General features: G+C 41.7%; 23 protein-coding genes and 2 pseudogenes across 37 annotated transcripts; 16 read left to right on the forward strand and 9 right to left on the reverse strand.

Moving 5' to 3' along the window:
• The first annotated feature begins 6756 nt into the window (after positions 1–6756).
• Positions 6757–7424, forward strand: LOC115690019 (actin-1-like). Its single transcript, XM_030616239.1, has 2 exons — positions 6757–6873; positions 6984–7424. Exons 1-2 carry the CDS (start codon positions 6757–6759, stop codon positions 7422–7424), a joined length of 558 nt encoding a protein of 185 aa, XP_030472099.1.
• Positions 7425–12427: 5003 nt separating this feature from the next.
• LOC115690018 (actin-7-like) lies at positions 12428–14409 on the forward strand. The gene is made up of 4 exons (XM_030616238.2): positions 12428–12487; positions 12605–12998; positions 13276–13889; positions 14347–14409. The coding sequence occupies exons 1-4, from the start codon at positions 12428–12430 to the stop codon at positions 14407–14409; spliced, it is 1131 nt and encodes a 376-aa protein (XP_030472098.2).
• A 4446-nt stretch (positions 14410–18855) lies between these two features.
• LOC115690017 (actin-like) lies at positions 18856–24729 on the forward strand (annotated as a pseudogene).
• A 2112-nt stretch (positions 24730–26841) lies between these two features.
• Positions 26842–28322, reverse strand: LOC115690016 (RING-H2 finger protein ATL79-like). Its single transcript, XM_030616237.2, has one exon. It carries the CDS (start codon positions 27584–27586, stop codon positions 26957–26959), a length of 630 nt encoding a protein of 209 aa, XP_030472097.1. The 5' UTR covers positions 27587–28322; the 3' UTR covers positions 26842–26956.
• A 14278-nt stretch (positions 28323–42600) lies between these two features.
• On the forward strand, positions 42601–46786 carry LOC115690004 (probable methyltransferase PMT18). Its single transcript, XM_030616221.2, has 6 exons — positions 42601–43223; positions 44091–44807; positions 44985–45195; positions 45382–45679; positions 45792–46259; positions 46352–46786. Exons 2-6 carry the CDS (start codon positions 44112–44114, stop codon positions 46578–46580), a joined length of 1902 nt encoding a protein of 633 aa, XP_030472081.2. The 5' UTR covers positions 42601–43223; positions 44091–44111; the 3' UTR covers positions 46581–46786.
• Positions 46787–47216: 430 nt separating this feature from the next.
• On the forward strand, positions 47217–52040 carry LOC115689984 (uncharacterized). 4 transcript variants are annotated; one of them, XM_056317699.1, is made up of 10 exons: positions 47231–47399; positions 47674–48045; positions 48146–48240; positions 48965–49069; positions 49160–49239; positions 50612–50702; positions 50773–50880; positions 51113–51199; positions 51599–51667; positions 51757–52040. In XM_056317699.1, the coding sequence occupies exons 1-10, from the start codon at positions 47381–47383 to the stop codon at positions 51886–51888; spliced, it is 1158 nt and encodes a 385-aa protein (XP_056173674.1). In that variant the 5' UTR covers positions 47231–47380; the 3' UTR covers positions 51889–52040. The 4 variants fall into 4 exon arrangements, with proteins under 4 accessions (XP_056173675.1, XP_056173676.1, XP_056173677.1 ...); XM_056317700.1 differs by lacking the exons at positions 51599–51667; positions 51757–52040 and adding an exon at positions 51273–51584 and having other exon boundaries at positions 47217–47399; XM_056317701.1 differs by lacking the exon at positions 51599–51667 and having other exon boundaries at positions 47220–47399.
• A 3523-nt stretch (positions 52041–55563) lies between these two features.
• On the reverse strand, positions 55564–57775 carry LOC115690015 (uncharacterized). Its single transcript, XM_030616236.2, has 3 exons — positions 56760–57775; positions 56094–56645; positions 55564–55993 (listed from the first exon to the last, which is right to left on the reverse strand). The coding sequence occupies exons 1-3, from the start codon at positions 57729–57731 to the stop codon at positions 55892–55894; spliced, it is 1626 nt and encodes a 541-aa protein (XP_030472096.2). The 5' UTR covers positions 57732–57775; the 3' UTR covers positions 55564–55891.
• A 2840-nt stretch (positions 57776–60615) lies between these two features.
• LOC115665228 (probable receptor-like protein kinase At4g10390) lies at positions 60616–62305 on the reverse strand. The gene is made up of 2 exons (XM_030587107.2): positions 61659–62305; positions 60616–61354 (listed from the first exon to the last, which is right to left on the reverse strand). Exons 1-2 carry the CDS (start codon positions 62056–62058, stop codon positions 60684–60686), a joined length of 1071 nt encoding a protein of 356 aa, XP_030442967.2. The 5' UTR covers positions 62059–62305; the 3' UTR covers positions 60616–60683.
• A 7369-nt stretch (positions 62306–69674) lies between these two features.
• Positions 69675–70706, reverse strand: LOC115664543 (protein HIGH ARSENIC CONTENT 1, mitochondrial). The gene is made up of 5 exons (XM_030586467.2): positions 70690–70706; positions 70514–70591; positions 70243–70387; positions 70081–70134; positions 69675–69851 (listed from the first exon to the last, which is right to left on the reverse strand). Exons 1-5 carry the CDS (start codon positions 70704–70706, stop codon positions 69738–69740), a joined length of 408 nt encoding a protein of 135 aa, XP_030442327.1. The 3' UTR covers positions 69675–69737.
• A 5296-nt stretch (positions 70707–76002) lies between these two features.
• LOC115664542 (probable aquaporin NIP5-1) lies at positions 76003–77422 on the forward strand. Its single transcript, XM_056317636.1, has 4 exons — positions 76003–76164; positions 76543–76962; positions 77075–77136; positions 77224–77422. The coding sequence occupies exons 1-4, from the start codon at positions 76003–76005 to the stop codon at positions 77420–77422; spliced, it is 843 nt and encodes a 280-aa protein (XP_056173611.1).
• Positions 77423–81921: 4499 nt separating this feature from the next.
• LOC115690014 (probable aquaporin NIP5-1) lies at positions 81922–83006 on the forward strand (annotated as a pseudogene).
• Positions 83007–84750: 1744 nt separating this feature from the next.
• Positions 84751–90862, forward strand: LOC115690049 (short-chain dehydrogenase TIC 32, chloroplastic-like). Of its 3 annotated transcripts, none has more exons than XM_030616282.2 (10): positions 84751–84894; positions 85994–86220; positions 86308–86374; positions 87625–87653; positions 87731–87939; positions 88382–88500; positions 88953–89048; positions 89180–89252; positions 89544–89697; positions 90100–90862. In XM_030616282.2, exons 2-10 carry the CDS (start codon positions 86005–86007, stop codon positions 90262–90264), a joined length of 1128 nt encoding a protein of 375 aa, XP_030472142.1. In that variant the 5' UTR covers positions 84751–84894; positions 85994–86004; the 3' UTR covers positions 90265–90862. The 3 variants fall into 3 exon arrangements, with proteins under 3 accessions (XP_030472142.1, XP_056173531.1, XP_056173532.1); XM_056317556.1 differs by lacking the exon at positions 84751–84894 and adding an exon at positions 84901–85141 and having other exon boundaries at positions 89180–89303; XM_056317557.1 differs by lacking the exon at positions 84751–84894 and adding an exon at positions 84901–85115 and having other exon boundaries at positions 89180–89303.
• A 2591-nt stretch (positions 90863–93453) lies between these two features.
• Positions 93454–96732, forward strand: LOC115690040 (probable cinnamyl alcohol dehydrogenase 1). Of its 2 annotated transcripts, none has more exons than XM_030616267.2 (7): positions 93454–93589; positions 93813–93910; positions 94414–94527; positions 94625–94852; positions 95688–95973; positions 96042–96192; positions 96266–96732. In XM_030616267.2, the coding sequence occupies exons 2-7, from the start codon at positions 93822–93824 to the stop codon at positions 96460–96462; spliced, it is 1065 nt and encodes a 354-aa protein (XP_030472127.1). In that variant the 5' UTR covers positions 93454–93589; positions 93813–93821; the 3' UTR covers positions 96463–96732. The 2 variants fall into 2 exon arrangements, with proteins under 2 accessions (XP_030472127.1, XP_056174052.1); XM_056318077.1 differs by lacking the exon at positions 93454–93589 and adding an exon at positions 93656–93713.
• A 1563-nt stretch (positions 96733–98295) lies between these two features.
• Positions 98296–110534, forward strand: LOC115690036 (valine--tRNA ligase, mitochondrial 1-like). 5 transcript variants are annotated; one of them, XM_030616260.2, is made up of 21 exons: positions 98296–98512; positions 98638–98703; positions 99058–99120; positions 99324–99493; positions 99583–99655; positions 100477–100542; positions 100628–100711; positions 101903–101980; positions 102083–102166; positions 102361–102440; positions 102766–102823; positions 102897–103199; positions 103284–103454; positions 104873–105072; positions 105410–105812; positions 106480–106731; positions 106852–107352; positions 107545–107651; positions 108452–108551; positions 109047–109195; positions 110000–110534. In XM_030616260.2, the coding sequence occupies exons 1-21, from the start codon at positions 98510–98512 to the stop codon at positions 110163–110165; spliced, it is 3177 nt and encodes a 1058-aa protein (XP_030472120.2). In that variant the 5' UTR covers positions 98296–98509; the 3' UTR covers positions 110166–110534. The 5 variants fall into 5 exon arrangements, with proteins under 5 accessions (XP_030472120.2, XP_056173822.1, XP_030472119.2 ...); XM_056317847.1 differs by having other exon boundaries at positions 98296–98478; XM_030616259.2 differs by lacking the exon at positions 98296–98512 and having other exon boundaries at positions 98521–98703.
• Positions 110535–115271: 4737 nt separating this feature from the next.
• On the forward strand, positions 115272–127923 carry LOC115690039 (probable cinnamyl alcohol dehydrogenase 1). Its single transcript, XM_056317637.1, has 7 exons — positions 115272–115292; positions 119668–119822; positions 120349–120462; positions 121621–121906; positions 121992–122142; positions 122235–122252; positions 127484–127923. Exons 2-7 carry the CDS (start codon positions 119734–119736, stop codon positions 127921–127923), a joined length of 1098 nt encoding a protein of 365 aa, XP_056173612.1. The 5' UTR covers positions 115272–115292; positions 119668–119733.
• Positions 124110–127556, forward strand: LOC115690037 (probable cinnamyl alcohol dehydrogenase 1). Its single transcript, XM_056318053.1, has 5 exons — positions 124110–125070; positions 125607–125720; positions 125819–126049; positions 126880–127165; positions 127250–127556. The coding sequence occupies exons 1-5, from the start codon at positions 124982–124984 to the stop codon at positions 127355–127357; spliced, it is 828 nt and encodes a 275-aa protein (XP_056174028.1). The 5' UTR covers positions 124110–124981; the 3' UTR covers positions 127358–127556.
• A 503-nt stretch (positions 127924–128426) lies between the features above and the next one.
• LOC115668064 (nuclear pore complex protein NUP98A-like) lies at positions 128427–134932 on the reverse strand. The gene is made up of 9 exons (XM_056317638.1): positions 134914–134932; positions 134536–134766; positions 131723–133585; positions 131417–131569; positions 130647–131287; positions 130285–130436; positions 129787–130042; positions 129510–129672; positions 128427–129073 (listed from the first exon to the last, which is right to left on the reverse strand). The coding sequence occupies exons 1-9, from the start codon at positions 134930–134932 to the stop codon at positions 128448–128450; spliced, it is 4104 nt and encodes a 1367-aa protein (XP_056173613.1). The 3' UTR covers positions 128427–128447.
• Positions 134933–137557: 2625 nt separating this feature from the next.
• On the reverse strand, positions 137558–142355 carry LOC115690038 (nuclear pore complex protein NUP98A-like). The gene is made up of 10 exons (XM_056317639.1): positions 142212–142355; positions 141739–142137; positions 141538–141627; positions 141333–141463; positions 141060–141241; positions 140835–140969; positions 139438–139710; positions 139043–139270; positions 138876–138920; positions 137558–138468 (listed from the first exon to the last, which is right to left on the reverse strand). Exons 1-10 carry the CDS (start codon positions 142353–142355, stop codon positions 137816–137818), a joined length of 2280 nt encoding a protein of 759 aa, XP_056173614.1. The 3' UTR covers positions 137558–137815.
• Positions 142356–144921: 2566 nt separating this feature from the next.
• LOC115690031 (pumilio homolog 24) lies at positions 144922–151748 on the reverse strand. Its single transcript, XM_030616253.2, has 18 exons — positions 151638–151748; positions 151080–151335; positions 150891–150944; positions 150326–150387; positions 150165–150246; positions 149957–150080; positions 149743–149826; positions 149204–149318; positions 148329–148479; positions 148111–148224; positions 147901–147972; positions 147709–147759; positions 147565–147615; positions 147143–147250; positions 146857–147045; positions 146093–146167; positions 145616–145863; positions 144922–145510 (listed from the first exon to the last, which is right to left on the reverse strand). Exons 2-18 carry the CDS (start codon positions 151314–151316, stop codon positions 145381–145383), a joined length of 1947 nt encoding a protein of 648 aa, XP_030472113.1. The 5' UTR covers positions 151317–151335; positions 151638–151748; the 3' UTR covers positions 144922–145380.
• A 5715-nt stretch (positions 151749–157463) lies between these two features.
• On the forward strand, positions 157464–159906 carry LOC115690032 (WAT1-related protein At3g30340). 2 transcript variants are annotated; one of them, XM_030616254.2, is made up of 6 exons: positions 157464–157706; positions 158011–158073; positions 158185–158301; positions 158389–158803; positions 159324–159475; positions 159563–159906. In XM_030616254.2, the coding sequence occupies exons 1-6, from the start codon at positions 157516–157518 to the stop codon at positions 159729–159731; spliced, it is 1107 nt and encodes a 368-aa protein (XP_030472114.2). In that variant the 5' UTR covers positions 157464–157515; the 3' UTR covers positions 159732–159906. The 2 variants fall into 2 exon arrangements, with proteins under 2 accessions (XP_030472114.2, XP_030472115.2); XM_030616255.2 differs by having other exon boundaries at positions 158020–158073.
• An 846-nt stretch (positions 159907–160752) lies between these two features.
• LOC115690035 (uncharacterized) lies at positions 160753–161549 on the reverse strand. The gene has a single exon (XM_030616258.2). The coding sequence runs from the start codon at positions 161464–161466 to the stop codon at positions 161008–161010; it is 459 nt and encodes a 152-aa protein (XP_030472118.2). The 5' UTR covers positions 161467–161549; the 3' UTR covers positions 160753–161007.
• Positions 161550–164838: 3289 nt separating this feature from the next.
• On the forward strand, positions 164839–168696 carry LOC115690033 (uncharacterized). 3 transcript variants are annotated; one of them, XM_056318076.1, is made up of 6 exons: positions 164839–165797; positions 167162–167296; positions 167374–167416; positions 168006–168077; positions 168171–168285; positions 168347–168696. In XM_056318076.1, exons 1-6 carry the CDS (start codon positions 165478–165480, stop codon positions 168427–168429), a joined length of 768 nt encoding a protein of 255 aa, XP_056174051.1. In that variant the 5' UTR covers positions 164839–165477; the 3' UTR covers positions 168430–168696. The 3 variants fall into 3 exon arrangements, with proteins under 3 accessions (XP_056174051.1, XP_030472116.2, XP_030472117.2); XM_030616256.2 differs by having other exon boundaries at positions 164842–165797; positions 168358–168696; XM_030616257.2 differs by having other exon boundaries at positions 164842–165797; positions 168009–168077; positions 168358–168696.
• A 1814-nt stretch (positions 168697–170510) lies between these two features.
• LOC115690030 (protein NTM1-like 9) lies at positions 170511–174442 on the forward strand. Of its 2 annotated transcripts, XM_056317710.1 has the most exons (7): positions 170511–171011; positions 171408–171703; positions 172084–172389; positions 172557–172877; positions 173239–173805; positions 173886–174183; positions 174224–174442. In XM_056317710.1, exons 1-6 carry the CDS (start codon positions 170846–170848, stop codon positions 174180–174182), a joined length of 1953 nt encoding a protein of 650 aa, XP_056173685.1. In that variant the 5' UTR covers positions 170511–170845; the 3' UTR covers position 174183; positions 174224–174442. The 2 variants fall into 2 exon arrangements, with proteins under 2 accessions (XP_056173685.1, XP_030472110.1); XM_030616250.2 differs by lacking the exon at positions 174224–174442 and having other exon boundaries at positions 173886–174223.
• Positions 174443–182163: 7721 nt separating this feature from the next.
• Positions 182164–184320, forward strand: LOC115690047 (heavy metal-associated isoprenylated plant protein 30-like). The gene is made up of 3 exons (XM_030616276.2): positions 182164–182500; positions 183517–183592; positions 183765–184320. The coding sequence occupies exons 1-3, from the start codon at positions 182321–182323 to the stop codon at positions 184085–184087; spliced, it is 579 nt and encodes a 192-aa protein (XP_030472136.1). The 5' UTR covers positions 182164–182320; the 3' UTR covers positions 184088–184320.
• A 20282-nt stretch (positions 184321–204602) lies between these two features.
• LOC115689983 (B3 domain-containing protein Os03g0120900-like) lies at positions 204603–206693 on the reverse strand. The gene is made up of 3 exons (XM_030616195.2): positions 206341–206693; positions 206103–206206; positions 204603–206022 (listed from the first exon to the last, which is right to left on the reverse strand). Exons 2-3 carry the CDS (start codon positions 206110–206112, stop codon positions 205013–205015), a joined length of 1020 nt encoding a protein of 339 aa, XP_030472055.1. The 5' UTR covers positions 206113–206206; positions 206341–206693; the 3' UTR covers positions 204603–205012.
• Between the last annotated feature and the right edge of the window lie 15811 nt (positions 206694–222504).

Genomic DNA, 222504 nt, shown 5'->3' on the forward strand with positions numbered 1-222504 from the left:
GTATCTTAATGAGGACAATTGCAAGTGAATTTAATGATTAGGTTGCTCAGTTACCCCACGATCAAGCATTTCATCCATAAAAGAGCCAAACTTGTTTGGAATGGGAAGTTCTCTCCTTTGAAAGATCATATGGTTCTCAACGCTGATTCAACCATTCTCAAGCACTAACAGCTTCGAAATGAAGACAATTATAAGTGAATTAAATTATTAGGAAGCTCGGAAACCACAAGATCAAGCCTAAGACCCAAGGGAGCTAAACTTCCTTGGAATGGGAAGTTGTCTTCTATCATTAGAATGATCATATGGCTCTCAACTTTGTTTTTAATATTTCCCAACCACTAATAACGTCTAAATGAAGGTAATTATATGTGAATTAGATGATTAGTAAACTCGGAAATCACAAATCAAGTATTAGACCCAAAAGGAGCCGAACTTCCTCGGAATGTGAAGTTCTCCCATTCGATATCACTTTTTCGTATGATAACGAGTCAACGGAATTCATAAAATAATTTTTCTTTAAAAAATTATAAATCATTTTTCAAAATATGATTAGATATCACTCTTAAAATAGAAACTCTGTGTGTGGGAATGAGAACACCAAAACTTGTTCCCGTGCCCTTGACAACAGACTCGGTTCTCGAGGCCCGGGCGGGTCCATCGAGATCAATTGAGGCCAAGCTCTTGACAACAATTAATTATATTTAAAATATTTCGGAGGTTGTAGACCAATACTGTCTTGACAATTAATTATGTGAGTTCCATATTCGATGAACTAATTATTAGATCATACGACATTTTTCATTACTCACATGAAAATTGTATTTGGACTTCCTAGATAATCGAGTATACGCTAATTAGATTATTGCACATACTCGAAATTTGTCTCGAAACAATTCTTTTTCATGACATACTCAAGCATTTTTTGTGCTTTTCTTTGGGGATGATTGAAGGATATGTAATCTCTACTGGGTGTGAAACAAGAAATAAGATCTCTTCAATAGTCTAAAAAACGAAAGCCAGCTTTAAAGCCTACTGCATTGTAATCCAAGAAACACCAATCATCTCAATACATGTATTCAAGAAATCCTTCTATACTTCTCAATTTTCTGATCATTGAACGACCGTGAAACAAGAAAAGTTGGTTCTCGATCTTGAAGTTCAATATCATCCTCAATACCATGTCCAAGACTCCCTTCTCCCAACTAACTTCCGGATGTCATCCTCAAAGCCGTATCCAATATGCACTCAAAGTGTAAGATCATCATCGTATTAGGATAATCAGTTCGACTATCAGTGCATTCCGCTCCTCCTTAGCCCGGGCAATCTCTTCTCGGATTACCCGCTCTGTCTTGCGCTGCTACGATACGGCTTCCAGATGTTCGATATCCCAGCTCCGCGTATGACACAAAAAGGCATTCATGATCTGTTGGATTGCAATTTTCTCAACCTCTCTCAGTTTAAGAAATGAAAAGGGTAAACGGTGCATAGCAAGAATCAGTTTGAGACAAAGGAACTTTCCCTTAAAATTTTGAGAATGGGCCTTATTTATACTTTCGATCTCTTAAACAACTACAGGAAACTTTAAGAGAGAGAGATATTATTCCCTTCAATTACGTAATATTTGTTTTATTTTTTTTGTCACAAATGTTTGTTGTATAGTTCACCGACTACAGATTTTAGTCAACTAGAAAAAGGAGTATCTGTGCGACTCACTCCGCTCACAAAGATCTTTAGAGAGAAACTCTAGAAAGAAGCTGTGGATTTCTAATTGCTCTTGTGAGAATTAGATGTATAAATGAGGGGAGAGACCCATTTATATACAAGTACAGGCTCAATCGCATCCGTAAATTTCTCATCGATCTAACGGTGGAAATCGCACCTCCCCATCTACTAACTACCTCCATTTATTATAAAATGGTACAATTACAATTTTGCCTGCCCCAGGAGTATTTTAGAACATACAAGAAAACCTTAGGACTTAGTACCCTCGTTCATGGATCAATCACAGTCCATTGTTCAGAAACCCTTGAGAGCGATCCATTTCTTTGGGCCATGACAAAAACATTATCTGGATTTACCGGCATTCGATTCACAGAAAATAAATTAGTAAAGGAAAATATTTTCCATCAATAAAAAATTCTACGTGTGATGGGCTCGTGTAACAATGTGCGCACATGTTCATATCTCCAAACGGCCTAGGGCAACTAAACCTGATTAGGGGCCTGGCAACTCACGGGCCCACCAAGGCTCAACAAAGCCATGGTCATATGAGCTTAGACAAGGGCATATAGTGAGAAAGCTCGACCAGTGACCGATGGCAGCTTTGGAAATGAGGCACGGCTTGTTGAGAGAGATGAAGTTGCAGAGGAACTCGAGGGACACCAGAGGCAAATCGAGGCAGTGGAGGAAGGAGGGTTGCCGAGGCTTAGGTCTCGAACCTCTTGCCACAGCGACTTGATCTACTTCATTGATAATAGCTAGCTTTTTGTGCTTCCAGTGGCGGTGAACTTGGGCCTCTTTTGCTGATGAGCACCCTGTGTGTCATGCTCCAATTTGTACTGTTCCATCTTGATCGCTCGTTCTAAGACATCCTTATATATGGTCAGTTAAACAGGTGCGAGCTTAGAACATATATTAGGTCGAAACCCTCTTTGGAAATGTTAAGCTTTAAGTTCCTCATTAGCCACAAAATGTTTCGCAAACCTACTTAACTGGTTGAAGTGGCCTACATAATCCATCACTATAGAGTCACCCTGAGATATGTGTACGAAGTCGCCTCTCATCTTCGCTTGGAATGACTTCGGGAAGAATTAAGTATTGAAGGCCTTTGCAAAGTCTTTCCAAGAAATTAATACATCTCTGCCTCCTAGGACGGGTCTAATCCCTTCCTACCAATACTTAGCTTCACCCTCCAAATATTGAATGGCAAAGGCAACCTTTCGATCATTGGGAACTCTTTCAGCTCTAAATATCCCCTCCATTATTCTAATCCAATGTTTGGTTAAGAGAGGATCCAATTTCTCATTGTAAGTAGGTGGCTTCGTCTTTTTGAATTGGGCGAAAGTGAACTCTCTATCATCTTCAGTCACTGCAGTTCCACTTCCACCTAAATCTTTCAGCTGACGATGAAATTCAAGTACTACTTGACAATCCACAGATAAATCAGCTTGGGTGGTAGGTGAGGTGGCTAGCAAGAATCACTTAGAGGAGGGTGAATAGGTGATTTTAACAATTCTTGACAATTTTAAAGTGGAATTCAAAAGATCAAGAACAGAGTCTGAACTTAGAGTGCAACGTTTAGGTTTTAAACAATTTTTAGAAGCAATTTATCAAGTGTGCAATAGAATGTAATAAATAGAAGGAGTTTTAAGGGATGAGAAAATCTGCACACAAGACGTATAGTAGTTCGGCTTAGATTAAGCCTACGTCCACTTTTCCACACTAACAGCTTATTGGCTAGATTCCAATAGATAATCAATGAGAGATTACAGTCAAGTTGTGCCACTTATACCCAAGCACTTCTTCCCAAAGATAGTGCTACTTATACCCAAATCGATAGATCACACTATCTCACACCTAAACACACACTTATGACACTGTTCACACCTCTCAAATTATTACACTTTACAGCTTATGAAAGACATGTATATGGATTAAAGATCGCTTAGAGTTTAGAATTCTATATTTTGGACTTTGTCTCTTGCTTCTGCTCCTCGGCACCTTAGTCTCCTTTTATACTCATCCACTTCCAATCTAGTCGTTGGACAGTCTCCGTAGGATCGTCTTCCAATCCATTTGTTGGATAGATCTGTATTAAGAAGATAGAGTAGCAGTTGAGTGACAATTTTGAATCTCCATTGATTATCGTCGCCCATACAACCAAAGTCTTGGTTTACATAAGTAGAGCTTCTCCATTTAGAAAGTAACTTGTCTCGAGATTGATTTGCCAATCATTTAAAATGTTTTGCATATTAAACCATTGCAAGACAATCTTTAAGATTGAGTCAATCAATTCATTCTATATGTGAAATCCAAGTCAAATCACTAACCGTTATTTACGTTCAGAACTTGTGTCACGTTCTGAACTTGTGTTAGGATGGGAACATAAGTAGTTCTCTGAGTCTAAAGTTCTTCATCTCTAGTATAAAGTCTAAACATCTTTTATTTGAAGTAAATTCCACAATCTGAACTTGAATAAAATTAAGATTGTCATATGCTTCTCTTCCAAAATTAACTTCCTGAATCAAAATACTTCAAGATATTTATTAGACTTTAAGACACACACGGATAGTTTTGTCAATTTCAAAATCTATTAGGAAGATTTCTCAACAATAGGCTCACGAAGTTTGTCCCTTGTATCTTGCGAGTCGGGACTCCTTTCGAATCGATGATCCAATCTCCTTTTTTAAGCCATGCCTCGAGAAACTTGAGGCATATCTCTGATGTCGAGGGTAGCGACTCGCTTGCCTTTACTATTTTTATGAAGCGAGGCAAACATCTTCGAGTCAGAACGCATAATAACCTGAATCCAAAGCAAAATGAAACCTCAGCACCTAGAAGATTAACGGGCTAAAACTATCACGCAATCTCACAACGTCCCATAAAAAACTATACCCAAACATATCACATCTTAAACTCTGATACCAAAAGATATCACACCCCAAATCCTATAGGGATATCGGTATGACATGGTTGTGCTTCCACACAAAGGACACAACCCTACACACAACCAATAGCTTGTTAACAACATATATATATACATATATATATATATATATATCTTCTTATATATATAAACCAACATGTTGGTTACAACATCAGAGTTTCTATTTAAGATGACTAGCAATGATTACCTAAAAGGGGGTGAATAGGTGATTTTAAATCATTCTTGACCAATTTAAAGTGAAATTAAAAGATCAACAATAAAGTCTAAATAACATTTAGATTTAAAACAGTTTTTGATAGAAATTATGTAAATGTGCAATGTAATAAATAAAAGGAGCTTTAAAGGATAAGAAAATCTGCACACTAGATGTATAGTGGTTCGGCTTAGATCAAGTCTATGTCTATTCTCCCACGCTGACAGCTTACTGGTTGGATTCCACTAGATGATCAATGAAGATATTACAAATGTGAGTGATAGCACTCAGTGAATAATAGATCACACTATCTCACTTAATCACTCTTACAGTATTTCTCTCAAGGATCATAAGTTTTAGCTCATGAAGGACAAGTAACAAAGATTGGAGTATGCTCAGACTTTGGAATTGTAGATTATGGATTTCATCTCTTGCTTATGCTCCTCGGGACTTGGTCTCCTTTTATACACCTCCACTTTCAATTTAACTGTTAGACAGTCTTCAGAAGATTATCTTCTAATCTTTATCTTAGACAAATTTGTATTAAGGGGATAGAGTAGCCGTTGAGTGACAAAATCTAAATCCCGCCGAATCTGGTCGTCCATACAACTAAAGTCTTGGTTTCCATAAGTAAAGCTTCTCCATTTAATAGGAAATTTGCCTCGAGATTGATTGTCAATCAATTTATGATATTTTGCATTATAAATTTACTTTGCAAAATAACCTTCAAGATTGAATCAATCAAATCTTTCTATATGTAAAATTCGAGCCATATCACTAGTCGTTATATACGTTCTGAATTTGTGCCAAAATCTAGATTTATGCATTCAAGATTTATGTCAAGATGGGTTGTTCTTTAGAGTCTGAACCCTTCATTTCTAGTGTAAAGTCCGAACCTCTTTTACTTGAAGTAAATTCTGTAATCTTATTTTGAATAAGATTGTCACATCTTCTTTTCCAAGAATAATCTCCTGAATCAAAATACTTCAAGACATTTATCAGACTTACAAAACACACATTGATAGTTTTCTCAACTTCAAAATCTATCAGGAGGTTTTCTCAACATCTATAATCCATCAAAAAGAATATGTACAACTAAAACTCAGCCAACCCAACAAGCTAGGAGCTTTGGCACTCCTTGTTTGGGTAACTGCATTTCCCCAGCCTTTCTTTCCTCTCTTCAGCTCCTCATATTCTTTGCATATGCGGTCTTAGCCTTATGGAATATCAACAGTAGTATAGAGGCCTTCAACGAGAAAGCGATCTGCTCGGCCCGCGTACGCTTGGGCGATGTTCTTACCTAAGAAGCCCGGTGCAGCCCATAGATTTCTATGTACATTTTATGTTGCGACAAGCTTGGGCAACACGTTAGACCTAACATTCGGGCCCACTCACATCAAAGCAATAAAATGTTTCAAGTTTCAAGCTCCGGGCATAAAACATAGTATGTGAGCATTACGGGGAAAGGGTGAGCCATCTTTTGAGTGTGAGGAGATAATCTCTACAGTCCCACATACACTGCTTATAGTCCGTTTGTAGTGAAGAGAGCTCGTGAAATGATATTTAGAATTTGAATTTCTTGAAATAAAATTCATTTTGTGGACTTGACTCTCTGATTAAACCCGAACGATGGAACGTGGTTATCTTCCATTGTTTCATCGTTGACCAAAACAAAAACAAAACCAGTGTTTAACTTACTACAAACATAAGTTGCTTCATATATTTTCTTTTGCCCGACTCTTTTCACGCCATCCATTTAGGACATGTGTAGCCGTCGAGGATGGCCAAAAAGGACGGAACAAAGGCCGTTGAGGGAAAAACACAACAAAGATCATCAAGATCAAATGTACGATAAAAAGGGTGGGTTCATGTGTCTAGTCGATCTCAGTTTGCAATTATGACTCACACTTCGGCGAAGTCGTATTGTATCCCTGGATTGTTTGCTCAAAGAAAGGGAGCAAGGGTGGCAGACGTTGAGGCTGTTGTTATTGACAATGGAACTGGAATGGTTAAGGTGAGTTGGAAAGAAATCGAATGGAGCGCATAGCTTTATTGCTCTAGTTATAGATTTTCATGGAGCGTGTAGCGCTGTTGTTTCGTTCGTATATCGATTGCGTCGAACAGGCCGAATTCAACGGACATGACGCTCCAATAGCTGTCTTCCCCAGCATCATTGGTCAGCCGAGGCACGCCGGCATCAACTTTCAAATTCAGAGAAACCCTGAAATTAAGAAGTATCCAATAGAGCAGGGGATCATTCAAAACTGGGACGACGCGAGGAAGGTATGGAGCCACACTTTCTATAAAGAGCTGCGAGTCGCCGCCAAAGGAACGTCCAATGTTCTCCTCACCGAAGCACCCCTCGACCCTAAAGCAAAGAGGGAGAAGATGACACAGTTCATGTTTGAACCCTTTAATATCCCTGATATGCATGTTGCCATAGAAGCTGTACTCACCTTGCATGCCACTGGTCGTGACACAGGATTGTTGCCATACACTCCAAGTTTTAAGAAAATATTCAGTGATATCGTACCACCACGCCACCAGCTTACGTCGTGTGATTGAGCTTGCATGATTCCACCCAAAATTTGACACGTGATATCTGACGTGAAATAAAAAATTAAAATCGGAAGCCTCTTTTCTCTCTCATCTCGCGCTCCTGCAGAAACGACTGAGCCAAGAAACCTCGCATTTATCGCCTCTCTCTCTCTCCTCTTTGTAACAAAATTGATTTCATTTGAGTGGCTTTCCCTTAGGGGTGTGCAAAAGAATCGGGACCCGCTCGAACCGTCCAGGACCGCTCGGAACCGGACCGAAACCGGTGGTTCCCAAGGGAACCGGTCCAGTTCCCGGTTCCAAAAAATTGGAACCGGTGGGTACCGGTCCGGTTCCCGGTGTGGAACCGCCCACCCGGACCGGACGGTAATATCATAATAATATATTTAATTTTTTAATTTTTAATTTAAAAAATCTGACCAAAAAATATTTTAAAAAAAGAAAATAGGAAAGTTGTTCTTTTGTTTGCTTGCTGACCATTGTGAACTTGTGGCAAACTCCCATGTGTGATATATAATATAGGCTACGGATGTATTTGATGTGAAGCAAAGTAGCATGTGGTGAACACAATCCACCAACGGGCAAGAATTAAACCAGTCCATTTTTTTATTTGTCCAGAAAAACTTAGTGGGACTGGTTCCATAGACCTACCCGGGAACCGAACCGGAACGGCGGTCCGGTTCTCGGGTGGGTCAATGGAACCGACGGGCGGTTCTTGGTTCCAATTTTTTGGAACCGGTCCTTAGCAAGCGGTCCACGGTTCCAGGGTGGGAACCGCCCACCCGAACTATGCTCACCCTTACTTTCCCTCTCCTGATTCCAAGCTTCCATCCTCCTCCTTCGCCTTTGTCCTCGTTGCCGTCATTGCCTTTTCGACTCCAGCTCCAGAAACCACTGACTACCTCGTGTATGCCGCCAACGATTTTGAAGCGAAAGCGGAAGAGGCTGGTGACACTGAGTTTTGAGGTCCTGGCAAAAAGGCTTCTGATGGCCCTTTCTCTATGGATTTTGAGGCGGAAGCAGAAGCGGAAGAGGCCTCCGGCCGATCGCAGCAGCTGGGTCCCGAGCCCCCTCTGCCTTCGCCTCCAGCACGTCGCCTCCAGAGCCCCATCGGCTCTAATAATTAATGCTCACATTTATATGCCCGAGTTTTCAAATATTTTCTGGGTTCTCGGTGATTGAGTTGGGAACTAGAGCTAGCGACTTCAGTGAAATTGGCCATCCAAGTGACTGGGATTTAGGAGACTTCTTCATTGTTCTGAAGTAGTTGCGTTGACAACGTGTGCATCTTGTTCCTTCTCTTACCAAAGCTCCCCGTTCCCTTACCCTGTAAAGACAAGCATTTGCAGCATTTTTCTTTCTCAGTGATTCACCATTAGGCGAGATAGATCTCAATTTATGCACAAGCTAGAGAGAGAGAGAGAGAGAGAGAGAGAGAGAGAGAGAGAGAGAGAGAGAGAGAGAGAGAGAGAAATGGAAGCACAAGAAAATTTTTCTGTGCAGCTGAGGAGGAGGCGGAGGCGACGTGCTGGTGATTTATATCTCAAAGAGTTCACCGATGGGGCTCCGGAGGCGGAGGCGAAGGGGGCTCAGAATGCAGCCGCTGCGATCAACCGAAGGCCTCTTTCGCCTCAAAATCCATAGAGAAAGGGCCTCGGAAGCCTTTTCACCGAGACCCCAAAACTCAGCGCCACCAGCCTCTTCCTTTTCCGCTTCCGCTTCCCGCTTCAAAATCGTTGGCGACGTACACAAGGCAGTCGGCGGTTAATGGAGCCGGAGCCAGAAAGGCAACAACGGCGATGAGGATGAAGGTGGAGGAGGATGGAAGCTCGGAATCGGGAGAGGGAAAACCATTCAAATGAAATCAATTTTGTTACAAAGAGGAGAGAGAGAGAGAGAGGCAATGAATGTTAGGCTTCTTGGCTCAGTCGTTTGTGCAAATGCACCAGAGGAGAGAGAAAAAAGGCTTCCAACTTTAATTTTTTATTCCCCGTGCCAAATTTTGGGTGAAACCAGGCAAGCTCAGTCCTGCCACGTAAGCTGGTGACGTAGTGGTATGATGCCACTGAATATTTTCTCCTTGAAGTTCGACTCGACTCGTCTTGAGTAGACCTGTCAAAATGGGTCATAAACCCATTTCTTAACCCATATATTAGTAAATGGGTCATAAATGGGTTAGTTATATCTAGTAAATGGATCATAAATGGGTAGAAGTCTAATATTAGTATTAAATGGATCGTAAATAGGTCATAAATGAGTTTACAACTGATTTAAACTCAACTCATCTCTCTCACCCTTACTCAACCTTGCGCTCACTCACTTCGCACTCTCATCTCAGTATGGGTATGAATTTTCCTAGATTTAATTAAATATGGAAGTAATTTAGCAATATGAATTTGATCGGGTATGGGTTGGGTATGCATGGGTCGGGTCAGGTATGGGTCAAGAAAATTGCATTACGCATAAATGGGTTAATGGGTCAATTTGGGTCGGACCATTTATGACCCGACCCAAACCCGACCTGACCCACCCATTTGACAGGTCTAGTCTTGAGACATCAACTCACATATATAGCTCGAGCCCGAGCTTGAGTTTTATGAGCTTGAATATTTTTGTAATTTTAAGAATAGTGAGTCTGTTTTATATTAAATATTTTTTAAAAGGATAATGAAAACTCCACCAGGCTCGCGAGTCTATTGAGCACAATATTGACAAGCTTGAGGTCGACTCGGGAAAAAAACACTCGAGTAGCTCCGGCTCGAGCTCGACTTGAGACTAAGTGAGCCGATCAAACAGTCATCGAACCGAACCCAAGTTTCTCGCAAGTGGTTTCGATTGCTTTTGCCCCTAGTTGAAGCCGCAAGTTGTGCAAGAAAACCACTTATGATCATGCACAAGGCATGGGATTATTCATGTTGGGTTAGCGTCAAAACTAGGTTTGAATTATTTAGACAAGTCTTTCTCTGAGATTTGCCTTATATGACATAAACAAAGTTAGAACCTTGACTTTTTAGGATGCTGATTGTTCACATGTGCTCGTGCACTCAATTATTTAGGACCAAATTCTGTTTGATATTTATATACGTCCGATTTATGCAATACTTGCTAGAAACAATAATCTCATGGAATAATTAGAAGTGAAAGTTGCCAGGCTCGAGTACACGATCATCTTTCCTGGAGTGCAATTGTGCAACTTGGTGCGGAATCTGGTGTCCAAAATTGGCGGTTAGTTTTTATAAGGACCTCCGGGGTTACCACTGTGTAATATTGTCTGATTTGGGCCCATCGGCCCTCACGGCTTTATAACATGCTACACAGAGTAAAGAATCCCAAGCCTTATCAACTAGCTCAGGACTCCTTCCTTTGGCAATGTGGGACAAGAGACATGTGCTTAGCCTCACCTTGCGCACGTCCAGGGTAGAGGCGCAACCTCCCCTACCATACCTCATCCTGCGCCCGCCTCCTAGGGTCTGGGTTGTCACATTCTCCACCCCTTACGGGCACAGCGCTCTCGTTGTGACCCCACACGCAGTCTGGAGTCGGCTCTGATACCACCTGTAAGGATCCTGGGAGGCTACCATTGTGTAATATTGTCTGCTTTAGTTTCACTGGCTTTCATGGCTTTAAAACGCGTTACACAGAGTAGAGAACCCAAAGACTTATCAACTAGCCTAGGACTCCCCCCTCGGCGATGTGGGACAAGAGACGTGTGATTAGCCTCGCCCCGCGCACGTCCAGGGTAGAGGCGCAGCCTCCCCTGCCATCCCTCATCTTGCGCCCACCGCCTAGGGTCTAGGTCGTCACAGTTTTTGTTAGTATATGTGCCAAGACATGAGCTTCAGGCTCAAAGACTCCGAGTGGTACTTGACCTTTGCACTTGTGACCTACTTCATGTCCCGCATCGAAGGGGAGAGACATTGTGATATAATCTATAAGTAAGATCTATCCCTCAAATGGTCATTATATATCTAGTGTGGTCATTCAAAGTATTCTTTTTAGAAGCTTGATTTAGCGAAACGGGCAATGTTGTTCCATATAGTAATAGAACAGTTTCCCTCTATTAGATGTGTGGTTCGATGACAGATCGGCTAGGTCCAATTTGTGATCCAACGGGGCCAACAGGGATCAAACTATGTTTGGCTCCTAGGTAGCAGGCTTCTCAGATGGTGAATGAGTGAAAATGGATTAGATTACATGTCTTATTGCTTGGTGATGGGACCGTACTATTTCTGTGAAAAAAAAAACTTATATATTTTATTTGTAGTTTAATCTAAATTGATTTTTACAAAGTCAATGTAAAGTCTCTTAGACTACCAAGAAGCAAAAAAGGTTCTCGATGTTTACGCTACAGCTCCCCCTCTAAGTTTGGACCCCTAGCTTTGAATAACAAAAAGTAATTAAAATGATCACGTTGCATGTGAGCCTAATATAATTCAACCTTTGATGTAATTGGATCTCACATGGGATGTATATGATCTACAGGCCAAGATGTTTTGAGTTCACATGATGCATTTGGTGCACTGATGAATGTGTCTTGAATCTAGCATTGACCACTCATCGAGGTAGTCGTCTTTTGAACTTACAGGGACAGCCTCTAGAAGCAAATTTCAACCGTTAATACATTAACAATAGATTTCACAACTATTTTTATTCACGGGAATTAATGGTTTGGATGGACACGACATCGGGCAGATACATCCATAAGAGGATTAGATCGCTGACTATCAAACAAAACTGTGTTAGATGGTACACAGATTTGGCTTAAACTATTGCACATCCTTGTCCATAGTCCTCCTGTTGATCAAAAGACAAAACGATGGCAGGTAGAGATTAGGGAGATAGAAAGGACAAAACGATGGCCGTTGGGAAGGCAAGATTATAAAAACGGCAGGTCGCTCCCAGTTTGTCACGCTTCATCAACAAGTCTTGGGTATTGCTACATTCTCTCCATAACGTGTTAAGCATTCGCGTGAAGTAAAACCAAACCCCCCGCCGCCCCAAACAAGAAAAAAATGGCGGATGGGGAGGACATCCAGCCCCTCGTTCTTGACATCGGAACCGGAATGGTTAAGGTGAGTCACTTAGTAGATAAGAAATCATGCATGACTATGTGTACATTAGCTTTGTGATTATCCGCACAACTTTTCGTGGACGTGATGCTGTGTTCGCGTGCCGATCGGATTCGACAGGCCGGATTTGCCGGGGACGATGTTCCCAGGGCTGTCTTCCGCAACATCGTGGGCCATGCGAGGCATCCCGGCGTCAAGGTTGGGATGGGCCAGAAAAACGCGTATGTCGGGGACGAAGTCATGTCGAAGAGGCGCATCCTCAACTTGAAGTCTCCGATGGAAAATGGGATCGTGCGCGATTGGGAGGACATGGAGAAGGTCTGGCATCACACTTTCCACGACGAGCTGCGCGTCAATCCCGAAGAGCATCCGGTGCTCCTCACCGAAGCGGCCCTCAACCCTAAGGCCAATAGAGAGAAGATGGCGCAGATCATGTTCGAGACCTTCAATGTCCCTGCTTTGCATGTTGATGTCGGAGCAGCTCTCTCCCTCTACGCCAGTGGCCGTACTACAGGTTTTGTCGTGACCGGAATATTTACATTTCCAAAAATTTTAAAAAGAATAACGATGGAGATACGAAAACCGGTTTATGACTATCATTGACGAAGTAACGTGGAAGCCCGTGGGTCAGTGGCTGGATATGATCCTTTTGTTTAAGAGTCCATCGTTTCGATTTGCCACCACCAGATGAATTAATTTTGCATACCGCCGACGGCATCGATATCTCTAGCATTATTCGTCCCGAAGTTTCCTGTTTGCTTCTTAACGAGAGAATGATTGTTCTTGTCCAGGTATGGTGCTAGATTCTGGGGAGGGAGTGACCCACACAGTGCCGATCTATGAAGGTTACAAGGTGGACCCTTCCGTTAGTTGGCTAAACCTCGCGGGGAGAAGCTCGACCGAAGCTTTGATGAACATCTTAAGTGAGAGAGGTTATCCATCTATAATAACAGAAGATCGAGAAATCGTTTGCGACATCAAGGAGAAGCTCGGGTACGTGGCTCTTGATTACGAGAAGGAGCTTGAAGCCACTGAAAGCAGTTCGACAATTAAGAAACAATATGAGTTACCCGATGGACAGGTCGTAACCATCGGAGCTGAGCGGTTCGAGTGTGCTGAAGTCCTATTCCAGCCGCAACTTGTCGATATGGACATGCCCGGGATTCACGAGGCCGTTCACAGTTCGATCAAGAAGTGTGACGATGACCTCTGGAAGGACCTCTATGGGAACATCATGCTAAGCGGAGGATCGACTATGTTTCCAGGATTCGCTGAGCGCCTCAGTAACGAGATCACCGCCCTCAAGACACGCAACTATAAAGTCAAGGTGGTCGCTCCTCCGGAGAGAAAGTACAGCGTTTGGATTGGAGGGTCCATACTTGCTTCTCTTAGCACATTCCAGACGGTATTTAACTGAACAGATATTTCTGGTCTTGCGCTTTAAGACTTCCAAAGTTTTCTTTTCCTGCCGAAAGTCATCATGGACCATCGTCATAAAACTGTCGAGCGTTTTGATCAAACTGGTAGCACTAAAAAGGGTAACTTAAGCACAAAATCCGCATCATGTTTTTTCCCCCTTTGTCTACTTAAACTTCTTAAAAACTTCCTAATAGAGAAAAGAGTGAAAGTAACAAAGAGGGAAGTACATGTATCACAGTAAATTGAGGACGTTTAGAGTGGTGGGTCTCACCAAATTTATTGGTCTAGACTCATTTATATACAGCTAATTGGTCACTGAATAATTGCTGAGTGTTCCATGGACTAGTTGAGGCATTCATATCACCAAATGACTAGCATAGTCAAATTGTTGGTTGTGTGCAATTCTGATGGCCTTTTTGGTTTCGAAACTATTCTTGATGCAGATGTGGATTTCAAAGGCTGAGTACGATGAAGATGGCCCGTCCATTGTTCACGAAAAGCGCTAGATATGATGCTGTTTTACCTTTATGAGGTTGCAATTTGTGATTCCGGTTTGCCAGATTTGGTTATTGGCGTGGTTTCTAAGTTTGTTTTCCTTCTCTCTCACCGATAGAATAAAGATCTGTCTCGTGGTGTTCATGTCGAGCTCGAGCTCGTTGTACAATCATAATGGAAAAATAAGTCGGTGGTCTTTAGCCTTTCCCATCCTCGCTGAAAGATTTGTACGTGCATGTGTTCGCTTCTTGAAAGGCACGATTAAACTGGTAATCATGAAGATTGGCACGCTACCGTCTGAATTATTCATCCAACATCAATATATTGGCTTGAGAAGAGGAGGTTATTGTAACGTTTTCCTAATGTGGGTTACATTAATTGAGATTGTTATTACCCGCTTACGGGTCTGGTCTAATAAGTTTGGATATAAGATTTCTTAATTGGTCATATATGGGCCCGGCTTGTGTGGGCCGAGTTCGGCTCGGCCCGTTATGAGAGGACCTGGCTGGAAACTCTATAAATAGAGCTGCAGGTCCCTCCTCTGTACCCAACTCTCTCCAATCTCTCTCAAACGCTCTCAAACTCACCTAAGGCTTCCGTGAGTTGGCTGAGGCGGTCTCATAGCGCCGGGACTTCGGGGGGTGACAGGGGAGAAGACCTACGGCACCGGTTCATCGTCATTTCCGCATCCAGACCGATGGAATCCAAATCAGGTGCACAAATTCTATCCATCATTTTACCGTACCGTTAATATCTCGCTATGGTGATCCTAGGGCACTCGGTCGAGCCATACGGGCCGGCCAACATGTGGTATCAGAGCCGCCATAGTCGAGAAACGGGCCGGTACTGTTCGTATGTGGTTTTGATTTTTTCATCCGTTGAATGTTAGAATAAATCACATAGATGGATAGATCGTCGCGAGACGAGAAAAATGAGTGGTCGCAGGCCACCAGGGGCCGCCGGGAGTGGCCGCACGCGCCGGGGCATGGGAGAGCCCCGGCGACACACACGCGGCCACGCGCAGGTGTTCCCAGGCTCGTGCAACGCACGCGCTAGGGTTTCCGCGAGCCGGGTCGATCCGGCTGACCCGACCCGACTCCGGATTTGACCCAGACCCGACCCGTTGACCCAACCCAAGGTCCAACCTATTGACCCGACCCGGGGATTGACTTGACCCGAACCCGACTGTTGACCGAACCTGGCCAACTCTGACGGACGGCAGTAAGCCGGGCCGCCGGCAGCGCCGACCTGCTTCGGACCGGGTCGGACCGGCTTTTTTGGTCGACTTAGGTGCCGGCGCGTGAGGCCCACACGCCTCACCTTCATGAGGCGCGTGAGGGCGCGTCCGGCCTCCGTTTGGAGCGTGCAAGGTACCGGCGTGCTCGTATAAGGATTATCTACACTGTGGTATATTTATTTTACATGTTTGATACTTTTAAGGATGTGAAAATACATATGGAACCCTATATACATGTATTTTTATGGTATATTTTCGTATTTTCTTGTATTTCTCTATGGTTTAAGAGATACAGATTAAAGCTTACATGTATATGATGACTTAAGGACATGTAGATCATGTTTCATTGATAGTATGTATAAGGTTTGACATATATCAATGTATAAAGTAATGTAATTAGCATGGTATGTAATTTTAGAGACATTGCCAATATCTTCCAGTCTAGAATTACATCTATATAGTATATGTGAGACATAAAGTTTATATCCTTAGTATGAGAGAGTTTCAATGATTCAATTTGGTAGTGACCGCCAAAGTGGCACACTTAATTGAGTTTGAGAAATATCAGTCTCGTATTGTTAGGATGTCTTCTGTTCTAATGTGTTATCATACTCCCAAAGGAGGTGATTATGTATTGGTTCATGGAGGGATACATGTACAGCATGCGTAAGGAATGACTGATCCTAGTGGTTCATACACCCAAAGGTGGTGAATTCATAAAAGATTGGAATACATTCTCATGGCCGTTGTCATGTAAAGGGTATATAATTGCATGTCATGTATTCTGCCCAAAGGTGATTATATGATGATGTGTGTAACTCTCAGGAAAGTACTCACATGATGCTGATTATAGATATTGCTTGTTTTTAACAGTCACCTTCTCCCTGAACGGCAACTCCATAAATATTGAGGTTCTTACTGGTTCAAACTTTAAGAAATGGAAAGAGGATTTTCTGTTTGGTATGGAGCTGGCAGATATTCATATTGCTCTTACTGAGGATAAGCTAGCAGATGTCACTGCTGAAAGTACGGATATGGAAAAGACACTGAGTGCCGCTTAGGCAAAGAGCAATAGGATTTGCTTGTTACTGATGAAGCGATCCATTAAGGACCATTTGAAAAGTAGTTTTCCAGCTGACTGCACTGCTAAAGAAATGATGGAAACCTTGCAAGCAAGGAACCGTGACTCGTCTAATGCTGAGGCTCGGACATACATGTAGTTACTCAATAATATGAGGTATGATGGTTCAAGTGGGGTTAGGGATTACGTCCTTAGGATGGTAGACCTCCAGACAAAACTAAAGGTCCATGAGATTATTCTTTCTGATGCCTTCATTGTGCATCAAGCCCTGAACACCATTCCTACTGAGTTTGGAATTATAAAGACCAACTATAATTCCCAAGATAAAAAGTGGTCGGTCAATGACCTGATAGTTAGGGTTGTGGCAGAGGAAGAGAAACTGAAGAAAGATAAAGGGAATCTTGCTTTCTATGCCTCTAGTTCCAGTAGCAGGAAGAGTAGTAAGTTCAAGAATCGTACTCAGAAAGGAACTCCTGAAACCACCGGTCATTTAGACAATCTGGGTCCTGAGAAAACACCTTTGAAGAAAAATGGTGTTCACTGCTACTTTTGTAGGAGGAAGGGTCACATGAAGAAAGACTGCAATAGATATAAATCTTGGTTGTCCAAGCGTGAGCAGTCAGGGATTCACAAACAGAAGGAAGCCAAATCAAGATGAATTAAAGCTCACTGTAGGAAACAACAAGAGAGTCGACGTCGAGGTCGTGGGAGATGTCATATTAATTTTGGATTCTGATTTTAATATGATGTTAAGAAACACCTTTTATGTGCCTTCCTTCAGACGGAACTTAGTTTCCGTATCAAGTTTGGATGTTTGTGGCTACTCTTTTGAAATAAAGAACAATGTGGTTTCTATGTTCTTTGATTCAAATAAGGTTGGGTGCTGCAACATATCGAATGGATTGTACATATTGTGTTTATCTCCCAATGATATATACGTCGCTTATACAGCTGAAAGGGTTGTTTCCAAAAGACCTCTACCTAAGGAACAGTCTTATGCATTGTTGCATAAACGACTTGGTCACATTTCTAAGGAAAGAGTGGAAAGGCTGATAAAGATAAACATCCTGCCTACTCTTGAAAGTGACCTAGATACTTGCGTAGATTGTTGTAGGGGTAAGATGACCAAGATAAAGAAGAAAACCGCAGTCCGTAGTTCTGACCTTTTGGAAGTCATTCACACTGACATCAGTGGACCCTATACGGCAACATTGTGTAGAAATTTCTATTTCATCACATTTACAGATGACTATTCCCGATATGGTTATCTGTTCTTGATTAAGGAGAAGTCTGAGTCTCTTGACAAGTTCAAGATTTTTCGGACTGAAGTCGAGAAACAGCTGGGAAAAGTCATAAAGGTTGTCAGGTCTGACCGAGGTGGTGAGTATTATGGCAGTCATGGCGATGCTGGACAGCTGAAAGGGCCATTTGCCAAATACTTAGAAGATTCAGGAATAGTGGCTCAATTTACTATACCCGGGAGTCCTGAACAAAACGATGTGGCCGAAAGACGGAATCGCACCCTTATGGACATGATGAGGAGTATGATTAGCAGGACGAACTTACCTGATTTTCTGTGGGGTGAAGCCTTGAGAACAGCTTTCTACATTCTAAATCGTGTTCCTACCAAGGTTGTTCCAAAGACTCCTTTTGAATTATGGACTGGACGTAAACCTAGCCTAAATCATCTTAAAGTTTGGGGGTATCCTGCAAAAGTAAAGTTATACAATCCAACATTGAGCAAGTTGGAATCCAGAACCACTCGATGTTATTTCGTATCTTACCCAGATCATTCGAAGGGGTATCGGTTTTACAGTCCCCATGGAGGCACAAGAATTGTCGAATCACAGGCGGCGAAGTTTACGGAATTTGATGTGGCGAAGGAGATAGTTGCTCTCGGACCATTGAGGATAATAATATGGTAGGTACTACGGTGTCGATTTCTCTACTGTATAGACGATAATGGAGACCCATACACCCTGGGCGGGCTGTTGTGGTGGAGGCACAAGAATTGTCGAATCACAGACAGCGAAGTTTCTGGAATTTGATGTGGCCGAAGGAGGTAGTTGCTCTCAGACCATTGAGGATAATATTATGGTAGGTACTACAGTGTCAATTTCTCTATCTGTACAGACGATAATGGAGACCCATACACCACAGACTGAGCCTGTTGTGGTCCAGGATCCTGTTATTAAAACAGCTCCTGATGAAGTACTTCAAACCCCTCAGGTGCAGGATGAGGAAGTAGTAGCTCCACTCAGGAGATCTATCAGGCAGAGACGATCGGCTATACCATCAGATTATATGGTCTATCTAGAAGAGCATGACTACGATATAGGCTGCGTGGTTGATCTAGTAACTCATTCAGATACAATTTCTTGTCCTCAATCAGATATGTGGGTGGATGCAATGAAAGACGAGATTCAGTCTATGAAATATAATGGTGTTTGAGAGCTTGTTGAATTGCCTAAAGGTTACAAGCCCATTGGTTGCAAATGGGTATACAAGACTAAAAGAGACTCCAAAGGAAAGATTGAGAAGTTCAAAGCCAGACTGGTAGCTAAGGGTTTCACTCAAAGAGAAGGAGTAGACTATGAAGCGACTTTTTCTCCAGTCTCTTCTAAAGATTCTTTCATAGTGATTATGGCATTAGTAGCTCATTTTGATATGGAATTACACCAGATGGATGTTAAGACTGCCTTTTTAAATGGAGACCTTAATGAGGAAGTCTATATGGTGCAACCCGAAGGTTTTGCAGCTGATGATTCAGGTGAGCTTGTGTGTAGATTGAAGAAATCTATTTATGGCCTTAAGCAAGCTTCTAGACAATGGTATTTGAAGTTTCATAGTGTTGTCACTTCATTAGGTTTTGTTGAGAACAAGTTAGATCAGTGTATATACAGCAAGGTTAGTGGGAGGAAATTTATTTTTCTCATACTCTATGTAGATGACATCTTGCTTACGAGTAGTGATATTGGTTTACTACATGAGACAAAGCGAATGTTGTCGAAGGATTTTGACATAAAGGACCTTGATAAGGCGTCTTTTGTCCTAGGCATTGAGATCCACAGGGATCGTTCTCGCCGAGTATTGGGTTTGTCTCAGAGAACATATGTTAATCGTATTCTGGAAAGATTCAGTATGCAGGACTGCAAGCCAGGAATTGCTCCTGTCATAAAGGGTGATAAACTGAGTCTGTCATAGTGTTCTCATACGGATGTTGAGAAAATCCAAATGAAGGATATACCTTATACTAGTGCACTTGGAAGTATCATGTATGCTCAAGTTTGCACTAGGCCAGACATTGGTTTTGCAACAGGACTTCTAGGCAGATATCAGTCAAATCCAGGACACGATCACTGGGTTGCTGCCAAGAAGGTTTTAAGGTACTTAAAGAGGACAAAAGACTATATGCTGATCTACATACATGTTCAAGACCTTCAGCTGGTAGGGTATTCGGATTCAGACTTTGCTGGCTGTCAGGATGAAAGGAAGTCGACAACGGGTTACATCTTTAAGTTAGCAGGAGGTGCAATATCATGGAAAAGTGAGAAACAGAAATCAATGACATCCTCTACCATGCAAGCGGAGTTTGTAGCATGCTTTTCGGCCTCTATTCAGGCAATTTGGCTCCGGAACCTCATTAGGGAGTTGACCGTATTTGATTTTGTGGATCGGCCCATACAGTTGTATTGTGACAATAACTCTGCAGTGTTGTTTGTTAACAACAACAGAGGTCTCAAGGGGTCTAAGTATATGGAGGTCAAGTACTTGACCATAAAGGAAAAAGTCATGGATGGTGACATTACAGTAGAGCACATTTCCACAGATGATATGGTAGCAGATCCACTAACTAAAGGCCTTCGCCCTTGTATTTTTGAACGACATGTCGTTAGCATGGGCTTAGGAGTATCATGGGATACTGTTGTTTAGTGGGAGCTGCTTTTATTTATGCTCTAATAAAGTTTACATCTGTGTTTTGTTACTCTTTGTAACATTTTGGATGTGTATCAACTCATTTACATTCAATAAGGTATTTCTGAATGCATTGTTGTCATGTTAAATACACATATAAGGTGAAAATCTTAAAGTACTGTGTAAACCTTGAGTAAAGGCTATGGGCATTCAGTTATTAGCCTTAAGGATATGTCTTATTACACATAAAGTAATGTTAACAATAAGGATAAGACATATGTAGGTTCATTGGAACTATAAAGATATTCTCTAGTGAAACATCAGGTTTTTGTAACACTTAAGGAAAGAGAATGAGGACTGACAAAGAGATGACGCATGAGGTATCACTCTTTATGAGGTGTCATCCGTTTGCCACACAATCATATCGAATCCATATCAGTAAAGTCTAAGGCACAAGTGACCATGGAAGGCTCTGCGTGATTACATGCAGTTACCGCCATGATTCGGTGTTTGAAACTTTATGGGATCGGATTAACTATTAAGAATTATCCATAGACCAAATAAAGGTGCACATAAGGTACGATTTCAATTAATATAGCCCAAGTGGGAGAATGTAACGTTTTCTTAATGTGGGTTACATTAATTGAGATTGTTATTACCCGCTTACGGGTCTGGTCTAATAAGTTTGGATATAAGGTTTCTTAATTGGTCAGATATGGGCCCGGCTTGTGTGGGCCGAGTTTGGCCCGGCCCGTTATGAGAGGGCATGGCTGGAAACTCTATAAATAGAGCTGCAGGTCCCTCCTCTGCACCCAACTCTCTCCAATCTCTCTCAAACGCTCTCAAACTCACCTAAGGCTTCCGTGAGTTGGCTGAGGCGGTCTCATAGCGCCGGGACTTTGGGGGGTGACAGGGGAGAAGACCTACGGCACCGGTTCATCGTCATTTCCGCATCCAGGCCGATGGAATCCAAATCAGGTGCACAAATTCTATCCATCATTTTACCGTATCGTTAATATCTCACTATGGTGATCCTAGGGCGCTCGGCCGAGCCATACGGGCCGGCCAACAGTTATGACCAGTTGAGGAAGTTCCGATACAGATTATCCGTTTCAACTTCTAAATGCGTAGATCTAATCCAATAGTGGCCACGTAATTGCGCATTTACCAGGCCAATAACTACATGGGAGTTACCGGAAAAGATAACAAGAATCATCCATTCGAAAGAGATAGCGAGGAGGATTGCGAAAATTCACAATGGTAGATGATTTGAATTATATGTACTATACAAACACTACAATAGAGCACACATTTTCCGGCATTTGATAGAAGGCATTTGTCGAGAAAAGTTTCCCCAGCATTTCTAGGAATTGCAGGTAAAGACATAACTCAATGCTAGCATAGCGTAACATCTTCTTCTGGTAAAATTAGGTACCAACACCACCGAATTGCTTTTAAGTGCGAACTCACCCTCGAACGCCATAGCAACGTCTCTCACCTGCATTGGGTCGGATAGTTATGAAACGAAGCTGTACCAGAGGGTACACCCAACTTTTGCTTCAAGCCACGGCACATGTCATCCATTGGTTCTGGTGTTGACCAGCACAAATCAATTGCTTAAACTTACTGTGCAGAATGAATGCCTGAGGCTATAATTCCTGTTAGTCTCCTCAGCAACATTGTCATTTGATCAGGAACATGTTATTGTCTAACAGGATGGTGGGAGAAAAGAACAGAGTGATGGCCGCTAAGGATGGGGAGTCAGAAAGGACACAATGAAGTCGTAATTCCAAAATCGGATTTCATAGTTCAAATTTCCCTTAATTCCGAGTCATAATTCGGAAAATTCCCTCGATTGTATGAATAAAGAGGTCGAATACTTACCGGGCATTGGAATTCGGAATTGATTTGGCTTGTCGGAACATTCGAAACGGTTATGCGCGAAGATTTTTCTCTCCTCTCTTTTCCCTTATTTTTCCTCTTCAAGGACGAGCCCTTCCATTTCCCTTGCTTTTCTCTGCGGGCTTCAACGTGCATCATATGTTGAAGAAGAAAGGAAATGAGTTGGACATGGGCTTATCTTGAAGATATGGGCTTGGCCTGTTGGGCCCATCTATTACAATATCGGTGGGAAAAATACTAAAAGAAGTCATAAACTTAGGCCGCGTTTAGTTGTCCAGATTTCTAAATAGGATAGGACTGGATAGGATAGGATAAGAAATCCTGGGATTTCTTCATATCCTATCCACTGTTTGGTGGACTACGGATTTAAAGTCGGATAGGATAATTTTTTTTTTTTTTGCTATTCACGGTCCAGAGGAGTCGGTGAAGGAAAAGAAGCCGAGAATTTTTTTTGGTGAAAGCGCACAAGGTGTGGGGATGAAGATGATGGCAAGTGGAGTGTAGGGTTTCTGGAAAAATAGGCATTAGAAATCATATCCAGGTCTATCCCACCCCACTCGGATTTTTTTATCCGGGCTATATCCGGTCTATATCTAACCTTATCCTATCCTGGACCACCACCAAACACAGGATAGGATAAAACATATCCTATCCTAGCTTTTATCCGGTCGACCAAACGCAGCCTTATTGTATTACTACCAATTAAGTCCTAAACTTTTTAATTGGATCAATTTAGTACTAAACATTTTCACATTGGTATCAGTCCATCTGGCCAATTTAAGCCTGAAAATGCTGACGTGGACGTGCACTTGTCTTACGTGACACGGCTGACGGACGATCGACGCTGACATAGACATTTCAATAATTTTTTGAATTAGTTATTAATTTTTTTTATAAAAAAAATCCTTTTTTTCATTTTCCTTTTTTTCCTTTTTTTTTCCTTTGGCCTGTGGGCGAAACTTGGCCATTGCCGGCGACCGGTCACAAGTGAAGACCGGCGAGGGCATCATGATCCTCGCCAGATCTAGCAAGTGCTCGACCCTCGCTGCCTAGGCGAGGGCCCTCGCCAAAGGCTACGAGGACCACGATGCCCTCGCCGGCCATGGTCAAGTGCCAACCACAGGCCAAAGGTAAGAGAACGGAAAAAAAAGGGATTTATTTTAAATTATTAAAAAAATTCACAAAATTATTAAAAATTATCAACGTCAGCACCGGCAATCCGCCGGTAGCGCCATGTGGACGGCCGGCGTTCACGTCAACGATTTTCGGCCTAAATTGATTGGATTGACTGAATTGGTACTAATGTGAAAATATTTAGAACTAAATTGGTTCAATTGAAAAGCTTAGGACTAATTTGATACCAATGCAATAAATTTATGACTTTTTTTTATACTTTTCCCCAATATCGGCTATCCACGTCCTTTATGCCTTTGGTCGCACAACAGGTTCGTTGTAACCGGAATATATGAATTTAAAAAACACACTAGAGCTCAATGGTGTTACGTTTTCTATTCCTGTCTTAAAACTTCGATTCTTTTAGCGGTTTCCTTCTTAACGTTGTTTTTATCTAGTTGTCGTGCTCAATTCCGGTCTATGAAGTTTATGGGAAGCCCCAAGGCATCATGCAATTTGACCTTGCCGGGCAAGACGTGACGGATGCTTTGATGGAGAAATTGACTCGGAGAGGTTATCCGCAGGACTCGATCAAACCGGTAATCGTCCGTGGCATCAAGGAGAAGTTTGCTTACATGGCTCTCGACTACGGGAAGGAGATTGAGAAACTGCTTGACACAGTCCGGCAGTTGAGAAAAGCTACGAGTTACTTGATAGAGAGGTCATAACTATCGGCACCGAGCGTTTCGAATGCGCCGAAGTCCTATTCCAGCCGTGGCTGGTTGGGATGCATGCAGCCGGGATTCACGAGACCCTCTGTAATTCCGTCGAGAAGTGCGATGACGAGATCAGGAAAGACCTGTACAGGAACATCGTGCTCAGTGGTGGATCTATGATGTTTCCGGGAATGGCCAACCGCTCGAGTAAGGAGATCTCTGCTCTTGCTCCGAGCGGCGCAGAGATAAAGGTGGTAGCTCCACCAGAGAGGAAGTATAGTGCTTGGATTGGGGAGGGTCGATACATGTTTCCCTCAGCAAAGTCCAGCAGGAAATCAGCATTTTAGCTTTGACTAGCATCTACTAATCTTTCTGCTTTTGAGAGTATCCACTTCACCCCGATTGTCCAAAGTTTGTCCATCGCTCGAATTTCTATTGATCCTCGGTCAATCGTTATCTCGAGCCCATCTCAATTCCCATATTCGACATTATCACCACCGAATTTGATGCAAAATGTCATGCTCTCGGTGACGAAATACAAAAAATGCGAATACACAATATTACCGGTCTGGTCCGAGTGGACGAGTAGGCAGTTGCATACCTGGAATTAGGAACCGGACCAGTACCCACCGATTCTGGGCTGGTCCGGCTCGGTTTCGGGTGGTTCCCAATTCCTTTGCACACTCCTAACTTCCACATGCTCCGGGAAAACTGTTGGTAAACCGGTGATTTGATGTTTTGGTAACTTGTTAGAAAGTACCACACTTTTATGAAATTACCAACTCTTTTTTAAGGTTTGGAAATTACTAACTTTTCTTTATCTTTCTATCAATATCTTATTTGTCTTTCTCACGAGTGCCTTCAATTTACCAGCTTTTAGGTGATCGACTCTCATTTCATGTACTTTCATTGGATTTTTTTTTAGTTTATCAACTTTTGTTATTGTTTGTCAACTTTTATTGGCTTTTCTTAAAAAAAACACGCTCAATTTTAATTTTTTATGCAAATGTTACTGAATCTGAAGCGATATATATAAGTTATGCAAACAAAAATTGATAAGTTAGTTCAAAAAGTTCTATTTTGCAAACTATCAAAAAAGTTGGAAATTTTATGAAAGTGTTGGTATTTATTAATGTAATAAAAACTTACCCGAAAAAAAAAGGTCGCCGGTCATTTTTTTTTATCAAAATAATAGATACACTTACCAATGCTTATTGAAATTTACCGGCGCAGAAAAAAAAATCTGTATATTTTTACTCGTTAATAGAATTCTGCCTTACAGAAAGTTACAAATACATGTGTTCAAGTACAGATGATGCAGATGCTTCTAGGTACAATGGGGCATCCGGTACCAAAAGCAAAGAGATACTAAGCATATAATTGCCAAAGAATATACATTACCTTTGTCCTCTGTCTTCTTTTTTTCTGTTTTTGATTCTGCACTTCGATCGTCAGAAACGAAGAAGTAACTTTCGGAGGTTGAACTTCTACCGAAAGCCGGGTGCCTTCTAATTCTACCGACCCCGATCAGCACAACTATCCGCTTCTCGACGGAACTCGATGAAAGACAAAGATTGTGGAAATCGGTCTTTCACCTGTAATGGGTCGGATGCAAGTCCGTTCGAAAAATCATGTGCGCATCGGTCCAGACCCTCGGGCCAATTCGGTTGCTTCTCTCATTATAGCTATTCCCTTTTGCACGCACGCACCGGTGATTGTGAAATACTATAGCTGCAGCTCCCCGGTTTCAGCTTAGCATTGGGAGGATCTGTCAACACCGAGCTAGTTGCCATCGATTCCTATTATTGCAGGGACAATGTCACTTGTGTATATATGCTCTGCCTTTCTGGACTACCTGGACTAGTTTGTAAGCTTTCTTCCTCTGCTCGCCAATCGTGGACAAGCTTGAAGGGTCGGCTCAAGATAAGCTCCAACACAAGCACGAGCTCCAATCTCATCAAGCCTGGTGCTGGAGTGTATCTCCTCCGCGAGTGCCGAATATGGATGAGCTTGAAGAGTTGGGTCAAAGCTTTTGCACCTCAAGTTTCGAGTTCTGTTGACAGGACTTGTAATTGATCAAACATTGCCTCACAGAATGTCACATTAGTATCCTTGGTAATGCTCTGCTTTGCATTCTCCAAGCGTTTTTCGTAATATAGTGCCTTCATTTATTCAATCATTTCTAAGGTTTAGGATCATGAATATGTCTGGCTCTTTGATCTGATCACCTGATGTCGGGATAACTTGCAGCCCGAGCTCGCATGCAAGAGAAAATTTATGTACAATTCTTCGATCGACGTGAGCCCAATCGGGCCGGATCGGATTTCGTGATTAAAATAGTCTCGTCCCAGCTCGCCCAAAATCACTCGCGAGGCCGATGATCGTCTAGTTCAGAGAAGCACAAAACTTCAGCTGCTGACTTGAAGTCTGTCGCATGGCGGCGGAGGAGGAAAGTTAAGTACACGAAGAACTATCAAGATGAGACTTAAAAACTCATTTCATTGATGTCTGAGAAAATCAATCACCAACACAAGCAACGAATTCGAATTTCCAAGGCAAAAAGTGAAATGAAAACTGCACGAACTCTTCGACAATCAAACTTGCTCTGTCGCTCTCTGAGAAAGAGATGCGGGCGTTCCGCCGTTTTCAGAGCACTGGGCAGTGCCATTCTCATGCGCCAAGCAATTGACGACGACGCAGCTGCTGCGACAGGTCGGGCAAGACGACTTCGAAGACAACCACTTCTCTATGCATTGATCGTGGAATCCATGCCTGCAGCCCTTCAGGACCCTGATCTCCTCCCCTCCGACGAACTCCGTCAGGCAAATCGCGCACTCTGCCTCCACACCGGCCAGCTCCACCTCCGGCGAGAACACCATCAGCGCCGCCGCCGCCAGGGCAGGCACGGTCCCTTCGCCGGCGGGCTTCTGCTCAGCCTCGCCCCGAGCCCGAGGAGGCAGGCTGCTCTGCGGGGGCGGGGGCGGGGGCTGGCTGCGGAGGAAGCAGCGGACGGCGAAGGTGAGAGCGAAGGCGCAGAGGAGAAAGCAGAGGACGAGGACGATGAGGTAGGTCTGGAGGTCGCCGGAAGAGTCAGAGTTGGCAGCGGCCCGCCGCCAGCAGGCGCGGGGGCCGCACGTCGCCGGCGGCGGAGCGAGGTGGAGGATCTTGTGTATGGCGGTCGCCGCGGCGTCTCTTGTGGTTGTTTCCATCGGCGGCGGTCGCATTTCGCGCCCTTTCGTGTGATCGAGAAGCTTTCGAGTTCGGCTATGCGACGCAAGAAAGATGGGGGAGTTTATCTCCAAGGCCTTTGTATGACGAAGCTCGTTCTTCTTTTCCAGAACACAAAGCAAGCAGAGAGAGAAAGAGTGGTGAGTGGGAATTTATAGGTAGCAAGAAAGGCATACGTGCACTTTAGGCCTCCATCTCTCTCTCTCTCTCTCTCTCTCTCTGACCTCAGGAATTGCGAAGCAGAGAACTCTGAGTCATCTCCCTGCAGTAAACAGAACAGGCAAGTTACAGTCGTGGTGAACAGAACAGATGAGGAATGCCACAAGAGTTCAATCATGCAAGTGCCACATTCACCTGGAACATTCCTAGAAAATGTAATTACACGAGATCATCCGAGAAATTCACGTCCTGCGCGACCCGGGTTTTTCGCGCTCGACCGCACATCGGGTTTGTGATCTCGATCCGTTTTGCTATGATGCAGGCCTTTCTCTTTCTCATATTCCTTAGGACGACCTCTCTGTCGAATAGCGAAACGAGAATTTTAGTTAGTTCGAGGCTTTACGATCGAAAGAATCATGACGCCCGCATCGCCTTTCACATGGAATTGGAGAGTCCACCGAAATTCAAGAGCGCATGTCCATGAAAGTTACCTCCTTTAGCGACTGATGCAAAAAAGGCGAATGTCGTGACCAGAAGAAGAGGCCAAAAGGAACAGTTCCTAAAATTCTACGGGCGATGGCCATTGGTTTCAGTCTGTGTGCCCCGTTTTTCAGCTTTTTCCTACTGTTTTTGGACGAACTCGAATCCATTTAGTTTTGTCAATTTCTTTTTTATAAAGTTTCTCTTGTTTTGTTGTTCTTTTTTAATTTGTAGCTTTCAATTTGTCCAATACAAGAAAGGAAGCAGTATTCTTGGTTGCATCAAAGTGCCGCTACACATCCCAAACTCTTACCAGAATTTTGACACAATTTCGAGAATGGAGACGATGTCAGCTGAACACCACACGATTGTCAAATATCATTTATCTAAGAAAAAAGACAGTCGGAACTACCGGGGCATATGGTTCATACTTCTTAGAAAGCTTCTATAATCTGCACGTATATCTTATTGGTAATTTAGATTTACACCCATTAATAACAATTGAGTATACACCTCTCTTGTAATTAAGGGTTGTAACAAAGAGGTGGGAGGTGATAATTATAGTGGAATCCTCGACTAAATGTAACCCTAGTTTAAGGGTAAACCAGGTTGTGTGTCGATTTCTCTTCCTCGCCTTTACTCTCTATTTCGTTATGTTTGTAGGACTAATCTTAACATCTGGTACTAGAGCCGATGATAGATTGTTGTGCCCCCAATCTATCTCAATGAAGGAACCTTGTGACCAACACGGTTTCCGGGCAGGTGGGCGTTGTGGTGTAGCAACACGGTCTTGATGGCAACTTTCATGGTTTGGTCTGGAGAAAAAAACAAGGGATGAAGGTGAGTATTGGATATTCAAGTTGAGATATGTTAATGCATAAGGAAACCTAAATTGAGAGGGTGCAAACGTATCACTAAGCTCACACATGAAGGGGAGATTGTTGAGATAGTTGTGTTTGAAAAGTCCCACATCGGAGAATTGATATAGTGTAAAATAATTAATATGTTCAACTTGACCCATAACTATTTGACTTAAACTTTTGAGTGAAGTTCGATATAACTGGATATCTTGACGGACTCAAACTTAGGCTCCCTCTTGGCAATCTCCTTTCGTTTATTTTGTGAAAAATAAATGATTTGAAAAATATAATCCTAAAAAATTATTGCTTACATCAATTGAAATAATTAATTGATTAAAAATATATTCATTATTGACAGTACAAATATTTTTCATTATCAACAATAAATGAAAAAAATTTCCGTTCATTCATTTTTGTGAGTGGCAGAGATCATTTCTAGAAAAAATATTTTTCAAATCATTCATTTTCCGCAAATCAAACGCATTCTTTGCTGCGATTAATTTTATTCAATATAAATTTCAAAAAAATAAAGATCTGCCTAGGATAACTTTCGCTTTTCCGATTTTCTTAATCCGAAACATCGTATAAACTTTTACAACATCCATACACTGATTCATAGATTCACGAATGAACTTCACATTAATTTTATGGAATTTGGATAGTATCTTTGTTTTAATCGCAAACATACAAAAGGATTCGTGCATCTTCGAGACGGGCCAAGATTTGATGAAATTGGGTACTACAGCAACATTTATTGTGCCCCTTTTCCAAAGGAACGAACGCGTCCCGCTGGACTGACTGCCACGAGAACATACACATCACTTATTGTTTTGGAGTCTTGCTTCATGTTCACGCATCAGAGATTTTGTCTGCATTCATCTGCTGCAGTTTGGTTGGGGCCCCCGACGTATTTGAATAGGCTCTTTCACGTATAAATATGCAGAAGAGGAACGCTATATGCGTATCAAAGCAACAATGATCTTATGTTAAGACCATTATTTCCGGCCCCGGCTCGTGCCTCGCCGACGATGTGACAAACTGTACGCAAGCATTTAGATAAACGGATCATATATAGCATACGATTGAAGTTCGTCAACTCGTGCAACAGTATTCCATGCGAAGAGGAGTTGACAAAGTTTAGTATTGACTATGCGGCTGGTCAAGTGGTCCGGGGCTTGATTTGCAAGTCGAAGGTCACAAGTTAGATTCCGCAGCTTATCATCGATCTTAAAGAATCTTGGTTAGTATGTGAAGGAAAGAGTATGGGCAGAGGTGAACCGATCTTGAGGCTTTCCCACTCACACCTGGGGCCACGGCGTTGGACTCATCTTCAATGGGCATTTAGTGTTTCGTTGGTGCCCTAACTCGAATATTCTAGCGACAGCGATGTAGGTCCTAAACCCATCCAAATCCTATCTTTATATGGACACAGTTTCGAGCCTTTTCACAACCTCTTCAAGGTTCAAACAAAAGCGAATTTGCGTTTCACATACTGAAGTTAATTCCTTTTGAAAAGACCATGAACTAAGGTATTGATGCACAGACCTCGGTTGATAAAACATTCCATTTTGCAAGTGCATCCGCACTTGGCGAAGTTAACCGAGGTGCAAAGCATCCACAGACACACAGAGATAATCAAAATACGGCACGATTCATTGCGTCGAATTCGCGGATAAATAAAGCTCCTTTGTTAGAGCAAGGGACGTAACAGCAGTAGACGAGACGGCAAACGAAGAAAGAAAGATAGATGCGCCCGCCCCCTCTCTCCACCATAAGTCAGTAATCGACTTGTTTAACGGAGCCGTGGTTGACATTAGTCGACATTAATCATCAAATTACGAGTACGATTACCATAACAATGCTGTGAATTGTCCGGGGATGGATGATGGAAAGAGAGAGAGAGAGAGAGATGCAATGTCTCAATCATCGCAGAGAAGTTAAAGACGCTTCGTCTCCTGCGGTGACAGAGGAGATATCGGCCGAAATGATGGGGCACTACGGGACCAGCGGATCCACCATTTCTGCTCTCATCATCATTGTCACATCTTCATCTGCCCCATGTCTGCTATCGGATGGATGGAGCTTTCTTTTAAGGAAGATAGACGAAGCCGGTTTGGCCCCAAAAGAATTATAATAATATGAAAGAAGATAAGCAAAGCTTGGGTCGATTTTACTTCACATTTATCAGTTTATCCAAAGAAACAGTCCGGCTCTTATCAACAACTTTTCCCAAAAAGGTTTCTTCACTCATCTGCCTCACCATGAATCTTACCCATGATCTCTGGAAAAACTAATAATAATAATAAGATAAGTGTACTGAAAGTCTTAAAATTTATTATGAAATAGCAATCAAGTCTTAAAACTTGTCAAATTGGTACAATCGAGTCTTTCCGTTAACTCCGCCCAACTTGGTTAACAGAAAATGTTAACATGACTTTTTTTTTATTATTTTTTCTATCCTATGTGGCAATGACGTGGCTAAAACGATATCATGTTGGTTCAAAATTGATTTTTAATCAAATTTTATTTAAATTAAATAAAAAAGCTAAAAAAAAAGGGTGGGAATTAGGCGGTGAGGGCTGCCGTGACCCTTGTCGGACCTTCCCGGCGATGGTGGGGTGGCTACATCCCTCATCGGATGGTTCCCACCTATATTTGTTAGCTTATTTTTTTAATTAAATTTAAATAAAAATTATTTTAAAAATCAGATTTGAATCAAAACGACGTCGTTTTAGCCTTATGTTTCATGTTTTAGTCACATCCTCATCACATAGAAAAGAGAGTATTAAAAATAATCACGTCAACATTTCCCATTAATCAAGTTAGACGGAGTTAATAGAAAGACCCGATTGCATCAATTTGACAAGTTTTAGGATTTAACTATACTTTTTGTAAGTTTTATAACTCAATTATACTTTTATGACAAATTTTGAGACTTTCAATATACTTATCCCAAAAGAATATGTCGAGTTGTTATCAAACTATCAAGATGTACATTAGCTCACACCATTCGAGACCAGTTAAGAAAATCATGATCGGCAGACATTACGTATTTAAATGTCGAGAAAAAATGAATTATGTTTTTAAAGAGCGAAAATTATTTTTGCAATTCACTTCCATCGACGCCATAGTCCTCGACCGACCACCATCGGACCTAGTTCGCCGGCATTGAGATCAGACTGCCAGCCCATGTGTTATTTCCAAATGGTAATATGTTCATAGCTTGACTTTCTAATGGGAGTCTAGGTAGATTTTGTTTTCAGGAGTCCCCAGAGAAGCACTTCGGTGATGAAATTAAGGATTTTATTATATTGGCCACGTCAAATTGCCGAAATTGATTGGGCATCAAATCAATTCGAAATGAGAATGGACCGACCCATCCATGCACAGAACTAGGCTAGACAGGCGGACAGTCAATGGGCGTCCCGGCCCATATATATTATGGCCTAAAAGGAAAGTTCCATGTTTGTTGAGAAAATTGTTTTAGGTGGTACCCTTACACTAACCGCGATTATCCTAAAAATTATCACGAGTGATATTAAGATGCTCTCGAAGCACGACGGCTTCCTCTGATCGAGCCAATTAGCACGTAACCAGTGTCGCCATTTCGAAAGATATTAAAGAAAGCCCTGCCACAAAATCGTGTCTCTTATCCCCGTAAGCTCTTTGAGACTACTAGTGCTCTGAAGTTTTTTTCATGCGTTCTTACGTTTTGCCTTAAAGACACAAAAAGGACTCACTATCTCGAAAAAAACATATGCGGCTTCGTGTAGCAACATTAACACTATGCACCAACGATGCAACTCAAAGGCGATTCTACTTCGAAAATTGAAGCAGTGTTTAAGGCTCTGCTTGTTTTGTGAAAAATATTTTCCTCGTTTTCTGGCATTTGATTCGTTTAAGAAAATGAGTCAATGAAAAATATTTTCCAAGATCAATGGAAAACCTATGCTTAAGTTTCAGGAAAATGATTTCCTCTTTTTTTAAAGAAAAAATCATTTTCCAAAATATAATTAGGTATAGGCACTTGGACCTGAAACTTTACATTTGGGCGTGGAAACTCCAACTCTGGTTCCTGGGTCCCCAATGTTCAGGACCAAAGTCTCTGATGCCTAGGCTCGAGTGCATTGAGGCCGGGCCTGTGATCGCGGTGCCCATGCTTGAGACCCCAAACCCCTGTATCCATGCCTAGGCCCTCGACGCTCACACCTGAGTCCATCGAAGTCTAGCCCGGGTCAATTGAAGCCGGGCTCGAATCCCCTATGCCCTTACTTAATGCCCCGACACCTAGGCCTAGGTCCATAAAGGTCGAGTGTGGGATTTTGGTACCCGAGCTTGGATCCCCAACATCTGGGCCCTGAGTCCACAAAGGCTGTGTCCGGGTCCTCAATGTCGAGCTCGACTCCCTGTTGCCCTAGCCGGGGTCTATCGAAACTGAGGCTCGGGATCCCGGTGCCCTTAGCCGTGCTCGGGTCCATCGAGGCCAAGCTTGGGACCCTAGTGCCAGCGCTCGGGTACATTAAGGCCGAGGCCGGGACCGAGGTCCCCATGCCCTAATCCTTGGTGCCCGTGTAGGGGTCCATTGAGGCCAGACTAGTGACTCTAGTGCCCGTACTCGATTCTCCAACTACCCATATTCAAGTTACCATCGCTCAAATTATGTATATCTATTTAGAAAAATCAAATTAGATTTTCCATACCAAACGACGGAAAATATTTTCGAGTTCATTTTTAGGTTTAAAATATAGTTATTTTCCTGAAAAAATGTCTTTGTGAAAAATATTTTCCAAAAATATCACATTTTTCGTGAAACAAACGGATCTTTTAAGTTTGAGTCTCACTGTTTGAATCACAACATCAACAAAAGGAAGAGACTGGGAATGCTGCTTGGAGTTCTTGGCTCTCCAAATCTGATAAATGCAACAACTCTAACACTCTTTAACAGACATTTATGAAATTCTCTTCCCTTAGTGGTCCGCTTCAACCAAGACCGTTCGGCGTTCAGATGGCGATGACCATTGCATCGATGATGAAACGCATCCCCAAAGAGATAGATTCCACAGGCCCTATCAAGCACTTCATGTGGAGCTTCAAGAGATGCCTTGCCGTAAGTATTCTCCGCAAAGCACCGGCGGCGTCGGAGGAACATCTCACGGACGAGATGCTCCCTTTGTTTAACTACAGGGGCAGGCGGTCCTCAGAGAACCAGAACTCAATAAGAGATCCTCCACGAGCACCTCAAGCAAAAGCAAGATTCCATCAGTCCATCTTCCACGGCGTTAGTCCTTCCCATAAGAACGCCCCGTGTTTTTGCTCTACAAGCTTCATAACTTTGTTTAGCGGTAAGAATTACCGGCACCCACGATTGGTAAGAGCGAAAACGACAGATTCAATCAGCTGCAAACGAACAGCAAAGGACAAAGCTTCTTAAACAGTCCAGCTATCTAAACCCTGCAGTGATTCTGACAACGAGTGGCCTGCAGTCCCTATCCGATCGAGAAAATAGAGGGAACGCCGGGCTATAAATCCCAGAAGAGAGGACGCGTGCTCCAGAAATTGAAGAGCTCAAATGGGCTCAGGATGCCTGATTTCAGCATCAAGGAGCCTGGTTAACTAAGGCTAGACAATCAGTGTTGGACCAAGGATAGGAATTCGACCAAGCTTCGTTAACCAGCACTCATCGTCGCGAAATGCCTCGGTTCTTGAAAATGAAGTATCATTTCGTTTTTCGGCCGAAAATAAAACCGCGAGATTAACCATATCTTTGAAAAAACGCGTGAATATCTAGAGAGACATCTTCGTTACATGACGGTGATCTCAAAGTGCATGAATCGAATCAATTCATTTCCCCTAAATCAAGGAACGGGTCCTAATCAGGGAAAGCAAGAACCGTGGCCAACACCAGGAGTCACGTGGTTCTACCAAGTCGCGTTCATCGGATGCTCTGCCTCGTGTTGATGTCTTGACTTATTAAGGATCGTGCACAGGCTGTGGGGGCCTTCCACATCCTTTTTTGGGAGACTGCTTGACCTCTTCAACAGGTTTCTTGGTAAGAACTTTAAATAGATTAGACCCCACTCCAGGCCAGTCCGTACGCATTTCATTTGGGATCGTGCTTGGATCGCTTGGGGGTAAAAATTATTAGCTAGTATGATAAGTCATATGGATAGGCATTTGTCCCCCTTCGTTGATGGGGTGGTCGAGCTCTAGCTCGGAGACGATCTGAAAGGACGAGCTGATGATGTCTGACAAGAACGGACGTGTATTGATCCGGTTCAATTCAAGAATAGGATCGAATCGGCCCAGACCGACTGGTCAAAGGCTCGGCCGATTCGATCCTTGGTTGCACGAACTTAGAACCAATGGTTCACTTGTTCCTTAGTCGTGTAAGTCCTAAACTGAGCTTGAAGTCTCTTTTAGGAAAAGAAGAATACTTTTGCACTCATTGGGAATCGAACTATGAAAAAAAACAACATAATGCCTTTTTTTTTTTGTCAGAAACAACCTAACTACTTTTTTTTTTTGGTTGAAACAACATAACTACTTGACCAACCTATATTTTTCAATTAATCGGTCCAACTTACAGGAATTTGATTTTTTACACACATAAAAAAATAAGCCAGTTCTAGGCCAAGAATCGACTTACGCTGAAACCGATCAATCCTACGGATGAGCATGATGATTTGAATTTAAATGTTAGATTGGTGCGATCACTAGGGCAACATTTTGAATTTCCAATACTCTCGAGATATCTGATCTAGTGGTAAAGAGTCACATGTTATCAATGAGATCACGTGAACGAATCTTTGCACTACTCTTATTGCATAACTTAATTGCGGCATATATCATGTGAAGAGACTTCTCAGCTATTAGAATCTCGATGAGGTTGCGATGATAAAGCTTGCTAAACATCGGACTTTTGAATCTCGCATGGTGTGGAGTAATTATGACTTAATATGGAGTGATTATGACTCAATCTGGCCAATTCATATGTTCACAGGGGATTGCGAGTTGTCTCCAATTTAATTATCTTGTGCAATGAGCTTTCTTTTCTTCCTCCAAATAAGGGGTACTTTCTTTTTTGTTCTTCAATACAAAATAAGCGATACTTCGTGTAGATTGAGTGATTTGACCTTATTTTATGCACCGGTGATGCGATGTTCCGAAATCACCTAAATGTTTGTCACGTTCAACAAAATTATGTTTCACATTATCTAAATTAAGCCGATTCAATGTAATATCGAAAATTTTTCTTGGTAAAGTTTTGAGCCGTGGGATTTTAAAACCACAACCTTTGTGATCCTCACCGAACTAACTGCAACGTTAAAGTGGCCTACTTAATCTTTGAAGCGGACACGACGGCAATAAACCATGTGCAATTACCAACCGAAAATATTATAAATCCGAAGAAGTTGTCTTTCCTCATTATACTTGGGTCCTCCTCAATAATGAAATTCATGAACTACCTATATTAGTTAAATTAAAAGTGAACTCGACTCGCTTAGCCAAACCCGTCAAGTGATAATCGTCGACCGATCGCTATCGTATGTCGACAACCTTTGTCATCGATAAGTATTTTCATTATCATCAATTTATCAATAACCAACTCAAACTTAACACCAAGCTCTATACTCACAAATTGGCATTGTGTCGATTACAAAGACTTGGTCATTTATATAGGGATAAATGTACTAGAAATCCTAAAACTTGTTACAAAAGTACAACTGAGTCATAAAACTTTCAAAAAGTACAATCAAATCCTAAAACTTGTCATAAAAGCGTAATCGAGTCCTCAAACTTGTTACAAAAGTTCAATCGAGTCTTAAAACTTTCAAAAAGTGCAATCAATGGAAGGACTTGATTGAATCAACTTATCAAGTGATAAGTTGATCCAATCAAACTTGATAAGTTAATCTAATGAAATTCTTCCATTGATTGCACTTTTTGAAAGTTTTAGAATTCGATTGCGCTTTCGTGATAAGTTGTAGGACTTAATTGCACTTTTTGAAAGTTTTAGGAGTCAATTGCATTTTAGTGATAAATTTTAGAATTTCCAATGTACTTATCCTTATATATATATATATATGTATATATATATATCTCTATTAGTTAAATAAAAAATGAGTGTGACCCACTTTTGATGAACACATGTACTGTACTTAGGGAGACATGATGCCTCATAAGAAATCGTCCCTCCTTTTTAACTCCCCTTCACCAACCTAGGACGACAACCGTATGAATGCTGGGGACACCCTAACATGATGCGGGCCTGCAAGGTTTCACGTGATCTCCCCGTGTCGTAATCGACGCTCGCATGTGCTCACAACTGAACTCAGGTGGCGCGATTGGAACCCAGATTCCCCCTCAAATCTCCATGATGGCTCGAGCGTTGTCCTCGTGCACATGCGTGCCCGTGATGCATCCATGCATGTAGCCATCGTAACGAACAGATCTGGGACCTAAAATTTCGTCCCAAATCATACCAAACCCAAGAGCTAATAATGCGTACAAAGAGAGCGAATCTCAGAGCTGTTTTGTCTTTTGCCTCACAGACTTTAACATCCGGAGTAACTGTGAACAGCAGCACTTCAGAATGGGTGATGCCAACTGCTTTGTCTATTAAACACAAGTTCATAAAACGGGTATGTCGACCGATACGCGGACTTCCATTATGCGTTTGACATGAATCAGTCCTGTTTTGAATGTCCGGATACAGTCTGCCGCATCATTTGGTACACCCAAAGTGTAATTCCATATACCAATCTTAAAATATTTGGATGTGAATGCTTTATTCCGTGCAATCCTTCCTTTGGAATTTTAGTAAATCTCGATCGCATATTTATGCAATTTAGGTTCTTATTAATGTTTGAGATTTGTCGAGACACCAAAGGAAGTACCGTACGGTATAGAAGATCCTCAACTGTATACTTGACATTACTCTATGGGGAATGAGTGTCTCTTTCTATTTTTCTTTTAAAAAAAATCCGAAATGTACCAAGATTGATCTTTAAATTATGTATACTAAACTTATGTGAAGTTCTTATTAAAAGCTAAATATGGCTCACTTACTTAATTGTCGATTTAAAAATTTATCACGACACTTAAGATATCAATTTTAGGATAAACCATGTGTGCAATTACCAACCGAAAATATTATAAATCCAAAGAAGTTGTCTTTCCTCATTATACTTGGGTCCTCCTCAATAATGAAATTCATGAACTACCTATATTAGTTAAATTAAAAGTGAACAAAATGGAATCGAGTCATAAAACTTTTAAAAAGTATAATGTTAATCCAATCAAATCCTTCCATTGATTGTACTTTTGAAAGTTTTATATCTCTATTAGTTAAATAAAAAATGAGTGTGACCCACTTTTGATGAACACATGTACTGTACTTAGGGAGACATGATGCCTCATAAGAAATCGTCCCTCCTTTTTAACTCCCCTTCACCAACCTAGGACGACAACCGTATGAATGCTGGGGACACCCTAACATGATGCGGGCCTGCAAGGTTTCACGTGATCTCCCCGTGTCGTAATCGACGCTCGCATGTGCTCACAACTGAACTCAGGTGGCGCGATTGGAACCCAGATTCCCCCTCAAATCTCCATGATGGCTCGAGCGTTGTCCTCGTGCACATGCGTGCCCGTGATGCATCCATGCATGTAGCCATCGTAACGAACAGATCATCTGGGACCTAAAATTTCGTCCCAAATCATACCAAACCCAAGAGCTAATAATGCGTACAAAGAGAGCGAATCTCAGAGCTGTTTTGTCTTTTGCCTCACAGACTTTAACATCCGGAGTAACTGTGAACAGCAGCACTTCAGAATGGGTGATGCCAACTGCTTTGTCTATTAAACACAAGTTTATAAAACGGGTATGTCGACCGATACGCGGACTTCCATTATGCGTTTGACATGAATCAGTCCTGTTTTGAATGTCCGGATACAGTCTGCCGCATCATTTGGTACACCCAAAGTGTAATTCCATATACCAATCTTAAAATATTTGGATGTGAATGCTTTATTCCGTGCAATCCTTCCTTTGGAATTTTAGTAAATCTCGATCGCATATTTATGCAATTTAGGTTCTTATTAATGTTTGAGATTTGTCGAGACACCAAAGGAAGTACCGTACGGTATAGAAGATCCTCAACTGTATACTTGACATTACTCTGATGACCTGGGCTGCGACTTACGGACGGGAGGTCGTGCGACCTCAAGCCTCCTCGGCGACGGCCGCGCCGCTAGATCTGCGCCGCTCGGCTCGCCGGTCGAGCCCTTCGCAGCCGGAGCCGGCGAAGGGTACTTTAAAAAAAAAAAAAACCTCCCAAAGCCCATTTGTAAAAAGGAATATAAAAAAAAATATGCATTTCCTAAGTGGACTTTAAAAACATGTATTTATTTAAAATAGTATCAAGCATTACGCTCTCGCTAAGATCTTTTTATTAAAGTGCAGTGTCTAGATTCAGCTCTCTAAGAGCTTGTCCGGATAGACTTTTAAGTTTGATTTTTTTGCTTAATATACATATTGCAACACAGGCACTTGGAATTTTTTTAATCCGAACATTTAAACATTTCACATCATACAAATATAGATATAGAGGTTCACATATGCTGGTTCATATTTCTTTTTAAATGCAAACATCTTCATTCTTCATTGGGATAATAAAACAAAAGTCTTAAACCTATTGTATGAATGTCAATTCAATTCTAAACTTTTGAATTTGGCCAATTTAATCTTGAACCTTTTAATGATTTATCAATATAGTCTTTTCAGCCAATTTTGGCCGGAAATTGCTGACGTGGACGTTGAACGTCACACATGACACAAGCGGTACTAATGTGGACAATTATTTCGATTTTTTTCATTTTTTCTTTTCCTTGCCTTTTCTTTTCTTTCCCTTTTTTCTTTTTTTCTTTATTTCCATCCGCCAGTCTGCAACCATGGCAGCCCTCGCTAGCCCAGAATAAAAAAGAAGAAGAAAAAATAATAAAATTATTCACTTCAATACCGACCGTGCCGCGTAGGACGGCCGGCGTCCACGTCAGCGATATCCAATCAAAATTATCGGTAAGGAATATAATATTATATTGTCGAAATGTTTACGACTAAATGAATAAATTAAAAAGTTTATAATTAAATTAACATCCATATAATAAGTTTGATTTTTTTTTTCTTGGTAATTATCCCTTCTTCACATGAAAGTTCTTTTTTGATTTTGGTTTAAGTCCAAACGACCAAGCCTCACATCAATGCCTAATCACACGACGATATCTGCTACTGGATCTTCAAATCCACGAGTCAAACCCAAAGCCGAGGGCACGTTACCAGCACGCAAGAACAATCCCCGTCCCTGTACTGTACGTTTGGTCAATGAAGACGATTTGAGATCTCACCAACTTGAATTATCTTATTCAGGACGACAGCCAGAAGAGAAGAGGAGGAAAAAAGGACGTAACACGAAATCTTGGAGTCTTCAAATTAATCAATTGCTGTCGAGCGGGGCAATGCACAGTTTGTGCACCGCCCACAGTTTTATTTAAACCATCATGTGGCTAAGATTGATGCCAATACTATCTTAACAAAAAGGAGGGGCGACAAAACATTTGATAATTTGAATATCTCGAGGAAATAAATATGTGTGTCGGAAAGGCCAGATCCTTGGGGATGAAACGAGGCTCTTGCAACTAGTTGCTTTCAATTTTCTTCAACATCTTACACCACACCACACCAGTAACTTGTGGAAATGTCGACAGCTGTAGGCGAATTTGTTCAATTGATGGACCCATCCGTGTGCAATCCTTGACCAAAGTAGCGTGTGTAGTACCACATTGCTATGATGCGCGTTTTTCCTTAGATTGGTCATGTGCTTCCTCAAGCTACATTCTCCTCGTCTTGAATTTGCACTTTTTGGTAATGCACAATTATGAGATTGTTACTTGCTTGAATGGTATGAGCTCGCAATGTTAAATAACAGACATGAGCTGGACTAGAAGGGGGGAAATGGGACACTAGTAGAATACAATTGAAAGAGGGACACTTATATTAACGCATGTATTCAATTCGAGTAGTGGACCGACCGTCTTTGCGAATCCAAACGATCTTGTAGGCCTTTCGCTCTCAACTCCCTACACACAATAGTTTGGAGACCCATTGATGGCCAAGTCAGTACCCAGATAACTCTATAGCAAGCTTTGACAAAGTAATTGGCATCGTTTCTGGACTATTTATACTTACTTAGATGACCTAATGTTTTTTATTTCTCGGGAGTGTGGGATCGTGGGAAAAATCTTTCTAACAGTGGATCACAACTGACTTCGTGTGCTCCCATTCCCTTTCGTTGAGGATTCGACTATCTGACTATGTAGATTCGAAACGTGAGGTCCGGATTGTATTACTACCTTCTATCAGGCTCGTGAGCTGTTCTTCTTCAGAATAAGCTCGCCTTGTGTTTGCCAGCGCGCCTGCTTTCCTTTTAGACTCGGCGTTGGGCTATGCCAAGATGCCCACATTGGACTTATATCAGTCCGCATCAGATCTGTGTTATCAACATCAAAATCGGAAGTACTTAGATTTGACTTTCATACCTTGTTAGAGTCAGTGGAAGAGAAAAATTCTCCATGTTTAGTCTTGCGATGGTACGTGGTATGACATACATACAAGCACGTGACGAATCTATGCTTAAAATAACAAATCAAAATAATCAGAAAAAATTCATGAAATCCTTGCAAATATTTGCTAATTCAGCGGGTTATCAAATGAGACATCCTTAAGTTTATGCCCGAATGTAAAGATAGGGTTGCTGATCATGCCAAGATTCAGTTTTTCCACATCACTTCCTCAAAGATCTTTCAAAAAGTTGATTTTTTCAACAATTAGTTGATATTTATCCAAGGAATGCAGCTGAAAACTCCTGGTTCCTGCAGAAAAGTTCGGACTAACCTAAACAAACTGAATGTCATATCTTTACTATGTTTCATTTTAATTTCTTTTTTGGTTTCTTTGCTTTCTCCTTTTGGATCCCTTCACGTCCTCCTTTACAAAGGAACAAAATGGATAAGGGAAGCCAGTCCTGTCTTAAACCGGAACCCCCCAGATTCTTGAAGCCACGATACATCTCTTGTTTTTCCCCTTTTTTTCTCTGAACACATCTCAAGTTTCTCAGCCCCTCCTCCAACAACAAAGAAAGAAGAAACAAAAAGCTCAGATAAATGTCAATCGGGGGTTCGAAGATGCGTTGAATTATTGTCCCCGGGAAAGGCGGTGATTAGAAAAATTGGGTAAACTTTGACGATTGGTGGCGCCCTTCCGCCTTTGTAGACCCACGTCGATGTGGGTTTAGGAACCTCGAAAGACGAGAATCCCCACCACCCTTTTCTTTTCTCCTATCTTTTAATAGCAACAGGGGCATGAAAAGCAAAAATTTCTCATTTTTTTAATCAGAGAAGTAAGAGAGAGGAGAGAGAGAGAGAGAGAGAGGAGGGGGGAGGGAAGAGAAGGTGGGGTGCAGAGGAAATTGAGGCTGGTCAGTCTCCTGTGAATGCTCACTGCCCTCAGACCTTCATGGTCTCTGTTCATTTAGACCAAATCCTCTGTCTCTGTCGTTCTGTCTCTCTCTCTCCCTCTCCTTATTTAGTGGAGATAACAAGAACTAATGATGATAAGCAAGAAGTAACGGGCCACTCAATCCAATCACAGCCCTTCTTTGTTCTCGTTTTTCCCTGTCACCCCTTTTACTAAAAATACGTTCTGTCCTCCTGTGCTTGCCATTTCTCTCACTTGTTTACTCACCGGTCACCACTCTCCCTCCCTCCTCCTGTAATGACGGAAAGACAAACCAGAAAAGAAAAAAAAAATAAAGAAAAAAGATGATCTTTTTAGGAGGTGATGATACCATTATAGCCTTTCTTTATTCTCGTAACAAAGGAGCATACTTTCCCCTTCGTTTTTCCATTGTTTTCTCGCTTTCCCAAGCTCCCATGGTTTCTGGGTTCCGCTAAAGATCCCTCCGTCCCCATGAAGTAACGCGAGAAATGAGATCCCGAGCTCCAAAGCCTCCAATGCCCGTTTCGATTTGAATGTTAGACGTTTCCGGGAGTGTCTGTAGCTGAGAATCTTTTCCGGGTGCGTGGCCTCTTCTCTCATTTCTCTTGTCTTTCTTTAGGTTATTGTGTTTCGCCATGTTAAGCTCCGATGAGATGTTTTATGCTGTTTTGACATGGATCCGGTGGGGGTGGTATTTGCAGAGGAGAGAGAGAGAGAGAGAGAGAGAGAGAGAGAGAGAGAGAGAGAGAGAGAGAGAGAGCTTTGTTGTTTACTTCATTTTTTTTTTGTTAGAAAGAGGTAAAGCTTAGGCCTTTGAGAGGCAAACATCCTCTTGGAGTTTCAACTGGGTGGTCTATTATTTGCTTGGAAGTGCAACTTTTCCCCTATTTTTCCATTGTATTTTCGATTTCTCTGGTGTCTGGGGCTTTTGCACTTTCCCTTGAGACTGCTTCTAGGTCGAGAAAAATCCTTCTTTTCAAGTCAAAAACTAGCTGTTGGCATTCCATTGATCCGTGAGTTCTCTGTACCTTCTCTTACATGTCTGCGTTCCGTTCCCCCTGTTTGATGGCCATCTTCTGCTAGGTTTGCTAATCCATCGGCACTCGAAGTCAACACCAGAACAATATGCTTTGTTTTGAATTTAATTACCCTCATTTCTGAGCAATTTTTTGCCTTTGTTCTTAATCTGTGCCCCATAATCATGGTTGATGTTAGAAGCAGAAAATATGGCAATGAGTAAAAGCAGCTGGCTCATCTATAAGTGAGAATATTCTTCGAGCTATTCCTATTACGGAGTTTTTAGGCCAGTTTGAGGCCTTAGACAGAATGTTTTAAGTTATCTAAACCAACCTGGTTTCCTAGCTAATGTTTTTTATTTTTATTTTTGGTTGGAACCTAGCTGATGTTGTTGAGTCTAATATTCTTGATTTCTCGAAATTTCTGCAGAGATCATAAACAATCATACCGATGGCCAAGGAATACAGTGGATCGCCGAAGCATCATCACATCGAATCTAAGAAGAGACGTCTCACCTATATAGTATGTGTTAGCGGTCTATGTGTGTTGTTCTACGTTTTGGGAGCATGGCAGAGCACGCCTGTCCCAAATAATCAGTCTGAAGCCTACACCAGAATTAAATGTGATGCCGACAACCCCAATGCAGGCGATGGCCAGTCCACCAAACTCTCTTCATCTTCAGAGTCGGTCTCGTTGGACTTCCAAAGCCACCATCAGGTCACCTTCAATGACTCTGATGCTGTGGAGACGATTCCTGCATGTGATATGGCCTATAGTGAATACACTCCTTGCCAAGATCCGCAGAGGGGGAGGAAGTTCGATAGGAATATGCTGAAGTACCGAGAACGGCATTGCCCCAAGAAAGATGAGTTACTAAGGTGTATGATTCCTGCTCCACCAAAGTATAAGACCCCCTTCAAATGGCCTCAGAGCCGAGACTATGCGTGGTACGACAATATACCTCACAGAGAGCTCAGCATCGAGAAGGCTGTGCAAAATTGGATCCAAGTTGAGGGCGAACGGTTCAGATTCCCTGGAGGAGGAACCATGTTTCCTCGAGGTGCTGATGCGTATATAGATGATATTAATGAGCTGATACCTCTTACGAGTGGAAAAATTAGAACTGCAATTGATACGGGCTGTGGGGTAAGTGATCTGATATCTCTGGAAGTGTAGTTTCATGTTCTGGTTCTGTTCTACCCAAAGTTGAGGACAGTGGTGACTGTGACTTGTGAAATTGTGCCTTTTGGATTCTCTTCAATTTCTTATTTTCCAGAAATGAGGATGTAATTGCTAATGTGATGTAGTCTTGGGGTTGGTCAGGTTGCTAGTTGGGGTGCTTACCTGCTGAAGAGGGACATCCTAACCATGTCTTTTGCCCCGAGGGATACTCACGAGGCGCAGGTCCAGTTTGCTCTAGAGCGAGGAGTGCCGGCCATGATTGGGATCATGGCTTCTCAAAGACTTCCTTACCCAGCCAGAGCATTCGACATGGCGCATTGCTCCCGCTGCTTGATTCCGTGGAAAGAGTTTGGTAAGCATTTCATTTTTCATATCTTGATCCATAAAAATCTGTGATCAAATTACTTTCCATGTGGAACCAATTATCTAGGATGGAATCTATGTTGCATGCTCATGAACCGGCCTTTGATTCTCGTCTATTTTTGGCTTGCCTTATGTGTTTCTGCTCTAATTGTTCTTTGCTCGGAGTCATCTGCAGATGGACTCTACCTAATTGAAGTGGACAGGGTGCTTAGGCCCGGTGGTTATTGGATTCTTTCTGGTCCCCCAATCCGCTGGAAAAAGTACTGGAGAGGCTGGGAAAGAACCCAAGAAGACTTGAAGCAAGAGCAAGACTCAATAGAGGAGGTCGCCAAGCGCCTATGCTGGAATAAGGTGATTGAAAAGAATGATCTTGCGATTTGGCAAAAGCCTATCAACCACATTGAGTGCATCAAGAGCCGGAGCATTTATAAAACGCCTCACATATGCAAGGCGGACAATCCCGACACTGCTTGGTACTCATCGTCATCATCTTTCATCTTTTAATCAGAAAGACCATTTTTTATTTTTCAAATGGCAACATGTTCGTACATAACTTTCTAATTGTGCGGTTTTTTTGCCTTACAGGTACAGAGAAATGGAAACTTGCATAACCCCATTGCCAGAAGTCAGCAGCTCGGACGAAGTAGCTGGCGGTGCAGTGGAGAAATGGCCAGAGCGTGCCTTTGCCGTCCCCCCTAGAATAAGCAGCGGCTCAATCCCAGGAATCACTGCTGAGAAATACAAGGAGGATAATGAATTATGGAAGGACCGGGTGTCACACTACAAGCGGATAATTGGTCCTCTACCGCAGGGACGATACCGCAATGTGATGGACATGAATGCTAACCTCGGTGGATTTGCAGCCGCACTAACTAAATATCCCGTGTGGGTCATGAATGTGGTGCCCGTGGACACTAACCACGACACTCTTGGCGTGATCTACGAGCGTGGTTTCATTGGCACCTACCAGGACTGGTGCGAGGCATTTTCAACATACCCAAGAACGTACGATCTCATCCATGCCGGTGGCTTGTTCAGTATCTATCAGGACAGGTAATGTATTGCGATTGACACTTTTTCATTTCCCATATGCTACATTGTTTCGATACCTGGTCTGAATTTGCCTTCTTGCTTGCTTTCCGAAGGTGTGACATTACATACATCCTGCTGGAGATGGACCGAATCTTGAGGCCTGAAGGAACTGTTATATTCCGGGACACGGTTGAAGTCCTTGTAAAGATCAAGAGTATAACAGATGGAATGAGATGGAAGAGCCAGATCATGGACCATGAAAGCGGACCCTTCAATCCCGAGAAGATTCTTGTTGCTGTGAAAACTTATTGGACCGGCAAACCCTCGCAGAAACAGCTCTAGTAGGCATTGTTGTACTATACATATGATTTTTGGCTTGGAGTTCATGGGGTTCGCCTTTTTCCCTCTCTCTTCTAGAAATCTTCTTGTGATAACTCTAGATTTTGTTGGTTAAACGGCCAATGCCATCTGATGGCACGAAATCAGATAGTTTTGTATGCTATGGAGAAACTTTTAAATGATAAGGGTATATTTCATTCGCGACTTTATATCGCGTGTCACCGTTGACATCATTGTATTATTGTCAGCTGTTGCCAGATGAATGCTTTCTATCCATGTTGTGGATTGCAGTTCACCTGGCATGTTTAGGTTCCCGACATCGGATTCTACTTTTTCTGTACGTATCGATTTTCTTTCTCTCTGATTGCCAAGAATGTATTGTGCAATGACAAGGTCCTCAATGATGATTTTCCGCATTTGCGACTTAGGGTTCCCTAGCACATCCATCTTTCTAAATTCGAGGTATCTTCATTGCCTACCATATGCATGCTGCACAACGGGAAGATGTGTTGAATGAAGAAGATCCTAGGCATATTAATAGAATGTGGCCGAGTCTGGGTATGCAGGTCAACCATCTGAACCAAATGCTCTGTAATCTTGACCAATCATGGTAACCGGGAGTAGTTATCGCTCAAACCGAACATTTCGATCGCGGGTGTGGAATTTCTATGACTACTTTCGGGGCGGATCGCCGGCGGTGCTGATCGGTCCTAAATTCCTGGATCAATGCAGTTTTTTTCTGATTGAAGCTGTTGTCTCCACCATTGAAGCTCTGCTTCTGGTGATTATGCAAATTAGTAGTAATGATTGGAAGGAAGGAAGGTGTGCACCACATCAACTTCTCCAAACCGTTCCCATCCACACATCTTTGTTCTGCTTCTCTGTCCGTTTCTTTTTCCGTTGATTGTGTTTCTCCTTTGACTCTGTCTCTCTCTAGCTCTCCAGAGAGAGACAGAGGTTGCATCCACGTGGCTTCACAGCGATCCGTGTGCCTCCGTCAATGCATCTGGCGCTCACATTCCGCACGCAATACAGAGCACGCACGCACGCACGCCCGGACGAACCGGTGATCTCTGCTAACGAACCTCGCGAGCAGCCGCAGGAGCGGTCGGTGTCGCGGTCGCGGGGTCGGTGATGGACGGCGACGGCGGAGCGAGGTCGGAGGAGGAAGAGGAGGCGGAGAGGCGGATGGAGGAGGAGGTGCGGCGGGCGGTGGAGCTGGCGAAGGAGCTCCAGGACGCCGCCGCCGCGCATGTCGCCCGCGCGTCGAGCGAGGAGCAGTCGGTGCGGCAGCGCACGCTCGCGCTCGACTCGTCCATCCGCCGCCTCCGGGCCGCCGTCGGTGCTCACGCGAGCGGCGGGCTGCTGGATTCGAAGCTCGCGGAGAGGCTCGAGGAGGAGCTGCAGAGGGCCAGGTGCATCGTGGCCGACGGAGACGCGTCGTCGTTTCTTCCGTCGAAAGCTCAAGGTGCGTGATTCGGCTCGTTCTCGTTCCCTTTCCCGTGCCGCCCGGTTTCGTTGTCCTTGTCGTTTACGTGCTTGTCGTGGCGGTGGATGATGGTGTGCAGGCGGCTTCGTGAGGATGTTTCTGGGTCCGATTAACGTGCGTGCCTTGAGGAAAGAGGTGCAGCTGAAAGTCAAGGAAGAGTATAACAGTTACAGAGTAATGTTCCCATTTCAGTTCCAGTACTTTGTTGTCCTTGAACAGAGCATTTGACTTCTTGTTCTTGTTTTTTTTTGGTAAGGGACTTCTTGTTCTTGTTGTTTCCTGGAGATCTGAATAATTCATCACTTTCGCTATCCGTAATCATTTGTTCTTGTCTTGGACTGAGTATTCTCAGTGGACGCACTTGGTAGTGATTGAGTGTTGTATAGGCGAGTCACCACCGCGCTGCCATATCAACAGAAATTAGAGAGTTTTGTATTCTCGCAGAGTTCGCAGCAATTTTGTCATAACAAGCTCATTTGGATATACTAAACTACTTAATGTATGAATCAGAATTTGAAGAGAGGTAAATTCCATTGATTAACTTCAACCTCTTTGCCGCAGCTCGTTTATTCGAAGTAGGGTTAGACTCCACTTGACTTTCAATGAAGGAATTTTTGGCCTGAAAACCTGGATACTGCTACGACCATATTTAGTATGGTTGGCAGGGTGATTGCATATAGAGAGTGTTTGCTAGATACATGTGATTATTAGCTAAATTGATTATCCCATGGGAATGTTACATGAAGCAACCTGAGTCTGTTCTATCTATCAGCATTCTTTGTTGGCACACATAACATTTCTAATTGCACACTGGTTAATCTTGCACCTATTTTATATTCTGAAAGAGTGGGGAGTTGCATAATTTGCATTCACTCATTCCACGATCTGTTTTGAACAGGATAGAACCGCTCTCCTCTTTCTCATTTTCCCATCTGCACTTCTGGTGTTAAGATCTTGGCTGTGGGATGGATGTTTTCCGACATTTCCTGTTCAGCTGTACCAGGTACTGCTCTACATGTTTCTCGAACAGTTTGAAGGTTTGCATATATTTGTATGAATCGGATGTAACTTGTCATGGGTATATGCATGGCAGGCATGGCTATTATTCCTCTACACTGGTTTGGCATTGAGAGAAAACATACTAAGCATCAATGGAAGTGATATTAGGCCATGGTGAGTGAAGAATATTCTTGTTGCCATTGAGCTCCTCTGCAGTTTTACTTATCTTTCGACATGTATTAGGGTCCAAGGAGAATTACTTGAGTACTACATGAATTATGCTTCTTCTAAGTTGAACTTGATGTGTAACGACTAGACTTTGAGTTGTTGTTGGTTGAAAAGGAAGAAATTTGTGGAATGCTATTTCTAGGAGCTGAAGAGTCGTACACTGTGGAGCAATTAGAAGAGTAATAAGGCCATGAGGATGATAGTAGGGAAGGCGATCTCGCTCTTAAACTTTCTTACATAGTGAAGTTTCTACAGTCCAGCTTTTATGGTGCCCAATATTGAATGTCGAACTTCTCAGTACCTGTTCTAGCCAGGAAGTTGAAAGGTGCTATGTTAGATGATATATTTGAGAACCTACCCCACCCAACCCAATAAAATAAAGTAAAAGAGAAGTAGAAGAAATATAATCATTGGTGTCCAAATTCTCTGCTTTTTCATCCTTAGCAGTTTTCTCTGTAGCTAACTAGAGAAACTAGAGATGACCCTTAAGACCACTGCAGAACTACTCCTAAAAAATCTCTAGTAATTTATCCAGTAGAATCCATGTAGCTTACCTCAGTGCGTGTATCTGTGCCATCTTGTGGAGAACAAGTTGGTTGATGGTGTAATTTATTGTTATTCTAGTAAAACCAAACAGCAAAAAGAAAAGGCATTCGCAGTTGGCTCTACCCACAACATAATCCAAGTCACCTTTTATTCTCTAGCTGAAAATGATCAATCATGATTTTCTTCTCCGGACGATTACTATAAGCGATTATGGTTAAAGCTAGCTAAGTAGCTATCATTCTGCTTGGTTGTTAGGATTTACACCATCTTGGCAAATGAGAAAGGACAAGGGACTGAGGACGAATTGTAGATCATGTGCTAGAGAGAAGCCATTGAATGTTGGCTTTGAATTGTACGAAGTATTGGAAGCAAAGAAAGATACGAAATGCTTCTTCGACGTGTATTTAAAATTATCTTGTGATTGCTAACAAAAAACACAGATTGACACTTTCGTTTTATAAACAGGTCTGCATATGATGCTTGATATGGTTATGAAGAGACTGCTAGGAGTGCGATTGAGGCTTTCTTTACTCACGCTAAACCAAGAGTAAAATGATTTTTGAGAGAGACACATTACTGTGCGCGCGCGCGCTTGAGAGAGAGAGAGAGAGAGAGAGAGATTAACTGAGCAAGTGTTGCATCTACATGTTCCATTTTTCTGAATCTTTCTTCTGAATGATAATGTGGAAGCATGTCTGACTATCTTTTGTCTCTATTATACTTAAGAGATACCAAGAGCATTCGAACAAAGTTACTGAGTTATCATCTTCAGGTGGATATACCATCACTACTGTGCAATGATTATGGCCCTCGTCAGCCTAACATGGGAGATCAAAGGACAACCAAACTGTGCTCAAAAGCAGGTCAGTTTTGCTACAGAACCACTAATTGACTGGCTCTGCTTTCGGGACTAATTAGATGAATCCTGTGCAGAGAGGTGTACAACTTTTCCTTCAATGGGCTATAATGCAAGGAGTTGCGATGCTTCTACAGAATAGATATCAACGTCAGAGACTTTACACTCGCATTGCACTGGGCAAGGTGTCATAATTCTTCTTCTAGAAGAGGACTATGAATGCTGTGGTTGAATGATGTTAACATGGAATATTTCTCGTATGGTTCTTTATTTATTTTTTATTTTTTCATGAATTGATTGCGGACATTGCCCTTTTCTTTTCTTGGGACATATTTTGTCATTGCATAGTCATGAATAAAATTTCAAAAACAAAAGTACTTCTGATGGTGACTACTCTTCATTGTGTGCTTATTACAGGCTAAGAGAATGGATGTTGTCTGGGGAGAAACTGCAGGTGTGGATGGCCAATTATGGCTTCTTTGCCCTATACTTTTCATTATGCAGGTAATCCACTTGTAATATAAGTTGGTAGGTATATGGGCAATATTTACTGATGCTCGAAAGTTGTCGAATGCAGAGAGCGGAGAATTTGAACAAAAAAGGCAGTTTCTGTATTGCTAACCATTGCTTGTTGCAAGACTTTGTAATAAGCATTAAGCGAGATGTATTTCTAGGTCTGTCGCCAAAGTGGACTTTTTACTTGGCGGTCTAAATGCAGCAAATAGGCATGACAGTAATCACTTTATTGAAAGGCTGGCCTACTCAAATTATGTTTGGCGAAGTCTTTTGCATGTCTAACTCGAAAACCTTACGCTGAACTGATGCACAAATTACTTCTGTTAGACATGGTGAATTGTATGGAAATTCGCCGAGCTAAGATGTGTCCGCCATTCTTGACTTTAGGGTTTTGAGGCCTATGTGGGGTTCCTGCTGCTCCAAACTGCATTAGTTGGGGTAGTTTCTGAATGGCAGGTAACATGCTTTTTATCACTGTCCCTTGTGTTACCACCGAGCTATCATTGTTTGTGTTGTTAACAGATCATTAAAAATGAGCTTGGCAGGTGATATTCTGTGGGATCCTGTTGGTTCTGATGGCCGTTGGGAACTTTGCAAATACCATACAGACTCTGATGGCTAAGTCGAGGTTTAAGGCAAAGATGAAGAGAACAAAGAGCAAGCAGGAACTAGATTAAGCATCTTGAACTAGTATGTTGATCTTTACGTAGCTCCTGATTGTGTTTTAGTAATCTTTTCCCCCTCATGTATTCTGATATTATCTGAATCGTCCTCCAAATAACACCAGAGGCGTCATTCCGTTGATCATGGAAATTTTCTTTTGACCAAACGATTCACTTCACTAAGGACACACTAGAATATCAACAACAAAAATGGCAAAAGAATGAATCATATCCTTAGTCAGACAGTATATTGACAAGTTGGTCTCTTGAGGACAGACTGAAACAAAGGGAAACAGGTTAGAGCCCCAGGGAAAACCAGTGTGACGGACGCCTATAGTATAGTATAACTTCCCAGAGAAGGTAAACTCGTGGCTTATGCGTTACACCTCGTCGTAACCTCCCTACTACATTCATCATGCAATTCAAATTCCACCTCTTCTTCGGGACAAAATACGAGTGTCATGCCTACAGTTCAGAGACGCACTCCCTTGGACATCTATATATTCCACTAACCCTCAGGTCGGCACCAGTCGACTATGGAAACCTTCATTCTTGAATGGCCTGTGCTGTAATGGCATTTATGAGCTTTTAACTGATAACATCCTCAGATATGCATTATAAAAGAGAGAGGCAAAGCAACCCCCATAAAGGCCCCTATTTTTGCAAAGGCTTCCGACAGTCCAATTGGCATGGCATGGTTAGAATAGGAAAGTTCATAGGCTGGCAGAAATATGATAGCCTAAAAACCAGTATTTAGGGGTGTAAAAAATACCCGAAAATCGAACCGATCCGAATCGAAAAATTCGCGTTTGGTCTCCTTTCGGTTCGGTAATAAATGAAGAACAGGTATGATTAAAATTTCGGTTTGGATCGGAAACCGGAACACATTCCATCGAATGTGAAGCTATCTTAAAATGTCTCCATTGAGATGCACATATGAATTATGTTAGAGAAATCTTACATCGGAGAATTGGTGTGGTGTGTCGGCCCATAACTTATTAATTTAAGCTTTTGAATGAAAGAGGGTCTAACTAGATATGTTAACGGGCTCAAAATTGGAATTCTTTTAGCAATCCTCGTGAAGGTATATGGCTTCTGCTGTGCGCTCCCAACAAATGGTATCAGAGTCGATGGATGATTGGTGGCCACTCCCAACTAAGAAATCTAGTGACCAAAGTGGTTTCTAGGGCGGTGGGTGTTGTAGTATATCAATGCGGTTCCGATGGTAGCCTTCATGGTTCGATTTGGAGAAAGAGACTAGCGATGAAAGATGGGTGTTGACGGAGATTCAAGTTGAGATGTATTGGTGTAGAATGCTACCTGAATTAAGGGGGAGCAGACCTAATATTGAGTTCACATGTGAGGCAAAGATTGTTGAGATGCACGTGTAAGTTGTATTAGAGAAGTCCCATATTGGAGAATCGATGTGGTGTTGAGCAATTAATATATCTAAGTTAATCCATAACACATCGGCTTGAGTTTTTAAATGAAGGTAGCTTCAACTGGATGTGTTGATGAGTCAGACTTGGAGTCTCTCTTGGCGATCCCCTCTGCTGTGCGCTCCTAACAGTCTCCTGTCTTGCACTTATTCTTATGTTGTGATTAGGATAGTTCCTCAGACAAATTTCTTCTCTTTTTTTTTTAAAGAAAAGAGAGCTTGATATGTTCGGTGGCCGTAGGAAGGACAATCGCAGAGGCGGGGAGATAGAGATAAAGACGTGAGCAGGTGGATGTAGGCAGCTCGATTCTTGCTGTCGAGCTCAAAGGTGGGCTGGCAGTCGTCGGCGACATTGGAAGTTAGGGAAAAGGGGATGGTTACAGAGAAAGGGTAAAGGAAGGAGGAGAGAGAAATAAGCATAGTTACAGAGGTTGGGTTACGGTGAAGGAGGAGGGTGAAGAAGAGACAAAAAAACACCCAATCCAATCCAAACCGTGTTTTTGGTTCAGATATTAATCGGTTCGAATTACAAGAAGCATGCCGCCTTCTATGTTTGGTTCGATTTGGGTACTGGTGAGATCCGAGCTGAACCGCTGACACCCCAGTATCTATATCACAGGTATTAATCAACAGACATAGAGACGAAAAACAAGAGAAAGAATGAGCTTCTCTTCTCAGACGACTTCCACAATATGCCGGGGTCAAAGGGAGGGAGGAACCAGATAGACACGAATAATTAGATCACTGTTATTCAGTTTCGATGGGGGAAAAAGTACGAAGGAGATTATCATGTTCTAAGGCCCATCATAGGCTTGGTTTAACTCGATGTCCTGCTGTTAATTCAGTCACCCTAGGGTAAACCAAGGAGATTACCACCGGGTTCGAGACCCACAAAAGCAAACGCAACAGCTACATCTAGTCACGAAATCCCTGTGGAGAATGCCATAACAACTGGTTCCAAGCAACTCCTAATATACACAATTGCCAGAATTAGAGGACCAAGAAGCGCAGCAACATAAATTTAATGAAAGAGTGTCGACAAGCAACATCTCTTCTGCAATGTAAAATACATGCATCCAGGGGAACCCTATGACAAACAAGAAGTTGAAAAAAAATCGCACATTAATTAGCATGATTTGAACTGTTTTGCATGGATTAGCTTACGTCATGCAGCGGTCGTAAGTCCCGAATTTTCCAATACTAGGCTCCGTCCCGGAATCAGGACCGCCCCCTTCCTTTGACCGAGGTGTGATGAATGAGACGGAGCTGCTACAATCAATAGCTTCAGCTGGTCCTGCGAAAGAAAGCTTGAAGGCGCCCGCCCCATACTGCAATAGGCTTACTTTATTCCGCCAGAATCCTCACTACCATTTTCAGAGGTAATGAATCGAGGCAGGGAATGAGGAAAGGACAAAAGTACACGGAACGAGAAGTGAAGGCAGGGGCAGCACTTTATAACATAAAGACTTTCAATTACAAGCGCACAACAAGCCCATGCAAAAGAACCAGTCAGTTTTCTAATCCTGCATCCACACTCAGGGTTCCTGTAACACGTCTACAAACAGGGAAGCTGGAAGTTGTCAAGAGGCAGTAGCATCTGGTTACTTTTTTAACACTGAAGGCACCCACAACCAACACCCTCCACCCCAGAGAAAAAAAAAGAACAGAAATAAGGAAACAAAACTATATAGTATTCGCCTTAATTGGTCAGAGTGCATATATCTTGCATCAGTAACTCCTGCAATCTTAAATTCTGACCGAAAAGTAATTACCAGATAACAAATCTGTTTTTTCTGAGCAGTATCAACCTATGGGAAAAGGAATGTAGGCAGTACTTCAGCCTCTAGCTACTCCAAATTCTCAGCGAAATCTTACTTTTTGATTTCTTCTGTAATATTACCATCTAGCTCATAAGTACCTCATTGGTCAAACTATGGTTAGTACGTGGAAGTGCCTGCATATAGCCAGCAATATTTGGTCCTATTTACTTTGCATTCCTCCTACATTTGTCAAATGGAAAAAATGTGGTCAAATATCCAACAATTCTCATTTCAATTGTCTATGTATATGCTTTCAAGGCCACAAAAATTTCTGTGGAGGCACAAACTCCAGTAAGAAAGAAGATAGACAATATATCCCACCACGCAACCTTATAGTGGAAAATGACTATTAACAACAAAAGAATATCAGAAATATATACCTGGAAGCTAGCATTGCTAATTTTGGCCTTCTATCTATCATACCAACAGTGATTTCAATTTCGAAATGCTAAATCTTCATTTATCATCGTACAACCTTCTTAGCAAAATGAAGGCAAAGAATGTAATCCGGAGATAAGTGCTCGCACAACCATCTTCAACTCAATCAAGTTAACTGCATAGAACAAATCAGCCTCATACATGGACTGCACCTTGCTAAGCAGGTAATTAACAGACCCGAAGTCAGTAATTGTTAATCCATGAAAAGTCAGAGGCGGTTGAATCTCTGGAAGGTCATTATAGGATCCAGCTTCTCTACTCAATTCTTTAACTCGACAAGAGGTCCCTAGACCAAGCGCCGCCACATACCAGTCACACATTATCAAATGATGGAATGTAAAGCTCTACTCTCACATTGGCCCACAGTCAAACTGAGAGTGTCGCCCCTAATTTCATCTGTCTGGCAACATAATCGACGCGGTACCTGTGCAGGAACATTTCAGAATGCAACTTTAGCAGCAAAATACAAACAAGAAACCACCAAATTTCCACCAGTAATTTAAGAAGGAAAAAGGAAAACACACCAGATGCCAATTCTTTTTCAGTGGATAACTTAAGACCTTGATAATCTGCACATTACGCAGGGGAGGTGACCGCAGAAAGCAAAACACTCTCCTTTTCAGATCATCTATTCCTCTTTCTTGCATATATGTGCCCACAATAGCATCCCCTCTTCTTCCTATATCTTTCAAGAAAAACAGGATTGGTTTTTTGCAGAGGGACCTTAATGAATTCCTAGTATCCAAGTCAAACTCACTACTTTGACTGATCCTATTCCAGGCAACATAAGTCTGCTCCGACCGCTCCAAGTCACGGGGATACACAATGTTTGGGAACACTTGAACAGCGTAACCCAGCGACACCGAAAATGTGAGATGATGTGCCTGGTCATAACAGATCGACCGCTGCAAAAAGCTCCTAGGTTCTGACTTCATTGCCTTCGTGAATAGCTTCAAGCTCTCCAAAGGGCTCAACCCAGGATAAAATGGATCCACGGCTTCCACATGGTGAATTGAAACAAAGGGCGCAATCGGATGAGATGACAAAAGGCCATGTGCATTACCGCGGATATCCCACTGCCGGAACATCAAACACAATTCTATTTTAGCTAATTTTCAAGTAAATTCAAACTCCATCACACAAAACAACTACATCATCCTCCTTTAAACGAATCGAGTGAAGTAAAAAACCTGGTGGAAGCCGCTTTCCCTCGTCAAGGGAACGCCAATTTCAGAAATGCAAGCGTGAAGCCTATCATCACTCCCATACAGCTTGGGGTACCTCTCCAGACACTCATCCTGAATTTTGGACAATGCATCGGCCAATGCATAACTAATCGCAATCCCACCACCGCCAAACGCCATATTGTGGCTAAAGTAAGTATTCGCCGAGTGACTCTCCGAAGGAGCGCCAATGTAAACCATCTCAGACCAATCATACTTGCTAAGAACAGCTACAAGGTTATTGACATTAAAGATAGTGTCATCGTCTCCTAGGACAAACCACCGCACATCCGGCAACCCCAGGCGGAAGCTCTCCGCCACGACACGAGCGATCCGGAGGCCGGAAGGGTGGCCGGTAGGGTTTGTGTAGCGAAAGCGAGAGATGTCCTCCGAGACCATGACCGGGGGCAGCGAATCGTCGTCGTGAGTCACTTGCTCGTCCAGCCACACGTGGCCGCGCATTTCCTCAGGTCGCCACCAGAGCCTCACGTACTCCTTCCGACGCTTCCACAACCGCGACGATCCAGCGATTCCGAAAAGTATGTGGTTCAGCATCAACTCCTCCGCGATCGGCTTCGCTCCCGAGAGGCTGCCATTGCGAGACGCCGGACGAGGCGGCGGCGAGGAAGACGAAGCGGGGTAATGGCGATCGGAGGAGGAGTAATGGCCCCGCCACGAGACGGAACGAGGACTGCCTTCAAAATGCGTCAACCGTTGCCAGCAGCGGGCCGTGGTGCCGGAGAAGACGAGCGCGAGCCACGCGGCGGTGGAGATCAGGAGCGCGGCCACCGCGACCGCGGCGGTCCCGGTGCCGCCGCCGCCGCCGCCCCCATGGCGCCACCGGCGGCTCCCGCGGGGCCTGACGGCCCGGCATTCGGGGCGGTGGTCCTGAGCATGCGGCGGCTGCGGCGGGGGAGTCTGCACCTTCTTCGCCACCATCGCCGCCAACGCTCATTTCCGCCGCCCGATCGCGGCGAGAGGAGGGGCAGCGACGGGGGGTGCGGTGCGGGGGGTTCCGCCGAGCCGAGGTAAGCGCCGCCGCCGCCGCCGCCGCCGGACGATGGATTGAGAAGCAAGGAAGGGAAGAGAAGGAGGCTTGAGGAGAGAGAGAGAGATGGAATTCTTCGGTGCTTCTTCTGGTGTGTCAAATCGCATTATTCTCTTCTTGACCAAAAAAAAAAGAAAAAATTCGCATTATTCTCTTCTCTTCTTTTCTTAAAAAAGATGCGTCTTAGCGATCTGGTGTTGAACAGCTTCGCTTCGCGTCGCGTCGCTTCCCGCTACTTTGATCGCGCATTAAAGAGGCTCCGCTTTTGGCGTCGCGTGTCCGCGGGACGCGCGGTCCTACGTGAGCTCGCTGTGGGTTCCGACCGTCAGATTCCCGCGGGGTTCATCCGGGCCCGCGCGTCGCGTTTCAACGGTTGAGATGAGGTGGGCTCACGTAAATCGAGCACGCGCGAAAGTTTGCGGGGGCCCGGGCGCCGATGTCGACTGGTGGGTGCGGTCTCTTTCATGAGGGGTGACCGGGAACCGGAACCGGAACCGGAACCGGACTGACTGGTCCTAAGATTGGGAACCGGTCCGGTCCGATTCCGGTTGGTCCAATGGAACCGATCACTCTTTTTTTTTTCTCGCTACTTAATATCATATATTTTGAAATTAAAGTTGTGTTCCCTATGCCAATTACACATAAAACAATTTGAGTCAATGCGATAACGAATTGTATTCCATATGCCGACTACACATAATCACAAAAATAAGCGTGTAATTCGAGCCAATGTGATAACGAATTGCGTTCCCCATGCCGACTATACATAATCACAAAAACAAGGATCAATGCGACAACGAATTGTGTTCTCTATACCGACTACACATAATCTCTAGCATATTTTTGAATTGTAAAACTTGAATGCATTCAATCTTATAAGCAAACTTACAAAAGTGTGTTCAAATCTTGAACTATCTTTCTTTTCCGCTCAAATGTCTTCAATTTCTTCATATTGTGTCGACAATTTCATTCCGTTTAATTGATAATTCAAATTTTTTTTTAATTATGCAATTTTGCTAGATCTTTCGAGGGCTACTTCTTTTAATGCATGTAAGAGGTGTGCACATTTGCTAGTGATTTTTAAATGAAAGTGAAATTTATTTATATCGAGTGAAACCTTCTAGAACAGTTAGTGCACATTTGCTAGTGATTTTTAAATGAAAGTGAAATTTATTTATATCGAGTGAAACCTTTTAGAACAGTTAGCAGCTGTCTTACAAAATCTCACATGATATTAGAGCGAGAAGAATTGAGTCAAATCTTTGCAAGCCCTGTTTGCTTTCCCCGATTAAATATGTTCAAGATAATCTTCCTCCTTTTAATTCCCAGGCACGTAACAAAATTTCAAGAAATGAAGAACTATTCAACAGACTAATAAAGGGAAAAGCTTCACTCTCTAGACAACAAGTCCAAAAGAACCAAAAGGGAAAAAAGAACTCATTGCCCAAAATCAAAATTTGAAGGTGAAATTCGGTGAAGAAGAACCTCATTGCTCTTCTTTCCCCGCCAACTATCCAGTGAAATCTGCAACGAGCAAGATTGCCGCAGAGGAGCTCGATGCGAAGCTGTTCTCAAAGCCGGCGTAACAGCCGTTGCGCAATACCGAGTTGATGCGGGAGAGAGCCCAGGAAGAAGGCTGAGTCGCTGGTCACGGCCAAGCCGATTGCGATTGAGTCTAGGTTGATCATGACAGATTCAATGTTGTCGGGCTTGAACTTGAGTTTGGAACATCAAATTCTACATTGTTGAGCTCAGACGATCTAATTAACTTTGTCTTCGGACGATCCCAGATCTTTCGGTCGCCCGTGCCCCGCGACACCCTCACCTTGACATGGGGTTGGGGTCGCGGAGGGGTTGTCGGAGGTTGTGGTGCAGCTCAGAGGTTCGGGTGGTGATGGGTAAGCATTGGTGAAGCTGTGGTCGAGTAGTCAGTGCACATGAACAATGAGGAGTAGCAAGGGCGCAGAAGGGAGAAAAGAGAAGAAAAAGAAAAAAAAAATGACGTTGAGTAAGAGAGTCGAGTAAGAGAAGAGAGAAACGTACACATGGAAATGCTAACGATGATTTTTGGACGGAGAGTTAAAGGGGCGGATTTGGGACAAAAATGAAAGTTAGATTATTTTTTTGGGACAAAAAACAGTTTATGGTAAAATTGGAACTTAACCTAAAGGTTTGGATTTTTTTTAGCGACAAGCCAATCCACGAGACGCTTGAAATATTCAACGTGCCTTGACTTATGCCCATGCACCACAGGCTTTCTCATAGTAGATAAAGGCTAAATTCATACACCAAAAAAAAAAAAAAATTCATACGCTCATACGCTCCGTCAATAGTATATAACGTCTTTCATTCTTACATTCGACAAAGATCTCTCGTGAAAGTTAAATGTACTTTACGCGACTGGGTACATAAAGAGTAACTAGATCGCTGTTTTTCAGTAGTAATTGTGCGAGCTCATAAACTTGCTTAGCAAAACCATACTTTCATAGTACATCAGTGTACCGTACAACTTTACGACGTTTTGTCGTATCATAAGGCAAAAATGTTCGAATAATGTGATTTTTGCGTTTTAGTCTACGGTAAGTTGTTATACCATAGAAATACTCGTGATGCTAAGAAGTCTAAGATATGATAATATTCGAAAAATGTCACGACACACACACACGTCACGAACTTTGAAAGTTCTCGAAATGTCAGCCGGACAAATCAACTAAACATTCGAAAAATGAAAATTCGGACATTTACATACAGATCTCCCCACAAACATTGTTCACGTTTTGCTACAGATAGTTACAAAGCTTGTCCTTCGAGTTCGAGTTCGTGAACGAAATTGAAGAGACCTTCTATTTCATCATCTTCACCACGCGGCTCGCCGTCGGCCTAACCAGGGTCGACTCGTCGAGGCACGATCTCGCTACTTTAATCAAGGCCCTCGCCTCTTCCGCGTCGAAATCGCCTCTCAATTTCGGATCCACCATGTTCATCACCTCACCGGCGTCCATACGATCAACGTTCTTAGTCATATGAGCCGCCATTGAGGCCAAGACCTGTCCCTTGTCCGAACGAAACGCCTCCAAGCCCGTCACGAGCTCGAGGACCACGATGCCGAAGCTGTAGATGTCGTTCTTCTTCGAGGCAATCCCGGTCCTCAAGTATAACGGATCGGTGTAGCCCAGAGAACCCATGATGATATTCTTCCTCCTAACATAAGGAGACGAAGGCGACGACGAGGGCGGTGGTACCATAGATGAGAAGCCCATCTTCGCGGATCCAAAGTCGCAGAGCTTGCAATCGGAGTCGCCGTCTAGTAAAACGTTGGAGGATTTGATGTCGCCGTGGATGACGTGGAGGGTGCACCTGTCGTGGAGATATTCGATGGCGTGCGCGAGCTGGAAGGCGATCTTCACGCGGCTCTTCCACGGGAGAGCCGAGCTCTTATTGCTGCTGCCGCGGCCGTGGAGGTGCTCGTGGAGTGTTCCGCCGGAGACGTACTCGAATATAAGTGCACCTTGATCTTCATGAGACAGAGAGATAACATAAATTAGTTACCGATAGAAATGTTCTTGCAGTATATCTGCGTCAGTTTTGCTAGTGTTAGGATTATCTTATGAGTATCTACAGTCAATATTTACTTACGAAATGGTAATAAAATAATTGCTGATATTCAATAGCACTAATGTCATAATCTCGACGCTGTTCATGGAAATGATTTTCTCCCGATTCAAATTTCACTAAATTATATTAATAAAGTATGACAAATAATTTCACATTTTGTTAAGTAAATATAGATTAGGTACATAATTGAGCGACGTGCCTACCTGCATCATCGCAATAGCCCAGGAGCCTGACGATGTTCTCGTGTTTTAGCCGGAGCAGCACGTCCAGCTCCTGCTTGAACGCCAGGCTGAGCCGCTCTCCCCCGCCACAGTGGACTTTGACGGCCGCTGCGGCGGCGGCGGAGCCTCCTCCGCAGCCGGGGAAACGCCCCATGTACACGGTGCTGAACCCGCCTTCTCCAGCCACCTCCGCGAAGCACGCCGTGATCATCTCGATCTCTCCCCAACCCAATCTCTTCACCGCCGCCCCCGCCACCTCTGCCACATCCCCACACCGTCCCGAGCAGCTTTCCCCGCCGTCGACATGGACGGCAGCGGCTCTCTGGGAGCCGCCGCGGCGCCTGTTCAGCAGCTTGGAGCGCAGGAACTTCACAATACCCATAGCTGCAGATCTGCGATTGAGATTGAGTCAAGTCCCCTCCTGGGGTGTGGTGGTGTTGCTTTTTAAATGGGAAGAGTCGGTGAATTATGGGTTGTACTTTATGGTCGCGACCTACCGGTGGGGCTCCACGGCAGTGGTTTGGTGCGGCTCAAACTCAAAGAGAAGAAGCGAAGAAAGCGAGAGCGAGAGAGCTGGGGCCAAGCGACAAGGAGTGCGTACTAGCTAAGAGACAAAGAAGATCGACTGATGTAAGGATGCACTGTTTTGGAAATCCTTTGGCAGCAACAAACACGCGCACGTACGCTTTGTTTTACCAGGGACTTTGGCCTTTTCTTTAGGGTTTTCTTGGGGGAGTTCGGTGGGTGTCAAGAACGGAGGAAGCAATTGGGGGGCAGAATCGAACAGGCGCGGTGTAAGAGTGGGAAGGTGCCCTTGAAGCTTCTTAATTCAGAAGGGGGTCTTCATGGGGTTGTTAGGGCACATTTTGACTCGGCTTTCTTTAAACTAAAGTGCTTTGTGGATGCTTAAATGAATAGGTACACGAATTGGAACTTCGTATCTGCACTACGATTATTAGGACGCGTCTCATGTTACTTTGTCGCAGACTAAATCGAATTTTACTATGAAAAATTCGGAAAGTGTTGGGTTGTTGGCATGAAACATAGACACACTGTGTATGCTCTAGACGAGTAATTGGAGTGTACGATCACGGAAGGTAGCTAAAATGTCTGATGAATAGAAACAATGGGCAGTGGTTAGGACTTTAAAAAAAGGGTTTAGTCGATAATTGATTTCATTAATGAAATTGTCGGTCAAACTGTTCAAGCTATATTCTGATAAAACGTGAGTGGCATTATCAACTTGGAAAACGTGGGGTGTCGTCTCTATGGACCATCCGGTTGGTGGACCCTCCTCAATCAGCCATCGATCGCGTTTATGGTGCTTTCTAATTTTGAACGATCTACTTCCGCTTTTTCTCGCCAAGTGTTTCGAAAACCAGGCCGACCGGTTCAATCGGGTAGTGCCTAGTCGGTACTGACCTATCCTCCGTTCCGGTGTCGAATCCATTGTTAGGAGAAAATTATCCAAAAAGTCCAAAACATATTGTATGGTGGTCAATTCGGTCCTAAACATTTCAATCGTGTTAATTTAGTCATAAACCTTTTAATTATGCCAATTTAATGCTTAACCTTTTGACGATTTGGCAATTGAGTCATTCTGGTCAATTTTGACTGAAATCGCCGACGTGGCGGTCTAGTTAGTATTGACTATCCTACGTGACATGGTCGATGCTGACGTGGACAAATTTTTACAATATTTTAAAAATTTTCGAAATTTTTATTAATATTTTGATTTCTGTTCTTTTTTTTTTTCCCCTTCTTGCTCCAATGGTCGCCAGGCCTCAGCGATGGCTAGTGATCAGCCACAGGCGATGGCTGGTGAGGGTCGACCCTCACTAGTGGCTGGGTGGGGCTCGATTGTCACCAGATCCGGCGATGTTGCGTCTCGCCAGTCTCGACATAGCCAATGGCTAGGGGAGGCTTGATCGTGCTAGATCCGATGAGGGTAAGCCTCGCTCGAGGCATGTGAGTTCACCAGCCTCGCCTGACGTTGATGAAATCGAACCCGTGGTTGGTTGATAGGCCTCAGCGATGGCCGACAACCAACCACAATCTAGGCCTGGCGAGGGTCGAGCATCACCAATGGCTAGGCGAGGCTCGACTATTGTCAGATCCGGCGAGGTTGTGTCTCGCCGGTCTTCTAGGGGAGGCTTGATCGTGCTAGATTTGATGAGGGCGAGCCTCGCCTGAGGCATGTGAGTTCGCCAGCCTCGCCTGACGCTGATGAGATCAAACATGTGGCTGGTCGCTGGCCATTGCTGAGACCTAGTGACGGCGAAAAAGAAGGCAAAATAAAAGAAAGAAAAGAAAAAAAAAGGAAAGAAAAAAAAGAAAAAAATGTGAAAATTGTCCACGTTAGCGCCGGCCTTAGGGCAACTAGTGTACACAACAGCAATTTCATGCTAAAATTAACCATAAGGATTAAATTGGCAAATCGTTAAGAGGTTTAGGACTAAATTGACAAATCATGAAATGTTTAAGACTAAATTGGCACAATTGAAAGGTTTAAGATTAAATTGGTAAGTTGTCAAAAGGTTTAGGACTGAATTGATACAATAAAAATGTTTAGAACTGAATTGACTGCCTTACAATAGAATTAAGACTTTTTTTTGACAATTGTCCCTTTGTCAGTGGCGATCGAAACTGATCAAGAACCTCAAAACCAACCGAAACCGATCATACCGTTTAGGGCCAACTATAATTCAATCCGAACTGCCAAACCGAATTGAAATCTAAAATTTGGTTTGGTTGGAAGATTTAATTTTATAGAAGTGGTTCTTAAATCGAATCAGATTGAAATTCGGCGGTTTGGTTCGGTTTTACTTTTTTCCAAACCAAATTAATTTTTATTTTATAATTATAGTTTCTATTTTTATAGTAGGAGAGAGATAGGAGTAGGCGAGAAAAATAAAACCAAGGAGATTGAAAAAGAAGTCAAAAAGGGTAAAAGAAGGCGAGCACACGAGGAGAAAAAGGAGGAATCACGTCGCTTTCTTCCTGATTTCCATGAATTCTTTAAGCTCACGGTTAATTCGATTCAAATCCCATATGAGCGACGCGCCTGTATCTCATGTGCATCCGGTTTGTGGACCCTCCTCAATCGGCAATCGATCGCGTTTATGGTGCTTTATAATTTTGAACGATCTACTTCAGCTTGTTCTCACCAAGTGTTTTGAAAACCGGGCCGACCGGATCAATCGGGTAGTGCCTAGTGGGTACTAACCTATTCTCCATTCTAGTGTCGCACCTTTTGTCAAGAGAAAATTGTCCAAAAAGTTCTAAACATATTGCATGGTAATAAATTCAATCTACCTTTCAATTGTGTCAATTTCGTTCTAAGCTTTTTAATTGTGCCAATTTAGTCATAAACCTATTGATAATTTGCTAATTTAGTTCTTAACATTTTGACAATTTAGTCATTCCGGTCAATTTTGACTAAAATCGCTGACATGACGGTCTAGTTAGCATCGACTGTCCTACATGACACGACCGGCGTTGATGTGGACAAATTTTTACAATCTTTTAAAAAAATTTGGAATTTTTTCTAATGTTTTGATTTTTTTTGTCTTTTCTTTCTTTTTTTTCCCCTTCTTCCTCCAATGGTCGTCGGGCCTCAGCGATGGCCGACGACTGGCCACAAGGAGGGTTGGCGAGGGTCGAGCCTCACTAGTGGCTGGGCGAGGCTCAACTGTCGCCAGATCCGGCGAGGTTGCGTCTTGCCGGTCTCAACAAAGCTAGTGGGTAGGCGAGGCTTGATCATGCTAGATCCGACGAGGGCGAGCATCGCTCGAGGCATGTGAGTTTGCCAGCCTCGCCTAACACTGATGAGATCGAACCTGTGGCTGGTCACTGGGCCTCAACCATGGCTAGCGATCAGCCACAGGCGAGGGCTGACGAGGGTCGAACCTCACCAGTGGTTGGGCAAGGCTCAACTGTCACCATATTCGGCGAGGTTGCGTCTCGCTGGTCTCAACATAGCCAGTGGCTACGGGAGGCTTGACCGTGCTAGATCCGACGATGGTGAGCCTTGCCTGAGGCATGTGAGTTCGCCAGCCTCGCCTGACACTAATGAGATTGAACTTGTGGCTGAATGCCAGCGAAAGAAGAAGGGAAAAGAAAAGAACTGAAAGAAAAAAAGAAAAAATTATGAAATTTGTCCACGTCAGCGCTGGTCGTGTCATGTAAGATAGTTGGTGGCCACAACAACGATTTCATGCTAAAATTAGCTAGGAAGATTAAACTGGCAAATCGTCAAGAGGTTTAAGACTAAATTGACAAATCATGAAATGTTTAAGACTAAATTGGTAAATTATCAAAAGGTTTAGGATTGAATTGACACAATTGAAAAATTTAGAACTGAATTGATCACCGTACAATAGATTTATGACTTTTTTGACAATTTTCCCTTTGTTAGTGGCGATCGAAACCGATCAAGAACCTCAAAACCAACCGAAATCAATCAGACCGTTTAGGGCCAAATAGACCTGTTAAACGGGTGGGTCAGGTCGGGTTTGGGTCGGGTCATAAATGGTCCGACCCAAATTGACCCATTAACCCGTTTATGACCCATTTATTCATAGTGTAAATATCTCGACCCATACCCGACCCGACCCATACCCAACCCATACCCGACCCGACCCATATTGTTAAAACACTTTTATATTTAACCTAATCTAGGAATACTTTTTTCTTATGATTTTTTTTAAAATTATACTGCTAAAACATTTTATGCAATACAAAGCTAGTGAAAATTTTTTATAATTTTTTTTAAAATTGAGGTTTTGTTTGTTTTGCGAAAAATGCGACATTTCTAGAAAATGTTTTCCATAAAGTTATTATCCAAGAAAATAAAAAAAATTTAATATATTTTTTTATTTTTTAAATCGAATTTTTAATTATTTTTTATTTTATTTTTTTCATTTTCCTTTATTTTTGGTCGATCGCCGCCGTGGCCGCGACCGACCACTGAGCGAGGATGAGCTCGCCGGAGGCGGTGAAGCTCGCTCGCCGGCCTTAGGCGAGACTCGAGCTCGTCGGCCTCCAGCGAGCTCGAGCTCGCCGGATCCGGCGAGGTGGAGCCTCGCCCGAGGCCGGCGAACCTTGAGCTCGCCGCCTCGAGCGAGCTCGACCTCGCCCGAGGTCGGCGAGCTCAAGGTTCGCCGGCCTCGGGCGAGGCTCCACCTCGCCAGATCCGGCGCGAGCTCGAGCTCGCTCGAGGCCGACGAGCTCGAGTCTCGCCAGATCGGCGAGGCTCCGGCCTCGCCGGGATCGGGGCGAGCTCGAGGCTCGCCAGATCGGCGAGGCTCGAGCCTCGCCCCGAGGCCGGCGAGCCTCGAGCTCTTCGTCGGCCTCCCGGCGAGGTCGTCCCACCCCGATGGGCGTCGCCGTGGCCGACCATCGGCCGAGAAAAAAAAAAAAAGAAAGAAGAGAAAAGAAAAGAGAAAAAATAAAAATAATTAAATTTCGATTTTTTAAACATTTTTGTAAAGAGGAGAGAGTATGTGGATGGATCTAGTAGGTGGGTTGGACATGGGTTCCAAACTCAACCCATTTAGACCAATTTATCTTTAAGCTTTAAAATTTAAAACCCATTTAAGGTTGGCTCTTTAAAATTAAAGTGACCCATATATGATCCGTTTATTTTGAAATGGGTCATATATGGGTTTAAGACCCATTTTGACACCTCTAGGGTCAAGCATAATTCAATCCGAACTGTCAAACCGAACTGTAATCTAAAATTTGGTTTGGTTTGAAGTGGTAATTTTAAAAAAGTGGCTTATAAATCGAATTAGATTGAAATTCGGCGGTTTGGTTCGGTTTTACTTTTTTTCCAAACCAAGTTAATTTTTATTTTATTATTATAGTTTCTATTTCTATAGTGGGAGAGTCGGCAAGAAAAATAAAACCAAGGAGATTGAAAAAGAAGTCAAAAAGGGGAAAACAAGGTGAGCCCACGAGGAGAAAAAAGGTCTTGCCGATTTTCATGAATTCTTTAAGCTCACGGCTAATTCGATTCAAATCCCATATGCGCGCCGCGCCTATATCTCATGCGCATCTTGTCATTTATATTGGCCGTAATACAACTCACCTCAATTTAACATGGATAGTTGGACCAGTTCTACTGGTCGAACCGCGTAGTAGTCAATTCTCCAATGGTCGTCAGTACGGTTTAATAAACATCGATTCTCATATGAAAACTGGACCCACATGGACAAGGCTCTCATTATGAAATTGAGGTTCATAAAGAATGGCAATGCAAATTACACTTACGCCGAGAGAAAAAAGGGGGGCAAAATGAACTCTGAAGGCTCTCTGTAGCCAAAAATCAAGGCCCGCGAGCAGCATAGGCCTTACTATTAACGGTTCACGGTTTGGGTTAGCCGCCCGACCGAATTGTTACTGGATCCAAAAGGTGTAGTTGGTACTTGTTGAGATTCAAGGGATGCCGTTCGTTTGTAAGGGGGGCTATTGTGCAATGGCCAATAACGAGGTAATCGAGGGGCTATTTGAATGCCCGACTAATTTTATTGAGTAGTCATCGAAGATGCGTGAGTCTATACTTTTGGAGGTGACTCCAAAGAAGTGTGACGATTTGAATTAGAAAGAGATTGAAGGAGATGAATATGCTTACTATTTAAGTAACTTATTATAATCAAATGATGTTTGCAATATAACTCCATTTAACGGTGTCCAAGACACCCAAACTGGCCCGGCCTGACCGGAACTGAACCAATATGAACCGAAAATTCCGAGTCTTTTTGGGTCGGGTCTCATTCGTTTTGAGTAACAAGTAAAAAAGAATGGGTATCTTGACGGTTAGGTCTGATTTGGATCATATACCCGAACCGAACTAAAAACACATTTAAGCATAAATAGAAAAGGAACCTAAAACGCTAAATGGCCCTCTCCCTCCTTCATCACCTCACCTCCTCCTTCACCCTCTCCACCACCATCCCCTCACCTTCACCAGTAGGTCCGCCTCCATTGCCCTCTCCGCCACCATCCATCGGACGTCCATTGATGGCGCCTCCTCTAGATCAACGCGAACAGCTCACCACCGACTCTGCTAGAGCCGTCGTTCATGGTCGTTTAGCTTTTCATGGCAGTCCAAATCTGGATGCGTCCATGGATGCCGAGATCTCAATGTGCTCGACTCTGTTTCTTTCCTCCATCAGTCTCTATTCATGGATCCGTGGCTCTGTTTCACTGTTTTCAAGTTCTGTAAAGCATTGTGACTAATGAAAGTTTAAGGACTCGACCCTCTTTGGATTGGCCTCTGTTTGTCTCCTCCGATAGAAGTTTCAAGCATGTCTGGTCAATCTCTCTCTCTCTCTCTCTCGCTCATTTGTTGAATGCATCGGATGTTTGACTCACATAAGGAATCCGAGCAGGGCATTTTTCAGTTTTCTGTTTTGCTGTGAGCCCTGTGACAGGGGATTTGCAGGGAAGTAAAAAGAAAGGAGGGGAAAAAAAGGGTGTGAACTGGAAATTCGAACCGACCCTTTTCGGTTCGGGTCATATAGATTATATATCGTTTGTGTTCGGGTCGGTTTGGGTATCAGCAAACTCTGACCGGACCCGTATATATACCTAATTTTACTACCTGGTGACTATTTCAGTTCACCTTAGGAGCTGTTAATTCACGCACGACGATAATGGATATGTTGTTACATGTAAAGCCTTCAAAGTTTTATGCTTTTTAGTGAGATCCAAGCAGTTTGCTCCATCTTTTGCTGTTGGGTAAGCATAGAACGCCTCATCACATAAGAACCTGAGCAGTGTAATATGTTTGCACAATGTATTGACGATAACCTTGTTCACATCACATCGAGGCATAGAGCAGAAAACACAAGTTATCGAGAGAAAACAAAAAAAGACGACTCGATACGACATGACATGCCTGATTTTATGTGTTGACATGAATTTACACACTTTTTTTTTTTATAATCATAACTAATCTATTTAGCAAGTAGAATAAAGATCAATATGCTTTAGGCCGACTCCGACTGACACGAATTGCAAACACGAATTGCCAGCCCTCCTGAGATGATGTTCCTTTCAAGGTCGGAATTTGCAAGCAGTTTTGAGCTCCTCTGCTGGTTTATCCCCTGCAAATCCTTTGTCAACCCAAGCAGAGTATCCTCCATCCATGTTGTTCACATTCTTATACCCCTGAATCCACCAAATTCCACGCGCGTGCGCGCACACAAATAAATACTTTACTTTGCTAATACTTACTAATCTAATTTACTTAATCAGAGCGCGTGGGGCTGTGAAAAATGTCGCATTCCCCGGGTGTCGGACTGAAAAACTCCTTATAATTTGATGTTGCTTATCCTCTCTGTCAAGCCGCCAATGTTGTGATAAAGCAAACGACATTCATTCGGAGAGTCGAACTTACCACATTGAGAAGGTCGACGCAGGCACGGAGCGATCTGCCCCCGCTGTTGCAACCCTACACATACAGCAATATACAGCCGAAATTTGCCTCTCTTTTGTTAAGTTCTGAAGTTACATTACCAAACAATGAGTTCAATAAACCCGGGGGTTGAGAGCTACGTACCACGACCAAGTGATCTTCTTTTTTGCAGGCTGCAGCCACTTGAGTGAGAAAGTCAGGATTTTTAACTCTTCCATCCGATGTGGAGAACATGTAAGGCACATTCACCGCATTCTCAACGTGGCTCTTCTTGAATTCCTCCTCTGTCCTGTGTCAATGAAAAACATCGCCCTCAAACCCTCGATTTGTACTAGGATTCCCGATTTATCTCCCTAACTCAGATCCGAAGAATATGCCGAAACATGAAGGAAAAGACCATCCATTAAGTTCTGACCTCACATCTAAGTACCGGTGGCCGATGGTTAGGAGGCCTTTGGTGGTGTATACATCGACCGTGCCGACATCTTCTGACCTGAAAAAAATGCCAAAAAAAAAAAAAAGTAAGGAGAGGGTCGTGACTTAGGATGAACATTAATTTCCGACGAGAACACGCTCGTGCGAAATTCTTACTTTTTGATGGTTTCCATGAATCAATGATCGCCGAGAGATCAAGATATGAAAGCCCTAGGTCCTGCTTTGTGAGATCTCAAGCTGCTTCAAGCAGAAGAAAATGATTGCTGAAGTTCTGCTCAAGGTCGTAGCAACTATATAACGTGAAAAGAGCAAACTCTTCAGCTAAGAAAACTAAAAAAATGGTGATCGAAGCAAACTGGATTTATTATTCCCTTTTGACTTTGGAATTAATATTTCTCTTTGCATGTTATAACGAAGTTTGGCATCAGCATTACAGCTCGAGTACGCGATGGATTCGGATGTCAAACCAATGTCGATGTCGACGACTTTTCTTTTAGGAATGAGTACTGCGTAACTTGAACTGGAAACTGGTTTTTAATTTCATGATATTGATCAATTTCATTACTCTGTAAAATAATTAAAGTCAAATGAATGGTGGGGAGGGACAAAACCATGGCCTTAAATGTTTTCTCTCCTCTTAAGTATTAAACGAGATGGGGGCGTGAATCGTAATGTAACGTCGATAGCGTGAATCATGAAGTTACGTGGTAAGCCATTCAAATGAGAGTCGATAACCGAAAACTAGTTGGTAATTTAATTTGACAAAAGTTGATAAAATACTCCAGTTTAGATACGTGATTTCATTATGGTCGGTAAATTTAAAGTGGTGATGAGAAAGCTAAATTAATGTTAAAAAATATTAGAGAGTTTTTTTTTCCGACTAAGTAGTTGCTTTTTTTGGTAAAATTCAAAATAAGTGGTCAGCACCTCAGAAAATCAGATAAAAATCGGGATCTAAGTCAATGAGATAAAATTTGGGAACTAACTCAGATAAAAGTTGGTAACTTTTTTTACCACTAAAAATCCTAAACTGATATACCTGTGATAAATTTACCCCAAACTATTTTTTTAACCACAAAAAACTCCAAACTGGTGCACCTCTGATAATTTTACCCGAACTATTTTTTTGACTACCAAAAACCCTATACTGGTACACTTGTAATAATTTTACCCCCGAACTAATTTTTTAACCACAAAAAACCCCAAACCGGTATACCTGTGACAAATTTACCCTCTGTTAGTTTCCGTTGAATTTTAATGTCAAATTGCTAAGTTTAATGACACGTGGTAGTTGATAGGTGTACCGGTTTGGAGTTTTAACCCTCTGTTTGTCACAAGTTTACCAATTTGTGATTTTTAGTGATATTAATCCAATTTAACAGATACTAACAGAGGGTAAATTTGTCATAAATGTACTAGTTTGGGGTTTTTAGTGGTCAAAAAATTAGTTCGGGGTAAAATTGTCACAGGTGTACCAGTTTGGGGTTTTTGGTGCTCAAAAAATAGGTCGGGGTAAATTTATCACAGGTGTACCAGTTTGAGATTTTTTGTGGTAAAAAAAATAGTTCGGGGTAAAATTGTCACAAGTGTACCAGTTTGGGATTTTTCGTGATATTAACCCTTTGAAAAAATATAGAGAGAAATCCGAATATGCAACACCATGATGATAGGATGTTGACCGGTGCTTCCATGAACTCCGTGAGGAGTCTTGGCCCGGCCGTGGCCGCAGGGAATTACAAAGAATTGTGGATGTACATGGTGACTCCTCTTGGAGCCATAGCTGGTGCTGTGACTTACACAGCCGTGAAGCTTAGAGGCTATGAGGCTGAGCCACCGCGTCGGAGGAGGATAAACTTCAGACGTTAAGGGTGGTTGTGTACTCGATGACTCCGGAGCAAGGCCTGACTGCTTCACCGGGATAAATAGCAATTAGCTACAATCCACCTGTGGTAGTTTTGTAGAGGTTCGTGTGATTTTTTAGGGGGATTTTACGTTCCTGGAGAAAGTTTTTTTTTGTCGAACCTGGAGAAGGTTGACCAAGCATGGTATGAAGTAGATGAGATGTGGTCAACTTGAGATTCCAAACAGTAACCCAAAGAATGCCACTGTTAGTGGTCATGTTAGTTCCCTTTGGATGTATAATTTAGTCAATTACAATTATAGTACTCGAAATATTAATGTTCAAGTAATATGGTCCTCTAACTATTTTTTCCTTCAATGTATTTCTTTATTTTTCACAACTTGTCGAGTCCTTCGTCATTAACCATGGTTAGTTGATGTGGCAAATTTTTTAGGTCGATGCATGTTAAAATATGTCTTGAGTTTGAGTCCGAAAAGGAAAGTTTCCTAATTCAAGTAGGTTTTCTATTTTGAATATGTTTACTAATTGAATGGTTTTCTAGTTAAAAAGGATTTCCTAATTTGAGAAGGTTTCCTAAAAAGGGGTTTCCTACTTTGGATTCAATTCTTGCCTATAAATAAGAAAGGGATGTTATTTGTGAAGATCTTCTGCTAGTATATTATACCTTGAAGATATCTGAGTGTGTTGTAGCCGATTAAATTCTTATTATAAGAATTTGAGTCAATTTCTTTGTGAGATTGAGAGATTATTTCGTAAGGAATTGTGTGGCTAAGCACTGTTTCATTTATTGGGTCTAATTGGGGCTTGGGAAATTCTTAGAGTGTTTGAGTGACTCGAGTGTGGCTGTAATTTCCGTTAAATCGCTTGATCTATAGTGGAATTCGTTGTTGCTGTCCCCGTGGACATATGTCACTACGACCGAACCACGTAAATTTGGTGTCCGATTTATTTTTCTTATTCTGTCAATTTTATTGTTCGATCGTTTGGCTTCCACAACAATGCATTATCATTAATTCAAAAAACAAATAAAAAATATTGAAGTTGAAAATAATACTGCGGAAGAGAGAGTTGAAGAATTTTCTATATATTTTAATATATCATAATGAGATTACATCAGCCTATTTATATGATTTATGAAATGACTAAATAAGCTAACAAATCAATCAAGATACACACAATCAAAGAGAGATATTACATAATCTTGAATGATACCGAAAATCCTTAAAATTATTCTAAATATCTAACATCCCCTCAAGGTGCATTGAAAATGTCAACTTGAGTTTGAATACTAATCTAAACAGTGATTAACAGCACACACGTGGCGGATGACGCGGCATCCGCCAATTGTTCATGGCGAAATTTCCAAATCTTGCTGGTTTGAGAGTGGCGAGTCTGGTGGTGGTGTGGCTTCTTGAAATGTGTCAAGGATCGGAGGTGAATAACAGCAAGCGGCCGATGCGGCTGACTTGCGAAACAATAACCGAGCAACGTGGCCTATATAGCTGCCGTGGTAGCATCAAGCAACCTATATGGCTGGCTTGGGAAATTAGTTACTGACCGATGCGGCCTATGCGGCTAGCATTGAAAGAAAAGCCACCTCTGTGAAAGGCTCGACTGGGTGATGCGGTCGTTGGGGTTGGCATCAAAGCATGACCATCAACTCGACTAAGCGCTTCCTCGTATGAGAGGGCTTTGTAGACTATGCGGCAAAAATGCATTGGCTATCGGATGAGATGAATAATGTTGAAATCAATGAAGGATATTAGGACTTATTGAAAGCAAACAAAACGCTAAATTAGTTCAGGATTAACTAGATCTGATACCAAGTTCAAAATATAATACGGAAGAGAGAGTTGAGGAATTTTCTATATATTTTTACATATCTTAATGAGATTACATTAGCCTATCTATATGTTTTATGAAATGACTAAACAAGATAACATATCAATCAAGATACGCACAATCAAAAAGATATATTCGCACAATCTTGAGAGATGCAGAAAATCATCAGAATTATCCTAAATATATCTAACAATTAAAATAACAAGAAGGGAGAAATTCAGAGAGAGAGAGAGAGAGAGAGAGAGAGAGGTGTTGTGCAAGGGTTGGGCGCAACAGCCGAATCACACCCAAAAGCCGATGAGGGTTGGAGCCATACATGTTGGTATTGTTTGACAAAGGGATAAGTGCATTTAAAGTCCTAAAACTTGTCACGAAAGTGCAATTGAATCCTAAAACTTTCAAAAAGTGCAAACAAATCCTAAAACTTGTCATGAAAGTGCACTTGAGTCTTAAAACTTTAAAAAAGCGCAAACAAGTCCTAAAACTTGTCAAATTGGTTTAATTAAGTCCTTCCATTGATTGTACTTTTTGAAAGTTTTAGGACTTTTTTGCACTTTTGTGACAAGTTTTAGGACTTGTTTGTACTTTCGTGACAAGTTTTAGGATTTATTTGCACTTTTTGAAAGTTGTAGGACTCAAGTGTACTTTCATGATAAGTTTTAGGACTTGTTTGCACTTTTTGAAAGTTTTAGGACTCAATTGCACTTTTGTGACAAGTTTTAAGACTTCTAGTGCGTTTATCCCTTTGACAAACAAAGAGGTGTCTTGTCTCATTTGGCAGTTACTTATTAGAGGTTATTTAAGAGGAATACAACTTTTGAAAGGTCGTATATGCTCAAACATAAGTTTTGCTAAAATATATTTAACGTTTTTTTGTTCAATATTTTCTTTTTTTCACTTTTCGTATCTTTCTCAAAATTAAACCATTAATTCTCCATTTGTTTCTCTTTTAGAGTTTTGGAGAAACACCAGGATTGCCATACGATATTCTCATTCGAGACTTTATTGTATCCTAGAGGATTTTTGCCAATAATTATTAGTAATGTTGTGGGATAAATAATGTCTCAAAAACGGTGTATTCATCCCCCAATGTTTGATTCCATTTTCCCTGTGGATTTTTCCCAACAATACATCTTACCATGGACTTGGTGGACTGTGGGTGCACCAAGCCTGGCCTGAGGGACAAGGGACTTGTATACTTTTTGGGCAAGTTTGGGCAAAGGCATTTAGTGAGAAAGTTCTGCTCAACTCTATTGGGTCTGAGCCGAGCCCGACCTACTTTGGAGATTTGTATACAAGAATTTTATTACAGGCAAAATTGAACAAAATTTCGGGAACTAACTCAAATAAAAGTTGGCAACTTTTTTTATCAATAATTTTTCAATACTTACCAGTTCTCTTGGAATATCTACCAACGCGGGAAATAGGTGTTTCAGGAGGAGCATTGACTCCGGAGAAAATGATAGCTTATTTTCTATAAAATATCGAGTATTAAGCATGAGTGCTGTAGCATTATGATCAAATCAATAGCATATTAGTAAAGAAGAAGAAGAAGATGATGGAGATGCGTAACGCCGTTGACTTCTTGTATGAGATGCTTTCCGTCGTGGCTGCAATTCATAGATGCAGGCAACAGATTGAAGGCTCGCCGTATATAAGCACCACCATCGATCTTTCTTCTCACTGATCTCTCGTGCTTCCTAGAAATCAACGTTTGGCCTTCTGTCCGGTTTCGCTAGTCTCCAGCAAGTTGTCGACTGAGGAAAATGTCCGAATCAGTGGCCCTGGAGTTTGCTCCAGGAACGTGGGAAGCGAACTCCTTGCCACCGGAGGATGAGTCCGCGATACGATGCAAGTGCACGCCGATCGACGATGCGACCAAGGGTGTTCGTAATCACAAGCCGGATAAGTACGATCAGTTGCGGAAGGTAAGCCTGATAAAGCTCGAATCCGAGTGAGATTAGGTGGCTAAAAAAGTTAGGGTGAAGCTTTACTCTTGCTTAGATACTAATGAATCAGTCCTTCTCTATATTCTTGGAGATTTTCCCATGATTTTGGTGGTGATAAAACAGTAGGGTTTTTCTGGGATAATTTAATATGGTTATTTCGTTTTACCAGCGGACCAAAATGCTGCATGCATGCAGGTATTGCTGTGGGCAAATATAGGGTGATTATGCATTGGATTGACTAGGTTTACGATAGAAACTAAACCATTCTCATATTCCATTCTCGTATTCCATGAAAAGTGAAACCGAGTTAGAAAAGTATAATAGAAATTCTTACTTAGATTCACGTGAACGTTGCAGATCGGAGCAGAGTTTGTCGGAACCTTCTTCCTGGTACTTTGCGCGGTGGCCGGGCCCATTGTGAACCAAAAGTACGGCGGAGTAGAGACGTTGATCGGGAACGCGGCATGCTCTGGAGTTGCTGTGATGATCATAGTTTTCTCGATCGGCCACATATCGGGAGCTCACCTGAATCCGTCAGTGACGATCGCCTTTGCAGTGACTCGGCACTTTCCATGGATCCAAGTGCCTAGCTACATCGCTGCGCAGGTCGCGGGCTCGATATGCGCTTCCTATGTCCTCAAGGGCGTTTTCCATCCCTTTGCGAACGGTGGCGTCACGGTGCCTTCGGTGAATATTGGACAGGCGTTTGCTCTCGAATTTCTCGCCACTTTCCTTCTCATGTTTGTGATAGTCTCGGTGGCAACCGACACTCGTGCGGTATGACACTGCCACGTTGTATATTCGCCCTTCCTCTATCTGTGCTCGTTTCATTCCATTGATCATCAAAAGCTCTCCAACCATATTCTGGTTGCATTTTACATGATGACAGGTAGGAGAATTGGCAGGTATTGCAATTGGAGCAACAGTGCTGCTTGACATTCTTGTAACAGGGTAAGAATTGTATTTACTATTCTTACCTATTCTTACCTTTGGAAAAAATATAGAGCGAAATCCGAATATATAACACCGTGATGATAGGATGTCGACCGGTGGTTCCATGAACCCCGTGAGGACTCTCGGCCCGGCCGTGGCTGCGGGGAATTACAAAGGTTTGTGGATGTACATGGTGGCTCCTCCGCTTGGAGCCATTGCTGGTGCTGTGACTTACACAGCCGTGAAGCTTAGAGGGTGTGAGGCTGAGCCGCCACGTCGGAGGAGGACAAGCTTCAGCCGTTAAGGGTGGTTGTGTCCTCGACGACTCCGGAGCAGACGTGCCTGGAGAAGGTTGACCAAACATGGTGCAAAGTAGATGAGATGTGGCCAACTTGAGATTCCAGATAGTATCCGAATAATGCTACAGTTATTAATGGTCACGTTAGTTCCCTTTGGATGTAAAATTTAGTTGATTACAATTTCAGTCCTCGAAGTATCAATGTTCGTGTAATATGGTCATCTAACTATTTTTTCATTCAATGCGTTTCTTTATCTTTCACATCTTGTCGAGTCCTTTATCATTAACCATTAGTTAACATTATTAGATTATTACGTGCTTCGTTGACGTGGCAAATTTTTTATTGTGATGCCCTATCATCAGTTTGGTAAACAAATAAAAATGTTAAAATAACAAAAAGGGAGAATTCGGAGAGAGAGAGAAAGAGGTGTTGTGCAAGGGCTGGGAGCAGAAGCCCAATCTCGCTCGAAAGCCGGCGAGGGTCAGAGCGATACACCTTATCATGCGCTTGGTGGACTGCGGGTGCACCAAGCCACAAGGACTTGAACACTTTTGGGCAAGTTAGGGCAAGGGCATTTAGTGAGAAAGTCCTGCTCGACTCTATTCGGTCCGAGCCAAGCCTAGCGCACTCTGAAGATTTGTATGCAAGAAATTTATTAGAGGAGAAAGTGAACAGAAATTTAGGTCCGACTTGAAGGCTCAAGCTGGGACCGAGCCTGCTCAATATTCACCTCTAGCGGCCACAACTAGGGCCCGGTGGCTCCTCCGACCATGTTCATTCGAGGATCACCATGAGGCGCCTAGGCTTAATAGAACTTTTATCTTTGAACAAATTGAAGGCCGCTAACGTCCATAGTTCTGCACTGAATAGAACTTGGTAAAGGATGTAGTTTAACTGCTATTGTCCTTTTCTTTTTCTTTCATTTTTTCAAAGTATTGGATAAAAATGAAAAGGGAGGAGTAACAAGCAACCTAATTAATATATGTATTGTGAAATGTACGACGCTTGATAAGAATAATGATAAAGGGGAGTTTGACGATAGAATTATTCATATCACATCGAGATATTTAGGGGACATATATTCTTTTTTTGGCAAGTAATACAAGTGAGCGCTCTCATAACATATATGTATATATTGGATGACCCATTTTGGACGACACGAGATAAAACACGAATTACAAAAAGAAAATGAAAACATGACACGACCTAGTGATCTTCTTTTTTGCACACTGCAGCTGCTTGAGTGAGAAAGTCAGGATTTTGAACTCTTCCATCTGGTGTGAAGAGCATGTAAGACACATTCACTGCATTCTCAACGTGGCTATTTTTGAAATCCTCATTTGTCCTGTGTCAATGAAAAACATTGCTCTCAAACCCTCGATTTGTACTGAGATTTCAGATTTCTCTCCCCAACTCAATGCGAAAAATATGCTGAAACATGAAGGAAAATACCATCGATTAAGTTCTGACCTCACATCTAAGTACCGGTGGCCAATGGTTAGGAGGCCTTTGGCGGTGTACATGTCGACGGTGGCGACATCTTCGGACCTTAAAGATGTGTTTACGTGAAAATCTTGCTTTTTGATGGTTTCTAAGAATCGACTATCGCCAAGAGTTCAAGATATGAAAGCACGGATCCTGCTTTGTGAGATCTTAAGCTGTTTCATGGAGAAGAAGATGCTTCTGAAATTCTTATTCATGATTGTGGCAACTTTATAACGTAAAAAGAGCAAACTCTTCAGCTCAGAAAAATTAAAGATGGTGATCAAAGCAAAGTATCTTTGCATTTAAAAATGAAGTTTGGCATTCCTGCTCGAGTATGTGATCGATTCAGATGTCAAAACAACGTTGATGACTTATTTTTTATGAATGATTACTTCATCAACTTGAACTAGAGACTGGTTTTAATCTTTTCTGTTCAAACTTACATTCAACTCCGACGAGAGTGTGACCTTACAATGATCACTAAATCTCAGACCTTCACGTACAGTGAAATTAGGGCATCTGTGCCTTTGAACATGCATTGACGAAGTCATGCAAGCGTCGCTGTTGTTTCTTGTCGTGAACGTGCAAGAGTATGCGATCGATTATACTAAGTTTTAGCCGAACCCCACTTCTAAACATTAAGTATATTTTAATCGTGAATAATTCACATGAACGTGCTTTCCTTCTGTCCTTTTTGTGCTGGAGAGATCAGTTTGAATAAGTCACAAAACCTAGCCAACGTGAAGAACATGTTAGGTAGATACAGTTTAGTTTGGATTTGAAATAGGGGTAGTTATCCATACAAGCTAATCATGTGGTTGATGAAAGTTAATTCTCCTATGATATGCATGATAATTTTGATAAGCAAATCATGCAAGTTGAATAAATACTGAAATCCTATTTTGATAATTTAGCTTTAAGAGGTTACCTCACCAAAGAAAGGGAATCAAAACTCTAGAGGGCTTCGCAGCCTATTCCCATCCCGTAGGGTGGGCTTCACGGATGCATTTTTTATTTTATTTTAACGTGTCTGTGCCTATGCCTGTGCCACATGCCTTGCACTCCCAGTTCCCCCTGTATCTTTGTCTTCCCCAGAGAGAGGGAATATCTTCTTGAAGTTTTATATCTCAGTGATCCCGAGGTTCGGACGAGAACCGTGATAAAGCATTGTAAGGACTTGCTTAGGTCCCAAACGTGTTAGAGTATGCAATCGATTATAGCTAGGTTTAGCCGAACCCCACTTCAAAATATTGTATATTACAATGGTCGACAATTCACACCAGCATGCTTTCTTTCTGTCCTCCTTGTGCTTGAGAGATCAGTTTGAATAAGTCCCAAAACCTAGCCAACGTGAACATGTTAGGTAGATAACAGTTTAATTTGGATTTGAAATAGTTGTAATTATCCATATTCTCCTACAATATGCAATTATGCACGATAATTTTGGTAAGCAAATCATGCCATAAGTTGACTATATATTGAACTCTTATTTTGATAATTCAAATTTGATAGGTTTATTACTACTTTGAATGGATGAAACTAAAGGCAGCGTGTTTCTAAATATTCCTAATAATTATTTTTGAAGAACATGCTTAACAAGCTAGCACATATATTCCATGTAAATAAATACAGGGTTTTTTTTATGCTGGTAAATCTCAATAAGTGTTGATACAAGTGCTAAGTGCAGAAAAATCATAGGTAAAAAAATCAACAATGGTTTTTTTTTTCCAGATATCTTGTTGATTACTTACCAATACTTTTATGAAATTATCAAATTTTTTCTAATGGTTTTCAAATTGTCAATGTTTGTATTAACCTATCAACTTTTATTTTTAATACTTTGAATTTACAAACTCTCATATGAAATTAACAATTAAATTAAAGTGATTTACCAACTTTTGTCATCACTAGACTATGTGCTTCCAGCATTTGTTCTTTTTCTTTGCGCGAACCCAAATCTGTTAACGAGCAAAAGAGCAGAGTCGCCAATCAAATTCGTTACGTGCCTGAAATCTCATTTCTTTGACTTTTCGACACTTACCAACTTGTGCAGAAATCTAACGGGGCCCAAAAAAGCCCATTTTTTCTGAATCTTCCCCATATGGAATTGGTCTTATATACTTATTATATGATGTACAATAGAGAGTTGCAAACCTAAAATTCAGAAATAGAAACATCCCCTCCATGTCTCCCTGAGCATGCCAAACCGAGTCAAAATTAGAGTGATGAGCATCCATATCATTTACTTGTGTACAGTAGCCCTAGATTCAGTCAAAACACAGTCTGAACAACTATGGATGACCGGATCCTCATGAGCAAGTCAATATCTTGACGAATGAAGAAGAAGATGATGCAGATGTGTCAAGCCATCGGCTCCTCCTATAAAATGCTTCCCGGGGTCGCTGCTTCTTCTATGCAATTCATAGACGGAGAGGCAACAGATCGAAGGCTCTCTCCCTCATAAACACCACCCTTCGATCTTTCTTTTCATTGATCTTCTCGTGCGTCGTAGAAGACAACGCTGTAACCTTCCTTTTTTTTTTTCGCGATATTCGGGTTTCCCTAATCTCCTCCAGCAAGTTGTTGGGCTGAGGAAGATGTCTGAATCAGCGACCGTGGAGTTTGCTGCGGTGACGTTGCAAGTGGACTCACTGTCGCCGGAGGACAAGTCCGTGGTACGTTGCATGCGCATGCCGATCGACGATGCGACTGAAGGTGTTCGGTATCTCAAGCCGGATAAGTATGATCCGTTGCGGAAGGTAAACCCAATCAACCTTCGAAGAATAGTAAGATTAGACAGGCTTGCTGACTGTTGTAGCATAAAATGATATTCAAATTGAGCTTTAGTAGCTCAAACATATTTAAGCCTAGTCCCATTTATATGGCCATATATATACCTGGAAAGACAATACCATAACAAAAATTGACTCTATAAGGATAGTTCTTATATCTTTTTCATAATGAGTGAAACCAAAAAAGAAAGATAGGATAGAATTTCTTATTTAGATTTACATGAACGATGTAGGTCGGAGCAGAATTTGTCGGAACCTTCTTCTTAATACTTTGCGCGGTGGGCGGGCCCATTGTGAACCAAAAGTATAGCGGAGCGGAGACGTTGCTTGGGAACGCGGCGTGCGCCGGACTGGCTGTGATGATCGTAGTTTTCTCAATCGGTCACATATCGGGAGCCCACCTGAACCCATCAGTGACAATCGCCCTTGCAGTGATCCGGTACTTTTCATGGATCCAAGTACCCGGCTACATCACTGCGCAGGTCATGGGCTCGATGTGCGCTTCATTCGTCCTCAAGGGCGTTTTCCATCCGTTCGCCAACGGTGGCGTCACGGTGCCTTCGATGGATATTGGACAGGCGTTTGCTCTCGAGTTTCTCGCCACTTTCCTTCTCATGTTTGTGATCGTCGCGGTGGCAACCGACACTCGCGCGGTATGTCGTTGCTACGCTGCACATCGACTCTTCCTCTATCTGTTACTCGTTGCATTTATACATATCATGTATCCAGTTCACATAGATTTACTTTATCGACCTATATAATTATGCGTTCGTTCTTTTCATGATGATAGGTAGGAGATTTGGCAGGTATTGCAATTGGAGCATCAGTGCTGCTCGGCATTCTTTTAACAGGGTAAGAATTGTATTACAAGTACTTACCTTCGTGCGAGTGCCGACGCTTTTACAGAACTTGAGCTTTCGTAATGTTCTTTAACAATGTTGCTGGGAAATATAGGATGTCGACCGGTGGTTCCATGAACCCCGTGAGGACTCTCGGCCCGGCTGTGGCAGCAGGAAATTACAAAGGACTGTGGATGTACATGGTGGCTCCTCCGCTCGGAGCCATAGCTGGTGCTGCGACTTACAAAGCCGTGAAGCTTAAAGCCCATGAGGCTGAGCCGCCGCGCCGGAGGAGGACGAGCTTCAGACGTTGAGGGTGGTCGTGCCATTGATGACTCCGAAAGCTAGACCCCGGCGGTTTCGCCAGGATAAATAGCAATTAGCTAGGATTTACGCGTGGTAGTATTGGACAAGAATTCTCCATGGATATAAATGTTAGTGCTATAATGATGGTCATGTTAGTTCTTCTTGTTTCCCCCCTTTTGATGTATGATTAGTTAATTACAAATTTTAGTCCTCGAAGTAGTGCGATGATCCTGTGATTGGGTCCTGTAACTATTTTTTCGTTCAATGTATTCCTTTTATCTTTCGCATCTTGTCGAGTCTTTTGTCGTCAACCGTTAGTTAACACCATCGAATTACCAAACACGGCCTCACCGATGTGGCAAATTCGAGCATGCGACACGAGGTCATCAATTTAACATAGGCCCGACGGACTACAGACGCGCCAAACTTAGCCTGAGCCACAAGGGCTTGAAGGCTCGAGCCAAACTTGATCCACTCTGGAGATTTGTGTATAAGAACTTTAAGATGAGCAAATGTGCACAAAAATTTAAGCCCGATCAGAAGGCTCGAGCGAGGATGCCGCGCGCTTAATAATCATCTCTACTGGGCAATAACAGGGTCCGATGACTCCACCCGTGTTCACTCGAGGATCATCGGAAGGCACTTAGAATTCATGTTACTTTTTTTTTTCTATGAAGTGTGTTTAATTAGCTTATTGTAACTGAATTCGAAATGCTGACACAGTTGTTGCTAATCTCAACATTTGCGAAATAAAATTCTAGTTCACATCACAAAGGTACAGTGATTTTGCATATCTCATGATGTTCCGAACTTCTGTTATTTTAAATTTTTTTTGATAATGACACAAATGGTTCCTAAACTTTGGCTTTATGTGCATTGTGGTTCCCGGACTTTAAATTTGTTCAATATGGTCCATGAACTTTGGTCCAATATACAATATCATCCATGAACTTTTAATTTGTTCAATGTGGTGCTTCGACTTTTACGACATGTTCAATTTAGTCTATAAACTATATCAAAATGATCAGTGTTATCCTTCCATTAATTTAAATTCAAGGACCACATTTATTATATTCATGCAGTTTAGGAACTAAATTGAATATGTACCAAAATTCTTAGGATCATATTGAACAAATTAAAAGTTTAGGGATGACATTGCATAGTAGACTAAAGTTAGGGACTACATTAAAGTTTAGAGACCACATTGCACATTGGATTAAAATTCATGGATCATATGTGTCATTTACCCTAAAATTTTCGTGTATTTTGGGAGTCATTTTTTCTTAAGATTCTAATACTAAAGGTATTAATGGGTAAAATTTAATCGTTTTCACGGGTAAAATCCCAGTTTCATTATTATAGATTTGATTTTTCAAGAGGCGTAATAGTTGAAATTATGTTAGTGAATTTGATAAATGAAAACTTTCCCACTTAATTTTCTTTAGGGTTAATATCACGAAAAACCCCAAACTGTTACACTCATGACAAATTTATCTCAAACAAATTTTTTAACCACTAAAAACTCCAAATTGGTACACCTGTGATAAATTTACCTTTCGTTAGTTTTCGTTAAATTTTATTGTCGGATTGCCGAGTTAAATGACACGTACCAGTTTGGGGTTTTACCATCCGTTTGTTACACGTGTATTAATCCAATTTAACGGAAACTAACGGAGGATAACTTTTTAACATGTGCACAAATTTAGAGTTTTTGTTGGTTAAAAGATTAGTTTGGGATAAATTTATCACAAATGTACCAATTTAAGATTTTTATCGATCAAAAAATTATTTTAGAGTAAATTTATTATATATATATTAAATTGAAGTTTTTCATACTATTAATCCTTCCATTCGTAATTAATGTGAACGCATTTGCTCGACGGATATTCGTCATCCTGCTTTGAACTTTTCAAACAGCTTTGGGATTTTTCTTATCAGTCAATCTATCAGAGCTTTGTCGGGTCGATGCGCCTCGATACGTCAGTGCTCGATCAACGCTCGCAGAAGGACCCATCTCTCGCCTTCCTTCAGTTCCTTCGACCCTTCACGTGCCTTGTGAGTGCCTTTCGTTTCCCGGTGTACCCTTCTCGTTTTCGTTGCAATGGGTTGCTACTGGTCCGCACGCGTGTCTGCGACCGCTTCCGCAAGCTTTCTGCTTTCGTGACGCCCGCGTGCACCGGGGATGGTGCAAGACTCTGCCCGGATATTTCAATAGCTCCCATGTGTTTGACGAAATGCCTCTGAGAGCACGCTTCATGGGGGTGCGTTATTAGGGGGTGAGCAAGCTTGAGTTGGCATAAAGGTTGACTCTTGGCGAAAAACTTGTTTATCGGTGACGTGGGTGTAGGTCCGTTTGAATTGTGTGGAATTTTGACGAATTCTGCTGGTATATGAGAATTATATAGCTGCGTGTGTTGCAAACGTGGTTGAGGATGAGTAAATGTCGAATTTTGATGAAGGTTTGGAGACTGGTGATGAAGAAAATTTCATTTTGAAATAAGCTGTCGTATTTGCTATCTCTGTGAATCTTAATTTTGATGGTGTCCTTTTTACTCTGGATGAGCACAATGCATTAATGCCGTAACTGATGAAGCGAGCTCCCTAGGTTGTGTATCGTGATGTATAAATTTGGTAAGACTGGATTTAACATTTGATATCTTGACTTGTGTCTCTGTTCGCAGTGGTTGGGAGACGCGGGGGCATCAAGACACTTTAAAGCTATATTTTCTAAACAATAGGGAACCCAGCCTTCATACATGACAATGAAAAGGACACGGAATTTACGAACTAGAACATTAAACTCTGTATTGTTGATTTCCCCGAGATGCTTAATCAAGTCACATGGTGAAATTTGTCTAGTTCTTACCTCGCTCAAAGTTACTAAAAGTTTTCATGTAGGCTGAAGGCCAAGGTTTCAACTCTGACTGTCAAATAACTAGGCACTCATTTTGCTGCACTTGTCACGTGAGGGTGCATGTTTTCTTCCTAGATTGGGTCTCTCCTGTACCTAATTGTGACATTCGCTTGCTTTGTATTTGAGTTTCCACTGCTCAGTCCAATAAACTTAAAGAATTTACCATGCATGTATACTTTTCTATTGGATTTATTGGTATGTTGAACTTGGTCTGTCCTTGTTTTGACTTTGCCAATTCAGGTAAGAACTCTATGGTCGCAAAGATGAGAATAATGTCAAAGGAGTTGGTCGAGGCTGTCCGTTTCATTTGTACGGTAGACTTCTGGATAATGGCGGTACTCTGGACGTTTTCTTTGTTGGCCTCATACTTGCCATTCTTCAGCCATGGTCTTTTTGTTCGAATTGTTTCATACCCTCGAAATGCCAATGTAGAAGTTCCTGTGAGACCTCTCTGCATTATCACTGGCGTAAGATAGATTTCTTTTGCTAGTAGCAAGTGTCCTTCATTAGATTATCCTACTGTACCGAGAGATTTCTCTGGCTTTTGCCTGCAGGCTACATCTGGCTTGGGGGCCGCTGCTGCTTATGCTCTTTCAAAAGAAGGTTTCACTGTTGTCCTTGGTAATGTCGCAGTCTGTTGTGCTCCTCATTCCTTTGATATGGATGTAGCAACACTTTGTCCAACCCCATGCTTGGATTTTCTATGATTGCTTGTGCTGGATCATCTTGATTATAATTGACAGTACAGTTTGCTTAGCCATTGTGCCATTTGAGTCCACGCACAGCTCCCCCTGCCCCGCCCCCAACCCCAACCAAAAAAAAAAAGAAGATATTGTTTGAGTGGTCCCATACTTAACTCAAGCCATTCTTCGATGTTGTTTTTAGCAATTACCGATACTTTTCATTAAACTCAAGTTATTAAAAACCGTTTCTAAGTTAATATTTCTTGTATTAGTTTTTTTATAAGACAGATATGGTTTATATTTTTTCAGAATTGGTAGAAACTATTCACCAATAAGTTTGAGTTTCTATGTTAATGCAATACCAACATATATTTATAAATACGAATTTCATTATCTGAAAGATCGTATCGGCTAGACATTAATTTTGAATTACCCTTTTTTTGTTTCTATCTCACTTAGCATTCAAAATTGATTTTATTCCTTCATGAACACAAATAAAGTGAGATGTGAAGTTTAATGTATTTAATATTTAACTTTTTTCTTTTTTTCACATATTCGTGGTCTTAAATATTGCTCTCTCCGCCCCCCCCCCCCAAAAAAAAAAAAAAGAATACAGATTTCTGGCTCCGACACTGTGTGCGGACAATTAAAATATCCAGATTCTGATTCTCTTCCCCCAACCCAAACCCCAAAAGAGGAAAAAAGTACTTCAGTGTCAAATGAATCAGATATGACTTCTGTTAAGTTATCACAAGAAAGGATGATGATGACATTACCTTCAGCGTGAGTTATCTAAAAGAGCTTACATGTTGTCCCACCTCTACCTTTGTCTAGCCTTTTTGAAGCCAAGTGAGTATCTTGTTGAGAAGTGACTTGACATGATTATCAATTGCTACATGGGGGGAACAAAAAAGAACTAGGCTGTCTACGTAAATGCCACAACCAGCCCATGATGAACACTCTCATAGGAAGAGTTATGGATTGATATATGAATGTTCTCTGGTCTTTACATGGTGATTCAAGCAAAGAGAAAAACTTGTCAATGGCTAAACAAGACAACTAACGTACAAATGACTGTTTGTTGTCCTTAGAGATAATGCAAAATGCATCTTTTCTTTGTTACAAGAAGAATGAGTTTTGATCCATACAGGTACAGTTATTTGACTGAAATTCATGCTCTCTCTGCAGTTGGACGGTCTGCTCATAGGTTGTCGAAGGTACTTATTGTGCGGCATCCGTTTTAACTTCTTTCCTCTACACGATGCTCTTGATGATCGTTGTTTTTGGGTCACAGAGAGTGGCAGAGATTTGTAAACACAATAAGGATGCCCATCTTAAAGCTTTTCAAGTTGACATATCATCTATCCAATCAATCTTACACTTCAGATGCTCCCTTGAGCAATGGCTGGTGGAATCAAATATGCATGCTTCGGTCCAACTTCTGATAAATAATGCTGGAATATTGGCAACATCCAGGAGAATTACAGCTGAAGGCTTTGATGAGTAATTATCTTATTGCCATGGAAAGTTTTGTGCAATATTCTTTCCAAATATCTAAATGTTTGGCAATTTGAACACTACACCAGTTGCTGTGGAGATTATATGTTCTGTTGTTTTAGTTTTTACAAATGATGATGCATGTCTTCTAACTTGTAAATAAGTACGCTAATACTGCCGTCACTATCCAAAGTGAAAGTTTAAGTTCTAGTGATTTTGATTTGCCTATATAGCTTGTCAACTCGTAGTTTACTTGCCGAGATTTGTTGCCTCAGTAGCGAGTGGCGTCTGCCACCATTTCCATTGTCTCCTTGCAACTTTTCTTTTGGAATGGAATTTATTAAATGCAATCTTTCATAATGCATTGTTGCCTGGTCTCTACTGACTTTGATAATGCATTGTTGCCTGATCTCTTGTTGATTCTTATCGCCTCATCTTTTTGCACCAGGATGATGGCAACAAACTACATGGGAGCATTCTTTCTGACAAAGCATTTATTACCACTTCTCAGAAACAGCCTTGTTCCATCTCGGATAGTCAATCTCACATCTTTTACGCATCGAAGCGGTTAGATGTTTTCACTTTGTGATCAGAAATGCTTTTATTTATATTGTCTGTTTGGCCAAATTCTGTGGAACATACATTGCAGCTGGTGGCCATGGGTTGATGCATCTTGTGCCTGCAAGTAGGCTCCTCTGTGAAACCTGGGCTTGCTGACCCTTATGGCATGTCATTTTTTTGTTCAATTAGTGAACTAAATAGAGTGTCCATCTAGGACTTCTACAGTGCCTGAAATAGCAAGCTAAAACTAGAAGGTGCAATATAGCTGTACTCCTTGTCTGATATGTGGAACTCTTTTACGATGTCAAATAGTTGGTATTGTTTGTTTGTAGTTTCTTGCTGTCCAGTTTCTTCTTTGCGCAGTTTCTGTCGTAGTGCACTTGTTATACTAGGTTTAGAGTCATGGTTTTTTATTTTTTATTTAAAATTATCTTTTCCTTGGTCTTTCTCATCGTCAGTACGTGGTATGATGTTTGACAAGGAAAGTGTTACTGGGAAGAGTTCCTTCAGGATGAAACAGTATCCATGTGCACGGATATATGGCTATTCAAAATGTAAGTTAAATATGTTTTTCAAGAAGCCTAGCAACTAAAAGAAAAGGATAGAATGAAAGATACAGCACTATTCGAGAAGCAAATATTGCTTCTTATCTCAACTTTAGTAAGAGTTTCCTATTTGTTTACAGTATGCCTTCTACTGTTCTCATACGAACTTCATCGACGGCTTCGCTCAGAAAGTTCCTGTCATGTTTCCATTGTGTATGTATCAACAATTCTGCTACTCTGGATTTCACATTCTTGTAGGACAGTGTAATCTCACCCTTAAGTTTGTACGGTACTTAAATTTGAACTTTCCAATTTCCAGAATTCCATGACCTATCCCTTTTTAGCTAATAACCTGGTATTGGGTTGTCAGAGAGATCATGCTAGATGATTATAAGCAGGAAGATGTTTTTAGACTTTGTAGATTCACTTTCTCTATAATCTTGTGTATGAATACATTCTGGCATCAAAATTAAGACATTCTCTTCTGTTTCTTTTTTATTGTAGTGCTGTGGATCCTGGAGTGGTGAAAACCAGTATCATGCGAGAAGTTCCCCCTTACCTTTCCTACACAGCTTTTGCAGTTTTAACTGCAATGGGCCTTTTGGATTCACCTGAAAGTGCGGTCAACTCAATTCTGGATGCAGCCCTTGCCTCTCCAGTGAGTTTTTCTGACTGCAATCGTTATCTTTATTTTCTGCTATTTGCTAGATGGGACTGCGATAAATCACTTGGGTTTCATCTCAGTAGGCGACAAGAGTCACACATGGTGGGTGTTAATGAATATTTTCCACTAAATGGGGTGGTCTTAAACATTCCTATACTGGTGCTTCACTCATCTAAACCATCTTGGATGAGTCTATCTGGTTTTATCCTCAATTGAGGTCGCACTAACATCTGACGTGAATTCCATTATTGTTGATACGGTATGAGAGTATGTGTTTCTGGAATTGAATTTCCATTCTCTGCTGATAATCTGTGGTATCAATCTTATGCAGCAGCTATTACATGTTGGAACAATGCTTACAAATAGCCACATTAAATAGCTGTCTTGCAAATACAGGAAATTTCTGGTGTGTATTTCTTTGGTGGGAAGGGCCGGACTATCAACTCTTCTTCACTTTCGTACGACGCCAAACTTGCCAGAGAATTGTGGGCCACCTCGTGCGATTTGTTTCTGGAGGCACAGCTATCTGCTAAAAGTACTTCCAGCGCAGAACAAAGATGAGCATTTAAGGGAACAAGTCTTCTTGCAATTAGAGCCTGTCCGTCTAGAGTCCTCAAACTTCTGACAAAGCTAGCTGGAGTATGACCATCGATCTGCGTTAAAGGAGTTACACAAGTGCAACGTGATCCTCATTTACAGTTTCGGATAAATATTTAGGAGCAGATTTTTCCCTTAGTTGTTGATATGCCATCGTTGAGCCGACGCGGATGTTGACTCTGCAGATTTTCCTTCTATTTGACATCTGACATTTTTAGTCATTTGCTTAAACTTTTAAATGATTCGCTAACTTAAGCTTCGAACGATTAACCGAATTTATCAACAGCTTATGGCTGGTTGTTCTTAATCCTCCGCAGCTTTATGGATTGGTCTTGTCCTTCGGTTCACAGGAGGTAAACATGAATAGTTACCAGAGAAATATGGAATGGAAATCTTTGGTTGCATCACATGCATCGTGGGCCTTCTTGACTTGAATATGTCAGAGCTATTGCAGAACACTATCACACTCCAAGACGAGGTCATGCCATGCGTCAGAGACTAGAGAGACTTCTTTCTATTGGATTTTCTTGTAAGAATCTCTACGTCAATCATGTCTGCGTTTTAGTATTGTTAGTGTTTTTCACGTCAATCATGTCTCTTTCAATGATGAGATGAGGTACGGTTTATTAAACACGCCCCCCCCCCCCCCACCTTACAAGAAAATATAATAAAATGAAAATCCTAAACATAAGGCGAAATGTAATTAAGTACTAAATATATTTAATCGGTGAAATCAAGTGTTAAATCGTTATCAAAAGGTGTGATTGAGTCGCACACATTTTAGCCATTAGAGTTCAAGTAACTAAAAGAACACGGAGTTCTGAATTAACGTTGAAAAGTGCAAATTAACCTAACTCTTTGTTTTATTCATTGAAAAATATTTTCCTAAAAAATGTTTCAGGAGTTGATTGGAGCAAATGTAAAATACTGAAAATAAATCTTAGGATTTCAAGTGCGAATTTACCCTAGAAAAGCATCTTTACACGCAGCTACGCACACTATCAAGAACCAGGGATACTCGCAGGCAAAACAGTTACTTGTCACTATGTGTAAGCATGGGCCTACCAGCAGGAGCCGAAGCTCCTCTCCTGTCACCCTAGGCACGGGTGGCTACTATACCAGCCTACCTAGAAATAGTCAACCGGAGCTTACATGGATTATACCCTCTCCATCCAGGAGGCCCCCATGTGTCCCTCCCATTGTTTTTCTTCTTGGGAGAGAAGGAATGTGGAGTTAACTTACAGGGAGATCCCTCCACAATTACCAGGGAATTCCTTCTTCTGTCTCCCCTTAAGCCTTTTAAGGATTTACTCAGGTCCATCACATTTTTGTTCTAAATGGGAATTGAAAAGGGTTTAATTTTAAACAGCTATTCTCCTTATCTTCGCCACCCATCTTTAGTTTTTAATACTTCTGCATAAGGTCTCACCTCTTGGAGTGCTTACATTGGTGATGTCAAAGCCAGTGATCTTCTGCTTCATTATAGAAATGATTAAAATGAAAGGGTGTCACAGGTTCTGAATGGGACTTGGGAAAATGTTTAATTTAACAGCTATTGTCCCTTCCTTCTCAACTCTATCTTTCATTTCTATATACTATATTTGCGTAAGGCCTTGACTCTTGGAGTTGGTTATGTCGAAGCCAGTGATCTTCAAGTTCCAATTTCAAAAGGGTCAAAATGGTAAGGTAGGAGTAACAAGTTCTGAATGAGACTTGAAAAAGATTGTTTAATTTTAATAGCTGTTGTCCTTTTCTATCCAACTCATACTTTCTTTTTTTAATATTATTGCATAAGGCCTCAACTTTTGAAATGTTACATTGGTTACGTCAAAGCCAGTTATTGGAGCGGGGAAATATTAAATTTTGTTTGCCATTAGAATTTAATATAATTTTAGTCCTCTAAGTTGTGGTGTTTGGTACAATTTGGTTGTCTTTACTTTTTTTTTTGTTCAATCGAGTCTTCTAACTTTCTCGATCTGTGCAATCAAATCATTTAGTGAATTGCTCCTACCAAATGCGTCGTAGTAATTAATGACGTAGTATTGTCATTGAGGTAGAAAAATGTCACACAATACTAAGGTGGTGCCAAATGAGCGAAAAATTAACTGCTAATAAAAAACGAAATTCGATAATGTTTGTTATTATGGGTAGATGAAGCATTTGATTGCACGAGTCAACAGCGTTAAATGACTTGACTGAAAAAAAAAAAACTTGGAAGACCAATTTGCACAAGTGGAAAATGATAAGAGATTCGAGCGTATAAAATGAAAGTTAGAAGACTAGATCCTATGCATCATAGAAACTCACGAACTAAAACTGTACTCAACATTTTCCCTTTATGTTTTCTTTTCAATGCCAAAAGCAAACTTAAATGTTTATTTCAGACTCCATTTTATATAATCAATTTTCTGACGATCCAATGAAAATTCTGCGACAATAAAATCTCCTTCAATATTGTTGTCCAAAATCGCCGGGTATCAGAAGTAACTCGAGTTTTTACGCGACTTTAGAAAATGATTATTTCATTAATAGCAAGCTAGTCCCCTGGCCGGCGAACAGATTAAAACCCTTATTTGAGATTAAATTGGCCATCCGACCCTTATTTAAAATAAAATCCGGTCGGAATCCTCTTTTTAGGAATGGTTAATACAACGGAAAACTCCAAACTGATACACTCGTGATAAATTTACTCAAAACTAATTTTTTGACCGCGAAAAATCTCAAATTGGTACACTTGTAACAAATTTACCCCAAACTAATTTTTTGACCGCCAAAAACCCCATACTGATACATTTATGACAAATTTACCCTCCATTAAATTGAATTAATATCCCAAAAAATTACAAACTGGTCCACCCATGACAAACGGAGTGTAAAACCCTAAATTGATATACCTATCAACTATCACGTATCATCGACTCAGAAATTTGACAGTAAAATTTAATGGAAACTATTGGAGAGTAAAATTATTACAGATGTACTAATTTTGAGTTTTTGGTGATCAAAAAATTAATTTGAAGTAAATTTATTACTCATGTACGAATTTGATATTTTTCGTGGTATTAAACCTTTGAGGAAAAGAATCCTATTTCTTGTCCTTATTTCAAATTTTCCAACTATTTCCCACGACTATATAAATGAATCGGATATACTTCGCAGCTATCTTGGAAAAGGCCGACGAAGCCTTCTTCGCAGGGCCTCCATCTTCAGGCTCTGCTGCTCATCACCCTCTTCGCGCTTCCGCATCCGGCGCCGCTTAACCTCTTTCAATCTTCATTTCCGCAACTGGGTCTCTCTCTCTCTCTCTCTCTCTCTCTGTGGGGTTGTGTGTGGGTGTGTGTGGGGTGTGCGAGTGAGTGGGTCAATGAGTGATAACTTGTCGAGTCTCTGATCTTGGGCACACTCGCCTTCAAGTTCTGTTCCCTTTCTCTTCTTGTTGTTTGATGGATCTGTCTTATCTGGTTACGTGATCGCACGCTGAGGGGTCGTGTGATTTGCTTCGCTGGGTGCAGTTACAGAAGATGAGCTCGGAGGGTGCGAAGGAGGACTGCCTTGGTTGGGCTGCCCGAGACCCTTCTGGGTTTCTCTCCCCCTACAAATTCAGCCGCAGGTATTGCCTGTCTTTTATCATTCTGTGTTAAATTCGTTGGCTTTTTATCCTCTTCGATTTCTGTTGAAGTGTTCGTTCATGTGAGAGTCTCGGTACGGTGTTGTCAGGTCTTATCTTCTCCCCTGTAATGCGAAACAGTTGTTGATGCGTGTCATTTATCTTAAATCTCCACATCGACCAAACCATTTCATTTTGCTTTCTTTCTTTTGTTGTGTATGCTCTAAATTCTGGGTTGAGAATAATTGGTAACGGGTTCCTCAGAATTTCATGGCAGACGTGAGGATCCTGTACCAGCCGCCTTTCTGAGCATTTTAGGTTGTATGTACCATATAGTCAAATGCTTATAGTCATGGAATTTTTCTTTTTCTCATTTCTCGTTTCTTGTTTTCTCGATAATCGTAGGTCAAGCCTAGTTTAATGATCTGAAAATTGAGAAAAAAAGGTACCCGAGTCTGATTAGTCACTTGATTAGATGCTCACCTGTTTGGGAATTACCTCTTTAGGGCCGTGAGAAGCGATGACGTCTCGATTAGGATCACGCACTGTGGAGTGTGCTATGCTGATGTTGCTTGGACTAGGAATGTGCAAGGACACTCCAAGTATCCTCTGGTGCCAGGGTAGGATGCAGCGGAACTTGAATGTTACTCTTTTTTCTCAGCACCCTCCTCATAATTCTCTGAACAAAATTTGCAAATGATTTTCTGATTGATTCAGGCATGAGATAGTTGGAATTGTGAAAGAGGTTGGCTCCAGTGTCCGACGCTTCAAAGTCGGTGATCATGTAGGTGTGGGAACTTATGTCAACTCATGCAGAGAGTGCGAGTATTGCAATGACGGGCTAGAAGTCCAATGCGAAAAGGTAGTTTTGACTTTTGACGGAATTGATACGGACGGTACGGTCACAAAGGGAGGATATTCTGGTCACATTGTCGTTCATGAAAGGTAATTGCTTTATGACACAATGTTATTAGACAGCATTTTACACTGTGCAAGAATTCTAAATCATGCTGGCTGAAAAAAGATTTCAAATCATGGGTTCTTCTCTGCTAATTTTCTTCTTATTCTGATTGTGGCCAGTAGTGGTATAGTGCATAGGACAGTGAGGATGGCATTTTAGGCATCAATTGCATCTTGTGGAAAGGTATAAAGATACTTTCTATAACTACTCTGGAGAGTCTCTAAGTCCTGTGTATCCGATTACAATTGAATGGAGAATTGAGTTCAATAAATGCAAAGAGAAATTTTTTCTTTTTAATAAACCATCTCAAGAATGGAAAAAGTGGTACTTAGATTGTTTCATAGAGTTAGATAGTTAGTATTAGATCAAATGGGTAACAAAATGTATGTGCTTTCACCGATTCTTGTATCTGATGGAGTCACAGGAATTTCATGTCCCTTGGAGATATTGATTGAGGGGAATAGAGAAATTACATGTTCTGTCAAGCATATGAATATGCCACCAGTTTCCTTTCTTAGGGCGTCTCTTTTCTCAATTTTGATCGAGTACGGTCTCCTCTGTGTGCTGCAATAGCTTTACTTATGTTGCTACAGCAAGAAGTTTGTCTTGAGCAATTTGTGGTCAGAAAAAGACTCACAGAAACAAAATGATGCTGAATTGTGGTCTAAGCAAGTAAAATTCCCAAGCACGTGGAAAATGGGATTTCTGGCTCTATGATTTGATTCTTGTTAAACAAAAAAGATGGGATGCTGATTCTATTGGGAAAAACACTCTCTTTTGGTGTTATTTGGAAACTTAATTGTGGTGCTTCATTGACAGGTACTGCTTTAGGATACCAGAAAACTACCCGATGGATTTAGCAGCACCATTGCTCTGTGCTGGAATCACAGTATACACTCCAATGATGCGTCACAAGATGAACCAACCCGGTAAGTCTCTAGGCGTAATTGGACTCGGTGGGCTCGGTCACATGGCAGTTAAGTTTGGGAAGGCTTTTGGACTGAAAGTCACAGTGTTCAGCACAAGCATTTCCAAAAAGGAGGAAACACTGAGCCTGCTTGGTGCTGACCACTTCGTTCTCTCATCTGACCAAGAGCAGATGAAGGTAAAAAAGGAAAAAAAAAATGGAATTATCCACATTCTGTCGTGATCTGATGAATCCAATGCATGCAGGCCGTGGCTAAGTCCCTAGACTTTATAATCGACACGGCAGCTGGCGATCACCCATTTGATCCTTACATGTCTCTTTTGAAGACGGGTGGCATTCTAGCATTGGTTGGGTTCCCGAGCGAAGTCAAATTCAGTCCAGCAAGCCTTAACCTCAGTATGTTTTTGTTCTCAAATCTGATTACTAGATATGCGAACGAACTAAGTTGCTCGCGATGAACTTTTGGCAGGTATGAGAACTGTTTCGGGTAGCGTAACGGGAGGAACAAAGGATATCCAAGAAATGATAGACCTCTGTGCGGCGCAGAAGATATACCCGAAAATCGAAGTGATACCGATCGATTATGCCAATGAAGCCCTCGAGAGGCTCATCAAGAGAGATATTAAGTACCGATTCGTGATTGACATCGAGAACTCCTTGAAGTGACACCATCAATGTGGGAAGTTGGAAATTGTTTCTGGCAAAGCTGATCACATGGAGAGGAAAAGTGGGAATTTCAGAGACAGGAGGAGAGCTTCAAGCTCTACCTTGTTACTTGCTCTACTGGTGTACAAACAAACTATGCCTGATGTACTTTCAATAGTCGTGAGTCTATAGCTGAAATAAGTGAAATGGGTAATGGAATCCTAGTACTTTTTCTATGTGATGATGTAGAAACTGTCTGAAAAATTGGCTTCTTGAGAAGTTCTGCTTGAATAGCTTCTTCGCCTCCTACAGGTTTCTCCTCGGGCATCTCCTTCGGGAATTCATAGCCATGCGACTTTTTCCAAGGATAAGAATTGAGGGACTTGATTGACTAAAATTGAAAATGCTGAGGACTCAATTAAGCAAAATAAAATGTTAAGAACTCAATCGGTCAAACCGCAGAACATCAATGACTTTCATTGTCATTCTTTTAATCGTTTTGTAAGATAACGTTGCCTTTATAATGTAGGGTTAATACACGAAAAATCCTAAGCTGGTACATTTGTGACAATTTTACCCCAAACTATTTTTTTGACCATAAAAAACCTCAAATTGGTACACTTGTGACAAATCTACCCCGAACTATTTTTTTGACCAACAAAAACCCCAAACTGGTATACATGTGACAATTTTACCCCGAACTAATTTTTTAATATTATTTTTTATTTTTCTAATTTTTTTATTTTTTCTTTACTTTTTATTTTTCCTTTCTCTTCAACCTCTGGCCAACGACAAGGTCGAACCTCGCCAGATTTGGCGAGGGTCCGGTCCGTCAGCGGGCGAGGCTCGACCTCGCCGGCGTTGGGCAAGGCCGACTCGCCGTGCGTGGCGAGGCCGACTCGCTAACGCCGGCGAGGTCGAGCCTCACCCGGCACGGCTGGCCGACCTGTCGGCCGCCTCGGCCAGTCTGTCCGGCGACCGCCGAGGTTGAAGAGAAAGGAAAAAAGTAAAGAAAAAATAAAAAATAAATAAAAAATTCGAAAAATAAAAATAATATTAAAAAATTAGTTCGGTAAAATTGTTACGTGTATACCAATTGGGTTTTTGTGGTAAAAAATAGTTCGGGTAGATTTGTCACAAGTGTACCATTGCTTGGATTTTTATGATGAAAAAAATAGTTTTGGGTAAAATTGTCACAGTGTATCTAATTTGGGTTTTTCGTGGTATTAACCCTATAATGTATCAATGAAAATTAGGTAAAAACCACCAAAATCTCAAACAATGTCGATCGTGATAAATTTACCATAAATTTTTTCTATGACACCAAAAATCTCAAATTTCAATTTATGTGACACATTTTCCCTTCGTCAAAGTTTTATTAATGAGGACCATTAAAAATCTGATTACGTTGAAACTTGTTTTGACTGAAATATCATTCGACAAAACTTTGATAGATGGTAAACGTGTGTCATAAGAAAAAATTTACGATAAATATATCACGGTGGGTATAGCTTGGGGATTTTTTGTCGCTTTTTCCTTAAAAATTAATATTGGAATATGATTTCTTTTATTATTATTCAAGTACACCTGTTACATTTACATTACATTATTATCTGTATGCTCTCCGATGATAGTTATAATCAAAATCGTTCCTTAAAATCTATAAATTTATAAATTATAATTAGAAAATACACCACTATATATTTGGACTCATGAAATAAAATGAACGATGTTATTATTTTGTAATTTGTAATTACTTACTTTGTGTCAAATTATACAAGATAAAAATAAATTTTTATTTTTGCGAATAAATAGAAAAATGGCTGATTTCGCGCCCCCGCCGGAGGCTGCCCATGTCGTTTTTGCGAATTTCTTTCTTAAATTAATCGAAGTGTCAGAGAGCCGTGTCCGAGACAAACCCTCCTGACAAGCGCCGCCGCCTCCGCCGCCTCCGCCTCCGCCTCCGTCGAGCTCGGCCGCCGTCGAGTCGTGTCCTTTAAGTCACGGTCGCCGCCCTTGCTGGCCGGCGGCTGTTGGGTCTACTTCTAAACGAAGCTCAACCATCGAAATGGTATTTTTTTTTCTTTTTGTGTGGAAGCTCATGTGATCGTATCGTATGAGTTGTTTGGTTAGCTGTGGAAGTGGCAGCTCTGTAACTGTAATGATTAGATTGATGGATTGATGTGGGTCGTGCAGTCTCAACTGGATAACAGGCGGGAAGGCATGGAAGACCTTGAGAGGAAAAAGAAGAAGGAAGAGAAGGTTAAAGTCAATGCATCATTTGATTATCTTTTTAATGCATCAGACTTCATTTGGTTTGGTTTCCAATCTAATTCCTCGTGCCTCCTCAGGTGCAATGCACGTCATTTTGTTTTGCTTGTCTGGCTATATCATAGTGCATGAATCTTACAGTTTTGAATGAATGACTAAGATCAAGCAACAATCAGCTTGTCCCTCTGCATGTATTCCTATCCATTTTGCATAGCATGCCGCAGAGGCGGTCAGAATCACTGGAAAAACTGTCACGGTTTTCGCCAAATTGAGTGGGCTTTTATTAGTTTTGTCATTGGGAATCTGTCTTGATATTCGGTGTTGCGTTTTCGTATTTGTTTGAAGGCAAGGGAGAAGGAATTGAAGAAACTCAAGGCTGCTGAAAAAGCAGAGCTTGCTAAACTTAAGGTAAACTATTATAAACCTGTTTAAAAGAATTTTTACTATATCGTTCTTGTCAATGATTCGTAATTGCTCCTATGTGTACTTGCTTTGAATCTCATAGCTTTCAATATTGGCGATTGATGATTTGCTGTATATAGGGTCTCGAAAATGCCAAACTCTGTATGCGTACTAACATCGATGCCTTTTCATTTTATTTTCTTTTCAAGGCTCAACAAGGTGCTGACGCCACCAAAAAGAGTGCAAAAAAGAGTATAAAGCGAGAGACAGGTGAAGAGAATCCAGGTGATTATGTCGACCCAGAGACTCCATTTGGCGAGAAGAAGAGGCTATCCCGCCAAATGGCAAAGCAGTATAATCCAAGCGCCGTTGAGAAATCGTAAGAATGAACTTCTCTTTTGTTTACCCTGTATTCTCATCATTATTGTTTCTTAGAATTTTTTTTGGATCCACTTCCTGTTGATTTAGATGGTATGCATGGTGGGAGAAGTCAGGCTTCTTTGTGGTAGATGCCAGCAGCCCAAAACCACCATTTGTAATTGTGAGTACAATCTACTTCTGGACACTTTTCTAAGGCTTATTGTTTGCAACTTGGTATCGGTGACTAAGTGAGGATCTTACTGGGGATCTTAAGATTCAATTCAGTAAGTTTTGTTCACTAGTTTAGGTTCTACTGGAAAATTTGTAGTGTAATTTCAAATAAATAGACCTCACATATTCAGTATTTATTCTGTTATTTCACATTTAAAGATGCATGCTTTTTGATGGTTCAATGCTTTTCTTTTTTCTTTTTCCTATTTTGAGAGCACGAATTTATAAAACTATTTGCAAGCGTAATTGTCAGAGGATTAACTTTGGCATGGATTAATTCACTACCAAATGCTACTCAACGTAAGAGTGTGGTAGGAAGTGTACTTTTTAGGAAAAAGCTGTCAAATTTAGAAAGATTCCATGTAGTCTGCTCGTATTTCGATTGGCTATTAATGTCCTAATCTCATGGCTTTTTCTCTTCGAAGTATAATTCTTTATTGTTGTAATTGCTTAAATATGGTACATGGATCTCGAAATGAGTTAAGAATTGGCTACTTGTATGCTTTTCTTGTTGATAATGTGTGTATATCGAATAATTCATGCTTAAAACGGCCATCGTATCAGTATCAATGGGCTTAAGAAGGAGATCATGCTGCATTTTAAATTTTTTCTGTTGAAAAAAATTGTATGTTTGATTGGAAGAGTACCTGCCCACAATCTCATTATAATTTATCAGTTCTAGACTTTAGATTTTAGTCCTCTTTTCTAACTTTTTTGGGCTGACCACTGCTTTTTACCTTTTTTTTTTTCTTAATGTCTCGTATTATGCAGGTTCTTCCCCCTCCAAATGTGACTGGGGCCCTACACATTGGCCATGCCCTCACATCTGCTATACAGGTTGCGTGACTGTTTCTGCATTCTCTTCTTGCTTGATAACGAAGTCTAAATACATCCTTCATGTCAGAATTTTCATCATGTGCAGGACACGATCATTCGCTGGAAGAGAATGTCTGGATATAATGCCTTGTGGGTGCCTGGCATGGATCATGCTGGGATTGCAACGCAGGTGTGAGATCCTTTTATCTCTTTTGCTTTTCCCCAAATGAGCAAATGGGATCTTGAGGATTATCATGGAAAGTCGCTTGTTCAATTCTTTACCTATTTAAAAAAACTCGGTAGACAAATAGTTCAATGTAGAAAAAGCCAAAAACTGTTATCAAGACCTTATCTTTTTATTGCTATTTTTCCCAGCCATGGTCCATAACCTTTATAACTCGTTCTCCCTTTGCCAAAGGATGCAGGACTTTCACCCTGTCCTTTGCCACGATTAGCATCAGGCCTGATTGTCATTTTGTCGCATAGAAATGTCTATTGTATATTTAAAAGCAGTCAATCTGAAATCTTTCCTTTATTAGTTAAGTGAAGAGAATACCATCATGGCCTTAGTCTAATCATGTGTGGTAGTTCGACAGTTGCAGTGCGGTAGCAATAATTGATCCGAAGTGGCATTTTGGTAGTTGAGACGCTGTGTAGAGGTTGCCACTATGTGAGTATTGGTGAAGAAAGTTGTCATGTTGGCTTCAATTAGAATGTCCATAATTGTTTTGAATTCTTTAAGTTTCAATTGGCTTTCTATTGGTCTATGGTTCCTACCAGTTCTAATCACGTCTTATCTTTTTACCTGCCATGCTACGAGTCATTTTCACACTTCATGTGAGTGATATCTAATCAACTCGGGGGAATGTAGGTTAATGAAAAGCTAGGTTTAATGCTCCATTAAAAATTTATGCTTGCCTCCTGCAGTATTCTGGTGAATATCAGAAGATATTGTGGATTCAGAGTCAGATCCAGGTTTTACTGGGATCTGTGGTTAATTTGGCTAGTTACTGAATATGGGGTTCAGATGAAGGTTTCATTGCCCCTCATAAAACAGATTTTGTAGTTCCATACATTTGATACGTCTGAGATATGATAGTTGAAATCCTTTCCATTTGTCAAGTAAATATGATGATATGGTAGCAGTTAACAGCATTACGGTGAGGCAATATTATTGAAATGACCATGCTGCATCCTAACATGTATTACCTGAGGCAATGACATTGGTGAACTTTTGACTTAGGTTCTTTCCCTAACCTCCCCATACTAAATCCCTCATCTAAATAAGAAACCGCGTGGCGTTAGGTCTACATTGTGGTTGGTTGAGCCTGAAGATGTTCATTCGATATTAAGGTGGAAGATTGTGGATGCTATATTGCAGGTTGTTGTGGAGAAGAAGCTAATGCGCGAACGTCGTTTGACTAGGCATGATATTGGTCGTGAGAAATTTGTGTCTGAGGTGAAACTATTATCCTAGCTAATTCACCTTCGGTGGTTGTTTCACTGTCCGTGTGAAAGTCATTTTGCTCAGTGTATCTCGTTTTTCTCTTGTTGTGAATAGGTTTGGAAGTGGAAGGATGAGTATGGTGGCACTATACTAAGGCAACAAAGACGTTTGGGTGCATCACTCGATTGGTCCCGTGAGGTAACTCTTCCAAATTCATTAACTTAGACTTTCCCATGATAAAGTGCTTTGAGTTGGAGAGTATTATGTACGCTTGAGTTTAAAACTTGTTAATAGACATTGCTATTGATATCTGCATTTTATCTTTGTCATGATTTATTAACTAGGAAATGTTTATTTTCGCTGAAATATTTCTCTTTCCTTTTAATTTCTAGTGCTTTACAATGGATGAGAGAAGATCAAGAGCTGTTACTGAAGCATTTGTTCGGCTGTTTAAAGAGAGTCTTATCTATAGGTACTTGACAAGTAGCATTCCTTGTTGCCAGTATCTCTTTTCCTCCTTCTGATCTCTGTTGTATTCTACTTATCGACTCATAGTTCGCAAGTATATTTGAGACTTTTTGGTTAAAAAGCTAATGAGTTTCTTCTTATTGGAAGCAGTCGTCCCAACAAAGATTCTTGATACCGACGGCTGATAATCATCAGTTTGATAAATTACTGCTGAGATAATCAATGTCTAATACGTTAATACTAAATGGTTGAATCATAGGTTGTGTGTTTTCATTTACATATTTAATTTTTAGTTGTTTATCTGCATGTTTTAAATAAAATTCTTGCAGGGATCTCCGCCTTGTGAATTGGGATTGTATCTTAAGGACCGCAATATCTGACATTGAGGTGAGTGTTTTCCTTGTGACCGTGCAGTTATTTTGTCCCTTTCTCTCCCTTATCTGGATGCAGCTGTTTGTAGGTAGATTATGCGGACATCAAGGAAAGGAAGCTTCTAAAAGTTCCTGGCTATGAAGATCCAGTAGAATTTGGAGTTTTAACTTCATTTGCTTATCCACTGGAGGAAGGCCTGGGAGAGATTGTTGTTGCGACGACGAGAGTGGAGACAATGCTTGGTGACACTGCTATTGCAATTCACCCTGATGATAAAAGGTATAGTCATCTGCATGGCAAATTTGCAATTAATCCCTTCAACGGAAGAAGACTTCCCATCATTGGTGATGCAATTCTTGTTGATCCAAGTTTTGGGACCGGTGCTGTCAAGGTATAGATCTTAATCAATTGCAATTCAAAGGCTTAATTTTGGTTATCATGTGCCACCTTTAATATCCTGTTCCACCATTTTCAGATCACTCCAGCACATGATCCAAATGATTTTGAGGTTGGAAGGCGTCATAATCTTGAGTTTATCAACATTTTCACTGATGATGGGAGAATAAACAGCAATGGTGGTTCAGAGTTTGTCGGGATGCCACGCTTTAAGGCCCGTCAAGCTATTACTGTGGCACTGCAGGAGAAGGTAAAATATCCATGGAAGCCATAGATGTATTGCTGCAATATGAAGATTGGTAGACATATCTTAAATGCTTAATGCAATAATAAATTTGCAAGATCAAATTCTATTTTATTTCAGCCTGTTATGTCCTATCCGACAAATTGATTATCAGATTTATGTCTTTCAACTTCTTGATACCATTAGATGATTTGAAAAGCATTGTGACATTCCTATAACGTCTCAATTTAACCCTATAAGTTAAATTATGATTTAAAATATTGTGTGAAGGTTTTAAAATTCATGTCTGCTATGGCCACTAATTGCTGAGACTTCCATCCACTATTGGGTGGCCATACTGACCCCATCCATGACTACCACAACATGACTGCATTTTACTACCTTTTATTAAAATTCAAACCCATGTCATGTTCAGACCACATCTTTTTCTTGCGTCACTTCATTTTCCTCTTGGCTCCATCATCAAACCGTGTCCTTCCAACATCTCCACCCCACCAGCCCCTACTGAAAGATACCATGCACAGCTTAATCCATGAGTTACCAAGATGGGTGTCATGCCAGATTTGCCTACAAGGCTTTCCTTCTAGAAAACATGGATTACTTTCTGATGCTGATAAATTTTTCCTCAGTTGTTCTATTCGGTAACTCTGCTAAAATATTTTTAGTGCTGGCTCGGAAGTTAGTGAGTTTATTTATTTGTTTGTTTTTGGCCAAAGGAAGGCTAGTCAATTGAGCTGAGTTGCATTCTCAATCTAAATAGATTGGCAACATCGTACTTGACTGAAGCTTAAACAACTAATACGTTATTTAACTCTTGGTTTGTTGATCCATGAACTACATCTTTAACCTCCTTTGGTGGATGATATGGTTGACTGCAGATAGCTTTTCAATTTTCTTGGAGGACACCACTGGCTATTTAGATTGAACTCACATGTCTCATCACTCTGAGTGCACGTGCCCCACAGGAGAGGCACGTTTCTGAAGAATCCAAAGAAAGAACTCTTAACTAGAGATGAAATGATTTTGACTGGAAGCTGGTGAAATATTTTGTAGTGAATGAATATGAAGGCAAATGTTCACAAGTTGTTGAACAATAATCATTGTTCAAACTTATCTACTTCCCCATTTGCTTTGTTCTCGGGTCTTTACTTATCATCATGCATGCTTTATGTGGGCATAATTATGACACATCTTAAGGCATGGGCCAATTGTTTGTGATGTTGGTGGAACGTTATTGCATTCTGTCATATGGCATTGCTAGTAAATTCTGTCCTTTTCTCCACTTTTTTGACATGGATGCTTACTATATTCTCCTAGACTATTCTCTTCTTACTCTCTCCACTATGTCCAGTTGATGCTCCATGTCACAGTTTCAGGTAGTTTGTTGTCATAAGTGACTTAAGTATATGATTTCTTGCTTTCAGGGACTATATAGAGGTTCTAAAAACAATGAGATGAGGCTTGGCCTTTGTTCAAGGACCAATGATGTAGTGGAACCGTTAATAAAGCCACAGTGGTATGTGAAATGCAGTGGCATGGCAAAGCAAGCTCTTGATGTGGCCATGGATGCTGAGAATAGAAAGCTCGAAATTATTCCTAAACAGTATACTGCTGATTGGAAAAGGTGCTGTCATTTAATCCACACCGTTCTGGACGATAGTAATAAAATAAGGGAAGCACATGTGCAAGCTTCACTTTTCCCCAACATTTTGCTGCCAGTGCTTGCTGCTACAAACAAGGGCTAAGCATGAAAATGTTCTTCCCTGGTTTTTTCTTCTGTCTCATTTTTGGCCCAGCTGAATGCCAGTGCACAGTTGGTATATGTTATTGGAGAATAACTGGTTGAATATGGTTTTATACTGATGTTTGTGTATAATGCAATTTAATTTTGGACATTTGAGCATTATTTATGCGGTATTGTTACAATAATTTACGACTAAAGATATGTCTTAACACCACAGATGGCTTGAGAATATACGTGATTGGTGCATCTCGAGGCAGCTGTGGTGGGGTCACCGGATCCCAGCGTGGTATGTCACTCTGGAAGACGATGAACTGAAGGAACTTGGCGCGTACAATGATAACTGGATAGTTGCAAAAGATGAGAGCGAAGCTCGAACAGAGGCCAGCAAGAAGTATGCTGGGAGGAAATTTGATTTGTGCCAAGATCCTGATGTACTTGATACTTGGTTTTCAGCTGGACTTTTTCCATTGACTGTCCTCGGATGGGCAGACGATACAGAAGATTTGAAGACATTTTATCCTACTTCTGTCCTTGAGACTGGCCATGATATTCTCTTTTTCTGGGTTGCCCGAATGGTGATGTTGGGAATTAAACTGGGAGGAGATGTACCTTTCAGGAAGGTGAGTTAACTACGGCTGCAGGACATATTACTAACATTGATCTCATAAAGATATGATGCTATATGTCTGATAATTGCATTTTTAGTGGCCAAATAGCTCAGTTTGCTTACTCTGGGCAGAACGTCTGTTTCCTGGAAACCTGATGTTTCGTTGGAATGGGGTCCTCTGTAAAAGCTCTAGAAATGTGTAGTGTCTTTTCTTTTTTTTTTATTGGTTTGAGTTGTGTTGGTTGTTATTTCATAATCCTTTTCTTTTGTGTTTGAGTTGGTTGAAACTTTCATAAATATCTATCTCGTACTACTTCCCTTTATGACCAGGAAAATCAACACAATTGCATAAGGATTGCAAGTGACATCGATATATAATGCAAATGGTTTATCCCAACAAGCTTGGTTTTTTGTTACATGTCATTGTCAGATACTGTAAGTTTTTAATATTTGCATAGATGGATTCTTTCCTCGGTCAAATGTCAGTCTAACCCTTCCTTTTGCCACTTCTGGTATTACCGACTACCCGCTTCTTATTAGTAATATTTGGGAAGTCAACGCTTAGTCTGATTGCTGTACGATTCAAAATTTTTGGAGCTTCTACATCTAGGAAAATGAAGAGTAATTGTATCGGCTTGCTGTTTGCTGTTTGCTGCTTAATGCATATTATATCATTGCAGGTTTATCTGCATCCCATGATACGTGATGCCCATGGCCGAAAGATGTCAAAGTCTTTAGGAAATGTCATCGATCCCCTTGAAGTAATTAATGGCATAAGCCTAGAAGGTCTTCATAAGAGATTGGAGGAGGGCAATTTGGACCCTAATGAACTGACTGTTGCCAAAGCAGGACAGGTCAAAGACTTCCCCAATGGTATTGCTGAATGTGGTGCTGATGCTCTCCGATTCGCACTTGTATCTTATACGGCTCAGGTTTATGCTTTCCCACCCCAATTGACCAATATATAAAACGTACCATGTATGGGCCTTGATATTGTTGCCTTTGTTGTTGTAGAACTATTAATCTGTAACTTCTTTTATATCCTTTTGCAGTCTGACAAAATAAATCTGGATATCCAAAGAGTTGTTGGATATCGTCAATGGTGCAACAAATTGTGGAATGCTGTTCGATTTGCTATGACCAAACTTGGAGACAATTTTGTCCCCCCAGTGGAAGTACATCCAGAAACTATGCCATTTAGCTGCAAATGGATAATATCTGTGCTGAACAAGGCTATATTGAAAACCATGTCATCTCTTGAATCATACGAATTTTCAGATGCAGCCACCGCAGTATATTCATGGTGGCAATATCAGTTCTGTGATGTTTTTATTGAAGCAATCAAGCCTTACTTTGCTGCTGAGGATCCCACATTTTCCTCTGAAAGGAAGTCTTCACAAGAAGTTTTGTGGTTATGCTTGGAAACTGGGTTACGGTTGCTTCATCCTTTCATGCCATTTGTTACTGAAGAATTGTGGCAGCGCCTGCCTTCTGCAAAGGACGGTGATAGAAAAGAATCAATTATGATGTGTGATTACCCATCCCCTGTAGAGGTAAATCCAGGTTAATTGACTTAAAAAAGTTTGTCCTACGGCTTAATTAATTTGTGACATTTGCAGTTCTACTAAGTAATCTACAAAACATTTAAAATGTTGATGGGTAGCTTGTAGTTGATGGATTTAATTAGCAATTCAATGGGTTAATTTCGTCCTTGTCACATTCTTGTGATTTTCGTTTTGCTTTAGTGCTGGACAAATGAAAGGGTGGAGCTTGAGATGGATCTCATTGAGTCTACAGTAAAATCCCTTAGGTCACTAAGGTCAGAGGGTCTTACAAAGCATAAGAATGAAAGGTAAATATGAGTTTTTAACCTTTTGTTTTCAATGTATTTTTGATTGCTGATACAATCATTCATTTGCTAATGTCTGACGCATGCTTGATAGTCATAAATTAATGAGGGTCTGTTTAATTTATTGCATGCAGCTTTTGGTTTAGTCTTTTGGTTCCTGTATCTTCCTTCTCATCTAAAGAAACATACCAGTTAAAGCAAACAAGTTAATGTCTGCCTTCCTTGGCATTTTTACCTGTTAAGGGTGCTCCTGGAAGTCCTGATTGCTTGATACTGTGCATAATGACATGAGGGAAAGCCCATAACCGAACTTTCTTTATTTGACAAAGGTGTGATTAGATGTGGTTGGGTTGATGGGTATTTTCAAGTAGTCAAAATTCAAGGATTTACAAGGTGAAATGGACGCATAAGGCCTTTACTTGGGGTATTTTGCTTGCTAGTATTACATCCTCCTCAGATATATCCTGAGGAAGGACCACCTCAATGTGAGATTCTCTTTCATTGTTATGGAGAGTCTTCTGTCGTGTTCATTGGAAGAAACAGTGCATCTACTCCAATTTGCATGAAAGATTACACCATGTGAGTTTCTGCTAGGTGTCACTGGGTCTTGCCATTGATACCATTTGAGCTATCTTATTTCTCTAGTGGATTTTGTTAGATTTCTATGCTGTAAATTTGTAATAGTCCAGGCCTGTTGGGGAAAGAGTTCTCAAAATCTGCCAAGTTCAGTTTATATGAGATTGTGGTTATATCTGCGATCATATATTCTTTTATTTATTCCTGTTAGTTAACTTTTTCCTCAGGCTACCTGCTCATGCATATTGCCAAAGTGAGGAAATAGCAAACATCATTAAAAGCCATGAATTGGAGATTGCAACTCTTGCTGCTTTATCTTCATTAGAGGTACAGTGTATTAGTTTCTTAAGTAGTTGTGTTTTCTTTTGCAATTTGTGTGTTCTTATTGCCTTTTGAATGCAATTCAGCATTGGATCAATAAGCTTGGCGTAGAATGTGATGTAAATTACCCAAATGGTCATGGAAGCCAATTCTTATCCTTTGAATCTCGTTCCAAAAGCTATTATTAACTCCCACCAAGCTCCTTTCCTTAAGTCGGTCTGTTGTGGAAAACAAAAGTCTTCAAATTATAATTGAAAGGTTACTTGCTGATTATCTTCAAGGTTCTTGAATGATCAGCTGCACATGTAGGGTAAATCTCACTCATCAGTAGGATGAAGTGTATACACCTCGACACTGCTTATAGTCCTACCATGCGAGACCGAACTTGGGTTCCATTTTTCTTCGTTAATTTTGTTATGTATCTCATTTTCTTTAGCTGTTGCTCCTTAGTTTAAGTGATGATTCTGCGGCCAGTCAAAGTTTCATTTGGTGGATTCACAGGTTATGTTGAGTGGAAAAGACGTTGCTCCAGCAAGATGTGCTTTTGAGAATGTGAATGAAAATCTCAAAGTGTATCTTAAGGTTCAAGGAGAACTTAATGCAGAAGCAGAGCGTCAGAAGATCAAGAATAAGATGGAAGAGATTCAAAAGTAAGTCCAGTGAAAATATACTCTCTCTCTCTCTCTCTCTCTCTCTCTCTGTACATGTGCGTTCTTGAATCTAATCAACACTTTGCTGGCAAAGCTGTTATCATGGGAGATTACTAGGCACTCGTGTTGCCTGCTCCTATGTTGTGATGTGGATATCACTTATTCCATTCATGTATGGGCCCACAGTTATGTGAGAGGAGAGTGTATGCACCGGTAAAAGCCTTTGCTAGCAGCTTAGATATAATATTGTACAGTACATCATTATGTCTGCAGCCTGCTTAATTTAGAATGAATGTGCAAGTTTCTTTCTGTCTTTATTCCACATTCTAACAAAAACGCTCGTGAGTAAATCTGGTTTTGTCCCATGATAACTTTCCCGAAAGCAATTTAATTCTTTTAGTCCTATGATGTTTTTCCTTGTTGTGGACCTCATTTATCCACCTGGTGTCATCAAGATGGTCCACGTTAATTTCTTGACCTTGTCTCTTGATAACTTTACTGAAAGCTGTTAAATTCTTTTCCCCTCTTGTTTTTGTATATATCATTTTCTCAGAGGAGTCCCATGATGTTTTCCCTTGTCCTTGATCTTGTCTATCCACTTGATGTCATCGTAGTTAAGGTGGTCCGTGTTATATTCATTTTTCTTGTGAATTGAAGCAATCATCTGCAGATGACTCCATTTTCTAGGATATATGATTAGCTTGATCCTCTATAATCTTATAATGAAAACCTTGAAGACAAGGCCTGGATCACTGAGCTCGCCGGCCTTGGGTCTCATAATTTGTGAACTGTCTACTTATACAGGCAGCAAGAGAAACTCAAGAAGACCATCAATGCATCTGGCTATGAACAAAAGGTCCCAGTTCACATCCAGGAAGAGAATGCCGCGAAGCTGGCTAAACTCATCCAAGAATTTGAATTTTTCCAGAAGGAGAGCTCAAGATTAGAAGCTGTCAATGGATGCACTTAAACCAATTTGGCAGGTTTTCTCATTCTTTGCTACCCCACAAAGCCGAGTGACCGCGACAAGAAGCCCGATGTGACGAAAAAGTGGAAAAGGATTTTGTGAGGCTGATTCAGTATTGAAACCCTGGCTAGGACCGGGAGATTTTCTTGCAGGTTTGTTATCTTTTGTATCCTTAAGTACGGTACACAGTCTTAGGTGGCTTATACACAAAGAATTACTTTTGCACGAATCCATGTCGGGTATTTGTTCCCTGAGGAGGTGTTCCTCGAATGGGGGAAGTGCATTTGGAGGTCTACTCTGTACAGGTGTTCACCCTAATTTCAGGAGAAAGAATGCTGTTAAAAATAGATAATATTATCGAATTGGAAATAATTCTTTGCTTCGACTGCGAAGTCCGCACAGGACTGCAATCTTTCTCAGCGTATTGCAAGAGGCATGCCGAGGCATTTGCGCTCGATGCAAGCTCTGGCATAGATATTTAGATCTTCTGAGCTTGGTTGTCACCCTGATCAATCAAGTATTGCACTACATTAGCTCATTGATAGATATTTATTTTCTCAGTAATATTGGAGTCATCTTCTGCGAATCCCTGCCTGATTTTGCTGAACTTTTTTTCCCTCCAAACAAATGTTTTGTGGAACTTCTTCATTGACCGACTCTATGGCGTTGGCCATTTAACCAAACCGCATAGATATCTTTAGTAGCATGGTTTATCTGTTGACGGGCTTGGGTCTTGGGTCGATATCGGGTAATCAAACCCCCTTGCACAGACCTATCAAATGACTAACAGAACATCAAATTCTTCCATATAAATCAATACCTACATGGGGCCAACTGACCAAGCCTGAAAGATTTCCCTCATCACTATAAATAATCTATATTTGAACTAAATCTCAGTTGTTGAAACAGTATAAATAGATGGGAAATCTCATGGCGTGTTTAAGTGTTCTTTTTCTTTCTTTTATCCTGAAAAAGGAAAGTCAGAACAAGAGCAAGAAGAACTCCTCGTGGCAGATAGAACATGGATTATGAATACACTATATTGCATATTTCGATTTAATGGCCTGTGTAGCAAAACCCACCATGGAGCTCGTAATCAGCTTCCTCAACTCGGTAAAGAAGCGTGACTACTATCTCCTGTCAATGAACTAGTATATTCGAAGTTCCATGGCCCCAGGACTGCAGAGACTGACCAAAAAATCGATTATGCATAGGCCTGGTGACTCGCATCAGCAATTTTCAACCTGAATTGTTCGGATGGACTACGTTAGAAAATCGTCAAAAGGTTTGGACATCGGCCATTTTGAAAAATTTAGGATTGAATTAGTGGCTGTATAATAGGTTTATGATTTTTTGGATAAATTTTTTCTATTTAACGACAATACACTCACTAAAAGAACAAGCTCGAAATCGTTTTGCTGGTTTAAGAAATAGTTTGTCTTTATAAAATCCTCACTAATGTTTCACGGATGAAGATGTCACACCCCTAGCTCCACAAAAACAGTGCCAATGTTACAACCGTCCTCCTACCTAGAGAACGCAACCTCAAACATAATTATAATCAACCTGTTATAGAAATATATACATTCATATATTTGATAAAAGATTCATCTGGTTACATGATCCGAATTCTTATAATCCATCAAAAGAATATGTCAATCTCCAACTGACAACTAAACTTACAAGTTCATCAAACATAAACAATTCATTCCTAAAAATACCACCATTAAAATGTCATGCCGATAACATAACTACTCTCGTCCTACTTGCGACTACAGACTAGTTGAAGAACTGAAAAACAAGTAAGACAAATGGAATGAGTAATCACCACCTAGTGAGTAGTACATCTTTGCTAAGTAGATCGAGCATTCGCTATGCATCTTCAAAAACCGATGTCATAACTTGTCAATTCCAAATCCAATATATGATATATGCAAATATCAAAAGTGGATTATGTTTTTCCAACAAAACTTTTTACATTAACAATAACAATGAACCATGTTATTGATCAATCTCTATCAAATTAAACTTCAATGGACCATTCCATTGAGTAAGCAAATGCTCAATATCTAACAATGATCACGCTCAATGCCCGTAACAAAGGCGACCAAGTTCCCCCTTGATTAGGTCCCCACCTATATCAGCCGGTGACTTAGCCTAAAATGACGTCCTAATAATAGTATGTGTACTTACCCTTTAATATCATGGTGACATGAGCATAATCCTCCAGCCTCATTCTCCAATAACCCACAATCAAAATGAGAATCCATCTCAAAACTCAGTTTCACTAACTAGAACATTTAACTTTTCATGATTCAACTTATCAAACAAAGTCCCTTGCATAAACTATATTCATAAATCAATAACTTTTCATGATTCTTTTATAAAAGGTTTTGCAAACCATTCACAGACAATCGGTTCAAACTGTAATAAAAAGATATTTTACCATTTCAAATATACTAAACGATAGTAAATGCTCGATCTAGCTTTTTTCATTTAATATGCCCTAAACACCACTTTTTCTTCTATCATTTTTAAGAGATGAGTTTTACGAAACCAAAGAGAGATAAATACTACTCACTTGAGAAAGCTGAAAATCAACTTACAAAGGTTACTCAAGTGGACGAACTCGTATTCCTATCAATTAACTGAAAAACGATATCAAAACCAAACAAAATTCTACTTTAACTAATAACTCGACTAGACTACGCTTATTCGTCAATCAATCGACTCCTATGCACAAACGAAGAAACTCGTTCATAGCAAACATTCACCTTTGTCCGTTTATTCATATTAATGCGTATTGTCAATTATGCATAGGTTGCACGTGAAACTTTAAAAATCCGTTTAAATTAAACCATAATTCAGAATCAATTTTTGTCAAATCCTATAACTCCACAATGCACTAAACTATCAATTCCATAAAACTCCGTAGCTTAACAACTCATAAATGGAATTTATGACTTAACTTCAAAAATTATTCCGATTAAACGAAGAGCGAGTTCGATTACTCCCCGAAGGCTGTGAAACGAAGCTAATCCAACTTGGTGAGGTCCCATCGTGTAATTGCAAGCTTTCTCCCTCCTTCCTTTTCCCCTCATCGGTTTTGTCGCTAGTGGTTTTCTTTCTTTTCCTTCTACGCTCGCATGCATTATCTGTTGAAGGGGAAAGGAAAATGAATTGGGGCCTGGTTTTAGAGGACATAGGCTTGAGGTTTGGGCTTTTTAAAATAAGGCTCTTATAAGCCCATTTATCACCAAAAATGTTTGGAAAAATTACCAAAACAATCTTAAACCTATTATAATTGTACCAATTCAGTCATAAACTTTTTTTGTGCTAATTCAGTCCTAAACCTTTTGTATTTGTACCAATTCAGCCCATCCAGTTAATTTTGGCTAACCGATATTGACGTGGACGTCGGCAAGTCGACGAACGCGGATGTGGCAATTTGTTTAATTTTTTTTTCGAAATTTTTTATTAATTTTTTTCTTTTATTTTTTCTTTCATATTCTTCAACCTCTAGCTGGTCACCAGACCGGTGAGGTCGGCCCCGACGGCCGCTGGCGAGGACGAGCCTTGCCAGATTTGGTGAGGCTCGTCCTCGCCGGCTGCTTCGAGCAAGGCTGACCTCGCCAGTTGCTAACCAGGTAGAGCCCTTGCTAGCGACGGCGAGGACGGCCTCGCCCAACCTTGCCAGTTGCGGGCGAGGACGAGCCTTGCCAGATCTGGCGAGCTCTCGTCCCCACCTCCGGCGAGGTCTCGTCCTTGCCGATTGCTTTGAGCGAGGCCGACCTTGCCAATTGCCGACGAGATTGAGGCCTCGCCAACGACGGCGAGGACGGCCTCGCCCGACCTCACCAGTAGCCGGACCGGCGACCGGCCAGAGGTCAGAGGCTGGTGAGGCTCGCCCTTGCCAACGACAGCAAAGGCGAGCCTCGCCATGGCTGGGCAAGGCTGGACCTCGCCGGATCTAGTGAGGTCGTGCCTCTCCCAGCCGCAGGCGAGGTCGACCTCGCCGGCCCCTAGCGAGGCTCACCCTTGCCAGCGACGGTGAAGGCGAGCCTTGCCATGGCTAAGCGAGGCTAGACCTCGCTTGATCGGGCGAGGTCATGCCTTGCCTAGCGGCCAGCGAGGCTCGAGCCCTCGCAAGAGGCCTTCGTCGTGGCCTCCGACGAGGGCTCGAGCCTCGTCGGCCGCTGGGCGAGACACGACCTCGTCTAGCAATGGCAAGGCTCGCCTTCGCTGTCACTGGTGAGGGCGAGCCTCGCCAATGGCTGGCAAGGTCGACCTCGTCGGCTTCTGGATCGACGACCGGCTGAAGGAAGGAGGGAGGAAAAAAAAAGAAAAGAAAAGAAAAGAATAAAAGAATAAATAAAAATTCAAAAATAAAGGTTTTGAACTGAATTGGCATAAAAAAAAGGTTTATGACTAAATTGGCACAAATGCAAAATGTTTAGGACTTTTTTAACACTTTTCCCTGGTCATCTCTCTTCTAGCTTTGTCATAGCACAATACTGTCGATTCATCATAGGACGTCCTTTTGTTTCCATTAGCAACTGAAATCTCGAAACAGAAATATGTCGAGCTCATTGTTGCCAAAAAAATTTAACATCCCAAATATGTAGGAGTCAAAGCTCTTGAAGAGAAAATATATCACGCCATAGTAACATGTGAGGAAGCATGCTTAAAGAAGATGAATGTTCTCAAAATAGATTAATCGAAGACATACCACTGGAGCAACATGATTGATCAGGTACAAATTATCGGTTGTGTAACCAACACAGATGTCCATTCGTGGGTTCTTTAGTGCAACGACACATTGCCTCCTGACTTCTTTTTTTTATGTAAATAACTTTATAATGGAATTAGATTTTGGGAGGATGGATGAAAAATACCAAGAGCCGCCCTCCAGAAGAGGTCACTGCATACGTTCTTTGGTTAGGAATGGGTCATGGCTTACGTTTGGTGAATGACTAATCTTTTACGTAACAGAAAGCTGGAGATTGATCATGAACATGCGACGCTATGGCATCTATAAAGAGGCGACAGTTGTTGGGCGGCTATCCCCGTACTCTGTAATCTCATTTTTTACACAAAAGTCAGACCACAGAATCTTGCCTGCACGTAAACGTAATTGCCGAGTTTTCGTGACATCTGGTCTTTTGTGTTTTGACCATTTGAACTTTGTCTTTTGGCCATCGTTGATAGTTTTCTTACTTCTTCATTTCTTTTTCACAGTAACTCCTCTTCTTCTTCTTCTTTTCTTTTACATAGTTAGATGCATTAGTGGAAAAGCTTTATTCAGAGATTGATACAGAGTCATTTTTCGTGGGTGGGGTTCAGTTGAGGTCGCCAAGAGAACGATGAGTTCGGAGGTGTGTGAAGGAGAGATTGTCTTGCGTTAGAAGGCTGCCGGAGATCCTTCTGGACTTCTCTCCCTACAAATTCAGCCGGGCAGGTACATTACTATTACCATTATTCTTTATTTAATTCATTTGCTCCTTAGCTTTTCAGTTTCTATTGAAGTATTTACCTGAATAAGTCTCGATATGGTATTCTCAGGTCTTATCCTCTCACCTGTAATGCAAAATAGTTTTTGATGCTTGTCATTATCTTAAATTTCCAAATTGACCAAACCATTTCTTTTTCTTTTTTTTGCTTTTTTGTGGTATGCATAATTTCTCTGGGTTGAGAATTGTTTGTACGCATGATAGTGCCATGTCCCAGAGATGAGTTACTTCAGAATTTCAGGGCAGACATGAGCTTTGCGGGCCAAAGAACAGCAAAATGTAGGAGGAAAAGGCAAGAAGTGGAAAGGGAAGAAAGGGAATGGCAGTAGTGGTTCAGAAGCTGCTGCAGGAGAGAATAGTGTGGGCAACTCCAAGAACAATTGGAGAAGGTATTCCTCATGTCAGCACTGTGGAAAACAGAATCATCCACACTTTAGGTGTTGGAAGAGGCCATATGTAAGGTGCAGAAAATGTCATAAGCTTGGACACATTGAGAAGTTCTGCAAAGAGAAGGGAGATCAACAGCAAGGTGAGGCACATGCTGCAGTCCAGCAAGAGGTAGATCAACTGTTTGTTGCCTCTTGTTTCTCCTCTAGTACTCCATGTGACAGTTGGCTTGTTGATAGTGGTTGCACAAACCACATGACAAGTGATGAAAAGCTATTTATAGACCTTGACAAGTCATTGAAGTCAAGAGTGAGGATTGGGAATGGGGAGTACTTAGAAGTGAAAGGTAAAGGGACTGTAGCAATAGAGAGTTGTGCTGGAACCAAGCTGGTTTCTGATGTGATGTATGTGCCTGAAATTGATCAGAATTTGCTGAGTGTGGGACAGTTGGTAGAAAAGGGATTTAAGGTGATATTTGAAGAGGGGAAGTGTTTGATCTTTGACTCCAGTGGTCAGGAGCTGTTCAAGATAAAGATGCGTCAGAAGAGTTTTTCTCTGAATCCTCTCGAGAAGGAGCATGTGGCATTCAAGTGTCAGGCCAGTGATTCAGAGATATGGCACAAGAGGTTGGGCCACTTTCATCACAAAGGCTTGCTGTTCATGCAGAGGAATGAAATGGCAAGCGGGTTACCAAGCCCGGAGGAGCAAATCACAAGGTGCAAGGCTTGTTTCTTTGGGCAAGCGAGACAAGACTTCCCTTCAAGGAATCCACTTGGAGAGCTACGGAGAAGCCGCCCGATTCATACGTATCTCTGTGGTCCACAAGTGACTCCTTCACTAAATGGCGGCGAGTATTTCATTATTTTCATTGATGATTATACTAGAATGTCTTTGGATTTACTTCATGAAGCAAAAAGTCGAAGTTGCTGAGGTATTTTTGAAGTTTAAGAGATGGGTTGAGAATCAAAGTGGTGCAAGATTCAAGTCATCATATATCGATAATGGAACAGAATACACTTCACGGACGTTCAACTCTTTCTCGTGAAGAGGCCGGAATTGAGCATCGACTTATCTTGCTCCTTACTCTCCACAGCAAAATGGAGTTAGTGAGAGGAAGAATAGAACCATTATGGAGATGACTAGGTGTCTGCTACATGACAGGAATCTACCAAAAGAATTTTGGGCAGAAGCAGCAAACACAGCAGTTTTTCTGCTGAATAGACTGCCTACAAGGGTATTGGAGAAGAAGACACCCTTTGAAGCTTGGTTTGGTGTTAAGCCAATTCTAAGAAATTTGAAGGTGTTTGGCTGTCTATGTTTTTCTCATATTCCGCAGGTCAAGAGAGACAAGCTGGGAGAGAAAGCTGAACCTGGGATCTTTGTTGGCTACAGTTTAGTGTCAAAAGCCTATATGATCTATCAACCACAGACATGAAAGGTGATCACTAGCAAGGATGTTCAGTTCCTAGAAGATGAGCAATGGGATTGGACAGATGAGCCACAAGGCAAGCACAAGGAGGTCTCACTGGAACCTGACGAGCTGGTGGATGATGTTCCAATTAGAGGTACCAAATCTCTGACTGATATATATCAGAGGTGTAGTGTGGCTGTTTTGGAACCTGCAGGTTATGAGGAAGCTAAAAGTGATCAGAGGTGGATGAATACAATGAAGGAAGAGTTGGCTATGATAGAAAAGAACCAGACATGGGAGCTAGTGGAGAGGCCTGAAGACAAAAAGGTAATTGAAGTAAAATGGGTTTTCAGGACCAAACTCAATCCTAATGGCTCAGTGAATAAGCATAAGGCCAGGTTGGTGGTGAAGGGATATGCACATGTTTGGGGAGTTGATTTCTCATAAAACTTTGCTCTTGTGGCAAGACTGGATACAATTAGAATGACTCTTGCTTTGGCAGCTCAACAAGGATGGAAGGTGTATCAGTTAGATGTGAAATCTGCATTTTTGAATGGAGTGTTGCAGGAGGAGATTTATGTTGAGCAGCCAGAAGGCTTTGTCACACCAGGCCAGGAGGAGAAAGTTTATTTGCTAAGAAAGGCTCTCTATGGCTTGAGGCAAGCTCCCAGAGCATGGTACAGTAAAATGGATGAGCACTTACTAGGCCTGGGTTTCAAGAAAAGCCTCAGTGAATCCACTCTATATGTCAAGAAGTTAGTATCTGACTTAGTGGTGGTGTCTCTTTATGTGGATGATATGCTTGGTGACGGGGAGTAATAGTGCTCGACATGCGCATTTAAGCAAGAGATGATGAAGATGTTTGAAATGACTCGATCTTGGTGAGATGTCGTATTTTCTGGGGATGGAGGTTATGCAGACTCAGAATGAAGTTTTTATCTGTCAGAAGAAGTACATGAAGGAGATCCTGAAGAGATTCAATATGGAGGAGTGCAAGAGTGTAAGTACTCCAATGGGTCAGAAGGAAAAGCTTCAAAAGAAGGATGGATCGAACTTGCGATTAAAGAGTTTATAGAAGTTTGATTGGTGTCTTATGTATCTCACGCTAACCAGGCCGGACATCATGTTTACTTGTAAGTGTCTTGTCTAGATTCCTTAATTGTGCAAGTGAGTTGCATATGGTAGCCGCAAAGAGGGTGTTGAGGTACTTGAAAGGTACTCTTTCATATGGAATTAAGTTCTGCGTAATTCAGGAGTTTAAGTTGCAAGGGTATTTCGATAGTGATCAGGCGAGGATCTGTGGATGATATGAGAAGTACTTCAGGGTATTGCTTTACATTTGGGTCGGCATGTTTTTCCTGGTGCTCAAAGAAGCAGGAAATAGTGGCTCAATCAACTGCAGAAGCTGAGTTCATTGCAGCTACTGCAGCTATGAATCAAGCATTATGGATAAAGAAGCTGATGGATGATCTGCATTTGGAGCAAGAAGAAGGCATAGCAGTATTTGTGGATAATCAAGCTACTATGGCCATTTCACAGAATCCAGTATTTCATGGAAGAACAAAGCATTTTAAGGTCAAGTATTACTTCTTGAGAGAAGTGCAGAAGGCTGGAGAGGTGAAGCTGGTGTACTGTAGTTCAGAAAACCAAATTGCAGATATATTCACTAAGTCATTTCATGTTGGTCGATTTGAACTTCTCAGGGCAAAGCTAGGAGTGTGCAGCACTTGATCCAGGAGGAGAGTGTTGTTGTATCAAGGCTGCACTATCTATTTTCTATTTAGTCAGTTTGCTGATGTCCTATTATCTAGGAGTTAATTAGTTGTGGTTTTACTTGGTCAGTCCTATTTTGTAGGAGTGTTTAGCTGCATGTTTTCTTTAACTGCTCTGTTAGTTTGTTGCTGGTTTTGTGGACCAAGCAAGTTGTTAGTTAGTGGGCAACGTATAGTTAGTGGAAAAGCTTTGGTCTGTATTTAAGCAATTTCAGTTTTCTGAATAGATATAGAAGTTCCCTTCCAATACATTCTGTCTTGCTGCAAAATACAGATTTTGCTGTCAATTCTCCTTCGGTTCTTTAAAAAAAAACAACACTTTTGACCATTTGAACTTTGTCTTTTGGCCATCGTTGAAGTTTTCTTCTTCATTTCTTTTTCACAGTAACTCCTCTTCTTCTTCTTCTTTTCCTTCTATAGATCAGTTTATTCAGAGATTGATACAGAGTCATTTTTCGTGGGTGGGGTTCAGTTGAGGTCGCCAAGGAACGATGAGTTCGGAGGGTGTGAAGGAAGATTGTCTTGGTTGGGCTGCCAGAGATCCTTCTGGACTTCTCTCCCCCTACAAATTCAGCCGCAGGTATTACTATTACTATTATTCTTTATTTAATTCATTTGCTCCTTAGCTTTTCAGTTTCTATTGAAGTATTTACCTGAATAAGTCTCGATATGGTATTCTCAGGTCTTATCCTCTCACCTGTAATGCAAAATAGTTTTTGATGCTTGTCATTATCTTAAATTTCCAAATTGACCAAACCATTTCTTTTTTCTTTTTTTACTTTTGTGGTGTATGCATAATTTCTGGGTTGAGAATTGTTTGTACGCATGATATGCCATGTCCCAGAATGAGTTACTCAGAATTTCAGGGCAGACATGAGGATCCAGGTGCTGCCTTTGAGAGCATTTTAGGTTGTTTGTACTACACAAATGCTTTTAGTCGTGGATTTGTTTCCTTTTTCATTTCTCTTTTCTTAATTTTTTTTTGGTTGAATGCATGATAATCGCAGGACACACCTAGGTTATTGATCTGAAAAATGAGAAAAAAGGTACCTGAGTCTGATTAGTTGCTTGATTAGATGCTCACCTGTTTGGAATTCTCTCTTTAGGACTGTGGGAAGCGATGACGTCTCGATTAGGATCACGCACTGTGGAGTGTGCTATGCAGATGTTGCTTGGACTAGGAATGAGCATGGAGACTCCAAGTATCCTCTGGTGCCAGGGTAGGATGCAGCGGAATTTGAATGTTACTCTTTTTTCTTAGCACCATCCTCAAAATTCTCTGCACAAAATTTGCAAACAATTCTTCAATTGATTCAGGCACGAGATAGTTGGAATTGTGAAAGAGGTTGGCTCCAGTGTCTGACGCTTCAAAGTTGGGGATCATGTAGGCGTGGGAACTTATGTCAATTCATGCAGAGAGTGCGAGTATTGCAATGACGGGCTAGAAAACAATTGCAAAAAGGGGTCGGTTTTTACTTTTGATGGAATCGATGCGGACGGTACAGTCACGAAGGGAGGGTATTCTAGTTACATTGTCGTCCATGAAAGGTAATTGCTTCATGACAATTTCATTGGACAGCATTTTACACCGTGCAAGGATTCCAAATCATTTTGGCCAAAAAAGATTTCAAATCATGTGTTCTTCTCTGCTAATTTTCTTCTTATTCTGATTCTGGCAAGATGAGGTATAATGCATACGACAGTGGGGAATGGCCTTTTAGCCATTAATTACATCTTGTGGAAATGGCTAAAGATACTTTCTATACCGACTCTTGAGAGTCTTTAAGTCCTCGGGATCAAATAACAACTCGATGGAGAATTGCTTCTATCAAATGCAAAAAGAAACTCTCCTCAATAAACCTGGTCAAGAACGGAATATCGGTCCTCAAATTGTTTTACAAAGACAATCCCTAGACAGTAAGTAGTAGATCAAATGGGAAATAAGACGTTTGTGCTCGCCAATTCTTGGAACTGACAGTCACAGGAATTTCGTGTCCCTTGGAAAAAAATTTAATGAGGGGAATAGAGCAATTACGTTTCTGTCAGGCAATATGCGACTAGTTTCCTTTCTTAGAGCAACTCTCTTTCCTTAATTTCGATCTAGTATGGTCCCCTGTATCCTGCAATAGCTTTTCTTTTGTTGCTATAGCAATAAGTTTCTGTCTTGAGCAATTTGTGGTCAGAAAAGTATCACAGAAACAACATGATGCTGAATCATAATCTAAGCAACTAAAAGTCCCAAGCACACAGAAGATAGGATTTCTGGCTTTTTGATTTGATGCCTGTTAAACAGAGAAGATGGGATGCTGACTCTATCGGGAAAGCACTTCCTCTTTCTGGTTCTATTTGGAAACTTAGTTGTGGTGCTTCATTGACAGATACTGCTTCAGGATACCAGAAAACTACCCGTTGGCTTTAGCAGCACCATTGCTCTGTGCTGGAATCACTGTATACACTCCAATGATGCGTCACAAGATGAACCAACCTGGTAAGTCTCTAGGCGTGATTGGACTCGGTGGGCTCGGTCACATGGCAGTTAAGTTTGGGAAGGCTTTTGGACTGAAAGTCACAGTGTTCAGTACAAGCATTTCTAAAAAGGAGGAAGCACTGAACTTGCTTGGTGCTGACCATTTCGTTGTCTCATCTGACCAAGAACAGATGAAGGTAATAGGGAAAAATGAAAATTACCACTACTTTAGATCCATGGAGGTCAAGTTCTGTTGGGATCTGATGAATCCAATACATGCAGGCCATGGCTAAGTCTTTGAACTTTATAATCGATACGGCATCCGGCGATCACCCGTTCGATCCTTACATGTCTCTTTTGAAGACGGGTGGCATTCTGGCATTGGTTGGGTTCCCAAGTGAAGTTAAATTCAGTCCAGGAAGCCTTAACATCGGTATGTTCTTGTTCTCAAAGCTCATTACTAGATGAATGCTAGATATCTGATAGGTGAACAAGCTAAGTTGCTCGTGATGAACTTTTTGGCAGGTATGAAAACTGTTTCGGGTAGCATAACGGGAGGAACAAAAGAAATCCAAGAAATGTTAGATTTCTGTGCGGCACAGCAGGTATACCCGAAGATCGAATTGGTGCCGATTGATTATGCCAATGAAGCCCTCGAGAGGCTCATCAAGAGAGATGTGAAGTACAGGTTTGTCATTGACATCGAGAACTCCCTGAAATGACGCCATTTATTGGGAAGGTGGGATCTTTTCTAGGCAAAATAAATCACGAGGAGAGGAAAATGGAAGGCAGAAAGCATTAAGCAGAGTTATATGTACTGTTTTGCCCAGCAGGCAATGAATTCTACATCCATCGCATACCTTAGTCGAGAATCTATTGTTGAAATAAGCGAATTAGTTATGCCGTGTTGCTTTCCTATAGTATAATTAGAAATCAAGCTCTTAGAGTAATTGGCTTATTAAGTCCCCTGAATGTTTGTTTGACTTCCTTCAAACGAAGTATTAGATCCATGAAAAAACATCCTTGCATTGAATTTCAGTCATCAGAACCAATTGATGCAGGTTCTCCTATTGTTAAATTTCTCCGATGCATTGCTACTAAATTGCCATCCATCAAATGTTGGACATTGATTTAAAAATTCAGTTTGACATACGTTGGAAATGAAACAAAATCTAATCAAGAGAGCTTAAATCAGAAGAAACCACCTATAACTCGCAGACAGTCTTGTTCCTTCAATCTATTACTGCACATAAAATTATATGTATCTTGAAGCTACAAAAATAGTCTACATGAAGTCTGAATTATACCTACTGTCACGGACATACGTTATATGACAATTGTACGAGAAGTATGAACTACAGATTTGTTGAAGGTTTCTATTTCCATCACGAATAATTACTTATAGCTCGTAAAAAATATTATTTATATAAAGTATATTCACAGCGACTTTTTATGTTGGAACTCATTAGTTGCATGAAGAACATCCTAGCCATAGATAAATTTTTACTTATTCGGTTGAAAAATTACAAGAAATATCAGTTATTGATATGTTCAAATTTTCTTTTTTTATATAGAGAAGTGCTATCAACGTGAAAAAAAAAAAGGTTGAAAGCAACTGTATGGTTTTGTCTTGGGAGCTATCTATCATATTCTGGGTCAAAGTGAGAAGAGTGATTTGGTTTGACCCCCAGAACTATTTGAAGATATTGTTTGTCCTTTGTCTTGGCAATAGCATTGTCAATGGACAGGAGTGCGTTTGGAATATGCATTTCAAAGTAGGGTTAGACCTCTAAAGAACTTTTAGGACACTGATAGGAAAACCTATGTAGCAAACCCAACCATGCAGCTCGTAATCAGCTTCCTCAGCTAAGTAAAGAAGTGTGACTACTATCGACTCCTGTGAAGGAGCAAGCTTGTTGTAAATTCCATGGTCCCAAGACTGCAGGGATTGACCAAAAAATCGATTATGCATCGGCCTGATGATAGATCGATTTCGTCAATCCTCCTCGTCGTGGATGATCGAAGTCAATGCTAAAACGTCCAGGTTTTCCAATCCCAAGTCATGCGTTCTAAAAGAACGCAGGACCCTCTCTCACGAGGTACGGAGGGTATAAGATAAAATGGCTCATCTACTGACTTATCCGAGCCCGTCCATTTGCATTTTGTTTAGTAGGCCTCGACGACGATATTTATTTCCTTATTTAGGTTATCAAAAATCTTAATCCCAAGTCATGCGTTCTAAAAAGAACGCAGCACCCTCTCTCACGAGGTACGGAGGGTATAAGATAAAATGGCTCATCTACTAACTTATCCGAGCCCGTCCATTTGCATTTTGGATTTAGTAGGCCTCGATGACAATTATTTATAAGAGGATATTAAATTAATCAGGCATATTTCATAAGAGGATATTAAATTAATCAGGCATATTTAACGGCGATACACTCGCTAAAAGAACAAGCTCGATATCTTTTTGCCAGTCTAAGAAATAGAATGTCCTTGTCAGCTCCTCACCAATGATTCATGGCCAAAAATGTTGATGCACGTTGGCAGAGTGAATTTCTACCTATTGTTGCATGAAACTTTTTGATAACTATGTAAAACACTCATCTCTCTTCCAGCTGTCACAGCAGAATACTGTTGATTCGTTAGAGGACGTCCTTTTGTTTTCCTTTGCAACTGAAATCCCAAAACGGAGATACGCCGAGCTCATTGTTGCTAAAAGAAAATTCAATGTCCCAAGTATCTAGGAGTCGAAGCTCTTGAAGAGAAAGTATTTTGTACATAAGATAGATCACTTATTAGGGAGGAGGAACAAGAAATAACAAGAACCACTCTCTATAAGGTGTCACTGCATACTTCTCTTGATTCTGTATGGGTCATTGAATGCGTTTGATGAATCACTTAAACTTTCTCATAATAGAAAGCTCGAAGATTGGTCACGAACATGTGATACTATGGCATCTATAAAAAGGTGACAGTAGTTGAGCGCTCGTCCTCGTACTCGGCTAATCACATTTTTTGCTCAGAAGTAAGACCACAGAATCTTGTCTGCACGTAACCATAATTGCCTAGTCTTCTTGACATCTGGTCTTTTGTCACCATTTGAACTTTTGTCTTTTGGCTATGGTTGAAGTTCTCTTCTTGGTTTCTTTTTCACGAAATAAATTTCCTTCTGTGCTTCTTCTTCTTCTTCTTCCATAATTCAGTTCATTCAGAGATTAACACACGGTAATATTTTGTGGGTCGGGTTCTGTTGAGGTCGCCGAGGAACGATGAGTTCGGAGGGTGTGAAGGAAGATTGTCTTGGTTGGGCCGCCAGAGATCCTTCTGGACTTCTCTCCCCCTACAAATTCAGCCGCAGGTATTACCATTACCATTATTCTTTTTTTTATTCATCCGCTCCTTATCTTTTCAGTGACTATTGAAGTGTTCATCTGAATAAGTCTCAATACAGTGTTCTCAGCTCTTATCGTCTCTTCTGTACTGCAGAACAGTTTTTGATGCTTGTAATTATCTTGAATTTCCACATTAATCAAACCATTTTCATTTTTCTTTTTCAACTTTTGTTGTGTATGCACTAATTTCTGGGTTGAGAATTGTTTGTATGCATGATATGCCATGTCCCAGAATGAGTTACTCAGAATTTCATGGCAGACATGAGGATCCAGTACCAGCTGCCTTTGTGAGCATTTTAGGTTGTATGCCCTATTTAAACAAATGCTAAAAGTCATGGATTTTGTTTCCAAGTTCATTTCTCTTTTCTGAAATTTTTTTTGGGTCAAATGTATGATTATTGTAAGTCACGCTTAGGTTATTGATCTGAAAAAGGAGAAAAAAGGTACCTCAGTCTGATTAGTCGCTTAATTATTCTCACCTGTTCGGGAATTCTCTCTTTAGGACCGTGGGAAGCGATGACATCTCGATTAGGATCACGCACTGTGGAGTGTGCTATGCAGATGTTGTTTGGACTAGGAATGAGCATGGAAACTCCAAGTATCCTTTGGTGCCAGGGTAGGATGCAGCGGAATTTGAATATTACTCACTTTTTCTTAGCACCATCCTCATAATTCTCCTAACAAAATTTGCAGACAATCTGTCGATTGATTCAGGCACGAGATAGTTGGGAGTGTGAAAGAGGTTGGCTGCAGTGTCCAATGCTTCAAAGTCGGCGATCGTGTAGGCGTGGGAACTTATGTTAATTCATGCAGAGAGTGCAAGTATTGCAATGACGGGCTAGAAAACTACTGTGAAAAGGGACCGGTTTTTACTTTTGATGGAATTGATGCGGACGGTACGGTCACGAAGGGAGGATATTCTAGTTACATTGTCGTCCATGAAAGGTAATTGCTTTATGACAAAATTTCATTAGACAGCATTTTACACAGTGCAAGGATTTCAAATCATGTTAGCTAGAAAAGATGTCAAATCGTGTGTTCTTCTCTGCTAATTTTCTTCTTATTCTGTTGGTCAGAAGTGGTATAATGCATATAACAGTGAGGAATGGCGTTTTAGCCATTAATTGCATCTTGTGGAAAGGGATAAAGATACTTCCTATACGGACTCTGGAGAGTGTTTAACTCCTCGGTATTAGATAACAATTCAATGGAGAATCGCCTTTATCAAATGCAAAAACAAACTCTCCTCAATAAACCCTGTTGAAGAATGGAATAAGCGGTCCTCAAATTGTTTCACAGAGACAATCCTTAGTAAGTAGTATTAGATCAAGGGGGAAACAAAATGTATGTGCTTTCACCGATTCTTGGGACTGACAGAGTCCCAGGAATTTCATTGTTCCTCAGAAAAATTGACTGAGGGAATAGAGAAATTACGTGTTCTGTCAAGCATATGGAAGATGCCACCAGTTTTCTTTCTTAGACCAACTCTCTTTTCTCAATTTTGATCTAGTATGGTCTCCTGTATCCTTCAATAGCTTTACTTTTCTTGCTACGGCAAGAAGTTTCTACCTTAAGCAAAAGAATCACAGAAACAACGTGATGCTGAATTATGATCTAAGCAAGTAAAATTCCCAAGCACACAGAAGATAGGATTTCTGGCTCTGTCATTTGATTCCTGTCAAAGGAAAAAAAAAGATGGGACTCTGACTCTCTTGAGAATCCACTTCCTCTTTTTGGTTTTATTTAAAAACTTAATTGCGGTGCTTCATTGACAGATTCTGCTTCAGGATACCAGAAAACTACCCGTTGGCTTTAGCACCACCGTTGCTCTGTGCTGGAATCACAGTATGCACTCCAATGATGCGTCACAAGATGAACCAACCTGGTAAGTCTCTAGGCGTAATTGGACTCGGTGGGCTCTGTCACATGGCAGTTAAATTTGGGAAGGCTTTTGGACTGAAAGTCACAGTGTTCAGTACAAGCATTTCTAAAAAGGAGGAAGCACTGAGCTTGCTTGGTGCTGACCATTTCGTTGTCTCATCTGACCCAGAACAGATGAAGGTAAAAAAGGAAAATTGGAATTATCAACAGTGAGATCCGTGGAGGTCAAGTTCTGTTGTGATCTCATGAATCCAATACATGCAGGCCATGAAGTCCCTGGACTTTATAATAGACACAGCATCCGGCGATCACTCATTCGATCATTACATGTCTCTTTTGAAGACAGGCGGCGTTCTAGTGTTGGTTGGGTGAAGTTAAATTCAGTCCAGCGAGCCTTAACCTCGGTATGTCTTTGTTCACAAAGCTCATTACTTCATGAAATCTTGATACCTAATAGGTGAACAAGCTAATTTGCTCGCAATATGAAAACTGTTTCAGGTAGCAAAACGGGAGGAACAAAGGATATCCCAAAAATGATGGACTTCTGTGCGGCGCAGAAAATATACCCAAAGATCGAATTGATACCGATTGATTATGCCAATGAAGCCCTCGAGAGGCTCATCAAGAGAGATGTGAAGTACAGGTTTGTCATCGACATCGAGAACTCCCTAAAATGTCGCCTTATCGGGAAGGAGGGATCTTTTCTAGGCAAAAGAAATCATAAGGAGAGGGAAAATGGAAGACAGAAAGCATTAAGCAGAGTTGTATGTACTTTTCTTGCCCAGTGGGCAATAAATTCTACATCCATCACATGCCTTAGTCGCGAATCTATTGTTGAAATAATCGGAATTGTTATGTCGTGTTACTTACCTGTAATATATTTAGAAATTAAGTTCTTAGAAAAATTGGCTTCTTTAGTCCCCCGAATCTATATTTGACTTCTTTCAAACGAAGTCCTAATCCATGAAAATACATCCTTGCATTCAATTTAAGTTATCAGAACCAATGGATGCAGGTTCTACGATATTGTTCAAATATCTCCGACGCATTGCAACAAAATTGCCATCCATCAAATGTTGGACATTGATTAAAATTTAAGCATGATATGTGTTGGACATGAAACAAAATCCATTCAAGAGAGCCTAAATTAGAAGAAACAAATAAAAACTGGCAGACACTGTCTTGTTCCTTCAATCTATTACTGCACATGGCACTATGTATCTTGAAGCTACAACAATAACCTGAAAAAGAAATGAAAAAGAGATGCCTAAGTGTTCATATAAGAACTATTTATATCAGCTCTATGTACATCGTCATAACTACAAAAGACGAACCCATCAAGTGAAACCAAAAGGTTTTCCTTCTGGACCACTATTCGGTACGTTCCTCCTTCAGTGAACAACTAACGGCATCAAAACAATCCTAGTCTTGTTCTCTCGTCGGATTCTCCCATCGGATCATATCAACTGAAATGACGAACCTTGAACTTCCATTCTCCTTTAAAGGGGTCATAGTACACAAACTCCGCGCCTTGTTTCTCAGCCGCCTTCTTGAGCATCTCCTTGTACTTCTCAACTTTGGGCCCCTCGATGTACTGCTTTCCCGTCTTCTTATCAATGCACTTAATGTTAAGAAGAGTCACCTCAGCTGGCTTATTGAGCCCTTGACCTATAGGCGGTTTCTTGCTCTCATCTGCGTACACAATCACTTCACGATTGTTGAAGCGAATGAGGGACTCAAGATCAAGCCTTCTTACATCGGTCTCCCCTACAAATTTGATGTGACCATAACCAAGTCGTCCAACGACAAAATCTTTGACTCGACAGCAAAATCCTGGTTCAGCGCTTTCCTTGGCTGCTAATTCTGTGATGTGCGGTTCTGTGTAGTAGTCAGGCTGACAGAGCTTCGGCATAAGTGCCTCAATGCCAGCACCACAATCATACCCAATTGCAGACTCGCCAGCTCCTTTAATAATCACATATTCCTCGTCATTCTGAAGAGAAGAATCTCCTAGAACTCCCTTAAGTTTCTGGCTGGCCTTGACAAAGTCGGTTTGCCCCCCCAAAGGACCATCTTTGGGAACACCATCTGCAGCATAGCAAAACCCAATTCAGTCCATAAAAAGAATAACTGCAAATTCTGATTATATCGAGCAGACATTATTAGTTTTGCTTTCTAGCATTCTCACTGGGATAGAGCCGTATAATGTAACTGAAAAATGTCCAAGTTACTTCGGAGCTGAGACAACAAAGGCAATTTTATGAAGACCTAGAATGTGAGAATTGCAATTTGAAAATAGAGATTTATCCATGCATGGAAGCTTCATGTCACAAAGTAAGCTTACAAAAAAATTGACTTGTACCAGAATGGATGCAGACGGATGTATTCATGATTAAAAGCAACAGAACAATTTTCTAAAACAATTCCAACTTGGAACCGTAGCAGCCTAGCTCTTCGTTGCCACAAGGCATCTTCTTAAGTAAGGAAAATGCGTAAAATGACCAACGTTGACATATGAAATTACCATTTGCATATGGAGAAGTTTTCTTCAATGGAGATGGTTTCTGTTCTTTTGCAGGCCAATATTCAGGACCAATAACCAGAGATCTTGGGTTCTCCCTAGGAATGAATAGAGCATCAGCCTCTGGTTTGCTAGGTGTATTGTCTCCATCATAGAAAAATGGAACCTGTAACAGCAATCGAGTAAGAGGGGCTTGAAACAGAATCTGATGTGTAACCTATAAAGCAGATACATATTTTACATAATATTGATATTTGTCAATTCAGATAATTTATCTCACCCTTTGAACACCCCTATCAGGATGGTACTTCCTTACAGGCAGCCTTGTTTGCCTCAGCGAGAGATGCCGAGCAGACAGCAAACGAGACTTTCGAAAGGATTGGACAGGCAGTCGTACAGGCACGCTAGAAATTCCATGTTGGACAGGGGAACCAGTTTCAGTGCAGCCTATCGACAACTGCTGTACAGCAGGGAGGATTCCAAAAGGATTTGTGATCAGTGCTGGTTGAACAACTGAAGAACTCCCGTTGATAGACCTGCAAGAAGGGAGCTAGATGGATAAACAACTTATTCATTTAAATAAATTCCAAAATTTTTTCATGCGGCTTTATAGGCAGTCAAATATATGAATCCCACAATCAGTGAGAGTCAATACAAGTTAGCCCACATAGAAGTTGGGAAGGGACTAATGTAATTGAAATTGACCAGCAGACAATTTACCATAGAAATATTGCATAAAGTGCACACATGCTCTAGGCAAAAGATGAGAAACACATACGATTGTCCACAATGGCTCTGACCAAAAGCATTTTGTGAGCCAAAGCCACCTGTACCAGCTACCAAGCAGATTTGATATAAAATTAGCACCATGCTAAAAATACAAGGTAAGAGATGAAGAAGGGGTTTACTAGTTACCTGCTCGTGTCTGTCCTAAGTTGCCAAGGGAACAAATACCAGAAGTCTCAGCAGCTTCAGATGTTTGACGAGGCAAAGAAAAAGAGGGCTGCGGGATTGGCAAAAGTATAAAGTCAAACTAGCTGAACAATTGGCAAAAGAGTTGCAAACGACAAATGCAACTTGACAGATTAACCACATGCATGGGCCACAGAAAATAGTAAAGAGGATTTTAAGAGGACTTACATTTGTTTGAGTGATTGCGGCTGCATTAGTAGAGAGAACTCGCGATGGACTACTGGGCAATAAGCTCCCACCAGAGCCACTGGAAACTGTACTAAATGTGTGTATTTGACCAAAAGTGGGCTTGGTAGTTTGGCCAAGGGGAGCAGTAGTTTGGCTAAAGGAAGCAGGAGTTTGTCTAAAAGCAGAAGCAGTCTCGGCAATCAAGGGTGTAGTAGACGAAGATAGTGGGGAGGACTGAGTAGTGGGAGCACCAATAACCAATGGTGATGAACCAAGTGTAGCTGAGACTGACGAAGAAAATATGGATGGCGGTGCACTATCTTCAAATGCAGAAGTCAGTAATCTAACAGCAGAAGTTAATGAAGAAGAACCAAAAGGGGAAGTGTTGGGAGATGGCCAAAAACCTGCATTACTAGAGGGATTTGGAACAAAAGGATCAGGAGCTGTCATTGAAAGTTCATTAGATGATGTTGTAAAAGAAAATGGGTTAGGTGTGGTTGTGGAAGCTGGGGCCGAAGAAATTGCATCGGAAGCTGTAGTGGAAGAAAAAGGAGATGGCTGACTAAAAGTAGGCCAAGGAATAACAGGATATGTGCCGGGGCCAACACCAACACCAGACTGACCAGCGTGATTTGGTCCACCTGAGAATGACACAAAGTAACTGGTCAACATAAATTTGGCAGGTTTCTGGAAAAAAAAAAGATTAAAAAAATAAACTTAGCACGTAAGTTCCTCATGGCTTTTATATTTGTAGACAGGAACAGTCATACCGCAAATTGACTGGAGCTTGGCAGGCAGCATCACTCCAGTATCTGCCTCAGTCGTTAGAGTGAATGGAGCTACACAACTTCCCCTAAGCTGACCTTCAAAAGGGGACTTTCCAAACTCGGTATTGCCAAATGTTGGTGTAGCTACCTGAGACCCTGCAAAACCAATCGTAAAATGATGGAACTTACCCTTAAGCTAATAAACTGAAAGTATGGGGAGTGGGACTGTTGATAAGGTTTCTACCAACTTTGTTCCAACTACAAAAATCTAGTTCTCCAAAAAACCAAGAGTAGAATTGAATATCTCACCGATATGAGCTCCATGAGCGTTTGATGGCCCAAAAGCTGGATTACTGGAAGCCCCAAATGCACCTCCACGCCCAAAGACAGGAGCATTCGTTGCACCAAATACAGCATTCATGGCTGAACCAGAGGCAGGGGTGCTTGTAGCTCCAAATGATGGGGCACTGTCAGTAACAAATGCACGTGTGCTTGTAGAAGCTGGATTACTGGATGCCCCAAATGCACCTCCAGACCCAAAGATGGGACCATTCGTTGCACCAAATGCAATTCCTCTAGTACCAAATGTAGCATTCACGGTCGAACCAAAGGCAGGGGTGCTTGTAGCTCCAAATGACGGGGCACTGTCAGTAACAAATGCACGTGTGCTTGTAGAAGCTGGATTACTGGAAGCCCCAAATGCACCTCCAGACCCAAAGACGGGAGCATTCGTTGCACCAGATGCAATTCCTCTAGTACCAAATGCAGAATTCACGGTTGAACCAAAGGCAGGGGTGCTTGTAGCTCCAAATGACGGGGCACTGTCAGTAACAAATGCACGTGTGCTTGTAGAAGCTGGATTACTGGAAGCCCCAAATGCACCTCCAGACCCAAAGATGGGAGCATTCGTTGCACCAAATGCAATTCCTCTACTACCAAATGCAGCATTCCCAGTTGAACTAGAGGCAGGGCTGCTCGTAGCTCCAAATGACGGGGCACTGTCAGTAACAAATGCACGTGTGCTTGTAGAAGCTGGATTACTGGAAGCCCCAAATGCACCTCCAGACCCAAAGATGGGAGCACTCGTTGCACCAAATGCAATTCCTCTACTACCAAATGCAGCATTCACAGTTGAACTAGAGGCAGGGCTGCTCGTAGCACCAAATGCAATTCCTCTAGTACCAAATGCAGCATTCACGGTTGAACCAGAGGCAGGGGTGCTTGTAGCTCCAAATGATGGGGCACTGTCAGTAAAAAATGCGGGTGTGCTTGTAGAAGCTGGATTACTGGAAGCCCCAAATGCACCTCCAGACCCAAAAATGGGAGCATTCGTTGCACCAAATGCAATTCCTCTAGTACCAAATGCAGAATTCACGGTTGAACCAATGGCAGGGGTGCTTGTAGCTCCAAATGACGGGGCACTGTCAGTAACAAATGCACGTGTGCTTGTAGAAGCTGGATTACTGGAAGCCCCAAATGCACCTCCAGACCCAAAGACGGGAGCATTCGTTGCACCAAATGCAATTCCTCTAGTACCAAATGCAGAATTCACGGTTGAACCAAAGGCAGGGGTGCTTGTAGCTCCAAATGACGGGGCACTGTCAGTAACAAATGCACGTGTGCTTGTAGAAGCTGGATTACTGGAAGCCCCAAATGCACCTCCAGACCCAAAGATGGGAGCACTCGTTGCACCAAATGCAATTCCTCTAGTACCAAATGCAGCATTCACGGTTGAACCAAAGGCAGGGGTGCTTGTAGCTCCAAATAATGGGGCACTGTCAGTAACAAATGCAGGCGTGCTTGTAGAAGCTGGATTACTGGAAGCCCCAACTGCACCTCCAGACCCAAAGATGGGAGCACTCGTTGCACCAAATGCAGCATTCACGGTTGAACCAATGGCAGGGGTGCTTGTAGCTCTAAATGATGGGGCACTGTCAGTAACAAATATAGGTGTGCTTGTAGTTCCAAAGCCAGGGGCACTCGAACCAAAGCCTGGAGTAGAACTAGCGCTGAATTCTGATTGACTTTGTGCGCCAAATGGAGTAGAAGAACCAAAATTGCTGCTCCCAAATGCAGGCTGTGATGGATGACCTGTGGTGTCAGAAGTACTTGTTTGAGCGGGAGTGAAACCGAAAAGTTCAAAGGCAGGATTCTGACCCAAAGGAGAAGATCCTTTTAGTATAAAGAAGAGGAGAGAGAGATTCTTAGTACGTAAAACAGCATATATATACTTCTAAAGAGGAGACAATAGTAAATCACTTCTGGCATGGATAAAATAGTTCACAAAAGAATTTCGGACCCTATAAATGGCATCATAGATAGTACGTAGAGATGCACGACAGTGGTAAAGTGTGAGAACAGACATAAGAAGAAAAGCAGAAGAACATGTCACCTATAGTGAGAAATCATTCCAAAAGTATTGATCATATTGCGGCACATAATCTTTGCTCAAGGAATAGCCATACTAAACATTCTTACCTTATTACTTCTTTCTTGAAGTTGAATAATGAAGTTTTTAAACACAACATCCAAATAAAACCGATGCATTCAAATCAAATTAATGTCCTATTGAGGTAAGTACAAAGTTGTAACAAGACTGTAAAAAAACTTTTGTTGTTGTGGTAAAACTGACTTCATAATGCCTGATGCATAATATCGAAAGTTGAAACTATTTTTTATGAAAAGCGCCCCTCGAAGGGTAAGAAAGTAGGTGGATCCAAAGGTGATGTGCACAGAGTAAGAAAACATACCACCTCCATCAATAGTCCGCTTACAAACTATATGGATATAGAGTAGGAAATTTTTCAGAAAATAGGAGGAAAAAAGTGTAAATATCCGTTAGGGCCTCAATTTTTAAGCAAATCACCTAAGCAACCAATAGTGATCGTTACAGACAAGTCATCTATCGTCAAGTGCTAATTAACTCAGCACTGCGACACAAGCTGAAGACAATCATCATGAATGTAAAATATCCTAGAGACATGTAGTTATTAAGAGATAACATATGTTGGGACAGCTTCCAATTCTTGAATCAAACCAAATGACCAGCGAAATTAATGTGATACTATACGACAAAGGATTAACGATTAAAAAATGAACAAAAATGATAGAAGTTGTCTTACCACCAATAGCTGGTGATGAAGAATCACCAAAGGCAGCTCCGGAAGAGAGAAGCGAAGGAGTTTGAGTAAAACCACCCCCGAAAACTCCTGTTGAAGTTCCCCCAAATACAGAGCCACCTGTTGGTGAGACAAAATGTGTTCTACCACCCACAAAAGGATTGATATTTGCATTATTAGCCTGCCCGAATGTTGATTGTGGCCCAAAGGTGCTACTAGTCGGCTCCCCAGAAGCTGCAAAAAGGATTTCGAGTTGCAAATTTTTCTACTTTAAGGATGCGAAAGACGTCGAATGTTACTTGTCCAGCAAGGCACCGCAGGATAATGTGCAGAAACAAAACCTAAAAAGCTTGGAACTTCAAAGAGTGATCGAGCGCTTACAGCTGGTCGGAACAGACATTATCTCTCACGATTATCCAGAAAAATTTTGGCACCAAAACCCTGGTTACGAGCAGAAACAGAAGCGAGATACGATTACCGATCAAGAAGCATTGAATTACACGGCACGACACCACAAAGAGTAGAACCAAGTAACTTCGAATCACTCTAGAGCAACACCTTACAGCTCATTCACGTTCAGGATTCAACTACAACGGCAATGCGCTATAAATAGTAAATACCAGGCAACAACACAAGGTCAAGCTGAGTTACAGTGAGAAGAAAGCAGAGAGACCCTTGAGGGTAAATCACTTTCTACGCCCCGCGTCCATCCTACACTGTCGTGAATGTGCTTGACAACAACGAGTTCATTCAAACCCGATTCACGACACTGCAGAGCGAGCTCGGACAGCAGCGAGGGTGTGGTCGGCGACGAGTTCATTGAAACTAGAGAGAGAGAGAGAGAGAGAGAGCGCACCTGGGTGTGTCGTCGACCTCTGTGAAGGTGTAGAGAGAGAGAGAGAGAGAGAGAGAGAGAGAGAAACAGAGAGGTGGAAGAGGATGTGCATGGAGTGGAGTGTTTATAATGAGGAGAAGTTCACGTCGCGTTTGAACTACGTCGCTATTGAGAACAGGCGCGTCGCGTTTCAGGGGAGCTAACTGGTAGCGTCCCTGAAACGCCCAAACCGCCAATGCAATACGTGATTTCCTTTTTCCTAATTAATTAATTTTAGAGTGAGTTTGGATTAATTTATCACTTTCTAATCAATTTAATTATTTCCGTGTAGGCATTTTCACTTTTTTCCCTATTATTTCGAAAACGTCTAAAACTTTCTATAATATATAGATGTCGACAAATCGATTTTCGCATATTATTTAGGAAAAATTTCAAATAAGGGCTTGAAGTGTCATCATATTCTCAAATAAAAGTCCGAAGTGGACATTGTTTCAAATAAGGGTATGAAGTGCCTCGTTTTCTCAAATAATGGCCTAAAATGAACATTATTTCAGATAAGGGCCTGAAGTAACTTTATCAATATCAAATAAGGACCTAACTTAGCTAGCCGAACGGCATTTTCGTCCTTTATTTTAATTTTTTTTCCCTTTTTTCTTTGTTTTTTTCTTTCCTTTCCTTTTTCGTTTTTCTTTTTTCTTTTTCCCTCTTCCCTTCGCCGGCCATCGCTAACAATAGCCGAATGAGGTTGCCGACATCAGGCGAGGGCAGCTCTCGCCAGCCCAGGTGAGGGCAACCCTCACCCAACGCCAGCGATGGCAACCCTTGTCCTCATGTGGGCTGGCAAGGCCGGGCGAGGGTTGCCCTCGCTGGATGGCGCAGGCGAGGACCCTCGCCTGAGGTTAGCGTCTTCCGCCCGCCATTGCTAATCGGTGGAGGGAAGAGGGAAAAAGAAAAAAGAAATGTAAAGGAAAAGAAAAGAAAAGTAAAAATCAAAAAATTAAAAGAATATACTTATAATTTTTTTTTTGACTAAAGTACCTTACCAGAATAGTCACATGTTGGCCGGCCGGCCAAAAGTATTTATTTGAAACGATTTGACCACTTTATGTCCTTATTTGAGAATATGAGGACACTTCATGCTCTTAATTGAAGATTTCCCTATCATTTATAAGATAATAATTTCTTGGAAAAGCAATATTACTTTTTGCTTATCTAACATGGATTTGGTTTGCGGTGCCACAAAAAGTTTCTCATTTTCCATGCGTTGTTTTTCTCATGTTATGTAACGGCATCGCACTTTGAATTCTGCACCACGAACACTCTTTTCTGAATGATGGGCAACCGGCAACAGTTAGGAGTGTAATTAGCTTTATATCATATAATGGCTTTCATTTGCAAAATCCTTTCACTAGTTTCATCTTTTTACTTGTGAAGCAAAAGAAAAATATGGAGTTATTTCAATATGAAGTAAATTAATTACAGCCACAGTTGCACCATATTAAAATTTGGTTAATTTTGTAAAAATCCGTGACACTTAAAAGTTTTAGTCGCCAAATCTTTTGTACTTATACGAATTTTTTTGTCTACGACACTCGTTTGCATCAAACAAGGAACACTATCTTATACATGATCGAAATAAGTCACTCCTGTCACTTAATCCAAAATTTATTTGACAGCCCCAAAAGTAAAAATGAATCGCACTCATGTCGCGTGTATAAAACTAATTCACCACCGCGTATTTGCAATGTAATTGACGTAAACAATCAGAAAACTTTAATAAAAATAAATAGCTTTCAATACTTGCAAAAGAAAGAAGGATTGTAGTTCTTGCACGTGACTTGAATAAACCACAACATGTTTGTATAACACAGACAACCATCTTTGCAAGGAAAATGACAACAACAATCCCTGAACTTTGGCCCAATGTGCATTGTAGTCTCTGAACTTTTAATTTGTTCAATGTGATTTATAAACTTTAACCCAATGCATAATGTGGTCTTTGAACTTTTAATTTATTTAATGTAATCCTGGATCTTTTGGTATGACGACAATTGTCATCATAACCAATTCAAGCAGGTTTGACGATAACAGTCTCCGATGCATTGCTACAAAATTGCCATAAAAATTTCAGTATGACATACGTTGGAGATGAAATAAAATCCATTCAAGAGAGCTTAAATAAGAAGAAACTACCAAAAACTCGCAGACAGTCTCATTCCTTCAATCTATTACTGCACATGGCGACATGTATCTTGAAGCTACAAAGCTAACTGGGAAAAGAAATTAAAACGAGATGCCTAGGAGTTCATATGAGACCTATCTTCTTTCAGCTCTATGCACATAACTACAAAAGACAAGAACCCAGCAAGTGAAATCACTAGGTTTTCCTTCTGGACCACTACATGTATCTGCCTCCTTCAGTGAACAAATAACGGCATCAAAAGAATCCTAGTCTTGTTCGCCCGTCCGATCATATGAACTGAAATGGCCAACCTTGAACTTCCACTGTCCTTTGATGGGGTCATAGGACACAAACTCCGCGCCTTGTTCCTCAGCCGCCTTCTTGAGCATCTCCTTGTACTTCTCAACTTTCGGCCCCTCGATGTACTGCTTTCCTGTCTTCTTATCAATGCACTTAATGTTAAGAAGAGTCACCTCAGCTGGCTTATTGAGCCCTTGCCCTATAGGCGGTTTCTTGCCCTCATCTATGTACACAATCACTTCCCGATTGTTGAAGCGAATGAGGGACTCAAGATCAAGCCTTCTTACATCGGTCTCCCCTACAAATTTAATGTGACCATAACCAAGTCGTCCAACGACAAAATCGTTGACTCGACAGCAAAATCCTGGTTCAGCTCTTTCCTTGGCTGCTAATTCTTTGACGTGCGGTTCTGTGTAGTAGTCGGGCTGACAGAGCTTCGGCATAAGTGTCTCGATGCCAGCACCACAATCATACCCAATTGCAGACTCACCAGCTCCATTAATAATAACGTATTCCTCATCATTCTGAAGAGAGGAATCATCATGAACTCCCTTAAGTTTCTGGCTGGCCTTGACAAAGTCGGTTTGCTCCTCCAAAGGGCCATCTTTGGGAACACCATCTGCAGCATAGCAAAACCCAATTCAGTCCATAAAAAGTATAACTGCAAATCCTGATTATATCGAGCAGTTTTGCTTTCTAGCACTCTCACTGGAATAGAACCATATAATGTAACTGAAAAATGTCCGAGTTCCAAATGCAGAAGGTGATAATCTAACAACAAAAGTTAATGAAGAAGTACAGCCAAAAGGGCAAGTATTAGGTTATGGCCAAAACCCTGCATTACTAGAGGGATTTGGAACAGAAGGATTGGGAGCTGCCATTATAAGCTCATTAGATGATGTTGTAAAAGGAAATGGGTTAGATGTGGTTGCGGAAGTGTGGCAGAAGAAAATGCATTGGAAGCTGTAGTGGAAGAAAAAGGAGATGACAGACTAAAAGTAGGCCAAGGAATAGCAGGAGATGCACCGGGGCCAACACTAACACCAGACTGACCAGCGTGATTTGGTCCACCTGAGAATGACACAAAGTAATTGGTAAACATCAATTTCGCAGGTTTCTGGAAAAAAAAATAAGACTAATAAAATAACAGTAGCAGGTAACAAGGCATAGTAGCACATAATCAATCCAAGTACCTTTGTCCCCCCACTGGTAGTCCTCCCATCTAAGTTCCTCGTGGCTTTTATATTTGTAGACAGGCACAGTCATACCGCAAATTGACTGGAGCTTGGCAAGCGGTATCACTCCAGTCTCTGCTTCAGTCGTCGGAGTGAAGGGAGCTACACGACTTCCCCTATGCTGACGTCCAAAAGAGGACTCTCCAAACTCGGCATTGCCAAATGTCGGTGTAGCTACCTGAGGCCCTGCATTACCAATCGTGAAAAAGATGGAACTTACCATTAAACATAGCAACTGAAAGTATCGGGAGTGGGACTGTTGATAAGAAGGTTTCGACCAATTTTGTTCCATCAAGGCAAAGTATACAAAAATCTAGTCCTCCAAAAAACAAGAGTAGAATTGAATATCTCACCGATATGAGCTCCATGAGATTCTGATCCATACTGATTGCTCCTAAATGCAGTCGCTGATGGCCCAAAAGCTGGATTACTGGAAGACCCAAATGCACCTCCAGACCAAAAGACGGGAGCTCGCATTCCACCAAATGCAATTCCTCTAGTTCCAAATGCAGCATTCATGGTTGAACCATAGGCAGGGGTGCCTGTAGCTCCAAATGATGGGGCACTGTCAGTAACGCATGCCGGTGTGCTTGTAGTTCCATAGGTGGGGGTGCTCCAACCAAAGCCTGGAGGAGAACTAGCACTTAATAATGACAGACTTTGTGCACCAAATGGTGTAGAAGAACCAAAAATGCGGCTCCTAAATGCAGGCTGTGATGGATGAATTGTGCCAGAAGTACTTGTTTGCGCAGGAGTGAAAACAAAATGTCCAAAGGCAGGATTCTGACCCAAAGGAGAAGATCCTTTCGGTATAAAGAAGAGGAGAAAGAGAGATTCTCAGTACGTGAAACAGCATATATGTTCTTCTAAAGTGGAGACACTAGTAAATCACTTCTGGCATGGCTAAAATAGTTCGCAAAAGAATTCCAGTCCCCATAAATGGCATCATAGATAGTACGTAGAGATGCGTGACATTGGTAAAGAGCCAGAACAGACATAAGAAGAAAAGCAGAAGAACATGTCGCTTATTGCAAGAAATTTTCCTAAAATTAGTGACCATATTGCAGCACATAATCTTTGATCAAGGAATACCCATACTAAACATTCTTACCTTATTATTACTTTCTTGAAGTTGAATAATGAAGTTTTTAAACACACAACATCCAAACAAAACTGATGCATTCAAATCAAGTCAATGTACTATTGAGGTAAGTACAAAGTTGTAACAAGGCAAATCTGACAGCATTATGCCTGATGCATAATATCGAAAATTGAAACTATATTTATGGAAAGCGCTCTGTGAAGGGTAAGAAATTAGGCAGATCCAAAGGTGATGTGCATAGAGTCAGAAAACATACCACTTCCTTCAAAAGTCCACTTACAATCTATATGAATCCAAAGTGTGATGCGTATAGAGTCAGAAAATTTTTAAGAAAATAGGAGGAAAAAAGGTGTAAGTATCCATTAGGGCCTCGATTTTCAAGTAAATCACCCGGGCAACCGATAGCGATCATTACAGAGAAGTCATCTGTCACCAAGTGCTAATTAAATCAGCACTGCGACACAAGCTGAAGACAATCATCATGGATATAAAACATCCTAGAGAAATGTAGTTATGAAGAGATAACATATTTTGGGACAGCTTCCAATTCTTGAATCAAATCCAAATGACCAAGCAAACTTAATGCGATACTATACAACAAATGATTAACAATAAAAAAGGGAACAAAAATGATAGAAGTTGTCTTACCACCAAAAGCTGGTGATGAAGAATTACCAAAGGCAGCTCCAGCAGAGAAGATCGAAGGAGATTGAAGAAAACCACCCCTGAAAACTCCTGTTGAAGTTCCCCCAAATACAGGGCCACCTGGTTGTGAGCGAAAATCTGTTGTACCACCCACAAAAGGATTGTTATTTGCATTATTAGCCTGCCCAAATGCAAAAAAGGGAACAAAAATGATAGAAGTTATCTTACCAACAAGAACTGGTATTGAAGTATTACCAAAGGCAGCTCTGGAAGACATGAGCGAAGGAGTTTGAGGAAAAGCACCCCTGAAAACTCCTGTTGAAGTTCCCCCATATACAGAGCCACCTGTTGGTGAGCCAAAAGTTGATGTACCACCCACAAAAGGATTGTTAGTTGCATTATTAGCCTGCCTGAATGCAAAAAAAGGGAACAAAATTGATAGAAGTTGTCTTACCACCAAAAGCTGGTGATGAAGAATTATTAAAGGCAGCTCTGGAAGACATGAGCGAAGGAGTTTGAGGAAAAGCACCCCTGAAAACTCCTGTTGAAGTTCCCCCATATACAGAACCACCTGTTGGTGAGCCAAAAGGTGTTGTACCACCCACAAAAGGATTGTTATTTCCATTATTAGCCTGCCCAAATGCGAAAAAGGGAACAAAAATGATAGAAGTTGTCTTACCAACAAAAGCTGACGATGAAGAATTACCAAAGGGAGCTCCGGAAGACATGAGTGAATGAGTTTGAGGAAAACCACCCCTGGAAACTCCTGTTGAAGTTCCCCCATATACAGAGCCACCTGTTGGTGAGCCAAAAGGTGTTGTACCACCCACAAAGGGATTGTTAGTTGCATTATTGGCCTGCCCTATGCTAAAAAGGGAACAAAAATGACAGAAGTTGTCTTACCAACAAAAGCTGATGATGAAGAATCACCAAAGGGAGCTCCGGAAGACATGAGTGAAGGAGTTTGAGAAGAACCACCCCCAGAAACTCCTGTTGAAGTTCCCCCATATACAGAGCCACCTGTTGGTGAGCCAAAAGGTGTTGTACCACCCACAAAAGGATTGTTAGTTGCATTATTAGCCTGGCCGAATGCTAAAAAGGGAACAAAAATGATAGAAGTTGTCTTACCAACAAAAGCTGATGATGAAGAATCACCAAAGGGAGCTCCGGAAGACATGAGCGAAGGAGTTTGAGAAGAAGCACCCCTGAAAACTCCTGTTGAAGTTCCCCCATATACAGGGCCACCTGGTTGTGAGCCAAAAGGTGTTGTACCACCCACAAAAGGATTGTTATTTGCATTATTAGCCTGCCCGAATGCAAAAAAGGGAACAAAAATGATAGAAGTTATCTTACCAACAAAAACTGGTGATGAAGAATTACCAAAGGCAGCTCCAGCAGAGAAGATCGAAGGAGCTTGAAGAAAACCACCCCTGAAAACTCCTGTTGAAGTTCCCCCAAATACAGGGCCACCTGGTTGTGAGCCAAAAGGTGTTGTACCACCCACAAAAGGATTGCTAGTTGCATTATTAGCCTGCCCGAATGCAAAAAAGGGAACAAAAATGATAGAAGTTGTCTTACCAACAAAAGCTGATGATGAAGAATCACCAAAGGGAGCTCCGGAAGACATGAGCGAAGGAGTTTGAGAAGAAGCACCCGCAGAAACTCCTGTTGAAGTTCCCCCATATACAGAGCCACCTGTTGGTGAGCCAAAAGGTGTTGTACCACTACCACCCACAGAAGGACTGTTATTTGCATTATTAGCCTGCCCAAATGCGGATTGTGGCCCAAAGGCGCTACTAGTCGGATTCCCAAGAGCTGCAAAAAGGATTTCGAGTAGTAAATTTTTCTACTTTAAGGATGCGAAAAACGCGGAATGTTGCTTGTATGGCAAGGCGCCGCAGGGTAATGTGCAGAAAGAAAAACTAAACAGCTTGGAACTTCAAAGAGTGATCAAGCGCTTACGGCTGGTCGGACTAGACATCATCTCCCGCGATTCTCCAGAAAAATTCTGGCAACAAAACATTGGTTACGATCAGAAACAGAAGCAAGATACAATTACCGATCACGAAGCGTTGAACCACATGGCACAACGACACAAAGAGTCAAACCCGAGTAACTTCGGATCACTCTAGAGCGACATTCACGATCAGGATTCAACTACAACAGCAATGCACACAACAAGAATAAATAAATAAAAAAGAGTACTTTAAAACTCGTACATTGCCGTGAATGTGTTAACGTTCAAGGGTAATCACTTTCTAGGCAATACCAGGCAACACAAGGTCAAGCCGAATTACAGCGCAAAGAAAGCAGAGAGACCCTTCAGGGTAAACCACTTCTTTAACGCCTCGCGTCCGTCCTGCACTGTCGTGAACGTGCTACGTAACACCGAGCTCATCCACACCCGGTTCACGATACGGCAGAGCGAGCTCGGACAGCAGCGAGGGTGTCATCAGCGACGAGTTCATTGCAAACTAGAGAAAGAGAGAGAGAACGCACCTGGTGGGTCGTCAACCTCAGTGAACGTGTAGAGAGAGAGAGAGAGAGAGAAAGAGAGAGAGATGGATATTGAGAGAGAAACAGAGAGGGAGAAGAGGACGTGCGGGGAGTTGGAGAGTACTTATAGGGAGGAGAAGTTGCCGTCGCGTTTCAGGGGAGCTACCTTGGCGTCCCCGAGACGCCCAATGCAATACATGAAGAGCTCGGTTACAACTTTTTTAAAAAAATAGATAATTATCCTCCGACCAAAAGAAAAAGATTATGCGGATATGTTTCCAAATCAAAAGAAGTTAATAACTCGAAAAATTAGGAATGTAATCGAATAAGTCATAATCATGGAGAAAGGCTCGTTAATCTCCGCTTCTTTATTTGCAAGAAAGTAAGAGGTATTATATATTAATGCTTGATTTTTTTTTCTCTAACGATTCAGTATTCTTATTTCAATCTTTTCTTTACTTCATTGGTTTTTTGCATGATCGATATCGTTGATCTTAATTTTAGTTCACTGGAGAGTCCTTGTTGAGCAATTTGATTTGAGCGAAAGGAATGAGGAGCCACTTCATTGCACAATGATTTCGTTATTAGTTGCAAAGTCAATGTTGCAACTATTTTATCATCTTTTAAATTTAGTAAATCTTTATAATGACATTAACATTTTTTTTTAGTAAGTGATAATTCTATTTGTAATTATTTATATTTCGGTATTTAATTTAATTTTTCTTTTTTCATATTCAAGAAAATTGATTTTGTGGGCTCTCTTCTTATTTTGGCTCTAAATTTGAGCTTGCAATATGGAAACATAGAAGTCAAAAAGAAAGAAAGGAAACATAGAGCCAAAAATTGAAGCCGGTTCAATATGGTCTACCAGTTTCCTCAAAAAGGATTTGTGGACAGTTTGCACTGTCAATCTGCAGTGGACGATCACAATAGCTGCTCCCTTGGATTGATTAATTTAATTTTTCCGTGTATGCATTTTGAATTTTTTTTTAATTTCGAAACATTTAAAACTTTATATAATATATCAATATCGATAAATCGATTTTCACATATCATTAATAAGATAATAACTTTTGAAAAAGTAAAAATACCTTTTTCCTTATCTATCATGGATGGATTGGTTTGCGGTGCCATAGAAAGTTATTCATTTTCTTTCATGTGTTATGTAAAGTCAATATTTTCGAAATGAAAACATTTTCTTACTCGGTGAATGCATAGTAGTTGTGAATCGAAAGGTTTAATTAGGAGAAAATGTCGAGAAAAGAGAAAAGGCGACTAACAAAATGAAAGATGGGAAAAAGGGCGGCCGTGGCCGCGGCTGCCGCCACTATCGCCACTTCAGGTGAGATCAAACGGTGGTGACAGCCTTCATTGAGGAATCGAGTGCTGTCATTTTGAGTGAAGAATCAATTACGGTGCTAAAAAACTCGTGGCCAATCAAGAAGAAAAGATAAAAATTAGAAAATTCTCATGCTGATCCATGACAACTACATTATTATTTTTCCCAATTTGTGTCCCCTCAAAATACTTTTCCCTTCAAAAGAATCGCATGAGATTACCCTTTTCATTTCTTTCTCATATGCACTATCATGAGAAAAAAGTCTCACCCCATTAAGTGGTATCCTCAAGGGGAAAAACATTAAAGTCAAAGGTCAAGGAAGAGAAACTCCTCAGAACTTCCAATTCAAGCTGTATAACTCTATCAAGTCCTCATATTACTCTAAGATTTGGCAAAATCTAGATGGTATAACAAGCATCTGATTCTGAGATTAGCAGAACCCTTGATACAAAATTTCCATCTCTGCTTCGGACTACTTGTTCTCCCGAAAACCATCGAGTCGTACTAGGACTCCTTTTTTATTAAGAGTGCACCACCAGAGCAGCAAAATCATCGAGTCATCTTAATATTTCGTCGCCAATGGACTAGCATTTGAAGACGCGGGCTTCAGAGTACGTCTCCCAATTCTCAGGCCTTAATTGTTGATGTGCGTTAGCTTACAGTTACGCGGGCTTCACAACGCCGCTCCTTTCTTGATCTTCGGACTTCAATCTTTCATTGTTTGACGGTTTTCGCTTCGGGCTGCTTGATGATTGCTTCGTCGATCAAGGGCTGCAGCTCTTCTTTCGCCAATTGACAGACCTTTGAGTCCGACGACTCCAAGAATGCTGTAATCACCTTAGAGCTGCAGTCACACAGCAAACAGCATATATGGGAGTAATCAAAAACCCAGTTCAGGTAGAGAAGTTACTACAACTCGCTGCATTTTATAATTGCACAAAACCCTCACCTGTGGCCTTGAGCCCATGTTCTGCATTTCCCCTTCAGCGCCTTTTTCCACAGTGTGACAGCAAAAGAAGGGCAGTCCATGACCAGCTTTCTGATTGTTCGACTGGAATGGAAATTTTCGAGGACGTGCTCTTCTTCAGTGTCTTCAGATTTGGGCTGGGCCACGAGAGCTGCTATTGCTTCATGCAATGAGTTTATTTTGTCATCCAGAGTTGGATGGAGGATCCCATCGGCTCCCCCAGTTGCCACCTGCATGCATAGGAGAAAGGAATGTGATGCAATAAATTGAATTGGTCGAGAATCTATAAGACGTTGGTCACTAAGAAATTATCTTAGCTGATAACTATGGATAATCACCTCACGTAGATGCAGCCATTTTATGATATAAAGAGGAGAGAACAGAAGTGAAGTAGCAGATTATTTTCCAGAATAGTTCACACAAATTAGATAATTCAAACTGTTCAATGGTAATTACTACCTCATAGATGACTTCTTTCCCGAAATTTGAAGCAATTAACTCTCCCACATTTTCAATGCACACATCAACAAGACCCTGCAAGGTTACACAGTAAATAGAAGATTATTGCTCACAAAGAACAGCCAATCATCATATCTAAAGAGTTCAGGTACAAACATCACAGACTAACATGAAAGTAGTCAAAACCTTGAATAAATAACATGGCAAATCCAGTGATCGTTTTTGGGGATTGCACAACATGGTATTTTTGCTATTTGGGCATTATTATCACTGAAAGATTTTGTTACCAAGCACCATAAGCTTGTGCCCTCAAGCAACTTCTCAGAAAAATTACCAAGCACTTCACCACATTACAAGAGATATTTTTACTATCTTTTACAAATACCTTTTGGTCTTTACACAACAGGGAAGTCCTATGTTGAAATAGCATAGTAGTTTGCCACAAGTGTACTATAGCCACACTATAAAACAACACGCCATTTTGGAAAGGCTTGCAAAATTCTGCCAAAACATTTCACTTCAATGATGCATCCCGGTCATACTACATATGGATCAGTGCACTTTTAGTTCCCATTTCCATTTGGTGCAGGGAGACTGGCCGATAGTCAGTCATCTTTGGGCTAAATTCATATTATCGTTTATCGAAAAAATAGACCTCTCAATACATAATGAAGAATGGAAAAGCACTGATGAACTTGCAACAATACAAGAAAATGGAAAGAGACTAGTGAAATATCATTTATTGATGTAGGAAAGGAAAAAACCTCTGCAAGCCCACTATTCACCAACAATTCTCGTCTCCTTATTAATGGATCTTTTTTGCCACCATTAATCGTGTGATCAACCTCATCAGGACTTCCATCTTCATCGTGCTCCTTCGCCACTGCCATTTCCGTGTCAGCTTTCTCATTAACATCTCCTAATTCTGCTATGGAATCGGCTTCCGATGCATCCTAAAAGCAAAAGGAAAACAAAAGAGAGAAGATTTGCTAAAACCTTTAACAACATAGTAGTCTCACTTTGAACTTTCCGTAACAATGGAAAATTTACCTTGCTGCAAAGAGAAGGAATTGATGAATTTAAAGAAGCGAAATCACTGGGACTGAGATAGCGTGCACAATTTGGATGAAGTAGCTGTAAGAATGGACGCCTTCCATTCTGCAAAATGAAGCATGCCAATTCAATATGAGCATCACAAGAAAAATCATTGAACATATCACTGAAAGGGCAACTCATATTTATTCAACCACCAAATCATTGACAGGATACACCAACATTGAATAAAAACCTTATGAAGAACAAGACAAGGATTTGGTTTAATCACAAATTACAGTATACTAGATGATTGAGCTTCTGTCTGTGAGAGGAAAATGTAAATGAAACACTCTTCAGATAAAACTTATTGACATTTGACACCTCAGCATATTTTTCAATTACCAGCATTATACAGTCAAAACAAAAGATGGTCGAACCTTATCTAGAACCAGCTCCTTCAGAATCGTTTGAAGCTCACGCATGATCATCTGTAATCAGGGTACATGAAATCAACTGAAGTCAATGCCATATTGAAGTAAAGACAGAAACTCCCTGCGACCACCATATAGAATCATACCAACCTTTGTTACAAGCTTAGTATCATCCACAACTGAAACAATGCAAACAAGTACCTAAGAAGAAAACATGCAATGAATTACAAAGCATTTTATCAGTGTATCTACAATCACAGAGGCAAGTGGGTACTCTTTAATTTAGTGGTATTCATAAAAATAAAGCAATTGATGAGCAAGAAAACTAAAGTTCAGCCTTACCAAACTTCCACATTGATCATTAGCTATCTTGCCAATATGACCTTTCATTCCCTTGATGATTTTCTTTCTTTCCTACATGTAGAAAGGGTATCAAGAACAACTATACAACCAATTGTATTCGAAATTCAATGTCAATGAACAAGCAAAAGCCAAGAAGACATAATGCTAATCTATGACAAAAATAAAGCTGTTCTAACAAAAGCAAGTAACCTTAGCACTCCCATGTTTGATGCACAACATTCCAATTTGGGATCCATCTCTAGTATGGATCATTCGGACAAGAAGAGGACCTGATAATTGTTGGAGTAAATCTCTGGCAGAAGACTTCAAATGAAGATAAATCAATCAGAAGTCAAAGCCACACAAAAAAAAATTAGGAAAGATCTCCTCTATAGGATATACTGCATATCAAGACTCGCCCAAATTACCTTGTCAGCTATGCTAAAGTACTCCATTAACATTCTGTGGATAATTGAGTGATCAACGATCCCTTTCTCTAGAATTGGTTGAATAACTGAACTCATGTGTCTTAAAACTGAGGATTTCTGCAGGCCAAGCTTTGAAATGACATCCAATAACCTGATAAACATGCATTCGAGACTACAATTGATCAGGCCCTCCCAGAACAACTAACTCAGTTAAAGACTAACAAAATTTTCAAACGAAGATCATAAAGAGAGAGAGGTGATAACTCATGATATACATGCCAGGCTTCCTAAAACAATGATGCAGATAAGGACTTGCAGGGATCTTCCCAAATGTGACAAATCTCGATATTTACCAAATTCATCCAGTGTTCTTCATATGCAAATGCCATTGCACCAGATTCTTTAGAAAATAATTAAGATGGCACAGAAGCTTCACCTTCCTCTAAGGATATCAAAGAAAGGAAAAACTTGTCAACTGTTTCCTATTGTTGACAACCAAATCTCTATATTAAACCAATCAAGAGGAAAAAAAAAACATATGAGAACTTGAAAATATAAATTGTGGAAATGTTCTGTAAGTTGATATTTCCTCAATGTCATTGAAAGGGAAAAGGAAAGATCAAAACAATTATTTCACCAACTGATACAAGTGGATAACAATTAAAGTAGAAAAGGGGTTAACTGTAATTATTTGCGACCAAAAGTTTTAACTGAAAATGTGAAAACAACGGCCAGAGATGACATGAACACATGAGATAGATGTCACAGATTAACAGCCTTCCTGGTGTGGTTTACTATAACTAATAAGGATTAACATGGTTATTACTGTTTCTCATTAGAAGGATCTGATTATAGAAAAAGTGTAAATCATTCACCTGCTTTCTTTCGTAGATACAAGGTCCTTAAACAGCTGCAGCTCTGTAGAGTATAATTCCATCAGGAGTTCTTGTTTTTGAGTCGCATTTGCCAATTGGTACACATGCTCAATTACTGCACAAAGAGTTTCTCTCAGATGATTACCCCTCAAAAGATAAACAAGCCAGTGCTAAACTAGGAATAATGGTTTGTATGTCCTTGAAATTATTCAAAGGGCTTGGGCTGATACAACAAGTAATGACAACAAAATATCCTAAAGTATTATGTAGCTATCCTTCTTCAAGCAGATGTTTATGACAACCTAAACACTGCGGAATAAGCTAAGCCTGACTCCTAGAAAATCTAGAGTGATCTGTGACGTTTCTCATTCAGAAACAAAATCAAGGTTTCCTGTTAATCGACACTCTTTAAACTCCGAACTAGTATAGCACAAGCACGCCCAATGCACTTCTGGACCTCTGGTTATATTCTTACATGTATAGGCACTGGAAATAAATCTAAACAAGATAGAAAAATGGGCTAAGCAATAAATTCATACCAACGGATCCAACCATGTGACGCAGATGAGACGCAACGTGCCCATGGATTGAGGAGATAAAAGCAGCCAGCTGCTTTTTTGAGGCTGCAACAGAGTGGAAAGGTAAAATATCCATATCGAGCACACTGCTCAAAAGCTCGAAAAGCTAGGGAAAAAAAAAAAACAACCAAATGCTCCTCTTAGAAACTACTTTCAGTTCCAGTCTAAGGCATACCGCTATCTAACAATTTCTTGACCAGATGAACTGCATAAGTACTGCATGTAAGGTTGAGAAGATGTGGCTGAAGCTCCCCAAATACTTCGTCCCTTTCTGCTTGAGAACAGTACTTGATGCAAGTCTGGGTAGGGTATAGAAATCAGGAGACGACATTGAAGCACATATATTTGAGTGTCGGAGGAGAATGGCAAAGAAAAAGTTATACCTGCAAAACGCGAGATGAAACATGGGAGCTAGCAATTTCAGAGATTTTACCCTTCATCTTTTTCAGAGCTTCAGTAACCAACCTGGCGACGACATGCTAAGAAGTCAGTACAGTGAGAAACATATAACAACCATACAATCCACACTTAAAAATCTACATACCGTGATCTGTCCTCCTTGGCAATGTCATGTTGTCTCATCTTTTCCCAAAGATGCGCAAGCTCCTGAGAATATGACATGATTCAGCTAATGCCAACTTTATTCAGATTAGAGAAAAACGTAACACCCAGATGTTTCGTTCAGCACTCTCATGCTTACCATAAACCAGAGTGAAATCTTCACTAATTACAAAGTAAAACACAACGAGAATTTTAAGGGAGCCGGAAAAATGAAAAAGAACATTGTCACTGTGCATCTAGTCACAAGTCAATATAGAATTAAGGGAATCAGAATATGGGAAGCTTAAGTTAAACAAAAGCTTCTCAAGAAAAGAGTTTGTCTTTTGTGTTTAGGACTCGTACGGATGACACAATCCAAAAGGAAAAGAAAAGAAAATTCAGGCACCAACTTTTTATCAAAATTGGCCATTAGTATCAATTATGCAAACAATAAGACCCCACCATTTAGTCTCCTTGTTACTTGTGTAAAACGCACTCAGCCTCCAATATCCCCTAACTATTCATAAACATACTCTATGAGAGAGAGAGAGAGCATACTATTCTATTACCTGTTCAAGAGTGTAATGCCTTTTCCTTTTCTGCTTCCTAGCCTCTGCCAGTTCCTGCACAAACCATAGTCCCCACAAACTTGAGTAACCCAAGATTGGAAAAAGCTAATAAAAACAAGTCCTTAATTGCATACCTACTCCATCTTATACTTCCAATATAGGCGAAGTATATGAATTTGTATCGCTCACCTTGGCATGCAAGCGACCCTCTTTCTTCGTCATGGGCTGCTTCTTCTCGTTCCCAGCATCCGATTTCTTATAATTCGATTGTTTCCGTTGCTTCTGCAGCCTCGATTTATCTACTACACCCTTGGGCACGGACTTTGAGCTCACCGGCTTCGCCTTCTTCGAAGCCGGAGCCTCCGAACCCTCCTTACCATGCTTTCTCTTCTTGTCCTTCCTCTTCTGCTGGTGCTCAATCGCCATTGCAATCGATGGCTCAAACCTATTGCATAGATAAACTAATTTAGTGTATCACAGCTGAAAACACGAGTGCCCATCCCAATTCCTAAGCTACCGACACCCCCGAAGCCGAACCCACTTCGCAAAAGTTCCTAATTCCCATTCTCCATTTCAAATTATCGAAAGAGCACGCGTGAATACGCGTGTCGGGCAGTGGGTCGCAACCAGAAATTGGAAAACAAAGCTTCTTTCTAGTTCTCAAGAAATCTTCTCTTCCAAATGAGAAAACACGGGGACTTGCGCATGAACGAACGAGACGATGATAAGGGTTCAGCTGAGACTCACACTGCGTGCCGTGCCCCTTCTTCTCCGATGCTGCAACCGGTCGGTGTTGACGCCGGAGATCGGAGGCGAGCGGCTCTTGCCAAGAAATTTCTGCACTCTCTCTCTCTCTCTCTTTCTGGAGCTCTGGGATTAGTCTCGTGGGGTTTGTGAGGGTTTATCGGATTCGATCGGTGGGCCGGGTCTGGACCGACCCGAGAAAGGCCCATCCTAGGCCCGGCCTGAAAATGAATTGGGCCCTAATGATAGCCGGCCGTTGATCAATTGAGAAGCTTAGGCTGCGCATGGCAACCATTCTGTACCCAGAATCTGATTCTGGACAGAAATGATTCATTTTGATTCTGTGCCCGGAAACAATTTCTAAGCATTTGAAGGCGTTTGGTAACTACCCAAAATTTTTATTCTCAGAATAGAAAAAGAACAGAAATGCGTTTGGTAACTACACAAAATTTCTTTTTGTTAATAATATTTTGAATTTTTTAATATTTATTTCTTTTTTTTTCTCTTTTTTTTTTTCTTTCTTTCCCCTTCCTTTCTTGGCCATGGCCGGCTGGCCGCGGCGCCGGCCGGCGACCGCCCGCCCAGCTAGCTGGGCCGAGGGCGCGGCGGGCGGCGAGGCGCCGACGCCCTTGCTGGTGGCGACGGTGAGGTCGGCCTCGCCAGATCTGGGCGAGGCTCGACCTCGCCTAGGCTGGGCGAGGCCGTGAGCCGCCCTCACCCAAGCAGCGAGGGCCGCAACGCCGTCGCTGGCCTTGGCCTGTGGCCGGTCGTCGGCGGATGGCGGGGCCGAAGAACAACAACAACAACAAAAAGAAAAAAACCAAGAAGAATCAGTTCTGAAAAAATTGTTCCAGAATCAATAAGCTACTTTTTTTTTATTCTTAATTCTGTTCCAAAACTGATTCTGGGCATAATTTTTTGCAAAATTGTGCCCGAGCACAAAAAATTTAACAAACGGATTTCTGTTCCCAAACAGATTTTGAGAACAAAAGAACAGAATCAATCACTATTTGGCAAGTTGCCAAACAGACCCTTAGCATTCTACTTTGAGCTGTCCAGAGATATTTGCCCCCTAATACAAAACACCATCCTATCAAAGCAAAATTTCCATGAAAACACAATAAGCTAAGCCAATTTGCTCACAATTAAAAGGTATAGAAATGGGTCTTTAACGTGTTGCTTTGATTTGGCTCGAAAATGTGTCGAATGGAAACTCGATGAGATGTATCGATTTCACTTTCGTTGTCAAACCGAAGAAAGTTTTTCCTGAACTCTGCTAATGGGTTCTATTATAATATTTAAATATCATATCACGCATTCATCTAACAACTTAAACTTTTAAAATAGTTAGCAATGGTTTGTGTTTGTTTCGCGAAAAACTTCATGACAATAGAAAAATGCTTTTTGTGGAAATTATTTTAAAGTAATAAGGGAAAACACCACCAAAAATCTCAAACTCTGCCACTTGTGACAAATTTACCCTGAACTTTTTTTTGTGACACGAAAAACTTCAAACTATGCCACTTGTGACACATTTAATCCACAATACTTTTGCCCAATGGAATTTTCGTCTTTTTCCTTTTTTTTTTCTTTCTTCTCTTTTCCCTCCGCCGGCCATGGCAGAGGGAAGCCGGCGAGGGCGGCCCTCACCCAATGCTGGCAAGGGCAGTCCTCGCCTGAGTCGGGCGAGGTCGCCAGATTTGGCGAGGGCCACCCTCGCCTGCTTCCCTCCACCATGGCTAGCGGAGAGAAGCAAGAAGAAAGAAAAAAAAGGAAAAAAAAAACAGAAAAAGAAAAAAGACGAAAATGCCCTTGGGAAAGTATTGTGAGGTAAATGTGTCACAAATGGCATAGTTTGGGGTTTTTCGTGTCGCAAAAAAAAGTTCAAGGTAAATTTGTCACAAGTGGCATAATTTGGGGTTTTTTGTGGTATTTTCCCTAAAGAAAAATAGCTAGTTTTCTTTTGTTTTGTGGTATAGCAAAAGGTATGATTGAAAACATTTTCGGGTGTTTGAATCTCATTCAAGATGATAAGTCTTGTATTCTATAAGCCAGTGTGTTTTATCATCTCAAATCATGTGTACAATCTGAGCCTTGTTAAGAGACTTATTATACTTAAAAAATGATTTCCTTTATTTAAACTCAAGAATTCAATTTTCTAATTTTAAGTGCGAGTGTTTCTTTTGATGTAAACGTTTTTCTATTGACTCACCATTTTCATTGAACCAAACGCATGATGTCTGAAAAACTAATTTGCATAAAGTTATTTCATTAAAAGAAACACACCACGAGATTTATCCCAAACCAAAAAACCCTAAGTTCAAATCTCTACATACTCCTTATTTATCACCATTCCTACATATTTCCGCGCATAGTTATGGAATTGCAAACCCACAATAAGTCAATTTAGATTGTTTGGATGTGCATGCTATGCATTCATTCCTAATCATCTACGTAGTAAGGTCGATAAGGAGGAGGAGAATTATAAGAATCAACTATGTACAGGCAACAAGTGGGTAGTCTTATCTACCTAATCATAACACAGCCTGATATGGAGAGACTATGAAAGCCTCACTTAGATGTAGTCAGACGCGTACTAAGTTATGTAAATGGTACATTTGATCTCGGGCTCTTGTATAAGAAAGAAGCAGTGTGTGAGGTGGTAGGGCATTGCGATGCCGACTTTGCTAGAGGTCGTGACCCAAGACAATCAACTATGGGGTACATGTTTAGTCTCGGATCAGCAGTGATGTCACGGTGTAGCAAAAGACAACCAACTATGTCATTGTCTACAAAATAAGCCGAGTATAAGGCAGCAACAAGGCAACACAAGAGAGTACGGGGCTGGTAGTTGATTGAGGATCTTCATCAATCAGTAGAGTACTCGACACAGCTATAGTGTAACAATCTATCAGCCATATAGCTTAGCAGGAAATCCTGTGTTCCACGCAAGGACTAAGCATGCAGAAGCACATCATCACTTCCCGCGGGAAAAATTATTACTCGCGAGATAAAGATGAAGTAGGCCAAAACAAGTGGTCAAAGTTGCAAATATCTTCACTAAAGTACTTGGAGCTGCAAAGTTTAAAAAAGTAGCACCATCTCTCTCTCTCTCTCTCTCCCATTCACTAGAATCCACCTTTTCAGAGTTTTCTCCTTAGCCGCCATCTACATTTCTTTAGAAAAATCAGTCCAACTTGCTTAATATTTAGTACAGGAGATACTCGTAGTGAAATGCTATGGAAAGTTTTGCATCCTGTAAATAGGAAGACTTGCTCCTTGTGTCGTGAGAGTTGAGAAGAAAGAGTCTCCTACGTTTGGAGTCCACAAATAAGGTGGCGTGTTTATGTGTGAGTGGTGTATGTATTCTTATAATAATAATAATAATAATAATAATAGAGTATATATTTTAGTTGGGGTATCCATTTGATTCTCGACAAACAAACGTACACCAAAGAGTGGTAGGCTCTCGCCTCTCCAACTTATGCTATGTTATTTTGGCCTAAAGAGAAAAAAATTTCACCCCCATTAAATTTCTTGAAAAAATTATATAGCTAAGTCAACAGTAAATATTTTCATTGGAAACTAAAAGACAGACAATTCTAAAACGATGAAAATAGTTTTTATTGACAAAAGCCTACAAATATGATGTTTTATCAATACCTTATTTTACTAAAATAATCAAAAATCAAGTTTTCCCTACGATGAATAATTTCAAAAGCCGCCCATGATTTCTATTGTTGAGTTGTCATCAGTCATCACGTCGCAAAAGGATCATATACTTGAGCATCTAAGCCAGACTATCTTAAAAGGCAAAAGATGGGTAAGAATTATACTGCAAGTGGCATGTGGCAAGACAACAACAAGGCCTGCAATCCCTGCACGCACAGTACATGATACATCCAGTCGAATTGGGTCCAAAGCAAAGTCTGTATTCCCTTCATTATCGTGGAACAATGCCCTCACGTGGCCTCAGCTGTGTTTATCTGTTGTCTTTGCTATTCGATGGCTACTCAGATATATTCAATTCGGTCTGTCGCCCTCTTGCCATGCAGAGAGTGGGAGACTAGAGTCTAGGCATTGTACCGAGTGGAGTTGCGGATGGGGATCTTGAAAAGCAGCCGATTGCATTTTCGGATTATGTGTACATCCGAGAGAATCGCCATCTTTAAGACAATGTCTTGATGTGTTTCTATTCATACCTATGAGTTTCGCTATCTCTTTACGAACCCACCACAACTAGAGAGGGTAGTCAATTGGTTTGCGCAATTCGATCGAGGGCACGAACCGGCCTACATGATTACTTTTCGAGCTACGTGTGGGAAGACAGTGGGTGTGCCCCAGGATATGATTCCCTTCAGGGGCTTATGACATTGCCAGATAGATGGGATGTGTTTGCATAGATGCTTAAAGCTTTTTCATGACGATTGGTCCTGGTCATCCCACGGAGTCGCCATTTGGCCCATGTCTTGTACTTGAGTAATAGAATTTGAGTACTAAAGACACGATGCGACTAAATGTGATGAGAAACAACACTTTACCCAGAAAAGCTAAAGACAGAGACAGTTGGCGTGCCACTTTTCGATTTAGCATAAAAGCATACTCATTCATTGAAACGTCCTGGGTCGGCTTATTCGGGGAAAATGTTTTGTGTTAGACTTCTTTCAATCCGAGCCATTAGTGCACCAAGAACCAGTGAAACTTCTGTTGAATATTCAGACAAGAAAAGGATAAGCTATTCAGGTGGTTTTCGCACTTTGATCTGCTTGTTTGTGTCACATCTTAAGTGAATTAAGTCTGCATGGTACTTTCTCTTCTCACACCCAACGAAAGCCACGAGAGACCATATCAATAATTCGTGAACCAGCCACAGATGATGATCAGAGCAAAATCTGGTATCATCTTCATCTTGTGGCGTGGTACCGGTTGCCATCACTCCGCATAGTAAAGTTTCCACAATTATGCGGAACATGAGAAAGTTAAAGGTCAAAATTCAAATGATTTGTTTCATGTAATCTATGATATGGTCAACTTCGGAAAAATACGGGACTGAAAAAGTAACAATATAAGAGAAAGCCGCGGGCCGACGCAGACAGTAAGGAGCCAACAGAGAGTCAAATGAACCTGCATTCTATCTTCTGAGACATGCATCAATAGTAAAGTGAAGGAGATTGCAAAAAGAAGAAAAGGAGCATCTTTGTCAGATTTGATTACGATGATTTCCGCTCATTGATTTGGCCAGCATTTTTTCCCTAAGATCCGGCATAAGTGCTCTTCATGCTCCACGTTGGGAAATGAAATGCTGATCAGTCAGCTCTAATGAATGGGGGAATTAGATGCTAAGTATAGAGGGGAGAGGATCCGTTTATAGTACAATTCCACTTAAAGATGCTTCTTGGTTAAATATAGCAAAAGTTCTCGAACGGGTGATTTTGCATCCTAAAAGAAGATGATGTGTAATTGGAGGCTCGTGCTCAAAATCTGCTTTTTTGGGGATTTCTCAACTGATGATCACTGCAATGTCAATCGCTGCACTGTTTGTGTTGCAAGTTTGTAAAAGATTCCCAGACAATCTCTCCGTGTTGGGAAGGATCAGTCAAAAGGAAGCAAGAAAAGAAGAGAGAATAACTCTTAAACTAATGCCAAAATTGGTTGCTTAAATCACTGATGTGATCTGAAGAATTTAATCTTGCTTTGTCCCCACTTATTCCGGAGGAGAGAGAGCACCCTCGGAGCTACAAAAGCAAGCGTTCTGGGGTGTAAGGACTGGCCATGAGAGTAATCTCTTTTGCACCTGAGAGAGAGAGAGAGAGAGAGAGAGAGAGAGAGAGAGAGAGAGAGAGAGGAGGCCTGCCAGTGCCTCCTAGAGTGTTGAATTTGAATGGCAATAGGGAGGAGCTGCGACGAGTGGAAGCCTTTCTTTGTGATGCTGGCAATCGACTTAGCCTTTGCAGTTGTGAATATTCTGCTTAAGAAAGTGCTTGAAGAGGGTATTGATCATTTGGTCCTTATCACATATCGGCTAGGAATTTCAGCCATTTTCTTGTCTCCAATCGGTTACTTTTTGGAAAGGTACACTTATCTTAGTCGGAACTTTATTATAGAGAGCTCTATGGAGAGTGAGATGAGGATGCTGGGTTTGCCTATATGGCTTATATAAGGCTTAGTTGTCTAGCTTCAATGCGACTCAGTGCCTAGGCCAATTTAGCTGTCACCCACAGTTAAATCTTGATGTCATGTAGAGTTTCATGAGTTGTGCAATATCCACGAAATCGGTTACAATAAGTCTGCTTTTTCATTGTGTGTCTTCTGTATCTGTGCTTTTCATACCAGTTCTATGTCCGGTATGGTAAACTAACAGCATTCTCATTTGTAGGAGTACCAGACCAAAGCTCACAATCAGCATCTTATGTTATCTCTTTTTCAGCGCCATTGTAGGGTTAGTCACCTCAACTCCGATATTCCTTTTTCAAATATCTGCTCCTATCTCAAAGAAATGAGTCGCATATATTATAGAAAGTACTTAATCAAAATTTGATCTCTCTTGCAGGGCATCACTCACACAATACTTCTTCCTCCTCGGTATTCAATACACGTCCGCGACTTTCTCGTGCGCGTTCATTAACATTGTTCCTGTTGTCACATTCATCATGGCCTTACCTTTTAGGTATATTAGACCGATGGCTAGAAACTTAGAACTTTGAGTATGTGATCTAGGAAAACAAGTGATAGGTCTGTCATGTTGGTACCGCAGGTTAGAGACGGTGGACATGAAGAGCAGCAGCGGAAGAGCCAAAATAGTCGGTACATTAGTGTGCGTTGGTGGGGCTTTGATGTTGACTCTTTATCGAGGAAGGCCTTTTTTCAACACTTCACATTCACAAGCTGTTATTTCGATGCATGATCATGCCACCAAGCTCAGTTCAGCTAATAAGACACAGAATTGGACAATCGGCTTGATTTGCTTGGTTCTTGGAACATTGCTCTGGTCTCTTTGGTTTCTTCTCCAGTCCAAGATAGGCAAGAGATATCCTTGCCAGTACTCGAGCACAGCGATTATGTGCTCCTTTGGCTCCATTCAGTCGGCCGCTTTGAGCTTCGTCACATCCAGGAGCCTCTCTATTTGGGTCTTGAGAGGAAGAACTGAAGTATTCACCGTTCTCTTCGCTGTAAGTATGACCTCTTTTGGGGATAAAACCGAACCGCAAGAAATTTATGCTGTTGCATTACATTCAATCTCCCCGGGACTCTAGGAATTGGATGCTGTTGATGACTAGATGCATGAAATTGAGAGAGGATAGTTCAAGTTCAGTGCTTTACAGTGTAATATGTATATACAGTAGTAAATAGCAGGAATTTACAGGTGCAAGAGCTCTCCAATCGTGAGGCCAATCCTCTATTTGATTCAACTTCTTCCGGTAGTTCTGTTCAAGTGGCCCTCAATAGGATCCATCTTTAACCCAACCTGACAAATGTTTCATGTTCAATCCTCGAAATTATCACATCTGAGGGAGAGAGATGCCATAACATTATTAAGGCAATCCAAGAATCTAAAGGATCAAGTTGGACCTGCCATATTTAGTGATAATGGTCTGGAGAACATAATTCTGGATGAGTAAATTCTATTTTGACTGATGAAGAAACAAAGTATTCTTTGATTATATGATTGTGTTGTATTTCTGTATCTAGGGTATGGTAGGTTCGGGTTTGTGCTATGTTGGGATGTCGTGGTGCGTCAAGAAACGGGGTCCCGTCTTCACTGCAGCATTCAGCCCCCTCGTCCAAATAATGGCGGCAATGTTTGATATCCCCATTCTGCATGAGCAGCTCCATATTGGGAGGTGAATATTGACAATACCAAAATTGATGTGATGTGTTTAGAATCTGTATTTTGCTAAGCCTTTTCTTCTGCTGCGGTTGTCGTGCAGCTTGCTTGGGTCAGTCATTGTCATCATCGGCTTGTACATTCTTCTGTGGGGCAAGAACAAAGAGTTAAAGGATCGTATCATGAAAGTAGTGCAGGAAGCTGAAGAGATCAAGGAGCAGGAGCCGAAGTTACAGGTCATTACAGTGTCGTGCGAGTCACAGAGTACCTAGTTTGTTGCTTCTGTTTATGGTCCCAGAGTCTGTAGCCCCATTTCTCTGCCCCCTCGAATCTGACCCCTCCATTCCTACTTGGGTGGAGGGTGCATATGGTTGCTTTGTGCAAAGCACAGTCCGTCACTTTGTCTTCTGAAATACATAATACAGTACAAGAGCACCTCATTTGGTACCCACTGTTCAGCATAATCCTGCACACATGATTGAGTGAATCACGGGAAGAGCGTAATTCTGTTCATTATGGATTCATAGAGAGCGTAAAAGTTATGCATTAATGAGAGTAATAGTACCCTAATTTAATCGCTTTCTTTTGCCTTTTTCTTTCTTAGGCTCATTGGTCTAATTTTACCGAGATAATCTGCCAGATTCTACAGCTTCTTTAGTGTTGATTCTAGTTGGGCAATCTTCTTTTCTCTTTGGATAAGTTAATTCAGCAATCTGACTACTGCTGCAGCTCTTCATCTGTCTGGAAAGCTGACATCTCAAAAAGTTTTGTTAAGGGACTATTGATAGCATGGGATGGATTGTAGGAGGTGATCGATCGAGAGAAGGGGCGAGGGCATTAACCTTAATATGGCATTATCAAACCCCCAACGCACATCTGGATCAACAGGGTCCGCGCAGTAGTTTTCGGCCTAGTGGAAGGGCAATCATTATCTTTTCAACCTTAAGAATTTCCGAATCAATAACATGAAAGCATAGGAGACTGAGTCGATTTCCAGATAAACGAAATGAAGGCCTTTCCTAGAATGGAAAATGATGCAAGATCAGCACCTTTAGCTATAAGAAAAGACGGTGTTCTGGTTTTTGATTGCTTAAGATGAGCATTATGTGTCCCTACAACTAACAGGGCATTTACTTCACTCAGTCCATGGCTAAGCTATGACCGCCAATGGCCAAAGTCCCAAGGATAGATGCAATCCTAAGTTTTGCATCAGACAAGGACTCTCTTCCACCCAACTTTCAAGAAAAAAATTTCAGCACAAACCACTTGAAAATGCAGAGAAGAGTACAGCAATTGAGTCAGGAACATGGAAATGATTCTACACTCCACTGGAAAAAACATGGTAACTTCAAAACAAAGCACGGGCACGGTTACATGAAAGCTTATTCGGCACAGAAAACAGCATCAACTAGCAATTCAGCAGAGGAACATGTGCAGAGAGACAACGATTATTATCAGCAATCTCTTTCACTGAGCTGTGTTTCTTCTTTTTTTCCCTTTTTTTGTGATTTTAAGGGTGTCCAGAGAAACAAACGAACTTGAGTGTGCTCATTCAGAATGCTCAGTTTGCTGGTCACTCTTCCCACTTTCCTGGTCCTTCTTCTTCTTCATCTTCTCCTTCTTGCCATGCTTCCCTGGCTTACGATGGTCCTTCTCACGGTGCTCAACAAAGTCAGACACATCCAAATGCACGCCAGGGTCGTTGGTCGTGTAGCTCCCACCCATCATGATCGAGTTGTTCACGGCTTGGAAGTTGCTGTTCACGTACGTGCTCATTGCGTCGAGCTCCTCATCAGGACCGCTCGATTTCTCATCCATCTCGCTCTTCAGGGTGGCGCCAACGTTGTTCCCCGCCAGCGTGACTATCCTCACGCCGCGGTCGTCGTCCTCCTCGGACGTCTGGCTCGAGCCCGGCCTTTGGAGGTTGGAGATCCGGCCCACGATCGCCGAGACCATGTCCCGGACCTCGTGGTCAAGCTTCTTCGGCTTCTCTTCCTCTAGAGGCATTTTGGGTTTCGGGGAAGCAATGAGAGAAGAGGGTGTTTGGAGGGAAATGCAAGATGGGGTTGGTCTGGGATGGATGTGAATGAGTTGGGATTTTAAGAGGGAATGAGGAGTGAACTTTGTGTATTGGAATAAAGGGAGTCTTGCTTGAATGGCAATGCAAGGAATTTTTTCATACACCAGTCCTGATGTGAATAAAGAAAAGGGTTTTGCTTGAGGTGGGGTTTTAGCTTCTATGGATGCTTTTGTGAGCTCCAAGTTCTTTTGCTTTGCAAAATTTTAACTTTTGAGGAAGGAATAGAGATTGATCTGTTTCATTGTCCCAGACTCCTTGTGAGTAAATGAACACCTAGGACCGTTTTGCTTCGTCATAAATATCTTATACCGAGGTGACAGATGGAAGGTTGGAAGTGAAAGTTAACCGAATCATCCCATCTCGGGAGGTGGATACCTTAATCCAACATGATAGCCCAAACCTTGCTTCCTGGAAAAAAAAAATTACACCTGCATAGTTACTGTTAACGGGTCTTATCCAAAACCTTAATACCATTAGATGGACGGAAACTACGTGTTTAAAAGGCCAAGATGAATATTGTATGTGAACCATACGAGACATGCATTAACAATTACAAAATGTGAAAATTAGAACACGGAGCTCGTTTAGTTTGCCATGGGCAAGCTTAGGCAATGACTATAACATCGATATATACTATCGACGTTTTTCTCTAATAGCTTAAGTTTTTGCGTAATCGGTTACAATACTCATTTTTATGAATTAATAAATCGATGGGTATTGGAAACTTAGTATATTAAAATAAATCAAGCCTAATTGGACCGGTCCGGGTTAGGCCTCAAACTCAATGTGTGTGGCCAAAGCCTTCACACTACTTGGGGACAAATGTTTCAAACCGGGCTAAACTCGTGCTATGTCTAAAGACCGAAACCCACGATGGCCCAAGTGGCCCTTGACAAAGCTCCACACGTGATTTCTTCACCTGAAGACAAGCACCATTCATCGTCCACCATGGTCCAAATCCAGGATTGAGTAGCTTCTTGCCAGCTTTTACAAGAGGTGAGCATTGTTTTCAGGGTAGAACCAAAAACTAGAGAATTGTTCCGGTTCCAGGCTCTAGGGTATGCAGAGTAGGTTCCAGGTTAAAAAAATTTAAGAACCGGTTCCGACGGGCCCCTAGAACCTGGAACAAATCTTTTTTTATTTTTCTTGTTTCATGTCTTCGTGCAACCTTGTGGTAATCTATAGTGTCCGATAATGAGTATATAATCTAAAACTACTAGTATGAGTTTCCATTTCCTGTGATATCCATGACCGAGACTTACTTTGTTAAAGTTTCAAATTCTCTGTATGTCTAAATATGAGCTGTGCTCAGTAAATTGTAGAAACAAATGGTAGTCATTACAAGTGATGATTAACTATAATCATTCAATTAAGAATACAGGTGAAACTTGAGTAGACCCCGTAATCTATGACAAAGTAGATTACAGGTTCCAAAATATGCAGAGTAGATTTAATAGGTTCCGACAGATAGATTTTAGGTAGATACTAGACCGAACCTAGAATCACTCCCTTACCTTTTACAAGTCGATTTCAATTCTCAATCAACCCTTTTATGCCCAATAAAAAATGTTGAATGCTAAAATATTTGAAGTTGAAAGTAGAAGCTATGGCTAAAAGATAGGACCCGACCGCCACGCCATTAGGATGGAATGATACATAGTTTCTATACTAGTACTTATCCGTATCATTAGATACGTTAAGCTAAGACGGTGTGGTTGTTTGGACCGCGACATCTACATCGTCGACATAGTTGGACCTTGACATTGCTGAATCCTCCAAGTTACAGATGGCGTTGGGTAGAAGAGTTCATGAAGATGAAGACGGCGGTGGTGGTTCGCCATCGTTGTAGGGTGGGAGGGAAAAAGAGGTTAGAGAAAAAGGAAGTGATTCAAACGTTCCAACCTTCTTCAACTGTCTCATTCAACAATGGCTGACCTGCTATGCCATTATAAAACTCACACATATATTAATAGGTTGAAGCACTGCAGCATTGACTGTTCGCCTCCTCCTCCTCCTCAAAGAAAGTGAAGTGTTTAAAAACAGAAATTAAAAATAGAGAATAAGTACATAGGCTAAGGTCAGTGATCATGTCACTATAATTTAATTAGTGTTTACTAATGTACAATCTACTATTGCAATTATAAATGCCCAAAATATCATAATTAAACTATGATTATGGTACAACTATCTAATTTATAGGAAGATAACTATAGAATTTCAATTGATTTGTACTTATCGTAATATTCGGATAGTTTCTTATTCAATTATAGTTCAATTATTGTTAGAAATTAAAAATATTATCATTCTTGCTTCTTCTTTTTTGTATAAACTGTTAAGTATAAATTATCGATATAGTATTACGATCATTAGTGATCTGATTTTAATAGTTGAATAATCTTTTGCTAGTAAATAGAATTACTAGTCATAGGACTCACGAGTGACAAATTCATACATGCAACTCATCAATCTTGATTCAATTGATGTGATGTGATCGTTTGGGTCAACAGAGGACACTGTAATGTATTGGCCACACATAGTGATAAATGTAAAATTTAGGTCAACGGAGGGAGATGAGACGAGTCAAGAAGGGCAAGATTATAACTTATACTAAATATTTTTCTCACAAAGTTAAATTTTTAGAACACATCGAGTAGTCAGAAACTCTACCACCAATAATCCTCCTCTCAATTTGCCTTTGGTCGCACGAATATCATACGAACTTCTTACCGGCCCTAATCCATAAATGGGCTAGATGTCAAAGTCTAAATGTCGCTGTTGACGTTAGATCTATCCATAATTCAAAAAATTTGAAAATTTTTTTTTACATAAAAAGGACCTAACCTGAGTGGGCTGAAGCAAGTTTATGTGTTAGATGCTCGAAACCAAAAAGGAAATTGCACGATCAAGCACCTTGAAATTGTGCTACGGGTGCCTTTAGCTCGGGCAAAAATCAAGCGGGCTCAGCAAGCCGTCGGTCCACCACCATCCAAGTCCAGTTCCTACTATAATCTAAAGAAAAGGACGTTCGAATTTAACGAAGAGTCGCTTGGATTTTTGCCGTAGTTTTGCTTATTCCTTATCTCGAAAAATCCTATGTCAACCATCCATCCTACTAAACTTGCGTGACCCAATCAATTTTGTTGTGCGCACGCATTGATCGAACTTGCAATGGGGCCTCGCCACGTCGCGTTTTACGACAAGGTCTTCGATCGTCACCCGAATGCACTGTCGTTGTCAGCGCACCAGCGTGGGTTTAACGTCTTGTTTTGTAGCAACTGCTTAACTGCATTTCCAGCACAAAATCAAGAAAACCAAACACGACCGAGCGAGCGGGCGAGCGAGAGAGAGAGAGAGAGAGAGCTCAACCCATTTGCGGCGTTGCGTCACGTCACTCACTGGCACCGCCAACAACAACGATAAAACCCCCCCCCAAGAAAACGATAAATTTTTCTGGAGAAGAAACGAAACGAAACGAATTCTGCGTTGTTGGGTCGGCAGAAATCGATGGGCGGGCTCGTTGGGAGGAGCCTGGCGGTCCCTCGTGCCTCTCCGGTTTGATCTTTTTCTCTTCGCCCGAGGTTTTTCGTTCGTGGGTGTTCTTGTTTTTCCCGTCTTGCGACGTATTGGGTGGCGATTAAGGTCCTCGTTTCGATTTTCTTGGGTTCTTGGGAGGTTTGCCTGATGTGCGATCTCTGTGACCGATCTGGGTGATTGTTTTCGGGCTTCTTTGAGCTGCTGGGCCTGGTGATTGTTCGAATGCCGTTGATGAGGTTGTCGAATTCTTGTTTCCGCTAGGCGATTTCGAGTGGTTTTGAGTTTAGGTCTTGGAAATTTTTGGTGGGGTGCATTGTGCGGTGAGCCTGAGTTTTGGGAGGTGCCGAGGCCGTGTTGGGATTGCCATTTTCGAGCTTTGCTGAGCGCCTTGACCTCATCGCGATATGCATGGCAATGGATCCACCGCTGATGTGGGCTTGGCTGACAAGCCCTCTGGGGATGAAATGGATGTCGAGAAACAAGGTGGAGCGGTGGTTTTGGCTCGGGAGAGCGGCGGTGCTGCCGCGATGGATGGTTTGGCTGCTGGCGTGAATCATGCGACGCAATTGACTATCGTGGTGTCCAGCGGCGAGTCGTGTGTGCCTCCAGAGCCTGCTGTGAAGGATTCGAAGGCAGTAGAGTGTGTTGTTGAAGAGCTTCCTTCGGTGGGTTCCCCTAAAAAGGGTTACTTTTCGAGGAGTGGGAGCTCTCATGAACAATGCAGGTATGCTGGACTTGTTTTATGCCATTGATTGCGTTGGAAATGAGCATGAAGCATTCTTCTGGTCAGCATACTTGGTAGTGAACCCTGTTTCTTCTGCAGGTGATGGCTGATTTGATCGAATTTGTTTGATATTGCTGGCATGCTTCTGCAATTGCTTTCTTTGAGTATGCTAACTATTTAGATCTAAATCACAACAATGGCCTTAGATTTATATCTCGCTGCATGTTTTTTAATCTTTGACACACGTGTGCACTCAAAAAAACAGACACAGATTGAGAGAGAGAGAGAGAGAGAGAGAGAGAGAGAGAGAGAGAGAGAGATGATGTCTCTGTAATGTAGTTAAAGAGGTCAGCTCAAGAGAACCGGGTATGTTCTGATGATATACTGTTTAACTAGTATACCGGTACAAATGTTCCTGCGCAAGTAAACAATGCCATACATGTTCATATGCCTCTCTCTTTGACTTGTATAAACTTATCAATCTGTTTCACCACAAGGACAAACATAGCTTTCTCCTCTTTGGGAAGAAATCTAGCTTGATGCGGTGGGATATAATGCAATCATTGCCAGCACACTGAGCTGATTAGACATGTTGTCCTGACACGAATGAACGTAACATCTCTCTGTACAACGTCCCTGTAGAATACTTTAGTAGGTATAAAAATATCTTTTAGATTCTTCTGCAGTATATATCTGCTTAAACTGTTGAGGATTTCTGCATCTGCCTTGTAGTCATTGAAATAAAGAACTTTAGTTTATTTGAAAATCATAAGGATCTGATCATAATTTGCCTGTCACTTGAGCTATGCAGCAGTCTCTCGTGATTGTTTGCCTGTCACTTGAGCTATGCTGTAGAGTCTCTCACTTTTTGGTGGTTGTTTGTTTCTTGGTAACAGAATCTTGTAAAATTGCTTTCACCATCCTGTTATATAGGTTCTCCTTTTGCTTTTTGAGTCGAGTTTTCACATTGCTTGACTACTTGACAGACTTTCTAGTGAGCTTGCTAGGTTTGTTGAAGAAGTATGTTGATTCACCATTACACATAAGCAAAAGGTTAAATTTTTAGGATCACAGGGTCTCAAATGTCTCTAACAGCCTTCTGAAATCCATAGTCAGTCAGCAGGACTGCAGGAGCCCATTTGACTTTCTTATATCTAATATCCTTGACTGCATAGTTACACAACATAGCATCTCCATTTGGGTTTTTTCTTCAGCTTGCATTTCGGTTTGTGTGTTTGCACTAACACACAATTGTAAGTGGCTTTAACTGAATAGTATGTTATTTCATATTTATATGTGGAAGGGTGGACTGACATTACTTCACCCGTTATACATGCCCTTCATTAATATTGATTGTTCTGCAGAGTCTGTCAAGAGGAGAAGGAAGAAGATTTGATAGATCTTGGATGCCACTGTCGAGGTGGCATTGCGAAAGCGCACAGATCATGCATAGAAGTTTGGTTTCGCACCAGGGGTTCAAACAAATGCGAAATATGCCAGTAGGTCCTCTATATAGTGCTTCATTTCCATTTGCATCTAAAAGATACACTTATGTCTTTTTGACCTTTTAATACAGGCAGGCTGCTGCAAATGTGCCACCTCCAGAGTCCCATTCTACTGTACGTACTCTCTTGGATTCCGAAGCTTATCTAATTGAGACGCCATTTAGTCTGTCTTTCTCATTATAAGCGAACTTTCCTGATGCATAATTTAGCCTCTTCAGTGCGACTTCACAACTTTATTCATATATGGATTCTTCTACATGCCTACAGCTGCTGCAAAATCTAAACTTGGAAAGCGTGGGTATTTTGTATATCCAATTTATGTATGAAGTGCACACTACCATTTTGTTTTTGTTGTTTTTCTTTTATCCATGAAGATAAGCCCTCTAACTGTAGTATGGCCTTATTTATAGCTTGTGATGCAAAACCAAGCATATAAACTTTGAATTTGGGATTCTGGTCCAGAATATGTAGCTAAGCTTAAATTTAGGAGAAATTCCAAGCACTGAGTTTTTGTATTCATAAATCTTAGTCTTTTGTTGCATGACATGCTTGTGCCTCACTGTCCCTGCTTTTTGGTGACTGAGTCATTCATGACAATAAGCTTTGCATAACATAACAGCATCAACATCTTTTTCTTTCATGGTTTTTGGTGGTTTATCTACAGCATCTCATGTATTCATCTCCATGTAATCTCTTTATGTAGCAGCCAAGTTTCTGGGTCTGGCGGATTGATCCTAACTACAGAGGGTCTGGTGTTGCAGAGCAACGTGGGAGGGTAAGGAATTATGGTGGCACGTGTTGCTTGATGCTGATTTTAACAAGGAAAGATAAATTAGGTCTTTAATTTGTGGATTTTTCCTTAAAACAGGGCTGTTTCAGTCCACTCTGGGTGGCTTTCTCGATCCTCATTGGTGGCCTTTTTTTGGATGTGTTGATATCCGTAACGCTTGGAGTTTCAGCGCTTCCTGTCAACATTATCATTGGTAATCCATCCTCTGGCTCCCTTTAGTGTTTCTCGTGTGGGTGCGTAACGATGCTGAATAGATGTGCTGCAGGTGTTATCGTCGTGCTCGGACTTGGAACCGCTCTGCGGCTTGCCCTTGAATTCTGCCATGAGTGGAGCATGAGGAGGGTGGCGCAAAGGGTGGAGGCGAACGGGAATATCGGGTACCACCCTGCATTGTAGGTCGTACCTGTACATAGTAGATGGAACACAATAGCGGATCATAGATTCTTTTACATTGTCCATAAATCTGTTCCTTCTTTTACTTGACGAGGACCCATTGCTTCCCATTGTGGTGGGGCTTCATGGTGAGTTATTTCTGCGTGATCAAGCAGTGACAACGTGAGCTTGTGACGAGGGATTATTGGTTATCTTATGATCTTACAGAGTAGATGAGTGTTTTTTGTTCTGCTTTCCACGCGGAGCTTGCTTCCCGGAGCTTGTTCTACTCAAAGAGTATACTTTCTGACCGCGAATGCTTTTGCGAGGCCCATATGTCATGATCTAATCGGGTGCGCACCCGTCGCATTTGAGGCCCGAAACTTGCTGAGTCATAGGATCGCACGGGCTCCGCCTCGCACGTGTTCCGCAGCAATAGGGATGGCGTCTATGACTGTTGGCATGTTTAGGAATAGAGATAACAACATACCTAGGCCGTCACATCACCCTCACCCTTCCGCTCTCTCTCCGACCATCGCCAGCCGTTAGTAGAAATCCTCGAAAAAGCAAGGGGGGGAATTCAGAGTGATATTGGAGTACTAGCTTGTACTAAGATCCCCCGCCCCTTCCTTTTGGCCTCTCTCGACCACGTGACTGCGAATAACTCTCTTTCTCTTTTCCTTCTTCTGGGGTATCCAATGTTGGCTTTTGCCAAAGGTGGCGGCTAAAGTCGTTGGTGCCAGTGACACAAAACACAATCATGAGGGTACGACCAAAACCCACCCACCAACCCCACCTCAAAAATCCCGAGAAGCTGAGGTTGGTTGATTTGATGCGCCCCTTCTTTTCCCCTCCTCCTCCTCCTCCTCGAGAACACTCCGTCCCGCGACGCACACGAGTCGCCATCCCCGGGGCCAGTTGAAGATTCGCCACGTGTCACGTGGCCTTGTCCTAAGAACGACATGGTCAGATGAAGAAGGAACGCCCAGGCAGTTGGATTTTTGGGGACTCGTCCACACACGTAATGCGTGGGGGAAAATAAAGGAAAAAAAAAAAGCGAAGTCCAATGTTTAGCCCCAAGAAAATTCCCGTTCTTTTGTTTTTTTTTTTTGGGGTGGGGGGAAACTTGTGGCAAGTATTTTTTTTTTATTTGAGTCCATATTTTTTCGAATTATTAAAGGAATTCATACCGCCCCTTTTGATCTTTTCCTCGTGAAGCCGAAAATTATAATAATCATAAAAGTCAATATCACCAAAAATCCTAAATTAGTACATTTATAACAAATTTATCTCGAACTAATTTTTTTGACCACCAAAAATCTCAAATTGGTACACTTGCGATAAACTTACCCTACGTTAAATTGGATTGATATCATGAAAAATCACAAATCGGTAAATCTGTGACAAGCATAGAGGTAAAACCCTAAACTGGTACACGCATTAACTGCCACGTGACATTCGACTCAGCAATTTGACAGTAAAATTTAATGAAAATTAACATAGCGTAAATTGATCACGGATGTATCAGGTTGGAGATTTTTTTTGTGATCGAAAAATTAATGTAGTGTAAATTTATCACGAATATATCAGTTCGGGATTTTTCGTGCTATTAACCTAAATCATAATTAATATTTCGTGGTTAGAATGTCGCGGCTCGCGCCTCCAGAATACTTAGCCAGCAAGCAAAGGCAAGAACCGCGTCCCGCGCTCCGGTTCGGTCGGACAAACACCACGACGCGGCTCCTTCCCGGAAACCCCTGACTCGGACGGACCCCGTAACCACCACCCGCGCGCGTGAACCACGCGCTCCTCCCCCCCCCGGGGGCGCGACGATCTCCACCCACCCCCGGACGCGGTTTCGGCCGGACCCCACTGCCCCGCCACGTGGGAAAATCCCATTGGTTCCGTGGCAGCGACTGGGGGCAAATCCGCAGTCGCGGCCAGTCGCGCCCGTGGGAGAACGAACGCGCGCGCGCACGTGCGGGGCGCATGGTGGCTATTTATTGAACTCTGCTCCCCCATTTTCTCGTTCTTTGTTCACTGCTCCGTGTGGAGGAAGAAGAAGAAGAAGAAGAGGAAGAATCTGTCAGTCCCGGTGTGCCGCGAGCCGAAGAACGCTCCCGAAATCAGTCCGATCGCCGTCGCCGTCGCCGGTCCCCCGTCCGCCCACCGTTTCGCCGATCATCACATCGAGATCGATTCGAATCCCCAACGATCGTCCCCGATCCCCTCCCTCTCTCTCTCTCTCTCGCTGTTGCGCTCGCTTTTGCCGCCGGCGTTTTCTCCCGATCGCGAGGCGGCGGCTGCTGCTGCTGCTCGCGCGCCGTGCTGTCGATTGAAGTTTTAGGGATCTCTCCGGCGGCTTTCCCCCGGGTCGCGAAATGGGAGCGCTGGCGATGGGGTCGCTGCCCCTGGGGTTCAGGTTCAGGCCGACGGACGAGGAGCTGATCAGCCACTACCTGAGGCTGAAGATCAACGGCCGCCACGCGGAGGTGCAGGTCATCCCCGAGATCGACGTCTGCAAGTGGGAGCCCTGGGACTTGCCCGGTTAGTTACTCTCTCTCTCTCTCTTCGGAACTGCGCACGCCCTTTTTGTTTCTTGTTCTCTTTTGTTTTGATTCTGAGGTTCCGAATCATCGGTTTTCTTGGATTATTAGAAGCGTCAGCGCGTGGATATATAGGGTAAGAGGCGAGCGAATGTCTGAATATTTTGGGTGCTCTGACGGATGATGATGCCGAGTTGCCTTTATTCCCCCAGTCAACTAGATTCCCCTGTGGAAAAACCCCTTGTGGGAGGGGGAAAAGGAGTGAAATTCAAGTTCTTTTCTTCTTTGGGTTGAGCTTCTGTTGCTGTCGCCGGAATCGGTTTATTTAATTGATGAGATGAAGTGATTCTTGGATTATGGGTTTTGACGTGGAATCTGCTTATGTGTGCTGTTGTAGGTCTGTCGGTGATAAAAACGGATGATCCGGAGTGGTTCTTCTTTTGCCCCCGGGACAGGAAGTACCCGAATGGGCATAGGTCGAATCGGGCCACGGATGCTGGGTACTGGAAAGCCACGGGCAAGGACCGGACCATCAAGTCTCGCAAATCGGGTGGTGCTGCTGCCAATTTGATTGGGATGAAGAAGACCCTGGTCTTCTACAGGGGTCGTGCGCCCAAGGGTGAGAGAACTTACTGGATTATGCACGAGTACCGCGCTACCGAGAAGGATCTTGATGGGACTGGACCTGGCCAGGTATGCGAAGACATTGCTTTTTATGCTCGTTGTTGTATTATACTGATGAATCTGGGCACTAACTTTGAGTGCATATTCTGTATATGTGGTGTTATATTTTATTGTATGTTAGTTTCAGCATGGATCCCTGTAAAAGACGGAGACTCAAAGCATGAGAATATGGTGGCACTTTCTCGATCATAAATTGCAGGATGTAGGGGCAGCTATTTGTAGAATGATGCTAATGACCTGTTACTTGTAGATTGTTAAAAGCACCGGCTTGGGTGTTTTGAATTTATTGGCTGTGAAGAGGAGTATTGATGAGCTTTCGATTATGCATGGAGGCTGGAATATATTTACATGTCTAAATTTCTTGTTCTTACTCTTTCCACTTGAACTAGGCTGCATATGTCCTCTGTCGTTTGTTCCGGAAGGCAGAGGAGAAGCCTGAAGTTGTGAAGTATGATGAAGTTGAACAAACTGGCTTATCTCCGACAGCCAAGTCTTCTCCTGATGAGTCGGATGTGGTTCCAGAAACACCTGTTTCCGATGTCCAAGTGAAATTACAATCAGACGGAATCCAGCGGTGGTTGACTGATAAGTTGGACAAAATGACTCCTAATGCTCAAATGCCTGTTGAGAGCTGCTGCAATAGTTACATTGCCTCTGATGTGGAAGATGGTAACACTGACGGAACACCTTTGGAGGTAAAAATTTGCTTTGTCCACGGAATAGTAGTTGTTTTTTCCCACCAAAACGATTCTGGAGTTATTAAATCCTTGGTCCTACCTTCAATGGACTTTGCTTGTTGACTTATAGCTGCTGTCAAGATATCTATAGAGATTACTATATTAATTTTTTCCATTCCATGTAGGTACATCCATTGCTCGAAAGTGACCCCAAATTCTATGATCTTCCTTGCGATCTAGCTGATTGCAAAGTTTTCTCCCCTGAGCAGACACAGCTTCAAACAGAGCAAGCTCTTTTCATGGGTTCTCCTTTTGCCTGTGATTTTGGCAATGAGCTTGACAGACTGCATTTCCAGGATGGTACGAGTGAGCAGGACATCTCACTCTCAGATCTGTTTCCTGAGGTCTTCAATAATAATGTCGACTCCTGTGAAGAGTCCACCAGTCAGAAGAATTCAGTTCTGGGAAGCGAGGCTGGATTCGTGCCTGATGCTTACTTGTCCCAGGTATGACTAGTGGACAATAGCTTAGCTTCGACATGATTGTGGAAGAGTGAAGCTATTCCATTAATGACCTTGTGCAGAATTTCAAACTCGATAATGGGACATTACAATGACTAGATACTATAGATATTAAAGGGCTTGCTGCATGTATACAGGTTTTTTCACAAAGTTATCTTCTCCATTCCTAGCATCGATAGAATATGACTACCTTCTTCCTTAATTTGCGAATTATGTTGCTAAATTGACTACAACAAAGTTCTGGTTCCACCAGTTTCGCTTTTTTATATTGAGCAAAGGTTTGATAGGCAGTTAAGATTATATCGGGTCAAATTCCAACATCTTGTCTTCCCTGTCATCTATACAGGCACTCCTAGAGGTCAAAGATGATAGATGGAATGATAGTCTTGTTGACGAGAGGAATCTGGCAACTTCGTTGGGATCATCCGGAGCTGTTGCTTCAAATAATACCATAGAATCAACTGGTGAATCTTTCAACAACAGTGGTCGACCTGCGATCAAGATCCGGACACGTGACTCCCAAGTCCCACTATATTCAAGTGATTATCCAGCACAGGGTAATGCTCCGAGAAGGATTCGTCTGCAGGTGGATCCAGCCAATCAATTACCAAGAAGCGTAAAGAGAAGAGGAGGTGACGAGGAAATGAGAGGTACTGGCTATGACGGAGAAGAAGAAGTTCAATCAACTGCTAAGGAGAGTGCTGTTAACCACAGTGACAATATGACTGTTGGAACCAATATCAAGATTAGGACTCGTCAACCTCGACATCAACCAAGCTCAGAGAATTCCATAGTCCAAGGTACTGCTCCCAGAAGAATCCGGCTGCAGATGAACAGTCAATCTGGGTCAACTAGGGATGGTGAAGTTAGATCGTTAAGCTACGATGGAGAAGTACAATCTGCTCCTACGAAGGTAAATCGATCAGCACATTAGTTTTAAGGTCCTGTCTACAAACATGGATAATTTTCTGAGGCTGGTAATCTTCTTTTCAGGTCAAAGATGAAACGGACAATGCTTCTGATGACGATGAACCAGGGAGAGACAGCCAACTTCCTGCGCATGACAAGACGACAGAAATTGTTGAAGAGCCGTGTACAAACTTAACGTTGGGGTCGAAACCAGGTGGGGAATCTTGCGGTCATCCAGTGGCTTCGGCGTCTCTGGAAAGACCTTCAGCACGCGATGGTTCGGGTTCATTTATACTTTTCGCAGTCGGCATCTCTCTCGTCATATTCCTGGCCATAGTTTTCTCCGGGCTACAGAGATCCGTCAAAGTGGACGTTGCGTAGAGGAAGCCGTTCTCCATCCCATCTCTACATATAGTAAATAGGGAAGCCGTTCTCCATCCCATCTCTACATATAGTAAATAGGGTACGCGTATAGCTTTCTAAACTGGAGGACGATGTAGATCTTTCTGTGTGTTGTGTTCACTTCGCTGTAAGATATTTCCCTGTATCTGGCAGAGAAGCCTTCTTTAGTGTGGGCTTCTGGATTCAGTGAGACAACAGATTTTATGTATTGTTAGGTAAGTGAGCTTTATTTGGATCAATCTTTACTTTTTTTTTGTCCTTTGGGTATGGTTAAGTGCTGCATGCATCAAGTTTCAAGTGAAGCTTAGGAGCACGGGCTCTAGCTATGAAGTTGGGAGCAACATTTAGCTGTTCGGCAATTGTAGGATTTTCTCTAGATGCAGACAATCCTATAGGTTCAATCAAGTGAGATGAACACAGGTAATAGAGACCATAGGTAAATAGAGGATTCATAAAATCTTAAACGATTATAGGTGGAGGTTTGGTCATGATAGGTTTGGCCCAATGGTTTCACGGGGCCATAAAGCATTTGATTCTAGGACCGTGGTTACAAAGCTATCCCCTCCAATTTGTACGGTAAAGGTGGAGATTTCGTTCGAAGAAGACCCGTGGGACGTCAACGACGTGTCCCGCCATTCAGGAGCCACCGACCCATGTAATGTTACCCGTCGGTCCGAAGCACTCGACCCACGTCAAAGCTTATACAAGTGCACATGGTCTCATGTTTAACGATTAACCAGATTTCATCTATCGCTACAAAATGGTACTTCATACTTTGAAGATGCTACAAATAAGATCCTGAAGGTCCCAGTCGCATGATATGATCACGACATGAAGTTTTGGCACGGTCCATGTGAAGTAAGCAAAGTCGCTAAACCGAACATATTCAAACCCGGGACTTTGCCCAACCCAAATCCGACCCGCATGACGTGGCAATCCTGAATCAACATAACGCACGGTGGATCTTTAAAGCAAAGAGAGAGGACAAAAAGAAATGAAAAACCTGATTAAAATTTAAGGAAGAGTGGATAAGGAAGGGGAAGGATGTGGACAACGCTAGGGTCGGGCAGCTTTCATTTATTTTACACAACATCGAAAGTCCAAATAGAGGGTCCCACGCTAGTAGTGACTAATTACCCAACAAAACAAATGGGAGGAGTGGGACAAACCGACGACCAAAATAAGAAAAACAAGAGGCTGAGACAGACCAACTTAATCTCAGATAAGAGTAGGAACCCACTTACCTAAGATGTCTTTTCCGACCCAGCACGTCGAATTAGGTCGAGGCGGAAGCTTTCGCATAAGCTTTGCCCCTGCTCCAGGTCGCCGAGATAAGCACGTGAGCCGCACGGGTAAGCCGGCCAGTGAAGATTTGGCCAGCCGATGAATCCACCTTTTGAGTCTTCTTTTGAGAAAGCAGCCTTGCTCGATACCCTTATTCGCAATTTTCCCAATTCAAAATATAAAAAACATGACATGTTTGGCTCCCTAATATTTAATTTCGCACCGTGGCACGTACCGCATAATACCAAAAACCTCATAAAAACCCCCCATCATCCTCCACGGCTCGCAAATTCCCCCCAGCGTTATCCACTTGGATCGGTGGTTGCAGTTGAAGTGGCGATTGGTGGGCGCGAGCGAGCGAGAGAGAGAGAGAGGGAATGATACTGGTGGCGATCGTGGCGGAGCTGATGGCGGCGTACACGGCGGTGCTGGCGAGGGCGCTCCAGCATCTGTTCCGCGCCGCGCCGCTCCCGCGGAGGGTCCGCTTCCTCATCCTCCGCAGCCTCCCCTTCGCACCCCCCTCCGCTCCTCCGCCGCCCTTCCTCCGAGCCTCTGCCTGATCTAATCTTGTCCAAAGTTCTTTCATTCGTAAGCTCTCTCTTCTCCTCAGACCAGATTTTGCAAGACATAACGTAGAGATCAGCTCGGTTGTGTATCTGTCGATGCAGCACGAGAATCTATCTGGGACTTCTTTGACACCCTTTTCGTGGATTAATTTTGACATTTTCGTCTGTTTTTTTTTTGTTTTTTTGGCCTGCTGGGATCAAGATCAGGAGGTTTTGGTCTATGTAAATGTCCTGAGTAGTGGTTCGGGGTTTGTTGATGTCCATATTTGGCTCCATGTCATTCACTGTCAGCTCGTTTTCGGGTTTAAAGAAACGTTTTCGATGAAACATTTTGCGCGAGAGAGAGAGATTGTTTTTCGAGGTGATGTACGCGTATAGCAGAAAAAACACAGTTTGCTGAATCAAACGCTGCGATGTTTTCGTTGTTGGCTGAATCACTGATGCTTTCTATCGTATTCAGGACAGGACAAACAAGATAAAAGGGTGAAATTGTCCGAGAGGTCCCAAAGTTATTGGATCTTTAGTATTAAACATTTTTAATTTTGTCAATTGAACCATAAATATTTTTATTTTTTGTCAATTGAATCCATCCGGCCAAACTTTGGTCTAGAAATTGATGATGTGAACGCTAATCGCCTACGTGGTGTAACGCTAACAAGGACAATTTTTAATAATATTTTATTATTTTTTAAAAAAATTCTTTTCTTTTTGTTACACCTTTGAATGACGAGGTCATTGGCCGACCATAGCTAACCACAGGCGAGGCCCATATCGAATCCAAGGCTGATGCCCTTGCGTCATGGTCCAGGCGAGGGCTGTGAGCCCCTCCCTTGCTTGTGGCCAATGAGGTATTGTGGCCCTCGCTTGGATTTAGCAAGAGCAACGAGGTTGACACCCTCGCCAAATTTGGGTGAGGGCTTGACACCCTTGCCTCGAACCCTCGCCTAGACCTCGTCCAGCCCTTATTGGTGACGGCTAGAGGTGTAAAAAAAATAAAAAAAGAAAAAGAAAAGTCAAAAATTAATTTAAAAAATCAAAAAATATTATTAAGAAATATCCATGTCAATACCAGCTGTATCACGTTAGACGGTTGGGGATTACCTCAGCGATTTTTTGCCAAAATTGATTAGATGGACTCAACTGACAAAACGTCAAAAGTTGAGAACGCAATTGTCCAAATCAAAATATTTATAATTAAATTGATAACAATATAATAAGTTCGGGATTTTTTTTTAAAAAAAATTTCTGCGCCAAACGTGGATTTATAGAGAGAGAATCAATCATTCCGCTTATAGAATCGGATTTCACACGGGTTACCATTCTGTCCGACGTGAATCTGACACGAAGTACGACTCAACACTGAATTGAGAGTGTGTAGTCACATCCGCAACGTGGTGGACGGTCGTTGGGTCTTTAATGTAAGGAATTGGTGTCTGGTGCTGTCTTTTTGGTGCCAGAAGAACGGTGTAGAAGGTTTGCCCAACTTACCTATTTCTTCTCGTTTTGTTCTTTTCTCATCTCCTTTTCTCGAGGTGCTGTTGTCCATATTGAAATTCAAAGTTTTGCCCACTGGATCGGATGCTCCTAATTACATAGAATTCCAAGTGGGAGTGAGCTCGATTCTGCGCCCTTGATCGTTCCCCGTCGTTACGCGCGAGCCCGTCACAGCCTCCCCACCACGATGCTAGTGAGACCGAGGCCCGGTCATCTTGTGTGGCAACAGACGGGCACGTACGTCGAAAACGAATTAAGGCTTCCTAGGACCGTGAAATAATTGGGGAATTCGAGCGGGTGATCGAGAGCCCTCAAAATCACTCGGGAATTAGCCTTCTGCTGCTATGCCAAACACTACGGCGATATATGCTCGAGAGTTTGAAATTCCTTGTAACATCCAATTCTTTTGGAGAAAGCACTTCACGTGACATATATATGTCACGTGACAATGATGACGACGTGGCATAGCTAATCAATTAAAAACGAGATTGATGCACACATCACGACAAAGTGGGATGCGATTCATGGCGGATGATTGGTCGGTTTTTTACCGAGAAAAAAATTAGGGAAGAGATGAGAAGGTGGGTTGAGCGAAGATTGGTTCGTAAAGCCTATTTGAGAGAGGCAAAAGCGGAACAAAAGAGGAACCAAAAATTAAGAAAAACGAGTTTCATGGCCCTAACCAATTATTTTTTTTTCTGTTAAAATAAGTGGAAAATTGCCCTTGCACGTTGTTTCCTTACCAACTGGCGAAAGAGCACGAGCCTTTTAATTATATTATTAACTTTTACATTATAATTTTTCAATTATTATTGGCGATTTTCTCTAAATGGTCCTCAAGTTTTATTAAAATTGATGCAAAAAAAGCCCAAATTCACAAAAGGTCAACGCAAACAATCCCTTTTGGGGAGAGGCCCAACTGGAGAAAAATTTCATATCGAGGCAACCTCTAAGTGTCAAATTTTGCAATAGCCAAATCTCTCCCTCTCCCTCTCCCACGGTGGGACGGTCGCAACGGAGACGGCCACCGGTCGCCGGAGTCAATGTGTACCACCGGGTACGGTGGCCGCCGCAGCAAACTCAGCATCTAATAGGAAGCTTGTTCAGAAATTCTGTATCGAGACTCAGAGAGAGAGAGAGAGAGAGAGAGAGAGAGATCGATCTCGCAAATCAGCATCATTTCATTCTTGGGGTTCCGTGAGATCTGATACAAGAGAACCCTATTCCTTATTGTTACACACGACGTCAAATGAATTCGAGGAGATCATCATAGTATGGCGCAAGTGGAGCTCCCCTCGTCGCCCCCGCCGCCGGCCGAGGAGGGCTGATCGCCGGCCTTGACGCCGGGCCACTCGCGGCAGAGGCAGCGCCGGTCCTCGGGGACCCGCTTGTAGACGGACGCCACGTGTCTCCCGCAGCCGCCCCAGGTGGTCTTCCCGCAGCCGGAGCACCTCGCCTCGTAACACATGGTTTCTCTCCAAAATATTTGACAAATGCAACACCAGCAGCAGCAGCACCACCACCAAAGTACAAAAGCCAAATTTGTATGGCGAGATGCTTCGTGGGCTATGGAATGGAATTGATATATACCGGTTTCAAACGACGAAACTAGGGGCGGTGACGATGCTCTTGATGGCCATCGGTTTTGGACTGGTCTTAGGTCAACGGGCGATGGTCTTAGGTCAACGGGCGATGTCCCCAACCGATTTTCCCCTTCCTTCCCTTGTGTTCGCCGGATGGAGGCCAAGCTTTCATTTCCATTTGGGGTTTGAAAATTTTCGTGATGCGAAATCGCCCACGTAGGCAACGAGCAGGACCGTCAAATGCGCGGATCGGATCGGGTTCAAGTCGGGTCGAAAACGGTCCGATCCATATTGACCCATTTAACCCGTTCCGACCCGTTTTCCCAATGCAATGTAAATTTAATGGCCCGTACCCCCCTCCGACCCGACCCATATTACCAGAACACATTCATATTCTAGGAAAATATATACTCACCCATTTAATCCATTTTAAGCTCTTCACACATGTATATGTTAATTAAACAAAAAACTTCACAGTAAATTAAAAAACAAATTAAACAATAAAAAAAATAGTAAACAAAACTAAAACGTAAAAAACCTATAAATTGGAACACTTTTTTAAGGTTTCCGACAAAAAAAAAGAGTTTTTTTAAGGACTTAGGACTAGCCATAACCATTTTGTGACTCATATTTAATTAGCCCAATTCCGTATAAGTAACTCATTTTTAAAAGTATAAGTAACTCAGTAAAAGAACAACGAGATTTGGGCAACGAAAGATGAATCGATGTATTTATAGAAAACTCCGCTGGGGTGGGCGCAGGAGGAGCCGCCGCGCCCCAGGCGGCAAGCGTAACCCACTTTCAACCCATTTATTTTGGGCTTTTATCTTTGAAACCTATATTGACCCATATTTTGAATTCAAAGTGACCCATATATAACCCCACTTCATTATACGTGGATTAATATATTGGTTTGTAACCTATTTTGATAGCTCTAGCAACGAGCCATCACTTGAGCGTACAACTACGTCGTGGGATTACCAAAAAAGTCCTAAATCTATCATAATTGTGCAAATTTCGTCTAGACCGCGCTAACGTGGACAATTTTTAATAATAATTTATCTTTTGAATGTGACTAGTTGGAGGACGAAGGAGGAAAAAAAGAGAGAAAAGTATAATAAAAGAATTTGAAAAAAAAATATTATTAAAAATTATCCTCATTAGGGTTAGCCGGCTAAAGTTGAACGAATGGACTGAATTGATATAATTGTAATATGTTTATGACTGAATTGGCAAAAAAAAAAGGTTTATGACTGAATTGACATAATTGCAGTAGGTTTATGACTTTTTTTTGTGATTTTCCCATTGATCCCAATGTTTGTCAGCAGATTATGCGATAAAAAAAGACAAGACGATTGGACAGATCCCTCACACAAAGCCCTAATGATTTGAACTGATAAGACAATTATCGTAGTAGTAGGTACCAATGGAACTTTCCTTCGTTTGCTCAAATCAAAAGGATGGTGGAAACCAGTGCGCACACTAGAATAAGATCTCTCCTAAACTGAAAGCAACAAATGGGCACAGATGAAAGATAAACTATCATGTTCATGTAAGGAAAAGGTTAAGCAAAGACAGCATTCATTATGAAAGAATAATTTGTCCAATATAAGGCACTGCTTTAGAGAACCTCACACCGGCATCATGATACGAAAATTTGCTTCTTTTCTTTGGGTTGGGTCCTAAACAGATGATATCATTGAAATCTAAATAATGTAGTGGCATCAGAATGTAGTACTTGAATATCCTCTTAAAAATAATCCATAAAGTAATTTAAAGTTTCTAAGGTACCATTTCTTCAATTAAATACATAGGACAAGTACCCTAGAAAGAACCTTTTTTTTCTTGCCTTTCGAATTTTCATTGGGTCTACAGACAGCCGACTAAAAATTTGTCGCGAGGACATTTACTCTCATCACAAGATCACGGTACATTAATCTCGGTAATTGAATCTAGCTATACACGTGCCGCACAATTAGCACATATATATGCATCGGAAAATTTTCTTCACTATCCATGTGTCTGATAGAAACATTTCTTCTTCATTTCTCGACCTGATTGTTGTCGCTCTTTTGTTCATTTATATATCTATCTCATGTCTTAAAAGAATAATTCTTCATGACATTTTGTTAACATAATTAAAACCGCTAGTGATCTAGTACTTCCTCTTTGGGTAATTGCTAGCTAGATGAATAGAATCTTAGTGGGTGTTTCTTTTGTGCATGCTTCCATCATCATGTGACACATCCACGACTTGGAAGGCCCTAAAACATGAGGGAATATTAACTTTGTTAGGCTTTCTAGATGAATGCTGTGTGTTGTCTTAAACTAGCGTTTTTATTCCCTAACTGCCTATAGAATAATCTGGCCCTCAATAGACTAATCTGGAAAATGCACAATGTGCTCTGTAAACCCTATTTTAGAATCGGAATCGAATCAATTTTCTTGAATTCAAATCCACGTATTATGGCATGCATCCAACAAGGGCTTGGGGCAAAGGAACTTTTCGATGCACAAAGTCTATATTATTGTGAAATATGTATAGTTATATTCTAGAAAACTAAACTAAAATCTCCAAACCAATAGCGATAAAGGTGACTGGTGTAATATACAATGTATAAGCCCAAGAGAGTCCTTGGAAAATTCTGCAAAAGAAGATGAAGAAAAGGAAAGATTTTCGAGAATATATGTTCACCTTTGCATCAAGGCCTTAGCTTTCCTCACTTAAGCCCTCAATCCCCGTCCTTTGAGACCTGACAATATTCTCTTCTATCTCTGTGTCAGCAACCATGTTAGCTTGACCCACATTTGAAGAAAAATAACTTGATAATGGCTAAGAGATTGATACCATTCCTTTGCCCAAAGAATATCTTGTTTTCTTCCTTTTTAAATTTGAATATTAGTTTGTGCGGTGACCCATCGTTGTAGTTCTCATGTATTTGAAGTGAATTAGGTCACAAGGAACTGCACCTCACTACCTGGGAATAGTATTAGAGAACTTTGGAATATATCTCCTCAGCAGATAAAAACCTTAAGGAAGCGATGCCAAAAAATCGAGATGAAGAATATCTTCTGCGGCTGGCTTTTGTTTAGTTAGTTTCCACAGCTATCTCTTTGTTTCCCCTGCCTTATCTTTCTCTGTGTTCCTTGCTTGGTGTGTGTGTATAAAAGAAACCCTAGCCGGTTCACCATGGCCACCACCCTAAACACGGCTTTTCGCTTCGTCTTCTCGGCCATTTCTTACGGTTTATTCTTTCGCTATCCAAGCGCCCACAAAGACATCCACCACCATCCCCACCACCACCACCACCACCATCACCAACACCACCTCAAGTACACGATGCCTAAGGGAAAGCCTCTCTCTTTGCAGGTTCGTTTTCATTGATAACCCTAGTGATTAGTTGTGTTATCTTACTTTCTTTTTTTTGCATTGTGTTGAGGTATTTTGAGTTTTGCTTGAGCTTCCATATGGGATTTCTATTCTCCACTTTATATGAGAAAGGATGTTGGAAAAAACGAAAAAGTACTTTTCCAACTTCTTGTATGTCAAAATCTTATATGAGACTCTTGATATGTTCAACTTTATGGTCCCTCCCTTCCCATGAATCTTCAAACTAACTAAAAAGTACGCTAGATTTATACTTTCGGCTCTTTTTATTTATTTTTTGACAATATGAACTTGTAGTAGAAACGTTTTGAGTACTAATCCCGGATATTTTTGTTTGGATTGTCCCTGTCCCGATTCATTATCGTATTTATTATTTGTTTACTCGTGATTCAAAGCTTTGAAGAAAAATGATCAACCGGGATGATGTACTCGATTAATCAATAATTACCTTTTAGATCGATTGGTTGCGTTTCGACAAAATTCTTCAACAGTCCAAGTTTGAGGAGGTTAATCTCTAGATGTGAGAGATGCACCCTTTGTCTCTTTATATGATCATGCAAAGTATAATTTCAAGATAAAGTTGCTTCTCATAATAACAACACAAATCGTAGGAACCATCCCACGTTTGAGATTCACCCCATTAATCTATAAGCTACCTCGAATTAATCTTTGGAAACGACGGTTTAGATGGCATACTAGTTGAAAACGTGCACGAATTGAGAAGAAAACAAGTTTTATACGGTAAAGGACAAGATGAACAAAAAGAGATGAGAAGAAAGAAGGCTTTTCTTAGTCCAGTTGGTTTCGTATAACAGAATAAAGAGAACAAAGTTTAGGATAGCTTTCCATCAATCCCTTTGGTTTCCTACATATGAATGCAATGCATAGGCAAGAGAACAGACGGAATATAATGGGAAAGGCGTGTGAGAACCGTGTACGCTTTAGTGGAAACAGCATCTTTGAAATTATTTTTGCCTTTTGTGTGTTTTGCTTTTTAGACTGTGGATCTCAAAGTCAGGATGTGTTGCACTGGCTGCGAGAGAGTCGTCAAGAACGCCATTTACAAGCTTCGAGGTCTCTCTCTCTCTCTCTCTCTCTCTCTCTCTCTAATAGTCAGTTTAACTATATGGCACGAGTAAAAAGTCTTGCAAAAATAGTTTCTACACAGAACATGTGTATCTACTCTTGATCTTGCCCCAATTTAGTTTGTGTTGTCCTTAATGTGAATCTAATTTAATGTTTGTAGGGGTCGATTCGGTGGAAGTGGACTTGGAGATGGAAAAGGTGACTGTCGTCGGATACGTCGACCGGAACAAAGTGCTGAAGGCGGTGAGGAGGGCGGGGAAAAGGGCCGAGTTTTGGCCCTACCCCAATCCGCCGCTCTACTTCACCTCCACCGAGGACTACTTCAGGGACACGACCAAAGAGTTCAAAGAGAGCTACAACTACTACCGCCACGGCTACAACATCGGCGACCGGCACGGCAACATCCCGGTGACTCACCGCGGGGACGACAAAGTCAGCAACATGTTCAATGACGACAACGTCAACGCCTGTTGCCTCATGTAGATAATATAAGAAAAAAAAACAAGAAAAAGGAATCTAAAAGAACATGTAATGACATGTGAAGAGGGTCTAGATAAGGGATGTGTTCCACTGTGTGATGGTGTTTGTAAAGAGGAAGTGTCATGTGTGATATGAGCCTTGGACTATGTCAATTTGCCAGCGTCAAGGGCTTGAATTTCTTAGCTTTAAGTGTGGTTCTACAGGAATATATTCAAATGGAATAGTTCCCAAGCTCAGTGAGACGTGGCTTTTGCACCATTAATTTCTTTTGCGAGAATATATATGTTTCAGAAAACAAAAACGAAATGGAATTTGCTTCAGAATCATCGCATGTTTAACCGGGTTTGAGTTGATTTCTTTTTGCTTCCATTATATTTTATAGGGATAATTGCATTGGTAGTCCCAAAACTTGTCATGAAATACAATTGAGTCCTAAAACTTATCGCTACTCAATTGTAACGGTGAAATATGATGAACAGGGACCGTGTATGTGAAATAAACTAGGGTAGATACTCTTAACTTAGTTGGCGGAGGGAGATCACAAGTAAATAAAGAGCACATAAATTTTATAAGCACAAAATATGGGATATTTTAACATGAATTATTTGCCAACGACTACAAAAAGAAAGTAACTTTATTTCCCTTTTAGGTAGCAATTCTAATTATTAATGGGTGAAGTAGTTTTTTATTGACCGGACTGAGCACCCAATAATAGAAAGTTACTCAATCAGTCTTTACTTATTGTACAAATACCAACTCAGTTCAAAATATTTTAATTTTGTCGATGTAATCCTAAAGCTTTGCACGAAATTCCCATATAGTCCTTTCAATCGATTTTAGCCTAAAAATGCCGCCGTGGACATCTAGTCATGTCGGCCGTCCTATGTCGACCGTCCTATGTGGTTCAGACGGTTTTTAACGTGGACAAATTTATGTGAAACGTAGTTGTTTTGCTTTTATTTTTAAGATTTCTTTTTCCTTTTCTTTTTCATCTGTTTTTTTTTTCTTTAGGTATTGTTCATCTTCCTCTTCCTTCGTTTCCTTTACAGTTCATCTCTAGCTCACCATGCCAACCTCAATCGAGACCTTGAGCGACTCGTCGGTGATCATCTCGACCACAATGGCATGGAACCTAGAGCCCCCACAACTCCGAGATCGGCGGAAATTTCTCTTTGGATTTTGTGATCGACTCCAATTTGATTTCTACGGAGAGTGAGGTGAGCAATGAGGGGAGTGATTAGGGTTTGGGCATGTGAAGTGCACACGAGGTCCGGGGAGGTAGAGGACTGGGATCTCGGAGGGTCCGAAGGCGATGGCGTGGTGGCTAGCATATTCCGATTTTAGAGCTATATTGAAGAGGTAGTGTAGCGAGAGGTTGTTGCTCGACAACTTTGAAAAGTTTGATTTCAAAGCCATGGATGCTGAGTCTTTCAAGTAGGTAACAACGGCTTGCATGTGGGGCACGGTGAGCGGCGTGGAGATGAACTCGGGCTCGGGCTCGGGCACGGAAAGGACTAAGTACCTTCTAGGGATGCATTTGATTCGCTTTTGGGAAAAAGTTTCTGGGAAAATGTAAAGAACTTTAGGTTAAAGAGGTTTTTTGAAATGTAAGTATTGTTTGATAAATTGTAATTTAAAAGTACATTGGGTAACAATTTTGGTTTCAATGGTATTAGGAAAAATCATAAAATTTGTAAAGTGCTTTTGCTATTTTTAAATGAAAAAACCTCAAATCTGGCAAAGGGCTCAGAGACCGGCAAGCCAATGAGCCAAATGTAGCTCAGGTAGCCTCACTTGAGGTCCCACAACCATAGGCGACAAGGCTTGAGATTGCGTGAACCAGGCGACCATCACCTGGGTCATGTCACCTAAGAACACAACCCAGGCAACCATTGCCTGGGTTAGCGCGACCCCAGACGAGGCGGGCCGCCACCAAACTGGTTTACTAGCTTGCCAACAGTTAGATTTGGCCTTACTAACCAGCCTTGCGCAACTCTTGATGAAGCGATTTACGTAGGGAAGATGAATAGTTCTTACGAGGGCAAAATCGAAAAACGAAAAAATTGGTGACGACAGTTTTAGAAGAAAAAAATTATTTAACTCTAAAAAATGGCCTTTCAAAAATGCTGAAAGCCAAAGGCAAGTGAAGACCTGCCTTGGGCTTTCACTTTGCCAAGGCCAGCATTTGGTCAAAGGGCTCCCAAAAGATTTGCCAAACACCATAAGTTTTCCTCAAAGGACTTTAAATGCCCAAAACCCTTTAGTAAAGCTGAACCAATCATAGCCAAAGTTGAAGATTGAAGGACACAAGATGTTGCAAGTTCTTCTAATGAAGATGAACAGTAAAAGGAAAAAAATATGGAAATTCTAAAAATTAATCAAAACAGAGTCATTTTGTCAAAATTGTTGATGTCAAATCGTTGATTGTGCTACGTAGGACCGCCGGCAGTGACCAAATGCCACGTCAGCATTTTCAGGCTAAAATTTACTACAAGAACTACATTGAAATATCATCAAAAAATTAATGACTAAATTAGTTAGATTAAAAAATTAAGAATTGAGTTTGCAGCCATACAATCGGATTAAGATTGATTGTGTAATTTTTACTCCCGGTGACTCAACATAGTTCAATGAAAATGGCTCGTCAAATCCACCCAGAGAAAAAACTTAATTAGTTGTCTTTTGCTATTGGCTTTTAAAATTGATAAGTGTATCACACAAAATCATTGCATCTAATAGATCAAATAATAAAAAATAAAATAAAAAACAGAATAACGAAAAGATACTTTCATCGAATTACTTATCTATTTCTTGATCAGAAAAGAATTACTTGTGGCGAGTAACATAAAGAACTATGATGTCTATCACTCTACGTACGCACGAGCATGAAGTTGTGATCAATAGACGTCCTTTTACAGCGAAAAACTCTTAAATCACCGGATTATATTATTAAAGCCATCACGAAACAAGTTATATTCAATGTTCGATTATTAATTAAAGGGTTAATACCACCAAAAACCCCAAACTGGTACGCGTGTGATAATTTTACCCGTAACTTTTTTTTTATCACCAAAAACCCCAAACTGGTACGCATATGACAATTTTACCCCGAACTATTTTTTTTACCACCAAAAACCCTAAATTGGTACACCTGTGACAATTTTACCCCGAACATATCACAAAAAACTCCAAACTAATACACTTGTGACAATTTTACCCTGAACATACCACAAAAAACCCCAAACTGGTACACATGTGACAATTTTACCCTGAACTAAAATTTTAATATTATTTTTTCGAATTTTTATTAATTTTTTTGTTTTTTATTTTCTTCATCTTCAACCTCTAGTCGTTCGCCAGATCGGCGATCGGCCAGAGGCGAAAGCCGGCGAGGGCCGCCCTCGCCGGCGTCAGGCAAGGCCAGCCCTCGCCTGGGCGGGCGAGGGCGACTGATGCACCTAAGGGGGACCGGCGGACCCGTTATGCGACTAGACGAATCGGCGGGTTTGAAGTCAATGATATCAGATTGAGCTCAAATTTGATCGGCTGAAGCGAAACGGCGTGTTGATCAATACTCACCGCCTTCGGCCGTGACTAACGATGGATTTTTGCGATTCGAGATTGTTTAGATGGTTTTTTCTTTTTTTTTTTAGTATTTTTTATGGGTTAATTTAGTAAAGGGTAGTTTCGTAATTTTACGTTTTGATGTTTCCTAATCCTAGTAGGGCTTGGTTTGGAGTTATATAAACTTGTTTTAGGGTTTCTTTTTAGCAGATTTTGAATATTTTGATTTGATAATCATATTTGGAGGACGAATTGTTCTTCTGTCGAATTTTCTTGTTCAGTCAAATTTTCTATCGCGTTTCGGCATCAATTGGTATCAGAGCACAGGTTGCTTGAATCAATGGCTGAACAGAATCACGGTCGTGGACGGCGGGCTCGTCGTGGCCGGGGGCGTGGAGGCATTCCTGAAGCAGACAACCAACCGCGTCTAAGAGATCTGCGAGACGTAGAAATTGAAGAACAGAGAAGACGAATCCAGGATTTGGAGCGACAACTTGCGGAGGCGAGGTTGGGCGTTCAATCCGAAGAAGGAGCGGAATCTGAGGATTCATCCGATGATGAAGAGGAGGACGTAAACCCTTTCGGGGTTCTGAACCAGGGGCGGAATCGAAGAGTACGACTTGGAAATCAGCGTTCTTCACAAAATTTCGGAATGAAGATCGAGATTCCTGAGTTTAATGGTAAGGCTCATCCTGATGAGTTTATTGATTGGTTGCATATGGTAGAACGGATTTTTGATCTTAAAGACCTAACTGAGGGGCAAAAAGTGAAGTTAGTGGCTATCAGGCTGCGAAAACATGTTTCGATTTGGTGGGAACACGTAAAAAAGCAACGCGCTAGAGAGGGCAAGCCGAAGGTGGATCGCTGGGAGAAGATGAAAAAGTTATTGCAGAAAATTTTTTTGCCTACCCATTATAGGCAAGAGGCGTTTATCGAATATCATAACGTCAAGCAAGATGATAAAACAGTTGAGGAATTCACAGAAGAATTTGATCGCTTGCGAATGCGTTGTGATGTGGCAGAGGAAGACGAGCAGACGATTGTACGATATCTGGCAGGGCTGCGATATGAGATCTCTGATGTTGTCCAATTGCAGCAGTATTGGACATATGAGGATGTGTGCAGACTAGCCCTAAAAGTGGAGGGGCAGTTTAAAAGAAAAGGCAGTAAGTCCAAGTGGTCTAGCAGCGGTTCTAAGTGGACAGGTAGCAGTTCCAAGTGGTCAGATAAAGAGTCCCGGGGGAAAGCAGGGAGTTCTTCAGCTCCGGCAACAGTTAAGGGCGCTGGTTCAAAATCTGCAACAAAAGGAGAGCAGGGTAGTGCTGGATCTAGCAGGGGAGGAGCTGCAAGCAAGCGATGTTTTAAGTGTCAAGGACTCGGGCATTTTGCTACTGATTGTCCGAACCGACAGTTTGTGACACTTGTAGATAATCCAACTTTTGATGAAGACCCAATTTATGATGAATCTGAAGGCGAGCAAGCAGATGCAGATCCAGATCCAGAGGACATTGTCTATGCCGATTCTGGTGAGTCTTTAGTTGTGCGTCGGGTTTTAAATATTGCTGAGGTAGATGATGAATCGTGGCTCAGGCATAATATATTTCATACTAAGTGCACTAGTGGGGGAAAGATGTGCAGTATGATCATTGATGGGGGAAGTTGTGAGAATGTAATATCTACCACTATGGTAGAAAAGTTGGGGTTGAAAACTGTCGAACATCCCCAGCCATATAAGCTGTCATGGCTTAGGAAGGGGAATGAGGTAAAAGTGAGCAAGAGGTGTTTAGTGCAGTTCTCGATTGGGAAGAAATATACTGATGAAGTGTGGGGTGATGTAGTCCCAATGGATGCTTGTCATATTCTGTTGGGGAGGCCTTGGCAGTTTGACAGGAAAACACAGCATGATGGATTCAAAAATACATACACCTTCAAGAAGGATGGCCAGATCATTACTCTGGGTCCTTCAAATTTGAGAAAAGAAGGGAAAAGTAATCTGCTTTCCAAATCAGAGTTCCAGGAGGAGGCGGTGAATGCCCCAGAGCTTTTTGCTGTCGTAGTCGTGGAGCAGAATCTTGATAGTCCAGAAATTTCAACTCAAGTTACGCCTATACTTGAGGAGTTTGCGATGTCGTACGGAGGAATTGCCACCTGGATTGCCACCCATGAGGGACATTCAGTATTGTATAGATCTCGTTCCAGGAGCTACTATTCCTAATAAGGCAGCTTACAGAATGAATCCTAAGGAGCATGAGGAGATGCAGAGGCAAGTGCAGGAACTATTAGAAAAAGGTGCAATTCGAGAGAGCATGAGCCCTTGTGCAGTGCTAGCTTTGTTGGTTCCTAAGAAAGACGGGTCGTGGAGAATAGGCGTGGATAGCAGAGCTGTTAACAAGATCACGATTAGGTATCGCTTTCCTATTTCGAGGTTTGATGATTTAATTGATCAACTGCATTGAGCGACTATCTTTTCGAAGATAGACTTGAGGAGTGGATATCATCAGATTAGGGTGCGTCCCGGAGATGAGTGGAAAACCGCTTTTAAAACTCGAGATGGTCTGTATGAGTGGATGGTGATGTCTTTCGGGTTGTCTAACGCACCGAGCACCTTTATGAGATTGATGAATCAGGTGTTTCGTCCTTTTATTGGCCAGTTTGTTGTCATATATTTCGATGATATTTTGGTTTATAGTGTATTGACTGATCAACATTTGCAGCATTTGAGAATGGTGTTCGAGACATTGAGGGAACAGAAATTATATGCTAATACCAAGAAGTGTCACTTCTTGACTGATCGTGTGACCTTTTTGGGCTATATAGTAACTAAGAAAGGCATTCATATGGACCCAGCTAAGGTTGAGGCTATTACAAATTGGGAGATTCCGAAAAATATTCATGAGGTACGTAGCTTTCATGGGCTTGCGTCTTTTTATCGGAGATTTATTCGGGATTTCAGTACTATTATTGCACCTCTGACGGATTGTCTGAAAGGAAGTAAATTTGTGTGGACTAAGGAGGCAGAAGCTGCCTTTCAATTATTAAAGAAGAAGGTGACTGAAGCACCTGTTCTCGTGCTTCCTGATTTTAATGAGATTTTTGAGGTGCATTGTGATGCTTCAGGTGTTGGTATTGGGGGTGTCCTAAGTAAAAAATGTAAACCTGTGGCATTCTTTAGTGAGAAGTTGAACAAGGCGAAAAGGAAATATTCAACTTATGATAAAGAATTTTATGCTATTGTGAGGAGTTTGGAGCATTGGAGGCACTACCTTATTTCGAAAGAGTTTATCTTATTTTCTGATCATGAAGCCTTGAATATATCAATGGGCAGCACAAATTGAATGCAAGGCATGCAAAGTGGGTGGAGTTCCTTCAAGTTTTTAGTTTTTCCATCAAGCATAAGACAGGAGTGCTAAATAGTGTGGCAGATGCATTGAGCAGAAAACACTCTTTGCTATCTACGATGCAGGTAAAAGTTCTAGGCTTTGACACTTTTAAAGATTTATATGTTGATGATCCTCATTTTGGGGATATCTGGAGGAAGAGCAAAACGGAGCCTTTTCAGCAATTTCAGATCGTGAAGGGTTACCTATTTAAAGGTAACAGATTGTGCATTCCTCAATGTTCTTTGAGGGAATCTATTATTATTGAGGGACATGCGGGCGGTTTAGCTGGGCACTTTGACGTGGATAAGACGAAAGCCTTGTTGAGTGAACACTTTTATTGGCCTCGGATGGAGCATGACGTGACACGTTTTATAGAGAGGTGTAGGGTATGTCATGTGGCAAAGACCAAGAGTACTAATGCAGGATTGTATATGCCTCTACCTGTTCCAGTTGCGCCGTGGGAGGACGTCAGTCTTGACTTTGTCTTGGGTTTACCAAGAACGCAACGGAGTAAGGATTCAATAATGGTGGTTGTTGATAGATTCTTGAAGATGGCCCACTTTGTCCCGTGTAGCAAGTCCTATGATGCTTCACAGGTTGCTCGATTATTTCTGCAGGAGATTGTTAAGCTGCATGGAATTCCTAAGTCCATTACCTCAGATCGTGATGTGAAGTTTGTGAGTCACTTCTGGCGCACTCTTTGGAGGTACATGGGTTCAAGTTTGAAGTTTAGTTCATCTCATCATCCTCAGACTGATGGTCAAACAGAAGTTGTCAATCGAAGCTTAGGGAATTTGCTGCGGAGTTTGATTGGAGATAATCCGCGACAGTGGGACTTGGCATTGCCTCAGGCGGAATTTGCATATAACAGGTCAGAGAACCGAACTACTGGCAAGACTCCTTTTGAGGTGGTTTATGGGCGTAATCTAATTACTCCCTTAGATCTCACACCGATACCAGTTCTCAAGCAATTTAGTTCGGAAGCTGAAGAACATGCAAAGCATATCAAAGAGCTGCATTCCCAGGTCCATAATCAGATCAACAGGCAGAACATGAAGTATAAGGAACGCGTGGATATATGCAGGAAAAGAGTCTTCAAGGAAGGTGATCTAGTTTGGATTTACCTTAGGAAGGAACGATTTCCAGCGGGTAGGTTTGGCAAGCTTCAACCTAGAGCTGATGGACCTTTCAGAGTTTTGGAGCGGATTAGTGACAATGCTTACAAGATCGAATTGCCGGATAAGTATAATGTATCCGGAACTTTTAATGTAGCAGATTTGTCACCTTACTACCCTGAAGAGGAAGAAGATCCTGAGGAGATTGACGACGACAATGAAGGCGAAGCAGATTCGAGGACGAATCTTTCTCTAGCAGGGGAGGATGATGCACCTAAGGGGGACCGGCGGACCCGTTATGCGACTAGACGAATCGGCGGGTTTGAAGTCAACGATATCAGATTGAGCTCAAATTTGGTCGGCTGAAGCGAAACGGCGTGCTGATCAATACTCACCGCCTTTGGCCGTGACTAACGATGGATTTTCGCGATTCGAGATTGTTTAGATGGGTTTTTCTTTTTTTTTAGTATTTTTTATGGGTTAATTTAGTAACGGGTAGTTTCGTAATTTTACGTTTTGATGTTTCCTAATCCTAGTAGGGCTTGGTTTGGGGTTATATAAACTTGTTTTAGGGTTTCTTTTTAGCGGATTTTGAATATTTTGATTTGATAATCATATTTGGAGGACGAATTGTTCTTCTATCGAATTTTCTTGTTCGGTCAAATTTTCTATCGCGTTTCGGCATCAGCGACCCTCGCCTGAGTCGGGCGAGGTCGTCCTCGCCCGACTCAGGCGAGGGTCGCCCTCACCCGACTCAGGCGAGGACAGCTCTCGCCTGACGCCGGCGAGGGCCGACCTCTCTTGGGCGGGCGAGGGCTGTCCTCGCCCGACGCCGGCGAGGGCCGCCCTCACCAGATCCGGCGAGGGCCTCCCTCGCCAGATCCGACGAGGGCGACCACACTTTGGAGTCGGGCGGCAGCTCCCTCGCCGCGTTAGCGAGGTTGAGCCTCGCCCGGCGCCCGGCCGGGGCCGACCTCGCCGCGCGGTGAGGTCGAGCCTCGCCGGGGCCGGGGCCGACCTCGCCCGCGCCGGTGAGGTCGAGCCTCGCCAGGAGCCGGCGGGGCCGACCTCGCCGGCCAGAGGTTGAGGATGAAGGAAAAAAAAACAAAAGAAAAAACAAAAAAATAATAAAAATTCGAAAAAATAAAAAATAATATTAAATTTTTAGTTCACGGTAAAATTGTCACATGTGTACCAGTTTGGGATTTTTTGTGGTATGTTCAGGGTAAAATTGTTACAAGTGTACCAGTTTGGGGTTTTTTGTGGTATGTTCGGGGTAAAATTGTCACAGGTATACCAGTTTGGGGTTTTTGGTGGTAAAAAAAAAAGTTCGGGGTAAAATTGTCACACGCGTACCAGTTTGGGATTTTTGGTGGTATTAACCCTTAATTAAAAGGTATGCTCAAAGGGCGTGATATTCATAACAATACAATGTTAGCTTCTTCGGATCGACAATTAAGTTCTCACTAGACAAAACACGACCTTATTAAATAAGGTCGACTTCAACATGATTCTTCGTCAAAGATTAAGATTCTTATGCGGCCCAAACTATATAAATGTAACTCGTGCCACGGGATTGCAATGTGCTACTTAGAATATGTCGGAGGACTGAAGAGATGGGCTAACATGGTTCAAACCAATCTTATCCTTGAGCAGGCCCATGTTACTTCATCAATCTTAGTGAACAAGAGGCCTCTTACAACCTCTTCGAAAGCCCATTTCTCCAAAAGAAAACCCTCCTCCGTCGTATGGTAAGATCGTAAGATCGTGACCACTTGTTCCTCGTTGGAACTATGTAAACGAAAAGGTTGCTAATGTCGCATCTTTGTCGATCGGGAAACAGCTAGAGAGAGAGAGAGAGAGAGAGAGAGAGAGAGAGAGAGCTACCAAATTGAAAGTACGAATAGGGCTGATCATATACAGCCCATTTCTCCGAAAGAAAACCCTCCTTCTTCGTAGGGTAAGATCGAGATCACTTGTTTCTCGTTAGAATGATGTAAACACGAAGGTCGGTAATGTCACATCTTTATCAATTGGGGAACGGCCAGAGAGAGAGAGAGAGAGCGAAATTGAAAGTACGAATAGGGCTGATCATACAATCGCACGCAGACAAAACTAGGGCAAATGTGGGGAGGGAGAGAGAAAAGGACAAGTCATAACCAGGGGACCTCGATCTCACTTGCATGGTCGAGACACGCCCACACTTCTCGTTTCGCAATACTTAAAGATGATGCATATCTATATAGTTACCACATCAAAGGTCCAGTGGTTTAGGCCAAAAAATAAAACAAATAAAGCTCTGGAAAGCAAAAGAAAGGAAAAAAGAAGAAGAAGAAGAAGAAGAAGACGAAGAAGAGGAGGAGGAGGAGGAGGAGGAGGAGGAGAGTAAATATACACTATGTCGTGTCAATTTGAGCAGCTGGCAGAGAGCAAGATCTAGGGTTTGGCTCCAAAAACACACTCCTCTCCCTCCCTCTCTCATGGTCCATTTGGAATTCATGTTCATGGTCCATGCCGTGTGGTCGCAATCCCATGCACACAAGAGCATGATTTAGAGTACCACTATGATCATGGAGTAATGCCAAGGAGGGCACAAGTATCGGCGTATTAAATTGATTCATAAAGTGACAGTAGTGAATCCTGAGTGGTTTTCGAATCTAAAAAATACCGAACGGATAAATTTAAACAGGCATGTCATGTTCATCCATTCATCGGGCAATTTCCTGTCACGTTTCGGGAGTCTGTCTTTCTTATATCTCTCGCTACCACCTTTTGCCCTAAAATTTCGAAAAGCGAGTGGGGTTTGTGTAAAAAGAAAAGCGATCGGTTTGGGACTTGCGAGTGATAAAGAAAAGAGAGACGCGTGATGTGTTGGGGAAGTTTGGCATACCTTTGCTTTATTTGGGTGTACTCGACATTAAATGAGGGAGTGGAAGCAGGACAATATCATATAGACTCATTGTATGCCGACATAACACGGTACAACAGACAGCAATGCCTGCACGCGAATTAGCTAGGACGAGCGGTCTCAATTTCACTATCAGCGATGGGTGTGCTTCCCACTAATTCTGTCTTGAGCCTTGAATGAACTACATTCGATTCCTTTTGCAGAACCTAAGAAACATGTTGTAAAAATGCAAGTAATTCAAATTCAAGCAGAGTTCGGTGTGGATCTCATTCTTCCATTAGAATATGAACGATTTCATTAATATATATTAACCGAATTGCATTTCTAGCTGTTTTAATAATTTTTCTATGTCATGGTATCATTGACTACTACTTTATCTTAGGAAAACATATGGAGTATTATTATTTCGGGACACTGATTGTCCTATGAGTAAAATTTGGATAAATACACAGGTTCGATTCCAAGCACTATCAAATGAACGCAATTTATATTTTTGAATCATCTATTGAATTTCAACTTATCGAATTTCAACTTACCTCTTATCCAATCCACGAGATTAGCGAAATAATTTATGCGAGGCAGGCTTTGTCTCTTATATCTAGAAACATAAGTAATTATACGCATCTCTTCTAGTAAACCCATGAAGATTTCTAAAAGCATGGTGCTCATCAAATTCTGTTAAAGGTACATGGAGTGTCCGAGATTTTCCTCAGACAAAAATTGACATCTTGGCATAAAGGTGGGATACACACACTAATGCAAACGAAGTTCGTGGGTTTTCACTAAAGTACATATTATAACATCCATAGCAAATAAATACTAACATTAGTAAGTACATGGGAGGATCCATAAAATCTTTCCAAAACTATAGAAAGTAATTGTATACTTGTTTGCTGGGGGTACCATCTATTACAAGAAATACCTAAAATCAACAATTTTCATCATCTCATTCTAAATTGGGAGAGATCTTCATATACCCTCTGTGCTTCAATTGATGAGGGAATCATTATTGTCCCTCATGTCCAAATTCGAGGTGACCCACTCAAATGTTCATGATTGTCCTTCGCAACATTATGACTTGATACCTAAAATCAAATTTGCAGATTGAATTTAGCATCCCCCAGCATTATTAAATTCCTCCACTTCATGCCCACCGTCTCCACTGCAAAAGGCTCCTCCCCCCTCCCTCGATCTTCTTCTTGCGGCCATTCCATGGCAGAGTTGAAATACAAAAATTGAGTTGTTGACACACCACCATCAACGTGTGGTCGCTATCGTCCTCTCTGCAAGTTTTTTTTCTACGATTGCGGTTTGTTTTCCTGGGATCTGCCGCCCGTCGTTTAATGCTCCCTGTCACATTTGCGCGAAAGCCATAGATCGCAGGACACTGTGAACCGCTTTATTTATGGATGATGGACAAATAAATTAGCATAGACCCTCTTTCTCTCCGTCTCTGTCTCTGTATCTGTGTCTCTCTCTTTAGGGTTATCTTCTGATTTTTTCCCTTTCTTTCTCCTCTTTCGTTCCACTTCTTCTTTTTGCTGCTGTGGCTGCTTCTATTCCCCCTTTTTCATTTCGTTTGTTCTTCCTTCCTGTCATGGCAGAGGATCGGATCGTCTGACTGTCGATGTCGTCCGAGTCCGGCCCAGTTCATTATTTCCATCTTCTTGCCATGTTTGGGATGTTCATTATTTTCTTGAACTTTGCTTCCTCGAAACACAAGGAAAAGAAAACGTGGAGAAGGGTCTCGTCATCGAAGAGCCGAAAATCATATCATGTGGAAAAGGTCGATATCAAGAGAAGCATTAAAATCAAAAGAAAAGCATCAACGTGGTCCATGCAGAAGACTAGATATCGCACGCCTCCTCTCTGAAAGGCAAAAGCTTGAGAGAGAGAGAGAGAGAGAGAGAGAGAGAGAGAGAGAGAGAGAGTAATAACGACGAAAACTGCTTTTCTTTTATCTTTATGTTTTTTTCTCTCTTTTATCGTCGTCATTGATTACGCTTCGTGCATAACCCTAAAACCTATGCACGAACACGTCTCTTTCTAGTGTGGGGACTGGTCTGTGTTCGGGCGAAGGAATCTTGTTGGGGGTTCAATTGCTCGCTCAACTATGTACTTAGCTTCGTTGGCTAGTCACTCCAAGGGACTCGTCGCGATGGGCTTGTTTGTGAATTTCAAGCATAGGGTATATGACATAGGATCGACGACTTACAAGAATGATTCGATTGCTGTCAAGATTTTCAATGAAGTATATCTCATTTAGAAGAGGCACGTCAGCAAAAGAAGATCAAAAGATAGATCTCCTAAACAAATCTCACCTACTAAAAACCCTAAACCCACCCCCCCACTCTTTCTCTCTCTCTCTCTGCTCGCGTGCTCTATTGACCCACCTATCTTTAGTTGTGATTCAGGTTCCGTTTGTTTTACGAAAAATACGACATTTTTGAAAAATATATTTCAGAATGTCATTTTCTAGGAAAATGATAATATTTTGTGTCGTTTGATTGATTTTCCTAAATAAACATACACTATTTGGGAGCCACTGACTTGCTTATGAACAATTGGAGAATTGGGCACGAGCACCAAAGTCTTGGGCTCGAATCCTGGGCATGGGCACCGGTCCCTAGTACATAGAAGCCGCGCCCAAGAACCCAATGCCCATGCCTGGGACCCTGGCACTTGAGCTTGGGTTCATCAAGGTTGGGCTTGGAACTCGGACCATGGCCAAACTCAAGCCCGGGTGCCGAGGACTTAGGTACGAGCTCAGAGGTCCGGTGCCCAGCCTCGATGGATCCAAGAGCGCGTGTCGGAACTCAGCCCGGCCTCAATAGACTTAGGCGCAAGCACCTGGGTCTCGATCTCAGCCTTGATAGATGTAGATGCAGACGCGGGAATAGGGGTCCTGAGCCGAACTTTGACGGACTGGTTCGTGAGCGCTAGGGTCCCTCGGTCTTGATAAACCCGAGCCTAGCCCCGACATACTTGGGTTTGGGCGCCGAGGACTCAATATTAGACTCTGAGGTCTTGAGCTCGACCTTGATAGACCTGACCCTAGCCACGTTGGAGTTGGGTGTAGGTGCCCGGGACCTGGGCTCGGCCTTGATGGACTCGGGCGCGCGAGCAAAGACCTAGTCCCAGGTAATGAGGGTCTTGGGCTAGGCCTCGATGGACCTGAGTGCAGCAGCCAGGGACTCGGGCACATCACTAGGTCTCGGGCCCCACCTCGATAGACCCAGGCTTGGGTGCTGGGGTGCCGGGCACCGGGGTTTCGGGCCGGGCCTCTTTAAACTAGGGTTTGGCCTCGATGGATCCCGGTGGTTCTGGCCGCGACCTCTAGTGCCATGTTCGAGGTTCGATTTTCACAAATATTGCATATACCTGTACATAGAAGAGAGGAGTGAGAAAAATTAATTGAGTGATTCTTACGAGCTAAATTGCCCTCTCGCCCTCCATACGAAATGGACAGTTTGAGACGTTTTGTCATTGAAAATACGACTACAGTAGAAACTAGGAATCAAACTAACGAGGGTCAATTACAAAAAAGCTCTTTCGGGATCTGCGTAGCGCCTTGTCACATTTCTAGGATCAACCGACACCTTTCATGTTGCAATCATATCGGAACCTTAAACTTCCATAAGACGATGATATTTCCTAGATTACATCGATCGAAGTTTGACAGCGAATGACACATCATTTTGCTATCTCTAGGAGTGGTTGGACAATCATGACGTGATGAGACCTGGTAGATAAGAATATCATTTACGTCTCTCTCTCACTCTCATTTGCTATAGGTTGGTCGGTTTTAGCATGTTGACAATTGTGTTAAAATGGTATTTATATAAAACATACTTTTTGAAAAATGGGCAATTCTTTATTCTTTCGTGGAAAGGTGGAAGTGCCAACAATATTGGACTCGAACAACCAAATATCGCTAGAAAGTCCGAATAATACACAACTTCAATGGATAAGAATGATAAACACGACTATGATGACACGCTCCGAAAACCGGAATTCAGCTCATTAGATACCCTCAAACACTATAAACTATAAGATACTTGGCCCTTAAACCCTCTAGATTCCAGCATAATTGATTAGCAATAGCAAATTGCATGAAATAATCACGGTTTCTTTGCGATCCGATACCTTGAGTCCTTGGTCAAACTGTCGAAAATTTGCGAAAACTATGAGCGGGTCGGCCTCACTATTGGATGAACGGGACCATTTGTTAAGTAAGTAATTCAACATTAGCTACCCATTAAATTAGAGTTATGCACGAAACATAATTTACATGTCCGATCCAATTCCGGTCGGGAAATATGGTATAGGACCGTGCTGTTTTCAAACCACTAGAAGAGGGGGAGAACAACTTACCTAATTAACTTAACGCACGAAGAAGAATAACTTTCATATCAAGTGCTCATACGCCAAAGAGATCTAAAGAGACTTTGATATCTCTTAATATGACTTAAGAACTCTCAAGTTCTCAAACACCAAAAAAGATCGATAGAGACTTTGATCCCATAATATGACTCTCTCTCTCTCTCTCTCTTCACGTGTTAGTGAACTGTTCTTCTTGGTTGGCTGAAATACTGTAAAAAATTTCAACTGCTCCATCATCAGTTGGAAAATAAATGATGACTACAAATCAAATCTTTTAACATTATGGTTTCCGGAAAAACATTTTCATTCTATTATGTTGATCTCCCACGTGTGAAACCTTCATAGGATACAAACACTTATATCCTTAAATACACAATAGGGCATAAAATTTCAAGATATCACATGCATCCACGAGGAAAAGTGGCTTAGAAATTGCATTATACGTGGAGCAACTACGGTATATCGATGCATACGACCTAAAGCAACAGTCATGAAACACAACCCGAGATTACATACCAAAACCCCACTAGACCACCGGTAAGGAAATAACATTATGGTCGACCTAAACACGTGTACATGATTGGTTGAGGTTGTCAAATAGCCCATGACACTGTGTTCAAACCTCAGCACAGTTCTTGCATTGAATCAGCTAGACACATTCACTTTCCGTCCCACGTACTATTCATTTGCATAATTGCTTGAATTCATGAATGAGGGCATCCTTTCGCATGTGGCAGATTCAGTTTGGTAGATTAGAGTTCCCAAAACCACCCCCAAAATAGGTTTTGGCTGGGCTACAGTTCAAAACCACAGCTATATCTTCCTCTTTTGGCTAGGTAGAGCTATCTTTAATGTTGTGGAGTTGTCGAGTCCACCCAAGACAAAATAATAATGAATGCAATTATGAGCTTTTTAAGGGGTGTATATCTGTCTAGACAAGAGAGCACGTAATGCATGCATAGTGTGCTTTAATTGATAAATGAGAATAAAAATCTCCTAGGGACTCAAATGGCAACGAAAATGAAAAAGAAAAATTGCAGTTAAGGTTTCAGAATTCAGAGAGAGAGAGAGAGAGAGAGAGAGAGAGAGAGAGAGAGAGAGAGAGAGAGAGAGAGAGAGAGAGAGAGAGAGAGAGAGACTGTTTGCTAACGAAAGAAGGTGGCTTTTGGAAGTTCGCAAAACTTGGTTAGGATTGTCCGTTTTGTTTCCGGAGTGGTATACGCAGCCCCATGCTCTTAAAGTGGAACAGTCACTGAGAACTCTATCACTGCGTCTCCATCACTTAGACTCTCAGACCCTAGATGCTATTTAGAGAGAGAGACACCACCATCACCATCGCACGAGATGCCGAGTACAAAATTTATTGGGTTATGTTCGCATTCACACGACTGTGATGTCCGTGAGTATTGTCATTCGCTCAATCAAGTATTACCGTTCTTTTGACACATATATAAAAAGAGTAAAAATTTGCTCAATTATTGGTTATATCATCTCTATATGCGATATTTTTACGTGTATGATCGGGATATAATAGACTTTTCACTATGATGAGCTAACATCACTGTGCCAGTACGTATGTCTTAATAAATCGTGTGAGACAGATTGAAATCGAAAGAAAACTTGTGACCGTACATAGAATTGCTGTGGTCACGAGTCACATGCCGTTTGGTAAATGTAGAATGAGCAAATCTTGTGTGATGATGTGCACAAAGAGTTACGTCCATCTATGGTTGTCAACAAAAGCTCTAGTGTTACTTATTAAAACTTCATATATGCACACTCTGAAGTGGAAACTGGCATGGCTTGGAAAAAGGAGTCCTCGTGAAGGGTGAATCCTAAAGCGACTATCTGCTTTGTGTTTAGTTTCCATAAGAAAAGGACAATATATACTCAACTTTGCACTACATTGAAGATTATGATGCATAAAAAGTAAATTGGCAGCGATTGTTTAAGTGGGTTCTTAATTGTCCAGTTATTTACATGATTTGGGTTTTAATTGTCCAAACTTTGTTTATTATACACACACACATATATATATATTCCGAACATTTGGAAAAAATTTCAATTTTAAAAGTTTATATTTTCAGAAAACGGTATGAACTGTGTTTTATAGCTTGACAATTTAATCTTTTGATCATCGATTATATGCATAAAGTTCCGTCGTTCATTTGCATGTTATTTGGATTTCTTGATACTTCTGATCAAGCATCCATTTCTCTCATTCAAATAGCATACGTGGTTTGGTTAAATAACTAATTGTTGGATGTTCATATTGACTTTATGAAAATGAACTTTTCGTTGGAGTAATTACGGGATACGTAAGAAAATCACGAGGTAGAATGGTTAGGGGTAATACATACCAAAGTTTAGGGTAAACGAATTCCCAATATCATCATCATTTTCATTCAAATTTCATCTTAACAAAAACCTGGGAAAATCCATATGCTTAGTGTAAGAAGAAGAAATGAGAAAAACCATACTCAAATTCTGAATCATTAGCTGTTAGCTAGAAATGTCTTTGAGTTGACAGAACAGCTGAATTATCAAATCTTGCAGGTCTCATATGTAAAGCAGTGGACCTCCTCGCATAGAAAGATGAAAAATGCATTTTAGGTGCATGTATATAACAGTTCATCTAACCCTGCTTCTCTCGTTTTTAAGAGATATGATTGTTGGGTATTTTGTGTTTGAATATTGTGCGTTAACAGGAGAAAAAGGGGTGATTATGGTTCATATCTGATAAGAACTCAACACACAACACACAAATGTTTCCAATCGTTCTGAAAAAGGTATATCACAAAGACAATATTATTATATACCAATGTATGAAGTGTGGTATAAACCCTAGGACCTAAGCTAGAGCGGATGTTATACGTACACATGAAAGCTACACTTAGGGTTTTTGCATCGATCACCACCAAATTGTCATATCTTTCGGTGGCGACTACATGCCTTCCACGAAAATGACAATCTCTTGTCAAATTAGTCTAGTCGAGCCTCATATAATTATGGGTTAATTATCAGTCGACTACGTGGTTAACACATCGATTGGTGCACAAAGTTAGGTGGACTACAAGACAAGGAAGCGGCCAGTGCTCTCTAATTTCTCAATTTGTCCCTCCATGGCCGTCATCCTAAAAGCTAGAACTCCATTAATGCACGTGGTGGAATTCACGCCATGACATATAGTCTCGTATGATCAATCTGACGAGCGAGAGAGAGAAAGAGAGAGAGATGACAGGGAAGAGTCGTACAGACGTTGCCAAGCAAGGTCGGCTCATCAGGAACGTGATGAACTTTTGGCCGACCACCAAAGATTATAAGGAAAAAAAGAAGAAAATTCGTACCCATAGAAGGCAAGACCAAAAATCTCTCATAGAACTAGCTGGTGTCAACTGAGACTCGTCCAATTTAGCCACAAGCCAATTTTTTTTTAAATTACAATAAGGGTAAAAAATAAGTTGAATAGTATGCAGATGGGATGTTTTTGAAACGAGGCGGATTTTGAATGGCCGATGTTCATGACTGCAGCGGTTTCGCGATCACCAAATCTTTTTGGTTGATTTGTGATTCGGTTCCAATTAGGAATTAAGAGCACACCATGAAAACAAGTCCAACATTCCATGCACATTAATCTTTCTATAGAATCGAATTGTGTCTGTAGATAAGAACAAGTTTCATCTACTTGGCATTGGTTCAGCTCTAAAGAACGTAACGGCTAAATGGAATTCAATAGATGGCAATAGACTAATACACAACTCTGTAATCGTATGCAAGGAGAGAGATCAGTGCATAAAGGATTGTACTACAATAAAGTAGTAGCTTTAGGAATGAATACATTTGAAGGAATAAGTGATTTATAGCTGCAACGACATAAAAGATAGGTCCAATTTGATATATCAACCGGTCGTAAGATCATGGTCTATTTTCGTGTGAGCTTATGCACACAATCGCTTGATCTCTGAACTGATGTAGAGAGATTATGCGAAGCTCTAGAATTTGGAAAAGATTTAGAAAGGAACTGGGAAGATGAGAGAAGTAGAGTGATGTGAAAGATAAAGAAACAAGAAGTTCCAGAGAGTAATTGAAGAAGCAATGATGGATACTCTAGGAAAGAGGAAGCACAGATGTATAGAGGATCCAACCCTTGATCTTGTGTTTCGCTAAAGTATGTACAAATACGAAAATATCTCTTCATAAGACGTTCCGATCAATCATCAAGTGAAAAAAACTTCTGTTAGAATAATGTAATTTTGGCCTAAATTGAGATCTACCTTAGTCTAGACTCGACGCTCTCAGTTCAATTTCATCTTTCCTCTCCACACACATACCAAAAACAAAAAGAGAGGAAGAAATCACAAAGTCCTCTTGATAAGCTAAGCCATATAAGAAATCCTCCTCTTCGTGGAAACTCAAAAGTCAGACTACTGATGTTACCTAGTAAGTTAGTTTAGGTCATATGTTACTACAATCGGACTAAGCTCTTCGTGCAACGGGAAAACTTTCTTGCTCTAGCGGAAATTTAAGACCAAGCTTGGGTTCAATCACCAGGTGAGCAAGCAAATATTATCCATGATGATCTCGAAACTTAACGACGACAAGAGAGCCTATTAAGGACAAGCAAGCAAGATGACTTGAACACTCAGCTTATCGCCATCAAAGATATTCACAAGCAACACAAAAACAATTAAGCTGAAAGAGAGTCAAGACTCGCATGAATAGATGCAAATATAGGCATTGCACAAGGATAAGGAGCTCTCACCTTAATTTCAAATCTCCCTTGTGCTTTCTCCAATCTCTCTCTGGGCATGCCGATGCAGCAATAAGAACCACAACCTAAAGAAATTTGCATATCATACAGAAAAAAAAAAAAAAAAGAAGCTAAGTATCAAACCATGCATTTGCCCTTAATGATGTTACTACTCATTTTATATATCTAGGGTCTATGAGAAATTATCAATAGTCTTATTCTCTAACGACTATACAGCATGAGATGTCTAGCTCATAGGAAGATGCGTACTCTACAGTCTACACTCATAATGGTGATCCAAAATGCTGATCCTAAATTATTAAAATCAAATCAAGGAATAGAGATCTAGAGAGAGAGAGAGAGAGAGAGAGCGGGAAGGCCAGAGAAGAAAGAGTAATTAAGCATGACAAATGACAAGTGAGAGTTAAGAGACCTTGAGAGTAAACCATGTCATAAATACATATTGCTGCGTGAACCAAGCCCTACGGGAGGGGAAAAAACCAAAGGAAAATAAAATAAAAGATAAAAACGTGAAATCTCGGACTTGATGGATCTCTGTCACCATATAATAATAACAATAATCCCTTGACTGATGTTAAAGTATATTTATGCACAAAGTTTAAAGAAGAGAGTGATGGAAAATAGATGGCGGCTCTCTTGTCTGTTTCCATTTCTCATGATCCTTCCCAGTAGAGAGAGCTAAGTTCACCTGTGAATTATGACCAAGTAGAAGCAGAAAACAAAGAGCTAGCTCCGCTGATCATGGAGCTTGCCTTTGACACAAACTGTGTATCCTCCTTTTTTGCTCATCTTTCTTCTCTAACTTTCTCAGATTTCCAAGTCCAAGGACATGGATGATGCCTTGCCTTTGCTCGGTCCGTTCAGTAGTGGCCACCCATCATAGACCCTCAATTGGTGCGAGGAGTACTGCGAAGGAGTTGCAGAAATCTGAGGGGGTTGCAACGAGGATGTGCTGGGTTCGCTGGACTCTGAATCGGGACACTCCATATTGACACCGAAAAGCCTAAACTTCTTCGCAGCAGCCTTATTCCCGTGGACTACCGGCACCGAATCAAACACCACAGGCTCGACACCTCTTCCGCCACCAAGAAGACCGCCACTGCCACCGCCACCACCTCCACCTTGTACCTCCACATTCCCCATTATCCCCACTTGGCGCGGGGCCATGCTTGATCTGAGGTAAAACACCGATGAGCCCCCATAATTCGAGCTATTTATGATGTCGCCATGCCCATAAGGGTGATTGCTCGTGCTTCCATAGCTGCTCTGATAAGGGTTCCCAAGAAAAGTAGTACTAGATGTGACGGCCGAACCTACAAGCGATGATAGGCCCCACGGAACCGAGCGGTGGAACGAGAGTTGGTGATGGGGAAGTGGGAGATTGGGAAAGACCGAGGCGTGTTCCGGCGGATTGGGCCTCCTCCTCCAATCAATGTACAACCGATCCTTACCCGACTCGCCGGCCCCTCGTTGGAATGACACAATGTCACCAGCATCGAGCTTCTTCTCCTTCACGAAGCGGCTCCAACCCTTGGTCATCACGTAGCTCTGGCTGCTGTTCCAATAGGAGTACCGGAACCGCCATGGCTTCCCATTTCGGTCTTCGAAATTCAGGAGGAGCCCCTTGTCGCTCGTGGACGAGTCAAGGGGGAAGTACTTCTCGGCATGCTGCTTTGGGATGACAAGGCGGTTGAGCTTGCCCACATCGCTAGGGGTCACGACTTTGTCGAACATGTGCTCTTTCTCGATCTCGGCACCTGGCGTGTAGCTCTCTTGTGCGCTGTGGTTGTCGTTCCGCGGGGACAGGTCCATGAATTCTAGAGGAAGAGAAAGGGTTTGAACCGAGAAGATAAAAGAGAAGATGAGGATGAAGGAGAAGCAGAAGGGCAGTGGTTACCTCGAATCATCTGCTGGTGGTTGTTCAAGAAATTAAAACCCTTGATTTGCTCCCACTTTTGTCTCCTCTTTGTGGATCTAGTCTAGGAATTGAAAAGGAAATAACTGGAGCCAGAAAAATCAAACAACACATATGAGAGATACTAAAGAGAAACGCAGTGGGAAAGAATGTGTGATTGGTGTGAGGATATGAGTGATATATGTGTGGATGAGAACAAAATAATATAGAACACACTCACTGCAAATGTACTGATGCTGGTCTTTGTTTGTGTGATTACTAGGGTAAAGATTCTTCAGGAGATCTTGGAGACCCAAAAGTGGAAGAAGGAGGAAGCTCATCACAATGAAGGTCGGTCTTTTTGCTTCTTTGACCACCAAGACACTCTTGAAGAGGCCATGGACGTTTCAAAGAGGGTAAGTTCTTCCTCTTGTTGTTGACCTTGAAAGTTGAAACTTGAGCATGTGAACTATATACATGGAGAGGGAGAGAGAGAAAGAGAGAGAGACCAGTGGAGCTCACAGAGAAGAACTGGGGGGAAGAAAAAACAAAAGCTAGAAAAAAAATTTAGAGAGAGAAAAACCATATGGGGGTTATGATATTTTTTTCTTCACAAGGTGCCTCCCTGGAAGTTTCTCAAGTTTAGGATATTCAATTTACATTTTTCCTTACCCCTCATTTTCTTGATTAATTCTCTCTTGAAAGAGAGAGGAAGATTATTAGTAGGGACCCCATGTATTATCTGGTTGGCTCATGTGACCTTGTCCTTTTCATCATCCAGGGTGGACTATTCTGTCTCTCTTTTTCACATTTTCCAAACACAAAAAAGAAATCATTATTAAAGGCTTTGAGATAAGGCCCAAGAAAAGGACCAGCTGTTTTGGAGAGAGAGCAAGAGCTGTATACTTTTCAATATACTCTGCACAATTGACCAAATGCTAGTATTGAATCAAGAATAAGACAGACAGATTATTGTTTCAAAAGAAAGAAGAAAGTTGTATTAGTCTAATTGGGGAGTATCTAACTGGGGGGGGAGGCGCGATGAGAGATGGGGTCTTGAGAGTTTTGAATGATGAGTTTTTGATTATTTTGTGTTTGTAGGGACCATTACATTCTGTGGGGGTGGTGGGAGTGGGGGTCTAGCTATATTACCCAAGAATCAAAAGTGCATATAAACTTTGCCAATTGACTGCTAAGTGCTAACTTGCCGTGAAGCATGCTGCACCTATATGAGCCACATCCTCTCTCTCTCTCTCTCTCTCTCTCTCTCTCTCTCTCTCTCTCTCTCTCTCATAATAACTCTTTATAATTGTGTAGTCATTTTACGAGCCACACTTGTGTTAAGTTCTCTGAAGGAGATAAGTCCCTAGGCTTTTGTGCATGTAGGTTATATGGATTCTGTCCATTATTTCTTGGGAAAAAAAAAACTTTCCACATCTACATAACCCTCTACTAGGGTTTATATGAAATTCCGATAACCTTTCATGTTCTCCAAATTATCTCTGCAGATTGTGGGGATTTTTTTGCAAAATAGATCATAATCGATTGATTGAAAATTCCGAATATCTTGTTGGAAATCGTACCCCTGATAATATTAGGAAAGATTCGTTCTTTTCCTCTTTTCCAATTTGGCCTTTCATATGAGGCTCTAAAGTGAAGCTACATTGACCGCTTATACAAATTTGAACCTGGACCCATCATCTTGACCAATTTAAGTGAGAATTACTCGTCTATCTGGTCTAGTTTTACCCTTCAGGTTTAGTTTCTTTTCTTTTACAGAAAAATTTGACTAACAATAGATATATGTATATATATATATATAGGGCAAAGCTTTTGTTGAGAACAGCTGTGAAAGTTGATTGATCAGCCGCCTCAATTTATTTTTTGTGCATCCATTCAAATAGCCTAACCCAAAACTTACGTAAATATCTGAAGGAAGTAGCATATCTTATGAAACATCATAAATCAATGGTCTATGCTTTGCAAGATGATAATTAACAACCCTCTCATGTGCCCATACGTTTCTTCTATAGCAACAATCCAAAAATGTATTTTCCTATACCATGGTGAGTAGAACGAATTTCCAGGTAATAATATACCACAGAATATACCCAGAGAAACCCTAACCCCAAAAAATTTGACATTTGGGAATTCCTACACAAGGAAAGCAAAAGCCTATGAGCTAAGCAAGCAGTAGCACATCCCAGTAGGGAGTTACTAAGCATTTTTTAGTAATTAAAAACGGAGACTTTGGTTATTAAATTCATCTGGGTCATCATATTCAATTGTATGCATGCGCCAATTGGAGCACGTTAGTTTTATTCAGAGGAAAAAAGGGGCCCAATAAGAGACCACCCACATTTCAAAACCAGACTCAGGAACAACCAAACATCATTAGTATTAGTTATTCCAAAACCAGACTTGTCACCATCCCATCAAACATGCTTGTTGCCTTTTCTCCTTTTCCATAGCTTGAGAAACACCCAATTGCAAGACCACCTCTCTCTCTCTCTCTCTCTCTCTCTCTCTCTCTCTCTCTCTCTCTCTCTCTCTCTCTCTCTCTCTCTCCTTGCTTTGATTTTGTTAATAAAGGATCAGCATGTTGGATCACCACTGTTCAAATATTGAAATAGAGTCTTTTGCTGGATTAATGAATTGGCTAAATGTGATAATTAATGTCGGGCTCTCGGTCGTGCTCCATTTTCGATCTTCTCGTAACAAGGTATTCAATTTGTGTGGTGCTTCCCAATACCGTACACATTAAACTCATTAATGTGTACACTCTTCTAACTGCCAAGTTGATGTATTTTCTATGGAACAATTCCCCACCCAACTCCCAATGCTGACCCTTTCAGTACTCTAGCAGATAGTTATCAACGAAATGGACAGACAAACAATGTCTACGTACCTGGATTAAAGTACTCATCAAGGTCCAGAAAGTTAGCATTACGCTTTAAGGGCTTTCTTAATCGATTCTCTATAGTAATTTATAGATAAATGAAGGTCGTAATCTCATCATCATTGACTCATATTGGCGATGAACATGACACGAACCCAATAATCTCAAAGTCATAAGATAGATGCGCAAGTTGTGAATTAATGAGGAGTACCCAAAAAAAAATTTGGGGGGGGGGGGGGGGGGGGGCATTTTAGGACCAATTCGAGTCGAGCAAATTGATGATGATCACCTAAGGGATGAAAGCGCTATAGCTACAGATGCCATCACCACATTATCTGAGACATTAAGACCTTAATTCGAGAGATCAATCGAATAAATCGTACATATACGTATCCTTTTTCGCTCTCCGAGTTGCATCCTCGAAAGGGAAATGAAGGGACCTTTGGAGTTGCTCGACCGAAAATTAAGCGTTCTAGCAATAGCACAACACACGACACAGTGTTACTTCATTCCGTGCGGTATCTCAAGCCTAGGTCGAGATTTACTCAAAGGACAATCGAAAGGTAAAATCAACTAATGTCGTTCTTGAATTCGAGAGAGTTGAGACATTATGATTGGTTGCCACTATATTTTCGGTGAGACCTAAGGTGTCCGTACATGCATCAGATCTCTCGTCCACTTGGGGATTATCTTTAATCTATGATAAAATAACAAAGCACGCCATGGATAATCTAAACCAAGAGGGCCCATATATATAATATATATATATATATATGTTATACATATACATATATTATGTTGGGCATTGGACTTTTCGTTAAACGTTACGAGGTTTTCTACTCGCTGGGGATAGCCAAAAGGGCAAAAAAAGAATATTTAATCATTGATGAGTTATCACGAATGCGTCGTGACCGATTAATTTAATCGCGTCTGATTCTGGAATTGCACCTCTCGTCACCCACCTGGATTAGGGTGACGTTTGCCCTCATTAATGAACTATTCACCAATCAGTGACAAAAGGAATCGCCCCCACTTAAGGTTGATTAGCTTTTACGCTTTGAATCTTTCGACTTGGTGTATGGAACAAGTTGCCCTAATCCACTTGTTTCGGTCGTCCAGCTCGAAGGTTCTCTTCGGATTATTTATCTTTACAGCACAAGGTAAACCAATGTTAAATTAACCATGATTACGATTTTTTATCAAGAATTAACGTGCTAAAAAAGCCCTTCACTTTTGGAACGGATCACCTCTTTTATATTATGTTTCTGCTTTTGCACTTCAGCTTCACTTACTTATGTTGATGCAGAATATAACCTGTAAGTTCAAATCTCGGGTGCTATCCGGCTTTTGGTGTTTTGCACAAAAAACAAACTGGAGGCGGGCGTGGTTGAGGTCTAGTATATTATTAGAGTTCGAATCGAAATAATGGTGTCGCGACCGAACTCCCGAGCCCTTTTTTATCGAATATGCAAAAAAGGGGGGCTCGCCTGGTACGTGCTAAGTCTAGATTCAGGACTTAACTCGGGCCCTCCCAAGCCCATACCATATCACGACTTAGGGTTTAAGTATTTAACATGCAAGTGGTTTATACCAAGGAGTCGCCACTAATCGATTTGGGGTTGGTCGATTAGAAACCCAAATAGGGTGATGGGAGAGTCACCCTATTCCTACGAACCAGAGATTAACTGAATTCGGGGACTTGGTTACACTAATTAGATAACTAATGCCCTTTCGGTACCTTTCTACCCTGTTCATTTTTGAAAATATTTGTCAGGCAATTTGGATTGATTTTAGAACCTTTCTCCTAACATGTGAGGTGATCAAGCGAGTGCATAATCAGAAACGATTAGCAGTCAGGAACATAGCAATTCATGCAGCCTAAGGTTCTAACCTTAACTAAGTCAGATGACATTCAAAACACAACACTCATGCAATTGTATTAAAAACATGCATAACAATACAATGGTAATAAAAACTAACATGCAAAATACTACCGTGCAACCTCAGGCTTGTCTAATTTAAACAAGACAAAAACTTACAAAATAATATCACATTAGATTAAAATAACAACAATATATCACATAAAAAAATTTAAAAAATAAAATAAAATAAAATAAAATACGAAACCTTTTTTAAATAAATAAAATAAAATAAAGGGAAGGAGAAAAAAGAAAAAAGGAAAAGAAAAAAAGTTTTAAATTTTTTTAAATTTTTTTTTTAAAATAAATAAATAAATAAATAAAATACAAAAAAATAAAATAAAATAAAGGAGCGGATCCGGACCGGGTCGGAATCGACCGGGTCAACGGAATCGACCCGGGTCAACGGATCAGACCCGGTCGTTGACCGGGTCGGATCAGGTGAAGCCGGATCTGTCGGAACCGACCGGGTCAACGGATCCACCCGGTCGTTCTTCCAGGGTCGGAGTGGCATTGAACCAGGTCAGGCCGAACCCGTGGGAGCAGCCGCCGGCGAAGCCAAAAACGGCCTCTCGCCGGCGGACCTAGACCAGCGCCGCCCCCAAATCGGCCTCCTGGGAGTAAAACCAAGCCTCTCCACCCACCGGGATCACCGTCCGACCGCCGTTCGCCGGTCGGCGACCAAAACAAAACCTGGTTTCATTGAGGACTTTTGTCGAAGCGGATGGTGTGCGCGCCAGAAAACAACAAATTCGACTGTTCGCGCACCGGCGGATTCAGGCGACCCAACCTACCTTCGGTGAGGACACACGGACGGCGGGGGATGACAGTATGGGCCGGGATCCGGGCAAAACGACCGGCGCGAGTCCCGGCCAAACCGAACAGAAAAACAGAGCAGAACAGAGGCGGTTCGGGCTGGGGGGAGAGCTCACCGTTGACGGCGCGTCTGGGGCTTTCCGGTTGATCGGGGGGCGACAGCGACGCGGCTGGGAACCTGCAAGAACCAACTCTCCCCTCTTTTTCTCTCTATTTTCTCTCTTTCTCTCTCTATTTTTCTCTCTCTGTTTTTCTCTCTGAAATCGGCCGACCGGGGCTCTCTCTCTCTCTGTGGCTATTTATAGCCGGACGACAGACGATGGCTTCCCTCTCCGTGGCGTCCGCGTGACGATGGCCTGCACCGGCCTTCCTGCCCCGCGACTTTCGCGCCATGGCAGCCTGGCAGAGCAGTGAAGAGAGGGGGCCGTGCAGAGGCAGAGGTGAGGGAGAGAATGCAGAACCGGGAGAGAGGAGGGGATAAGGGCGAGCCGGGAAGACGGGGAGGACGGGACTGGCAATTAATGCCAGTCCCGTCGGCGTGCTCATCCGGCCCTGCTCTGGCCGGATAGCGACGGCGAGGAGCAGCGCCGCCGTGCGTCACGCTGCCGTCGAGCACAGAGGCGAACAGGGGCGCGAGAGCGACGGGGGGAGAAGAAAGGAGAAGGGCTGGGCCGGGCCAAGCCCAGCTGAGGGGGAAAGAAGAAAAGAAAGGAAAACGGGCCGGGCCTGCGCGAAAGGGGAAAAAAGAAAAGGAAAAAGGGCCGGGCCCGGGGGGAAAAGAAAAAAAGAAATGGGCCGGGTCGGCCTAGCTCCGACCCGGCTCGACTCGATTTTTTTTTTTTAAAATTAAACTCTATAATAGACTCTATTAGTGCAAATATACCTAATTTCTATATGCAATGCATTTAAATTGAAATATTTTTTTTTTAGGAATTAAAGAAAATTAACTCCTAAATTTTGTGCAATTAATTTTGGGCAATTTAAAAATAGGTGTCAACAGCTGCCCCTCTTTGAAGGTGAACTCGCAAAGATTGAGCTCGCAGAGGTTACGTTCAAAGATAAAATGACACCTCAATTTGGCCCATGCATGCTCAATGAATGTTATTTTTGGCGAGACCGGAGTCCCATTTTTATGATGCGATATAAGATGATGCATGTTAAAGCAAATAAAAACATACCTGGGGCTACTTACCTTGCCGAAGGGTAGAGTAATTCCAGATAGTTGATATTGTGTGTCGAGGACCCGAACCTATCTTCGGTCGCCTTGACGGGGGAAATGGTTTGTCTAGGACCCAAACCTTTCTTCGGTCGCCTTGACGGGGATTGTTTTGACAAAGTACCTGGGGGTCCTCGCCCAAGGATTTGATAGTTTGCCTGGTGGGTCCTCGCCAGCAGGTCTGGGGGTCATCGCCCGAGGATTTGTTGGTTTGCTTGGTGGGTCCTCGCCAGCAGGTCTTGAAAAGGCTCAAACGATGAGCACCTGGGGGTCCTCGCCCGAGGATTTATTGGTTTGCCTGGTGGGTCCTCGCCAGCAGGTCTTGAAAAGACTCAAACGATGAGCACCTGGGGGTCCTCACCCGAGGATTTGATGTGAACATGGAGGTCAGTCCCATGCTCAGGAGGGTGAACAACGGGGTCAATCCGATGTTCAGAGGGGGATACCATAACAATCATAGGTACCTGGATTTTTGGAACCGACATGGGTAAAATGTACTTACCTGGGCACGTTCCTGCCTCTTAAGGGCGTGTCTCCTGTCAGACAAGTTTTTTTGTGCAAAGACATACATATTCATCGGAGAAATAGACAATTGAGGCTATTCTTGAATATCGTATGAAATATCTTGACCAGCTAGTCAAGATGCTTTTCTTTTTCAAAGAAACACCCCGTTTACCTTCTGGGTAGTTTGAAAAGAAATCGATGAAATACCCGGGATTTCTTATCGGAGGTTTGATGTATCATCGTTGAATACCCGACCTTTTCGGGCATCTTTTTGTGATGATAATGAGGGCTTCTCCAGTGCCCGAATTTTCATGTTCTATCACTGGGGATTAGAACTCTGAGCTGCAAAAGCATGCTGTGTCAATTCCACTTGGGGAGCGGAAGAAAATTTTTTGTGACATCTTTGGAGACGCTCCAAAGGTCATATGTTTTTTGAGTCTTTGAGGATATTTTACTTGTCAAAGAGGGTTAGCGCAAACATGCATGCATTCATCAAGGATAGACAAGCTAGGTTATCCCAGAATGTGTATTTGAAAGTTCATGCATAATGATTTTACCATGTTTGCATCACCAAACATCCATCGAGGGTCAATCAAGACAATTTTCGCTTGGGATGTGGACTTCTCGAGATGCTGAACGAGGGATCCTCAATCAGAAAGGACTTTCCACTCGCTCTCATTGAAAAGGGCTATTTGTCCCGTCCATTAATGCGGGAACATCGAAAACACTCAATCTGACCGCTATCACATCCGCAAGGGTCTGAGTTTTCTCACAAGCGGTACGACGGTGCCAATCTGAGAGGTCTTCTTCAGGGTCGTAATGTAGGCTTGGTCAATGGCTTAACGAAGGAGACTGTCCGAGTCAAGGCCATAAAAGAAAATATTTTGCAATCATCTCCGGGTTTACAAGTCAAGAACCCTGCAAAACGAGATAGAAATAGTCTTGCTCGCACTTCCTCGAGCGTTATTTATAAACATTTGAAATTCCACGTTAAATCAAGTACCCTAATCAGAAGAGACTTCATGAGGGATGTAACGTGGGCTCAGTTCACAGGTTGAGAAACGAAAGGATCGTTAGGCTCAAAAATGTGTGTAAGGGTGAAAATTGGTGATCATCTTAGCGTTGTCACCAGCCTTTTTCTCCACCGTCGGGACTCTTTTGGAAAACTCCCTGGGTAATCCCGTGTTTTAGCTTCTTTGACAACTTTTTCTTGAGGAGCTTCTGCGTCAAGCATTTTCCTGGATACCATTCTATCTCTGTTCCAATTGCTTTCTCAAGAATAGGTTTGTCTTCATCTATCATGTGACAGATCTTTGTCAAGACAGAGTTCCTAAAGTAGGAATTTGTATCGAAGAAGAACTCAAGTTTAACCCTTTGGGGTCGTCTTTTCATCGTTTTTCTTCTTCTCCTTTTTCTTTTTTTTATTTTTATTTTTATTTTTTTATTCATGGGCATTGGCTTTGCTTTTACCAGGCACACTGCTTTTTCATGCCCCTAGTTTTCAGCATTCTTTGCTGCTCTTTTGATGTTGTCAGGACTAGCCTAAACAAATTTGAGCAGAACAATGTTATTAGGCTCTTGGAGTCTTCATCTTGATTCGGTACTTTGGACCCTGATGCTCAAATTGTGGTGACTTTTGCCTTGCCCCGGTGTGGGGGATGATCACCAACTGGGTTGGTACGAAATGAAATCGCCGGCTCAATTGGGCTAGCAAGGGATATGAGTGTATGGGATAGAAGAAGAACCGCTCTTCGTCATCCTAGGGCACTTAAATTATTGTGAGAGTTCATCTGCAATAAAAACACTCAAAGATTAATGCAAATGAGAGCAAGAAAATTTATATTCATCTTTTCACCTTGTGTGAGTTGCTGCAGCTGATGATCATGGAAACTTTTAGATATTACAAACTCCTCATCCTTCTTGTCTTGCTCAGTGAAAACATCACTGTTATCAATAAGATGTTGGTATTTTGGACAGGCTTTAGTTTGCTGCTCCTCTCTTGACAAAGCCCTCTTAGCCTCGACTGTCTGGCCGTCGATGGTCTGCTTGTCTTGGAGGACTTGTCGAGGACCACTGGATCCGTGAAAACGATGAGGCCGAAGTCACAGGGGCGGTGATCGAAAGTGAGGGACGCTCTTCTTGCTCCCTCTGAATTTGAATTCTCCCTGTGATGCTGATTTACCTCAAACTGCCCCAATGTGGGGTAGTTCTTGACAGGGGTGATTTAAAAAGAACCTCCAAGTGTATGGGCTCAAATGGTCATGCAAAGGATTAATGGTAGTGTATGGGGCAGAGAAATGAACTGCCTCTCGTCATTTTGGCTACCGTACCTTATGCGAGAAATCCCTTTACCTTGTAGAAATGAAACATTTTCGTTCATCTTGCAAGAGTTTGGTACGTAAGAATGTGTATAGACTAAGGATTGCCTTTCATCATCCTGACACACCTCGTTCAATACCTCGGAGTAGTCCGACACCATTCATCGAATTGTCAAAATTTTGACAAGGAATTGGTGAATTAAACATGTAAAATTACCATGCGAAATTCTTTTCAAAAGACATGCAATGCACTTGGGGGAGGGTTAAGCATTTATTTGCTTTAACATATTTCTTCTTTCTTTTGATTCTTTCAACTCTTAAAGCTTTTAAGGGAAAGAAATACTTACCTGTGTTGTAACAGTGAGGCAAACCTGCAAGATAATAAGAAAGACCATGTTAATGAACGGTTCTTTGAAAAACAGGAATTGGGAACGATACAACATTACTCTTCCTAATTCCCTTCATTTGAGATTAGATTGACAGCTCCTTGAGTTCTCTCAGATGTCGATAATTCCCTTCTGACAAAAATCAGAAGCTTATGTTAGAAATGAGAGGATTGGGGGTAAATTGAGAACGATACAAATTACCCTTCTTCCGTTTTGCCTTCAAAGCTAGCAGAGTATTTTCTCCTCTTTACTTTGTTCAGCTTTTTCTGTCTCAGTCTGCTTCTCCATACTCTTGGTCTCGAAGCTCAAATGAAATCCGCTATAGTTAGGGGTGCTTCCAAATAGAGGGTTCTATTGTCAGCGCATGCTGTGTCAATGCGGTTCCAGCATGTTGAGGAGTTTCTTGTGAATGCTCCGATTCTTAACTGCACAGGCATGTGCAATTGCTTGCATGGGGATCTTCGCAGCAAAGCTAATCTCTGCTTTAAAGGTCTTTGATGGACGTAGGTGTGACCGCCATCGAGACTTCGATGGTTGTCAGGATCAGCTTTGACGCCATTTTGTCATGTAAAGTCCTTTCCAGCTGCTTGCACCATGAGTGCTCTTTACTGAATTTTGTTCTATATAAAAGGAAAAGAAATGTCATTTTTATGCTAAAGTAGATGAACTTTAGGAACGAAATACATCCTTTTTGATGGACTGGGGGATTGCATGCCCCCTAGTCTAATCTTCCAGTTAAGCACTTCTTCGTCATGTTTCATTCGAGAGGTCCCAACATTGGTGCTCTATCCGGCTCGCTAGCACGTCAGAGTCTAGCATGTTCCCCAGTTCATTATCTGCAAAAGAAAAGGGATGGAATGTCATTTCCAAAATTTGTTTAGGAATAAGACATATCTTTTTCTTTCAAAAGGGGTAATCTTTTCTTGATCTGCCCCCGACTTTTGTACGAAATGATGTTTCGCTCATCATGGGGTCAAGGAATGGTCAGCATTCTCTTTAACTTTCTGGGGTTGGTATCACCTACCGGTAGTAGTGAGATTTGCCCCATGTTTCATTTGAAGATTGGATGATCTTCGCTCGGACTGCCCCTATCAGATGAGTTGGTCCGCTAGCATCATCAGGGTCTGATGTGCTCTTCAGTTTGGGTCATTTTCAAATGTCCCCTTTGTAATAACAAATCAAAAAGGAGTATGCTCTGAGACACGAAGTGAGCGAGTTAGAAAAACAAACAGGGCTATGAGTATGCATGCTTTTCCACCACTATTCTTTTTTGCCCATCTGAAAAATGATAAAACGTTTGTTTTATTTTCAAAAGCTTAGAAACGAGGAAACATGAGGAAGCCCGGGCCTCAGAACACTTTTCTTTTCGTGGCTGGATATCATCAACGGGCCGGTTTGGGATACTTCCTCAGGCCCTCAAAACATTATTTATTTACAATACACGGATTTTACAACCTCAAAAGAGAGTGAATTCAAAAAGACATTTCTTCCGGCAGAAATGACTACAAAAAACAAAATGCAAAGATAGCCCCTTTTCCAGGTATTCATGCAAAAGGATGAGAGGAGTTCTACTCAAGCGGGCTTGCGCCCATTCCCTTCACTGGTCTCGAATGAGAAAGTCTTGGTATCCAACGGGTTTTGAATTCGGTGCTTAAGAGTATAGCACCCATCAGCTGAATGTCCCACCTCGCCCATGTGATAATCACATTTTTTAGACAGATTGTAGTTTGAAAAGCTCTCAGGATTAGGTCGCTTTGGTTCAGTGGAGAGCAGCCCTTTCTTCCGGAGTATTGCCAGCATCTGAGACGGAGGTCCTGGGAGGGGAGTGAACTGTCTCAGGTTGTTTTGCTTTTGTGATGGAGGGATACTGGGTTTGTATTGTTCATGTTGCATGAACTTTGGGCATAGAGTGCTCAATTCCTTAGGATCAGGGGACTCGTGGACATTGTCAGCTATGACGTCTTTACCCTTTTGGTTGACACTGGAGGGCTCCATTTGAATTATCATCCTTGGTCTTGGATAGCAAAGCGGAGTCATGGTGAGTTGGTCTAAGCGGACTGACAGATGTTCCACTTGTTTTGAGAGTTGTTGAAGAAAGGCGAAGACTTGCTTCATTTCGGTCTCCATGTCCGCCACACGAGTTGTCATATCTTTTTCAGCCATTTTTACTTGGCGGGTTGGTATAATTCGTAATTACCTGTTAAAAAAATGGCAACGAATGAGTATAAAATCTCATAAATGATCAGTCCATGACTGAGTCTAGTATTGCATCTGTCTATCACATATTTTCTTTATTTGCAAAAAAATAAGGGAAGCAAAAAAGGTTTTTATTTATATTAACATTACAAACGGCGTCCCCGGGGTTCGAACCCCGGTCGCCTCGGACCGTTTTGCTCATCCCGGATACCACTGGGCCGAAGGCCACGGTGGTGTCATTAAAGCGCAAAACAAATATTTATAACAAATTTTCTCCCTTTTGAAAATGACAAGAAAACGTATGGGAGAACAGTGATTTGTAATGTACTTATAAAAATAAAGGTACGAATTGGAAGTAAGTATTCTAAAAAAAATTTTAGTAACTATTTCTTCCAAAACGATTACGGTATTAAATCCACAACTAACCTAGACTAATCATGGACCGACCGGGATATATATAAAAATAAATAAATTGCAAAGTGCATGAATAGAAAACTTACTTTACCAGGAACCATGGCAATCACAGAGACAAGCGCATGAGGAGTGAGGTTCGATTTCTATTTTGACTGGTTCAGCAAAATGAAATTAAAAGGGTGCCTGACCGTCGCAGTCTCGCATTGGTGTCAAGTCCTTTTAACATCGGCCAAATCGAAAGAAATATCTTAAAGTCACGCGAATAGCGGCTAAAGATATTTCTTTACGATTTTTTAGAAATAAATTTCGGAGAAAAGAAAGGCAACCTCTACATCGCGGGCTCGCGTTCAAGGTTGTATCTTTCTTAACACCATCCTAAAATGCCCTATTGCGGCCCAGGTCCGGCAGCGTGGTTGTGTGTGCAATAGTGTAGTGCTAAATCATTAAGGCATGCACAACAATTTACAAACAATCAATTTGAACCTGCAAGAACAAATAACACCTTAATGTCAGGATCATACCTGGAGTCTTTGCTGCCAAACAAAAATCATTTTTGAACAGGATAAAATTTTTGGCCTAAGTCCACTTTAAAAAAAGCAAGTCCCCAGCGGAGTCGCCAGTCTGTCGCGACCGAACTCCCGAGCCCTTTTTTATCGAATATGCAAAAAAGGGGGGCTCGCCTGGTACGTGCTAAGTCTAGGTTCAGGACTTAACTCGGGCCCTCCCAAGCCCATACCATATCACGACTTAGAGTTTAAGTATTTAACATGCAAGTGGTTTATACCAAGGAGTCGCCACTAATCAATTTGGGGTGGGTCGATTAGAAACCCAAATAGGGTGATGGGAGAGTCACCCTATTCCTACGAACCAGAGATTAACTGAATTCGGGGACTTGGTTACACTAGTTAGATAACTAATGCCCTTTTGGTACCTTTCTACCCTGTTCATTTTTAAAAACATTTGTCAGGCAATTTGGATTGATTTTAGGACCTTTCTCCTAACATGTGAGGTGATCAAGCGAGTGCATAATCAGAAACGATTAGCAGTCAGGAACATAGCAATTCATGCAGCCTAAGGTTCTGACCTTAACTAAGTCAGATGACATTCAAAACACAACACTCATGAAATTGTATTAAAAACATGCATAACAATACAACGGTAATAAAAACTAATATGCAAAATACTACCGCGCAACCTCAGGCTTGTCTAATTTAAACAAGACAAAAACTTACAAAATAATATCACATTAGATTAAAATAACAACAATATATCACATAAAAAAATTAAAAAAATAAAATAAAATAAAATACGAAACCTTTTTTAAATAAATAAAATTAAAAAAAAGGAAGGAGAAAAAAGAAAAAAGGAAAAGAAAAAAAAATTTTAAAATTTTTTTTAAATTTTTTTTAAAAAAATAAAATAAATAAAATAAATAAAAAATAAAATAAAATAAAGGAGCGGATCCGGACCGGGTCGGAAGCGACCCGGGTCAACGGATCCGACCCGGTCGTTGACCCGGTCGGATCACTGAACCTGGATCGGTCGGAACCGACCCGGTCAACTGATCCGACCCGTTGGCCGTTGACCGGCCGGCCTACTGAACCGGTCGCCGAACCCGTGGGAGCAGCCGCCGGCGAAGCCAAAAACGGCCTCTCGCCGGCGGACCCAGACTAGCACCGCCCCCAAATCGGCCTCCTGGGAGTAAAACCAAGCCTCTCCACCCACCGGGGTCACCCTCCGACCGACGTTCGCCGGCCGGCGACCAAAAAAAAAACTGGTTTCATTGAGGACTTTTGTCGAGCAGATGGTGTGCGCGACCGAAAACAACAAATTCTGACCTGTTCCGGCGAACCGGCGGATTCAGGCGACCCAACCTACCTTCGGTGAGGACACACGGACGGCAGGGGATGACAGTATGGGCCGGGATTCGCGCGAAACGGCCGGCGCGAGTCCCGGCCAAACCGAACAGAAAAACAGAGCAGAACAGAAGCGGTTCGGGCTGGGGGGAGAGCTCACCGTCGACGGGGCGTCTGGGGCTTTCCGGTTGATCGAGGGGCGACGGCGACGCGGCTGGGAACCTGCAAGAACCAACTCTCCCCTCTTTTTCTCTCTATTTTCTCTCTTTCTCTCTCTATTTTTCTCTCTCTGTTTCTCTCTGAAATCGGCCGACCGGGGCTCTCTCTCTCTCTCTGGCTATTTATAGCCGGACGACGGACGATGGCTTTCCTCTCCGTGGCGTCCGTGTGACGATGGCCTGCACCGGCCTACCTGCCCCGCGACTTTCGCGGCCATGGCAGGCCGGTGCAGAGCAGAGTAGAGGGGGGGCCGGTGCAGAGAGGGTGCAGAGGAGAGAACAGAGAACCGGGAGAAAGGAGGGGATAAGGGCGAGCCGGGAAGACGGGGAGGACGGGACTGGCAATTAATGCCAGTCCCGTCGGCGTGCTCATCCGGCCCTGCTATGGCCGGATAGCGACGGCGAGGAGCAGCGCCGCCGTGCGTCACGCTGCCATCGAGCACAGAGGCGAACAGGGGCGCGAGAGCGACGGGGGGAGAAGAAAGGAGAAGGGCTGGGCCGGGCCAGGCCCAGCTGGGGGGGAAAGAAGAAAAGAAAGGAAAACGGGCCGGGCCCGCGCGAAAGGGGAAAAAAGAAAAGGAAAAGGGGCCGGGCCCGGGGGGAAAAAGAAAAAAAAATGGGCCGGGTCGGCCTAGCTCCGACCAGGCCCGACTCGATTATTTTTTTTTTAAATTAAACTCTATAATAGACTCTATTAGTGCAAATATACCTAATTTCTATATGCAATGCATTTAAATTGAAATATTTTTTTTTAGGAATTAAAGAAAATTAACTCCTAAATTTTGTGCAATTAATTTTGGGCAATTTAAAAATAGGTGTCAACAAATGGGCGTGCCTCTATATATTAGATCGGAAACCTTACACTAAAGCAATGTGGAGTATACTGTAGTACCGTCTCAAGTACTAGGCTTGAATGAAAATGGTGATACAGTTCGACTGGCGATCTCGTCTTCATCTAACAACTCAATTTCAGATTAGTAGGTAAATGAAGATGGCAATTAATTTTTTTTTCCATATTTTCAATTAGTTGAAGAATCGGGGCCACTAGTTAAGACCACAAAATAGTAAAAACCTATATCAAAATCTTTTGGAAAAACCATAGAGTAGCCTTCATAGAAAATTAGAAAACGTTGATATTAATGTATCAATGTTCTTATGGGCATTGATTGGTTATCGTCTCCACGAAGTACATGTTATACTTAATCAATGGCGTATAAAAGTTGGGCAAGATATGTTCTGAAAGGATTGGGGCATGTGATAATGTAAATTATAATCATGAGATGCATGTGGGAGAAAACAAATAATATGTAGTCGAGGGGGTTCTAAACTACTAATATTAAATCATGTCAACTTGAAGGAATGGATTCAAATTATATAATAATGAGATATAAAATGTATAAATAGCGATTCCTTTTCCAACCATTTATGATTGGGCTTAATGGCTTATGTATTAAGTCTTCACATGATATGAGACTTTCTAGAAGCATAGTGTTTGATTCATCACAATTCACAAATAGCTGCTTACCCTCATCAGGACGATAGTTACCAAAAAACTCATAAATCTATTGGTGGGATGTCAATTGAATCATAAACCCTTAAATTTGGCCAATTTAGTCATAAACATTTTGACAATTTGCCAATGTAGTTCTTCAAGTCAATTTTG

This window comes from Syzygium oleosum, unplaced genomic scaffold (genome assembly GCF_021117445.2).
Source record: "Syzygium oleosum isolate NSW1041296 unplaced genomic scaffold, Sole_v2.1 Sole_v2.14, whole genome shotgun sequence".
Taxonomy (NCBI): Eukaryota; Viridiplantae; Streptophyta; class Magnoliopsida; order Myrtales; family Myrtaceae; genus Syzygium; species Syzygium oleosum.

Coding starts and splice junctions, on each gene's coding strand:
- LOC115690019 (XM_030616239.1), top strand. CDS start 6,757: ATGACTCACACTTCGGCGAAGTCGTATTGTATCCCTGGATTGTTTGCT. Junction 6,874..6,983: donor ATGGAACTGGAATGGTTAAG/GTGAGTTGGAAA, acceptor TGCGTCGAACAG/GCCGAATTCAACGGACATGA.
- LOC115690018 (XM_030616238.2), top strand. CDS start 12,428: ATGGCGGATGGGGAGGACATCCAGCCCCTCGTTCTTGACATCGGAACC. Junction 12,999..13,275: donor CGCCAGTGGCCGTACTACAG/GTTTTGTCGTGA, acceptor GTTCTTGTCCAG/GTATGGTGCTAGATTCTGGG. Junction 13,890..14,346: donor CTCTTAGCACATTCCAGACG/GTATTTAACTGA, acceptor TTCTTGATGCAG/ATGTGGATTTCAAAGGCTGA.
- LOC115690016 (XM_030616237.2), bottom strand. CDS start 27,586: ATGCGACCGCCGCCGATGGAAACAACCACAAGAGACGCCGCGGCGACC.
- LOC115690004 (XM_030616221.2), top strand. CDS start 44,112: ATGGCCAAGGAATACAGTGGATCGCCGAAGCATCATCACATCGAATCT. Junction 44,808..44,984: donor CAATTGATACGGGCTGTGGG/GTAAGTGATCTG, acceptor GGGGTTGGTCAG/GTTGCTAGTTGGGGTGCTTA. Junction 45,680..45,791: donor GACAATCCCGACACTGCTTG/GTACTCATCGTC, acceptor TTTGCCTTACAG/GTACAGAGAAATGGAAACTT.
- LOC115689984 (XM_056317699.1), top strand. Junction 48,046..48,145: donor TCTTCCGTCGAAAGCTCAAG/GTGCGTGATTCG, acceptor GATGGTGTGCAG/GCGGCTTCGTGAGGATGTTT. Junction 50,881..51,112: donor CTCGCATTGCACTGGGCAAG/GTGTCATAATTC, acceptor TGCTTATTACAG/GCTAAGAGAATGGATGTTGT.
- LOC115690015 (XM_030616236.2), bottom strand. CDS start 57,731: ATGGTGGCGAAGAAGGTGCAGACTCCCCCGCCGCAGCCGCCGCATGCT. Junction 56,646..56,759: donor GGGAAAGCGGCTTCCACCAG/GTTTTTTACTTC, acceptor ATGTTCCGGCAG/TGGGATATCCGCGGTAATGC. Junction 55,994..56,093: donor TGAAAAAGAATTGGCATCTG/GTGTGTTTTCCT, acceptor GTTCCTGCACAG/GTACCGCGTCGATTATGTTG.
- LOC115665228 (XM_030587107.2), bottom strand. CDS start 62,058: ATGGGTATTGTGAAGTTCCTGCGCTCCAAGCTGCTGAACAGGCGCCGC. Junction 61,355..61,658: donor GGGCTATTGCGATGATGCAG/GTAGGCACGTCG, acceptor TGTCTCATGAAG/ATCAAGGTGCACTTATATTC.
- LOC115664543 (XM_030586467.2), bottom strand. Junction 70,135..70,242: donor AAGAAGATCACTTGGTCGTG/GTACGTAGCTCT, acceptor CTGTATGTGTAG/GGTTGCAACAGCGGGGGCAG. Junction 69,852..70,080: donor GCGTCGACCTTCTCAATGTG/GTAAGTTCGACT, acceptor TGGTGGATTCAG/GGGTATAAGAATGTGAACAA.
- LOC115664542 (XM_056317636.1), top strand. CDS start 76,003: ATGTCCGAATCAGTGGCCCTGGAGTTTGCTCCAGGAACGTGGGAAGCG. Junction 76,963..77,074: donor TGGCAACCGACACTCGTGCG/GTATGACACTGC, acceptor ACATGATGACAG/GTAGGAGAATTGGCAGGTAT. Junction 77,137..77,223: donor CTTGACATTCTTGTAACAGG/GTAAGAATTGTA, acceptor CCGTGATGATAG/GATGTCGACCGGTGGTTCCA.
- LOC115690049 (XM_056317556.1), top strand. CDS start 86,005: ATGGTCGCAAAGATGAGAATAATGTCAAAGGAGTTGGTCGAGGCTGTC. Junction 89,049..89,179: donor GATATATGGCTATTCAAAAT/GTAAGTTAAATA, acceptor ATTTGTTTACAG/TATGCCTTCTACTGTTCTCA. Junction 89,698..90,099: donor ATGCAGCCCTTGCCTCTCCA/GTGAGTTTTTCT, acceptor TTGCAAATACAG/GAAATTTCTGGTGTGTATTT.
- LOC115690040 (XM_030616267.2), top strand. CDS start 93,822: ATGAGCTCGGAGGGTGCGAAGGAGGACTGCCTTGGTTGGGCTGCCCGA. Junction 93,911..94,413: donor CCCTACAAATTCAGCCGCAG/GTATTGCCTGTC, acceptor TTACCTCTTTAG/GGCCGTGAGAAGCGATGACG. Junction 94,853..95,687: donor CACATTGTCGTTCATGAAAG/GTAATTGCTTTA, acceptor CTTCATTGACAG/GTACTGCTTTAGGATACCAG.
- LOC115690036 (XM_030616259.2), top strand. CDS start 98,623: ATGTGGGTCGTGCAGTCTCAACTGGATAACAGGCGGGAAGGCATGGAA. Junction 105,073..105,409: donor TATACTGCTGATTGGAAAAG/GTGCTGTCATTT, acceptor TTAACACCACAG/ATGGCTTGAGAATATACGTG. Junction 107,353..107,544: donor ATTACCCATCCCCTGTAGAG/GTAAATCCAGGT, acceptor GTTTTGCTTTAG/TGCTGGACAAATGAAAGGGT.
- LOC115690039 (XM_056317637.1), top strand. CDS start 119,734: ATGAGTTCGGAGGGTGTGAAGGAAGATTGTCTTGGTTGGGCTGCCAGA. Junction 119,823..120,348: donor CCCTACAAATTCAGCCGCAG/GTATTACTATTA, acceptor TTCTCTCTTTAG/GACTGTGGGAAGCGATGACG. Junction 120,463..121,620: donor AAGTATCCTCTGGTGCCAGG/GTAGGATGCAGC, acceptor CTTCATTGACAG/ATACTGCTTCAGGATACCAG.
- LOC115690037 (XM_056318053.1), top strand. CDS start 124,982: ATGAGTTCGGAGGGTGTGAAGGAAGATTGTCTTGGTTGGGCCGCCAGA. Junction 125,721..125,818: donor AAGTATCCTTTGGTGCCAGG/GTAGGATGCAGC, acceptor CGATTGATTCAG/GCACGAGATAGTTGGGAGTG. Junction 126,050..126,879: donor TACATTGTCGTCCATGAAAG/GTAATTGCTTTA, acceptor CTTCATTGACAG/ATTCTGCTTCAGGATACCAG.
- LOC115668064 (XM_056317638.1), bottom strand. Junction 130,043..130,284: donor CAGAGCCATTGTGGACAATC/GTATGTGTTTCT, acceptor CCCTTCTTGCAG/GTCTATCAACGGGAGTTCTT. Junction 129,673..129,786: donor CTGATAGGGGTGTTCAAAGG/GTGAGATAAATT, acceptor TTGCTGTTACAG/GTTCCATTTTTCTATGATGG.
- LOC115690038 (XM_056317639.1), bottom strand. CDS start 142,355: ATGCAACTAGCAATCCTTTTGTGGGTGGTACAACACCTTTTGGCTCAC. Junction 141,628..141,738: donor ATTCTTCATCATCAGCTTTT/GTTGGTAAGACA, acceptor GCTCACCAACAG/GTGGCTCTGTATATGGGGGA. Junction 139,711..140,834: donor TTCATCACCAGCTTTTGGTG/GTAAGACAACTT, acceptor GTTCTCCTCCAG/GCTTTGGTTGGAGCACCCCC.
- LOC115690031 (XM_030616253.2), bottom strand. CDS start 151,316: ATGGCGATTGAGCACCAGCAGAAGAGGAAGGACAAGAAGAGAAAGCAT. Junction 150,247..150,325: donor GCCAAGGAGGACAGATCACG/GTATGTAGATTT, acceptor TGTCGTCGCCAG/GTTGGTTACTGAAGCTCTGA. Junction 145,864..146,092: donor GGAAAGAAGTCATCTATGAG/GTAGTAATTACC, acceptor CTATGCATGCAG/GTGGCAACTGGGGGAGCCGA.
- LOC115690032 (XM_030616254.2), top strand. CDS start 157,516: ATGGCAATAGGGAGGAGCTGCGACGAGTGGAAGCCTTTCTTTGTGATG. Junction 157,707..158,010: donor ATCGGTTACTTTTTGGAAAG/GTACACTTATCT, acceptor TCTCATTTGTAG/GAGTACCAGACCAAAGCTCA. Junction 158,804..159,323: donor TATTCACCGTTCTCTTCGCT/GTAAGTATGACC, acceptor TTCTGTATCTAG/GGTATGGTAGGTTCGGGTTT.
- LOC115690035 (XM_030616258.2), bottom strand. CDS start 161,466: ATGCCTCTAGAGGAAGAGAAGCCGAAGAAGCTTGACCACGAGGTCCGG.
- LOC115690033 (XM_030616256.2), top strand. CDS start 165,478: ATGCATGGCAATGGATCCACCGCTGATGTGGGCTTGGCTGACAAGCCC. Junction 165,798..167,161: donor AGCTCTCATGAACAATGCAG/GTATGCTGGACT, acceptor ATTGTTCTGCAG/AGTCTGTCAAGAGGAGAAGG. Junction 167,417..168,005: donor CTCCAGAGTCCCATTCTACT/GTACGTACTCTC, acceptor CTCTTTATGTAG/CAGCCAAGTTTCTGGGTCTG.
- LOC115690030 (XM_056317710.1), top strand. CDS start 170,846: ATGGGAGCGCTGGCGATGGGGTCGCTGCCCCTGGGGTTCAGGTTCAGG. Junction 172,878..173,238: donor CTGATGCTTACTTGTCCCAG/GTATGACTAGTG, acceptor TCATCTATACAG/GCACTCCTAGAGGTCAAAGA. Junction 173,806..173,885: donor TACAATCTGCTCCTACGAAG/GTAAATCGATCA, acceptor TCTTCTTTTCAG/GTCAAAGATGAAACGGACAA.
- LOC115690047 (XM_030616276.2), top strand. CDS start 182,321: ATGGCCACCACCCTAAACACGGCTTTTCGCTTCGTCTTCTCGGCCATT. Junction 182,501..183,516: donor GAAAGCCTCTCTCTTTGCAG/GTTCGTTTTCAT, acceptor TTTGCTTTTTAG/ACTGTGGATCTCAAAGTCAG. Junction 183,593..183,764: donor CGCCATTTACAAGCTTCGAG/GTCTCTCTCTCT, acceptor TAATGTTTGTAG/GGGTCGATTCGGTGGAAGTG.